The 265,535-nt window shown below is 36.1% G+C and overlaps 16 protein-coding genes and 1 long non-coding RNA gene across 23 annotated transcripts; 8 read left to right on the forward strand and 9 right to left on the reverse strand.

Annotated features, from left to right (window-relative positions):
* The first annotated feature begins 6,658 nt into the window (after nt 1-6,658).
* Nucleotides 6,659-7,693, forward strand: LOC136818236 (ketohexokinase-like). Its single transcript, XM_067074608.1, has one exon. The coding sequence runs from the start codon at nt 6,698-6,700 to the stop codon at nt 7,664-7,666; it is 969 nt and encodes a 322-aa protein (XP_066930709.1). The 5' UTR covers nt 6,659-6,697; the 3' UTR covers nt 7,667-7,693.
* Nucleotides 7,694-7,773: 80 nt separating this feature from the next.
* LOC136818234 (ankyrin repeat and MYND domain-containing protein 1-like) lies at nt 7,774-31,004 on the reverse strand. 5 transcript variants are annotated; one of them, XM_067074604.1, is made up of 16 exons: nt 30,821-31,004; nt 18,643-19,048; nt 17,013-17,478; nt 15,141-15,310; nt 14,609-14,893; nt 13,976-14,134; nt 13,417-13,632; nt 12,956-13,098; nt 12,477-12,648; nt 11,795-12,079; nt 11,369-11,500; nt 11,146-11,253; nt 9,555-9,723; nt 9,037-9,267; nt 8,528-8,638; nt 7,774-8,266 (listed from the first exon to the last, which is right to left on the reverse strand). In XM_067074604.1, the coding sequence occupies exons 2-16, from the start codon at nt 18,988-18,990 to the stop codon at nt 8,004-8,006; spliced, it is 3,258 nt and encodes a 1,085-aa protein (XP_066930705.1). In that variant the 5' UTR covers nt 18,991-19,048; nt 30,821-31,004; the 3' UTR covers nt 7,774-8,003. The 5 variants fall into 5 exon arrangements, with proteins under 5 accessions (XP_066930705.1, XP_066930706.1, XP_066930704.1 ...); XM_067074605.1 differs by lacking the exon at nt 30,821-31,004 and adding an exon at nt 25,292-25,420; XM_067074603.1 differs by lacking the exon at nt 30,821-31,004 and adding an exon at nt 24,999-25,163.
* On the forward strand, nt 25,642-99,075 carry LOC136818233 (uncharacterized). The gene is given in 92 exon segments (XM_067074602.1): nt 25,642-25,898; nt 28,502-28,613; nt 29,697-29,784; nt 30,046-30,234; nt 30,357-30,517; nt 30,676-30,966; nt 33,473-33,763; nt 34,099-34,392; nt 34,557-34,844; nt 34,980-35,267; nt 35,646-35,836; nt 35,943-36,031; nt 36,150-36,263; nt 36,447-36,533; nt 36,737-36,964; nt 37,189-37,354; nt 37,760-37,884; nt 38,001-38,189; nt 38,465-38,715; nt 38,935-39,031; nt 39,432-39,555; nt 39,944-40,140; nt 40,484-40,609; nt 40,930-41,127; nt 41,387-42,077; nt 42,525-42,896; nt 43,586-43,768; nt 44,288-44,467; nt 44,791-45,068; nt 45,806-46,111; nt 46,451-46,645; nt 47,143-47,291; nt 47,968-48,427; nt 48,768-49,099; nt 49,443-49,599; nt 49,782-50,121; nt 50,779-51,282; nt 52,402-52,662; nt 52,857-53,309; nt 53,594-53,719; nt 54,069-54,328; nt 54,629-54,821; nt 55,039-55,632; nt 55,854-56,123; nt 56,392-56,816; nt 57,431-57,584; nt 57,962-58,147; nt 58,383-58,598; nt 58,944-59,105; nt 59,511-60,159; nt 60,555-60,781; nt 61,217-61,507; nt 61,963-63,468; nt 67,847-68,104; nt 69,375-69,533; nt 70,013-70,294; nt 70,767-70,973; nt 71,419-71,601; nt 71,962-72,198; nt 72,378-72,731; nt 72,930-73,266; nt 73,448-74,190; nt 74,594-75,241; nt 75,677-75,907; nt 76,253-76,492; nt 76,895-77,350; nt 77,599-77,903; nt 78,508-78,798; nt 79,396-79,531; nt 81,016-81,280; nt 81,507-81,969; nt 82,188-82,299; nt 82,590-83,018; nt 83,537-83,701; nt 84,187-84,572; nt 86,802-87,038; nt 87,609-87,806; nt 88,284-88,448; nt 88,451-88,489; nt 88,717-88,893; nt 89,526-89,651; nt 91,686-91,862; nt 92,148-92,372; nt 92,803-93,006; nt 93,382-93,462; nt 93,896-94,061; nt 94,351-94,538; nt 94,801-94,963; nt 95,174-95,706; nt 96,119-96,269; nt 96,556-97,337; nt 98,115-99,075. Coding segments are annotated over 92 exon segments (25,566 nt in total). The 5' UTR covers nt 25,642-25,756; the 3' UTR covers nt 98,736-99,075.
* Nucleotides 99,076-108,016: 8,941 nt separating this feature from the next.
* LOC136818218 (uncharacterized) lies at nt 108,017-110,036 on the forward strand. The gene is made up of 4 exons (XM_067074582.1): nt 108,017-108,172; nt 108,430-108,694; nt 108,995-109,153; nt 109,547-110,036. Exons 1-4 carry the CDS (start codon nt 108,065-108,067, stop codon nt 109,813-109,815), a joined length of 801 nt encoding a protein of 266 aa, XP_066930683.1. The 5' UTR covers nt 108,017-108,064; the 3' UTR covers nt 109,816-110,036.
* A 1,905-nt stretch (nt 110,037-111,941) lies between these two features.
* Nucleotides 111,942-142,611, forward strand: LOC136818171 (histone demethylase UTY-like). 2 transcript variants are annotated; one of them, XM_067074531.1, is made up of 32 exons: nt 111,942-112,265; nt 118,091-118,152; nt 118,509-118,590; nt 119,064-119,172; nt 119,527-119,576; nt 119,708-119,766; nt 119,919-120,039; nt 120,602-120,656; nt 120,795-120,923; nt 121,168-121,294; nt 121,489-121,719; nt 121,947-121,987; nt 122,201-122,285; nt 123,568-123,646; nt 123,884-124,750; nt 124,884-124,989; nt 135,433-135,503; nt 135,621-135,755; nt 135,924-135,994; nt 136,238-136,300; nt 136,529-136,577; nt 136,795-136,912; nt 137,111-137,225; nt 137,486-137,508; nt 137,777-137,898; nt 138,559-138,601; nt 138,767-138,817; nt 138,923-139,013; nt 139,217-139,343; nt 139,468-139,584; nt 141,955-142,011; nt 142,355-142,611. In XM_067074531.1, exons 1-32 carry the CDS (start codon nt 112,263-112,265, stop codon nt 142,517-142,519), a joined length of 3,624 nt encoding a protein of 1,207 aa, XP_066930632.1. In that variant the 5' UTR covers nt 111,942-112,262; the 3' UTR covers nt 142,520-142,611. The 2 variants fall into 2 exon arrangements, with proteins under 2 accessions (XP_066930632.1, XP_066930633.1); XM_067074532.1 differs by having other exon boundaries at nt 136,813-136,912.
* Nucleotides 142,612-165,568: 22,957 nt separating this feature from the next.
* LOC136818283 (tumor necrosis factor receptor superfamily member 14-like) lies at nt 165,569-172,084 on the forward strand. The gene is made up of 8 exons (XM_067074664.1): nt 165,569-165,677; nt 166,963-167,037; nt 167,329-167,446; nt 167,687-167,799; nt 168,075-168,132; nt 169,277-169,420; nt 169,865-169,933; nt 170,272-172,084. The coding sequence occupies exons 1-8, from the start codon at nt 165,624-165,626 to the stop codon at nt 170,598-170,600; spliced, it is 960 nt and encodes a 319-aa protein (XP_066930765.1). The 5' UTR covers nt 165,569-165,623; the 3' UTR covers nt 170,601-172,084.
* Nucleotides 172,064-174,451, reverse strand: LOC136818282 (uncharacterized). The gene is made up of 2 exons (XM_067074663.1): nt 173,147-174,451; nt 172,064-172,758 (listed from the first exon to the last, which is right to left on the reverse strand). The coding sequence occupies exons 1-2, from the start codon at nt 174,384-174,386 to the stop codon at nt 172,154-172,156; spliced, it is 1,845 nt and encodes a 614-aa protein (XP_066930764.1). The 5' UTR covers nt 174,387-174,451; the 3' UTR covers nt 172,064-172,153.
* Nucleotides 174,452-174,894: 443 nt separating this feature from the next.
* LOC136818312 (uncharacterized) lies at nt 174,895-184,969 on the reverse strand. Its single transcript, XM_067074694.1, has 13 exons — nt 184,735-184,969; nt 184,371-184,453; nt 182,879-183,858; nt 181,723-182,000; nt 180,990-181,128; nt 180,322-180,611; nt 179,807-179,923; nt 179,108-179,291; nt 178,421-178,674; nt 177,950-178,091; nt 177,257-177,363; nt 176,960-177,076; nt 174,895-176,463 (listed from the first exon to the last, which is right to left on the reverse strand). The coding sequence occupies exons 1-13, from the start codon at nt 184,906-184,908 to the stop codon at nt 176,191-176,193; spliced, it is 3,138 nt and encodes a 1,045-aa protein (XP_066930795.1). The 5' UTR covers nt 184,909-184,969; the 3' UTR covers nt 174,895-176,190.
* Nucleotides 184,970-194,092: 9,123 nt separating this feature from the next.
* LOC136818196 (uncharacterized) lies at nt 194,093-195,554 on the reverse strand. Its single transcript, XM_067074552.1, has one exon. The coding sequence runs from the start codon at nt 195,379-195,381 to the stop codon at nt 194,497-194,499; it is 885 nt and encodes a 294-aa protein (XP_066930653.1). The 5' UTR covers nt 195,382-195,554; the 3' UTR covers nt 194,093-194,496.
* A 5,797-nt stretch (nt 195,555-201,351) lies between these two features.
* Nucleotides 201,352-215,930, forward strand: LOC136818260 (uncharacterized). Its single transcript, XM_067074636.1, has 5 exons — nt 201,352-201,754; nt 201,964-202,039; nt 202,518-202,574; nt 212,027-212,173; nt 215,781-215,930. Exons 1-5 carry the CDS (start codon nt 201,620-201,622, stop codon nt 215,855-215,857), a joined length of 492 nt encoding a protein of 163 aa, XP_066930737.1. The 5' UTR covers nt 201,352-201,619; the 3' UTR covers nt 215,858-215,930.
* On the reverse strand, nt 202,834-204,508 carry LOC136818172 (uncharacterized). 2 transcript variants are annotated; one of them, XR_010848210.1, is made up of 4 exons: nt 204,324-204,485; nt 203,947-203,964; nt 203,503-203,679; nt 202,834-202,913 (listed from the first exon to the last, which is right to left on the reverse strand). It is a non-coding gene; the product is annotated as an uncharacterized lncRNA (long non-coding RNA). The 2 variants fall into 2 exon arrangements; XR_010848209.1 differs by lacking the exon at nt 202,834-202,913 and having other exon boundaries at nt 203,266-203,679; nt 204,324-204,508.
* LOC136818259 (thrombospondin-1-like) lies at nt 206,763-211,039 on the reverse strand. Its single transcript, XM_067074635.1, has 9 exons — nt 210,883-211,039; nt 210,752-210,781; nt 210,384-210,463; nt 209,461-209,569; nt 208,897-209,070; nt 208,091-208,255; nt 207,815-207,832; nt 207,005-207,193; nt 206,763-206,900 (listed from the first exon to the last, which is right to left on the reverse strand). Coding segments are annotated over exons 1-9 (822 nt in total). The 5' UTR covers nt 210,938-211,039; the 3' UTR covers nt 206,763-206,898.
* Nucleotides 214,231-214,698, forward strand: LOC136818261 (late histone H2B.2.2-like). The gene has a single exon (XM_067074637.1). The coding sequence runs from the start codon at nt 214,284-214,286 to the stop codon at nt 214,680-214,682; it is 399 nt and encodes a 132-aa protein (XP_066930738.1). The 5' UTR covers nt 214,231-214,283; the 3' UTR covers nt 214,683-214,698.
* Nucleotides 215,931-222,979: 7,049 nt separating the features above from the next.
* On the reverse strand, nt 222,980-234,157 carry LOC136818253 (integrin beta-1-like). Its single transcript, XM_067074627.1, has 18 exons — nt 234,042-234,157; nt 233,783-233,868; nt 233,097-233,222; nt 232,763-232,826; nt 232,181-232,312; nt 231,115-231,823; nt 230,430-230,487; nt 230,056-230,187; nt 229,122-229,186; nt 228,767-228,832; nt 228,512-228,587; nt 227,653-227,871; nt 227,308-227,397; nt 226,622-226,769; nt 225,657-225,779; nt 225,102-225,211; nt 224,751-224,807; nt 222,980-224,298 (listed from the first exon to the last, which is right to left on the reverse strand). The coding sequence occupies exons 1-18, from the start codon at nt 234,100-234,102 to the stop codon at nt 224,191-224,193; spliced, it is 2,430 nt and encodes an 809-aa protein (XP_066930728.1). The 5' UTR covers nt 234,103-234,157; the 3' UTR covers nt 222,980-224,190.
* A 6,527-nt stretch (nt 234,158-240,684) lies between these two features.
* On the reverse strand, nt 240,685-244,566 carry LOC136818167 (uncharacterized). Its single transcript, XM_067074525.1, has 5 exons — nt 244,442-244,566; nt 243,539-244,033; nt 243,085-243,243; nt 242,703-242,818; nt 240,685-241,672 (listed from the first exon to the last, which is right to left on the reverse strand). The coding sequence occupies exons 1-5, from the start codon at nt 244,536-244,538 to the stop codon at nt 241,364-241,366; spliced, it is 1,176 nt and encodes a 391-aa protein (XP_066930626.1). The 5' UTR covers nt 244,539-244,566; the 3' UTR covers nt 240,685-241,363.
* A 289-nt stretch (nt 244,567-244,855) lies between these two features.
* Nucleotides 244,856-256,316, reverse strand: LOC136818248 (dnaJ homolog subfamily C member 3-like). Its single transcript, XM_067074624.1, has 16 exons — nt 256,076-256,316; nt 253,849-253,959; nt 253,581-253,705; nt 251,998-252,072; nt 251,670-251,708; nt 251,319-251,423; nt 249,035-249,123; nt 248,655-248,747; nt 248,379-248,439; nt 248,139-248,197; nt 247,731-247,836; nt 247,306-247,426; nt 247,122-247,171; nt 246,912-246,994; nt 246,342-246,490; nt 244,856-245,513 (listed from the first exon to the last, which is right to left on the reverse strand). Exons 1-16 carry the CDS (start codon nt 256,155-256,157, stop codon nt 245,377-245,379), a joined length of 1,485 nt encoding a protein of 494 aa, XP_066930725.1. The 5' UTR covers nt 256,158-256,316; the 3' UTR covers nt 244,856-245,376.
* Nucleotides 256,317-256,779: 463 nt separating this feature from the next.
* On the forward strand, nt 256,780-260,868 carry LOC136818249 (uncharacterized). Its single transcript, XM_067074625.1, has 3 exons — nt 256,780-257,042; nt 259,757-260,026; nt 260,471-260,868. The coding sequence occupies exons 1-3, from the start codon at nt 256,874-256,876 to the stop codon at nt 260,767-260,769; spliced, it is 738 nt and encodes a 245-aa protein (XP_066930726.1). The 5' UTR covers nt 256,780-256,873; the 3' UTR covers nt 260,770-260,868.
* Nucleotides 260,869-265,535: the final 4,667 nt, after the last annotated feature.

The raw sequence follows: 265,535 nt of genomic DNA on the forward strand, positions 1-265,535 counted from the left end.
CCTTAGCTTTTAAGCCAAAACCCTAGCTTTTTTCCCAAAACCCCTAGGAAAATAAATAGAAATTAGTTGAAAGAGAGACCTGTTTGTGATAATAGATCCCATAAAAGTTATATCATTTTTGAAAAAATTCATCTCGCAAAGTGTCTGCTTGAGAAAATTTATCCACTTAACTTTAAGAGCCATTTTTTTTTTAAATCTTCAGAATAAAGAAAGTCTGATACCTCACCCTCTTAGATTTTGATGAAATTTTGACCAAATGATCTATCACACAAGAAAATAAGACTCTGAAAATTTCACCTTGATATCTCAAGTAGTTTTGAAGATACAGCGTCTCAAAGATAGGCTACTAAGCAAAAATTGACCCCTAAAAATCATGAACTCTGGTGGGGAGCAGATTTTGAAAGCCAATGAATTTTTATTCAAGTACATTAGAAAGCTGATTTACAGTGGATTTCAAGAACTTTTTGTAGGGAATCAGAAAAAATCAGATTGAGTCTCCAAAATTTCCCCGAAAATCTCTAGCATCTCCTGTAGAGGGCTTCAAACTTTGCGTAATCTGGGTTTGGAAGCACTTTTAGCTGGCTGCTGATGGTCCTTGGGACTTTTTTGAAGTAAACTTTTGACCTGGAGTGGTTTATTGGTGGGTTTTGGCCACAAAAATAACATTTTCAGGATTTCAATCTTTGCGTAACCGTCAAAAATGGCCGAAAAAATTGCTATTTTGGCAGACCTGGAGCAAAATTCAAGAAGGCGTATCTTTTTAAGGCAACACCAAATATTTTTGAAATTTCAGCAAGGCTTCCTTAGTAGGTCTAGTTTATAGCCTCAAAAAAATCTCAATGGGCTTTTGAAGTCTCTTAAAGATATGATCGATTGAAAATTTGCTTAACTTCGTTGTTTTCTCCCTCTTAAAATGCTAAATCAGGCCCACTTAAGGGCTCTAACAGGATAATTTTTGTCAAAATATTGGTTGATCTTCTCTAGCCAACTAATCATTGGCATTAGGGGAACAACTGAAAAAGATTTCAGGTCATTTCCATCAACAGATGACATTTTATGACTGTTTCTTTATTTTTAAGTAAAGAATGTGTAAAAAAATGAGACTGACATCTGTCGTTTCCTACCATTCCAGGGCCTATATTTCCAGAAAAAAAACTCAACCTTTCACAGTTTGGTGAATATTAATCTTAAATATAAGCAGGTTACTTCAACTTAATGGGTTTAACAGTACTCAATTCCTATTCAAAAACTTTTTAAACTCATTCAGAAATCCTACTTTGACAATAATTTGCGCTTTACCGCAAAATTTCTAAGTCCAAGTGTCGTGATTAGCTTTTAGACTGTCCAATATCTCTATAATAGTGTACACTAACAGTCTTACTTGTTGATTCTTAAATAACTAAGCAACATTACTAGGGTGATAATTTATGAGATACTGCAAACAATGCTGTTTAAATCTTCTGGACAAGAAATATTGGACAGTCTAAAGCTAATCACAACACTTGGAAATTTTGCGGTAAAGCGCAAATTATTGTCAAAGTAGGATTTCTGAATGAGTTTAAAAAGTTTTTGAATAGGAATTAAGTACTGTTAAACCCATTTAGCCTGCTTATATTTAAGATTATTATTCACCAAACTGTGAAAGGTTGAGGCGTTTCCTGGAAATATGGGCTCTGGAATGGTAGGAAAGGCCATATGCCAGTCTCATTTTTTTACATATTCTGTACTTAAAAATAAAGAAACAGTCATAAAATGTCATCTGTTGATGGAAATGACCTGAAATCTTTTTCAGTTGTTCCCCTGGCTAGAGAAGATCAACCAATATTTTGACAAAAATTATCCTGTTAGAGCCCTTAAGTGGGCCTGATTTAGCATTTTAAGAGGGAGAAAACAACGAAGTTAAGCAAATTTTCAATCGATCATATCTTTAAGAGACTTCAAAAGCCCATTGAGATTTTTTTGAGGCTATAAACTAGACCTACTAAGGAAGCCTTGCTGAAAATTTCAAAAAAATTTGGTGTTGCCTTAAAAAGATACGCCATCTTGAATTTTGCTCCAGGTCTGCCAAAATAGCAATTTTTTCGGCCATTTTTGACGGATACGCAAAGATGGAAATCCTGAAAATGTTATTTTTGTGGCCAAAACCCACCAGTAAACCACTCCAGGTCAAAAGTTTACTTCAAAAAAGTCCCAAGGACCATCAGCAGCCAGCTAAAAGTGCTTCCAAACCCAGATTACGCAAAGTTCGAAGCCCTCTACAGGAGGCGCTAGAGATTTTCGGGGAAAATTGCGGAGACTCAATTTGATTTTTTCTGATTCCCTACAAAAAGTTCTTGAAATCCACTGTAAATCAGCTTTCTAATGTACTTGAATAAAAATTCATTGGCTTTCAAAATCTGCTCCCCACCAGAGTTCATGATTTTTAGGGGTCAATTTTCGCTTAGTAGCCTATCTTTGAGACGCTGTATCTTCAAAACTACTTGAGATATCAAAGTGAAATTTTCAGGGTCTTATTTTCTTGTGTGATAGATCATTTGGTCTAAATTTCAGCAAAATCCAAGAGGATGAGGTATCACACCCTGAAGACTCTTAAAAAAAATGGCTCTTAAGCATTGTAGGTGATTCCAACTTTCATATGCATATTATTCCTAATCTCTTATAAGAAAGGGTTTATTTGCAAGTTACTATAAAAATAAGTTTGATTATTCACATATTATTTTTGGTAAATTTAGCAGGAATTTAATTTGGGTAATTGGCACATGCTCAATTTTTTAATTTTTGGCGGGGATTGATTTGGCAAAATTTGTCAAAATTTGCCAAATTTTATCCCCGCCAAAATTAATCCACTTTAAGGTAACTAACTTTGAAATGCAGAAGCTTATAACATCACTTGAAGTATATTGCTGTCTTTTTAAAGTATCGTAACTTGGTCTAATGTCGACACCCCTCCTCTAATTCCGACACCCTTTTTCTCAGCTGAAATTTAAAGAAAGGTTGAAACTGTTTTTCTTTGCTTAGTGGTCAAAGAGGAATAATCCTTTTTAAATCAGTGATTCAAGCTTTCCTTTCTCTAAAGAAGGGTGTCGGAATTAGACGAGGGATGTCGATATTAGACCAACTTACGGTAGCAGGTAGTACAATTTACTGAAACCACTGATAAGAAGGGTATCAGAATTAGATATGAGGTGAGGGATATTGATATTAGACCAAGTTATAGCAGGGTCATTTTTGAATCTGTATCAAATTAGAGGGCAACCTCGATGATGAAAATTTGATGAAAAATCTGGGAAGCAATAAAAAAGTAGAACAGGCAGGCCACTTTTGTCAATTTTTTAGATCTGCAGATTAGCTAGGCGGCAATCACAAATATCTTCGTTTCGCGTCAGCCGACCGACTCTCGAAAATTGAGTCGGTGAGTCAGTAAATTTGTCGGACTTTTCTGTCAATGACGTTTCCTTCGTTCAAAAATTCTATTATTGCCGATTTTTTTGCGAGCGATTTCTAGCGCATTCACAGTATTTTGACTCGATTTTATCCATTACATGCGCCATTTTGGGTCAGTGTTTAAAGGTCATAATTTGAAACTACCCATAACCGCGGTTGTTTTGGATGCTGGCTGGCTGTCAGTTTCCTTCAAGAAAACCCAAAGATTTTTACGACAGACCGACTCACTTTTTAGACCCAACGAGGACGCGAAATTAAAATATTTGTAATTGCCGCCGCCCTACCTACCTTAAAGGAAGAAATTTTGAGGGGAATTTAATTTGGCGGATGGCCAAAAAAGTTTTTTCAGAGGGAATTTAAGTGAATTTAATTTGCCGGTTGCAGGATATTTTTGGCCAAAAGCGTTATTAAATAAGCAAAAAAACCTGTTTTTTAAGGCTTGAAATAGAGCACGAATTTGGGAAATGCCTGAAATTAAATTTGGTGGGAATTTAGTTTTCATGGCCGGCGGATGGAGGAACAAATAAATTTTAGCGGGAACTTAATTTGGCGGACTTTGGCTAAATCTGCCAAATTTTCTTTCCCCAAAATTTCTTCCTTTAAGGTTATATACATTCTGTATCTGGTTGATCTACTTACTTTACAAGAAACTAGAAAAAAATGTTAGGGTACTCTACTGCCAGACGGTGTCAATCGAACAACTTCGAACAAAAATCGCAATCGAACCAATCGAACGTAATCGAATGCGATCGAATAATTGCGATTCAATTGTCGAACGTTTCTATTTCTATTATTTGATTAGCAAAAACTTTATACAAAGTTATTCTCGCCAATGTAACAAAAAATATGATTAATAAAATGAAAAATATTAAGAATGTAGCCTAAATTTATAATATATAAATATAGAAATAATAAAATAATAAGTAACAAATAGTAAAAATCAATTTATTATGTACATATAAAGATCTAGATAAAAATATTAGCCTCTAATCTAAAAATATTACCACCTCCGTGGTGGCTCAGTTATATTGGAAAGGGTGTAATCTGGCATTGATAGTTAGTCGAAGGAAAGTAAACTCGAGAAGTTGAGAAAAGCTGAAGTGAGTTGTGAATTTGTTAGAGCTTGACAAGGTTTATATTCGCAATTGTGGGTAAAAATAAATAAGATAATGTTTAAAATTTTGAATATTTTAATAGGATTAAAAATCGCTAATTGATATTTTATCCATTTCTTTCTTAAAAACATCCAGGTCTTTTATGTTTGTCAATTTTGTTGGTAATTTGTTCCAGAGCCCTACCGTATTTGGTGTAAAAGAGTTTGCGTATATCTTTATCCTGCTTTGGATAGGGTTAAACTTTGTATTAGCACATCTTTGCTTTATTGGTATCATTTCTCTATTTACCTGTTTTGTTGAATGATATATTTCGTGTAGCATTTTTACCCGAGCTCTGCATCTACGTTCGTCTAGAGTTTCAAGGTCAGCTTTTCTTCTTAACATTGTTGGGCTTACAGTCTGTTGCCACGAGCTGTAGATCCAGCGCAAACTCTTTCTCTGAACCATTTCAATTTTAGCTTTTAAAGTTTCATTTCCAGCTGGGTCCCAAACAGTTGATGCATACTCTAATGTTGGTCTTACGAAGATTTTAAAGCATTTAAGCCGCATTTCTGGGTTACTCTTGACAAGATTTCGCTGTAGGAAGAACCTGGTATTGTTTGCTTTTGCACAGATATTTGATACATGTGTATTCCACAACAGACCTTTTTGCAATGTCACACCAAGGTATTTCGCTTTATCAACTTTCTCAATCTCTTTTCCATGGATTTGATAATCAGCGTTGATGATCTTACGTTTGTTTGTTATCCTCAGCAGCTTGCACTTTTCTGGATGAAATTCCATTGACCATTTTTGCTCCCAAAGAACGAGTTTATTTAAATCATTTTGCAGTTGTTCTGCGTCTTTGGATGACATTATTTTCCGGTACAGGTAAGAATCGTCAGCGAATAAAGCAAGTTTTGAATTCGTTTCTAATGGCATATCATTGATATAGGCGAGAAACAGGAGGGGGCCGAGAACGGTACCTTGGGGGACACCTGAAATGACTGCTGAATGTTTAGATGAAGTTCCTCGAACAACGACACATTGAGTTCTATCATGGAGAAAGTCTGATATCCAGTTTAGAATGTCACCGTTTATACCGTAATGTTTCAATTTCAGTATGAGTTTCCTGTGCCCAACCTTGTCAAAGGCCTTGCTAAAATCAAGCAAGATGGAATCAATTTGTTCTTTGTCATTAATTGCTTTAGCAATGTCATGAACTGTTTGGATCAGTTGGGTTTCACAAGATCTATGTTTTCTGAATCCGTGCTGGCTATTGGAGAGTATCTTTGTTCGGTCAAAATGAGACATTACGTGACTATGTATGATGTGTTCCATGATTTTACAAGTTGTAGAAGTCAAACTAACGGGTCGATAGTTCTCAGGCTTTGAACGAAATCGAATCTCAATCGAACGGCCGATTCCTGGGTAATATTCGATTGCGTTCGAGTAAGGTTCGATTGGTTCGATCGATTGATTGTCAATTACATTGGATTAATCTTCGATATCTTCGATTACGATTATGTACGATGAGTTTGATTGCGATTAAATTAAATTGGATCACTCTGTTAGAGCTTCTTAGCGTGGGCGGCCGAGCGCTTAAGTCAGCTTAAGTACCATACTAAAGCGAATAAAATCTAATACAATTGAATCAATCGAACGTAATCGAATACAATCGAACGTAATCGAAGCAATCGAACAGCAAATCCTGGGTAATATTCGATTGCCATTCGATTGCGTTCGACAATCGAATTGCAATTATTCGATTGCGTTCAATTGCGTTCGATTAATTCGGCGTTCGATTGATTCGGCGTTCGATTCGTTCGATTGACACCGTCTGGCTACTGTAGGGAAATGAAATGAAAAAAAAATTAAAAGCATTTTTTCTACATATCCAATTATAAAAGAACAAACAAGGAGAATAAGAAATGATAACAAGACACCAGAGAGCGTGGTTTACTTTTGTTGCGTTAGTGATTTATGTGTAATGATGCTGATGAAATGAAGGAAGACCAAGACCAGCCATTTTGTTTAAAGTAAATGCTGAGAAAGCTCCGACACATCTAACTCTTGATGATAGAGCCATCTCTGTATTTAGCTCACGGCGGTGAAATATAAAACTACGGTAGCCAACTTAACAAAACACACGGTCTAAAATGGCGGATTATTTTGTAAACAAAGTCAACAGCTCCTTTAAATCTTGCAAAAAGCCTGAAAAAGCACTTATTGTTGGACTGACATGTATTGATATTGTCAACGAATGTAAAGAATTTCCAATAGAAGATCAAGACTCGAGAGTTTTATCTCAAACATGGGCAGTAGGTGGTAACGCAGCAAATACATCTCGAGTTTTAGCCCAACACGAAAATGTAGATGTTCACCTATTTTCGGGCTTATCGAACAAGAACGAAAACTCCTTTGTCATTAATGACTTAAAAAGTTATGGAGTTAATCTTGAACATTGCTCAGTATATGAAAATAAAATGTTCCCAACTTCTTGCTGTATTTTGAACTCGCAAAACGGATCAAGAACGATTCTTGCATGTAATCACGACTTTCCAAAATTAGACCACGAGAAATTCAAAACAATGGATATTTTATCATATAACATTATACATTTTGAGGGGCGTGATATACCACAGATTTCTCAAATGATTGATCATGTCATCACAGCTAGAGGAGACAACGAACTTCCTTTAATCTCTGGGGAAATGGAAAAACCGAGACGTTTGACAGAAATGAAAAATCTGCTTCAAAACAAATGTGACATTCTAATAATTAGTAAAGATATTGCTAAAGCAAAAGGATTCCAAACTGCATCAGAAACATTAGAATATTATTCAAAGTTAGAGTCGATAAAAGCAAAATATATTGTCTGCACATGGGGTGAAAAAGGTGCAAGTTTTGCTGAGAAGGCAAACGATGAACGATGGAAAATCGAGGACATGCCCTCTTTCAAAATCGACCAGCCTGTGGATACGTTAGGAGCAGGTGACGTTTTCAACGCTGGCCTTCTGTATGGAATACTTGGTCAAAATACTCTCAAAGACTCCACAAAATATGCTTGCTTTTTAGCAAAAGAGAAATGTCTTCAATTGGGTTTCAAAAATCTATCATATACGTGATATTATGATATTTTTTACATTGTATAAAACATTTTAATTTTGTGAAGCCTTTATCGAGGTGATTCTGGAATATTCTTTCGATCTCCGAATATAAAAATACTTAACCATTTTACAAAAGTTTGAAACCTTTTCTTTTCATTTCACGTATCTGAAATGTATACTGTAGTGGTGATAAATACAAATGCTTGTGGTAAATATAAATATAAAAAATATATACATTCCTTTCTATTATATAAAAAAAATCCAGGAAGAGTGGCTACAAGTAAAAATATCCTCCTTTAAAAAATCTTTAAAATGTGTCACGTGAAAAATATTGTGGTTAATAATTGTATTATGTCTATTTAATTCGTGGTAGGCAGATTTTACTCTTTTCGTTGTTTTTGGGACTTTGTCTCTGCGTAGAGGTGGGCGAATGTCTCAGGGTCGACGGTTTCACCTGTGGGGTATTAATAGGTGATCTCCTCTGTGGCGAATTCGGAGATTTTTTACGAGGTGAAAAAAGAGATTGCGAATTAATGGAATTTTTAAATTTGACTGGTCCGTTGTGATCGCTGGTAGGTGTTGGTGATTCTGCCCGTGTTTGACTGTAGCTCTTCGTACCTGGAAAAGTGGATCGGTCAATTTGATATTGATTCTAAATTTTTTCTCAAAATCTTTTTATTTATCCAACTAACAAGTAGCTCAATGGATACAAAATCGAACTCATTCCCTTAATTTTCTTTGTTTATGATTCTAATAGCGCACGCGAAAGGTCACATCCATCAATAAAACCAAAAAGTGTAGCAAGAGACACAGGGTACGAGATTCATACCAAATAAAAGAAGCAAAAACTCTTTTTAAAATAAACCTATGGAAACGTACCTGAAATTTTGGCACACTCGTCACGATGTCTCAGATTCCAAGCTTTGATTTTACAGCCTTTCGAACAATAAAATACTTCTTTGCACCTTGAGCACGGAGTCAAGCGAACACCTACAAAGAATATATAGGTGCTTTAAAGTTTGATTACAGGAATTACAGTCTCAAAGGTCGATTCTTTTAAAACGGATTAAACAACTCTGGCTCTTAATAAAGTCAGTAAATATAAGTAAGGGAGTTTAATTCCTTCCAGTGAGGTTAGAGAAACTCAAGATTAAAGATTGTTTTTTTAATTTCTTAATATGACTTGAATATTAAAATTTTACTTTATCAATAAAAGAATGAAGCCTGGTGTTAAAAATTCTTGAACGGGATATGAAATCAGGAAGAATTTAGGAATCAATACAATCAAAGTCGATTTCAGGGCCTAAATACGGGGTTGCTTTGGGTTTACCAGGACACGTCAAAATTTGGTAAAGATAAAAGCAGCTTATTATCAAAAAACAAATTACCAATAGATCGACCACACTCATAGCAATATCGAAGTCTTTTTCGAGTGGCTTGTTTGAAATGATGCGATCCCGTTCCACTCAAAGCAGCGTGTGATTTATTGGTGAGGTCACGATGAATAAATGATTCAGAACGAGCAGCATGGGCCACACCTCCACGAACGGGACCAACTTTGATTGTCACAAAACGTAAACCACAAGAATCATCACGACCTGTACTATTCCATGCGGCATCTGAAAAAAGATCAAATTTATTCAGGTGGATAATCCATTAGTATAATTTTACGTCTCATATCATAATACGTGCATTATAAACTGACAGCTAAGAGGCCCTCCACATAGTACGTACGCACTAAGCGGGGGTCTTCTAAAAAACGTATGCTTGCGTGCAGGGGGTACTCGATTTCCGACATTTTAGTGCGTACGCACTATGTGGACGGCCCCTAATGGGGTCGTTTGGAATTTAAGACAGAGAAAGATTATCATATTGGATGAAATAATTGAAAGATGAATCCACTAACCATCAAATTGTTCGCTGCTACACGCCTGCATCATGACCTCGTCTTCTTTAGCACGAGCAGCGGCCCGCAAACGACTTCCCAGAAGTTCTAACATAGCGCGTCGTGAGTTGTAAACTTCTCGTTCGACCGATGACAAAGCATGGTAGGGAGTACAAGCGATGCGCCGATCCTAACAATAATAGTAAGAAATTAATACTTGTTTCCGCTGGACTCAATAGTACACATCGTTAGCTATCTAGGCTATAGATATCTGGGCAACCATATTTGGTTCATTAACTAAACAATCAATTCAACACTCCTGTATCAATCAGTGTATCTGTACCCGTGAGAATCTTTCACTCGATTTGGAAGGAGCTTTTTGCCTACAGAAAAGTCCACCGCCTTTTTAGTGGTGTGGTTTTAAATCTATTGTTTACAGCTCAAAATGCCGGTGGGGATTTCAAAAATTTTAGAATGTTTCTTGACAGCAATTAGGTTCAGTGTAGATTTCCAAGTAAATAAGTGAGAATGAAATTTGAGGCAAATTCTCTCAAATATTTGACCAATTTTCGAGTTGGTGAGTCCCACCGGGTCTTTGACAGAAGAGGGTACAGGGGGGGGGGTCAGTGTACCAGAAGGTGGTATGTATCCTGGTGTGGGTGGGTGTTTGAGAAAAAAATTTGTCATGTACTAACATGTGTACTATAATTGGGGTGTTGGGTCCGAAATCGATTTTGATTTTTACTACCTGTGTACCAAAATGGAGGTGTTGGGTCCAACATCGATATTAATAGTATGGAAACAAAAAGGCTCAGAAATTATTTGCTAAAATAGAAATGTAAAGTTGTTCTATTATAAATTGATAAAGCCAAGTTTGTCCAAGATCATTCTTCGAAACTTTTTTGAATCGAGTCAATGTAAACATTCGAACATTCTAATTCAAACATTCAACATTGGTGCCAACTCTCACGCATTGAGTGTGAGACTCGAGCATTTCCACATGGTCTCACGCAATTTTTGAAAAGTTTGATTTCTCACGCATTTTGGATTTTTAAGAAAAATTTTCCTGTTTTTCCGATTTTTGGAAAAAAGTTTTCCCGATTTGCCGATTTTCCGAAAAAAGTTTCCCCGATTTCCTGATTTTTGGAAAAAATGTTTACCCGATTTTTTGATTTTTTCCAGGTAGTACCCGGTAGTAAATGGGGGGTATGGGGTGGTTTTGGGATTTTTCCATGTAGTATAGTGTAATTCAGGGGTGGGTGGGTGTCAAGTTTTGAAAAATACCTTGTAGTACACATACATGCCGCCTTCTAGTACACTGACCCCCCCTGGAGGGTAATCTGGGATAATAAAGATTATATTCAAAACTAATAGAAGTTTTCATAAATTACCTCACGAACATCACTTGCCTCGTATTCAAACAATTACCATGGTGATTATGTCTCTTGAGACATTAAATGATTTTTTTATGAAAAGGAAGCGTAGTTTTAATAAAATCCGCTAGGAGTTAATCACGATGGCAATAATTTCAAAACGAGGCACGTGATGTCACAAACAAGTGATGTTCGTAACGTAATTTATGAAAAGGTCTATTCCAAACTGCAAAACAAACCTGCGCAAAGACATGATAGCCATAATCAACGACAGTCCCGGGAGGATATTTTTCTGAAATTTTGACCGGTGTTAACATGTCTGCACCGTTTCGCATCAACTTTTCGATCTAAAGAATAGTTGCAATTGAATTTACAGCACCAAGTAAGGAGACTCTCTTTTCCTTCCCAAGTTGGGGTTGATAGATTATTTCTGGGACACAAAAATATGATATAAATTCTCACCAATCGCATCCGTTCATAAGGTGTTCTTCGACGTTCAGCTTGGAAAGTTGCAGCCACGCATAAAATGGAACCTAAACCATGCGTCAAACGCAAACTGGGTTCGGCATTATATTTCAATAATGTGTCAATGACCTAGGTGAAGAGAAATATAATTGGTTGGAGGGTTTATATTCATGTTTGGCATTTATGATTTATTTAATACCTAAATTCCAAATTCTGACAATAAAATGAATACAGGCAACGAACGAGTACTTTTTACATGCAGGAAAATATAAAGCATGGACAACCAATGATATGCTGGAACTTTAGAAAACTATGGTTAAATCCCAATGGCTTCTGCCTTCTAGCTATTGAGAAAAACAAAAGCAAATTCTCTAGGTCTAAGAAGATTACAATATAATTACAATCGATAAAATACAGACTTACCAGATCATTCCCTGAACCAATCGCAAGAGAGAGGGGAGCATTGCCTACACAGAGTAGATTCGGGTCTGCATTATATTCAAGTAACAATCGAACGATCTTTTGGCATTGTTTAAAATTATCTTCTCGACTGCACGCAACATGTAACGGGGTACGTCCGTCCGTCATATCCCCTTCCGGAAAGGAGTCCCGGAGATTGGGGTCAGCTCCGTAATGTAAAAGTAGTTTGGTGATCTCGATACCTTCCATGCATGGAAGAGCAACAGCGATGTGGAGTGGGCACAAGTACTAAAAAGGGGGGAATCAAAACATTAGTTTATACTACTAAAACTCATCCATTAAAAAAATTTACGATGAATAATGTTCAAAATTTTTCGAAATTCTTTGAAATATCAACAAAAAGCCGAAGCGGCATGAAGGCACAGCGACAAAGCAATAGTGTTTGTTCGCAATGTGTACACTCTGTAGCAAAAGGCTCTGTATCTTCCAAAATTAACTTGAATTGACAAAGCGCTGCCTCTTCAAAAGCAGAGATACAGTATCATAGACATCGTTAAACCAATGAAAGGCGCGGTTCTGGGTCAGTAATATCAACGCTTTTTTTTTATTGGTAAACGATAAAAATCACTTGAATGGATAAAAAATAATTAAAATTCAGAAGTAACTGGCTTGCTAGTCAACTTACAGAGGTGTTTAATCTAGCGGACGTATCCGCATTTTGTTCAAGAAGTGCAGCCACCGCACCTGGGTCCGCTGACTTTACCGCGAAGAACAAAGCAGACATTGGAAGCTCTGATGCGTTTGGATTGGCACCTCTTTTCAACAAGAGTCGGATAGTACTTTGCAAATGAGGTTTCCTAAAGTGGTGAAAGAAAATATTTCATTGTCGGCTTTTAGATAGCTGAAGAAAACATTTAGGGACCTAGGTCTACTTGGATATGCTTATAATATCAGAAAGAGTAATTCATTTCTAAACTTTGAGATTCACAAAAACAATATCCATCACGGGCTAAAAGATTTTGTTAGATCATAGTTTACAACCTATAAGATCACGTAAACGATGTGTCTGGCGATCTCACCCAAAACAGATTCCCAAAGCTACCTCTGACACCGCAAAACAAGCGCTGAATCAAAGGAGAGGTAAAAAAGCACTTATTAATATACCTTTCTTTGTTCATATGTTGGAGAACCACTTTATCATTGAGATGTTTGAATTTATCAACTGTCATGGAATGTATCTCAGTGACGGGATCATAACCAAGGATGCTGGCCACTGTCGTTGGAAAGGGCAGTGCGTAAATTGGATCCTATGAATGAAAAGAAGAGAAAATTCTCTATGAGTTATATTAAGTAGGAACCTATTGAAATAAAGAAACTTTAAATGCACAAAAGTCACGAACGGAGTCTTCACTTTTCATTGTTTACACTTGTTTATCTACTACTCACGTCGAATGCGATACAAAGAGAGCAGGGACTAATGGATTGAGCGCAAAAATTTTAGAACTGGGGACCAAGAAGACATTTAATCATTAGGCTATCAATTATATTATTCAAAGGAAAAAACATATTTGGAAGTTTATCGTGGCTTGGATCAAGAGATTTACGTTTGGCTAAAAAGAGTTTACCTGTTCGAGCTCGCTTAATTGTTTGGGAACATCTTGGATATCACCGAGGCTTCCCACATCTGATGAATATTCTGTTTTGGTGTCATTTTCGGTGGTGCATGAAGACATCAACTCATCGTAGGTGGACGTTTGGAAAGTATGCTGAACGCCATCCATCAGATAACGATGTGGATCTTTTAACATGATGTGTTTGAACGACTGGTTGATCTCCTCAACCTTAAACCAAGTTTGTAAAAGATTAAGGATTCCAAAAAGAATAGTCAGTTCTGGTTTTAAAATAAAGAGTTTTTCTCGCCGACAAAAAAAAGACATTGCAGAGGACAATTTTAAGGTTGCTGCTGCCACATTTGGAGTAATTATACAGACCCTCCTGTGATGTTACATCTATAATCCTCTCAAAAATTGGATGAAAGATGTAAAAATTATTTAGCTAATCTAGACCTATGAAGGAAAAGATTAACATTATAATCTTTGGGGTTACTCATCTTAATCTAAAGAACACACACTGCAGCTATTGTTATCAACAAAGGGAATTAGATCACTTATATTAAGAGCTCACCTCTTTGACACGGTCCATGGAGTTTTGATAAAAGTTCATTTTCCATTGGTCAAACGTCTTCTCGTTTTCTTCCTCCAGATTTTCGAGGATATTCTCTGCAGAAGGCGAAGGAGCTCTCGAGTCTCTCTTCCCTTTACCTTTCACAACTGCCGTTGCGATCTATGGAAATGTAAGAATAAATTTGCTGAATTACTTATTCATTCACGTTAGTTTCCGTCCACTAAGCAACTGCAAACAATGTCATAACATTCGATAAAAAGGAGGATTCCCAACAAATTTTACACATCACTAAATGATTTTTAAGTACTCTTTACCTTTAATTTACTCTCCAGTACCTAATAGCCGGGGGGTTTGGAATAAGCGGGGGGGAGGGTTGGAAAAGTGTCCTGGGTGGAAAATTTTTGAAAAGGAGGCTAATACAGCAGAATTAGGACAGAAGAGTGTACTTTCAAAAACATTTTCCCAAAAATTAATAAGCGGGGGGGGGGACGGCTATTAGGTACCCGAGAGTAGTTGAGTTGCGACTTGTTGAAAACACAAATGCGTGTAATACTATACACATAATCGTTTATAGAAAGTGATTTCTTTGCAGCAAACCCATAGACCATTCTCAAAATGAATAAATGCTTCTACCTTAGCTTTGCGTAACCCATTGAAGGGGCGATGTATATCTTCAAAGATGGCCATGATCAATTTGCGTTCATTACGGTTGTTCACCGATCCCGTTTTCTTGTCCACTTCCACTGAATTGAAGAGATTCTCTTTGGCAATGCTCTCCGCAATGTTGTCAACGAAATTCTCCTTGGTGTAAAGCAGGATGTGGCATGCCAAGAGGACTGATAAACCTTCCTCTGTCAGCTGGTTGATGTTTCCACCATGGTCTAACAAAATATTGATGACATCTGTATGGCAATTCACCTGGTGACGTGACGAGAATGGAAGTATGGATTATCATAAGTTAAAATTCGGCTCAAGGAATTTTACAAACATTAACAATGAAACATCACATTTTTTTTTCGAAGCAGAAAGGGGTCAAATGTCAGTTTTATATGTTCCAGTACACCAAAGGCGATAAGTGGTGTTATTAAGTTCAGAAAAAACGTGGTACGTGAGCACATATTATGTCCTCGATTAACGAAAGGACAAAAACAAATGAAAGACTTACAGCGGCTGCCATGATGGCAGAAAATCCTGTTTTATCGGAAACATCTGGGTTGACCAGCCCCTCCTCTAGAATGTTTTTCACGTCGTCATAGTGACCGTTCTTTGAGGCATTCAATATGGCTTCTGATGAAGTTTCGATATAACCTTTGCTCGTTTTGCTATTACGAATTCCTATCAAAATAATTGGAACAAAATTGAGCAAAAGAGCAGTACAATCACAGACCTTTATAAACAAGAAGCAAAAAAAGATTTATATAAAGGTCAGTGGAGTGCAAAACATTTTGAAAGTGAAGTGTAGAAGTGATCGAATTCATTTTCTTTTGGTTCTTTATTTGATACATTTTTAACTCATTTCAAGGCCCGGGGGGGGGGGGGTACTTAGGCAAAATGGGTGCCGGGTATGTGCTAGCCATAAGGGTACCTTTTCTCATTCCTCAAAAGTCTCTCAAAGGGGTACAAATTCAAAAGTTAGTCTCTGAAAGGGTCTCAAAATCACGTAAATCAAAAATTTCTCTCTCAAAGGGTCACGATTTCCAAAAATTTTGACCAAAATTTGGTGAAAATCAAACCAAAATTTGGAAAAAATGGACCAAAATTTAGGAAAAAGTCTCTCAAAGGGTCCCAAAATCACCAAAATTTTGTCTCTCAAAGGGTCGATTTTCGATTTTCGGCTCGGACATACCCGTCACCTCGCAAACCTAGTACCCCCCCCGGGTTTCAAGGTCGACCAAAGTTGACCTAAGGCCCAAAAACGTTAGTCGGCTTTAGCAGATAACCGGCCTAACTTTTTCCTATCAAAATATTAGAAAGAATAGAGTAAGTAATAAAACTTTTGTAAGCGTGAGATGTATGTAATCGAGTGATCGAAATTCGTTTCTTTTGGTTGTTCGTTTGATAATAACTCACTTCAATGTCGACTATAAAATTAGCCTCGTGTTTTGGTCGATATCTAACCGGCCGTAGTTCACATAGATCACAGGATCTATGGGCAATGATGAACTTTTTAAAAACAATTTCCAGTGATCAAAATACAAAATAGCTGATTCGGGAACATGATAGTTTTGAAAACGTTTTTCCTTTTTAACTGACTTGTTTTTGGTCGATTGACTTCTATTTCTGGGTAGTTAATTTCAATTATTTCCTTTTTTTAAAGGCATCAATTAAGTGAAGATATTCTAGCCTAGAAATTTGAAGGTCATCTTGAAAAAGAACACAAAAAACAGTCAAGCCAATATTTTCCTATAATAACGGATAATTGTCTAACAGTTCACAAGTTGAAAAAATGCTGCAAATTTAAGGAGGGAAAGGGAAGAGTATAAGAAGATATCATGTATAAAAAACAAGTTTTCAAATTCGTGCAAATTGATGAAATAACTTGGTAGGAATTATTTCTTTTCATAGTGTGAGCACAGGCCTAAAATAATGACTTTTGGAAAAATAATTATTTCAACACTAACATGTTAAAAATGAATGAGTAATGTAAATGAGATTTCTTCTTTCTTTCACAGTGGGAGTTATCGGTTCTATTTCAAGATGATTGTGGGAAGATTTTCATCATCTCATTAAAAAAACCTTTTCAAATTACCCTAAACTCAATCAATTCTGGTGATATATTAGTTATTTGAAGTTAACTCATCTACCAAACTTAAAATTTATAAAACAATAATCAAATTTTTAACCATTAAAATAATGCTTTTTGAATAAACCCCTGAAATTTGCCTGTTCTCGAAAACTTTTCGATAAGTTTTGAGACAACAAAATGATATCTTAAACATTGGTTGGTATGATTTGACTCTGTATCTAGACTTTTCTACCACTTTTTCAGTTGTAAAAGATAGGTTGTACAGTAGTTTAAAAAACATTAGAAACTCACCTTCAATGATATCCTTATAAGGGAAGGTGGCAGGCATGATGAAATCCTCATTTCCAGTTGGTATAGCATGGTGTTGTAAGAATCTTTCTGGAACATATCGTTTTCTAGATTTCGATGATGTAGACACTCTAATCTCATCACAAACTTGACCTCCTGCATTGATTTTATGATGAACAAGATGATCAAACAAACAAGCATCATCCATTACAGAGCAGATTCTCAACAATTGACTTCCTTTCCATATACCAACATCCTGACTCCCATCTTTGTGATAAGTGAATATACCAGGACCCCATCGTTGCCCATTCAAATAAATACCTTCAAATTTATCACCATTGTTCATTGTAAAGACGCCAAATCCATGCTTTTGATCTTCCTCAAAGTTCCCTTCGTATTTTCCAATCTCTGGCCAAATGTAGGTCCCATGACCATGTTTCATATCGGTATCAAACATTCCAAGGTAGGACTAAAGTAGAAAGATTTTTCATTTAGAGAAACGGTTTTATAAATGTTTGAGAATGAAAAAATTCTTCTATATTAGATCTATTGCTATTACAATATAACCAAACAAAGACGTGAACGATCTTATTATCAATTTGCATTTTCTGTAGTACAAACACTTTGGCCTGTTCCATTAAAAAACCATACAGGGGGTGGACGAACCATTTCAAGTAAAAAAAAAAAATTTAACCGGGTGACCCACGAAAAAGTTCAGACGTTTCCCGACGTCTTGAGGCCGAAAAAAGTCCCAAAGTGCTTGGAGTTTTGATATTTAGAAAGTAGATATCCTAACTTAAAATTTGAGCTATCACTTTTTAAATTTGACCAATTTGTTCTCTACTTATGAGCTTTTAAAGTCAAAATTCACTTTTCGGAAAGTGTAAAAAACACGTAAAAAAGGGGTATCAAATTTGGTATTTTTAGACGTTTTTGATATACAGTTTTTGAAAAAAATCTGAAAAATCTACAAAAGCGCCAATTTTTATAAAAACTAGTCTTGTTTTAAAGAAAAATTACTTTTAAAGGTGTTTTTATTAATTATTAATGTCATAAAACTCGTTAAATAAGTCAATTTGTAAGTGATTTTCTAATTGATTGCATAAATTTAATACCTCTTTTTTACGTGTTTTTTACACTTTCCGAAAAGTGAATTTTGACTTTAAAAGCTCATAAGTAGAAAACAAGTTGGTCAAATTTAAAAAGTGATAGCTCAAATTTTAAGTTAGGATATCTACTTTCTAAATATCTAAACTCCAAGCACTTTGGGTCATTTGTTCGGCCTCAAGACGTCGAGAAACGTCTGAACTTTTTCGTGGGTCACCCGGTAGAAAATGTGTCGATACCCCCTAGATAATGGCAAAATTTGCAAAAGCCCCCTTGGAAAAATTCTTTTCATACCTTAAAGTGAGGCTGGACGAAAATCAGTCTTTTACCCTGTGGAAATTTTAGAATAACTTTTTACCCCTTGGAAAAATGAAAAAAGACTCCCTGGAAATTTTTCTCGGATTACCCTCTGGAAATGTTCGTCCACCCCCTGTATGGATATAAAATGGAATGACCAATTGACATTCTAATAATTTACTCGATAGAACTATAGTTAGTTTCATAGGTGTTGTAAATATGAACTAACCTCTCCATTTGGCCATGAAATTTCACCATAACCATGTCTCAAATCATCTTTGAAGTCACCCTTGTAAACGGAACCATCTTTCCACGCCAAGGTGCCTCTGCCATCTCTTTTATTGTTGTTATAGTAGCCTTCATGTTCACACCCGAACGACCAATGTAGCTTCCCCCATCCACTGCGCTGGTTACCAAGCAAATTACCGACATAATAGGCTCCGGAACTGTATAACTTTTTGTTGGGAGTAGGTATTGGTAAATTGGCAAAGGACTGAAGTCCATTGATGGTGTTGATTGAGATGGTACCTCTTGATTTTGAATTTTCTAGGTTTGAGATATACAACAAATCTGTCATCTTTGAATGAAATTATTTTTCACATGTTTGCTTTCTGCGACAGATTCCTCTTCTCCACCTATATAAAAGAGAAAACAAAGTAGTGAGTGGCAGGAGGCTTATCACATCAGCTATTTGATAAAACTGATAGAAATATCTTGATTGCAAAATGTGATATTGCAACCACCAGTGTTATTGATATTTTACAGAACATCTAAAGCACAGAACAGCTAAAATCGCACAGCACTGGATTAGGTCAATTTGGCAATAGATTGTGACTAGTGACAAACAGTTTCAAATCTCATCAGTTATCTGGTACTTTTCAGACAGGTCTGTAACGGATCTCTATTCAGAACCCAGTAATTACTGAGTAATCTATGATGTTGTGAAACCTTTTCATGTTCCAAGGGGTCTAGGCAAAAATTATGTTAAAATTTCAAATAAAAATCTTGAACAAAAGTTGCAAAAAAATAATTCTGTGATAGTTAATCCATGTAAAAATTACAAAAAAGAAAATGAAAGAAATATTCCTTGAATCCAGCTTATCTTATCGACTTCAAGTTAAATTAAAAAACTTCAAAAAATATTCCAATTTTGAAAAAGAGTTCAATAAATGTACTATCAAACCAAAGCTGACAAATAGGTGAAATTTGTACTAGTAATCTCATGGCTATGAGGGAAATTCGGGATAAATTTCCTGAGGTCAATTTTGAAAGTTTTTGAAATTTCCTGTGTGAGTGCAATGATTTGCCTACATCATTAACAAAGTCCAAATATGTGTTTCCCATAAGTTTTGTATGAAGAGTTAGAACTATATATATACTGGCTGGAGTTTTTTACTATTTAACAAGAAATATAATATCCATTACTGTACTTATCACCAGGTCCACAAAATTATTGTATTGCATTTATTTTTTAATATCTTTTTTACCAAATGAATAACTCAGTTTCTTTAAGGGAGGTTTCGTGAAATTGTGTATTGAAACTTTTCTTTTTGTTTACTAATGATGTTTTTAAAGCCAAATCTGTTAAACAAGTCTTTTGTTTTAATCCACTACGTGCTGCATACTGTGTAGAAAAAATCACAAACTTCATTTCATAACTTTGAAAGAGAGAAATGAGTTTTTAAAAGTAAAATCTATAAAAGAAAGTAACCAAGGTTAATATATATTCTCCTCTCTGCGCATCTAATTTTTAGATTTTCGAAGTTTTCTTTTTTGATTTTAAACCTCAATAAATTTTTCTCCCCAAGTCATCTCGACTATTAAAAAAAGTTCTTTGAACCTTTGTAAAATAGGCTTAATTAGCATTGAAAAAAGGGATGCAAACGTCCTTTATCCCATCATACCTCTGCATCAAATTAGAAATACTGATTAGTCGAGATGGTTTTGTGCTCAACAAAATAAGAGGGTACCTTGGTGAAACTTTCAAGGCGAATGAAAAAAAATAGACACTCAGAGGGAGCAAAATACTAAAATATCATGGTTTTTTTGTGGTTTTAGTCCATTTTTCCCCTATAAATTTACCGTAATTTGGTCTAATGTCGACATCCCTCATCTAATTCCAACACCATTTTTATCAGCTGAAATTGATAGAAAGGTCAAAACTATTTTTCTTTGCTTAGTGGTCAGAGAGGAATAATCCTTTTTCAATCAGTGATTCAAGCTTTCATATTAATCCTGTCTCTAAAGAAGGGTGTCGGAATTAGACATCAATTCAAACTCTCCAAAATACTGCAATCAGGATCATGACTTTCAATGGTCCACGAGTCTCTGCCACTCCCCTTTTAGCAAATCTAGAATTACTCAATGTCTTTGACCAAGTCAAAGTAATGAACATCAAGTATATTCACAAATATTTCAACAACAACCTTCCCGCTGAATCCCTTCAAACTCTTGTTTTTGAAAAAGATCCTCACAAGATTGAAACCAAAGACCAGTTCATTGATCTTATTTTCCGCCCCAATGTTAACACTACAAATTTTAGATTACACTCTTTTACTAGAATTTCTTCAAATCAATGGAATGAGCTTCAAAGAAAATTTACTGACGAAAAAATCTCTGATTTAGATCTTGCAAAGCTAAAAACTCTGACCCAAAACTTCTACCTAAGCAAATACGTTACCTAACAAATCTCATGAAAATAATGGATAAGGAATGGAAAAACTTATGAATATTTTTAACCTTGCAGCTAATAAAAAGCTGTTTTTAAATGTACATACGAGCCGTTGTCATATAGTATTTTACTTATTTTAGCTTCTTGAATATTTAATATTTTGCGATTATTCTTTTATTTCTTTAAACATTTAGGTCAACCCCTGTCAGTGTAGCTGGAACCTCGATATTCCAGGATTAGAAAAAGCTATACCTGTTATCTTTTTTCTTTAAGAGCCACATTCTCTAAGAACCAGGTGGGTGGTGTTAGTATGAAATTTTGTTTGCCTTCATTTTTGGATATTTGGTAGACAATAGTGAAAAACTCAGAATCCCGAAATTTTGGGTCCCAAAAATCCATAATGGCGGCTTGAGGGCAAGTTGAAATTTTGGACTTTTTTTGCCAAGTGTAAAAGTCTGACTTTGAGAGGAAATATTTCAAGTTGCAACTAAGGTCACATGGGTTTCTTTTGATTTCCTGAAAGTACTCACAGTAAAGTGTCAAAAAATCCAAAAAAACCCATGTGACCTTAATTGCATTTTTCATAATGGCGGCCTAGATATGGAAAAAAACTCACTTTTTAACAAATTTAAGCCTCGATTATTCAGCCTTGGAGCATTGTAGGAATTTTGTTTTTGGCAAAAAGTGTTCACTAACTAACAAAGATCAAATGTTGAAAATTTGAAGTATTTCACTCAACCTGGCTGGGCTCTACAGGCGCTACAAGAAGGTGCAAATCTAAAAAAGTGCAATATTTGCCTCGATTATTCAAGAGTTGCGACTAATGTTGGGAAAAACTGTTAATTGTTCCTGGTAGAGAAAGTTGCCTAGTTTCAGGAACAAAAATAATACCCATGTGATCTATAAGCAGATTTGAGAAAAATTAAGCCAAAAATTTTTTTAAGTGTGATTTTTCTAGGCTTGGCGAGACAAAAACGGCCCTGGTTACACCAGAAACGTTTTAAGGTTTTGAAAATCATTGAAAAGTATTATTTTCCACCCCAGGAATGAAAAAAATCCAAATTTCTAATCACTGTGTAAGCCTGGAATTGTCAGTAGCCTCTGTAAATCCCTTGTAAAGTAACTGGATTTTCGGGAATTATGGGGGGTCTGTTGTTGATATAGCAATTTTCAGGGACTTTAATCAAATATTTGAACAAAAGGAATAGCTGGAAATGATTTTTCTGAGGAACCTCACCAATATCTCTCAAGATTTCTCTTAAATGTAACAAGTCTTACAAACCAGTATCTGTTTCCTGAGTAACTGAAGGTTGTTTTAAACTTGAGATTTTGTAGATTTTTGGCTACATGAGGTTTTCTTAGTATTTGTAGATGGCAAAATGGAAATTTTGGGGCTCAGTAAATATCTGATTTTCAATAATATATCAGTATACCATGGAAACTTTAGAAAAAAATCAACAACATGGGTCAGAATCACTTCTAATCAGCTCACAGGACTCATCAAAATTGAACTTAACTCTATGAAACAAAGAGCCCTATAAAGACTAAGTCCTAGCAATCTAAGCCAATATTCAGATCCTACTATGAGAAGATTGTTATAGGTTTTAGGTCTGGATCTTTGATATTTCAATACTATTCCAGGCTATGTCGAGGGTCGGGCCATGTTCGGGCCGAGAGACCCTATCAATTCTTTAGGCCCGAACTTGACCCGAATCATTCGGGCCACGTTCGGGCTACGACTTAAGACGTAAACTGTTCAACCTATACCTTTGTGCCTGTGTTAGAAGATTCCATTGATTAATCCAGCTTGTCCAGTCATAATGAAATTAAAACGTGAAAATGACGTTGAAAATGTGTGAAAATGTTAATTTTAATTTATTTCGTCGCGTTTCATCCAGTTCATCTTGCTAAATAAACTTAACAAACTCCTCGTGGACCACGCTTCAAAGTTTAAAACCAGGACCAGTTTAATAGCAAATATTTAAGTGAAATCAAGTTTTTCTAGAGAAAATATTGAAAAAATGCAGTCCTGAAATCCCGGGGGGTACTTAGGCAAATGGAGGGTACGGTATGTGCCGCCCTTAAGGGTACCTTTTTTGGACTTCCAAAGTCCCGCTAAGGGTCGGAAAAATAGGAAAATTTCAACTTTTTACCCCCTGAAAGATCGAAATTGGGTCAAAATTGGTCAAATTAGTCCCGCTAAGGGTCGTAAAATTCCCAAAATTTGCCTTTGTTTTCTCCTTTTTAGTCCCGGTAAGGGTCCAAAGTTCGAAAGTCCGGTGGCACCCCCCCGTCAGCTCGCAACCCTAGTACCCCCCCCCGGGCCTGAAATTACACGCGGGTTTAAATCATGATTTCAAAAGTTAGCCCGCGGCCCGAAAACTCGGGCCATGCTCGGGCCATGCTCGGGCCATCCTCGGGCCATCCTCGGGCTTTATGCGCATTCCAATAAAAGTTTTGGCCCGAGAATTCTCGGGAAAAGGAAAGTGATCGATATTCTTTGAAGAAAAAACGTCAGAAACAAACCCAAAGACCAAAAGATGTAATTTGTTGTTGAGAATCGATCCTGTGAAGATGAAAAAATTTCTGCTATGCGTTTTTTTCGGAACGCTGAAAAACTCTAATTTCGATCTTCCTTAAGGTAAAGACGTTGCGAGATTTGGGCTAGCGAGGCAAAAATCGCTAAAAAACTGGTAAAATCGTAATCCTCAAAAATCGAAGTTCCAGCCTCATTTTTTATTAGAATTAAGTTTCTATTAGGGGTGATCCCTCTACTTAACCTGGTAGTAAATATTATTCAATTCAATTCAATTCAAGACGAGAGATGTTGATATTAGACCAACTTACAGTAGCTTTCATGATTATTTTTTCAGGTATGCTTTATTCAGTCTTTCATCTTTCCATGTATTGTAAGAAAAAATTATATCAAAATCATTTATGAAAGAAAAGTTATCACAGATTGAAAAAGAGTGAAAAATCACAATTCCGTACAAAGAGAGTGAAACTCACTAAGCAAACTGAGAAAATGATGAAACCTTGAATGAAACACAACAATAACTTTGAAAAACAGCATTAAAACAATGATACAGCCATGCATAATTACTGTATCATGCATATTTTAAAAATTATGCATGGCTGTATCATTGTTTTTATGCTGGAGTACATAATTATTCAACATGGCTGCCTCTTTAAAAATAGGTCTATTGGCAGAGCGGTATATTGGTCAAGAATAGAGATAAATTTAATTAGATATCCGGCCGATATCAGAGTTTCATGATGGCAGTCTTTTATTCAAAAACAAGTGCGGCTAAATCCTGACAATGCGGATCTATTTTCCACTTCCTATCTCTCGATCTCCCTGGATCTCCTTTTCTATTTTCTAGTTTCTGAGACTTAGTTTCTCATTTCTGACTGAGTTTTCATACCTGTCAATCATTTGTTCATCAATTTCGACCAGTCTAATTTTCGCACCGAGTGGGATTCGAACCACCACCAAAGAAAGACCTTCGGATCCGGAAGCCAGCGCTCTATCCCTTGAGCCATCGCCGCACAGCAAAACCACGCAATTCATAACATTTTATACCAAACTGGCAAAATACGGTTATGTTATTATAATATGGGTAAAAGTACCCCTTTTTTAACCTGACTGAAATTCGAGCCGTTACTAGCAACCCTGCGGGGCCCAAGGCGCCGAGTATGCACCCGGCACAGTGACAAGCCGTTACTAGAAACCCTGGCCCTACATCGAAGACGCCAAAAAATAAAAATTTAAAGTTTCCGCATTGTCAGGATTTAGCCGCTTCTTTACATACATTATACATGTCATGCATGTATGATGTATGACATGTTTTTCTTGCAGAAGAGTTTCTCAGTTTGTTTGTTATCATGAGATAAAGTGAAAAAAACCTACTTACTACATTAAACAAACTCTCAAGTTACATTTTAAAGCATTTTGTAAGTGGCTGTGTGAGTTGACCAGTAGTGACAAGTGAGACTTGTAATCTAAATTTCTAAATTGATTACCCTGCAGTGCCAAAGTTGTTTATTTACGGCTCGCTTGTTCAGGCCTGTTTCCATAGTGCTCAAAGAAAAAATTCAAAAACTAAGAAATAAGCGAGTCAAATCGAACTCCGCGCGGGACGATTTGACGATTTGCCGAAGAAATCATTCGAAGAACAAGAATGAAGAAGCAGAGAAAGGTACCCACGTGGTTGTTGTGCACAAGGTAGAAATGAAAACTTGAAGTAACAGACTTCTTAAATATTTTATTACTTTTTGATTCATTAAGCGAAACCAACTGATTTCACAATTCTTTAAAATTGATTAATTAATTTGGGTTTTTCACATAACATTCCTCAGTTGCTTAGTGGCCGTTTTCAATGACCAGCATTGAGTTAATTATTAAAAAGCAGCTACGATGTAGCTAAAGTTTATCCAATCAAAGGGAATTTATTTCCGATTTTGCAGACTTTATCCCTGCGGTTAAATCTGCAGTGATTTCTCAAATTATTTTGCGATTTGTGAAATTGAAAGTGGACTTTCTGAAAAAGATAGTTTTGTAACATTATATTAATTTAGCTCTTTCTCTCATGTGTTGAGCTATTTAAAGTTTAAAACTAAGATTTAATTTTACTGCAAAAATTTTAAACAAGAATTTGAAAAATAATGAAGAATGAAGAAACTAAAGACTGCTGATAAACTTCAAAAGAAGATCAAGAAGAAAATTTTTTTACTCACAAACACATCATCACTGCAATGCAGCTCAACATGGACACTTATTCTTTCATGCATGCTACTTGCTTCTCTACCACTAGGTTAACTTTTAAAACTTATTTTAAAATTTTGGTTTCAACCTTTCACTAAAAGTATAGATATTTCTATTTGAGTTTTAAGACAGTAGTACCGTCAACTGCTCCAACTTGGGACGAGTGTACGCAACATGGGACTTGTTGATATCTGGCCTGTATTTTCACTTACTGTTAAATCTCTTTGACAACAAATTTGTTCTGATAAATTTGTCACGATAACTTTCACTGATAGCGCGCCCTTTTTAACTTTTGTTAGTTTTTCTTCAAAATGACCGGATGCCGAATGGAGAATTAGAGAACGCCTGCCGCCTAACTGCCTACCGCCCAATGGGATTAACAAATAGTGAGTGTGTAACTTGCCGCAGGAGTGACGTCAACAATCCATCGTTTTGCCACTAATTTGGTCTTCTTCGTTTCGGACACTCGCGCGTGTTCCACTTACTAATTTTTCTCATTTTTCGATTTAAAAGCCTACTCGGTGCGAAAGAGAAATCGTGTATTTTTTGATACACGGTTAATTAAACTCAAATCAAATGACTATGGAGGTTCGGTGAAATGGTGGTGAAATGGCCGTCCCATGTTGCGTAAGATAGTCCCAAGTTGGAGCAGTTGACGGTATATACCGTGAAGTCGGGTAACTTGCATCAGTGGATGGAGGCTAACATGCATAGCCCTTAAATGAATGACCTGGCTGGTCATTAAAATTTCAAAACAAATGAACTACGCAGCTCCGCTCGCAGCTCTACTCTGCCACTTTTGCTTTGATTTAACTTTGTATTTTAATGACCAGCCAGGTCATTCATTTAAAGGGCTATGCATGTTAGCCTCCACTGATGCAAGTTACCCGACTTCACAGTACATTACCGTAACTTTGTGTAATGCCGACATACCTTGTCTAATATCGCCATAGCAACTGTGTGATCTTTAAAGTATTTATAGATAAAACCTTCTGAATAATCTGTTTAAAAAATCAGTCTAAGTTCTTGTAATTACTTTGCAGACGGATAGTTACTACCGTCAACTGCTCTAACTTGGGACGATTGGTCGAAACATGGGACTGGTTGATATCTGGCCTGTATTTTCACTTACTGTTAAATCTCTTTGACAACAAATTAGTTTTGATAACTCTACCAAGTTTATCAATCATACTTCTTCGTTCCTCTTAGAGTGCACAGAACAGACACTCACGTGTGTTCCACTACAGATTTTTTTCATATTTCGATTTAAAGGCCTACTCAGTGCGAAAGAGAAATCGTGTATTTTTTAATACGCTATTTATTAACTCAAATCAAATGACTTTGAAGGTTCGGTGAAATGGTGGCCAAATTGCCGTCCCATGTTTTGTCAGATAGTCCCAAGTTAGAGCAGTTGACGGTATGACAGAATTGGACAAGGTATGTCACGTCGACATTACACAAAGCTACGATATACCCTATATTTAGGGGACGTCCCTTTATATAGCCAGACAATGTCAGTCGAACAATCGAATTAATAGAATTTCATCGAACTAATTGAATGATAACTGTTCGATTACCGAATCACATCGAACAGTTATCGTCAACTGCTCTTACTTGGGACTTTCTGACAAAACATGGGACGGCAATTCGGCCACCATTTCATTGAACCTCCAAAGTCATTTGATTTGAGTTAATGAATGGCATATTAAAAAATACACAATTTCTCTTTCGCACCGAGTAGGCTTTTAAATCGAAATATGAAAAAATTCGTAGTGGAACACATGCAAGTGTCTGGGATGGGATTAGCAAATAACGAGTGTGTAACTTACCGCGCAAGTGAGGCTAAACGCTCCATTGTTTTGCCACTAATTTGGTTGATTCCACTACGGATTTTTTTCATATTTCTATTTAAAAGCCTACTCGGTGTGAAAGAGAAATCGTGCATTTTTTAATACACTGTTCATTAAAACTCAAATCAAATGACGTTGGAGGCTCGATGAAATAGTGGCCGAATTGCTGTCCCATGTTTTGTCAGATAGTCCCAAGTTGGAGCAGTTGAAGGTATATGCACATCATGAGCTTCTATATAACAACTGCAAGTTTTTCTTTGATGCAAACCAGGCTTTACTAATATCTCCCCCCGTAAACGCAGATATCCATATCTCTGCTCACTGGATTGGGTGTTTTTTTTCCCATCCAGTACCGAAGTTGGTCTAATGTCGACATCCCTCTTCTAATCGCTGATAGAAACTATTTTTCTTTGCTTAGCGATAAGAGAGGAAAAAATCGTTTGTCTATAAGTGATTCTGAACTTCTTATTATTTCTTTCTCTAAAAAGATTGACTTTCTGTTGAAAATTACTTAAGACTTTTCTACAATACGACATCTGCACTAATGTTTTTAACTTATTTATTTAATTTTATCCTTTATGTTTAAGATCACGAAAATGTACTAATGTGTTATGTGATAATTCAATAGAACTAGAACTAGATATGTACTAGTATATACCTCATAGTCACTAAATATGAGAGATTTTCTTTCAAACCAGTAGACAAGATGAATATCAACAGTAAAAATATCTTTATTTGAAAGGATGCTTCATTTGTAGGTGTTTGATTTGATTTTTAAAACTTCTAATCTCTATTTTTATAGCATCTGCAGCTTGTGATTGTAGCACAGACTGTCCATGTTCATTTTCAAATTGTACTGCTGGCCAATATTGGAATGATACAGCGGGATGTTTGCAATGTCCAACAGGATTCTAGTAAATTTTTCATTATAGTATATTTTTAAACATTCTACAATTACTTAGCAGGTGGGTACAACCTTGGGTACAAACTCATAGGGGTTCCCATTTGCAACAATGATTCGATTTTTCAAAATATATTTCTGTTGAATGAAGTAAATTTTTTCGGAAAGTTGGCAACATTTCAATTTTGATTTGCAAAAATTGATTAATTTTTACCCATTTTACCCACAAATTCAGGTACTATTTTGAAATGAGTGATGTGTACCCACTACCACCCCAAACAGGGGGGGGGCACGCAGTTACTACAAGACAGTATGACACTTACTACCGTGGTACTGTATTCAGAAGTTATGAAAACAGTTACTACACAGTGTAGTAACTGCTGTTTGAGGGTGGTGCCAAACACTAAAACTAGTACTTTTGGTGTAGTAAGTGCTTATTTTAATTCTTTTTAAAGAAGTTTCTTTGTTAAAAAAAAATATTTTTGTTATAAATGGACAAAAAAAAATTTGAAATTTTTCTCAGACCCAACTTTGAAATTATGCTTTCCCTAATTATCATTAAATGTTCTCAACAGCTGTTAACCAAGTAAATTAAAAGAAAATCTAGCACAAAAATGGGTTAAGGTTGAAAAATAATCGCAATTTAGGGTAATTTCGGGTAATTTCGAACATGTTTTTGACGATATCACTCAAAAACAGGGGTGGTACCTGGAAATCTTTTCTGAAAACAGTTACTACCAAGGTGTAGTAACTGCAAAGGGTGGTGGTCCTGAAAAAAAGTGTTGAAAAAGCACTTACTACACATCATGTCTTGTAGTAACTGCGTGCCCCCCTGCCCCAAATGTACTACTGAGTACTAACTTTTTTTGAGATTCAAAATTAGATAAAACCACCCAGCTATGGTTCAGTATCCTGTGGCTGCTATTCTAATACCTTTTAAAAATTGTTATAATATTCTTAATTCCTAGATGTCACATAAAAATAGCATTGTCTATACTTAATAAATTGCTTTTTGTTGATTTACTAACCCAGATCCTTACTAATTCTTCCTTGAAGAAAATGTAATCTTTATTCTTCATCTTTTTATATCTTTCAGCTGCTTAGGCAAAAACAATGCTCCTGAACCGTGTCTTGCAGGAACTGCAAACCCCTCCACTTCAGCACAAAATTTAACATTTTGTGAGGTGAGATTTGAAAATTATAAAATTAAAAAAATATTCTTTTGCACTGATACTGCAAGATGAAATGAGAAAAGCTTCAATAGTCCATTATAATGAAAGTTGAGTAAAGTTCTTTGTATAAATGAAATATATGAAGTGGGTTTGTAGACTTAAAGATAATAGAAATTTCCGGTAATGAAAAATCATTTATCAGGAATAATAGACAGATTATGAAGAGTTATACTTTAATGGACTAACTGACTATTTGAACAATCAATATTTCAGGTGTGTGACAGTGGAACATTTAGCTTAGCTGGCTCAGCTACTTGTTCAAAATGTCCCAGCGGCTACAGCTGTACAAAAGAAGGAATTTTGACGCAATGCTTTACTGGAACTTTTTCCTTACTTGGAGAAGATTCCTGTTCAAGTTGTCCTTCAAATATGCTTTGTGATTCCATTTATGAAGCTCCTAAAGTAAGCTCTAAACATTAGTTATTTTAATATATTTTATTTCTTGTACCTTTGAAAGACGTTTTTAGCCCTTAAATCTGTAAGATTGATTGATTAACCAAAACTTTTTCATTTTCTCACAACAGCTATGTCCCGGAGGTTACACATTTAATGCAACAACAAGTTCTTGTAGTAAATGTGCTGCAGGAACTTTTTCTGTAAATGGCACAAGTTGTCAAATTTGTCCAAATGGAAAATACATTGAGGAAGGCTCAAAAGAATGCTCAGATTGCCCAAGTGGATATAGGTAGGCTAATTCGTAAAATGCTGCAAAGGAAAGCACAGTTAATATTTTATACATTCACTCTTCCAAATATTCGATATAACTATCTTTAAGAAAAAGTTAATTACTTATACTCAGAACACTAGGTATTGTGTAAAGATATGGTTATTTGCTTTTTCTAGATGTGATGATCCTTCCCAGCCAATACAGTGTTTAGCTGGAAGTTTTGCAGCAATTGACAAACTATTATGTGAAGTCTGTCCAAAAGGCTATCAGTGCCCTGTCAAAGGATTAAGTGAAGCTATCCTATGCACAAACGGAACTTACCAAAACGAAACAGGCCAGACTTCTTGCTTACAGTGCCCTTCCGGTCAAAGTTGTGTCAGTCCTGGAGACACACCTGCTACATGCCTAACTGGACAATACAGTTTATTTGGCATGAGTGAATGTCTTCATTGCCCAGCAGGGTTCAGGTAACTTCCATTAACAATAATTACTAATTCTCCTTACTGAAAATTAACACAAAAATTACAAACTATTGCACTGCACTTTTAGACAGTTAGCCAATAATAATAAGTTGGTAGGTATTTTTCAAATTCTTCAAACAAAGCACTACATATAATCATTATTTTAATGAAATAACAAACCAATCAAAAAGAAAAATAATAAAAACCATTAATGCACAAATTAACAAAACTACTAAATAAAGCACTGTGATTCAAAATGCACCACGCACTTTAAAGACACTTCTCTTGTCACTATAGTTAAGTATGAACATTTCAACAAAATATAAATATACAAAGCACGATTCACTCAAAAAAGGTATTTATTTCACTTTACAATGTATTTTTTCTTTTAAACCCACTTTCAACATCTTGTCTCTCTATTTGTACAAGAGAGTAGGAGTAATCTCAACTTTCATGAAAAGTTTGTCAGCAAAATATCTCATGTTTCACTGTGTATGTTTGTCCAAACAAAATAAAACTGTAAATGTTAAGCAAGATTTTTTTTAATTTCGAGCTGGATAAACTGACTTTTTCTTTATGTCTTATATCATATTGCTTTGTTTCAATATTGCTATGGGAACAAGACTTTGTTCAAATGATTACATTGGTCTCGCTAATCAATTGAAATAAGACAAACAAAGAAACCACATCTCAAAAGTGAAAGCTTGATATACATCTGTGAGAATTTTAAAAGTACTTTTCATAAGTTTTAAGAACACCTGCCAGTATTTATTCAAGTTATTTGAATCTCTTGGTTTATCAATAGACAATATTCTTGAAAGAGACCAAATTATAAAACTCTCTGGAATTAAAATATCTCCTGAATACAATACACAAACAAAAATGAAGAAGCTTGTCTAAAATGATCTGAGATAATTTTTAATAATGTAATAAAATGTTTTATCATGTTATTGTTGTATTTTTTACCGTTGTGGAAATTTCATATGGTTGTTTGAGTGGTAATTACATAAATAATGGCACCTGTACACCTTGTGAAAAAGGTTTTTACTGTCCAAACAATAATTTGACAGCTCCTTTTCCTTGTCCACTTGGAACTTATTCAAATGATACAGGCTTTACTGAATGTAAGGACTGCCCTGCAGGATATTTTTGTAATGAAACTTTCTCTGGTCCCAAGAAATGCTCCCCTGGATCCTATAGTAAACAGCGGATGTCTTTATGCATGCCTTGTCCTTCAGGATACAGGTAAGTAGCATGTTCTTTGAACAAATAAAGGAATCAATTTATTTTCAATTTATAGCTATCTAGGTGAAACAACAATTTTTGGACCTACCCCGGTGGGCTGTAGGTCCTATAAATTAACCTCTGTTCGTTCGTTCGTCCGTTCGTCCGTTCGTCCGTTCGTCCGTTCGTTACTAGCTTTTCTCGGGATTGGCTCATTAGTTTTTCCTAATTTTTGGCACAAAGATGCAAAATGGTAATGCCCAAAATGTGACGGAGCCCGATTTTCGAAAAAAATTCATTTCCGGCCAAAAATGCCGGAAATATGCCGGAAAAACCGGTTTTTTGGCATTTTCTCGAGATTTCATCATTAGTTTTTTCTGATTTTTTGCACAAAGATGCGTATTAACAATGTCCAAAACATGGCCTAGTCCGATTTTTGAGAAAAATTCTATTCCGGCTGAAAATGCCGGAAATATCCCGGAAATCGCCGTTTTTTGCAGATTTTCATCGGACTTTTTCCTTATATTTCGTTGTTTTTCACACAAAAACATTATTGATAGCAATGCCCACCATCAAGCATGGTTTAATTGTCAATAAAAGTGATTTTTGAAGCCGGAACTTTCTAAAAATCGCCGGAACAGCCTATTTTCGCCGGAAAAACGGTATTTCTTGAATTTCTCGAGCTGTACTTTATATTTTTTCATAAAATTTTGCACACTGATGCAAAATGACAATACCTAAAATGTGACGGAGCCCGATTTTCGAAAAATATTTTTTCCCGGCCGAAAATGCCAGAATATGCCGGAAAAAACCGTTTTTTTTTACATTTTCTCGAATTTTCATCTTTAGCTTTTTCTGATTTTTTGCAGAAAGATGCGTATTTGCAATGCTCAAAACATGGCCGAGTTCGATTTTTGAGAAAAAAATTTTTCCGGTTGAAAATGCCGGAAATCGCCGTCTTTGCAGATTTTCATTATATGTTTTCCTTGTATTTCTATGTTCTTCACACAAAAACATTATTGATAACAATGCTCACCATCAAGCATGATTCAATTGTCAATAAAACTGATTTTTGCGACCAGAACTTTCTATTAATTTTTCCCTACAACCCTTCCCTCTCCCCCCATCAACAATCAATGATGAATTTATTGCGTTATGCATTTTCGCTAAACGATATATTTTCTGACTGATTTTTTTCTCCTCGCATTGCTATCTAACTTTCATCATCAGGTAGGTCCATTCAGCATCTAGCTTGTTTGATTTTCTTTCATCTAATATTCCTTTTTAGATGTGATGGGTTGACCTTACCTGTCATTTGTGACCAAGGTACTTTTTCAGCAACTGGGGAATCAATTTGTCAACCATGTCTAATTGGAAATCAATGTCCAACACAGGGTTTGCCATCGCCAGTTCCTTGTCCCTTAGGAACATATAGCAATTCAACCGGTGAAATCAACTGTTTATTGTGTCCTGCAGGTCATCAGTGTAAAAATACATCTTTAGCACCAGAAATTTGTGATGATGGCACTTATAGTACTGGTGGTAGAAGTGAATGTGTTCTTTGCCCTGGTGGATTTAGGTATTGTTGTTATAGTTTGGTTTAAATCAGCCATTCCATGAAGTAATAAGTAAATAACAACAAATTTTATTTTTATTTTCAGCAAAAGCTTTTCGTTAAAACCATCTTCAGTGCTAGATGTTATAGTATTTGCTATATTTTTTAAAAATTCTCAAAATCTCCTCTTTGCTTGACTGTTATAATTAACCGAATAGAGTAATGGGAAATACATATTTTATTTTCAACACATTTTTTATAAAAATAATCATATTCTCAAGTGCATTGCTGAGTAAACCAAATCTAAATAGGTAGATAAATTTGACTTTCCATGTTGTATTATTTGTATTTTGCTTTAGTTGTGACATCAAAGAGGGTCAGCCTCTTTCTTGTGCCAAAGGATTTTATTCAGAACATGGTAAAATGTCATGTGAACAATGCACAGCTGGTCATTTCTGTCCCACCGCTAACATCTCTGCTCCAATTCCATGCCAAGCTGGATATTATGCCAATGAGACCGGGTCAACCAAATGTACAGTTTGTCCTTTGGGTTCGTATTGTCCTGATCCAACAGCATCTCCTGCTCAATGTCCAGATGGAAAATTTAGCCCTGGAATTTGCTCAGATTGCATTGATTGCGCTGCTGGGTTTAGGTATACATTATTCAATGTCAATATTTTTGTTGAGCAATCATTTAGAAAACTTAATGTTTCATGCAATGCATATCATCATCATTATATCGAAATTAAGTTGATTGATCATATCAATGGTACTTTCATTATCTATTTGCACTCAAGTTACCTTCTTTTCTTTTCAGCTGTAAATCTGGAATCGTTTCAAGTTGTCCAGCTCGAACCTTTTCTAATGCTGGACAAACATCTTGCACACCATGTCCCACAGGAAATTATTGTCCAAATGAAAATACAACAGCTCCAGTGCCATGTCCTCTCGGAACGTTTGCTAATGAATCTAATGCAATCCAATGCAATGATTGCCCTATCGGTCACGCTTGTAGTAACACATCCATAACACCAGTGCTTTGTACCGATGGAAGTTATAGTTTAGGAAAAGCAAGTGAATGCACACAATGCCCAGCTGGAAGAAGGTAATGAATTTTCCCATTAAACTCTCCTTTAAAATCTTTCTGTTTTATGAATTTATACTGTCATTTTCTTAGTAAGACCTCATCATCCATGCTGTTTGAATATGAATGTAAAAACTCTTATTATTTTCCTTCTAGCTGTGTATCTGGTAAGATTTCAAGCTGCCCTAAAGGAACTCACTCAAGTGTTGGTCAATCCTCTTGTGCACCATGCACAATAGGAAATTATTGTCCAAATGAAAATACAACAGCTCCAGTGCCATGTCCTCTAGGGACATTTGCTAACGAATCTAATGCAATCCAATGCACTGATTGTCCGGCAGGGTTCCAGTGTAGCGACACTTCACTAACTCCAGTGGAATGTGCTGATGGAACTTACAGTCTAAGTAAAAGGAGTGAATGTGTGCAGTGTCCAGCTGGGAAAAGGTATGACTTTTTGTTTGTTTTTTGAAAAAGAAGTTTGAAGTTTTAAATTTTATTTAAATAACTTGTTTAGTCGTTTTTTCAAAAACTTCTAAACTTTAAGTCGCTTTTGAAGGTAGCTTTTTTTTTGATTTTTTTCTAATAACTTTGTGATATGTTTCTTTTCAGGTAACTTTTGTTAGCCAGTCAGTTTTAGACAGAAAATGCACCCAATGATTTGCTAACAAAACTAATTTAACATTTCACCTTTCGTTTAATTTTTCTTGTTTCATTTACTTTAATTCTGTTCCATTTGTTTTGGATTCTAGAGTCATTACTTAGCAAATTATAACTTTGTGTTCATTTAATGATACAGTAGTATAATTCATATTTTTATTTCAGCTGCACTGATAAATCAGTGGAACCAGTGATATGTTTGAAAGGTTCATACTCACCTGCTGGTGTAAAAGATTGTATACCATGTGGAGTTGGTCACTACTGTCCATCTGATGGCTCCCATCAACAATCCCCTTGTGCTATAGGCTGGTATGCAACATCTCCAGGGTCTGACAAATGCAAGCAATGTGATAGAGGTACAGTGTATATTTTGTTTCAAAAGTGTCTCTGTTTTTAATAAAAACAGCAATAACATAATAAAACAATGACTTTTAAAAACTACAATATTTTTTCCATTCATAGGCAATAAATGTCCAGATCCAACCTCACCACCAGAACAATGTGGACCAGGGTACTATGCAGATGCGACTGGATTGACTTATTGTGTGCCTGTAGGTCTTTATTTAATTTCTTTCTAAAAGTCTTTAATGCTTAAGCTCAAATAGATTTATTAGATTTTATTAGCTCTGTTAACACTTATTAATATCTGCTTCAAATATTTGATTTCAGTGTCCACCGGGATATTATACAACTGAAAATGGGACTGCTCATTGCACCATATGTCCTGAAGGCAACAAATGTCCTATACCTCATAATCTACCAATTCCATGCTCAGAAGGAGAGGTAAACAAGTTCAAATAAATGATTGATCCTAAATGTTTTTAAGAAGTGCTGCTTATTGCTTGCAACAAGACCTTAGAAACAAAAGTATTTTGATTCTGTTTAGTTGTATTAATAGTATAGTCACGCCAGAAAAATAAACCTTTTTGAAAAAAACTATTGATTACTTTATTCTTTTGTTTTTAGTACCAACCAGAAGAAGGGAAAGATTTCTGTTTACCAGTGCCCTCTGGTCTTGTTGTCACAGATGGAAAAACACCCAAAGAATGCCAGGTACTTTAGACTTTACATTAATCTTTATACTTATTGATTTATTTAAGATACTTTAGCTCAAGCATTCCCTTTTTAAGCTACTTTGAATGGCAACTGATGTATGTGGACCATTTTCATTGATCTAGCTAGAGGATTTCTGAAGGCAATGGTGTTTGGAGGGTTCTGAATTCTTCATTACTGTAATTTCCATAACACTTTTGTAGGCTGGTGAATATTCAAATGGTACTGCTTGTGTTAAATGTCCTAAAGGATTTTACTGTCCCTCTTCTACCACCACCCCTATTGTCTGCAAAGCTGGTACCTACGCCAATACGTTGTCAAGTACATCATGTCAATTGTGTCCCTCTGGTTACTCATGTTTGAACGCTGCTGATGCGCCAGCAGCATGTACGGCTGGAAGTTATAGTGTTGCTGGCCAAATTAAATGCACCGTAAGATTTTTAATGAATTATATTTTCAGTTCTAAATTATTTGTACAATACCAAAACTCTAACCTTGTTTTGATTTGCCAAAACATAGTGATTACCGAGGCACAACCATTTTCATACTAATTTTACCTGGAAGTCTTGCAAGCTTAAAAGTCCTATATCATTGAAAGAAAGTTGATTGTTCTTGAAGTTTATATATAATATTTTGATTATTATTTATTTTTCAGACTTGTCCAACAGGCCAATTCAGTTACAACACAGCATCATCTTGCTCACCGTGTCCTGGAGGATCTTATTGCACCAATGGAACAGCTCCCGTTGTCCCTCCTTTACCCTGTGCTTTTGGGTTCTACAGTGTTGTTGGTCAAGGCCAATGTAAAGAATGTCCACAGAGTGAGTGATTGTTATATTGCCTCCATATAGGGGTTCACATGACTAATTTAGTTCAATATAAAAATAAGTGCCTTACAAAATCAATAGTTATACTGTGACTTTCATCTTTGGTATTGGAATTAGGCACTTTTCAAATAGAGGATTAATCAATAATTTCATACGACAAAAAGGTCAATTTCATGATTTCATAAATATAATGGAAGTACAAGATTTTCGATTTTCCAAAACACTTGAGATTGAACCTTTTGTCATGTGAACGACGATATAAAGGTCATGCAGTTATCACAAAATTTCTTAGCCATTGGTTTTGAAGGATTTCAATAAGATTTCCAAATTTTCCCCTAGAAATATATTTTTCGTAGTTTATTTATTACTCTATTCTTGTTTTTATCTAAAACATTTTAGACACATACACGCCTGGTTTTGGAGCACAGTTTTGCACACCTTGTCCAGTGGGTTCGACGTGCGATGATCCAACAGCCATCCCTATACCCTGCTCTGATGGTACTTATTGGTCAAACGCTGATGAGGTAGGTTGCGTTTAAAGTGTTTATTCATCCTCTCTTCTTTTACCAATTTTGAGTGCTGTGTACTTTGATAATTTCGGTATAAATACAATAAATACAATTCTTTTCATTCATCGTAGACACCAAAATGTATAGCATGTCCGGCAGGTTATTCATGTGAAGATGCAAAAGTTCCACCTGTTCCCTGCAAAAAAGGATTCTATTCCACTGGTGGTAATTCAACCTGTTTACCGTGTCCTGAAGGTTATTCATGTCTGGATTCCACGCAACCACCTGTCAGCTGTAAAATTGGAGAATATAGTTTATCGGTAAGCTTATTAAAACTCTTGCAATGTATATCCAGTTTTATCTTATGCTATACTCGAATACTTCTGGAACACTTAGTTTTAAGAACAGTTACATAATACATGAACACGAGGCTAAAAAGAACAAAGTAATGACAAGCTAAGTATTAGATTTCAGAAATGGCTATAAATGCCATTTCTATATTGTATAACTCCTATATTGAGCTCTTAAGCAAAGAAACTTACTACTGTTTATTAACAGAAGAATCTTTAATCATTGTGATTTTTTTCTTTTTTAGGGTGTTGAGTATTGTACACCATGTCCACCAGGTTTTTCTTGCCCGACACCTAACCAAGCAGCTGGTCCATGTCCAGCAGGAACCTACTCATTGAAAGGTGAAGGAACATGTAATAATTGTTCGGCTGGATTCATGTGTCCAAGTACATCTCATGCTCCAATCCAATGTCGAGTGGGACAGACTACAAATGGATTACAAAATCAAGTCAACTGTACCAATTGTTTAGCAGGATTTGCATGTCCTACTGCTGCGTAAGTATAGTTATTTAATACCATGATTTTGCTCAGATTGGTTTGTAGTGCTAGGACATGAGGGTTATAAAAATGTCAATATAACAGCTTCATTTGCTAAAGTTGGTTGATTAGCTCTAAAGAAAAGTATATTTTTTTATATTGCAATTTGATCCCTAGACTAGAGACTAGGAACCTGGTTTTTTCCTATTTAAACAAATTTTTGATATCCATTTCCAGGTCACCAATGGAAGAATGCAGTGCAGGGTATTACAGTTTTAGTGGAGCAACAAAATGTACTTACTGTCCTGCTGGATACCAATGTCCCACTCGCAATGTAAGTTCAACTGTACTTATGCCATGTCATATTAAAATCAACAAAAATCCCCCATTTCACTTCTCCTCTTGTAATAGATTCAAGAATCGTCTTTCTACACTGGCCCCACATTTTATTTTAGCCACTAGCCGACTCTAGTCTACTTTTTTAATTTTTAAGTATTTTGAAACAGGTTTTAGCCGATAAAATCAAAGTAGCCTTACTATCCTAATCAATGTCCCTTTGTCCTTTTGACCAAAGATTTGCACCTTATAAAAAAGCCCCATATTTTAGTTCTTATTTCTAGAAGATTCAGTTCGTTTTTCTCAAAAATATTTTAAAACAGTTGCTTGCAAAGGATAGGCCTCTCTGTATTCTGTCTTCTAGTATTCTTTAATGACACCACGTTTTCATTTCGTAGACACGCCCAACAATTTGCACTCAAGGAACATTCTCAGCTGGTGGCCAAATAACTTGTCATCAATGCTCTGCAGGATTCTCTTGTGAATCTATCTATTCGAACTCATCAAAACCATGCCCTGGGGGTAAGAAATGGTTACCTTTAAATTTAGTTTGTACCAGTACAAAAAGACTCCATGACGTTCATATAACGTTATATGGATGTTGAAACCAGCCAGAGGAAATTTTTGCAGGATTTTGAGTATTGCTTCATTGAATATTTTTATGAGTCATTAAATTGATTGATAAATACTTGCTTTGATACAGCTCCCTAGGTCCTACCTTAACAGTAAATCTAGGCCATATTCGATATATTTCATGTATTAAGGCAATATTTCAAAGGTATCCGTGACTGATAGATTATTCATAAAACGCAAAATTCTCGTAAAATTTAGATTCCCCATAATTTATTATGATAGTAAAATTACCTATTAGCGTCGAGCGAAATATGATTTCTATGACAATCTTCTTTAGGAACATACGCAGCAGCTGGTTCACACAAATGCACACCTTGTCCTCAAGGCTCAAGTTGTCCAGATCCAACTGTCAGCAATGCGGTATCTTGCGATCCTGGTAGCTTTGCTGTCGGTACACAAACAACTTGTACTGTCTGTCCTCCTGGCTGGGAATGTCCAAAAACTGATGCTTCAGAAAACAAACAGTGCCAATTTGTAAGTACTCTTTTTAAGTAACTTTATTCGGCTTATTTCCAAGTGTAAGTAGAAAACAAACAAATTTTAGACTTTTACCTCTCATTTGCTGTAAATGTTCACGTATACTCATTACCCCCGCCGTTTCCACTTTTAGCTCCGTGACTGAAAAAATCAAGCAGTGTATGTATCCAATAGCTTTTGCATGCCATTTCGGTTTTTTTTTATAGTTCTTTATTTTCATAGTCCACTATTCTCATTTTAAATTACTAGGCCACATGGTGACCAAGCAAGTTCAGTCATTGTTTCAAATTCGGTAGTCTTTTGTCTTCTATAGATTTACGTTTAACCTTTGTTTTTAAAGGGTTACTATTCAAAAGGCAATGCCACGTCTTGTACACTTTGTCCAGCTGGGTTCGAATGTCGAAGAACAGATATTTCTGAACCTGTGGCGTGCAAACCTGGAACTTTCTCAACCGGTGGCCAAGTGGTAAGCTATTGGTTCATTCTCTCACCGGATGCAATAATTATTATTGTGGATGTCATAAGCGTTTTAGACGAGAAGATTCTATGGCCAAAACCTATTCGAAAGATCTCTAGTTCATATTGTTTCTTTTCGATACTATAATTTAAGCATTTGAAGAAATTAAATCGATGTTTCTATTACAGAACAGTTTGGACTTCGTAGTCTTCAGTTTTGGTACGCATTGAAATAAGTATTGGTGATTTCTCTTTCCTGTGAGTGTGAGATATATAGAGCCAGATTTTGTAATATGGTTAGTTATTGTGCAATGAATATTATATCTCTAGAAATGTACTCGATGTCCTAGTGGCAGTTCATGTCCTGATCTCGATAAAGCAACCATCAACCCATGCACATCCGGTAGTTACAGTTTGTCCGGAGAGGCGACTTGTACGGAATGCCCACCCGGTTATGCTTGCCCCAGTCTCTTTGAACCACTGATTTTGGCGTGTCCAAGGGGAACGTACTCGGTTGGTGCCAAGTCGGTAAGGTTTCTTTGATTTGTTTATTTCCAAAGTTATCTTTTTCTGGTTCGTTTTCTTGAAATAATAAAATTGATAATTTTATTTTATTTTATGCAATTTCCTGCAAAGTTCATTTCGGGCAAATTTAATGATGACATTTATTTCATATTCTTTTGAGTCGTAGCTATTCATTGAGTTTGTAAAGTATTCCTACTTTTGAAAGTTTCTCATACATGAGAATCAGACATGCATTTTTATGATTTCGTTTCGTTTTCCCTAGGAGTGTACACCGTGTCTTGCAGGTGAAGAATGTAAAAACAATACTCAAGTGGGCGTGGCGTGTTCTGACGGATATTATAGCTTAGAAGGTTCATACAGTTGCACGCCCTGTCCTGCTGGTTATTACTGCCCGGTTAAAAACGATCGTCCGAGAATCTGCGAGGCGGGTAAATACAATGATCCCATGCGAACGACATGTCTTGATTGTAATGCTGGATATGTGTGCGTTGAAGGAAGCACCAAAGCCACACCTGAGATTGGATTATGTCCATTGGGTTCATACTGTGAAGATAAAATCAACGCCATCAAATGTCCTTCTGGAACTTACGGACAGAAAACGGGCGGAATAAGCGAAGCCGACGCCTGTAAAGCATGTCCGGAAGGTTATTACTGCGAGGCCGGAACACCAGGTTTCCCCAAACACTCCGTCCGTTGTCCACCCGGTCATTTTTGTCTTGAGGGGACTAAAACCGCTTCTCAACACCCGTGCCCGAATGGTTTTTTCAATACGGAAATCGGTGCCGTGAGACAAGACCAGTGCAAGGAATGTCTCCCGGGGTATTATTGTTCGGGAGGTGACCCGACCGGTGATTCATTGTGTCCGACAGGCCATTATTGTCCGCAAAAAACGGAATCCTCCACACAGTATCCATGCAGTGCTGGTTATTATACTGAAGAAAAAGGAGCAACCAGTAAGTGAAAATGATTGTTTGTTCATGAAAAATCAATTCAATGACTGCAAAATCCCAGTGGTGCTCTTTAACTCGATCCTCTATAACTCGAATGCCTTCGTAACTCGAACAAGTTTTTTCTCTTCCCTACATTTATCAAATTTTCTATACCTAGAACAAATTTGTTTTCTCCATGTGTGTTCGAGTTTCACTGAGTTATATAAGTTTTTGTTACGATTTCAAAATAACTGTAACCCTCCCTGTGTGACCAGCTTATACAATAGAGTTTCTATAGCACAAACCTTTTTAAACTCGATTGTTTCCATAACTTTTTACCTGGTCATCCGAACTATAGAGACTTTATAACTTTATCGTTTGAAAGATGTAGTTTATACGAGTTGAAATACTTATGTGAACTTCCTCTTCATTGAGCCCAACATCTGATCTTTGTTTTTTACTCTTTATCAGCGGCGACAGATTGTAAAGTATGTCCAGCAGGTCACTACTGTTTAGAAGGTAGTGATTCTCCTACAGCCTGCCCTCCAGGAACATACAATCCAGTACCGATGCAGGGCGCGGCTTCAAATTGCCGTCCGTGCGAAGCTGGCTTTGCATGTCCGCTATCAGCATCTACTCAACCAACAGAACAGTGCAGCGCAGGATATTACTGTCCTGAAGGCTCGTCATCACCTAGTGATCCATTGAATGCGTGCCCGGCAGGAACATATACCGATTACCATAATTTGACAGCGGATAGCCAATGTGACGGATGTCCTGCAGGTCAAGCATGTTCAGCGGGAACTGGAGGAAATCAGAAACCACCACAACCATGTGCCGCTGGTAAGTTCTCATTCACATTCGCTACCTCAGCTGGTACACAACGTTGTTCCAACGTCTATCTAACGTCCACTACGTCCATATAACGTTTTTTAACGTCTAAACAGCGTTGTGTGCCAGCTGGGACCGGTTTGTTTGAAGAGTGAAATTTCAATAATGTAGGAAGGTTCCATCTTTTCAGACAGTTCTTTAACTTGCACTTTTTATTGTTGGTTTTTTTGTTGAAAAAATGCTTTTGTTTTCGTGAAAAGAACACTGCAAAGTCTACCATGCTAGATGACTATATCAGACGTAGTAGAAAATTATAGCATACAAACTGATACTATAATAATAATAATAATAATAATAATGACTAATATTTTAAGTGGCTGGCCATAGAATAATGAATCAGCTTTTAGGCAGCTGAGCCATTGTCTCCCCCAGGGGCCACTTGTATAACATAACAGAACAATAAATGGAACGATAACTGATTAAGATAATAAATAATAAATTTCTAATGGAAAATACGAGTTTTGAGTTTGTTTTTAAACGATAAAAGGGATTGACATATATACCGTATAAATTACCGTAATATCATATAACACGTCCATATTACTGTATTACACATAAACGACTCCAGTCTAAACATAGTACAATGTTGTCCGAGATATTCTTTGTTAGCTTTTCTACCCCTGTATTTTTCTCTTCACCAGGCTATTACTGTCTTCCAAGAACCCGGCATCCGAAACAACACCCATGTCCAGCAGGAAGTTACTCCAACTTGACAAACCTTCATAAATGGACTGACTGTACCGAATGCCCAAAAGGCCAATATTGTTTGGAAGGTGCGGCGGCGCCGAGCGGGATATGCCCCACCGGTCATTATTGTCCACCAGGTATGCTTCTTGTTTATTTGAGGAATTTGAAGATTTTACAAAGCTAGTATAAAGCTCTGTTATCATTAACATTGAGTACTGTTATTGGTTTTGGCTAACACAAAGCATGGTTTTACAAACAACATCATCTGTTTTCATTACTAAACTTGAAAAAGACACGTAAGCCTTGTGTTATGTTTCATGCTAAGTTGTCATTATATATTTAGTCTTCGACTGACCTGAAATCATTCCACTTTGCTTCTTTGTCCATTTCTTCTTTCAATTTCCACGATATCTATTTCACAATTTTTACCACTCTTAGAAAAAGCATATTGTTAGTTCAGCATGCATTCTCAATCAAAAAGAAAGAAGGATATGCCAAAAAACCTGAATGATAATTACTGTATTGATAATCATTATAATACTGTAAATCGCGGTCACGGTCATTAAAAGAGTCTTATTTACGTCAATATAAGTACCAAACATTTCATCTGCTCGCGGTCTTTATATCCCTTCATTCTCAACGCCCACTTCTTACAGGCACAAAGTATGCGACCGAACATCCGTGCGCGGCTGGAACTTATTCCAATCGAACAGCAAACGTACGTTGGGAAGTATGCGAAGATTGCACCGAAGGAAATTATTGTCCACAAGGATCTTCTGTACCCACCGCATGTCCCAAAGGACGTTATCGAAAAGACTTGAACGGAAAAGCATTAGGTATTTCTTCATTTATAATTCGAAATTTCTTTTTGTTTTCTTAACTTTATCTTTGCATCGAGGTCTTTTTTTGTCATAGACAGTGCCCGTAAATCCGTAAATCTACAAAGTTTCTCACAATTTTTTTGCGTCTAAAGTGACTTTTTCTTCGAACAACCTTTGTATGAATTTCACCTCCTCTCCTGCTAAAATGAACTTTTTCACAGAGGTTTTTCACGAATAGAGTGTGGCACACTCACGGTAAAACGTAAGGTAATAGATAGTATGTTATTTAAGTTCTTCCCCATCACAATGTTAACTTTTTTCCATTTCCATTTTTGCAGGTGATTGTTCTCCGTGTCCGGCAGGTTATTACTGTCCGATAGACGGAACTTTCCAACCGTTAGAATGTGGCACTGGGAACTTCTCTTCATCAAACGCATGGCAATGTTCTATCTGTAATGCTGGTTACTACTGCATGTCTAATACGACCACTTATGTTGAGATGAGCACCAAATTCATCTGTCCGGCTGGAATGCATTGTCCGGCAGGCTCAGATCGTCAACCATGGGCTGCTAATAATCCATGCGAGAAGGGACAATACTGCGTACAAGGAAATGAGGTTAGTGATTTTTTTTGTTTGACTGTACCTTTTCTTTCTTTATGCTAACAGGGATTTCGGTTCTAGTTTACCATAAGCTTCTGACATCCACTACGCTCTTATACTACCTTTGTAGAGGCTAGTGATTCAGATCAAGTTTACTAAGCTCAATTTACGGCGAAAATCTGCACCAGTAAGCTCGTCAATCCAATGACTTGAAACATGTGACGTCATTTCTCTCTGGTTATTCCAACCCAATCCCTTTACTTGTAAATTTTGAATCGAAGGTTTGGTAGGTGTATTATGATCGAAAACTCAAGAACAAGAAAAAAAGTTTCCAAATTCATGAAGAATGCGGATGGGATGTTATTTTGAAACTCTGATTGTTTTAATACAATAATGAGACGTTCCAAACTCAAATATTTTGAAATTTGAAGTATAAGAAGGTATTGAATTGAAGGAAGAAACCGCAGCAAAAAGTCTAAAACTACCATACACATCATAAATATCAAGTACCCTGTTTATTTGATATTCCGATGGCGTATTGGCAGCCGCCCACGATAAAGCTCTAAGGGAGCGGACCAAATTCCCAACGGAGAGGAATGATATTCGACCTTTGATGTGCCGCATTTCCAGATCCCAGAACCTTCCAAATGATGAAAATATTCCCGAGTTTCAAAGCCTTTCGACTGTTGGAATAAAATTTTTACATTGAGTGCCAGAAAAGTCCCTTGTAATAACTCTGTCTTTTCTTACAGCATGCATATCCACAAAAATGTCCGAACGGTACTTACTACCCTTTCACCAACGGCAAACATGTTCGCGATTGTCTACCATGTCGTGAAGGTTACTACTGCTCGCCCGAAGGTCAAACTGATCTCACTGATAAATGTCCTCCAGGCTATTTCTGCCCTGAAGGTACAGGCTACGCGTTCGCTCATCCGTGCCCTGTTGGTTATTACCGGAATTCTTCGGCAGCTATTTCCGGTGCGGATTGCAGTGTTTGTTTATCAGGAATGTATTGTGATATCGAAGGGTTACCGTATCCCAAAGACTGTCCTGCTGTAAGTACATATTGATTAAATACTTTCTGATTTTCCAAGTAAGTGGTCTAGCATTTCTGCTTCAGGTTTCGTAGATCACACAGGATATTTTCAGTGTCACCATTTTCTGATTTCGTCACTTACTTAAAATGAAGATGGGCTAAATTAGTTTGCCTTTTGAATCAACATTTTATCAAAACAAATAAAGTTTTAAAATAGCTTTTCCAAAGACTTTTAATTCAAAGTAAATTTAATTGAATGAAACCACTCAGAAGCTTTTCTTATGACTTTTTCAAAATACCTTACAAATCAAAGCATACCTAAATGAGAGCTAGATAATATTGAATTTTAACATTTTAGGGTCATTTCTGTCCGGTGGGCACAGTGACACCACAACCATGTCCATCAGGTTACTATAGCAACGTCACAAACGTACCACGCTCCGTAGAATGTTTCCCGTGTCCAGCTGGAAAATATTGCGCAGGAACAGGAAACCTGGAACCGACTGAGGATTGCGATGCTGGATTTTATTGTAAACAAGCTGCCTACACTTCGGTAAGGCTCTAGAGAATATTGTATTTTGAAACAATATTAAAGTGTATACCCCACAGATAGAGTGCCTTTTATGAAAAGTGTGCCGTGTTTCGGTGGAAATCCTTCTTAGGTCACGTGACATTACAATAGAATTTCAGCGCTTGACCATTCAGAAGCTTTGCGGGGTTTCGGAAACAATAGCTACAATATTGTTTGCGAAATTCACTTTTTTTTTTGCTTGGAAGTTTTAAGGAACGCCAAGTAGCCCTGCGGGTTTTAAAGAAATCTGTGGAATACCCAAATGAATGTAACTTAAAGATGATAATAATTCTTATATAAATGTATGGCAGCAAAAACGTTCAAAGGTTCGATTTTGAAGGGAGTTTGAAACGGAATAATAGGCTTTGATTTTTTCTTCTAATATTGTTTTGTAGAGACCTGCGATTCAGCCTAGTAAGAAATTTACCTAAAAATAATTTTTATATTATCTCATTTACGCATTCTTTCTGTCATTGTAGGCTCCACCGGGAGGTTTAACAGGTGGTCTGTGTCCTGCAGGTGGGTATTGTGGTCGAGGTGCGAAGAAGGTGGAAGTTTGTCCCTCTGGTTATTACAACCCCAACGAAGGAGCGAAGTCACCATCTGATTGTATCGAATGTCCGTCAGGGTAAGTGTCTTTTATCACTTTCATTGTTGACGCTTTCCGGAAATTTCTTTAGCGTCTCATTTTAACATCTAAATTTTATCAATCTGACTGGCTATCCTCTTCTAATAGAGTAGTGAACCCTCCGAATTATCCGGAATGGGCCTATCCTTGAATAGAAACCTACCCTAGGATAGGGAAATTATCACACTTACCAGACACTGCTAACTCTGCGCTCGCGACACGACAGTTATTAGTGTATAGACGATGATACTGGAGGACATACATCTTCGCAGTTGTTGAACCTATGAGTATCGTCACCACACCACATGTAATGCCTGACATACTCCCTATACTCTTCTAACAGAGTGATGGTACCCAGTTCCCCTCACAAGGCATGGGTCGACCCGGACGAAGGGAATCAGACGGGAATCAATGTTTATAACCACTACACTACTACGCCTACGCCTCTTCTAATATTCCCCTATCAATCTGAACGATGAAATACTAGATTTGGAGACAATTTCGTAGGTTACGTCACGAACACATTCATATCGTTTTTAGCGATAACCAAGGACATTATTTCATTAGAGCCTTTAGATAATACCTTGATGTAAAAATTAGTGTTTTTCTGAGATTTCCGACTTTGTATAATAAAAACACAAGAGATGAGATGATTTACGTTTTTGGTAACTTTTAGATTTTATTGTGCTGGTTCCATGAAAGCTGAACCAACTGGTCCCTGCAACGAAGGCTACTTTTGTAACGGTACTGCTAAACGACCTGATCAATATCCCGCACCTGCAGGCTCTTATGCGCCAAAACAATCACCCGCTGCCATCCCGTGCCCTCTTGGAACCTTCCAAACTCAAGCACGATTCGGGAAATGTGATGATTGCACCGAAGGAGCCTATTGCGACGAATCTGGTTTGTCCAAAGCAAAGAATTGTCCATTAGGAGCTTACTGCCCGGTTAAAACTATCATCCCTATTGACTGCCCAGAAGGAACTTTCAATCCGGAACCCAGTGGCAAAACACTTGGAGATTGTCAGAATTGCACAGCTGGTGAATATTGCAAAGGAGTTGGCTTGAACGCGACCAGTGGAAAATGTTTCGCTGGATTTTATTGTTTGCTTGGTTCTCCTATGCCCAACCCACCTGTAAGTTCAATCTAACTCCCTGTCACTTTTTTGAAAGCTGCTGCAGACAGTGAACTCCGCATAATTAGTCAACACTAAGCAAATGAGTTAGAGTGAATATGAAAGTATGAGAAGCTCTTCTTAGTTGATATCTACCCCATTTCTAATAGGGCAGCTAATAACCTGAAGAACTCTCTGCTACATGCCTATAAAATCTTCCGCTGAATTTGCGTGAAAAGGTCAATTATCGTTCAATTACTAAAGTTAATTTATTCATCTCCCTCTTTATTGGAAAGCCAACTCTTTGTGGGGTTTAGAATTATTGCCAGTCTGTAGTTTATTGAGGATGTAACCTTTTTAGGATGGCAGTGTGTTTGGTGGTGAATGCCAAGAAGGCTATTACTGTCCTGAAGGTTCTGTCAAGGCAACAACCGAGGCATGTCTAAAAGCTACATATAACCCCATTAAAGGTGGTACCAACTCATCGGCCTGTCTCCCGTGTCCAGGTGGTAAAGCTTGTACAGGAAAGGGCCTGGCTGAGCCGGATGCTGTGTGTTCGCCTGGTTACTATTGCATAAGTGGAGCGGAACGTGTCGACCCGGTGGATGGAGGGACCGGTGACAGATGTCCGATTGGAAATTATTGTCCGGGAAACACGTCAACCTACATACCGTGTGAACCTGGTACTTACAGGTGAGAAGAAAAGTTCTTTATCATTGAAAATCATGTGAAATACTTTTGATAGAACACGAGTCTATTCCACAATTTATAAGTAGTAGTACTGCTAATAAATGCGTGAAATTTCTTCATGTTTACATCATCCAATAATTTCACTTATCGTTTTTCCTGGTAACTTTTCAATATAAGAAACTCCCATATTTTTGAGAAATTCTTTTGACAAAAAACATCCTGATGTCATTGACCTCAAACAATGACCAAGCTCTCACAAACACTTACAAACAGAAATTTCCTAGCATTTAAACATCATCGCCTTCTATGCTACATGATTCCTCTAAACGCCTTTTCTTCTTTACAGCAATGTAACAACTCTATCCAAATGTCACGAGTGTCCGGAGAGGTATTATTGCAACAACCGTATCACGCCTGTCCGGTGTCCGCCAGGTTATTACTGTCCAGCTGGTTCTGGCTACGAACACATTAAGCCCTGCCCGCTCGGAACATGGGACGAAAATGTAAGAAAAAATGTTTTACAGATTCAAAAAGTGACTTCTCCGTCTTTCAGCATACTTCTAAGAATCGTCGTGAATTTGTTGTGTATTCGATGAAAAATTTTACTTTAAAGGCTCGTGTTAACTTATTAGAACCGTTGGGACTTTAAAAAGTCATTATATTATGCATCTCTTTCTCGTTTCAGGGTGGATTGGCGGAGGAAAGTGAGTGTACGGAATGTCCGCCCACTAAATACTGTGGAAAACTTGCGACAACGGACTTCACATCATCCAATAGTTCCGGTCTTTGTGCTCCTGGATTCTACTGTAAAAGCGGTATCACAACACGAACGCCCTACCCGCCACTCACCAGAGGCGTTGGTGGCGTTTGTCCACAAGGGCATTACTGCCCTGAAGGTACGGACGATCCTGACAAATGCCCTGCTGGGAAATATTCTTCACAAACAGGTTTAGAGAGAGAAGATCAATGCACGCTTTGTGAGTTTGGTGAATATTGTGAAACGGCTGGTCTCAACGCTACTACAGGTACCATATACAGCTTTTTTTCGGTTTCCGGCACATTTGATACAAAACGGTGGCTGTCTCTTCACTTTAGTGACCAACTTTTTCCCTCATATGAAAGCCAATTAGTTTTCTGTAATCATGAGGGGGCTTCTCTATGTAAGCTTTTAGATAGCATGGTTTAACCAAAATATGATCAATTGATTTGGTTCCTTCAGCTTTAAAACCTATAAAAACTCTAGTCATCGGCAGAATATATGGCAAAAAGGGAATTTCACTCAAAATTTTAAAACCCGCAAGTAGTTTTTAAGCGCCTTAACTTAGGGTTAGAAAGTATTGTTTTAACTTAAGGCTTAGGACCTTTAGGATATGAGGATCCAAAAGCTTAGGAATGGTGCCAGTAGACTGACAAAATAGCCTGGAAACCAGTGTACCCCTCCCAAATCGAAATATTCGATTAGGTAAATTAGCAAGCCTGAAAATGTCATTCTCACCCGATCTTTAGATTCTGTAAAATGCTAAAATACCTAAAAATGTCAACACATTCCGACCATGATTGTCTCTATAACTCGAACAAATTTTCATTCCCCTTGCGTGGTTGAGTTATGAAGACTCCTCTGTGGCATGGGTATAGTAGAAATTTCATTTCAATTCTCATCAAGTTTCACTGTATTTTTTCAGGTAAATGTGACCCTGGCTTCTACTGTTACAGAGGCGCGAACTCACCAAATAACCCAACAGATGACGGAACGAGTGGTCCGTGCCCGATTGGTCATTATTGTCCTCTCGGAACATCTCATCCTAGAGGGTGTCCGGCCGGAACGTACATGCCTGTCACCGGACAATCCGAATGTTTCCCCTGTATGGAAGGATATTACTGTCCGGCCAATTCAACAGATTACAAACCTTACCCGTGTCCGGCAGGTCATTTCTGTCCGAATGGCACACGATTCGATACAGAAAACCCTTGCCCCAGTGGTACCTTCCGTAATCAAACACACGGACAACAACAGAGCGATTGTTTCTCTTGCTTGCCCGGTCAGTATTGTGCGAATACGGGTATGGAGAAACCGTCTGGTCCGTGTGCACCTGGTTTTTATTGCGTGCGTGGATCGAAAAGTCGAATGCCATTGGAATATGATAATTTCACATCTGGAGATTGTTTGTGTCCAACCAATACCACCGGTAAGTAACGTTTGTGGTTGTCCAACAACGTTCCACGTAGAGGGTTTTAATGTTTAAGGGCTCTGACCATATTGAATTTTTCATAATTGCCGTGTTTAAAATGTGTTTTCTGACTGATGTAACCAACAAAACTATGGCATGTTATACATTTTCTGTTAGACAAACTATTCCTGAATCTGAAAATTCAAAAATTGCATTGAAAAAATTTGATGAAGAAGAAAATGAAGACTTTTGCGAGGAAGAGTATTTCAACTTTGAAGAGCTTAGTTTCGGCGAAGAAAAAACATTTTGAAAAATTTTTCGCAGTAGATGGTGTATCTTTTACCGAACAATAAAAAATTTTGCGGAAAATTTTTGTAAAGGCTTCTTTGTCTCGAAATCTTCAAAATAATGGTTTTTCATCAATTTTTCATCTGGATTTTGCTTAAAAAAACAGTCATACCTTTTGACACATCTTTTTAGAAAAATTTTCCGTAAAATTTAAAATAGTTCAATTCTTTGCGGACAGTGTAAAAAAATTTTGAAACAAAAAAGTTAGTTACCCATTAAAACTAAGCACTTTTTGTAAAAGAGGGTGATACAACATATTATTAACATATTTTTAAAGTTCATAACGTCATTTTTGCAATTAAATTCTTAATTACTCTTAAGGGATTCGATTAAAAAGCAATTTATAAAGGCAATTGTTTGTTAAAAGTGTTAAGGAACCTGAAATATAACTTTTATGTTCAAATATCAAAATCAATTTTTGGACTATGGTCAGAGCCCTTAAATGACATCTCTTAAAAGTTCCATTGGTAAATATAATTGTACTTGTATCCCGAAAGAGCAATTTCAATCTCGGCCTTTTAAGGAATCTGTGCAAATTTTGTTTACGTCTTAACTGGTCTGAAATGCAAAATGTTTAAGAAAAGGACATCTCTTCTGATCTCTTAGGGTCTATGACAACAACGGAATTAGCTACAATAAACTTGAACTACTTCTTAAATTTTGTCACAAATGCTCCATCGGGAAGAACTTCGCCGCATTACTGGCGCCTTTAGACCAATGGTACTGTCCTTCATTCCATTCCATACTTAAATTCACTGATCTAAAAATTTATGTTTCATTCATTTATAGGTGGTGAATGTCAACCTGGTTTTTACTGTCCAGAAGGCTCCTACGAACCTACGCCCTGTGATGGCGGATATTATTGTGCAGGGAAGAGAAACCACAACTCATCCACCCCTTGTCAACCTGGTTTCTACTGTTCCGGTGGTTCGGCTGTTCCGAATCCGAGGGACGGGATACACGGAAATGTGTGTCCAGAGGGGAAATATTGTGAGGAGAAAACGGAAATACCGACAGATTGTCCCGCAGGAAGATATTCTAATGCTACCGGTAATTGTTTGAAACGTGTTACTTTGACGTCTTTGGACTAGTATTTCTTTTTGTAGGTCTCTGTTGAAGATTTTCACATTGCTTCTAAAACCTTTGTTTTTGTGGTTGAATATGAACCCAGTTGTATGTGTTCGTAAACAGCCCACATTAGTCTGCCTGTCTGTTGCTCAATTTTCTTTTGTTTTATCTTTAAGGTAACATGGAGTTGAATGATTGCTCGCTCTGTGAACCAGGGAAATACTGTCAGGGCTTAGGTAACACCAAACCTACTGCACCGTGTGACCAAGGTTTCTACTGCCCTGCTGGCCAATCACAGAAAGATCCACCCGCTTATGTCTGCCAACCAGGTCACAAATGTCCGACCGGTTCACCTGCTCAAGAACTTTGTGAATCAGGAACATGGACCGACCTCACTAAACAGTGGGAATGTAAAATATGCATTGAAGGATATTACTGTGACCGCAAGGATGCTGAAGTGACCCCGATTTCCGATTACACCCGATATCCTTGTCCGAACGGGTTCTATTGCCTGAATGGTACTCGCTTCAGTACGGAATATGGTTGCCCGAACGGAACATACGGAAATGGAACGAAGTTGACAAGACCGGACCAATGTTTGCCGTGCCCTGCAGGAAAATATTGTCTCGGTGAGTATTTGGTTTATGAATAAATCTTCTTCGTTGCGAAGATGATAGTAAGATTCTAAATTCCACCAAGATACTCAGGGTTTAAGGTTATTCCATTCATTCTACACCAGTCTTTCCCGTTCTGTTGCGTAGCCATAGAAGTTAAACTTCAAAGCTCCTAATAATTTGATCTGCATGAAGGAGAGGAGATCACCCTGGCTTATCTTTTTCTTTATCTAACGGCTCACCAAGTATTACACCGTTTAAAATGTTTATCTATAACTTAACTTCTTCATTTCACACAGGTGCTTCACCGACATATACGGACGATTGTGACGCTGGACATCATTGTATTGGAGGATCATTCGTTCCCAATCCTGTGGACGGTGTCCGAGGTGTCGCCTGTCCGGAAGGAAAATACTGTCTTAAAGGTCAGTTTTAAAGTTTGATTAAGTTCGTTTCCAATAAAATGGTCAAAAAGAGCTTTCAATCTTAGATAAAGTTTGATCGCTATGGGCCCGTTTGTGCAAAGGCCGATTGGATTTAGTCCAGATTTAAGCCTAACTTTTTCGAACAACCAACGGTCCTGTGTTAATCGACGCTAATCAAAATTTAATCAAAAGTTAATCTAATCGACCGCTAATCCACTCCTTAACAACCTGGTTATTACCAAGGTTTATCAAAGCAAAAAACATAAACATATCTTACCTAATCTAATAGTCTAAAAAATTTGTCATGATGATCAAAAGCTGAATGATTTTTCACGGTCTTTCTCACCAGGTACGACCACACCAAGTAACTGTCCAACAGGAACCTTCAACAACAACACTGGATTGAAAGCTGAATCTGAATGCACGCCTTGCTCACCTGGAATGTATTGTCTCGCTAATGGTCTCACTTATCCAACTGAAAAATGTGATGAAAGATACTTCTGTGAAGCAGGAGCTCAATATCCCAAACCTCAAGATACAAGCACTGCTGGGAATTGCACAGCGGGGCATTACTGCCCTAGAGGCACCTACAAACCCATCCCTTGCGAGGTAATGTTGATGAAATGTATGCTTCTCTGATGTATTTTAAAAGTCTTCCACAGTTGTCTAATTTTGAAGAAATTGCACTTAGTCTCAGATACATCATACTAAACCTGTTTTGAAATATTAAAAGATATCTTTCATCGCAAAATAAAAAGGTACACTCAAACCTATTTTATGACAAAATCAGAAATTCAAATATCCAACGCCCAAGCCCGAAACGTGCTTTGCGTTTGCGGGCGTTTCAATTGAATTTTTAGTTCGAATTTTATCCTTTATCTATGATTCAAACTTATAACTTTCGTACAGGACGGAACGTACATGCCAAACATCCTGGCTAAAGAGTGTTTTGAATGTCCAGTTGGTTCGTACTGTGTTGGAGACCATCTCACTCCCATTCCGTGCCCTGCTGGATTCTATTGTCCGGCTGGTACCGGTTTTGATTGGAAGTCTTGCCCACCAGGAACGTTCAATGCTGAAGTTGGATTACATAACTCGTCATGTAAGTAATATTTTCCCATGGCTCAATCTCTTAATCTCTCTCGCGTATGTTTTGGTAAAAAGTGTTCTTTTCTGTTTTTCATAAGATTTGATTCACTTTGTTCTTTAAAAAGGAACACTAAAAACTCTTGTTTTCAACAGTATCACATCTAACAGCACAACCTTATTATAAAGGCAACTAATCACATAAATTATCATATTTTTCCCTTTTTGTTTAGCATGTCAACCGTGTCTTGGAGGTATGTACTGCCCACACTACAATGCCACCTATCCTGAAGGCTTCTGTGCGCCCGGTTATTTCTGCGAAGAAGGATCGGATACCGATAAACCGGAAAGCAACCATCTTGGAATCGCTGGTCCATGCACACCTGGAAACTACTGTCCGATAAACACAACGCATCCGTTACCATGTCCGAAAGGTCGATATAGTAACCAAACACATCTTAAAGAATCTAATGACTGTAGTCCATGCGACCCTGGAATGTATTGCGGTACGCAGGGATTACAAGAGCCAACCGGTCCATGCGATGCTGGATTTTATTGTTTGGATGGTTCCGAAGTACGAAACCCACCCACGGTAACATCATCGGGTGGTCCGTGCTGGGTAGGACATTATTGTACAAACGGCACCTCGTACCCGATAACGTGCGCCCCAGGAACCTTCAACGATCGAACCGGCCAATCAGAATGCGATAAATGTTGTGAAGGTTATTACTGTCCGAAAAATACGACCACGTGTGTTAACGAGTGTCCGATGGGATTCTATTGTCCGAAAGGAACATCACAGCCAGATGCCTTCCCTTGTCCCGCAGGTAAGCTAAATTATTTTCGCACGTGGATATTTCCAAAAGCTCGACAACTCAATATAAAAGGTGGTTATAAATGTGCTTAAAACATTATTTACAATGAAGCTCTGGTTAGATTTCTCGCCTATGAAGTTGTATTGTTTTTAGAAGTTTTTCGATTTCGCAGAGTAGATAAGAACTCCATAAAATCTTATCTACTATTATTATAACTTTCTTTATACTCAAAGGTACGTACAACAATAAAACACGTCGAACAAGTCCCGAAGATTGTACTCCTTGCGATCCTGGTATGTATTGTCCATCAGCTGGTCTCACTGACCCCTTCGATGAGTGCGACGCCGGTTGGTATTGCCGTCGTGGAGCCTGGTCCAACCGGCCTATCGACATTGGTAATTTCACTGACGGATGTTATTGTTCGAATGTATCTACTGGTGGTCAATGCCAGCCTGGTTTCTACTGTCCAAAGAAATCTAATGAACCTTTACCTTGTCCGGCAGGTAAACTTCACTCTTCTCTTGGTTGATTCTTAAAACCACTCAACTTTTCCTGCATAAAAACCTTCTTTGTGTTCTTAATTTTAATGACTTAACAGCTTCTTTTTCTTGTGATGTTTCTCGCAATTTTGAGAAGATCATTCTTACAAAAAGATTTTTCAGGGCGCTTTTGTCTTAGAGGGTTACTATAACAACGAGATCTCTTCTACTTTTGAGACCATTTCTGTCTTTAAACAGGGTTACTTTAACAATGAGATCTTTTCGATTTCAGGGCGCTTCTGTCTTACCATCGGGCTACCCGCTCCATCTGGTCTATGTCAAGCCGGTTTCTACTGCACGTCACAAGCCTCCTCCCGCGCTCCTACCGATAACATTACCGGTAATATCTGTCCTGCCGGGGCTTACTGTGACGAAGGTACCGGTGTTCCGAAGAAATGCGCACCCGGTAGTTACTCATCGCAAACCGGAAATACCCGACCTGACGATTGTTTATCATGCGAAGAAGGCAAATTTTGTGATGGATGGGGTCTCGAATATCCGTCAGGGAACTGTTCTGCTGGCTTCTATTGCCCACCCGGTCAAAATACAAGTACTCCGGAAGAACACCGATGTACACCCGGGTATTATTGCCCACCCGGAAGCAAAGAGAAGATCCCGTGTCCGGCAGGTTCATATCAAGATGAGCTTTATGGACAGGTAAGCTTATTTTTGAACAAGTTATTTAAAATGGTTCACTCTTTTGTTGCCCGATCAGGGGTGAACGCTTTGTGTTGTCTAGTTCAGTTCTTTCAACAGATTGTAAGTTGCAATTCATCCTTCCATTAATTCTGCAAACCCTCCAAGAGGATTAAATTTTTAAGCGACATCACATTAGTTACAATTCATCCTTCAGCGTAAGGAAGTATCTGCATAATAATAATAATAATAATTTTAAAGCAGATAAAGAATTACAAATACTACACTTAATCGGGCAATCTAGTGTATTATAGAATGGGCTCTTCCAGAAAATGTTCGTACATGGGGGTGGAGGATATAGTGTCCGGGGATAGAAACCTACAAAATTTGCCTTGTCCTTGCTCTGTTTGAGGGTAATTTTGAGTGTTTAGGGGGTCAACTTATGCATGTCCGGGCGTCAAAAGTTACAATGTCCGGGGGGTAAATTTCCAAAAAAAAAAAAGTTATATCTTCCACCCCCATATTCAAATTTTTCTAGAAAAGCCCAATTTGTTTCAGTCACTCAGTCATGAGATTATTTTAGTGCTTTCATGAAAGAAGCAAAGAACAATTATAAACATCTATTATATTTTCAGGTTTGCAAAGAGTGTCCTGAAGGTTCTTTCTGTGACGGTTTGATTTTGAACGACACACATTGTCAACATGGTGTACAATTTCCACAAAAATGTCCACAAGGATTCTTCTGTCGACCACAATCCAAAACTGGAAAAGAAAACACCTGCCCTAAAGGTTTGTCTGTATTTTATACTAACAAGTATTAATGTCACGGAAGAGCTCTTTGTTCTATCATTTCAGAAACATAACATAAGGATTTCCATTCAAATTCAAAATATGTAATTCAAATCAAACACAAATCTCGTTATCTCGGCAACATTAAATTTCCAATATTACTTGGTCTATAAACGCAAAACTATTTTGATTTAAGAAACTCATGATTAGAGATGGGTGCACTGCTGTTGGGTTTTTCCACCAATTCAATTCAAACTTCTTCCGCCTCAGACGGATATTCGTCTCAAGGAGGTGATAAAAATCTATGCTTACGTATCGTGTAATGTCAATTTTGTCAACTATGCTTTGACCACTGACCAATATGTATTTTCTTTTAGGAACTTACGGTAACCGCACCGGGTTAGCTTACCAATCAGAATGCACAGACTGTCCGGCTGGAAAATATTGCGGAAGTACCGGACTTCCCTCATGGACGGATGATTGTGATGCTGGATTTTTCTGTAAAGGCAATGCGGAAATAAGCGCTCCGAATGATGGAACAACTGGAATCGTCTGTCCTACAGGTAAGGCTTTTGCTGTGTCCTTTATCTTCTCATCTTACTAGAATGGTATTAGTTTTGTGTTTAGGAATAAGGACTAAATATTTGTTTGTCAAATATATTTGGTAAAAATGAGTCCGTTACCGGTAGGGACTGTCCCTACTCTACCAAGATGTTTGTTTCGTTTTCATTGATCTTCTTGAAGTTTTGTTGCTACTGTGGTTAATGTTGTACTAAAAGTTGTCGATTTCTATTCCAGGACATTATTGTTTAAGAGGAACCACTTCCGAAGAACCATGCCCGTCCGGTACTTTCAATCCTTCGACCGGTCTTGGAGCAATGTCCGAATGTCTGAGTTGTAATGCCGGACAATATTGTGGTGGTGTAGGACTAAATAAGACCAGTGGAAATTGCAGTGCTGGATATTATTGTTCCCACAATGCAACTTCTCCAACACCTACTGATGGTGTCACAGGTATGTGATCAATGAATAGACGCATTGTGTCTGGATAATTTGGATATTTTACACCGTGCCTGGATATTTAAGAGCAATTCATTTCTTGTTTGAAGCTCTGTTTCAAGCTCCTACAACTTTAAAGAAATATTGTCATAAATTTCATTCTTTTTATAACATTTCCCAGATTGTCTTAAGCTTGTAATTTTTATATTTCTGAATATAAAGTGTCATGCGATGGCATATCATCTTGCTTACGTAGTCAGTCAAAGAACTAAGGTTTACTCATCGATTGGGATTCATAAATTTGGCGATGATTTTGACACATTAAGACTTTGTTAAATTCTTCTGCTTTCATTCTTGCAGGTGATGTTTGTCCGTTGGGCTCATATTGTCCGGTGGGAACAGGCGTCCCGAAACAATGTACAGCTGGTACTTACATGAACGAAACACAAGCGGAAAGATGTTTGGATTGTCCACCAAGATTCTTCTGTACCAATCGCATCAACCCTGAACCGTGCTCTGCAGGTAATATATCAAGGGCTTGTGAAAAACTATAATGTTGTCGCATTAAGTTAACAAATAAAAGTCTTGGTCGTCCAATTACTGTTGACGCTCTTTAATTCGGTTTTGAAGGGGAATTGGGTTTTCATCGAATACAGGGAGCGTATCAAATAACAGAGCGTCGTTAATGAGAGTTTTTTTTTTGACGGTGACTTTCATAGAATAATGAAGTGTAACTAATGGTAGAACGTCGAATCAGAGAGCGTCAACTGTAGTAAAAGCAACTCCCTCGAACTTGAACTCCCTCAGATTGATAGCTAAGTATCAACAGTTTCTATAGCAGTATCTTGATTTGAAGTGAACACAATTTAAATATTGTTGTTGTTAGTTTTCGCAAATGCTTATTATCCTATGATGCTCTTTTTTTAGGTTTTTATTGTACTGGCAACACTGGTTATGATCAACAACCTTGCCCAACTGGTTCCTATAGTCCATTAGAACGACTCCAATCCTCCATTGAGTGTCTACCATGTCCTGCTGGTCAATTCTGTAACCAAATCAATGCGACCACACCTTCAGGTCCATGCCAAGCTGGATTCTTCTGTCATAACGGCTCAGATACTGCAACACCCTCCGGTGGCCATAGAGGCTTCGCGGGGCCATGTCCCGCAGGCCGATATTGTGAAGCCGGTGACCCTAAAGCGCCTGTGTTATGTCCTGCTGGTACTTTCAACAACGAAACACACGGACAAAATTTGACTGATTGCACGCCGTGCAGTGCGGGTAAATATTGTGAAACGGCCGGCCTTCGATCTCCGACCGGTGAGTGTGAACAAGGATTTTATTGTCGCAAAGGAAGTTCTGTGGCCAATCCGTCCGTAAAAACAGATGGTCATGGACCGTGTCCGATTGGCCATTACTGTCCGGCAAACACAGGCAATCCGTACAAATGTCCGGTGGGAACATATAATGGTTTAGAACAACAATCACAGTGTGTGGACTGTCCATCTGGTCATTTTTGTGAACACGGCTCATCAAATTATACGGAATGTCCACAGGGATATTATTGCCCCAACGGGTAAGTGAAAATGATTTCTTTCTATAACGTTTGGCTTTTGGTTATACAGTCATTGCATCAGTATTTTTGATAGAGAAGAGACATTAATTACATTTCTTCCGGAAGACAAGAAGAAAGCCGTACGAATTGTTAACCATTCAGTTAGAAATGAAGTGATTTGACTCTCGCCAATTCGAACAAATGATCAGGTTCCGTCTTGGGGATCCCTCGTATAATACTCTCTCTAATTCGAATCCCTTTGTAATTCGAACATATAGACTTCCTCTTTGAGTTCACATATTGACTGTATAGGAATCTTCTTAGAAATAACAATGACATGTAGGAAAATGAAATTCAGTACGTAACATTACAATAACATTACGTTTTAATACAATATCTGACTCGATTTCTTTTAGATCAACCATAGCGTGCCCTGAAGGAACGTACAAGAATTTCACTAAAGGTTCATCACTCGATGATTGTAAGCCTTGTCCACCAGGCCAGTACTGCCAAGGAGTTGCACAAATCAACCCCACAGATGTGTGTGCTGGTGGTTGGTACTGTTCCGGAGGTTCCTGGACAGATAAACCGACCGGAAATGAGATTTATAACGGAACATGGACATGCCCGCTTTATAATATCGGTAAGATCAGACCCTTACTTTCTTTTACATTAACTTTGTCTTTACCGTGCTTTTTTTGTGATTTTTTACTTCTTTGTGATGCCGTCATGTTTTAACAAAGTGACGGTTTGTAAAATGGGAAGGTTCTTTTATTAGAACCTTGACCTGCTTAATTTAGAAGAATATAGTCAAGTATTACAGGACTCGGTATGGAATAGAACAATGTTTTGAAAACGAGGCTCGTAGTCATCCCAAGAAGAGTGAATTGAATAGATATTCTTACAGAAGTTTGGCAGGCCTTACTTTCAAACAGAATCATTGGAACGTTATTGTTTTTACGGAAGTAGCTTTAGTCGGTTAGTTAAAAGAGAAGATGTTTTTTCGATGACGATACTAAATATTTTCATAGCTTTTTCAGGCATTACTTTCAAACATTAATTGTCTCTTTCTTTGTAGGTGGGCGTTGTTTGAGAGGGACCTTCTGTCCACCTGGTTCACCCTCAGCTCAACAATGTACACCTGGTTTCTACTGCCACCAAGACGAAGCTCACAATGTGTCCGGGCCATGCGGAAAAGGACACTACTGTAGCGGAGGTACCATCGAACAATATCCGTTCAATCAAACATACGGAGACATCTGTCCACCGGGTTATTACTGTGTGGAGGGTTCGAAAGCAGCTGAAGCATGCCGGGAAGGTTTCTTTGCACGTGGTGAAGGAAATGATGATCCTAATGCTTGTCAACATTGTAAGTTTGTCACGAAAGGATTTTTTACTGATGTTTGTTAATCAAAGATTTATCCAGTTGATAATAGCCTGTACCATCCCTACCACGGACGATCTTTGCTTAAAAAAAGAGTTTCAAGAACGTGGTTGGTACAGGCTAAGTTGATAAGAAAATACACATAATAACTCTCGGGTACCTAATAAACGGGGGTTTGGAATAAGCGTGGTGGGTGGAAAAGTTCTCAAAACTAAATAAGCGGGGGGGGGGTAGGAATAAAAATGTCCTGGGTGAAGATTTTTGAAAAGCACGCTGATACAGCAGAATTAGGGCAAAAGAGCGAACTTTCAAAAACATTTTCCAAAAATTATTGGGCAGATAAGAATGTCCTAGGTGGAAAATTTTCAATAAATCAATTAGTGGGGGTGCTTATTAGGTACCCGATAGTAGTCGCCATAATAGTTTTCACTCGTTTTCAGGTATGGCCGGAATGTATTGTGATCGCCCCGGACTTCCCGAACCCTACGGAAACTGTTCGCTCGGATATTACTGCCCGCCCGGTCAAGTCTCTCCAACACCCGCTGATAAACGTTGCCAGCCTGGACACTACTGTCCGGTAGCCAGTCAAGATCATTATGTTTGTGAAGCTGGTACCTACCAACCTGATGCTGGAAAAGGCGAATGTTTTGATTGTCCGCCAGGCTCGTATTGTGATCCGACGGAAGCCGTCGCAGTAAACGCCAGTGGTACTAACAGCTCAAGTCACGGTGTTGTCAACCCTTCCATCTGCCCTAAAGGATATTTCTGTCTGCACAAAACCATCACTTATAAGGCATTCCCATGTCAGAAAGGATATTTCGGTAACCGAACTAGTCTGCAATCGCACGATGATTGTTACCCATGTACACCAGGCTATTTTTGTGATCGTCAAGGCATGGTTACGCCGCAAGATAAATGTCACGTGGGTTACTACTGCTCAGAGAAAGCTTTTTCACCGGAACCGAGGAATGAAACCGAAGGAGGTGGACCTTGCTTACCCGGCTTTTATTGTGTGTCTGGGTATTCGAGACCACTGCCATGCCCCAAAGGCACTTATGGCGCTGCAATGCATCTCGGTCATTTGAATGAATGTACTGATTGCGATGGAGGTAAATTCTGTCCTGAGGATGGGGCATCTGCTCCCAATGGATCATGTCTAGCGGGTTATTATTGTAAAGGACGCGCAATCTTATCAAACCCAGTCGGAGAAAGTTACGGCGACGAATGTCCGTCTGGTTTCTATTGCCCTGTAGGAACCACAACACCTTATGCTTGTCCTCCCGGAACTTTCAACAATCAAACTAAAGCTACGAGACCGGAAGATTGTTTGCCATGTGAGGGCGGTAAATATTGTGGCGGATACGCCAACGAAAATCCAGATGATGTTTGTGATGAAGGATATTATTGTAGGAGTGGAGCTTATCGGCCACGCCCTGTTGAGTATGAAAATCTGACACACAACAGTTCACAATTATATACATGTCCAATCTACTCGGTCAACCAAACAGGTGGTATATGTCCAAACGGAACTTACTGTCTAGCCGGTTCTTCCAACCCGATCACCTGCGACCGTGGCAAACATTGTGATTTCAAAGGATTAGGAAAACCACTTGGAAACTGTACAGCTGGTTATTATTGTGATTATGGATCGTTGTCCGCTGAACCACGAAAATGCCGACCGGGACATTACTGTCCGGAAGGAACACCCGTAGAAGAAGCTTGTCCGGTAGGAACTTTCAACCGTGATGAAGGGAAATATGATATCGGCCATTGTGATGATTGTACCGCTGGTTTTTACTGTCCATACCCCGGTATGGTTGAACCGATGTTCCGCTGCTCTCAAGGTTATTACTGTCCAAGGGGTTCGTCAAAGAATGATACACAAGAATGCCCCGCAGGGTATTACTGTCCGACTGGTGTTGGAGCACCTGTTCCCTGTCCCGCAGGTAAGAATTTTTTAATAAAGGAGAAGTTGGAGTACAATGAATGCCCGACTTTCCTGTCATCCTCAGTTACCCCAAAAAAAAATCCACTTAAAATTTGAAATTTGACTTTTGTTGTTTTAAAATAAAGAACCCGCGCTAACAATTAAAGGATTAATAAGAGGAAATATTCAATTAAGTTACTCGAGTTCTGTGTTAGTAGGCCTGATTGGTGTAATTATCGTGCAAATTTGGACCAGACATGCCTAATACCCGATGGCTTGATATTAGAAGGGCGGCCCAGAAAAATTCAAAGGGTAGCCCTTATTTCCCATTGAAAAACTAGGCTAAAGCACAAGGGCCCAATTTCTGTGATAATTTCAAACTCATTTTAGGCCAAAACCAATTATAGAATCTGAAAGCTCTCGAAAAACTATATAGAAGACTTTTAAGCGAGTATGGCCCATTTCTGTACTGAACGGCAGTTATTTGGTGAAGAAGTGGTGGTTTCCCCCTCATTTTGGTCATAAATCGGTTATAAAATAACATAGGCTGCGCGCATCCCCAGAATTTATTTTGTTATAGGGGATGCGTATCGTGTATGAAATTCTTGTCCGAGAGTTACTTCAAATTTGGGGTAACCAAAATTTGCATAAATTTACATAATTTCGTCACATCCAATCAAAGAAAGAAACAAATGAAGTCATTGTGCTGTTGTATTCATAATTATCAATTTCCATTCATTGAACAAAGAAAAAAAAGTAATTGTATTGCTATGACGCAAAATCAAAAAAGAAAAAAGAAAAGACGGGGGTAAGTTGGGACCGAAATATTTTAGACAATACGCATTCCCTATATCAAATCATATCAGAGGGGATGCGTGCAGCCTAAAAATAACACTTCTACACATCTCATACTTTCCAACGAGGTTGATAACCCACCCTCGAAAACAGCCCCCACCCTTTACCACCAACCCCGCCCTAAATCAAGAAACTCTGAACACTGCCCTTTCAGAGCAACCCCGCCCTTGACCACCAAAATATCCATACCCCACCCTTCAAAAAAATAAAAAATCTCCACGTCTTTCCAGACTCTTACAACTTGTTCCCTGATAGGCCAGAGTAATTCCAGTTTTTATACTTATACTAAAATAACAAAAATGTTTGAATCTTTCAGATTTAAACAAAACAAAACACAATATAAAAATTGAAGGAAAAGTCCTCAACCCCACCCTCGAAAAAAGCCCCCACCCTTTGCCACCAACCCCACCATAAACCAAGAAATTTCTGTAAACCCACCCTTTTCGACTTTTTTGGAAAACCGTTAACCCCAGTGGACAGTATAACTTCCGTTCAGTACAGAAATCGGCCATACTCGCTTAAAAGTCTTCTATGTAGTTTTTCAAGAGCTTTCAGATTCTATAATTGGTTTGGGCCTAAAATGAGTTTGAAATTTCCATAAAAAATGAGCTCTTGAGCTTTAGCCTAGGTTTTCAATAAATGGGTCCAAAAATAAGGGCTACCCTTAAAAATTTTCTGGGCCGCCCTTCTAATATCAATCCACCGGGTATTAGGCATGTTTGGTTCAAATTTGGTGCTTTGTTCCAAATTTGCAGGATTTTTATGGAATTCGTTACAGATCGGGCCTACTAAGTTGAGAAAACTCTCTTACTCTCAGACTTGATGTAAAATTACCCCCAACTTTATATGTTTTTATAGGATCAAGAAAAGCTAAGTTTTTGTTAAAAATCATGATTTAGTTTTATTATCTGAATAATCATTTATAATTTCAATATTACAAATCGTCTGCAACCGAACGAAACAAAGTTAAAATATACGAATAATCAAGCCAATGGGTTAATTGGCAGTGTGTCACAATTCAGAATTTTATGGAAGGCTCATTTATTTCAAACCATTTCACATAACACAGCATGGGACAGTTACGGGACCCAAGTCAACTTCAGGGACACCATTTCGCACTCCAGCTCCAAACTTTACACCAGCGCGTACACCAAACGGCCCCGCTCTCGCTTCAGCCAAATGAGCACCAGCTGAAGCGCCAGCGTACTTCCAACTGACTCCAGCTGTCGCCCCAGCTCCAAGGACGGATGCCTCGGCTTGTAACGGTGTGTGGCTCATTCCAGCCGCAACGCCGGCCACTTTAGCATCTGCTTCAGCATGAACTCCTAAAACGGTTGCAGTAGCGCTAGCTTTGGCGGTTGCGGCCTCGGCACTCGCCCCAACCTTAATGACGCCATCAAGAAGAGCGGCTGAAGTCGACGCCTCTGCGCCAGAAGCTTTCGCTTCAGCATGAACTCCTAAAACGGTTACAGTAGTGCTAGATCTGGTGCTTGCGGCCTCCGCACTCGCCCCAACCTCAATGAAGCCATCAAGAAGTTCGGCTGAAGCCGACGTCTCTGCGCCGGAAGATTTCGCTCCAGCATATTCATATAAACCAGTGCCTGAAACTGCTACTGCGTTTCCGGCGGAGGCCGATGCATGTTTGTACTGAAGCACTGTTTTACCATTTCGATTGTCTTTCCCTTTATGGGCGTAATACTTTACTGGTCGTTTATGTTTCCATGTGGTACCTATTATTTCAGTGGATTTTCGTGTGTAATTGCCGTTGTTGCGAGATGCTCGTTGTCCAAGTTTTTTTTTCTCAGCTGGATCACCTTTAGGATATTTCACCCAGTCACCAGCTTCCGGACCGCTTTCTTCGCTATCTGACATCTTCCCTTTCTTAACTCTCCAAACTGTTTGATGATTTTTCTATATACCTGGTCTTTTAAACTCTGTTATCTAATGTATGTCGAGTTCTATAGTAAAGGATTTGTTTTGCTTTAACATGAAAGTATTTTTAAAAAACAAATTTGTTTGTTTTACAAGGTAACAATGTTTTTCAAAGGAACTGCATTATGTTCATGTTATAACCTAAGCAGTCAGTTTCAGTCTTTTTTCACGTACTTTGTATCATATTTCTTCGTAGAAATCATCTGACAGTTGTCAGTCCAAAAGACAATGGATATCCTTAAAACCGCAGATGGTCCACTCAAAAATTTGCGTCCAACTTTTGACGTTAGACGGGTAGTGTTTCCGGAAACCGGCCGGATGAAACAAAAAAATTTTCTGACCCGGTTGCAGATTATGGGTTAATCTATATGGTTCATCATATAGTTCATTAAGTTGACCGTTCAAGCTATCAAACGTCGTTTGGTTAGATAATCCTTCTTGCAAATCAAGTTTTGTTCGTTAGTAGTTGATACATTAATGTTCAGGGCTTACTTCATACTGTTTGCACATAAAAGTTATCTATCTATTTAAAGTTCTACTTCAATGATCTTAAGTTATCAAAAATAACAAAAAATATTTTTTTTCCGGCCGGCCACATATAAGCTTTTTTCCTTCACCCTCATTCCGGAAACACTACATTTTTTTATCTTCACCTCATAGTATAAAGGGGGGGAAATCAATTTTCCAGTTTTGAATGGGTGAGGGGGGAAAATGAAAATTTGAATAGTAAAGGGGGGGGGGAAAGAGGGGGGAAAACATCGATAGTTGGCAAATTTGGTGGGGGGAAGTGTGAAATCACTTCAATTTTATCTCAGCAACCAAGGTCAGTCCACATGATATCATGTGATTAGATCATGATTGAAAATTAACCAATTTTCGTCTATTTTGTCTAGTATTCCTTTTGCAGCAAAATTTTACGTCTGTGTCAGGTTGAAATTTGAGAAATTTATACGGGTATATGGGGGGGGGGGAAATGATATTTTCAGAATTTTCTGGGGGGAAAGCAAAAAAGAGGGGGGAAACTAAAAAACTGAAAAGTCATAGGGGGAAAAAAAAGAGGGGGGAGATTTAAAAAAATCAAGAATTTGGTAGGGGGAACAAACCCTGGAGGACACTATGCACCTTATATGAATTTTTTTTGTTTTCACTTACTGTCATAGCAGAAGTTATAAGAGGACCTTTCCAATTCAGAAAATGAGACCCTAAGCTTCCGATCATCAGAAGAATACAAAATGATAAAAAATACCGTCCAAAGGATACATAATCGAAAGATTATGCATGATGTTTACAGTCGGGATTAGGGGACACTCAATTAGCGGATGACATCTCCTCAACAAACTCCTCTGTTTGACTCTGAATGCTTCTTTCTCTCCTCTCATTATACAATGGCCCTGTATCTTTTAAAAGACCGTGATTGTTATGTTTGCATAAAACTCTGGTACAGTTTAATTCCGAAATTTGATACCGAAAACGAAAACTCTCGAAAAGTCTCCTTATTAGTGGACTGATCCGTTTCCCGATAGTGTCTGCTAATTAGAGGTTCCACTGTATTTTTAATAGATGGTGATTAATCGCTAAATATTGATAAATTGACATTTTTTTCGTTTTAGGATCATATCAAGACCGTACCGGCCAATATGCTTGCAAGTTGTGTCCGCCCGGATTCTTTTGTGACCCTGCTTCACCTTTGATACCGGTGGGCGGTCCGGGCGTTGTACAGCCAGCCAATTGCACAGCAGGTTATTACTGCCCGCAGAACACTTCAAGTGCGCGGGAGAATCCCTGTTTGCCAGGAACGTACGGTGATGTCGAGGGATTAGAAAAAGCGAGAGATTGTAAGATATGCCCTGGTGGTTCATATTGCAAAGGTAAGTAAAGTGATCGAAATCACAAGATTTCATAATTGAGAAGGCCTTTTGATTATGAAAATGTGATATGTTAGATAGCTTTTGAAACCACTAATTCACATAACGTTGAGTTTTTTTTGTAATAAATACTTATTAGGATATAGCTGCCACGACTCGCTCTTAATGCATACGGTGCACTTTTCCAACTTTTCCGTTCGTAGTTGAGAGACAAATACACCATTTCCCTCTTGACAGTAAGAGGCTTTTTGGTCACTGAACTGACGATGTAATCTTAAGGTTTCTGTCCGTATTCACAAACGTGTCAAGTTTTAGAGTAGCCCGGGGTCCACTTAGAGCTTTTTTATGGACTTTTTGGCGCTGATAAGTGGCCCGGTAGTATATGGTAATATGCTTTTGCCTAGGCGGACTGTAAAACAGTCCGCCAGATTTTAGTTGTTTTTGGAAGGTAAAAACAGTATGAAGCAATATTTTTATTTGAGAATAAGGGATTGCAAATCTGTTAATCGTGTTTGTTTCTCATTTTTGATTATATCCTTCAACTCCAAGTAGTTTTATTGTTATCTTGATTTTTAATTTTTTTTTTCAAAATGGCGACCTCACCAAATGCTCCTAGTCTACTTCACTGGACTCAGCGTCATAAAAAATTATCAAAAAGCAAAGTTCAGCCAGAAGTAGACTCTAGTCAAGTTTTAGAGCTGACTAGTCCGCCATCTTGTTTTCAATTTTGGTCGTCGTTTTAGCGCGATTTGAAATATTTTGAAATTTGTGCGTTCGAAAATCTAAGGTAAATCAGAAAGCAATGAAGCGGACTATTCAACTTCAAAACTTGACACATGGCAAATCTGTGAGCAGTTTGCATATCCCGTGTGTAAAGGGATGTATTATTGAAAAAGGCCAGATGGGCTAAATATTCATAGAAAGCTGATGTGTTTTTCTTGTCTACGCTGATACTTGTTCGTTACCAGGATATTATCCAGCCATCTAGCAAAGGGTCCTACTTTTTCTGCGTTTTTGTATTGAGAAAAGGTTTTATGAGGCCACCAGCGGCAACTCTGATCACCATATCACGCAATTTTTTGTCTTCAATCACGATCACGCAAATCAACAAAAAAATGGACAATCACGCATCCCTTTGAAAATTTTTTTGTATCACGGCTCAAAAGTCTTCCAAATCACGATCACGTTTTGGCCTCTCATCACCAAAACCGCTTGGGGACTCTTTTCTGCTATGAGAATGTGTACACTAACAAGAATGTTTCCCTCGATACAGGCACAGGCGAGACGACAGTGAGTGGAGTATGCAGTGCTGGTTACTTCTGTTCATCACAAGCTTCTACGCCTACACCACAAGGTGGTACCACTGGTGATGTCTGCCCCAAAGGAAGTTATTGCCCTCAAGAATCACAACAAGGAGAACCCTGCCCTCGAGGTGAGCTCTTAAGCTATAAACAGGGTATCATGTATTATGCAGACCTAGTAAACTATAAATATTCATACTAATTCAATAAAAGATACGATAAGAATCTCAAAAGTCTCACTTAAGAGTGCTCTTCCACGTGAAGGAGCATAAAAGCTGACATATTAGTAGATGGTCTAATATCGACATCTCTTATCTATTTTCGACACCATTCTTTAGAGTTAGGAATTGAAGGACCGTCTGAATCGCTAATGGAAACAATATTTCTATGTTTAACGATCAGAGAGAAAATAATTTTTTGTCTATCAGTGGTTCTGACCTTTCTATTATTCCTATCTCTAAAGGAGGGTGTTGGAATTAGAATAGGGATGTCGACATTAGACCAACTTACGGGATATAACACGTCTTTAGGCTCCTTTAGGAGATCAGTTGTTGTTTTCACCGATCTTTGTGTCTCCACTATATTGAAAACCTCTCAATCTTGCTTCCAGGAACATTCGGTAACGAGACTCAACTTCAAAATGCATCAAGTTGTACACCATGTCTACCTGGTTTCTACTGCCCGTCAACCGGTCACGTTGAACCATTCGCTAAATGTACTGCTGGTTACTGGTGTATCGAAGGGTCGATAGAAACCACGCCTGATCAACAAGCGTACGGTGTGAAATGTCCGAATGGCTCATATTGTCCGGAAGGGACTCCACATCCGATTCAATGTCCGAAAGGCAAATATCAACCGCTCTTACAAAAGACCCAACCTTCGGATTGCAAAGGTATGTAAGAGTTTCTATTCATTCATGTCAAAGAAAAAACCTGGAATAAATCGAACGTTTACAGATTTTTGAACTGTGTTATTTTGTTCATCAAAACTAGAATCGAGCCTATGCGAACGTTATTCTGAAATAATGGACACGTTTATTTGAAGAATAAGGCTAAACCATTTCCCTTGAGACAAAAGTACAACTTGCGGGCTCTCTTTATGCCGATTAAAGCAATTGAAAATTTTACAGGTAGAAAGATATCCAGGACATTTGATATTAAAAAAGCTGAATCTATTATTAAGGCCGGTCTCCACTTTCGCGCGACATGAGCGAAAACTTTTTGACGTTTTTGTAAGGTCATTGGTCGGTTGAAAAATGAAGCAATTCCATTGGTCAAAATTGACGTAACGGATGAAAAAAAGTAGAACTTCCTTCAACTTTTTTTTTGTTCGCGCCTTTATCAATTCTTCTTTTTTTCGTTAAGCATGTGATCCTGGACAATTCTGTGGTGAAACCGGTCTATCTGCAACCTCTGGTGATTGCCAAGAAGGACATTACTGTACATTGAACGCTGAACAACAGAATCCATCTGATGGTACAACTGGTAACGTCTGTCTGATTGGTCACTACTGTCCGAAAGCGTCCGAAGCACCACGACCATGTGCGAACGGAACCTTCATGAACCACACTGGTAAGTCATAAGTTAGACTTAGTCTATTCCTTTCACTTTGCGACTTTTTCGAAAATTTGGAGCCCAAGTTTTCGGGCTCCAAACATTCGATTCTCTGACGTCACTTTAAAACTTTCGAAGCTCCTGCAGTAGGAAAAATCGAATTTGCGTTAAAACACTTGAAAGACTTTCTATTTTTCGAAAATCGTCAAAGTGGAACTCACTGAGAAACGTAGTGATAAATCCCAGTTTTTGGCGAGAAACACTCTCCATCACAAGTTAGACTTAAATTGAAATTGTGGCTACGCTAAAATTCAAGAAGTAGATTTAAAAGGATTAATCGTCTAGGCTAAAAGGCACATAACAATTATGTCTTTCTCGCGGATAGTTAAGCTATTGAGAGTACTATATTTAAATTTATTTTCTTAAAAAGTTTAAACAACCTTCCAAAAAAATTTTCTTACAGGAGCTGCTTCTTGCTACTCCTGTCCAGAAGGTTTCATGTGTACGCGACAAATCACCGCTGACCCTTGTCGTCAAGGATACTATTGTCCTGTAGGGACTGGGTACGATATTCAAGCGTGCCCTGTTGGAACGTATGGTGCAAGAGAAGGATTGAAATTAGAAAGTGAATGCTCCAATTGTACAGGTAGATTGGTTTGTTTTGTTTCCTACACTCATTTTGCTTTGGTGGTTGGTTAGGATGCTTAACCTATGAAGACGGGGGTAATAGTTTACACGGTGTCAACCCTCCCTGTTGTGTTGTTCTTTAGGCTAAAACTGATATTCCGTCATCATTATGTTACCGAGTTTATATATGTGACGGAGACAGTAAGGATTAATTTTCTACACCCTGACTGACTGAGGATGACGGTAAATTATGTAGTACTTTTACCGCCATCGATTTTACAGGTCAGAACTGCGGGTTATTTCAAATCGCTTTAGCCACGGTTCAAGTGGTTCCTCAAAAATGCAAATACATAAAATCGCTGTTTTTCAAACTTTCTAGGTGGTTCTTATTGTAACAGCCCTGGGTTACCAGAACCAACATCTCAATGTGACCCTGGGTTCTGGTGTCAAATCGGTGTCAGCATGAGTTCGCCCTCAGGTATTGGACACACTGGCATTGGAGGAAACTGTTTCCGTGGTCACGAGTGTCCGAGAGGAACAACTTATCCGTTGGCTTGCAAGAATGGCTTTTACGCAGGAGCAGAAGGCATGGAGAAATGTCTGGAGTGTCCTGAAGGTCTTTTTTATTTTACTTTTCTTAATTATTTGGCTTGATTGAGCATTTTCGGTGGTTCCTATACAGTCCTTCTTGTACAAGAACGTTTTTGTTAAATTAGATTTTTCCCAAATAAACACTAAAAGAATACACTCAAATTATGCCTCCTGTTAAACAATTTTCTGTACATTATTTTTTAGGAAAATATTGCAACGGAACAACCATCAATCCTGAACCATGCCCCATGGGTCATTACTGTCCTAACGGAACAGAATATTCCACTCAATACAAATGTCCACCCGGCACGTACAACAACAAAACAGAACAAAGCAGTGATGCTACATGCTCGATGTGTCCACCGAGTTATTACTGTGAAGGTTACGGAAACATCATTCCCAACGATCTTTGTGATGCTGGATTCTTTTGTAGAGGGGGCGCCGAATCCTCACGCCCTGGTGATATTGGGGCGTTAGAGGCATCGAATAGTGGATCACCATCAGATACGTGTTACAAGGCTCATGATTGTGTTTGTCAGCAACAAAATACAACGAAAGGTATGAAATAGTTTTTGCTATTCATGTGGCTTAATATGACGATCCAAATTAGATGACAATGACATACCGTATTACTTCGAATAAACGCCTCCTGAAATAAACGCCCCTCTTAAAAAATAATTAACGCCCGGGGTGTTTATTCGAAGTAATACGGTAACCATAAACTTAATAAACCACCTCTTTTGAATATTATTTCAGGTGACATATGTCCCGCTGGCCACTACTGTCCGCGCGGTTCAAGCGAACCTACCGCGTGTCCGCCTGGAAAATATTGCGCACATGCTGGCCTTGAAAACCCCACACGAAATTGCTCAGCTGGTTATTACTGCTCTGGTTCATCGACCATCCCTAATCAACATATCTGTCCGTCCGGTAGTTACTGTCCGGAAGGGACCGGCGTTCCACCGTTGTGTCCTGCGGGTACGTTCGCTAACGGAACAGGCAACCAAGAGTCGAAAGATTGTTTGAATTGTACGGCTGGTTTCTTTTGTGAAACTGAAGGTCTTTCCCGAGAGACGGGCAAGTGTAGTGCAAGGTCAGTGTATTTCTTAATTTCTAATTTCGGCTGAATATCTTTTTACCATTTTCAACCAGTCAAATGGCATGAAAATATCGATAAAAACATGAAGTTGATAATCGAACATTTTTCAAAATAAATGTGCTTGGAATAGACAGATATTGAAAATATTTACTATTTCTCAACTATTCCATTTTAGATTTTACTGTCCGCCCGGTCAATCGTCAGCAACACCTTCCGAATATCTTTGTTTGCCCGGTCACTATTGCCCGTTGGGTTCTGAATATCCGGTACAGTGTGAAAACGGAACGTATCAATCATCATCTGGTCAAGAAACTTGTCTCCAATGTCCTGAAGGCTTTTATTGCGACCCGGCCGAAGATCCATCAGTTGTTAATCCAAAGTTATGTCCCGAAGGTCATTACTGTCCACCAGGAACTTCGTATAAGAAATCGTTCCCCTGTCCGGCTGGTTATTTCGGTCCGGAAGTAGGATACAAGAACAGCTCACAATGTCGACCCTGCCTACCCGGATCATATTGTGCTGTTCCGGGTTTGAAGAACGTTACGGGTCCGTGTTATGCTGGACATTATTGTTACGGAGAAGCTAAAGAACCTTCGCCTTTCGAGCAAAACCCCGTGACCGGATGGACTTTCGATTTCCATAATGATCTCTGTCCCAAAGGATATTTCTGTACAAATGGTACTTCCGTACCTGAGCCATGTCCGATGGGACGATATTCCGGACAGTCTGGGTTGAAAGAAGAAAGTGAATGCCAATTATGTCCACCTGGAAAATTTTGTAGTGTAAGTGGAGCCGAAGAGTTGAAGAACCCACCGAATTGTTCGGCTGGTTATGTGTGTTTGGGTGGCGCTTTCACCGGAACACCAGCTGGTGGAACGACTGGATATATTTGTCCTAAAGGATTCTACTGTCCAGAAGGTCCGTCTAATTTTTTAATATCATTTTGAATTTTTCTTTTACTGCTTTATCTCCAGCCGAAAGTGAAATTGTTCTTGGGACACATGTAATAATCTTTTTACATTAGTTGCTCTACTCTTTGATGTGTTATTCTTCGGATGCTGGTAGAATATAAGTTTCAACTGCAGTCGAGGGTGATCCGAAGGTTCCATTTTCCTTAGCAACTGTGTAACCGAAGATAGGGGACAGCGCCACTTCTTTTCACGATTTCTCCACTTACTTTTGGTCATTTTTTGTTCTTAGCTATGACTCCGTAGCCACATACTTTATCTTTGTGCGACGCTAAAATGAAATATTGTAAAAATGAACCTGCTAAAATGTGAACACTTTTATTTAATCAAGATGATACCTTTTTCTTTCATAGGGAGCAATATTGAGTTGAGTTGTGTGCCAGGGACATACCAAGCTAACCAAGGACAAGGTCAATGCACCGATTGTGATGTCGGTAAAATGTGTCCAGATTACAACATGACCGCACCTATCGATTGCAAGAAAGGTTACTACTGTCCCGGTGGTGTGGCTCAATCATGTCCACCAGGTACTTTCAATAACCGGTCCGGTCTCAGTGAAGAAGGAGCGTGCAGTGACTGCACACCGGGTATGTACTGTCCTGGATACGGCAACCAACAACCATTCGGTTTATGCGAGGAAGGATATTTCTGTCAAGGTGGCGCCTCATCGAAAGTTCCAAACGCAAGCAATCCAAGATATCCACTCAATGGCCCGTGCCCAACTGGACATTACTGCCCCGACGGTACTCCAACACCGGTTGGTTGTCCTCGAGGACGTTTCCGTAACATCACAGGTGCTCGAAACAGTCTTGATTGCTTTGAATGTACACCAGGGTCGTATTGTGAAACACCAGGGTTGACTTCACCAACAGATCTCTGCTTAGAAGGATGGTACTGTCCAAGTAATCATTTGACCAAGGTTCCAACACCGGAAAATTTCACTTGTTTTGCCGGACACTATTGTCCGAATGGAACTGCATGGCCCATCGAATGTGATACAGGTTGGTAAATTCTTACAACAGAGGTTTTGACAATTCTTCTTTCTGATGTTTTTTTACAAGCTGAGTAATTTTAATAGGATTTAAAAGATCCAAAATCTTTGTTGCAATCGTGGAGAGATGAACAAGGGTGTAAGTTGTCAGCGTCATGTTGTAGACCGGTAGACCCCCGTGTAAACAGTTGAAAAGCTGCTTAAAATGCTAGACCACTGGGCTATTCAACTAAAATAGCGACTGTATCCTACTCTTGAACGTTCTCCACAAGAACGTTCATTATCACCGTTCGAATTTGGGTAGATAGAACAGGCAGGCTTTACGGGAAACATTGTGTTTCTTTTTTTTTTTTGGATTTAGGAATATTTCACATAAGTGTTTCATGGCTAACGTGAAAAGTGATGGTTTTTCTTTTTACCCTTTGACTTTCAACTTCTTTTGCAGGTACTTACCAACCAAGTCGCGGTCGGGCTACATGTAGAGACTGTCCAGCAGGTTACTATTGTACAAGCAAAGTGGAAAACCTGGAAAAATGTCCACCCAAACATTACTGTCCTGCAAGAACGGAAATTCCCATCATTTGTCCGAATGGAACCTTTACCAATGATACGGCTTATGGATTGGAGCGAGCGGAAGATTGCAGACCGTGCCCTTCAGGATCCTACTGTAAATCAGGTAATGAAGAAATGTGATCACACCTGTATGTTGAAGTTTACTTTAAAACCTTCTTGCTTAAATAACTCGCTTGAGTGGAGTTTCTATGATCCAGACTCTATCACTCAAGAGTTTGAATTACTTGAACTCATTGAAATTGTAAAATTACAATGTTTGGGTTCTAGGGGCAAATGTGTTACAAAATGATCGAATCCGACAAACTTTTCACGTCCAAAAAGCGTAACTGGTTAAAAGCCAAATAAAATATTTTATTTCAAGTATTTTATGTAAGGCTTACGGCTTTTGAAACTGAAAAGCAAGGGTTAAAGATATTCTAATTACGTATTATATTTCTCAATCTAACAGGTTCTGTGGTAGGTGTTTGTGTAGCTGGATACTGGTGTCAAGCAGGAAGTCCCTCTCCTTCACCCAACCTCACAACCAACGCTGTCACACAAGCAGGTCCCTGTCCACCAGGCTTTTACTGTTCACATCACACCATCGAGCCCACACCCTGTCCGAATGCCACCTTCAAGAATTATTACGGTGGCAAAGGGAACGTGGAAGATTGTTTGCCATGCCCCGCTGGCCAACAGTGTTTCGAAGGTAGGTGTCACTTTCTTTGCTTTGTTTTTTATCTTAACAAAGGTCAATTAAGGTTTCTAACGGTTCTTCAAATGACCTTACCCCCTTCCATGTTCTATAGAAAATTTTCCTCATCTTTACCAGCTTGGTTTTAAACTTGTTTTGAAATCAGGCACGACGCAACGGGTACGACAGGTGCAGCGGCCGCCGTATCAGATTTTCACAAATTTTCCTCTTCGCCTGTAAAATCGCTGAAGTTTCCTCATTCGCCGTACATGATTTAAAAAGCTTCCGTCGTGCCTGTTAAAATCCCAAGGGACCATATGATTAAAAAATACAAAAACACAAACTTTTTTGGCATCAATGGTGTTCTTTCTAGACTGATTCAATTGTATTCAATTTATATTATTTTGTTTGCTACAGGTGATCCAAGAGTTCACCCATGTCCTGTGGGCCATTATTGCGTCGAAGGATATCGTCCACAACCTTGTCCTCGATTGACTTATCGAGACTTGTTTTGGGGAAAGAATGAATCAGATTGCTTCGCTTGCCCAGCTGGTTTCTGGTGTAACAAAGAAGGCATATCCAATTATACAACCAGTCCGTGTCCAGTTGGGAAATACTGTCCTGAAGGTCAAGAACCGGTATGGTGTCCGGCCGGACGCAGACGTATCCTCCCGCAAGCGGCCAACCCCGAACAATGTGAACCATGTCCGGCAGGCTTTTATTGTCCGTTTGGTTCGTCCAATTACAGCGGAATACCGTGTTCGCCCGGTACTTATTGCAAGAATAATCTTACAGACGGTGCAGCCAGTGAGAAACAGTGTCCGGGAGGTTATTACTGTCCGGCGCAAACTGGTGACCCTTACATCTGTCCAGGTAGGTGGTTTGTTTCATCAAGAAATACTTCGAATTCTTGAGAATGATAAAGCTTTTCTTGAAATGGTTTTGAATGATATCGAATTATCGTGAGACAACGAAATTGGAAAATGTTTCGATATTTTTCTTCTTCTTTTTTCTTTGCCTACTTAGTCTGGAATGTATAGCTATAAAGTTAACTTTATTTTTCCTTTGTTTCTTTCGATAAGGAAACTGCTTTAAAACAAAAAAACTATTTTTCCCTACAGCTGGTTACTATTGCGAGAATGGAACGTCAGTGCCCGCACGTTGTGAATATCCCTACTACTGTCCGGAAGGTAGCTCCTACCAACGAATCTGTCCGCTTGGTTACAAAGCCACAACCATCAATGGTAACCGAACAACCGCTGACGAAGCGTGTCTCATATGTGCCGCTGGTTACTATGGCAACGACCGGCTCCGCTTGAATTGCACCATATGTCCGGCGGGTTATTTCTGTCCGCAAGGAACGAAAGATCCGCATGAAAATGAATGTCCGGTCGGTCATTATTGTCCGGAAGGAGTTGAAAAACCTGTAAGTTAGTTGTATTGGATGGATACTGATGGTAATACAGTTGAGTTTCCATAACTCGAACACGCACGGGGAAGATAAATCTGTTCGAACTAAGGAAAGTTAAGGTTTATGTATAAGGCATTGTTAACTTGAGTGCGACGAGAAAGCTTGTTCGATTTAAGGAGACATTTGAGTAATAGAGGTTCGAGTTAAAGAGACTCCAGTGTACTTCTTATTGTGTTTTCAGATGTTTGTTTCCAGTGATATCGGATAACAGGTTCCTTACCGTACGGTCTCAAAAAAAAGAAGAGCATGACGTGTTGCAGAGGGGATATAGTTCTTCTGATTAATGAAACATGTCCTTTTCATAACAGCATTAATTTTTGATAAAATCTTAACTACAGTTGACACTCTCTAATCCAGCGTTCTTCTATTCGATATGTTCCATTATCCGATAATATTTAAACTCACCGTCAACGAGAAACTATTAAACGACACTGTACTATTCGATACGTTCCCTTATTTGATGAAAATTGAATAAGAGAGCGTCGACTATACCACCCAAATGATAATGAACGGGCTACCATTGAGATTCCGGTTAATTCACTTTTTCATCTTTCCATAGATCCCATGTGAAACTGGTATGTTCGGTAATTTAACCAAAGCCTCCGAATCACGTGATTGTTACCCATGCCCCACAGACACCTTCAGCAGTCAACCAGGATCGCGCGCGTGTCGACCGTGTGGTAGCAGTGCGTACGCTAATGGTCGCGCGGCCAAATGTGATTGTTTGGGTTTGAATCGTATGTTTTCGTTGAGTGATGGTTCATGTTATTGCAAGAGTGGATATATTTATTATGATGATGTTGATGTGAAGAAAGAAGAAGGGAATAGTGACAAAGATTGCCAACTCATCGTAAGTTCTCCACCTCTAATTAGAAAATCAGTAACCAACTTGCCTTGCGTCTAATTCAAAGCTCTATTTTTGGAACCAAAGCCAATTCAAATTCCCAAATACCTTATCGCCCCTTTTTACACCGGCCCTTATTGGCGTTACTTTTTGGCTCGTGGCGTTATAAGGGCCGTCATAAAAAGGTCCAAGATTTTGCAAGATTTTAACCTAAAAGCGGCGTTAATTCTTTATCATTATTTCTCAATTTAAAGGATTTTAGGTATGATTCGAAGACGAAAACTATCCATTGTTTTACTCCATATTTAAAACTTCAGTTAAATATTTAATATATTTTAATGAATTTTCAACAGTTTACTACTGAGAAATGACATTTGAATGCGAACTTTAGCCATTTTTACAATTTTTGGCGTTATTAACGGCCCAAAATTAGGCTGTGGCGTAATAAGGGCCGGTGTCAAATTAGGACCGACGTAAAAAGGGCCGATAAGTTATATAAAAGGTATCGACCAATGCTGTTATCCTTTATTTACTTATTCTTAGCCCCACTTAACTATAGCTAAGTTATTGGTAAACACAAGAAATTTTCTGTCTTATTCGCAGGTGTCGCCCATATGTGGTAGTGATGAGACATTGGACGCAAGTTCACGAAAGTGTATCAACCCGAATAACTTGCCTTCAGATTATTGTGAACCTTTGTGTGGAGATGCAGGTGGAACTTTTGACGTCGACAGAAAAGGTACGTTTGTACAAGTCCGTGACAAAAAATAATATTTCCTCTTTACAGTGTTCAAACTTTTTCAGTATGAGATGGATTCCCATCTTAACGAGGTGCAAAACGAGGCGTTTCCGTCTCCAAATTCAACAAAATTCAGCAGAACTTGAATAATCTGGCCGGATTTGTTGTTCAAAGCCCATTTCCGTCTGTGATGAAAACTTTATTTGGACCATTGCGTCTTTAAGCTTCATCATAAGCTGTTTTATCGAGTTATCAATGAAAGTCCGAAGTTAGTATCATAGTGAAAGATTCTGCACGCAGAGATGTTAACTGTCAACAAATACGCTTCGAAGTCGTTACTGATTAAGTTCAAACATAAGTGTCAATAAATCGATCACACGCTGATCATTTGTTGTAAATGATAACCATTAATTCAAAATTTCATATTTTGAAACCCTTAATAATTTGTGCTAGTCCTCTCTCTAAATTTCTTTTAGACCCAGCGGGCACACGACGTTGTTTCAACGTTCATCTAACGTTATATGGATGTTGTGAACGTTAGATAAACGTCAAAAAAACGTTGTGTGCCAGCTGGGGAAGCTTTTTATTGTACTCCCCTTCTTCATAACAAACAGGTTGCATTTGTAACAAATACCAAAGTGCTTTGAAAATTTAATCCTCTGTATAATTCCTTTTAAAAGTTTATTGATTCGCTCCTCTCATAACAAACAGGTTGCATTTGTAACAAATACCAAAGTGCTTTGGAAATTTAATCCTCTGTATAATTCCTTTTAAAGTTTATTGATTCGCTCCTCTCATAACAAACAGGTTGCATTTGTAACAAATACCAAAGTGCTTTGAAAATTTAATCCTCTGTATAATTCCTTTTAAAAGTTTATTGATTCGCTCCTCTCATAACAAACAGGTTGCATTTGTAACAAATACCAAAGTGCTTTGGAAATTTAATCCTCTGTATAATTCCTTTTAAAAGTTTATTGATTCGCTCCTCTCATAACAAACAGGTTGCATTTGTAACAAATACCAAAGTGCTTTGAAATTTAATCCTCTGTATAATTCCTTTTAAAAGTTTATTGATTCGCTCCTCTCATAACAAACAGGTTGCATTTGTAACAAATACCAAAGTGCTTTGGAAATTTAATCCTCTGTATAATTCCTTTTAAAAGTTTATTGATTCGCTCCTCTCATAACAAACAGGTTGCATTTGTAAAAAATACCAAGTGCTTTGAAAATTTAATCCTCTGTATAATTCCTTTTAAAAGTTTATTGATTCGCTCCTCTCATAACAAACAGGTTGCATTTGTAACAAATACCAAAGTGCTTTGGAAATTTAATCCTCTGTATAATTCCTTTTAAAAGTTTATTAATTCTCTCCTCTCGTAACAAACAGGTTGCATTTGTAACAAATACCAAAGTGCTTTGGAAATTTAATCCTCTGTATAATTCCTTTTAAAAGTTTATTAATTCGCTCCTCTCATAACGAACAGGTTGCATTTGTAACCAATACAAAAGTGCTTTGGAAATTTGTAACGGAACATGCGCAAAAACGGCAATTCAAACATCCATCACGCAGGACGACAACGGAAGACAAACACTAACTATGACAATCAATGGAGTCACAACTATCATCCCCATACAACATAATTACGGCTTGAATGATTTCGATCGTACCAAACGACATTTGGAATTGGTTACCATGACTGATGATGGTTCCTATGGTTTCATTGCCACGAAAACTGATCAACTCACAACGTAGGTTATTTTAACGACTGTGATTTTTTTGTAAAAACATGGGACTCGGTTTTTGCAAACACTTGAAAAAAGAACAATTGAAGCCTCAGATTTCATTTGTTGTTCTTGTTTAGAACAATTTAAGAACAGTAAGCGTGAAATATGAAGAATGAGAATATCAGAGTCCCAACTTAAAACTTCTAATTCTCTTTAAACAAAGTACAAAGGCAATCCTTTTCTCTTTTAGATTGCTAAACAACCCGACGCAACCAATTAACAACAACACATCAAGCCGTCGACGTCGTGCCGTTGTCACATCAACATCACCCATCGCAACGCAAGGTATTCGTTCGCCCGTCATCTGCGTGAGTATCGGAGAAGCAGTCATGTGGCAGGTCAACATTAAAACCAACCGTTCACTATCCAACTATCCACAATATCGCAAAAATCATCTCTACAATACTAACCCGAACTTCGATTACGGGAAATTCCGTGAGTTAGACACTCTAGTCCGTACTACGGACCTCGAAATAGCGACGTTCGCCAACGTCTTTGGAGAAGCCGGTACGTTCGTCTTTTACGACAAAGCCAATGTTCAACGGGAGACTATTGTCACGGTACCGGAGATAGGATCGAGTTGTCCAGGAACTTCAAAGATTGTTCCTCCTATGCCCGAAATGTTCAGCTTGTTCAAGATTGGCCCACAAAAGGTATTTATTTCAAAATTGTGGAACCTATTCTCTCTTCTTTTAGTGTGAAAAGTTCTCCTGCCACAGACATTTCTGTTCTAAATTCGACAAAGGGTTAATTTTTTTTTGTGAGGAAAATTTGCTTTTACCGCTGATTTTTATGACATTGCATTGTAACTTGTCGTAATTCTTTCATCTTTGACGTTAGAATCTTCCTCAAGATGTTCTTTATATTTTAGGTGCGTAATTTTGAACCACGTTGGGATGTGATATGGTCTGTCATCGCATTGATGTTAGTTTGTGTGGTGGTCTTGGTCATTCTGGCCGTTCTGTGGCGTCCCAGAGCCATGGGTAAGTACAACTGATTTCTATTCTAAATCTTTCCTCAATTTTCAAATTCACTTTAAAGAAGTTCTCTACTACCTTTCGACTTTGTTCCAGAATTGAATTGTTTGCGCATATTTTGACATAATTTTACTTGAGGCTTTTTTAACACAAAAATATTTCAAATGTCAGTGATTTTTATAGTTTTAAAGTAAAAAATGATTTAAAGTCGATTTTCTCAAAACAACAAAAATGGATTATTTTGATGCCATGATCTATCCTCTGTTCCAATATCAAACCATTTATAATGATTTTAGGCATCTACCCCATAAGCGTGCTGCGACCAAAATACAAGAACTTAGGTGCTCCTGTTCCGGTGATCCCCATACCCGGTGTTCACGATAATCCGGATGCACGCCCTGATGCGGAATCCTTGACATACGGAAGCATCGAACCATTCGCGTTGAGTGCAGGTACCAACAATAACGGACTTTTAGAACATTTCAACGTTCGAACATTGTACGATAAACTTGAAGATCAAACACTTCACATTTCATCACAATTGGCGCGTCATCAATCCGATTTGCGTGGATTTTACGACCGAATCAGTCAGCAAACTGAAGGCTTGAAAGACATGCTGGATAAACTAGATGTGTCCAAGTTGGCACAGGCTACTCAAATGGCAGCTATGCAGGGAAGTGGTGATGGAAAAGTTGGCCTTCATGACGAAAATGATGAACAGAGAGGTGAGCACAGATATCTTTTATAAAACACTAGATAGAGCTTCAACTACTGTGGCTTGAAAAAGACAATGTAGCTCTAGTGCTGTATATAAGATATCTGAGGAGGTGAGGGTTATAGTAGAATTGATGGTTCTAATTATTCTTTTCCCGAAAAAAAAACACCGACATATTCAACCCAGACATGCGATTATTATCTCTTTGAAGAATTTAAAAAAAATCATGACGATAGAAAAGGAAATGACGAAAGCTTTTTGCAGCCATGGATTTTCAGCGCAGAACCTACTGTCCAGTAATGGGATACTTTTACTAACTAACATTATTAACATTTTTTCAAACTAGGTGAAGTAATTATATAATAGAATGACATTTTATCGGTAAAAGTTTGACAACCGTCGCAAAGTGCGCATATCGTGCCTTTTTACATTACTTTTTGATACATTTCGGAAAATAGATTTAGATTATAATAAAGGTTAATAGAGACGATCTCTTCTACAATTGATCAATCAACATCTTCATCATAGACCAACAATCGAAGGCGGTGGACACAGGTAACATGAGTTACGCTTTGACAGGTGGCTCAGCTGCTCGAGAAGCAGAATTACAAAAGACATTACAATCTTTGTTGAGCAGATACAATGGTGCGTTGATGCCGAACTCGCAAATCATCCCTGGTACAATCAACACAGGTGAGTGAACCAATTTTATTTGCCATTGTTGTTATTTGGTAGAAAATCAGATTTTTAATACTGGTCTCCAAATGTTTTGTTTTGTCAGAAGTTGAATCTAAAAATATGGTCATTCGAATGACGTCGTTTGTTGGCATCTACGAAGTAGAATTTACATAATCTAGAAAAACTGGTATTCGAACATGCTTTTTTAACTTGAGAAGCCAAATAAAGTTTATGATAAATAATAAGCTTTAAAACCAGGGGGTCGGTACTAAAATCTAAGACACATATGAGTACTAAAAGGATTTTTGACGATTTTTGACCTACCACACCGATTTCTTGAAAAAGGTTTTCTTAAATTTCTTGAAGACCCCACCTAATTTGGGATTTTAGTACACATGGTACTAAAATGCTTTAAGCCACCACCACGTCACTAAAGGTCATGATGTCTGAAATTTTAGTACCGATCCCCCCTGTTAAAACATATGTTTTCTTACCAACAGGACAAGCTGCTAATTGGACCGGTCTTCCCAACCAGCAAACAGCGGAAATGGGTGGCGGAAAAGCCGGTGGTCCGGTTCCCATCTCAATGCAACAAAGCTCTTGGATGGGTGCCAATGCACAATCAGCGGAACTTGGAATGACCGGAACACTTCAACCAGGAATGTCTGGAACAGGAATTAACCCAATTTTCGGACAAGCAGGAATGGTCCCTACAGCACATGCTCAAGGTGGTGTTGCAATGGGCGGAGAACTGGGACCTGGTATCACGTACCAAGCTGGCGATTTTGGATCGGTGTTGCGTGTGATGAACGCTGAGAGAATGCAAATTGAAGGAGAGTTGAGAGAGACGGAAGACCAAGCTATGAAGGATCTCTCACAAAGACAGGTATGTTGGAATGGATTTTTGGACCTACCCCGGTGGGGCGGAGGTCCTATAAATTAACCCGTGTTCGTTAGTTAGTTCGTTCGTTAGTTACCAACTTTTCTCGAGATTGGCTCATTCAATTTTTCTGATTTTTTGCACAAAGGTGCATTACTATAAACCCTCGAATGTGACGGAGCCCGATTTTCGAAAAAAAAATTTTTCCGGCCGGTAGAACCGGAAATGTCCCGAAAAAAGCGGTTTTTTGAGATTTTCTCGAGATTTTATCATTAGTTTTTTGCGATTTTTTGCACATAGATGCACATTAGTACTGCCGAAAAGGTGTCGAAAACCGTTTGCCGAAAAAAAATTTTTTCCGGTCTGTAGAACCGGAAATGTGCCGGAAATCGTCGTTTTTTTCACATTTCCGTCACATTTTTTCAACTTATTTAATTGTTTCTTTACAGAAAAATGTTCTTTATGATGATGCCCAAAACTTAGCATTGTTTGATTTCCAAGAAAATCATCCTTTGAATCCGGAACTCCTTAAAAATCGCCGGAACAGGCGAAAACCGGCGTAAAAAAACGGTTTTCCTTCATTTTTTCAACTTATACTCGACAGATTTTCATGATTTTTTGCACAATGATGTAAAATGGCAATGCCCAAAAAAATGTGACAGAGCCCAATTTTCGAAAAAAAAAATTTTTCCGGCCGGTAGAACCGGAAATGTCCCGAAAAAAGCGGTTTTTTGAGATTTTCTCGAGATTTTATCATTAGTTTTTTGCGATTTTTTGCACATAGATGCACATTAGTACTGCCGAAAGGTGTCGAAAACCGTTTGCCGAAAAAAAATTTTCCGGTCTGTAGAACCGGAAATGTGCCGGAAATCGTCGTTTTTTCACATTTCCGTCACATTTTTTCAACTTATTTAATTGTTTCTTTACAGAAAAATGTTCTTTATGATGATGCCCAAAACTTAGCATCGTTTGATTTCCAAAAAAATCATCCTTTGAATCCGGAACTCCTTAAAATCGCCGGACGGAACAGCCGAAAACCGGCGTTTAAAACGGTTTTCCTTCATTTTTTCAACTTATACTCGACAGATTTTCATGATTTTTTGCACAATGATGTAAAATGGCAATGCCCAAAATGTGACAGAGCCCAATTTTCGAAAAAGAAATTTTTCCGGCCGCTAGAACCGGAAATGTCCCGAAAAAAGCGGTTTTTTGAGATTTTCTCAGTTTTAATTTTCTCTGAATGATTGATTAAAGTGTCGATATTATTTTTCTTTCACCGTTAAACATCGATGCGTTTCTTAATTGCTTTCTCCGTTCCAATAGATATATAAATCGAAATTTAAAATTATACATTACTTCCATTAAATTCTAATTATTCGTTTTATAAATAGGTAGGTCCATTAAAGTATTACTTGTTTTATGTGGAACTCTCCACAAGTCAATGTCAATGTATAACCCTGTGGAATTACAATTTTTTAAGCTTCCAGGACTTGACAGTAGAGCATGAGTTAAAGGTGCTTAAATGAGCTTAACTCCTGAATGATACCATTGATAGATTTGATAAATTCTTGGTTCCGCGCACTCTAAACGTTTTACATGAGTTCCTTGTTACAGATCATTTGATTTAGACCACGTTCACACACTGCTCTTTTGTGTCGCTGCGAAACGAAATGAAGCCATTCTATTGGTAGAATTCAATTTTACCGTCTTCACTTTTAACCAATAGAATGGCTTCATTTGTTTTCGGAGCGAAACGGGACCGTTACCACTCACCTTTATTATTTCTGGCCAAGCTATATCCGCCATCTTTAATCGAGATGAGTTTTTTTGGGACAAGCTGGAGTTTTTACAAGCTCATATTTGATTTGGTTGGTCGTTAAGATGTAATGAAAGAATCTTATTACTTTTTCTAAAGAACGCGTCATCTCTATCACTTCAAATGACCAATTAGTGAAGTATCTTGTAAAAACTCCAGCTCATCCCGTTTTTTTGTTACTGGTGCTCGCAAATAAGCCATTGTAGTGTTTGAAATCTTGCCTTAACGACAAACGGCACTACATCACTAGTGTGAAGGCAAAGTAGATCTAGCGCTCTTGGCGCGGGTACCACTTTCAAAAAAACTCCGATCAAAACATTTTGTTTGGCCGGGATTGAGGGTCTATATAAAGCTCAGTGACCGTTACCTGAAAACATATGGTCTTAATATAATATTCGACATCAAACTCTGAATTACAGGAAGCCCAACGAAGCGAACTGATGCGGAATATGGCCGGCAAACTGGCTGATCAACTGTCCGGAGAATTGACGGCACCAGAGATGCAAGCGGTGCTGGAGAAACACAACAACCAACTTGCTCAACTGGAGGAGAGTTTACTGAATGAGAAAGAAAAACAACGGAGGAGTCTGTTGGAGAAGTTGGGGGAGAATCGCAAAAAGAAATTGGAGGCTCTGCGGTGGAGACATGAACAGCTGGTAAGTTGTCCGGTATACCTTATCGGGGAAAAGTTCGTCACTTGCTGGTAGTTGGTAAACGCATTAAGGCCGGGGAAAATTTTCGTCGGGGAAAATATTCGTCACTTGTCCAAAATATCGTCACTTTTTCTCGACGAAGTTTTCCCCGATAAGGTATTGGGCTTTTCCAGAAAAAGAAAATTACCCCCACTGTTGAGGATACCCCCTGGATATCCACTCTTAAAAATATGCTCAACCCCCTGGATATCCTCTCTTATAAAGATGCTTACCCCTGGATATCCGCTCCCTTGTAGATATTTAACCCCCTGGATATCCACTTTTGAGCAAAAATCGTTAACCCCCTGGATATCCAATATCCTCAACAGGGAAGACACAGACTATTTCTGGAAAAGCCGATATTCATAATTTTGATTAAGATTGCAGCAGGGTCGTAAGTATGTAAATTTCTTCGAGCGGAGGTAAAAAAGTAGTCAATTTTCATACTATTTTCAAATTTATACTTTTTTGGATAAAATGTATTATAAAATGAATTATAACGATGAAAGCTATTGAAATATTTACTTTTTTCAGGCGATGGAGAACAACTTGAAATTGGCTGAAGTTGACAAAGTGGCTGATATCTCCACATCTCTGGCTGAAATGCAATCATCATTAGACCTGGTGTCACTGGAGGAGAGCAAGGAACAAGCCCTTGGAGAAAGCAAGATTGCGCAAGACGATGCCAAAGCCTATGGACACAACATGAGTGAAAGTTTCGGAAAACAAATCGTAAGTTAAAGCCAAATGGAACTTCTTTACATGACAAGTTTGAAAATAAGTTTGCTGGTAACGTTCAGCCGCTTATAATGGTCTAATTTTCCTTTCTTTACTATTTTGACCCTTGATTTGCTTGAAAATGAGCAATTTGAGGCTCAGCATTATTCTCAAATTGTTCTTATTTTTACAGAATTGTTTTTATTTTTACAGAATTGTTTTTATTTTTACAGAATTGTTTTTATTTTTACAGAATTGTTTTTTTATAAAAAGGGTACAGTTGACTCTTTCCCTAATTCACTTTTTTTTCAAAGAATTTTTTTTTAGAGCCTCAACTGTATTTATATTGATATTTGTTTCCACTTTTCATAAATATTGATTAAAGTTCGAACAACTGAACTTTCCACAAGAGTTATTTAACGTGGGCTGCTTTCTGTATCCCATAATACAAACTAGGGAGATAATAGACCGCTATCTTTGTTTCCCCTTTAGGACATGATGATGGAGAATGGTTCCTTATACGCTGAAGTAGCACAAGATTTGTTGAACAAGGAGCTTGAAAAGAACGAAGAAATGGAGCGAGAAATGGAACGCAAGAAAGCGGAACAGTTATCTTCTTTCCAAGAAAAGTTGAATAAGAGGAAAGAAGAACGATTGAGAGAAAGTTGAGAGAACAACAAGAGATCGAAAAAGCAAAGGTAAATTCGTTTGTTTGTTTGGGTTTCTTAGATTATGGCTGTATTTGAAAGACTTTTTTTTGTTCAGTAATTTTAGATTTTAAGCCTTCAAAACTTTCCTACTTTGATATTTTACAACAGTTAGAACAAACAACCTTCATTAATAATAATAAAAGTGCAGTAAATTACTTCTAACTGAAACGATTCGTCATTGTGAAAATTCATTCATCATCCTCTTAACTTTTCAGGCTATTCGCGATGGAAAAGATTTGCAAGATCTCGAAAAGAAACATGCCAAAGAAATTGACGTCATCGAAGCCATGTTCAATGCAGAGTCAGCAGAACAGAATGCTGAGATCAGCAAGAAAATGAATGAAGATTACAAAGATGGTATTCGACAAATGCATCGTGATCTCTTGGAGGAGGTTAGTGTTGTGTTCTATTCCCCATTCTTCCTTTTCCACTCAACAACCACAGAAATCTTATCTAAAACACTAGATAGAACGTCTTGAAGCAAAAACATGCGTCGTCTTTGCTAAAGTAAACAAAGTAGAAGCCTTGGTCTTCACTGTTGAATATTTCGATTGACTTATTCCAAGGGTTGTTAACAGAATTGTGATGTCTTTTCATTAAAGATAGCGTATAATTTTCTTTTTGCCAGGAACTTAGCAGCTCCATCTATTGTTTTTTAGAAGATATAGGTAACAACCCTCCTAAAGACATCAAAAGTTCTGGTTTTGTTTTATTTTTCTTACAATTCAGAAAATGTACAATACACGGTGTTAAAAGCTCCGCAAATAAGCATTTTGAAATGTATGGCTTATACGGAGAATGACTAGAAATGATAAACTTGTCCGATCTTTGACTGAACATACTCGTTCCTTATTAATCAAATTCTTAGCGAAACAAAACAACAAAATGACCTTCAAAAATTCAAAGTTAATGACTTACTACTTAACGAATCAAATTCTTAGCAAAAAAAAATCAAAATGACCCTCAAAATTCAACAATGACTTTCTTTGAAATGACTTTCTTTGAAATGACTTTTCTTTGACAGATGGTGGCTTCAAACAACGTGGACAATTCAGTTGTGGAGGAGATGATGGACCAACTGAGAAAAGACAACAATATCGCAGTCGACAATCTCGAACGAAAACGACAACAACAACTCAATGAACTCCAGGTAAGTCATTTTTGGACCTACCTAAGGTAGTCCTTTAAATTAACCCTTGTCCGTTCGTTCGTTCGTCCGTTCGTTCGTCCGTTCGTTCGTCTGTTGCCAGCTTTTCTCAGGATTGGCTCATTAGTTTTTTCTGATTTTTGGCACAATGATGCAAAATGGCAATGCCCAAAATGTGACGGAGCCCGATTTTGGGAAAAAAATTTTCTCCGGCCAAAAATGCCGGAAATATGCCGGAAAAACTGGTTTTTTGGCATTTTCTCGAGATTTTATCATTAGTTTTTTCTGATTTTTTGCTCAAAGATACGTATCAACAATGCCCAAAACATGGCCGAGTCAGATTTTTGAGAAAAAATTTTTTCCGGCTTAAAATGCCGGAAATATGCCGGAAGTCGCTGTTTTTGCAGATTTTCATTGGCCTTTTTCCTTATAATTGATTGTTTTTTCATTCAAAAGCATTATTAATAGCAATGCCCACCATCAAGCATGTTTTAATTTTTAATAAAATTGATTTTTGAAGCCGGAACTACTTAAAATCGCCAAATCGCCGGACGCCGGAACAACCTATTTTCGCCGGGGAAATACAGTATTTCTTGAATTTCTCGAGCTGTACTTTATATTTTTTTATGAAATTTTGCACATTGATGCAAAATGACAATACCTAAAATATGACGGAGCCTGATTTTCGAAAAACATTTTTTTCCGGCCGAAAATGCCGGAAATATGCCGGAAAAACCGTTTTTTTGGCAATTTCTCGAGATTTCATCATTAGTTTTTTCTGATTTTTTGCACATAGATGCGTAATAGCAATGCCCAAAACATGGCTGAGTTCGATTTTTGAGAAAAGTTCTATTCTTGCCGAAAATGCCAGAAATATACCGGAAATCACCGTTTTTGCAGATTTTCATTGGACTTTTTCCTATTATTTCTTTGTTTTTTCACGCAAAATTATTATTGATAACAATGCCAACCATCAAGCATGGTTCAATTGTCAATATACAATTGCCGGACTTTCTAAAAATCGCCGGAACAGCCGAATATCGCCGGAAAAACGATTTTTCTTGAATTTCTCGAGCTGTACTTTATATTTTTTCATGAAATTTTGCAGACTGATGAAAAATGGCAATACCTAAAATGTGACGGAGCCTGATTTTTGAAGTAAAACAATTTCGGCCAAAAATGCCGATAATATGCCGTCAAAACCGGTTTGTTGCCATTTTCTCGAGATTTCATTAATCGTTTTTCCCGATTTTTGCATGAAGATGTGTATCAGCAATGCCCTAAGTGTGGCCGATTCGGATTTTTGAGAATCTTGTCATGCCGGAAGTGTGCCGGAAATCGCCGTTTTTGCAGATTTGAATTGGGCTTTTTCCATATATTTCTTTGTTTTTTTCACTTAAAAAATTATTGATAACAATGGACACCATCAAGCATGATTCAATTGTCAACAAAACCTTTGCAAATTTGCAACCGGAACTTTCTATTTCTTTTTTCCCTAAACCCCTCCCCCCCCCCCATCAAATATCAATGATAAAATTTAATGCATTTTTGCTAACTGCTATATTTTCTAAATGATTGTTTTTCTCCTTATTGCTATCTAAGTTTCATCATCAGGTAGGTCCATTCAGCATATTGCTTGTTTTTGTTCGGTTGGTGTAGTATGCAATTCGCATTACTTGCAGCTAAGCTTAATAATGTGAATCTGACAATCAAGGAGTTGCCCTATCATTTGCTAGACCTATTCCCTATCAACAACCTAAAACTTGCCCTATCATTTGCTAGACCTATTCCCTATCAACAACCTAAAACTAGTTGGTATAATTTCGATATATTAAAGTTTATATGAATGAAGAAAATTCCTCAGTTATCTTAAGTAACCTAAGTTTGTTTACATTGCAAAAAGGTAATTTTAAGAGAATATTTAAGGAAAAGCAGTGGTAAGAATGCGTTAAAGTGAACCAATAATGCTCAAAGATTTTCATTATGTAATAAGAAGCATTTTTCCATGGAACTTCCCTTTACTTCGTCACCCTACAGAACAAATTAGCGGCCCGTCGACAACGCCGACAACAAGAAGCCAAGCGTAAGGGACAAGAGGAAGCTGCGCAGAAGATCTTGGAGGAACAAAGTCATCTTGCTATTAACAGTAAACCGACCACAGCCGAACATATTGTCATTCCCAATGTTGTGGCTGGTCAGTCACCTGAAGAACAGGTAGGATACGGTAGTCCTTTATACACTAGATAAGCACTTCCCACGGAAGTGTGTCCAGTTTTGAAGTCAAATAGTCTGCCATGTTGTTTTCTAATTTATCTTAGGATTTTCGAACATTCGAATTTCAAAATATGGCGCTGTTGACGACCAAAATTTTAAAACAAGATGGCGGACTAGTCAACTCTAGAACTGGACTTGATATGGAAGCTCGATCCTTTCAAGTAGTTATAGACCAGTGCTCTCATCTCTCGACTATTTTCCTAATGTACTTTCCCTTCTCTCAAGGCATTGAAACGCGAACAGGAACGCACGCTTGAAGAATTCCAAGAACGACAACAAGAAGAGATGGAGAGACTAGAAGACAAGCTAGCACGTGAAGCGAAAGATAACGAACACAAAGAAATACAAGACTTCGAAGCTTACAGAGAACGAACACTAAGAGAAGCTAAGAATCGTCAAGCGGCCGAATTATCCGCACGAAGTGACCTCTCGGCAGCTGAAACACAACAGGTAATTTTCCTTTAATGTCATTATTTGAACCTTGATTATTCTACCAGAGGGGATTTGTGGATACAGGAATTAAAAGATGAAAATTTAACACTTCACTGCTTTAAAGGGACATAAAAGTACTGACGAAATTTGTAAACAAACCGTATGCAGCGGGATACAAAATCAAAACAAATGTCACAGGTCAAAATAAAAAAAAACAAAACAAATATGGCTGATTTTGATTGTTCCAATTGTTTTACAAGTTTGTTTTGGACATGTGATTTCAATTGTTTTTATTTGATGACACATGGTTCGCGCAATGTCTACATTTTACTACTTTTATGTCCCTTTAAGTGTCATTAAAGAAAGTGTTTAAAAAACGGTGTTCGATATCAAGTATAGACTAAAGTTTTTTCTTCAAAAATTACATTTTCTTACTTTTCCACCATAGCTGTTAGCCTCGCATCAAGCACAACTGGAGAATCTGATGGAATCACTAGACGGTGATCGCATGAAACAACATCAAGCCTTGCAACAGAAACTAGCTGACAAACGACGCATGCGCCAAGAAGCTATGAAAACAAAACATGATAGCGAAATGGCGAAAGAATTATTGGAACAAAAGAAAGAATTGGCTGACGCTGAACGCAATGCGGTAAGTCTCCTGTGAACAAACTTATTGATAAATTGATCGTTCCAATGGAGAGAGTGACTTGGACATTTTTTACCCATTCCACATCTCCAAATTCACGTGATAAATTAGCCTTAGCAAAATTTGAGTAGATATATGGTCAGATTTTCTAAATTTTACACCCTGGAGAGCAATTTTTCTCATCTTTGATCATTTCGACCATTACAGTGCACTTTGCACGTACTGTAGGTCATTTACCTTGAGTGCCCCCTCCCCTGGGATCTTTTGGGTCTTCTGATTCTTCTTCTATGCAGGAATAAACCTAAAGTGATTCTTTTGTCATTCTTTGTTTGTTTTCGCTTTGAAGAGATAATGTATTTTATTGTTTTCACACTTTAGCTGAAAGAAGCAGAGCGAGAAGCCATGTTGGATGCTATTCGTGAAAATGGAGCTGAAGCTACTGAATATATCGTCAAAAAGGTAAACAATTAGCACTTAAGGTGATGGTATAGATTTTACCGCTTGGAATCTTAGAAATGAAGGACTGTTTGATAATTTTAACTAGATTCACCATTTTCTCTCATACTATAATTTTAGGAATTGAATACTAAAGTCAGTCATTTTGATTCAACAGGGCGTAAAAAGCCTTTCCTCTTTTTTTGTAGACTTTAAGACTCATAAAATACATTCTTCAACAAGAACCTCTTTAACTCTAACTTTTTCTCGTTCCTTCAGTTAAAAATGCCTTATAAACCAATCTCTATAACTCGAAATTTCCTTAACTCAAACAAATTTTTGTTTCCCGTGCGGGTTTGAGTTATTGAGACTCCGCTGTATTAGTTAACAGAGATTACAACTTTTTGAAATATATCCATTATATGTCACTTAACCTTTCACTCTACCTTTGCCATAGATTCTTGAACAACGTCAAGCGAAGGAGTTGGCAGACCTTGAGAAGATGTACGGTGAAGAACGCAAAGTTGTTTTGGATGGATTGCTCTCCGATCTCACCAATAAACACATCAACGAGAAAGACGAATTACGCGCCAAACAGGAACAACAAATCAAAGACCTGCAAAGTAAGGAAAATCAGTATGCTCTCACATAGAAATAAAAAAATCATTGCTGTAGAATGTTCAATACCATGAACCAGATCTGAGTCGATATCTAAGAATGTTTTGGAAAATCGAAAGGCATATATCCCGGCATATATAAATGGCATGGCCTTTTTAAATGGATTTAAAGTTGTTTATTATAATCTTGGTGCAGTTGTCGTTTGGTAACAGATGTTCATTGTTTGTTACCAGATTGTTTAGTACAAATCCTGTAACGCGTCGAATGTAACTATTTTTCACATCTTACCTTTAGACGAAGATCTTTCGCCTGATGAAATACAACAACGTCGAGGACAACTCTTTAATGAGCAACAACTCGAAATGAGTCAACTCGAACGTAAACAACTCGCTGAGAAGAAGGCTTTACAGAAAGACGCACTTTCAGATTGGGAGTTGAGATATGCTCAAGCTAAATTAGAGCTCAAAGAAAAGCACTACAAGGTAAAGCGAAAAGAGAAAGTTTGATCAGCAACAAAGCCCTTATTATATGAAGATTTGTATATCAAATTTACAAATAGGTTGCTCTTCAACAACAAAGCAATTTTGAACAATTTTTTTCCGGGTTAGCCTTCACAATTAGAACGCAAAAAGATTGCAATTCGAATAAAATTACAATTCTGTTTGAATGTAATTGTAAGATTTTGGTCACAAAATATTAAACAGAACGATTTGACTCACACGCATTTAACTCTCTCTTATATAGGAATATGCGGACTATCTAAGCGACTTATCACCAGAACAAGCGACAGATCACAACTCATCCATCAGACAAGCACAAGATGCTGCAAGAGAACTTGAAGAAGTACGAGAGAAATTGGAAGAACAAAAACATGAAAACGAGGCTCGTCTCAAGAAAGAAATGGAAGGTAATAATATAAGATGTCTTAACTTAGAAGTCTGAAATTAAGTTGCCAAGGCGGGATTGGCTAATAGTGCCGCTTGACCGGCAGTGATCTTCACATAGAAATATTTCAAGTCTTTTAAACGAAGGAAGTATCTTAATAATACTAAGAAACCTCGTTGAAAAGAAATTTTACTTCTTCATATTTTTAAACCTTTTCAATGTTATCTTTCAGCTTTCGAAGCAGCAGAGGCTGAACGTTTGCAACAAGAATTGACTGCACACGAGGCTGCGTTTGAAAGAGAGGCTGAGGACGAACGCAAGAAGAACGATAAAGCAATCTTAGCCTTGAACACGCGTAAAGAAGCTCTATTGAAAGAGAAGAAAACGAAAGCGAAACAAGAAATCAGTAAATTGATTCAACAAGGAGCTTCTAAAGAAGAACAAGATGCTTTATTGAAGGAACACAGTAAAGACTTGGCCAAACTGATGAATAAAATGGACGCTGATCGTATGCGAATGCAAAGCCAGTTGGAGAACAGGCTAAAAAAGAAACGTGACGAACGACGTCATTCTAAACTGAAAGAACTTGAACGGAAATCAGAAGAAGCGAAAGAGGACTTCAAAGAACAGTTGGATAGTGAGAAAGACAAGTTGAAGAGTGATGCTACCATGATCTTGAAGGAGACCATCAATGTGGATAATTTGGTGCAATCTTCCATGCCGGAACCGGATACACCTGCTGCTCCCGAACAACCTGTCGAAGAGGTATGTTTTTGTTTTGTTGGATTGTGTTCAATGTTTGACCTGTATAATCCATAGACTCTTTCTGATTACGAGAGTTTGAATTTAAATATGCTTCAAGCTGCATCTTTGTTGTGGATAAATCAACGATATCCAGAGTAACTATCTGCTACAATAGATCTTATCGGAGTTTTTGATTTCTCTAAAAAAGCGATGCATTGTGGGATTGTTTCGAGTGTATTACAATAGAAATCTTGTAAGAATTCCTCGATGGAACTCTATTGTAACACACTCGAAACAATCCCACAATGCATCGCTTTTTTAGAAAAACCAAAAACTCCGATAAGATCTATTTATCATTATTATAGTAATATTTTACATAGAGAACATTTCTTCCATTTTCCTGATCCAAACCAAATATTTTTCCATTCCACAGATGCCAGCATCTTTCTTGATGACAGCGCCAATGTCCGACAATGAGCTGGTCAATTTATTAATGCAATCACCACTCTATCAAAAACTGCAAAACATACGGGACCGAATGAACGGAGTGGAGCCCAAAACATCTAAAGACCAAAAAGAAGAAGGTAATATAACGAACTTTGGTGTTTTTCCCTGTTTTGAGTTTTGAGTTTGAGGATTAGTCTCGCTCTTCTTTTCCCTTACACATAATGTACTAAATTTCTGTTTTAAGCATATAGTAACAGGTATACCTAACATGCTATCTGTGTAAGAAGACCCTGCAATCACATCATGTTTAATCACCTAACCTTCATTATATTTGTTCATAACATAACTCTTGTACTAAAGTGAATTCCAGTTTACTAAGTAGCAAGGCTAATTTTTCACGATTGTATTCCCTTTCCCTTACAGATTCATACATCGATGAGAGGGATGACACTTTATTCAGTAGTGATGAGAAACTGTCCCCAGTCGATCTGGATGAACTGAATGCTCGTGAATTTGTCATTTACAAATTCTCGTGTTTCATTCGTGACCTCCTAGGAGTACATTGCTTCCACAAGCCTGTACATATCCTACTTGCAGATAAACTACCGCCTAACTCCACACTGTCACATAATGCGTACAGGAACTCATTTTACTATGACCCGAACAACCGGTTGCTATACTTACGCCGTGATCGTTTGGAGAACGTTGGAGAATTCATCCTGGTTTTGGTCCATACTTTATGCCACACCCATGTTGATGATATGCGCAGTGACTCTGATCCTAAATTCGTCAAGGAGTTCTACAAAGCATTAAGTGTGGTCTGTTCGGACCTCTTCTTATCGCGATACCGGCGTTCGAATGCCATGAACGAGGCCTTCGTCAATTTCACGGACGACCAAAATATGTCGGTACAGGATGCCGGTAAACGAGTTTTGGAAACGGTGTTTGGTGATACGCACGACGAAATGGAACGATCGAATGTTGTGAACGATCTACTAGACACCAAACTTGTTCGCAATAAACAGAACACAAGTCAAAAGTTCGATCGTGACGTCATGTTTAAACGGTTGAGAAAATACACAGATTTCATCGTCAGTAATAAATTACGTAATTTCTTGGGTGACGTTGAGGAAAAACTTACGGATACGAAAAACCAGGGAAGTGAAAGTCAAGTCGATCAAAGATTGAAAGAGTTGAAATTCCAGGTATGGATTGATAATCACTCTTTTCTTATCTTGCTTTCCCTCTGTACAGAGTGTCTACGGGACCTTGAAAACCTTGAAAGCCTTGAAATTGGATTAAGCAACCTTGAAAACCTTAAAAATGCATGATTGTGACAGTATAGTTGTCTTGTTTAGGCTTGAGTCATCACTAAAGTTTTCGTCTATGCTAAAGCTCTAAGAATGTTCTTGCTCGCTTCGGTCGCAATCATTGTTTCTAGCCCAAATACTGGTGGTGACCTCTCTTGTACATTGTCAACACAGTCATATCCCAGTAGCGTAGACAGGAGGAGCGCAAAATTTGTGTAGGAGAGCAGATTTTTATGACACTATAATTATCTATTCATAATAGAAAAACATAGTTACTGTGCCATAAAAATCTGCTCTCCTACACAAATTTTTCACCCCTCCTGTCTACGCTACTGAATCCTACTATTTATTATCAATTCGAGTTCTGAAAAATCTTGAAAATACCCAATAAATGGTCCAAAAAACCTTGGAAAAAAAACACTAAAATTTCGCCAAAAAAACCTTGAAAACCTTGAAAATAGCGACAAAAGTTCCGTAGGCACCCTGTCTGTAACTTTTGTTGCATTCGAACGTTTTTATGAAAAGATTTTGAAAAGGTGAGAAATTGTTAATTATTCTTTCACCAATTGTCTAGCCAATTCCTTTACAAAATAGTATGGTCATTTTTAACTTTTTTTCTGATTCAATCAATACATCAATTTGTTTTTCACCCCATGTCATTTTTGTTTTTAGGTCAAAGACCAGCGTCCTGTATCCCGGTACGTGCCCAGCAATAATCGTGAAATGTCGCGTGAGATCGCCAAACAAAACACGCGTAATCTAGCGCTTGCTCGATCACCGCTCGCTCTCTCGTTCGTTCCACCGCGACCCACAACTTCACGTCCGAAAACTGGACAGCGTCCGATGACGAGTGGTATTATTGAAAATCAAGAAAAAGACTTTTATGAGACCTTCTTAGAAGCACAAGTCGATGAACTTAAGGATAAAATTGATGAATTAGACTTAGAGTTCACAACATTGACACGTCAATCATTAGAACTTTCTACGCAAGTCAAAAATTTGGAGAGTGAAGTTGCAGGTTATGTGGACGCTGTACGGAATAGTTCAACTCCGTCCGAAATGGAAAGAATGTCCGAAATTGTTCGCTCGTCCAACGATAAATTATCTTCCGCGCGCTCACAATTCACTCAAGCTATGATCGCCAAATCTGAAAGATTAAAACGATTGGAAGCTTACCGCAAAGAACTTGAAGAACGAGAAAATTTGTTGAGTCAGCATCAGAAAATGCCGGCAGCCGATCGTGAAGAAAGAGCAGACCGAAAATTAAAGTCAGCAATGGCTAAAACAAAATAAACTTTTCTTAGAGGAATCTTTAATTTATTTTTTAATTATTTTGTAAAAATTTTTAAATAAAAAGGGAGAAAGACTTATTATTGACAATGAAAAACACTTAATTTATTTTGTAAATTTTTTTAACAATATCTTGATATGCACAATTATATGTAATTTTTAGTCACGTGGTGTACATAGTTCTTAAAATGTCGGACCAACAAATTATGGTCCATTATACTTTTCTTATTTTTGTAATATTTGTGGGTTTTATGATATAGTGTGTGTAATGTTTTGTTTATACAATGGTAATTGCAAAAAATATCAAATTTTTGTAATGAATAATAAATCAATCTTTTGGAAATTCCATACGGCGTTACGTATCTCGTGATCAATTTTTAACAGTCCTTCAAATGTCCTTATTATGTAATATCTGTGATCAGGCTAAATTCGGTGCCAATATTTGTAGTAATCTTCTGAGAAAGTAATTTTCGTTTATTGCGGAATTTCTCGCGTGGTCTTTGATTGCTTCTTCCATAATTTTCCCAGCTATTTTTTCAGCATCGTCAACAAACTTTTTATTTTCCATCACTTTGTCGACCAGAGCCAATGTCATATAGCTCAGCACTTCGTTGATGTGTTTAGCATCTTTAAATTCCTCCGGTAGCCCATCCAAGAATCCGCCTTCGATTTGTAACTTCATCCGCATCCCCGTTTCTTCTTCTTTCACTTTCTGACTCTTTTTATTTTTATTTTCGCTTTCTTTGGTTTCCATGGTAACCATTTTATCTCCTCCTTTCTGTTCGTCATCGTCTTCCCCTTCATAGTATAACTTTCCAAGTATTTTATCAGCACTATTATATCTTTTGATGTGATTGATTTTACTCTCCTTATATTTGAGCATCTTTGGTACAAATGTTTCCAGTTTGCCAAGTAGATTCTTAGCGCTACTCCATTGGGCTCTATACTTCTTGCTCTTTTTTATCATTTCTTTTGTGATTCCAGTCTCCATGCTGCCTTCTTTGACTTCTGGGATCTTTTCCATTTCCAATTCATAAGGTTCCTAAATGGGGTTTTAGAAGAATGATGATTTTATGCAAATTGAAACAAACCAGCCGAGGCTTAGGGCTCTGACCATAGTGAATTTTTCATAATTGTCGGATAAAAAATGTGTTTTTCTGACTGATGTAACCAACAAAACTATGGCATGCCATACTTTTTCTGTTAGGCAAACTATTGATGAATCTGAAAATTCAAAAATTGCATTGAAAAAAATTGATGAAGAAGAAAATGAAGACAAATATTTTAACTTAGAGGACCTTATTTTCGGCGAAGAAAAAACATGTTGAAAACATTTTTGCGCCTAAAACCTTAATAATAAAACCTTATTTGTCTCAAAATCTTGAAAATAGTGGCTTTTGACCAATTTTTTATCCCAATTTTTCGTAGAAAAAGAGTCATAACTATTGATCATAACTTTTCCGAAAATATTTAGATAGTTCAATCTTTTGCAGATAATTTAAAAAAGTTTTGAAACAAAAAAGATAATTACCCATTAAAACTAAGCACTTTTTCTAAAAAGAGGGTAGTAAAACATTTTATTTACGTCTTTTTCAGGTTCATAAAATCATGTTTGTAATTAAATTGCTAATTACCTCATTGGTATTAAATTTCGCGGGTTACAAAATTTCGTGATTCGCGAAATTTTTTCGAGGAAACGTGTTTCGCGTGTATTAAATTTCGCGATTGCGAGTTTTTTTAAATTTTCGTGTGTATTAAATTTCGCGATTCACTAAATCAGGCATTTTCAAAAAGTGGGAATAAAGCAAGAAAATGACTGGTTTCGCTTGAAACAAAACGTTCGGGTGTAACCATACCAAAAATAGTAACAAAACTAATGACAAAATTAGTAGCTAAGTGTATGTAACAAATAAGTATTTTCGGCATATTTTAATTTTTTTTGCGTGTATTTAATTTCGCGAAATTTGACCTAAAAAACTGCGAAATTAAGTATACCCGTGAAATTTTGTAATCCGCGAAATTTAATACCAATAAGGTACTCTTTATAGAATAGATTCACAAACAAGGACTTTTTGTTAAAAGATTCAAGGAACTCGAAACACAAGTTTTATTTTCAAATCTCATAACCGATCTTTTAACCCCCTTCTCACAGACTCACTGGAAAAATTGGCCAAAATATCGGCCCTTATAGAAAATCTTCCTCCAATTTTTGTCGCAATTGAAATTAATGAAATAAACCAAATCTCATTGCAAAATATTTTCCCATCCCCACTGAATTTTCTGATTTGAAATCCCAAGCCATGAAAAATATGAGAATATCAGTCTCAATCTTTTTATCAAAGTTATCTCAAAGTTTTTATCCCCACTGACTGAAAAAAAATTCTACCGGTTAACAGAAAACACCTTATTTCACAAATATTACTAGAGTAGGCAAGTATTTAACGGCCTTGAAAATTTGCATGATCTGAAATTAATACGAATTTTTCTGCTTTTTCAAGGAAACTGCAGCTGGTTTTAATTAAGGGGTTTTTATTAACACGAAATTTTTCAATATTCGTGTGATAAAAGGTAAGTACTCCCGGGAAATAAATACTTCCCGGTGCTTCTTTCCTAGGAAAATAGTACCCCCTTCTGGGAAATTTTTACTCCTTGTTTATTTCTAAGTAAATCCTTTGAAGAGCCTCTTTAATACCTTTTGCAAGAAAGTTGAACAAACTTTGTACAAAAGCTAAATACACCTGTTTCATCACTCGAAATATTTCCCTAATTATAAGTTTTGTAGTTAGAATATTTGAAACTACCAATTTTACCGAGCTAGTTTTTATCATGACCCCATGTTTTTTTCGAGAATGGTTCTGAAACTTCGTCCAAACAGGAACCCATTCTTCAAACTCAAAATCGCCGACAAACACTAGTTGATAGTCCAATTATTAACTTACCAAATTAACTTTATTAACTAAAGCAAAGTACCCAAGGAGGGTATTTTTTTTTACTGTAGGGGGTGTAAATTTCCTAGGAAAAAATGCTCCCGGGAGTACTTATTTCCTAGAAAACATGTACTGGAGGGAGTACTTATTTCCTGTGACCTGTGAGAAAAAAACATTCAAGATTCCTTGGACGTTGGTGTAATTTTGGATGGTGTTTAAATTCGGACCTTGTGACACCACCTGTTATCAATTTTAATTTGGCTGCCCTGGGTCGGTTGGTAAAGTTTTGGTTAAACCCAATGTATATGTGATGTTAATAAACATCACTAAAATTTTCATAGAGGAGATTCTTATTTAGTCAATGTCAGGGTCGATCAACAAGTAAAAGAAAAAGAAATCGACACTCGTAACAGGGTTAAGAGCACCTATAATCAAAGTTGTAATATTTTGAAATAAAAAGTTTTGTTGCCTACCTTCAGTACATCTTCAAGCTCATTGTCTATTTTTTTGCGTTTGGGGACACTTTCTTTCATCTTATCCTCCAAAATTCGTCCAAGTGCGGTTAATTTACAGTGTTGCGGAAGAAATTTTGGAGTTATAGCATTCTTATCCGGTATAATATTAATGTGCTTGATAAGTCCCAAATGTTGTCCTTTAAGAGGAGATGTGTTCTCCATAAAGGTGACCAAAGTATTGGGAAGGGTGTACTCTCTCAAAAGATCAACGTCAGAACGTTTAAAACCAAATTGATTTGCATATTTCAAATCACAAGCGTTAGAATTATCGTCATCGTTGTTTTCTTTTTCAGCTTTGACCCTCTTCAAAATATCGTATACAATTTCGTATGGCACGATGAATGATTTGATAAATGGATTTACGTCAACTTTCTTTTTGTTTGTATTTTCCCGTGGTGTTGTATAGGTGTGCATATACTTTAGTTCGTTACAGTAATCAGCGATCCCGAAGTAAAGTTTTGCATTGAGATGGCTATTCGGGAAAATAATAATACGACCATTTTCATCTTGATATATATCTTTGAACAATTGAGGCTTATTCACTCCTTTTTTTATCATTTTTTTCTTATCTGTTTTCGTCAAAATCGGATATTCATTTTTGTCAATCGCCTCACGAATTTTGTCTTGTTCTTTATAAATTGCTTGGTAAATTCGAACATACGGTTTTCCGTTGAACTTCAACAACATTTCTTCCGGCAGATAGATGTTTTTCTCCTTCTCTGCGTTTGCAAGAGAGGCCAAGATGATAAACGTCAGCAGACCGAAGAGTCTTAATGTTGTCTTGTAAGACACCATCTTGATAGTCAGCCAATACCTAAAAGATGCAGAAAAGTATATTACATTTAGCTATGTCTCAGACCTAGACACTCGATTTTTAAACGACAGAATGTGCTGTCAAAAAAAATGGCTTACAAAATCGCAACCTTACAGTGCAGCCCGTGAGCAGTAAAAAGGTACCCTTACATTGCATTTTACCGAACGTTTCTGACCCTTACAGTGTAGTTCGACGTCGTATTATTTTGCTGAAGCCACCTGAAATAAGCCGGAGATGGCTCTGAAGACGTCGACTCAATGCTCAAAACAAATCAAAATAGGTACGAGTCAAAACTGTATAGATATATCAGATTTTTACTGCCAGACATGCAATTCAGCAGTCCCAAAACACGCCCTTACTTACAGTTTATCCAGCTGCACAGAAGTACGCCCATACAGTGCATTTCGACAGTCTCGCAAATACCCTGAGTATCAGAGGTTAAGTTTTCGAAGGATATTAACCTCTGAAGACCGATAATAGAAATTTTATCGCGCATGTGTCAATCTAATCATTGTAGAAAGAATCAAAGATGAAGAGCAAATAATACCTTATTAATGTCTAGCAGACTGTATCAGTATGCAGTTTACTATTTACGAATTCCCCAGAAGCCTCCAAGTGTAATCGAAGTGAGTTTCTTTCGAAAGAAATCTTTTACATGATCCCCAAATGTATAACAGTAATTACTAAACTATTAATTATGGAAATGTCACTTTCAATTGAATCGAAATAATAGACATACTTTATGTTATGATTCTCTATCACTGACTCTTTTTAAAAAGCATTGATGATATTTTTTTGTTGTCTTTTCAACGACGGGAATAAAAATGTCAACTTTGAACCTCATCCAAGATCTTGGATGGTCGTCATGGTTACTTTTGTCTTCGTTGATTGCGCGCTGAATAGAATCTCGATTCGTCGGCACAGCGTAAATATATGATTTTGAGCTGTGCTTTTCACGGTATCTCGCAAAACCTACCCTTAAGTGTCGGACCATATGAGTGCCCCCCCCCCCCAGCTAGCGGGATCTCTTACCCACTGAAAAAGTTAGCCTGTCCAAGAAATACCCTTAAATTTCCGATTGAAAAAAATACTTAGATTTCATTTCCTGGAATAACGACTAAAACACACCCCCTTCTCTCAGACCCGGTAGGATTCAAAATCACCAGCCACCCCAGCCACCAGCCGCAAGACATTTCCATTCTCATTGGCAGCGTCATTTATTAGCTCCTTCGTCTATCCCATGCAGATATAAAATCCAAGGGTTACAAAATAAAGGTGTAGGTATACTTCAGAAGTTTCGGGTTTATATAGCAATAACAACGGACTGTGACTTACCTGTTGCCTACCAATGAACGAAGTTTCCAATAATTCTATTTGTATTTTCTTTGTTAGAGTTATACTTGGTCAACCGACTGCGTAAAAACCAGAGAGGTCGGTTTTTTAATCTAATGTCAAGGAATTCACCCAGGTGAAAATGATGGGTTTACAATGAAATACGGGGGGATGGTAAAAATAATTGAGAGTGGAAAAAAGAGTAATATTACTGTATAAATTCATGTATAAAAAGTACGAATAAAATGGATGAAAATTCAGCATGAAGTTTTTGGACGTTGCTTATGAATAGTGATTCCGAGGCATATCATGGAGTATCTTGAGTTTAGTATAATTACATTAAACCCCCATCCAATTGAAATTAACCCAGACATTTTGCCATGCTAATTAAAAAAACATTATGTTCTAATCTTCAAACAGTCTGGTTCAACGCTGAAATCAATGCACCTATATCTCATTGAGTATGATTTAATTCTATGGCGATTTTTTTTTGAAACAAGGTCACGAGGCAAATTTGTGGTCTAGAACACCCATACCTTATCATTTCAAATCATAAAAGCACCCCTTGGTCACAGACCCGCCAGTAACGTCAGCCCTTCTGGAAAATTTGGCAAAAATTTCGTCTGGATTATTTTCTATATATAGGAACAATAAAATTTCTATCCCCGTCGGAAGTTTGATTTAACATTTTACCCCCGCTGTGGGAAAAAGTTTCTCCAGGGCTGTGAGACAGGGGTGTATAAAACCTTGAATTATTACAAAGAATGGAAATACTCACAGTACATTCACATATTTCGAAATTAGACCAATCAATTAAAAGTTTCTAATGTACTGTATTTTTTTTCATTAAAGTTTAGATCATACAATAAAGGGGGGGGGGGGGTCTTCAAAGGGTACTCAATACTGAATTACCAGCAATTTTTTTCCCGAAATATCGGAATACCGGATAAAATAAACTCCAAATACCGTCACCGATAATTTTAAGAATTCATGTTATGCCTAATTCGTAATGAAAGGCATTTCAACTGCAAGAATAAAATAAGAAGCAAGGGACCCTGTTGAAACTCATTTTTCAACTGTTATCTTCATCAGACGAACGATCTATTTCGACGTTCAAATAGCATTGAGGAAGCGAAGTTTAGTGGCTGAGGAGGAGCAACCATGGTTTGTGCCGACAGGAGAAACGATTTTTACACTTTTTTATTTGACTAAAAGCACTATGTTTTAGACTCTTCTACTTAACGGAGTACCTCGAGAGCTTCTTTTCATGGAAATGTTAAAGTTCTCATTTGAGTTCATTGAAAGAATTATTCAGTACGTATCTCATCACCTTCTTTTTGGGGGGAAGGGGCATAAATCAGTGTGGTCGAAAAAGAGCAACCCGCACTACGGAAATGTTTTATAAAGATAACGCGAGCGAAGCGAGTGCGAAATTTTTTAGCTAATCCAAAGCCCTCTATTATGGCTAAAAGTGCGTTTTGCAATGTAAAAATAGGGTAAAGGGGCTCCATAATTGGTTTAGTCCATCCATTTTGCTTCTGATAATCGTTAATGATTTCTTATCTAATTCTACTCTAACCAAGGAAAAAAGACATTTGTAAGTGCTTACAGATAGTGTCACTTTTTAATCGAAGGTTGTGAAAAGTCACTATTCAAAGGATATGTAGTGGATGGAATATTCGCCCTTTTTATGTTTTTATGAAAATATAGTTCAGAAAGATTTTGAATTTACTGAAATACCGAACTTCCATGCGTAAATACCGAAATACCGAAACATTTTTAGGCAATTTACCGTCACCGGCAGTATTTCAAATACCGGAATACCGGACAGAAAAAGACCCATACCGTGTCACCGTAAACCTTGAACCCCCTCCCCGAAAAAAGAATAAATTTTGATAAGAATTTATGCCCTTAGCTCGCTTGTTTATGATTTGATAACGATCACGCTTATATCAATTATCTGGCACCCAAATGCAGAAATTTTCATCCGACACGTTAAAACTCTAAAGGTCGGGAAAATCATTTTTACAACTCCTTCATTTTAATATTTTTATAAACTACTGTATGTACTGAAAATCAATCTAGGATTTTTTAGAAAAATGGTCCACTGATTGCACTGATCTTATTAATAACAATAAATCCTGATAGATCAAAATCTTTGGATGGATTCAGGCGCAATATTGGGAAAACTACTTTTAAATTTTAGTCACGCAGTCAGGCACGTGCCACTTAATCATTCAATTATCCCCCTAAACTCGATCCAATCCTTTCCTGACACACTTTTCTATTGTCAATAGGTGCGAAAGAAGGACTGGGACGGTTTTAGTGGGATAAAGCGGACAAAAAAAATGCCCGCGCGGCAAATGGCGGCCACAGTCGAAAAGGTGTATACTATTAGGTGGTAATAATGGTATTACCAAGATGACTATCGCTCTATATTCAATTGAGAAAGGTAAGCAAAAGCTTTAAATCGAACTTTTGTGATTTTTCGTGAAACACGTATACATATATCATAGTATAAGAAAGCCGCGGCTGGAATATGTACCGCATTGTCTTTTCAGTTTATTGCTGTTCCATCTCTGTCTCCGAGCTTTATAAGAACATCAAGATGCTCAGTTACATATTGGTAGATAGTTTTTGAAATTTTTCTCTTATTTTCCTTCACAAAAAGTTTTTTTGTTGCTAGATATCTTTGAATCTGTACCCAATAGAACACTTGAACTAATTTTGGACATATTTTAGGGGTATTTTGTGGAAACAATAGTTTTTCGCCAAAATTGAAATTATAAGAACTATATTCAAGATGACAACTTTCCTGTCAGTTTAAAGGATAAATTTTGAAATTGCTGGCTTGAAATTTTCACAGTATTATCTTGATGTACTTTTTCATTGATTTCTAAAAAGATTTTACTGAAATATTGTGAAGGCATTTCGAGGCACCTCATTAATTTTTGAGTTCTTTCAGCCCACCCACTTTGCGCTTGTTTAAATTTCTTAGTGTTGATTTTTCCTTTACAATGATTTTATAATGCAAGTGTATTATCAAGGGCATATCATTAATGTCTAAAACGCACTGAGAAATAAGTATTAACGACAAACCAATAAAATTTACCATTAAAGATGCTACATTACTGATCTCTTGATCAAAAAATAGTCATCAAATACGACAGAGATAGAACAACAGAAAATCAAATGTTATCATTCCAGCCGCGGCTTTCTTATACTATGCATATATCCTTTCAAAATGTTACTTATCTCTCAATTCAATCAATTACTTATATCAATTTAAAGTCACTTTAAAATCAATCTTTTGAATTTCTATATAAATATTCAACCAGAATTATACGTTGATAATTCAACTCAATAAAGAATTAGACACGAAAATTTCATATTTCAATTATACGTTATGATATAACATACCCACAGAAAATTTGTGACTTTTGAAATTTTTCTCTCAAAAAGGGAGTGCCTCGTATCCCTCGTATCTTTATAATGTTATGATTTCTAATGCAGATGGAGCTCAGTGCAAAGAGTTGCAGCACGGGAAGGTTTTGCTGAAGTTTCTTGAGAGCTTCATGATTATAGAAAAACCTGTTGCCATTGATAGATACCAATATATAAAATACATCTCATGGTTACCGTCGTAAATTAGCGAGTTTATGTTATTATGAATTAAAAATTTGAGTGATGAATGTCAAATTTTTCATCAAAAGAATCTTCTTCTTTTAGATTCGGCAATAAGGAATGGGCAGCTGGCTTAGTTTTGAGAAAGACCATGAATCAGTGGAGAATGTCAAGAAATATTGCGAATCGGTGGTTTTTGTGCGTTTCTATGGGCAGACAAACAGTATGGTAAGAATATTGGAGTATTCAGTGATCTGAAAATATCTTTACTTAGCGGGGCTTTCTGGAGTCGCACGTTCCATCATAAAGGTTTTGGATACAAACTGTCGAAGGGAGTTTGCAGTCGATACTCTATCATTGCATCATGTTTGCGATTTTGCGATTGCTGATATCATCGGCTGTAAATTCTTTTCCCACCTTCACTATCATTAACAGACGGTTAAATCCTTTATAACGATGATGAATATGAAAGCTTAAATTTTTAGAAATCGAATGAAATGGACCACGAAGAGGTAGACGCAGGAGGAAAAGTGAAATCAAAACTTGGAATAATTCTTCACGAACTTGACCGTGAAATCAAGAAGGCTCCAACAATCTCCGAATTTGAAATAACTGAACCGATGAAAGAGATGCTGAAGAAGTTGGCAGCCATTAGAGTTTGTATTGAAGATTGTGAAACTGAGGAAGATTGCTTTAAAAGACTTTTGGAGGACGCTGAGCAGTTCGTGAAGATTTATCGCCAGAGAGGACGTTAGTATACAAATAATTCTCAGTTATTCTCACTCTATATTTGCAATATATATAACTTACTGATCAAGAAAAACCTTTGTAGCTTTGACAAATACCTTACAAATACCTATTTTGAAAATTTTGAACCAAATCTAAGATTATAAAATCACTAGAATAACTGAGTCGATTTAGTTGAAATTTCACCGCATTCATGAATGCTTTAATTTCGTTTTTCAGTCGTAAATGATGAAAAAAAAATTTTCATCCTAAAATAATTTATCAGGAAATTCCTTGAAACCTTATGATGTTCGATATTTGTAGAAATATCAGAAAGTTGCGATGACGACCACGATTTTTATTGGGGAACACGTCAACAGATGCTGTTTGGCAAAGTCATCGTCGATTGGTTGCCTGATCACATTGAGAACCAATCTCGACCGATGGACCCGATTTTTGGAGTTTTGTTCAATCCAACAGGAGGTAGAATTTCAAATATTTTTCGTCAGCAGCTAGACTAAAGAAAAGTAGGCTATTCCAGAAAGAGATTGGTACCTCCTGTGTGTTGAGGGCACAGATTTGTAAAGCCCGAAGGGCTAGATGTCGTGCTTTAAGCTTTTCCAAGCAAAAAAAAATGAACATTGCAAAAAATATTACTGCTATTGTTTTCGAAAGCCTGAAGCTTCTGATTATATATATGGTGAAGATCAGAGATCTGACCTCAAGGAGAGAAAGTGTTGAAAATACTAAATAAAATAAACTAAATATCTTTTCAACGAGCCCATAACCATTATCCAAGATTTTTTACTCAATTCTATCAAATCTTACAGCCTTTCGTTTTGTTTAGGCTTCAGATAAAAATGTGTTCGTATTTAGGGCTTGTTGGACCAGGAGATCTACAATGGATGCATAATGCACTTTACGACGATTTGGGACCTTTCGCATACCACTCAGCTGTTCATGATGCTTTCGGATATTTGAAAACAAACCATAATTCTGGTCCTGGATATTGTTATTTGAACAAAGGGATCTTTGGTGATTGGAGTCCATTTGGTGGACAATTATCTGGCTTGAGGTACTGGAAACAGGTTTTAGCCGTAGCGAAACCAGACGAAGCCAAGCTGGAGCGATTTGTCCTTAGATAAACTTTTAAAAAATATTTTGCGGAGGAAAGTTTGATAATAAATAAGAAACACGTTGAGCCTTGGATGGGCTTTTTGTTTTGAACTGTTTATAAAAAATCTTGAAGTTTTTGTAAATTGGGGAATTCTGATATTTATATAATGCTGTAAATTACTGATTTAATATTTCTTTGTACTTTTGCTCACGTTTTAAACAGTATGTCAATATATTTCAAGAATGTAAACCTCGATGTACACTTCCATATTTATATTTAATGTAAAAACAAACCACTTGTTTTATCGAGGAAAAGAATCTCAAACGGAGAAAGATCTTGTGATAATTTAGATAGAGATAAGTAGATATAAACCCTCCAAATGCATTCGGAATGGGTCCTACTCCCGAAAGAGTAAGAGTCACGGCGCTCACAGACACTGCGACTTGACAGACGTGAGCTACCAAACGTATGTATGTAAATGGCGTATACCATGACACTCGCTTGCCACTAGGAGAGCAGTAATCACGCGAGGCCGAGCCTTATGAATGCTACTGCACGTCAAAATGCCAGTCTTCTAATCTTCCCATACTCTTAGTCAGAATTATGGTACTCGATTACCCTTACAATGCCATGAGTCACTTGCCAACTGAATTGCAGTGATAATTTAGAAATAACAAAAACGTTTAGAATAAATAACTTGATGCAAGAACTAGACTTTGTATCCAGGGCGTACTAGGGTTGTAAGCTGACAAACAGAGGGTGTCAACCGATTTTCGACTCTTGGACCCTTCTTACCGGGACTAAAAAGAAGAAAACAAAGGAAGATTTTGTGAATTTTGACTAAATTTCGATCTTTTCCGGGGTAAAAAGTACGGACTAAAATTTTACTTTCTGGTTTTTCCGACCCTTAGCAGGACTTTGGAAATCCAAAAATTATATACTCTTAAGGTAACTTTGTACCAGAGAGTATATCTCACGTTTATCGCTTCGTTGTACTACGGCAATGGATGTTGAAATTAGCCGTAGATACTGGGTCTGTGTCCAGACAACCTTAAATGGTGGCACATACTGTACCATCCATTTGCCTAAGTACCCCTGGGCTTTGCATATAACAGCAGTCCTTTTTTCGTACTCAAAAATCGAGGAAACAATAAGCTAAAACGGGGATAATGATAATAGTCAGGAGCACATTCTGGAACGAGGGGTAAATCACTTGAAAAAAGGTGTACTATACTTTTTGACTTTTTTTTGAATTTTATTTGACTTTTTGACTTTTTTTGACTTTTTCCCGACAAAAACGCCCACTGCCTTTGGGCGCCTAAGATTCTCCGCCCAAATCTGTCCAAAAACGCCAACCGCCCATAAATTTTGCTCCACCCATCCGCCTATTCAAGAAACTTTTTGACTTTTTCAAGACTTTTTTTTGACTTTTATTTGACTTTTTGACTTTTTCTTTGTTTTGACTTTTTGACTTTTTTTTGACTTTTATCTTTTTGACTTTTTTTGACTTTTTGACTTTTTTTTTTGACTTTTTGTGGGGGAATGTACGATAATTTTTCGAGTGACTTACCCCTCGTTCTGGAACAGTTAAATGTGAGATTGATAGATTAATTTGGGATAACAATATAGACATTTTCATCGCATAAATTACGTCAACGAGCAACACTTAATACTACTACCTCGTTTTAAAATGTCTCCAGTCCTTAGTGGATTTTGACTTCATGGCCATCGTCCTGCGGGCTCATCTCATAACCGATCACCATTGCACTACCCTGAGTATCAGAGTTGTCAATCGAATTTTATTTAAAAAAAAAACCAGAAGCAGAACACAGAAATTGAATCAAAACATGCTGAAAAGAATTTCGAGTGAAAAAAATGAAGTGAGAATTTACTCGAGTTGTGATACTCACGGTACATTGCTACGGCATATGATTCCTCCAGCGGAGGAATTTAAAAAACCACGGGGTTTACAGCCGCGCAGCGTCCCGGCCCCCGGTGATTGAGTGGAGCGGAGGATCTGCTAAGTAAGAAGATCAACCAACACATTTCCGTTTCTGGTATGCCGTCAAAATTGTGAATAACAATAACTTCTCGGCTACCATTTCTAACTCGCTTCTGTGCTCAATAAACAATCTTTCAGTCGCTTTTAACAGTAGCATACTAAGGTCTTGCTGTTTATCTTCTTAAAGACATAACATAATTGTAATATCATTGTAAGACTCGATTAGTCGGAAATTTTATTATAACAAGAGGTCGTAGTATACTTCGTGGTCCTAGTATCTCACAGTTAAACACGACTGCTCTACTTCGACTGAACTTGGGAAAGTTTCTGGTCCCCTCTGAAACAAAATATCCCTTACTCTTTGCTTTTTAGAACCATTCTCAGCTTAAGTCTTTGCAAGGGATGAAGCTATGATACATGGATGTTTAAGTGGATGCAAAAAGCTTTTAATCCACTAAAGCTGTCAAGGAAGAATGGTAAGATTTTTTTATAATTCTTGTTTTTCTTAACTTAAAGTAAGCTAGTATTGACGACCCTGCCTATGCCCCGGACAGTCCGGGGCAAATGTCTGGGGTCTGAAAAAAATAACTTTTTCCCCGGACCTACGTCCGGGGCTCCAATTTTTGCGCCATAAATTTACCCCGGACGTATAGAAAAAAGCCCGCGCGGTCAGCGATTCTATAAAAAGCGACCGCGCGGGCTGTCTGGGGCGTCCGGGGTAGTCTCTCAAAAACAAATAATACGGACCCCGGGCACGCATCAAAAAAACCCCGGACTGTCCGGGGCATAGGCAGGGTCGTTAGTATTGAAGAAGTCGAACCATCTGATAGTGATACAACAAACAGTAGATGAATGTTAGCTGACTTGTGTGAGTATTTTATTATGGCTTATATCAATAATATGCTCCGTTCGCGTCATAAAACATCCCCAAATCCAGTCGGTGTTGGTCGGTCTGTCGGTCTGTCTGTCAGATGGTAGAGTCAAGTTAGTTACCAGTGTACGAACAGCCCCAGTCAGGGGTTTTTCCAAGCACCAAGCAATGCCTCCGTTTGTACTTTCAAATTGAGTTTTTAACAAAGGCGTATGCTAGGGTGGACAGGACAAAATTTTCCCCTCAATTTTAAAAAACCAAACTAATTTTATTTGAAAGTCCTTACCTTTGTGAGAAAAATGAGGGGTCATTTATTAGAATTGGTTAAGTATTCCCAAAGTTATTCCATTTTCAAACCACAAAAAAATCACCTTTTCAAAGAATCGCCTCCTTACACCACGCCAGCAAGAAATAATTTTTTGAAGCACCAAAATCGCGCCAAAAATGGCGGATGAAATCTAGTCTTCCGTGTGGCGGGGTGTGGGGAGTTTTGCCGGTGCGGTCTGAAAATCGGCCCGATGACTGTTAAACTTTAGCTTATCGCTAATGAGCTGGAAATGATAGCTAAAAACAAATTTCACCACTAGAAAGCTGAAATCCTCAGCTTTCAGATGGTGTATGGTGCTTAAATGAAAAAATCCGCAATCTTGTTAAAAAATCGCAATTTCTTCTTACTTTTCGAAATTCCAGACGGCCTGTAGATTTTCAAATAAAGCAGGTTGTGATAGATTGTAGTCTAATCTTACCCTGGGTTTACTAAAAAAACCGCGATTGAAAAGATGAACCAGCTCAATAGCGACAGCCATTTGTTTCAATGTGGGTCGAGAATTTTCCGGTGCCGTGGTCAGCGCTAAATCGCGTTTTCACCTTGACGTCGAAAAACATGAATATCTTTGGAAAGAAAATAGATACCTTGATGCAGTTTTTTTTACTTGTTTCCCTGATAATTCCTGATTGATTTAAAAAAAGAATGAACACATTTGGATGATTTAAAGGTAAGTACTAATGCCTTGAAGTTCATTTTTGTAAATTCTTCCTCGTTCCGTGCAAAAAATCCCGACGAGTGCGCACCCTACGTATGCCGTGATATCCAGCCGAAGACTGGATAACAAAACAGAGGCTAGGGACGCCTTGAGCGCCCCCCTGTGGATCCAGGGCTAGCCCTGGTGGGGGGGGGGGCAAAGTCCACATAAGCTGAGCATATTCATGTCTTAACTAGCACTTTAAAACGATTAAAATTGAATGAATTTATAGAATTTATCAATGAACAAAATGAACGAATTCCTTAAAAGTCCTCTCAAAACTAACTGTTAAATTTAACTTGAACTCATATTCAAATAACAAATTAAAAAACTTTATAAAATGATGTAAAAAAAGAACTGCAGCCAAATGATTAAAAACTCCACCAGAATTATATAAAATTTTTCAAAAGACACTCAAAAGAGTGGGATTTTTCAAAAAGCTGAGCAAACTTTGTCTCAACTGGCACTTTTTAAAAATCAGCTAAAGTTGAATGCATACCTAGAATTTGCCAATGATCAAGTTGATTAAATTACTGGAAAATTAAAAGTTGTCTCCTTTATTGAAGATAAAGAATAATTTCAATTTCATCTTCAATACTGGAGAAGGGTGATAGATATAGTAAGTAAGTCTGCGACCGCAGTCGGAGGCGACCCGAAGGCTCCTCTTTCGATAGCTAGTGATATATAAAACTCTATTAAAATAATCAACTGTTGCTGTGATAACTGAGTAAACTCTAACTATGGGTTTCATTCATTTTAATCCTTTTAATGGGTTTCAAAAGGGGAAGAAACACTTATAAAGTGTTTTATATGGTTAAATTTGATCTTTTACTTTTTTCTTGTAAAAGAATTATAATAAACTTAAAATTTTCTTTCAAATTGAGTTTTTAAAACTCAATTTGAATTGAGTTTAATGCCACCGTCTAACGGGGGCATTTGGGTACTTGGAAAAATCACTGCCAGTGCACGAACGAACGCCCTAAAAGAGGTTCGGTGAAATGGTGGCCAAATTGCCATCCCATGTTTTGTCAGGTAGTCCCAAGTTAGAGCAGTTAGAGGGGTCTTTGACAAAAAACTTTCAAATTTTTTATCGGCATTCAGCCGATAAGGGGGTAGGGGGTCCAACTACATACCGATAAAAAAAACAAGTATTGGGACGAAAATCTGTTCATCCAATTTCTTTCTGATTTCGTCCACAAACTCCACTGAAAGCATACAAATTTCACTTGTTTTCACCTTCGCGCACAAATTAGCAACTTTAAAAGTACAGTTTTTAATTTGTTTTGATAAAAAACCCTTTTTTCATTGGCCAGCGTGCTGCTGTTTCTTTCGAAATGTTGCAACTTCATTGCGTCTTTATAACTTTCGTTTTGATTAACAATATCAATGCGGGTATGAACAAACTCAATGTTGGTGCAAATACATAGACAAAAATTCAACGATGATTGAAAGGCGACATCAACTCAATGGCGGACATGATTGGAAAAAATTGTGTTTTTTTCCTTATTGGCGGCAGCAAATGATGTGAACACGCTACGCTACTCAGGTAGACTTTAACACTGCAAAAGGAACAACTCTTTGCCACAAGAAACACATAATTTTTTGTGTTAAGAAATTCTTAGTCTCAATCTTCTTGCAAAATTCATTTTAAAATCTTTCTTCCAAAATTTCTGAAAATAAAATTTTTTCTTATGGTGCTTTTATTAGTGTTTTTGAAATTGTTATTAACATTGTTATTATTTATTGTTTAAATTTTTATTAGTATATCCGGGAATAGTACATATGTACCCTTTGGATTAATTTATAGAAATAGAAATAGATCGTGCGTATTTGTGCAAGCGTCTGAACACAGATATCCACGGAAAATTGCAAGATCTGTCGTCGACACTTGGTAACTTTGACATGTCAATCAATCGCGCACGCTGGAAATAAGTCTCTAAAAACAACAACACAGAAACAACAATGGTGTCAAGATGTGAGCAGCAAGCGTTGTGTGATTAAAATTGTTAATTACTCTTCTTCAAAATATGTACTTTTGAAATGCTTTAAAAATACAGTTGGTTGTGATTATGGGATGGTAAAAGTTTCTTTGATAAACTTAATTGAAGTATCAAAAAAAATTGTTGTCAAAGTGATTTAACAGTTGGTGAAAATACAGGCCAGATATCAAAAATCCCATGTTTTGACTAATTGTCCCAAGTTAGAGCCATTGGCGGTAAAAGTTTGTCTTGAAAAATTTTGGCCAATAAGAGCAAGGGGGAGGGGGGTCTGAAGCTTATCAGCCTAATGCCGATAAAAAGTTCAAAAGTTTTTTGACGAAGACCCCTTGCCGTAAGCTGATTTAATTCTGACATCCTCATTGGTTGAAATTTAAAAAAGAATCCAGTAAGGGTAAACAATGAGAAAAAGAGCCCACTTTGTTTTTTTCAGTCAAAATTTCAAACAAAAATGTCAAACTAAGTTTAATGGAAAGCCCTTATCCTCAGAAAAAAATGAGGGGTTGCTTATCTTTCAATCATTAATAGTTTTTCAGATATTCCATTTTGAAGTTCCATTTTTTGGAAATTTCCGTACAAGAACCTCCTGCCATCTTATAACATCTCCATGGCACTGAAATCAAAAGTGTTTCACAAAAAAAATTGTGCGGAAAGCTTGGGGCGAGAACGTTTTTCAGTGTTGGTAGAACTTCGATATTGCTTGGTTAGAAAAAGCTATACATGTTTTCTTTTCGTTTTACAGAATCAACAAGCCATCAACATTGATAAATTCTACACATTTCCTCATCAGAAATTTTTTAAATATCTGCTATTATGACTTTCTTGAAGCTGTTCTGAAATTAACTAATCAGGTCATGTATCGCAATTCCTATGGGAGTTCTTTTCTAAGATTTGTGAAATAGCCAAAGTCAGCAAAAAACTTTTGAGGTTTGAGGAAAAAACAGAACTGCCATCAGTTGTTTTTTATTTAGCAATATATTTAAATTTACACTATAAAATGCTTAAATGAATGATTTGATAATATTCGGTATGTATATTATTTGTATTTCTCAGAAAATAAACACTTACAAAATGAGATGGTTTATTATTGTAACAAAACACCCCGTATTTGGATCATTCTATCATTGGCACAAAATAAGGCAGAAACTAAGTAGCACCAAATTATGAAAGGTTGAGACAGGCCCTGGAATACAGTAGGAAATGCCTGATGTGCAGTTGTATTTTTCTACATATTCTGTACGTTTAAACTGGTAAAAGTAAAGAAATCGTAACAAAAAGCAAATTTTTAATCTACCGTATCTTTGAAAGACTTTAGATATGCACTGATATCTTTGAGGCTATAAAATTGGATTACTGGGAAAGCCTTAGTGAAAGTTTCAAAAAAATTTGTTGTTGCTGCAAAAAGATATAGAAATCCTGAAAATGTTATTTTTGTGACTTACTAAAACCCACGAGTAAACCACTCCAGGCCAAAAGTTTGTATGAAAAAAGTCAGAAGGCAGCTAAAAGTGCTTCCAAACCCAGATTACTGTAGATGCTAGAGATGTATGGGGAAAATTTTGGAGACTCAATTTGATTTTTTCTAATTCCCTACAAAAAGTTCTCCAATTCTACTGTAAATCAGCTTTCTAATGTATTTGAAAAAAAATTTATTAGATTTCGAAATCTGCTCCCCACAGAGTTAATGTTTTTTGGTGGTCAATTTTCGCTTAGTGGTCTACTTTAGATATCAAGGTGAGATTTTCAGGGTCTTATTTTCTTGTATGATATATCATTTGGTAAAACATTTCAGCAAAATCTAAGAGGGTAAGCTATCATTCCCTGAAAGAACTCTTTGAGTCGTAAATCTTATGTTAAAGTAGGTTTTCCCCAATTGAAAGTAGGTTTTTTCCCCAGTTGAATGTGTATTAGTAGTTACTATTGTATAGTCACTGCAATAGTTACTCTGAAGACCAAAACTTTAAAATTACTTTATCAAAAAACAGTTAGTGACTAAAGTACTTAGAGTTTTATAGGAATTGATCAATGGATCCTATGAAAGTACTGATGAAAAAAACACTTTTGAATTTGAATTTGAATTTTCTACCTAAATAGAGGCTTATTTTCACATTTTTCAGTAGATTACTTTTTGGAATGTTAATAAAAAAAGAATGGTTTTCATTTCAGTCAAAAACAACTGGAAACGTTCAATTTTATTTTCTGCCATCCCTTGTTTTTTTTAACTCAACCTTCTCCTATTTATTTGTATTTTTATTAAAACATATAGCAAATTCAATGTATGATAGATCAAGACTTATTATTAAAATTGACTAAAAATATTTGTCAATTGTCAATTATTGGAAATACTTTTCCTCATCAAAATGACTTGTAATGGAGTTAAGATTCAAATATGTATTATTTCTTACTTACAGGTTGAAGTTGAATCTTTACCACTGAGTGAAAATGAAAAACAACTTCTTCAAAATTATGACAGGTATTTCTGAAGAAGTGATAGTTATTTTGGTTGGTTTAGATTAGAATTCTCATTTAAAAATAACTTTATTATTTATATTTGGATTTTAAAACAAGTAGCCTGCCTGTACCGGAGACCAACATTTGATTTTTACTTGCAGTAGTTAACTTGGTAAGTGAACGAACCTTCACCCAATGTCATGTGAGGGGAATTATGTAGTCAGTCTAAGGTCATGACACATAATTGTGTTAACACAGTTGAGGGAATGGGTCAAATAGCCTGCTGTTACTAAACCAAATAGATGAATCTTCCTGTTCATTTCTTTTAAGTTTGAGAGATGCCTGGAATGAGAATGAATTCTTTTTTTCTCTTTCCAGCCGTTTATTTGGATTTCTACAATTGCTTTCACCAATCAATGCTTCACCATCTGCGCTAACTCACAAAGCTCTTCTGAAAAAGGTAGGTAGAAAACTGAAAGCACAATATTTCATAAACAGCTTTTTTTAATGTAGCTCATTACAAAAATTTTTATATCCTTGTTGTGTTTTCATTTCCTAATCACTTTTGAAAATGAAAGTAATTAATTTGTGGATGTGTAATTCATTCATGATGAAGCACTCCATTAATTTCCTAAATTGCTAAACAAATTACATTATTACGAGGGTTGAAAAGGAATTTAAAAACAATTTACAGCGACCCCACTCACCTGCCCTACTTGATTTTATTCAAAAGTAGTTTCTTGTATTGGTAACATTATTTTGATTGAGTGAAAAGAAGCATGGACTTCACAATAAAATTATCAAAACAAAAGTGGATAGCCCTAACTGTGAGTTTTGATTTTGAATACAACAATAAAATATTTCATGAAATTTAAAGACCAGTAACAAAAAAAGGAATTTCTCATGCTGTATTCATTATTTTCTTCATTCTAGGGAATACATCACCTTGTTGGGCAGCTCAAAGCTGAAGGGAAAAGTGTTGAGCCATCTGTTTTCTGCAAACTTGGGCATTATCATATTCTTCAAGAGGAATACGGAAACGGTTTGTTGACTTACTCTTTACCTGATCTGTGCTGGAAAGGCTTGAATAGTCCTGAATCTGAATAACCTTTAGAAATCTTAGCCTGGAAACCTTCATGTCATCATGAAAAGGAGAGGGCCCTCCTTCTGCTCTATGAAAAGATAAATCCCCTGTTGTTTGTGAGATCTTTGTTAGTTTTTTAAACCATTTACTAACCTTTTAAAACACTGAATTAACCTTGAGAATCAAGAAGTTTTGTCTTTTGAAAAATCTATTTTAGGACCTATTTTCAGGCTTACCTTGCCAACTATGATAAACTGCCTAGAACCATGATTTGTATTACTATTTTACATTATTTACTTGTGTTAATTACAGCTATGTCTGCCTATCAAAAATACTTTGGTCTATCGGAAGAATATTTCAAGGTTAGTAAATAAAGTGCTCTCAGAAAATCTATTTTTCATGGACTAATTTTGGTGTTGTAAATTGTAATTGTAATTGATTTTCTTATACTCAATCAGGAAATATTAATATAAACTTTTTTCCTGTTTTAAAGGATGCTCCGTTTCTTTATGGGCTTGGCCTGGTTTATTTCCACTTCAAAGCATACCAGTGGTAAGCAACTAATTAATTGATTTCTTTTTAATCACTTTCGTTTTTGTCTTTTTTTTCCTCATCATGATGCAACTTGTCACTTTGATAGGAGTGACGTAATCAATTAACGTGAACATGGTTTGTTATTGTTTTTAAATATTGTTGATTTTCAGGTCAATCAAAGCTTTTCAGCAATTGCTTTATGTAGAGCCAAGTTTTGCCAGAGCTAATGAGGTTCATCTGAGATTGGGTCTTATGTTCAAATCAATCAATAACTTTGAAGCAAGTTTAAAGGTAACCTCATTTTTGTGCAGTAAAGAATGCAAATTCTTATGCCTTTTCCTGTCACCATAATCTCAAAGACAGGAGATAGGTGGTAAGTTTCTGTTTTTAAAACAGTGCAAGGTAAAAGCATTGCACAATGAAAGGAGGACATGGGTTTGCAGTATTCCTAGACTCAATATCTCCAAGGCGTAATGGTTTTGCAGTCCTGGCAATTGGCTGCAGCATATGTTGCGGTAAAAGCCACAGTAAATAAGGTTACCCAATCCAATATTATAAGAATTATATATATTAATGATTACATAAACAAGGAATTTTTGAAAATAGTAATTTCTTAAAATTCAATTAACAAAAAAATGTTGCGGTTAAATGCTGTCTTGCGTCGGTAAAATTGATAAAGAGTATTTTGCAACAGCAAAAAAAAATGCTGAGACATAAATAATTGAACTGCCAGGATTGTTCTTGAAAGTATCATTGTGTTAGTACATTAAAATTGCCTGTAATGCTCTTATAGTTTTTGAAGATTAATCATGAAAGTCATTGATTAACTAGGTATTAATGATTATTTTTACAGCATTTTCAATTGGCGTTGTTGGATTCCAGTCCTTGTTCACTTTCTAAAGTTGAAAGTAAGTTCAAATGCATTCTATTGATTTATACATTTTACACAATGTGTAACATAACTATAATAAACTTAATATTCAATACATTTTTATGATTGTAAATTGTATGTTTCAAAGTTTGTCTAACACTATTTGAATTTTCAGTACAATTTCACATCGCACATCTCTTTGAAATACAATCTAAATATGACTTGGCAAAGGAGGCATATCAAGCAATCATTTCAGTTCAAGGCATGCCATCAAATATTCTCTCTGCTGCTTGGCGACAACTTGGTAAGCTAAGTATTAATCAATCTTTTACTCTATGGAAAAATGGTTCCTTTGATTATCATAAAGACAAGTTTTTCTTTTGTCGTTATTTTCAAAAAGCCTTAAACGTTTTTAAAATCTTACAATCAACTTAAAGTTATCCTCTTCCAATAAGGTATTATTTTATTTTGACTTTTAATTATTATTTTTCACATGGATTGGCTTATTAAGGCAATAGAAAGTTCTATCTGAAAACTTCTCTTATCAGGCTGGATGCACCATTCACATCATCAACTTGGTGAGAAGACAAAGCGCATTCAGGAAGCAATACATTGTTTAGAACGCTCACTGGAACTTGACGAGAGTAGTGGCTCCTCGTGGTACTTTCTTGGGAGGTTTGTTTTTCTTTGATACTACTAAAATTGTAAAAACAATTTTGCATAACTTTTTCTGATATATCTATGGTCACACTACAAGCTTAAATGTTCATTTAATCTATACCAGCCGGCACTTCATTTTCTTCAAACCTGTTCTAATGTTTTTGAAATTATATATCAATTTCTAAATTTTGAATTATCATACACATTAGATGTTATGCACAACTTGGAAAGATTCATGATGCTTTCACAGCGTATAGAAATGCTATTGAAAAAGCAGAAGCAAATGCAGACACTTGGTGTTCTATTGGTGTTCTTTATCAACAACAAAATCAACCAATGGATGCATTACAAGCGTATATTTGTGCCGTACAACTTGATAGCAACCATGTAGCTGCTTGGACAGATCTTGGTGTTTTGTATGAGACAGCTGGTAGATTTGAGTGAGTCAGGGTGTATATTTTTATGATTTTGGGTGTTTTTTAAAGTTTTGGAATTTCAGAAAGTTTATTCCAGAGAGTGCGGCTATTCATGGATGGCTGTTTGGCAACCTATGGCCGTATATCTAGTTGATCTAACGCTGACACCTCTGCTCTCAGTTACTTATCAGATAACCTAAGCTACCTGTCAAGCTACCTGGAAGTAACCTTTTTCTCCTTAATATTTTCAGAGATTCCATGATATGTTACAAAAATGCACTAAAAGCTTGTGGTGAGTCTTTATATTATATCTAAGGAGGGACTATTTATATTACGAAAAACTTTGTTTTTACTTTTAGAAGTAAGGACCTATTTATTGAACAACCTGTATATACAAAATTCCTTTCATCAGATTACTATCCAAGAGATTAAATCACAAATTGTTGGCTTGCTAAATTTAGTCACACAAAATTGATCCAATGAATTTTCATTTCTTTTTCCAAAGGCACCTCAAACATTGGGCTTGAAACAAGAATGAGAATTTTAAAAGAGAAGATGGCAAGTCCTATGGTTGCAGAAGTGAACAAGACGTGAGCTCCATAATGTTATTATTTGCTTTGGCTTCCATTTAGTCAGGTCCTTTTCATTCAACTCAATCCATTTAAACATAACATCACTAGCTGTAACTTATAAAAACCTTGACTTATGCTTTCAAACTTTTACTTGCTTCAACCTCTCAACTGGGAAAAAATTGGAAATGTTCAACATTTCATCATTTTTTATATGACTTACTTGATACCCAAAATCACCTCGTATCCCAGGGGGGGGGGGTCAGTGTACCAGAAGGTGGCATGTATCCTGGGGTGGGTGGGTGTTTGAGAAAAAAATTTGTCATGTACTACCTGTGTACTATAATTGGGAAGTTGGGTCCAAAATCGATTTTGATTTTTACTACCTGTGTACCAAAATAGGGGTGTTGGGTCCAAAATCGATGTTAACAGTATGGAAACAAAAAGGTTCAGAAATTATCTGCTAAAATAGAAATGTAAAGTTGTTCTATTATAAATTGATCAAGCCAAGTTTGTCTAAGATCATTCTTCCAAACTTCTTGGAATGAATTGAAATCCTACCAGATCCCACTGAAATGAAGTCGAGTCAATCGAGTCAATGTAAACATTTGAACATTCGAATTCAAACATTCAAACATTAGAGGTGCCAACTCTCACGCATTGGGTGTGAAACTTATGCATTTCCACATGGTCTCACGCAATTTTTGAAAAGTTCGATTTCTCACGCATTTTGGATTTTTGAGAAAAATTTTCCTGTTTTTCCGATTTTTGGAAAAAAGTTTTCCGATTTCCAGATTTTCCAAAAAAAGTTTCCCCGATTTCCCAAATTTAGGAAAAATGTTTACCCGATTTTTGGAAAAAAGTTTCTCTATTTTCCGGATTTTTGGAAAGATTTCCCAATTTCCGATTTAAGAAAATTGGAAAAACTGGTTTTCGGATTTTACTTCGAAATTTTTATCTCACGCAAAATGAACATTTCAAGTTGGCAGGTCTGGCTAATTTGGGGCTTTTTTCCAGGTAGTACCCGGTAGTAAATGGGGGGTATGGGGTGGTTTTGGTTTTTTTCCAGGTACTACCGGGTAGTAAATAGGGGGTATGGTGTACTTCAGGGGTGGGTGGGTGTCAAGTTTTGAAAAATACCTTGTACACATACAAGCCACCTTCTAGTACACTGACCCCCCCCCTGCGTATCCATCCTTTTTTGTTACCTATATACCCAGTACTTATTTATCGTCTCTGTTTTTATCAATATCCATGCCTCCATTTTCATCCATTGTTATTTTTAATTTTTTTCTTCATTTAGTCTTCCAGGTATTGAAGCAGCTTGGAAACTTCCTATTCCAGCTGAACTCACCGCCAGAACAGTTGTCCTTGTGCAACAGGTATTGTGATTTACTTTTTGTTCACAGCAAGATGATATTTACATTGGTAACCTAATACAAGATATTTAAAAAGAAAGTATAAAAGGTTATGTATTAAATCATGATTTAAAAGGAAACTTAAAGGATTTTGATATAAGTTTCTTTTTGGACCCACCATAACTTACAGTACAAAGTACGGGATTTTTTATATATTCTGCTTTCATCCCGATCAATCCTTATTTAAAATTTTAATTTCAGGCAAGACTAAATCAACAGATGGTATTGCAAGGGAAGAATGGAGAAAATTTACAAAAGACCAAAGAAAATATAAACCTTTCAGAAATCAATTCTCAAAATGCACTAAAAGATAATTCTGATGTACCAATGACTGATATACAGCTAGATAAACAGATTCTTGATACACTTGATAACACAACTAACCCAACCATGGATTTGAATATCGATAGCAATATTTTTGAATCGGTAGCACCAGTAGCAGATGTAGATATGTCTTTACCAACATCAGGAATGAACTTAGATCATCAACTAGAAAGCACTGGTATCGATGAAACTCACCCAGAAACTAGTGGTTTATCATGGAACCATAACTCCCTTTCAATAAACGATGAATCAGAATTTATGAATCCTTTAATGAAAGCAGACACTAACTTGAATCAAATGAACACTTCAGAATCTAATATACAAACACCTCTTACGGTACCATCTGATAGCAAACTCATGTCTACTAATAATGATTTGTCAGAAGTCATTACACCATCCACATCGTTAGGATTACCTTTAGTCTCACCCGTTGAGAACATATCAAAAGATGCTCCTCTTGCAGAAACTTCTTCACTAGAACTCCCTGAGAAAGAAGAACCAAAACCCACTTCACCTGTAGACAGCAAAACTGAACCAGAAGTTCCTTCAGTTTTGAGTCCAGTAGAGCAAGCAACGAAACCTGACCAACCTGCAAAATCGCCAGCACCAATCCCTCCTCTTACAAGCGGTTATGAATTGCCAAAGATTTGTTTACTTTTAAATGAAAATGAAGTCCCAAGTTTACCGCCTAGGCCTCCTCAAGTGCCTGTAACACAGTTATATCCTCCTACACCTAGCATAACTGTAAGTCATTTATTTTTGCTCTATTCTTATTTACTAAAGTATTTTGTTTCATCTATATAGTATAGTAAATTGTTCTACAACTTTTCAATTCATTAATTTCACTTTCAAAATGCTGTTTATTCTAATTTTTAAGGTTCAAGACAGACGTGAAGCCATGTCACCTGCACTTCGGAACTTCTGCTATGATAAACGAAACCCTGTAACAGTAGTTAAAGGCTTGTGCAAGGCACTCAAGCTAGGTAAGATTGTATTCAAACAATTATTGTTTATTAATTTCGCCTAGCGAAAGTATTACGATAGCCTTTCTGTGTGCGTGCGTGGCGAGAAAATTTTTCGGGCGAAATAATGGCGTGTGGGCGTTTTTTTCGGGCGTTCTGTTTTCCGTGAGCACGTGATCAAAACAATCTGTTTAGCCAATCAATGCTCACAATCCCACATCCGGGTAGTTTTTTTTATCAAATGTGCCAAATATGGTAGAAGGCTGCTAACATTAAATCTTCCAGTCAGTTTACTGCCAGTCCAGTCGTGTTGTGTCCACAGCTGTTAACGTGAGATCAACTTATTCAAAATTACTTTAAATTAAAGAAGAAATAGTAAGTATTTACTTTCATATTTGCATAGCAGCTCTGCTCCTCAGAACTGTTCAAAGCCTGTTTTGCCCCTTCATATTCATTCATTAACTGCACTGAATTTGATTGTGGCATTTTTTTTCTTTTTTGCTTTTTTTTTTGCCCTTCGGATTTATGCACTACGGGCCACTAAATCTGATTGAGGCCTTTTTTCCCTTCAGGTTCATGCACTACGGGCCACTGAATTCTGTTGAGGCATCAGCTGTGTACGTATCGACCAGCTTTAAAGAAACTCACTTGCATTGTCAGTGATTACAATACCAAGCTGCATTGTCAGCTTTTACAAATATCTTATTTAGATACCTTAGAAAATATTTGAGTCTCAGAGAGATTTAGATATAGTTTTTTAGTTTTGAAATGATATCCATTGAATCATACCGTGCGTTGATAGGAGGCTTTGCCTACACAGCTCAGAGAAATGTGAAGTCAATTTCTAAGTCCATTTTTATCGGCTCCAAATTTTCTAAAAACACTTTTTCTCGATTATTGAAACCCGTTAGATTCATAGCACTTTTTACACTTTTATTTTTTGCAATCCCTAAGTCTTACGAAATAGTCGAAATTCAAACACCTCTTGACCTTATGCATTTTTCGAAGAATGGAATGTTTGTTCAGTATCCAAATAATGCAGGGTATAATTTACCAGAGCCAGTTCTTATTACTTTTAAAGTCAACTATTACTATTGTCAGGTGATATAGAACTTAATCCAGGTCCACCACAGGAAGAGATAAAAAGTATTCAAGGTTCATTTCATCAAGGAAATTCAAAGTTTGGCGAGACTGCTGGTATACAATGTTCATCCAATTGTTTTTTTGCCATTTGCTATGCACAGCTCAGAAAATTATCACTTTGGAAGACTCATGATTTGGATTATGTTTTGAATCAAGGGGATCTAAATTTTAAAAATCTTGGCATCACTAGACAATCACCATTAATTGAAGAATTCCAGAAAGTTATTGCAGTTGGAAATAGTATCTGTTCACTAGATTTCAACATCGTTGAAGGATATTTTGAGAACGAAGGTATTTCAGTTAATTTTGTCAATGAAGAACTTTTGTTGCAGCATTCTGGTGCAGTCTTAGTAATAGCTGGAAATTGTTTAGGTGTGCTCCATTACAATGAAAAATATTTTGTATTTGATTCCCATAGTAGAGATGTAAAGGGCCATCAAGTTCCTGGTGAAATCGGTACGTCAGTACTTTTGCAGTTTGAAAATATTACTAAAATAAAAAATTACATAAGATCTGAGTATAAGGCAAATTTGTTTAATGTCATTTATTTGAAAACCAATTTTCACTCATACGAAAATACCAAAAAAGTGATTTCAAAAGAGGTATTATGTTGGCAAAAAAAAGCGTCGCGCAAAAGAAGGTTTGAAGAACTTAGAGGTAGCGAAAAACACGAAAACACCAAAAAGAAAAGAAGCGCAAAGCTGCAAAATCTTCACGTGAATTAAATAAAGGATCAGAAAAACATGAACACGAAAAAGAAAATAGGCGCAAGGCTGCAAAATCTTTTCGCGAAATTATATAAAGGATCAGAAAAACATGAACACGAAAAAGAAAATAGGCGCAAGGCTGCAAAATCTTTTCGCGAATTATATAAAGGATCAGAAAAACATGAACACGAAAAAGAAAATAAGCGCAAGGCTGCAAAATCCACTTACATTAACAACAAGAAACTTAATTCAGGAAAAAGGGTCAAAAACTTCAGGCAGAAAAAACAGGATGGTCCTTCTTACATCTGTGTGATGTGTCACCGCAGTATGTTTAAAAAATCTGTGTTTGGTTTTGATGAACAAAAGTACTCATTAATCAACTTTGAAGAAATAGAAAATTTTAATCCTGTAACCTCGTTCGATGGTAATTTCTACGTATGCACAACCTGTCATGGAAAATTAACAAAGGGAGAAATCCCATGTCAGTCTGTTACTAACAAGCTTCAAATTTTTGATCTCCCAGATAATCTAAATGATATACGAAAACTGGAAAGAATTTTAGTGGCTCAAAGAATTTTATTTTCTAAAGTCATGATAATGCGTAAAGGAGAATTCCCTAAATTACAAGGTGCAATATGCAATGTTCCCATTGAAACACCAGGTATATGCAAAGTACTTCCTAGAGGAAGTGATAGTAGTGGGGTAATAAATGTTGAATTAAAAAGAAAGATATCCTACAAAAACCCAGTTATTTCGCAGCAAGTCAGACGACAAAAAGTTTTTGAAACTTTGGACTTTTTAGTGAATAATAATCCTTTGTATCACGATATACATATTGATATGTCAATCATCGACCAAGTAACTAATGATGAATATGTTGAAAGGGTTTTATCTAATAATGGTTCTGTATCAAGCGCTTCTTCCAATGATATAAGATTTGTAGATGATACAACAGTTACTTTAATTAAGCCTTTTGAAGAGCAATTTGAGAATGAATTTGATTCTGATGATCCACTCAGTGCGTATCGGACACCAACATGTGAAACAGTTATTGTATCAGAAGTGCCAAACATTATTTTAGATGATGAAAATGCAATTTTAGCTCCAGGTGAAGGTCAAACCCCCAATTCATTAACACAAGATGAGTTCTGTGAAGAGCTAGCCCATCCTCATCTTTTTCCTACTGGGAAATTTGGTTATAACGTAGAGCGAGATATAAAATTGTCGCCAACAAAGTACTTTAATCAGCGTCTTTTAAATTACACTCAAAAGTTTGCTTCAGATTCAGATTACATTTTTTTTGCTCACAAAACTTTACTACAGCTTAACCTTAGAAGTAAGATCAATATTGCAATGAGAATTTCAAATTCCAACTTGACTGCGGGACTATTAGCAAATAATTTTAATGATACAATTCAAAATTGTGTAGCATCTGATAATGCATACAAGTTTATGAGTACTATAAAAAGGAACCCCTGCATACTGGCAACATATGTTATCTGATGTTCTTGCAATGGTTAAACAACTTGGTGTCCCAACATACTTTATGACTCTCTCTTGTGCAGATTTACGGTGGGAGGAATTTGTTACCATTATCAGACAATTAAGCGGGGATGCTGATACTGATCATGAACTTCTTGATTACCAATCTAGATGTGCCCTACTTAATAGCAATCCTATTGTGCTTGTGCGTCAATATCAATATAGAAAAGAGTTGTTTTTCAAAGAGATAATAATAGATGGCCAACTTGGAAAAATTACATACTATGCTCTCAGAGTAGAATTTACTTTCAGGGGTAGTCCACATGATCATTGTTTGCTTTGGACTAAAGATGTCCCAAAACTTGAAGATGGAAAAGAAAAGTATATTGAACACATAGATAGTGTTATTTCTGCTAATGTTCCTGATAGGGAAGAAAGTCCTGAATTATGGAATTTAGTCACTAAGTATCAAATACACTCCCATTCAAGAACGTGTAGTAAATATCGCAAAAATGAATGCCGATTTCAATTTGGAAAACTTTTCTGCAAGCGTACTATTTTGTCTGAACCACTTCCTGAAGGGTTACCTGAAACTGAAAAACATGATATTTTGGTTGCTAGAAATAATGTGATCCAAACTGTTCAAGAGTATATAGAGATACAAATTTGCATCCTAAAAAGAGAAAACATTCTGGATCCTGATAAGCCTGATTATATTGAAATTGGATCTATTGATACAATTTTGAATTCTTTAGGGTTATTAAATTATGAAAACGTATGAATATTACTTATCAATCTCACCAGACAAAGATCAGCATTTGTTTCTAAAAACGTGACCCATATTCTTGTTTTGTCAACAATTATTTTGCAGAAGAAGGCCTCCTAGCATGGGAGGCCAATATCGATATTCAGCCAGTTTTTAATGCATACAAGGCAGTTACATACATGTGTGCCTATTTTTCAAAAAGTGAAGATAAGTGTTCAACTGCAATGCAAGAAGCATTTAAAACAGGCCAAAGATTCAAATGACAGTCAGTTTGAGAAAATGTCTAAAATTGCCAAAGTTTACAACTCTAATAGAGAATGCTCAATCCAGGAAGCAGTTTACTTAACAATGCCTGAACTGTGGCTTAGAAAATGCTTTCCTGCTATTTCATTCGTTAACACTAACTTACCTGATCAAAGGTACAGAATTTTCAAGTCAAAAGAAGAAATTGAGGAATTGCCTGAGGATTCTGATGATCTTTTCAAACGAAATATGTTAAACAGATATATTGACCGCCCAAACACAGGGCAATTCAATACTATGTGTTATGCCACATTCTGTGCAAACTATACATTAGACACAAAAAAAAAATACAAATGATGAAAATGATTGGCAGCCTACTGTACTAGATGATTCAACAAGTGCAGTGAATCATCAAGAACCCCAAACACTTCCAAAATCAGCCAAATTACTCAACAGTAAGGAAAAACTTAAGCTTCGTAAAGTTCCAAAAGTTTTGAGGTACTACACTCCTAACAAAAACAAACATCCAGAAAAATTTTCCCACCATATTCTAATGTTGTTTTACCCATTTAGATCAGAAGAGAATGATTTGAAACTTGATGGCTCATATGTGTTGAAGCTCAATTTAGATGAAGTCAATGCAGTTGTTAACGAGAACAAGCAAATTTTTGAACCTGATGGTCATCTTGTTGATTTAGTACTTCAAAACTATCGCAATGACCTTATGCATAATCAAGATGCCTTTGCTCAACAAGAAAATGATGAAGTACAAGACCTAATGAGCAACTCATCAGACAGTGAAAATGATGATGAAAGTCATGATATCGAACAAAATTTTGCACCATTTACTCAAACAGTTCATGGCTTGCAAACTGATGACCAAATCAATACCCATATAAGATCTTTTAATTCTAAGCAAAGAGATATTTTTGATATAGTACTAAATTGGGGAAAAATGTATGTGCAAAATTCCAAGTCCAATAATCCTGTTCTCAACTTCAGTTGAGCTATAATCTGAGAATGTCTGTATGTATGTATGTCTGTATGTATGTATGTATGTCCGTCCGAAAACTTTAGGGCAGGCTGGACACTTCAAAAAAGGTCGGATTTGGCTGAAATTTGGCACACTTGTTCCTTGGGTGAATATCTGGGGGTGTTTTTTTCATTTTTTGAAAATTTTGATTTTTGGGGCCTGGGGATGAGTTTTTCGCCAAAACGAGGCTAAAACTTTGGGGCAGCCTGGACACTTCAAAAAAGGTCGGATTTGGCTGAAATTTGGCACACTTGTTCCTTGGGTGAATATCTGGGGGTGCTTTTTTATTTTTTGAAAATTTTGATTTTTGGGGCCTGGGGACGAGTTTTTCGCCAAAACGAGGCTAAAACTTTGGGGCAGCCTGGACACTTCAAAAAAGGTCGGATTTGACTGAAATTTGGCACACTTGTTCCTTGGGTGAATATCTGGGGGTGTTTTTTTCATTTTTTGAAAATTTTGATTTTTGGGGCCTGGGGACGAGTTTTTCACCAAAACGAGGCTGGCAGCCTGGACACTTCAAAAAAGGTCGGATTTGGCTGAAATTTGGCACACTTGTTCCTTGGGTGAATATCTGGGGGTGTTTTTTTCATTTTTTGAAAATTTTGATTTTTGGGGCCTGGGGACGAGTTTCAGCCAAAACGGACAAAGTATATTTGCTACCTAATACTAAATATTTGAAATGTTACAATTGGGCCTTCTAATAACGGGAAAATCTGAAGTTGAGCCCAGTGCGGTGCGCACGTTCGACTATACTACTAGAACCATTGAGAATATTTTTAACAGGTGGTGCGGGCGTAGGAAAATCTCACTTAATTAAATGTATTTACAATTGTTTGTCAAAAGTCCTAGCATATAAAAGTGATGAGCTAGAGAAGCCACGTATTATTAAATTGGCCCCAACTGGTATAGCAGCTATCAATATATCTGGCACCACAGTACACACAGGATTGAGTATTCCAGTTGGAAAATTCAGAAATATGGCTGACAAACAAAGGACTGCCATTAGAAATAAATTACATCATGTAAAGTTGATAATAATTGATGAAATATCTATGATTTCGTCGCAACAGCTTTTGAACATCCATACAAGATTATGTGAAATTTTTGGTGTAAATGACAACACACCATTTGCAGGGAAAAGTATCATTTGTTGTGGAGACCTCTTTCAATTACCTCCAATTTTTCAAAGTCCAGTATTTTCAACTGAGGGACCTATATTGGTGCATTCAAATTATGGCACCTATATTCAAACTAGCTGAATTAGATGAGATTATGCGTCAAAAGGATGACTCTGACTTCATTGATCTCTTGAACAATGTAAGAGTAGGTGAATTGAATAGAAGTAATGATGAAAGTATGATTAAATCTAGACTGATAACACGAGAACATCCTGATATTATCCAATAGAATCATTGCATTTGTTTGCAGAAAATGCTTCAGTCCATCTTCACAATATTCAAAGATTAGATACTCTGCCCTCGGAAACAATAAATGTAGAAGCTATAGACGTTTATCCAAGGGATTTTACTGAATCTCAAATTATCAAGGTTAAAACCTGCCACTTAACGATACAGGTGGCTTATCAGTTCTATTTGATTTGAAAATAGGGGCAAGAGTAATGCTAATTAGTAATATTGATATAGAGGATAGGTTGATCAATGGTCAACTTGGAACCGTCACTGACGTAAAATTCAAGAAACAATAAAGCAGAGCTAATTTATGTTAAACTAGACGATAAGACGGCTGGAATATAAAAGCTCAAAGTAAAGACCAATATGCTAAGGCCACTGAAACTGTTCCCATTGAAAAGAGTGAGGTAAATTTTCCCTTTGACAAAAAAAACCCATACACTTCACCTATCATTTCTCGGACACAATTTCCTCTTAAGCTAGCTTATGCTTGTACAGTGCACAAAGTTCAAGGATTGACTTTGGATTCAGTAGTCGTTAGTTTTGACCTTGCAAGGCAAAGAAAGTTCAATGCTGGTCAAATGTATGTTGCAATGAGCAGAGTGAAAAATCTAAATGGTTTGTACTTTACTGGTCAATATCGACGTAGTGCTTTTGTCTGTAGTAATAAAGTTAGTGAAGAATACACACGATTGCGTCAGAACAAAGTTGAAAGAGTTGCAGATATTATGAGGTGCAGTTCTAATTTAAATGTTTGCCTATTGAATGTAAGATCTTTAAAACGACATGCAGTTGATATTCAAAAGGACAGATTTTTGTATGAAAATGATTTGTTATGTCTGACAGAGACACAGATGAGTTATGAGCATTCTGAGGAAGACAAACAAAATATTCATGAAAAGCTTCCTTATTATATTCTTAGTCATAATATTGACCAGCATAAATTCAACAGTGTTACTGTCTGTCATTCTCCTTCTTTTATTGACATTGATGAGTATGATCATTCATCATGCTTTTCTCTTGTAAAATTTAGAAAAGCTGAATTTACTGAAAAGGAATTTTGTGTTTTGGTTCTCTATAAAAGTTCAAGAATTCAACGTGATGTGTTCTGTTACAATCTTGCTCAATTTATTGAAAGATACACAATTGATATCATTTTAGGAGACTTTAACATGGACGGCTTTGAAATGGAGCATGATCAATTGTTGGCTGACATTCTCCAAGATTATGATTTTTAGTTCCGAACTTTCCAACACATATCGATGGGAAAATGCTTGATCAAATTTGGACACATAAGGAATTGGTGCACGAGTATGGTATTGAAGTTATTCGTAAATGTGTGAACTTATCCGATCATGATGGAATCAAATTATCGCTGACTTTGCTAGCTTAGAATACCCGTCAGAGGCGATTCCCGGCGGGACAAGGGGGGGGGGTTGAAAACTGGGGGTGGTGGATGATCTCAACTTTCTGATGATTAGTTTTGAGTGGTCAAAATTGCAGGAAGTAAAAAAAATTATCTCAAATAAAAAGGGTGTATAGTATCCCTTTTCTCCTATAGCAAATTCTACCTAACTTAAAAATTAATCATCAGAAAATTAGCCAACGATTCAGATACATTTGCTTATGTTGTCATAGGTGCTTTTTTATGAATTGATCAAAGGAAATTTTTTGTGATAGACTGAGTAAACTAGGAATACTCTTTAAAGCAATGTTATCGAAAATCTGTTAATATGATATCAGTACATGTTTGATTCTGGAAAAAATGAACTTTGTAATTAAGGATTGAAGCTTAACTCTGTTGGAAATATGCAATTAAGGTCATCCCACCACCCCGTCCATTCTTATGTAAGTTTTCTGACGTTTAAAGACTATACTTAAAAGACATTTATTCTTTGGGGAGAAAGGCTTTTTTTCTGCATTAACCAAAAGGAGGGCTCTGTTGCTCTGTTGAATTTGACATTTGCAGATGAAGTGGGGAGGGTGTGAGAAATTGGTCAAATATATGTGAGTGTCTTTTATGGATGGTCTATGGTAGAAAAAAATCTATAGACAAAGGACAGTTAGTTTAAAGATGCCTCATTCATTCATTAATTCATTTTTGATTACTATCTCGTCAGGAAACTTACATACCTATGGATATGGCATTTAATGTATTATTTTATTTATTGTATTATTTATCCTATTTTTATATTATTTATTCCTATTTTTTATATTATTTATTCCTATTTTTTATATTTATCATTTTTCTTCTGTTTTTCATAATTATTAGATTTTTTTAAATTGTTATATTCAAAACAAAGTAATATTTCTACCATTTTTTTAATAGGCTTTTGTTAATTGTTTTATTATTTTCTTGTATTCTTTTTGTTATTCATTTGCCTACTCAAAAATCAAAAAGACTGTCACAGAGTTAAAAAATAGACAATATGGAAAAATATGGAATGAAAAAATATGGAAGTGCATTGCAAGTGAATTGATTCATCTATATATGTATGCATTTTGGTTGATATCATAAGGATAATTATTGAAACGTTGAATAGTGGTATAAGTGGATATATATTTCTGTTTTGGAATTATTACAATTGATGTAATTGCTTATCCTAATGCAGCTTGAATTCATTGAATCTCAAAATATCCTAAATGGTCGTCATTTTCAGTCTTTATTAACAAAGAGTCGAATGGCTTCGAAAATTTTCATTACAATCACCAACATTCGATACAATCGCCAACATCGATACTGCATAATATGTGCATAGAGTCATTGTATCATATTATCGTTTCATCCGATTTTCACAATATGCTGTATTTGCTCATCGGAAACATAAAATTTTATGATTTTCAGCATTCCTATAGTAAATCAACTGTCGCGCTCAGCCACCAACCGACCATTGATATTTACAAAAATAACAATTCTTATCGCGATTTCCATGATTTCACTGTGACTTCTTCGACGTACGTATCCAGACTTGACCTCAATCTTCGAAATGTCTGGTGATTTGTTCCTGTTGGAAAAAAAAAAACGATTTGGTATGTAAACTTTGTATGGTTTGATTACTCGAAATGTGACATTTATGTAAACGAAAAACTGAAAACTAATTTTTATTATTTTGGAAGCCGGAAATCCACCGGATGTGAAAAAAAGCCAAATTTGCACAATACTTGTAGTTTTGTAAATTGCTAGCTATTTTCTATGAACTATGAACTATCGAAATTTAGGAATTACGAATACTTGGAAATATAATTTTTAGATTCATAAGATCGAGACTCAAGTTACCCGTTTTTGCCCCTGTACCAACCTGTATTTCTCTGCTCATTGAAAAACGAAAGCAGATTTTCGGCTAGAATGAAAGAAAACTTTCGTACGGATTGCTTGGAATCTTGAATTTTGTCTTTTCGAATTCAAAATATTTGATATTTTCGACCGGAAATGACGTAAAATTTTACCTTACCTTTCGCTCTTAACGCACTCAAAATAGGTTTATCTTATTAATTTTCCGCATTTCTCTTCAAGTTTTAGTTATGTGTATTGTTCTCCAAGCATTTCAATGTTCTTTTCTTGTCTTATTTAAGGTGAAATTTTCGACTTCTAGTCGTCTTGTTTTTTAATGTTCTCAACTCGCTCTTTGAAATAAAATTTGCAGAATTATAAAGTATCATTAAATATTTTTTTTATTTCAGATCTTAGCTTGTTTACAACTCGACGTTTGGTGGAACAAAATCCAGACCATTCTATAGAAATCAGACACCAAGTAAGTATGCATATATTTTTTTATATTCACATGAATATCTAATTAACTTCTTTTGTCAAGTGACAATTCAACATTTCTTGTTTAAAAACCTTGTTAAATTTATTTTCCTTTCTATAGAGACAACAAAGAACTGATGAAAATCTGGATGAAGAAGGCAAAATCACAGTATGGCGATGTCGTAGCAGCAAATCGAAAATGACCATCGCAAAATATGCACAATATCAAGCCAGTACATACCAAGACTCTTTACAGGTTTGAATGAATCCCATCAGTTGCAGTTGATTATACTTGCCAATATTAGTAAAATACCAGACATTATTTCAATGATGATAAATCTTGATGGTAAAACCTTAATATCGAATGTAATCTTAACAGGTTTCAGTTAAAAAAGCTCTTCCAATTTATTTCTTTGTTTACCAGTCTGAAGATTCTGAAGCAGAGAGGGAGAAGAAAGAAAAAGAGAAGAAGCTAGAAGAACAAGGTCTTCCAAAGTAAGTCAACAGTCCCATTTATGTTATAACTTTCTCTATCAATACTGTGTGTCATTATTTGTCTCAGGTGTTTTTCTAATAGAAGTTCTAAATTGTGTATGTAATTCTATCCTGATATTCAATTATCTCTTATCCAGTTAATTTATTGTTCAGATTCAGATTTTACAACACTTTACATCAAACTATCCATTCAATTTACATTAAGCTAACCTTTAACACTCAAAAATCAAATTATTTTTGTAGAAAAAAGAAGAAATTCAAGATGATCAAGTTTGGGACAAATGTTGATTTATCAGACACAAAGAAGTATGTGTTCGACAATTTTTTTGTTTTGAAAAATCTCAAGCAAAAATGAAATTGTCTTGAGAATTTTATTACTGCAACTTTGAATTAGAAAAGAAAGCTTAAACATTTTAAATCATTACATCTGGGATAAGGACTTCTGACACAGCTATTTACTTTTCTTGTCAAGCAGATAAGAAGTTTTGTTTTTTCAGATCATCTTCCATTGATTCTATTTCAATTTATCTTTAGATGGAAATCCCAGCTTGCAGAGTTGACAAAGCTTCCATTATTCTGCAAGGTATTTGATTTTCCACCAAACAATTTATAATCAATTCCCAAGCAAAATCATATGTGCCAGTGCGTGCTCAAACTTTTCATAATTCAAAAATTACTAAGTAAAATGACTGTCTAAAATTTAAAAGGAACATATCAATTTTGAATTTCAAATCTAAAACCTTAAGAATATTTTTTCATTGAATTGCCTTGATTCCTGTAGTGATAAATAAGCAAAACAGATTGTTTTTCCACAACAGGTGGTGTGTGGCAGTAACATGCTATGCCACGTCGGCCATAACATCCTCGGTATGAACACTGTTCAACTTTACATGAAGATCCCTGGATGTCGAACTCCAGGTAATTATATATTTTATAATTCATCAAGCTCCTAGGTTTCCTCCACACAGATGTTAAAGATTTTGAGCTTTCATTTACTTGCATTAGTTATTTTTGTAATAATAGTTTATGACAGGAAGTAGAATTAGTTTTTTGTTATTGTTTGTTTTGATTGTCAACTTGTCAACTTGTCATATTCAGATATTTTATTATTTTTAGGCCATCAAGAAAATAACTGTTTTGCCTCGATCAACATAAACATTGGGCCAGGCGATTGTGAATGGTTTTGTGTTGATAATGATTATTGGGGAGTAATACACGAGCTGTGTGAAAAGTAGGAATTTCACATTTAATGTTTAATTAAATTTTCTGTCATTAACAGTGTTGCAATCAAGTGCTATTATCTCTCTTCCTTTGTTCCAATTGATCTCATGGAAGCAACATTTTCTATCAGTTTTTATGACATTGCAGGTTGTTATGAAGTTGTCTATTGCAAATATTACTTTTTTGAAAAAGTGAGGTTTTCGTTTGTATTTAGTTTGTTGTTTTACGGCATTGTTTTAATTCATGATCTTATTTATTTTCACGTTTTAGACATGGTGTCAACTTCTTATCAGGTATAAAACCTTTTTATTTATAGATTTAAGTACTCCTTAGAGTAATTATGATCATTGACAATTTGCGTTTGTTATCGCTCTTGCGGTCACCTACTTTATAGCATAGTATTGTCTCGGTCCAGTCCAATTCTTTGGCGCAGTTTTCGTGTCTGGTTCTTTAGAATAACATATTCTGATGAGAAATATCAAACCAGGCGTTTAATTTAACAACCTTAACACACATAGCCAAGACTTTTCATGCAAAACGGTTCTTTTTCCCTGAATTTAGGTTCTTGGTGGCCCATCCTTAAAGAGTTGTATGATGAGGGAGTTCCTGTCCACAGATTCATTCAAAAACCAGGAGACTTGGTTTGGGTGAACTCTGGAAATGTCCATTGGGTGCAAGCCATTGTAAGAATTTCAATTTCAATTTTCGAATGAACTTAAAGATCTGACATTATCAACATTCTTAAATTTAATGAATGTATTTCTATTTCAAATGATATACTCTAAGAGCATGACCCTTTCATGTCAAAAAAGTCCTGAAAACCCTGAAAACACTTTGTCTGAAACACTTTTTCTGAACCTTTCATGCTTTTTGGGGGTGTTTTTGGCAAAGATCATTTCCCAGAAACACCTTACCTCTTGAGGTGGTGTGTTTTCAGCATTTCCTGTGTTCCTGGGATTTACATAAATCAACTCTCAATTTTCTCCCTAAAATCCAAGCCAAAATACCTGAAACACCTGCAAGTTTCTGAACCATTCAGTGTTTTCTCTGGCGTTCAAGGTGTTTTTTAACCTTTTGAAGCTCTTGCAGTGTCCTGTTGGAACCAATCAGATAAAAATCGCGTTGTAAATCGGGTTAGAAAATCGGGAAAAAATCAGGAAATTTACAGTCTGGACTTTTTTAACAGTCAGCTTCAACACGAAAATCCGGTGTTTTTAAAAACTTTTAAAACTGAACTTGTGTTCAAGAGTGTTTTTAAAGACATGAAAGGTTCAGGCTCTAATACGGCCAGTTTGAAAAAGTATTGAAGTTTTGATTTCCGTTTTGACCCTATGTATTTTTAGGGCTGGTGTAATAATATTGCTTGGAATGTTGGTCCACTTATACGTAAGTAAATGTTGTGTTAGAAAAGTTACAATTGTTGTAGTTGTATAAGTTTTAAAAACAGGTAAAAAATGTATTGGAATACCTGAACTTTTAGATATATTTTTCTTGCAATTTTTGGAAGCTTTTAATGTGCTATGATTTTTAATGACTTATTTTTATCTTCAGCAAACCAATTCAAATTAGCTGTTGAAAGATATGAGTGGAATAAACTGCAAGGTAAAATGCTGTTATTTTAGTGTTTTTCATACAACTCATTATGGAAAAAACAGAATATAGGAAATCTGATGATCCATCTCCTAAATTGTTTGCTTCATTTTCTAGATTACAAATCAATTGTTCCAATGATAAATTTATCTTGGAGCTTGGCAAGGAATATTCGAATACCTGAAGGCCAATTAGGTGAACATGTGAAGTGAGTCCTATTTTTCATTAAAATTTTTTTATACATCCAAAGGAATCAAAGAGTTTCCTGCCCAACTATTTTAGCTTGTATGACAGAATAATGTGCTTTTTCCTGGTCGTCTCATCAGTATTGCTTATTGCCTTCTCTAAATCACTAAAGTCTTGATAGTTCTGACAGTAATTAAATAATTTTTCTTTATTCACATAAACTAGAGTTTGTTTGGAGCGCTCACTACGCTATTGTGTCCGGACATGTGAAATTCTTAAGGATATGAATATTGAAGTACAATGGCATGGTCGTGAGAAGAATGAAGCTGCACATTATTGTTCAACATGTGAAGTGAGTAACTTTTATGAAATATCTATGAAAGCTGTTCATGCCAATCTTACGTTAGATTTTCTTCAAATGAAAATTAAATTTTATCTTCTAACTATCAACAATCTTTATTTTCTTTTTGCATCAGGTTGAAGTGTTCAATATTTTGTTTGTCAAAGAAATGAACAAGAAGTTGATGGTTCATTGTCAAGACTGTGCACGAAAAACAAGCGTCAGTTTGGAAGGATTCATTGTTCTTAATCAGGTATGTTTGCTTGTAAGTTTGACCAAAAGTAGAAAAGTTGTTATGTAGGTACATTCTACTAATGCAGAAGCAGATCTATGATGAAGATTTATTCTAATGATGTAGATACCATATTTTTTTCTGTACCTTCCTTTGCCGGAATCTATGTTGATCTACTCTGTATTTTAAAAGGAAAAAAACACCTTATCGCCAAAATTTGTCTCCAAAAGATATAAAATTTGTACATGATGTCAGCTTTGTAATTTTGGAGAAAAATCTGTGTGTTGATTTGCTCAATATTTTTCATGGAACTTTTTTACGTCAGTAAATTCTGTATTTTACAAGGAAAATAAATCTTTTAAGATTTGCTCTATATTTTGAAAAATAATAAGTCTGTGTGTAGGTAGATTTTGCTCTGTATTTTACAAGGAAAATCTGTTTGTAGAATTAGGGGCCCTCCACATAGTACGTACACAGTGAAGGGGAGAGAAGAGGACTTAGCAAAAGCGTACGTCTATTGTTTATATGTAAGCCTATATTTCTCTGGGTACAAGGGGGAAAGGATTTCCAATATTTGGAAAAATATGGCTGACCCCTTATTTTGTATTTTACAAGGAAAATTTATATCTAGATCTGGGTTAAGATTTGATTTGTATTTGCAAGGAAATTCTGTAAATTGAATGAGTTCCTCTGCATTTTGCATGAACTGTATGTAGATTTAAGTAATTTTCAAAAAAATCTTCATAGAATTATTTGGTATATTACAGACAAAATCAGTATGTATAATTGCTCTGTATTTTCCAAGGAAGATCTGGTTCTGTATTTCCCAAGGAAAATTTATATTCTGTATTTTGCAAGGTAAATGGAATTTTGTGTAGATTTGCTTTGTATTTTGAATGGAAAATGTATTACTACTGTTTTACTCTGTTTTCTACAAGAAGAATCTGTTTATTGAATTGTTCTGTATTTTTAAAAGGAAAATCTGTAAGTGAGTTTGTTTGTTTGTTGTCTTTTTGCAAGGAAAATTTTTACGTGGAATTGCTTTGTATTTTGTAAGGAAATTGGATGTAGATTAGACTAGAGTCTACTTATAACTGAACTTTGCTTTCTGATAATTTTGATGGCAGTAGACTTGGAGCACTTGACAAGGTTGCTATTTTGAAAGAAAAACACTAAGAAGCCAAATAAAAATAAAGCTATTTGGAGTTGAAAATTTTATCAAAAATCAAAAACCAACATAAAAAACAGTAATTTCCAAAATATAATAGATTCTAAGAACTACCTGAGGGGTCACTTAATTGGCTATCCATATGAAAAAGCTTCTAGTAGACGCCAGTATTTGTATAGATTTATTATGTATTTTGCAAGGAAAACGTGCATGTAGTATTACTCTATATTTCACAAGGAAAATCTGTATGTTGGAATGTTCTGTAATTTACAAGGAAAATATCTATGTAGGATTAGTCTGTAATTTGCAAGGAAAATCTGTATGTAGAATTGCTCTGTATTTTGCAAGGAAAATCTGTATGCACAATTACTGTGTATTTTGCAAGGAAAATCTGTATGTAGAATTGCTCTGTAATTTGCAAGGAAAATCTGTATGTAGAATTGCTCTGTATTTTGCAAGGAAAATCTGTATGTAGAATTGCTCTGTATTTTGCAAGAAAAATCTGAATGTAGAATTACTGTGTATTTTGCAAGGAAAATCTGTATGTAGAATTACTCTGTATTTCGCAAGGAAAATCTGTATGCACAATTACTCTGTATTTTGCAATTGGAAAATCTGTATGTAGAATTACTCTGTATTTTGCAAGGAAAATCTGTATGTACAATAACTGTGCATTTAATTTGCAAGGGAGCTCTGTGTTTAGAATTGAAAAAATGTAAAATTGCTTTTGGGATGTTTGCCTTAGTTCAAATTTTGTAAAAAATCTTTCCAGAGAATTGGTTAAGTATCTTGTAAGGATATGTAAATATTTTTTCATAGTGTCCACCTAATCTCTCTACAGGGGGGGGGGTTAGGATTTTTGGCCTAAATAGACCAGGTGGGACCTTTAACCCCTCTTGACACTTTGATAGTTAACAAAGAAGAGATTTATCTAGATTTCTTTGTATTTTGCAGGGGAAATATATTTGAATATGGTCAAAACCTATCTTGATTTCCTGAAGTGAAGCTTGTTTGTTTGTATTTTTGAAATAAAATTTACTGATCCATGGAATTCCTTCTGGAAACCTTATCAAAAAAAGTCCTTCTGATAACCTGGTAATTTTGAAGGAAACCCTTTCACAGATCTTAGTGTTTCGACGACCTTACATTACTCAAGGAAGGTCAACGTTTTTGAATTGATTTTTTCATATTTGTATTTTTGAATTTTCGATTTTCCTTTTCAGTATTCCATGGAAGAATTGGAGCAAGTTTATAATGCATTTTGTGTGAACATGGTGAATGTGAGTATTTCATCCACTTATTTCGAAAAGATTTGATCGAAATGATTTCAAGTGTCCTTAGAAGCGCTTTTTACAACATTTATTTCTTTGCAAAAAATTAATCCCTCATTATTGTCACCTTCCAAAGGAAAAAAGTTCCCTTTCCTTCCTTATAATAGCTTCACTTATTGAGACTGGAGAGATTTGAAGATTGTTGTTTTGAATACCATTTTTGTTTCTATCAAGCTATTACGCTATATGAAATATAAGAAAGTCAATGTCACTGAACTTTACTAGCTAGCGTCAATGCCTAATGGATATCAGAGTAATAGAAGATATTGTTCATGTTTTTTGTCTCCTCAAGGCTGCCAAAGGATCAACCAGCACAACTGCAACATCTGCAGCTGCTTCAAGTCAGCAACAACCACCACAAGCACCGCCCATCACAAGTGCTTCTTCATCTTCTGCACCAACGCCCAACCCTCCACCCCAACCTGCTCCACCGCCACCAGTGGAAGAGAAAACGTGAATGGGCGCCCTAACGTTCTCAAGTATGGTATTGTAATGTTGATAGTGTTATTTATTGGACTCCAAAACTAAATGCAATCTTTCCTTTATTATTTCATTTAGCTTGAAATTGTAAAAGCTTTTTGATGGATATCCTATTGATATTAATGACGATGACTTTTGCCCTTGTAAACGCATTTGAAGCTATTTCATTTTGCCATTTGTGCTTGAGTCTCCATTCTCACTTATCAAAAGGCAAACACATTGAATGGCATTTTTTATAATGAGAGTTTTCTATTGTCCTATATACCTTTGTCAAGCAAATTTGCTGGCAATTTTATCAAATTATATAATGATAATGAATAGTGTAATGTAATTTAGTGTATAATATTGAGTATGGTAATAATTATGATGTATATTACATATTGTCACTGGAATCATGAATGGTCTGAATCTATATGGTAGTAGACACAGATAGATTTCGCATATTTCTCACCAATTATCAGTTGTTCAGTAATTATGTTGTCTTCAATATTACCCTTTTCAAAATTTTTTATCAATAATCTTTATTGCATAGTTAGTGAAATTATCATGATTTTTTTGTAGTTGTGTTTTTTTAGAACTTTTTACTTTTTACTATTACTATTATGTGTTCTATTTGATCTGTCCTTTGTCTAATTTTTATGTTTGAAATTTTATGTCCTTGTCTGATTTGTTTTCTAAATTAAAAAAAGCCTCTTTAAGATTATAAACAATCGCCAAAATAAAATCCATTCACTTTAAGTGTACACTTTTTTTGCTACCTTGTGGAAACCAAGTCAGCTTTATTAAGGCTAATACGCTTGAGAGTGGTTTCCACATTCTAATGTTCCACTTAATGACCTCTTGCGATAAGGACACAAATTTTATTTGTATTTAGTATCATTTTTCTTTCTTTACTTATATCCTTTATCTGAGTATTTTTCTAATTAAATTATTTGAAATCTTTTACTTGCTTTCAAATTTTGGAGATTTTTTTAAGGGCACTAAGGCCCCCCCCCCCCACTGAGACACAAGCGTCGATCTTTGGACTTGATGTAAAATTTGCATTACTTTCTCATTGAAGGTTTAATTCTGTCTTGAGTACGCCATGAATGAAATTTTAACACTCTGCGTCCCACCTTTGGGCCCACTTTTTGACCTTAGAGCCTGGACACAATTATATGTAGGGTTGTATTTTTCGTGCATCAACACTTATTTTATCTCTTGTTATCTTTTTTCGTAAATATCAAATCTGTGATTATTCACTCATTCAAGTTAAAGTATTTCTGTCTTAGTTGTTTTTCTGTTTCCCTGTTCTTTACTCCTAGATTAGCTCCCAATTCCTTCCTCAAAGTTTGAAATTGTATTTTAGCTCCCTCACGATACAGACTCTAATGGCCCTTTGCTCTATGAGTTGATTTGAAAGAGAAAGTAAGTTTTTGCAAAGCTAGGGCATGCCCGTTTTAAGCATTGTTTATAGTAGACCACAAACCATAATAAATATTAGTAAAAGGTTTTATAAGCTCACTTGGAAAATCTCGCGATGACAATAAGCGACTAAGATATCATTTTTGTTTCATTTGTATCATTAAACAAAGAAAAAGTAAATTTTGAATTTTATTTAACTTTTATATCAAAATTTATTCCAGCAATTTCAATTCTTGTTAAACCGCCTTCTTATAAAGGTATACTTAGATTTAAAATGCTTCTGCTTACAAAAAGTAGATTACATTATGAAAACAAAAGCCTTGTTTTCTATAACGAGAGCTCGTTTTCTCTATCTTTGATGATTATGGCATCAGACATATATGAGAGTTATAATGACATCCATGAAGGAGAGATGCCACTCTTTCGCTCTTTGTCATGTTGTCTATTAATACCAAGGTGATCTTTACTTTTCATTTGTATTTAGCTTAAAACACACGTGGTGAATTGGTAGATTCTTAATTTGTTGTGTTGAAGATGAAAAACATGTTTTCGCTAGATTTATTGGTTTCGTTCGTTTGTGCTTTAAAATTTTTAATACTCCTTGATACAGTGTCCGGGATCTCTCTGAATCTAGTCACCCGAGTTGTTTGATTTTAACGTTTGGTAGCTTTTCCGGGTATCTTTGCAGCCATTTGTTTTGAGTAGCTTGCATAGAAAGATTATAACTTAAATTAGCGTAGTCAAGAAAAACACATCATCTTTCTATGAATATTTTGGCCAACTGGCCTTTTTCAACATAAAAATGGATTCATTTATTTATTTTTAAATTAAATTATATTTCTGTTTTGGTATTTCTGTTATTTACGCCTTGGTTTTGCTAGATGTTAGTGAACCCGTTGGCAAAGTTCAAAATTAAGAAAAGTTTACAGCCTGGATATCGCTGGATATCCAGGCTACCATTTGATACAGATTGTGATTTCTCCAGCTGAAAAATATTCAATTTCAAATATTCAAGGCTGAGTTTGAAAGTGATTTCATCGCAAGCTAATAAAGATAACTAATTCCAAAATGTTTTGAATTTTTGCAATCATATATATTATATGTACTCCTGTGACATTAGTAAAAATGTGTTTTGGCCTAAACCCTATTCAAACTAGGCTTTTAGGGGCGGTTCAGAACTAGGGGGGGCTTTTCCTGTACCACCCCGTAACTTTTGATCTAGTGGGTATTTTTGGATGAAATTTGGCACACAAGATCCTTGTCACGTAAGGTAACTTTTGACAAAAATTTTTTTTGATGACGTCACTCATCATGCCCAAAGTGAGCAAAAACCAAAATTTTCCATTGTTCTTATAAATAGCTATTGTATTCTAACAAAGGCTTTAGAAAAAAGTTGCCTGAGTTTAAAATGCTTATTTTATCCTAAATATTCAATAATACGGTTTAAACGATATATTTGACATAAAAAAGTAAATTTGTGTTGGAAAAGTGTCAATTTTTGTGACACCTTACTGTCAGAAATGTCATCATGCTCAAGGTGTGAAAATATTTAGGTGTCAAATTTTTTTTTATTTTGAAGCAAAATAAAAGTTAGGAATTTACAGAAAATTTCACGGCAAAAGCTATATTATTTCAGGAGCTATTACCAATAGTTTGACTTCCGAACAGAAAGAGCCCCCCCCCCCCTAGTACGAATAGGGTTAAAGCAGCCAAAATCTCAAAAAAGGCAAAATTGAATTTAAGTCAGCAATTTTGATTTTCTACAACGAAATACTCTTCTTTTAATTAACGTACAACTAGCCGGTACCCGGCGTCGCACGCCGGTTTAGCTGTTGCTGAACGCATTTTAAAGTCCTTTGGATGTTGGGAAGCTGGCTTAAAATACGATGAAGTCAAAATTAAAGGGAAAAATTATCTTCAAAGTTTGACTCTGTCCCTCCCAGGTCACGTATCTTTTAACCATATTTTGAAAAAGATTTTTAAATTGTTGCAAAAATGATCAGAAAGGGCGTTATTCAAACTATACCATACCGGCGACCTGCGACGTCCGAAAAGGCTTTGCAATTAGATTTTTTTCTCGCTTCGCTCGCTTTACATTTGCCGTACTTGTTGATGATTAGGAAAACTTTGATGTCAAGATAAGAGGAGTGAAATTATAGACATGACACGAGATTCGTCGAAAAAAGGCAGCCCGTGGGTACTTAGGCAAGAGAAGGATACGGGCATGAGCCGTTCTTAAGGATGCCTTTTTAAAGATGGCAGTCCCTGTAAGGGTTGGAAAAATCAGAAAATCAAACTTCAGTCCCACTAAGAGTCGGTAAAAATAGGGAAAAAATTCAACTTTTTACCCCCAGAAAGATAGAAATTTAATCAAATTAGTCCCAATAAGGGAAGTAAACTTCACAAAATTTCGCTTGTTTCTTCTTCTCTCTAGTCTCGCTAAGGGTCCAAGGGCCAAAAGTCAGGCAGCTAGGCACCTTCGTCATAACTTTTCGAATTCAACAATGAATGACTTAGATTTACAGCAATATAATTATCGACATAGATGTTTATAAGTCCCTTTTTACGAAGAAAGATCTCTTGTTTTACCCGCCGTTCGAATGTTGTTAATGTTGCTGTTTAGGGTTCCAACAAACTTGTCTTCTGATTCTTATGTTTTAAATGTTTTAAATTTGTTCTTTTCTAAAACAGATTTTGTTTGAATGATTTTCTTTTGTTTTGTTTTGAAACGAATTCGAATGTCTCAAATCAAATAAGGTCGTTAATTACATTCGAAAACATAAAACAAAAGAATAGAGAGAAAAAAAGAAAAAAACATAAGAGGCGGGCTCGGGCACGTCTGGGCAGATATTATAATCTATCAATCAAAACAAACTTATCGAACAACTCAAAGTCTTTATAAAACGGCGCGAATCTGATTTAACACATTTGTGGAGCAAGAAGCAAAAGTCATCTTTTAAAAGAACAAAACATTGCGTTCGAAAACGAAAGTGACACACAAACACACATACAGACTACGGCTATTAATATATAGATTCATCATAACAACATCCCTTCTCACAGACCAGGTACTGCAGGTAGGATTTTTTCAGCCAGTGGGAAATAACCGACTGAAAATATTTGACAACCCCCGGGGGGGGGTACTACCCTTGTCGACCGACGGGGGTGCTCCGCTGAGGTTCGAAAAATGGACCCTACGTGGAACTCGAAATTTGCGAAAAAAGTGACCCTGAACGGGACTGAAATTCCAAAATTTTCTACTTTTCCCCCAAATTTTCCAAAAATAGGCACCCTACGGGGGACTGATTTTTCTATTTTGGTGTTTTTGCGACCCTACCTGGGACTCGTGGAGGTTGAAAAAGATACCCTGACCAGCGGAGCATCCCCGTACCCCATTTTGCCCTAGTACCCCCCCCCCCCCCGGGTGACAACCGACTGACTGAATATCAATTGAATAAATCCTCACTGAAAATATTGTGCTCTTTTTCCATCCATGAGTTTTCCTCGAATTTTTTGACGTGAAAACAATGGAATTCAAATCCCCAGCCATAAAAAACAACAAAGGAATATTGGTATAAATATCCCTATTGAGTGTAACTGAATTTGAATGCCATTGTTTTCAGGTAAAAATAATGCAGTAGTGTGAATGGAAAAAGAGCATAATATTTTGCAGTGAGGGTTTATTCATTTAATTTATTATTATTCTTCTGTTTCTTTTCAGCGGGGACAAAAATTTAAATTTGGTGATTGTTAGTACGTTAGTTTTTCACTGGGGAAAGATTGGAACTGTGAGAAGGGAGTGTATCATACTACGAGGGGTGAAAATATCGGGATGCGATAGAATTGTTTAAAATTTGGACATGCACTAATTTAGCTGAGTTTGTGAATTTTTGGTGATTATTTCTTAAGAAGTGTACGTGTTTTTGTTTTCGAGTAATTTACCCCTAGCCCCATACCCCCAAGAAGTGGTACTAACATGCCACTTTGGACTTCGCAGAGCTCTGACGAATCCGTTATTAGTTGATGCAAGCGGCCTACTTTGGACTGTACAGCGGTTCCATATAAAGTAAATCGAATATTTTATTTACGCTTTACCGCTGCAGCCATTCTGCATTTTCATATTTTTCAAAAGCTTTCCCACAGTCTTTTGATCTGCACCGCAGAAAGCTGAAAATAACTTTTACAAAAATATTGAAAAAAAATTGTAAAAATATAAAGATATAATTAAAATATATAAAGGGAGGGGAAAAATGAGAATATTCTTTTTCATATAATTTTGAGCAAAAGAAGTTGAGTTTAGCTGTTTGAATTTTTTTTTCGCTTATTTACCCCACCCCCTTTTTACCCCCTTATTGCCACACCCTTTTTGCGAACACAATCTGCAGTCGTGCAGTTAAGTGAGCAGCGGTTTAACTTCTGTAAAATTGCGTCACACAAACCAAACTGGGTTGGTTTATCGTATGTTTATCACGAGCAATTAGTTTACAGAAGCAAACCGTTCAATCGTGCCATTTTTAAGAATTTCAGCATGTTTTTTGGAAAGCTTCTAGAAAGTTAATTTGTTTTTCATTAGTTTATTTTACGTGCCAGAGGGAGGAGCACGGGAGGAGCACTAAAATGCGTAACATTTTTTGAAATGATGTATTTGGTTTAAGCTTTAAGCTTGATATTACGACGTGGATGTCATAGAATTATAGTTTATCAATAATTCATTGGTAAAAAGAATCAGAGATTCTTTAAACACACACTCGGCAAGAAGATATTGCGCCCAAACAAATCGATTGATTTCCAGTGTGGACAGGGCCTTATATTTATTTTCGAATGTTTTTTAGATTTGTTCGAAACAATGTTTTTGTTTTTTGTTTGTCATCACTGTCTGGCCTGGTGCTGTGTGTGTGGTGGTTGTCTGTGGCGTGGTTACCCCGTGGTTACTTTTGTTTTGATAGGGATGATGGTTTTGTCCAATAATTTACTGATTTCTCAGATTAAAGCTTCAGAACCACATATTTTAAGGAGACAGGGATCTATTTCATACCATTTTTCCGACTCCCGAATGTGTAACAGTAATTACTCAGTCATTAATGAATTTTCAATACAGGGTGTCCCGAAAAAGTATCGAGTCGTACCACTTTTATAGAAAGAAAGTTCTTATGCGTGTTTTACTAAATTTGCAATGCAACGCAATTTTATTAACTGTTTCTCTGTGTCATATTAATTGTCATGAGACATCTTTTGTGAATAACTTTTAATTGTCATGAAAATTCTAAAGAAAAATAATTAAAATGACTGTTATAAAAGCAATTATTGTGTTAGTATATATTTTCTTACATTTTGTCGCATTTCTACTCAGAATCATGTTCGAACTCGATACTTTTTTTCGGAAGACCCTGTACTTGAAGGCCTCTTTACTCGAATCCTGATTATATTCTGAACTGACACTTTCGAGAGTACCTGGATGATTGCTATGGTTACTTTTGTTTGCGCTGAGTGCAAGCTGAACCGAATCGTTGTTTGTCGTCACAGTGTATTAGCCTGTGATCATGGTACCCATCACAAAACATGAATTTTTCAAAATTTTCTGCCTGGTCTTCCTAAAGCGTTTTGCATTCCGACATTCCAACGATTGTGCGAGGCTAAACACGAGGGAAATCACTTGAAAAAAGGTGTACGATACTTTTTGACTTTTTGAATTTTCATTTGACTTTTTGACTTTTTTTTGACTTTTTTTTGACTTTTTTTTGACTTTTTTTTTACTTTTTTCAAACTTCCATTTTGACTTTTTCCCGACAAAAACGCCCACCGCCTTCGGGCGCCTAAGATTTTCCGCCCAAATCTGTCCAAAAACGCCAACCGCCCATAAATTTTGCTCCACCCATCCGCCCATTCAAGAAACTTTTTGACTTTTTCAAGACTTTTTTTTTACTTTTATTTGACTTTTTGACTTTTTTTCTAAGAATTTTTGACTTTTTTTTTTACCTTTTTGACTTTTTTGACTTTTTTTTGACTTTTTTGACTTTTTTTTTGAATTTTTGTAGAGGTGTACGATAATTTTTCGAGTGATTTACCCCTCGGCTAAACATTTGCCGACCTAAGGATCTAGGTAGACCAAGCAAGCTGTAAATAGTAGAAAAATCAAAGGAAGAAAACAATTTACAGTTTGAATTTCCGGGCTACATAAATTGAAGTAATAAATCAAATTGAAAGAGAGGTACTAGTTTTGTTGTTATCTGGTTCTAAAGTGTTTACCCTCTTATACACCCCTGTGTCACAGACCCGCTGGAACCCCAGCCCCACTGGAACATTTGGTCAAAATTTTGTCCCCGGTGGGGAAAATACCCTACAATTTCAGCCCCAGTGGGAAATTGACTTTGATTTTATCCCCATTCAAAATTCAAAGTATAGAATTTGTACTTCAAAACCATTCCCACTGGATTTTTAAAGCTTGGAACAAATGAATTTCTATCCCCTTGGGATTTTGAAAGACAATTTCATGCCCGCTGTGGGAAAAACTTTCTCCGGGGCTATAAAGCAGGGGGTGTTCTGCTCTCATCCCGGTGTATATAATACCCTACCGTCTGGTTATTGCATGCATGACTAAGATTTTACAAAGCTCTAAAGATAGAATTTACGGGCCAGTAATTTCATTGTTCAGGTTTAAATTTTTCACAACGTTGTTTTTTCAAAGGGAGCTTTTCCAAAGGTTTTAAAAAAGTATTTACCAAGTATAATACCCTCTTCTTTTCAGGACAGTTTTCAGAAAATTTTTTGTGTTTCAGGTGTTTAGTTAGAGGTTGTATACATTTTGTGAGGAATTCACATAGATTCTCAGTGACAGAATTTACCGAAGAGACCAACAATCCGCCAACAATGAAAGAACTTTTACCCTTTTTACCCGTAGTTAGAAACTATGATAAACTTCTTTAACAAACTTTTAGTACGTAGTGAAGTACGTGCTCGAATGTTCATTTTGTGTTAAATTGTGAAAAAAATCTTTTCTTTGCTAACATAACTTCACTTCTCTTTTCGTTTACGTCTTTAACCCCTACTGGGTGAGAAAAACCCCAAATTCATTACATCATCGTTTGATTTTTTTTTCATAAGAATGTTATCATTTTATAAACCACACATTTTTATCGTTCATAAAATTTTTTAGAAATCTTAAAATTCTTCTGTTCTGGAATTCTTTAATATATTACCCTTCGAAATTCTCTCAATCTGAAAACAGCAACTTTGTTTTCATTAATTTTTTGTAAGAAAGTATAGTATGTCTATTTTCACTGGCTGAAGTTGTTGAGTTGTTGAGTAGATATTGAGTTCTTATAAAAAGAACCCGTTCGTAAGAGGAATGGGTCGATAATGAATACTTTTCACCAGACTCCTTTCTTTTAACAAACAGAACAATATACAGCATTGTGTGGTTATGAAGTTGCGGTTTAAAATTTTAAAGCAAAAAATACAGTGAATTATTTTGATGTTAGTTAGAACCAGAGATGACATGTTATAAAATTTGTTACAATTTTCTTCTTGTGTTGTTGATCAAGTATTTTTTGTGTCATGAATGGAATACTTCATGGAAGCCATGCCGATGAATAATTGACGTGTTTTTGAAAATTCCATTCTAATTCAGGTGGGATTGAAATAGATAAATATTATCAGGAAAACTTTGAAGAAAGAGAAAAAGAAATCAAGTAAACACGTGTCCTGACTTGGGAACCGAATTTTTAGATAGGGAAAAAATTATTTTGTATTTTTGGTAGCAGTTTATTTTGGTTTGGTACATTGGGGGAGTTATATGGAAGTATGGTATTATAGAAGGATGTCTTTTTGTTAAATTTCTATGATTTTTAAATACTGAGGAAATATCTCTCCCGTTTATCGGGAGATCACCTGGAGATTGAAGTCTTCCTTTGTCAGAAGGAGGGAGTGGATCGTCTTCATTCAAGTTCTTTTACCTGTGGGATAATGATTTAGGGGTACAATATTCTTTTTAAAATGTCCACTTTCAATCAGGAGCCCTACTATCACATGTGTTGAGAGTTCAAACTATTTGAGACCCGATTGTTGGACGAGATATCTAAGTTTTTTTGTTCAAAACTTCTTTCGTGCATACATCTCTATTTCCCTTTCTCTCTTGGAAGTTTATTTTCTTTTTTCCCTCACTTTTTTTTTCTTCTTTAAATTTTCCCAATGATTCCTGCTGGGAAATCTGAAAACAACACTGCCTCAACGTGTGGTGAACTTCTTTTCCTCTCGTCAAGAATTTTCAATTTTTTGAAAATCAACATGGTAAATATCATGGAATTTTAAAGCAAAAGTCGAATGAATGAGAATCAAATAGTTTTCGTACTGTACGTCGACTTAACTTATTTACTTTTTGCAGTTCATTGTGAATTTACAAATATAGTGATTATATTTGTTTTCGTGTTTGAATTTTTTCTGTTTTTGTTGTTTGTTTACATACGAAGACGAACGATCCTTAACTACAACATTTTAAGAAGAATTCCTTGTTATATATGTTGGTGTTTTCGTTATGGAATGAAGCAGCTTTTTTGGCAAAATTCATAAAATCTTACAAAATGTTACAGTAGTACAGAAGGCTCTCGCTTGTTCGAACTTCTTTTATTCGAATCTTTCTATTATCCCCGTCCTCTTATGTATCTGCTTTTTTGTTTCGAAGAAAAAGAAGAAGGAAAAAGTGAAAATGGGAAACGCCCTTTCGAGTAAATTAGCTAGTTTATTATCATTATCATTATTGTTATTTGTTAAATTTCTTGAATACCCCTGTCGCCCTGCTTCAGCTTCAGTTTCAGTTTCACACTAACTATAGCTTCGTTATGTTTTTTGATTTTCTTTGGCTTTTCAGCAGAAAGCCGATATCCTCTCTTGCTATCCGTCCAACATCAGTTAAGGTTAGCCTGACGCGTGGTGCTAAATTAGTGGAGGTGTGTTATGATAACAAAATGATTTCTTAGCTAATTTCCTTTTTTTTTCATCAGAAGAATGTCTCAGGAATGTCTCATATCTGTTCGAAATGATTTTGATGAAAAAAAATATTCGATTTTAGATTTTATATCACGTTTTCAGAAGTTGACATTAAGTCTAAACTTTTTGAAGGCTTGGGATGTTTGATGTTCTTAACTTATTTTTGAGTTGTAAGCCTAAAGTTTTTCTAATGATGTTTCTATTTTTACCATTTTCTGAATATTATTTTAACTTTAGAGTCTGCAAAAGTTTAAAGTATTCTTATCTTTTTCTTAATATTTTGGCCATCAAAGCCGTATGTTCAATCTCTGATTGTTTTTCATCGGGATAAAAATTGATGTCGCTATAATTCGAAAACTTTTTTGAGTTGAATTACATTTAGTTTGAATTTCAATTGGCATTACCTATCTAGTTGATAGATGTTGAATTGTTTTCTCAAGGAGTATTAAAAAACGGAGGGCCCGTAAAAAACTCCGACTAAAGGCTTGTTGGTGCAATGCAGCATGCTCCATTCCACCAACCTGAAACACTTTCTCGTGTCTCCGCCCCATTTTTCTTTCTACCATTTCATTGTCCATGGGACAATGGAGCAAAATTGATTCATTGATTGTTGCATTGCACCAACGCGAAAAAAAACTTCTCGTGTCCCCAAGCCTTTAAGTGTGATTTATTTAGCAGTTTTTTGAGGATGTATTTTAATGATTGTCCAGGCACGCTTTAACATTTGACAATAATTGACATTTTGAAGGATTAGTTTTCCATTGAGTAATATCTCATTCATATTGTTGGAAAAGGGAATTAATTTTCTATCGATTAGATTTTATGAAAAAAGCTCATTTTTACTTGACATTTGGAAACGATCCTGTCGGTGAAGTTGTCGGAAATTATGCAACCAATGCCTGTAAATCTAGAAAATATGATTTTAATGAACAGGTCAAATTATTTGACATCAATCTTTGAATTACCCTTGAGTCAAACGGACTGTCGCAGGTAAATTATTTTATTGTAAAAATAATTTTTTTGTGACTTAACGTTTTTGATATGAACCAAAACATTTCACCATTTCAAATGTGTGGAAAATGGAAAAGCATTCTATTTTTTCAAAAGTTTACTTGAAGCCACGTGAGCTTATGAGCTTCCGCACCTCATGACAAACTCGTGTACAAATGAGATAATTTACGAGATGATTTGTTGAAATGAGTATTTATTCATCATTTTAATATGCCATTTCCTTTTTTCTGCAAGTTTTGGTAGCCTTGCCAAAGTCGATTTCTTGAAATTAGAGGGATTTTGGCACAAAGATATTGTCCATTTGAAAAACGACCCTCTTACACGTGCTGAGAGGACTTTGATGTAGAATTCTATCAGACCACTCAGAATGAGTGTTTCATCCCAGCTGGCACACAACGTTGTTTCAACGTTTATCTAATGTTCATAACGTCCAATTAACGTTACTTAAACGTTAAAACAACGTTGTGTGCCAGCTGGGATGGTCATGAATGAGGGCTTTTCATTGAGATGAAAAAAGATTTCCCTTTTACATCTGGTTTCTTGTAAAATCCAATAACCACGGTATCCATCAACTTCTGATACAATATCTACACAATATTTCTCAAAAACAAAACACATTTTTTAACGAAGAGAAACGATATAATTATCATTGAACATCAGTATTGGTTGTACGCGAGACAGGGTAGTGTTTCTTTCCCGAGACAGTGAGACAGGGTTGATAAAGTTTTTTCGAAAAACTGCTTACATCATGACATCATCTTTTCCGCGCGATTCTGATCAACAATAAAGTGAAAACTTACAATTTTTATAAACTTTGAGGTTTTGTAGATCTATAAAATGTGGTTCAAAGAAATGTATCCTTTTTTAAAACTTCTCACTCTTGGTACTTCTTACTTGATCATTTTCTATATTAAACATGGTGAAGTAATCCCTTATTACATCCTTGTATAAGAAAAAAAGGTCCACAACTACTGTAAACTTGGGGGCTCTAAAGTTTAGAAATTTCAAGATGTTTTTGCTTAAAAGTTTTAAAGATTCAGCATTTATTTTTCTGTATTTTTCTCCTTCACTATATCCAGAATTCCAAAGCTCCAAACTGGAGACTATTTAGTTCTTGTAACTTTTTGAAATTTTCCTTCAAAAGAAATAAGATGTGAAATTGAAGCCGAAGGCTTATGGTTGATGACAATGACGTGTGAAGGACGCCATTTTGTATCGATTTCATTATCTCTTTTCTGTGTTTTGCCTTTTAAAGATTATTTTATGCTGACAGGCTATTTCCCCTTTCAGTCCCAGAGCTTTGCACTTTTTGGAAAAGAAAATTCAAAAGTTTTTTTTTGTAATTCATTTTGTTAAGATTTCATACTTTTTCTAATGATAGCTACGCGAGTTGCAGAAATCTTTTAGTTCAGGAGATATAGCCTGGTGAAGTCGGGTCCCATAGCCATAGGTATCCGCTATGCGGGTGACAGAGACTGAAAGGGTTAAGGCGACTTTTTTATAAAAAATATAAAATGTCCCAATTTTTGGTTGAAAGTACTTTATGAGAACTTATTTTGGCAACGCGAACTAATTTTAGCGAATTTTACTCTGAATGGCCGACCGTATACGTGCATAATTTATTGCCTCTAAAATTTCATAACTTTGAGGAGCAGAAATATTGACCTTGAATATTGAATTTTCGTGCCATGCAGAAGCTCTTCAGACAGTTTAAAAAGAGTCTTCGTTCTCTTTTTCAACAAAAAACAAGAAGGTCTTGCGTCAGCATATTCTTCAATTTATTTGTTTCACAACACTGTTAATGACGTCATAATTAAGAAGCTTTTTGTTGCAGGTGCCTTTTCACGAGGTTGTTTTTATTTCAATTCCCCTCTTTCTTTTAGTTCACTTCTTATTATTCTATCAACTTTTTGAATTCTATGTTTCTTCTTTATTTTTGTGCCATTGTAATTCAAACAGGCTTTGCTGGTACTTCATTTGGCTATTTTTTTTGGTTTTAACGTGATGCACGCGTGTATAACCAGGTATAACTTACAGTTCTGGATGAGACAGCACACTCCTGTCACCGTGCTGTAACCCGGTGACTTTTGCCACGAGTGAATCGAGATTTCATTCGTCGGAGAACTTTTAAATATCCTTGACAACTGTACAAGGAGTCCTTTAGAAGCTAAAGTCTAACAGAACAATTTTTTTATAATTATCGATATGGAAATGCAAGCTCATTTTGACAACCCTGTCTCATAGCCCCGGTGGAAGTCTTTCCTCAGTGGGGATAAAAATTCCTATTGAAATCCCAATGAGGATAGAAATTCTATTGTTCCAGGGTTAAAAAGTCCAGTGGTGATGATTTTGGAGTCCAATTTTTCATCATTGAATTTTGAATGGGACTAAAATCAAAGTCAATTTTCCAGTGGGGCTGAAACTCAAGGGTATTTTCCCACCGGGAACGAAATTTTTACCCAATTTTCCAGTGTGGCTGGGTTCCAGCGGGTCTGTGACACAGAGGTGTTTTTATGTATTTTTCATAATTACGTAAACTTTTCTTTTTTCCCGACGGTCAGCGCGAGAAATTCTATGTATTTACTTGATTAGGCTATACGCATCCCCTCTGATATGCTTTGATATATAGGGGATGTGTATCGTGTATAAAATTCCCGTCGAAAGACCAAAATGTGGTAAAGACGCTATGTGACTTCTGTTTAGCCATTACAGATTCGTATTAGATGCTGGTTGTGGCAGGTTGTGGTGGAAAATCTTGTTTTAATGGATTCGTATTCAAAATTCCATTGTTTAATTGAAAAACCCAGTTAATGTTTCAAATGACCAAATAAAACTCATTTCAATTCTTAGAGAACTTTTCGCATCGGGAACAATTTTCGTCTGCCTTTCGCAGCAATCAGTCGAACTCTATTAGCTTTAAAGCTATACAGATTTGTACACTTTTTTCGACTTTAAAAGAATATATACGCAGTGACCAAGTATTTTTAAAGAAATTTAGGGATTTCTAACTTTTTTACTTTTGATAGCAAATTTATCAGATCATTCAGTTACGGAAATTTTAAACAACAAACAGGATACGAGCAGTTTCCCTGTGATTTTTTTTCAACGTTCATAAAAATGTTTGTTGGTAGACAGATCTAGACGTTGTCTGACTGTTCGGGGAGATTCATACCACCCTTTTCGATTCATCATTTCAAGATGTCTTGTCACATAACAGTCCAAGTTAAATCCTACCTATAGGGTTTTTTATAAGAACAAAATGGTTAAAGTATTTGGATGTTTTTAATTTTTTGAGTTTTAAGCTTAAAAATGTTCTAAACATGTTCTTATTTTAATCATTTTGTGATTATTTTTGTCTATTTTCCTAAGAAATTGGGTGTTTTAGAGCCCACAAAGCCTTAACTTTTGTTCTTAATATTTTGGCATTTTGACCATCGAAGCCTTATGTTCTTATGTTTGTCCAAAAACGAGTATCTATGAAAGGAGGAGATGTTTGCAAGTTGAAATTTTTGCTTACCCCAAGTACTCTATTCACGTATTCAACAATGCTATTAAATAAGCTCTCCAGGTTACCTTCCCAATTCAATTCATGACAGGATCTAAAAATGAAAACAATTTTTTTAAGCGTTAGCAGGATTAGTGAATGTTTTCAAAACAACTTTGATAGGAATGTATCCTTCTTTCCTGTTTGTGATTTTACTTCCCTGGAGTTTTTCTTTCCCTAAATAGCCTCAAGTCGAGAATGATACAGAGGTTCCACCAATGACACTGTTAAGGGGCTAGACAAACGGATAGTAAACATTATGAGCATAAACAACACACGTATCAGTCTATACATTACAATTTCGGGCTTCCGAAGGTAGTCGGGTTTTAGGTGGCTTGTTCCACCTTGCTAGTTGGTGATGTAGCTGGTAATAGCCGTAATGCATCTGTATTTATTTGTTAATATTTTAAATTATATACCTGTAGGCAAAAAACAGTACTTGGCTAAGCTATTTAAAAGGCGTCGGAGAATCAGATAATCGCCTTTTTGTTTTCTTTCATCTTATGAAATAAATTGCATGATTTTGGCGTGAATTTAAAATAAAGTTTTTCAGGTTTCCTCGATTTCCTAAATTTCGGATATTGGGCTTGGGACCTAGTTTGTTTATTGTCTAAAGTATTTTTTTGGCTTTAAAGCTTTAACGAATTTTCTCAAAAGTCAAGATCATTAAAATCTTTGACGTCTTTTAGTCAAAAAAAATAAATTTTTCGATTGAGATTTTATCCCCGTGTGTTTTCTGATGTTTGTGACTCTTCGCCGCTGAAATAAAGTGATGTTTGAGAGAGGAAGGTAAGCTTGTCATTCGAAAAAGCCTGACGGAGGAGTTCACTATATTGACGCACAGAAAAGCTAATTATATCATTTTTTTTTAAATACGCGAGTTTGACAAAAGAAATATTAATTACGAGTCGATATGACTTTCAATTTTTCTTATGATGAGCGGGTTTTGACAATGTGATGTTTTCTCTTGCGAACAGTACGAGACAATATTATCATGTCGTGTTTGCCTGTGGTGTGTATGTGCTTCAGATGTCGAGGAATGGAGTTGTTTTTTTTCAGATTAAAGTCATCGATTTTACATCCAAATTGAACGTACAGTATAAAATTAACTTTGTCATAAAATGTAACGGTTTGAGTTTGTATATCTTTCAAGAGAAGTAGTATAGGAAATTGAAATCATGTTCGAATTTGACATGTTATGTTATATTGCTTGGTCGTTTGATATCATTATGTGAACTTCACAGAACAGTGTCTGGGAAAGAAGGCTCTTGTTTTCTCTAGATTTGCCCCTTTTGGTGCCGTTTTTCAGCGTCTGGTTGACTTAAGTCTTTCCCATACGATTCGCTAATTCGAACTCAGATGGGAAATCTAATCGGTTCGAATAGACCTTATCGGAGTTTTTGATTATTCTAAAAAAGCGATGCATTGTGGGATTGTTTCGTAAGAGATTTCTATTGTAATACACCCGAAACATTCCCACAATGCATCGCTTTTTTAGAAAAATCAAAAACTTCGATAAGGTCTATTACAGACAGGTTTAGGAAGAGGACTAGAACTAGCTCGAATCATTTCCTAAATTACTGTAGTTCGTTATAAAGAAGTTGAGACTGATCCGACAAAGCTTTAGTTTGTAGCTCTACCTTTCTTGTTCTACGAGATGCAGGGATATAGAAAAGTAATTTGCTTGTAATGTTTTTATTTGTTTTACTTGTCAAACTATTTAACGGTTTTTGATACTTGTAATCAGTTAAGAAAACATTTTTTTCTTGTGATCCTTGTGCAAAAAGAAATTTGATTTTCTTCTAACATCTATAAAGTGTGAAAATCCTTGAAAACACTCTCTGACAACTTTTCTTTCTTGCGCTACATTTATATTTCTATAAAACAAAAAATGACAAATAACAAAATATAACGATACAATTTTTTCCGCGTATCATTTTTGGAGTGATATAGGGTTGTTGATAAGAAAAATATATATTTCTAAGATTTTGTGATTGGAAAACTGTTGAAGCTCTAGGTAAAAGGGCCAAAATGAACCTTAGAAATGATTGATAACATCTCAAGTGCAGTTATATCATAATTGTACACCATTACACAAGAAATTTTGATTTTGGAAATGATACTAAACCTGAGATGCCAGCCAAGCAGCAACCAAGCCGGCGTGCAACGTCAATTTTTAAAGTTATATGAACGCTAGATAACCATAAAGTTTCTAACGTCGGGTATATTTTGGTACATATATGGGAGTTCAACTCGTTAAGAAAAATCAGAAATATTAAAGCTTTTTCTTGTCATGAATTTAGGTCAGGCTGGGCTTAAAAAAATTGTTGGTTTGCCGTCACCCGACCCTAGATTTTGGAGGTGGGTCGGTCGGTCGGACTTTTTTTTATTTTGGTGATTTATGAAATTTTCGTCCATGGAAGGGTTAACAGTTTGTTTACATTTAGGTAATTTTGAATAAAAAACAGTAGTGCTAGCAGGGAATTTACGATTCTTATGCTTGAGACAAACAAGATACGAGTTTTGATTTTTTATTATTTGAAGTTTTTGAAAAAAAAAATCCTCTTTAAAATGGCAATAAATTTTTTTGGGTCGGCAGGTTTCGAGGGAGGGTCGGTCGGGTGACGGCAAACCAACAATTTTTTAAGTCCAGCCTCAGATGTTGTTATTCTGTCAGGTTATTCTGTCATATTTGTTGATGTTTGTTCATCGGAAACCTAGTCTTGTTTTTTTCGGTTTTTTATTTCGCGGACAATTGATCACCAGATTAGTTATTATATCGATAAATGTAACCAATGACGTATTTTGTATTTGCGACCAGCGTCAATTAAAAAAAAGTATTAGAAAATCAATTTAGCGTTATTTATAGAACTTCCTTAAAAAAGTTGTGGGTCGATATTTTTGGCGCATCCAATCATATCCAATTAACCTGATTAAATTTTGTTACCTTTATAAAAGCAGGTTTGTCTAAACAAATTTTGCAATATTGTAAATTTTCCTCAAAATCATGTGCACACTTTACAATTTCTCAGCACTATTTATAATATTTTAAAAAGTTATACACCGTTGGAAAGATATTCTCGAGGAGAGGGTTGAGGATAGAAGAATTCTTCATTTTTTTCACCTTCACTTTTCGTCTTCGTCTTCAGCTTTCGATTTTAGATTTTAGATAATTCTCCTCGTGAATATCTTTCCAACGGTTTTTAATTTTTAACATAAAATAAACGTTTGTTTGCTGAGAAATTCTTGAAAAACTAAACGTCCACATACTTTTAAGTCAGATTTTCATATTACTTTCATACAGTATGGTAGTTGGAGGGATATTGCTATACGTTTTTTTAATAACAACATCCAGAACTTTTGAAGCCTTAACATGTTCTTATTTTCCCCATTTTGTGAGTATCTTTGTTCATTTTCCTAAGAAATTGGGTTTTTTAGAGTCATCAAAGCCTTAAAATGTTCTTACCTTGTTCTTAACATTTTGGCCATTGAAGCCTTATGTTCTTACATAGTTTGTTCGTATAAAAAAGACGTGTATTGTTAACTGAATACGAATTAATTTCTTTTGCCCATCGAGTGTTAATATTCTTTTGATAACGGGGAGTGGAGTAGCAAAAGTTTAGAAAAAAGATGTTAGAATTAAAATTGGTTATTAAAAACTCTTAAAGACGTAAGTCCTGTCTTAATGTCGACTTAAAAACCCTTCGAACGTGAGGAGAAAATCAAATTTCTGACCGTCAGATCATCTTATCAAAGTCGAAACATAAATTGATTGCTAGTAGAGATTAAGAAAATAGTGGAAATTTTAATTTGACTTTAGAGTAAACATTGATAACTCTTATACTGTACTCATTTATACAGCTTGATGGAAAAAAGCTGTCATTGTTTAGTGACTCACCTTCGACTGTCATGATCACTATCATATTGCTTTTACCAATAGGTTTTTCATGTGATATTGTAGGAATCATTTTTAACTAATTCGATACCACTATTTTTTGTGGTGTGCACGACAAATGTTGTCCAAAATTTATTATTCGAGGATTAGCCATAATTTCATGCCAAACTTGTATCTACCAACTCACACTTACTTCTTAGCCGTCTGACTACTTGATTGGTTTCTACCCCACTAATCTAAGTCATTGGCAGATGGAAAGTTAAATTTTGCCATTTTTTTATTATTTTTGTCCATTTTCCTAAGAGATTGGGTGTTTTAGAGTTCGCGAAGCCTTAAAATGTTCTGAACTTGTTCTTAACATTTTAGCCATCGAAGCCTTTATGTTCTTATATAGTTTGTTCTTATATAAAAAACGTGATTCTCTCGAGCTTTCCTAAAAATAAGAAACTAGTATTTCACTTGGGGCTACCCGGAACGGAGACAAGTGCTATCTACAGTAACTCAAGTATTGTTCTAATTACAGGGGCGTTTCCACTCGCTTTGTGTGAGACAGGGGTGTTAACTCAAAAGTTTATCAAACTTGTGAAATGTTTTGAGACAGGGATGTACCAGTATCCGCATGTGTGATAAGTTTGAGACAGGGATGTAGGCACAAAGTGGGTAGAAAGTTGACAGTTAAATTTTTTTGCTCAAAAAGATTGAAAGAAATCATTGAATTGGCGGCATCAAAAAAGGCGTTGACTTATTTAGGCGCAAAGGACAGATATGACAGGGCGAAAAGTGTGCCGTCTAAACCAGAGCTAATACACGTTTTTTTTTTTTATAAGGAACCTTAACTTTGCTCTGAGCCTGGAGTTCCTTATTTTTACAGAGAATTTCTGTCTCAAAGTTCCTTATCGAGTTCCTTACTACATAGGAAATTTTGAACTTTTTGCCCCTTGAAAGATCAAAATTTGGTCAAATTAGTCCCAATAAGGTACATTATTTTCAAATCCACTTATTCTCAGCTTGAACAGTTCCTTAACAATTCCTTATTTTTTGAACCATTTTCAGCCTCGTGTTCCTTATAAAAAAAAAACGTGTATCCTGTAGTATCTTGATCACCTATATCATTTATCAAAGAAGTTTTTGCAAGTCTGAGCATGATAATAATGAGCTCAATGAGTAATTAAAATCATATTCAATTTTATGCAAATTGTGCATTTTCTTTTGATTGTGTTTTGCAAGGTTATTACATTCAGTAACTCCCCTGGGAGATAGAGAGATATTACTTCTTTAGAAATTGGATGTTTCTTTTTTGATGACGCATACAATATAATTTTATCTCGTTATCTTTAATTGTCCCTCTTCGGTTTGTTTACAGATTTTTATCTCCGAAGATAATCTTTTAATCAATACGACTTTTCTGATACTTACGATAGCGGCTGAGATTTCACTTTCATCTGGCACCCAATGATGACATTTCCTTCTGTCATTCTAAAGCTCTGAATGTTTTAACATCTATAGGTTGGGGTCGAAACTTTGCCAGGCCACGTCACAGACCTCTCGGCGAGAGACCTGAAACTCAGCTCTTATTTTTGGGTATTACCAAGTTTAGGTATGTGTGTTTTTCTGCAACGGAGACGTTAAGGTTTTAATTTGACTACAACCTGACTGACTGAGGACAACGGTAAATCAGAACTTCTACCGTCTTTGATTTGCGGGTCAAATCTGCGGGTTTTTCCAAATCGTGTGAGTTCCACTTTGACGGTTTTCGAAAAATAGAAGCCTTTCAAGTGCTTTGACGCAAACTCGATTTTTTCGCTACTGCAGGAGCTTTGAACGTTTAAAGTGACGTCAAAAAATCGAATGTTTAGAGCCCGAAAACCCGGGCTCAAAACATTCGAAAGAGTCGCAAAGTGGAATAGACGTTAACTGCTTAAAAAAACGCGAGTGACGTCTAGTACAGTCCTCGAACAACGTATACTTCGTTTTCAAAATATTGCTATCGTCTAGGTCATCCTTCGATGTTAATTCCAGACAGTAAAATGTTTTTCAAGTCGCTCAGAGATGTAGAGTGGTAAAGAGGTAAGGAGTATGGTAAGGAGTAAATTTCATCCAAGATTATATAACTGCACAATTAAGTGTACCAGAGGCATGTAAAAATTGGCCAGAAGTCAACTGATAGAAACTTGATCGAAAAAACTTCAAGAATGTTCGAACTGTCTTTTCTGTTAGTGTACATTTCAAATGTACTAGTATTATTTGGTCAATGGATAAGTAAGTCTGAAACGATGTGATTCAAAAGGTTGTTGTTAAGTTTTGATGATCAGAGCAGACTGGGGAAAGAATCTTTACAAATATAAGGCATCCGCGTAGATATTGTTTTGAAAGTGATTTTGTGTGTGGACTTTCAAATGCAGGATAACCTTTTATTAAGGTACATAGATATTTTTCTTCTCCAAAATTTGTCTTTCTTCTAATCCCTCTAGTCACGTATCAATCACGAAATACGCCTGGGCAAAAAGTCTGTTTATTTTGATTAGTGGTTGTAAAAGGTACACAAAAGTTGTAGAACGTGGATTAAGAAAATGAGGAAACCCCTTGAAGTAACCTATCTGAAAATATGACCTCGTTAACAGCCTGTTTGCTTAGGTTTCCGGTACAGGTTACACGCTTTGTAAATTCAACCATGGTGCAGTCGATTTGACCAAACCGAAATCTTAAGGCTTGGTCCATTGTCCCAGGAACAAAAGTGAGATTTAACTTTTATTGGTAGAAAGAAAAATGGGGTGGAGACACGAGAAAGCGTTTCAGGTTGGTGGGATGGAGCATGATGCATTGCACCAACGTGAAAAAAAACTTCTCATGTCCCCAAGCTTTTAGAATCTCCAAATTGCGATATTGTGCATGTCGATTTCTTGGCTGTGATGTATCGCCCTCAGTGTAAAACATCTATCTGTATTTACCAGCAAAAAATAGGCAAAAACTTTTCAACTGGTCAGACTAATTATTGACTCTTTTTTTTGTACGTCCTAGTAAAAAAGTCGCAATAAAAATGTGGCGCGAGATGGTGGTTAATTTTGACGTAACTTTTGATTTTGTAGCCTATACTTGACGTCACGGCTTTTTTTCTACGCAGTAACTTCTATTCCACTTTGTGACTTTCTCGAAATTTTTGAGTCCGGGTTTTCGGACTCTAAACATTCGATTTTTTGACGTCACTTTAAACTTGCGAAGCTCTTGCAGTAGCGAAAATATCGAATTAGTGTCAAAGCACTTGAAAGGCTTCTATTTTTCCAGTATCATTAAAGTGGAACTCACTAAAAAAAATCCGATTTTTGGTGAGGTGCTCGCTAGTGATTTTGAGGCCATAGTAATATAGTTTCAGGCAACTGACGTTATTTCAATGTATATCTGAGAATCTATAAAAGTAGAAAATTCAGAAAAATTGTGTTTAGACTATAGCATAGGCTATCAGTGACTATAGACTGGCTGTTTGATAGAAATTGTGTAAATTTGATTTTTGCGGGAAGCGAAAGTATCTATTTCAAGGGTTTGTCTCTTTTGCTGAAATGTTCAAAATGAACCTGTCGATGCGATGCTACCCCTGTTTATTGTGGAATTTTAATCCTTTACAAGTCTGAGAAAATTTTTGCTTACTTCTGAGTAAATAACAGTGAGAAGGTCGTAATATAGAAAAATGATCGAGATTTATTTGTTAAGTTTCGTATTTTGACAGAAGATGCGTGTCTGAACATGAATTTCAATTACATTATGTAAACTGATGCTTTTAAAATTGTTTAACTCGAGGAATCACTTCAAGGTTTCTTGTTATAATGTTTGGAAGCTCTGTATAACATGTTCAGACGAATCTTTACTTGCTTTGAGTTGAATGAAATTTTGGATATGTTGAATTTTTTTTTGTGAATGGATTTTTTTCTCGACTGATTGAATCTTGTTACAAAGAAATATTTCAAGTTGTCACAAGAAAGATTTTTCACTATGTATCCACGTGCAGAAAACTTTTTTTTGATAACCCCGTTTGTCTGGTTTTTAGTTTTGGGGCTTAAAAATTCCTTGGAAGTAATTGGGAATTTAAGAAGATTTTATCCCGTGACTATGCAACAAAAAATTCTGTCAAAACTAATTCTTTGGCGTTGCATCATTCATGGGCCAAACTTTGATTCATACCCCTTTTTACCGTTTTAGAACACTAATTAAAATACAAATACAATCTATAAAAAAATATACAACAAAAGAATAATGGACCCGATCATTGTTTTCACTTTTCTTTTCACTTTATCACTGGTCACAAAGGTAAGAACAATTTCTTCATTTCTTCATTTCAAGGTCCATCAAAAAAGAGGGAGACTCAACTTCAGGAGAACTACGGTTAAATGGAATACTCTTTAAAAATTTGATTCCTCTGCATCAACCAATACCTTTTTCCATGTTACCCATGTATCCTTTTATAGCACCCCTGTCTCCCCATAACATCCCTGTCTTCTTTTAAATTCTTAAATTCTTAAATTGTACAGGGGCATATTCATGACACCACAAAACTGTTTTTCTAGATTTGCATAACCCTTCACAGCTCTTTGAGGTCCTAAATTGAACATACAGGGATAGGGCTACATTACCATTTATTGTTTATCAGGTCAAATCAAAAAATTAATATAGGAAATTTGGGAAGTGTCAGTATTGTCTGATTTCAATGTGATATTTACTCACCCTTCTGACTCTACAAATTTCTTGTTTGCCGATACCAAAGTCACGAGGATTATTTCGCGCCAAAAAGACATCATCGCTCTTACCCAGCCTCTTCAAACATCGATGGAGAGCTCAATACGGTAGTCTTATTGACAACTACTTTAGCTTATTTGGCTGACATGGTACTCTATGGCAGTGCTTTATCTTATTTGTTAATCAGGACACTCCACCGCGGTGTGTTTAAATGTGGCGATCTTTAATAGTAAAATAAATATCAACTGTGTTTTGAAGCTATGGTGTTTTTAGAAAATTCCTTCCTATTTTTCTGTCATCGAATTAAATCAGCTATATTGCTGCGGGTAGCACCGACGTACCAGTTATTTTAGTGGTAATTCGAATAAAATCACCAGCGTTTTCACAAGCAACCTTATGTTACAAACTGTAATGCTAAAGGGACACCTTTTGGGAACCTTTAGTTACTGGTCACTAATTTCTGTGCAAGCTTGTAAGATTTGCCCGCCTCTTTTAAGATGCCTTAACCCTTCATCCATCTTAGAAACATCAATATTTTGAAATGTTATGAAAAAGAAGCGCCAAAAACTCCTTGCCCAGTTAAAATAAACAAGATCTCAAACTACAACATGCTTCGACATGAAATCCATTAAAAATGCGCGGGAAAAATATTTCCGCTGTCTGTCTGTCATAAAGTGATATGTTGAAAAGACAAGACAAGATATTTTAATCAACTTCTCGTTTTACAAAATATGATTCTAATCTGTATGCTTAAATAGAATGATTTTGACATCAGTATATTGTACCCGCTTTCAAAGTCTTGTCCAAAAAAAATATTTCTGAATCTTCCCAAAGGCTTACTTTCTTTTTGTTATTGCAGGTTAACTCGAGTCCAGCCAAATTTTGTCACCCTGGGTACGAAGTTGGCGAAGATAATAAATGTCGCGCATGTCAGGTAGAATAGCCTCCGTACAATTTTGTTGTGCTTGAAGCACGCACTACATAATATAAAATACAATCGAACTTCTCGACTCTCGAATGTCTCGAACAACTCTTTTGTCCCTTCAATTCTCAAACCTTTTAAACGACTCTCGTTCCCCTCTTTAAGTTACAGAGAAGATAAGACCATCTTTTTTAGTCGTCAAAAAATATTTTTTTCATGATAGGTTCCTCGCTTTCACACTTTGAGGAAAAGAATGATGACAGTGCCGAACTTTTTGTCATCGAGTTCTTTTTCATTTTTTAGCCTGGATATTATTCCAAGAACGGGACTCGTTGCAAACCGTGCACAAAATGTCACAAGGGACAAACAGAAACACACAAATGTGAACCCTCGCGTAACACACTCTGTCTCTGTGGAAAAGGTACGTCACAATTTGTTACAGCCACAAAAGATAATGTAAAAACGTTGCTGGAACTTTAAAAGACTTTTTGAAAATTAGAAACGACTCAGATGCAATGGATAAGCAAACTAGATTGAAGTAGGAGACTACATTAACTTTCCTATTCTTTGTCAAAAACTTTTCTTAAAGATTCTAAGGCTTAGTTTTGGAAGCTAATCTAAAACACAATATAATTACGTTGTCATTTTGTCTTTCTAAAAGGTTTATACGAGCGAGATGGTATTTGCAAAGAATGCACTGATTGTCCAGCTGGAATGTTTCAAAAACGCGATTGTGGACACAACTTGAATCGACTTTGCGAAAGCTGTCCTCAGGTAAGAAGATGGTGCATTTTTCCTCATTGCTTTCGAATCTATTCGGATCTTTGACTTATGTGGATTAGAATGCTAATGTTAGTGCGATTGCCGGAGTTTTTCTTTTGATTTTATGTTACCATTCAGTATCTAGGATATCTAATTCACAACTTATAATGTGCTTGTTGAACAACCATTAAAAGAGTGCTCAATACTATTCGTAGAGCAAATCCAATAAAGTTATATTTCAAAAATCACCATGTAATTTCCAACTTAAAAATATTATCACGTTTCAGGGTCACTACACGAACCATACTAACACGAAGAAATGTATTCCCAAAGTTCATACCACTCGTAAGTTGAGAGTTATCAAGTTTCTTAAATCACGACTGTCCTGTACCACTCCAATGTTCTTCCTATTGCGAGAATGAAAAGGAATTTGTAATTCTAGCCATGAGGAATTAATTCTCACCGGGACAGAAAGACAGGAGTGTAAATATTAAGTGCTAGTTTAAATCCGATGATTCCAAGGTTTTGTTTTTCGAGACTCCTGTTAACTTCTAGATGGTGACTGGTCTTTTTCAATACTGGTTGCCACTGATAGGTCGGGTGGGACAAAGTTCTCTGAAACATTTATCTTAATTTGTAAATGATTTCAAAATTTTCCATTCTTGTTAACAACTTTGAAACACCTCGTCTTCTTGGCCCGGGGAGAATTTTCTTTTCCAATGGGGATATATTAATAAAGTTAACTAGCCGTATGCGCAGCGTCGCACGCTGCGTGTCCCAATCCAGTGAATCACTACACATCTAAAAAATTCTAACGGAAGAAAGATAGCCGCCGATCGATGATTTGATCTTGATTGTAGGAAAAAAGGAGAAAAAAGATAACATTGCATTGCAATTTGTAACCACAATTAAATAAATGACTTAGCAAAAGTATATTTTAGATCTTCTTAGCCATCATGGCTAGCCATCGTGGTTGGACATTCGAGGGTGACTTTGAAAGTTTTGAAAGTGATAGGGAGCCGCTATTGTAAACAGAAAGTTTTAAAGAGCATCTGAATAAGAATTCTTTAAATTGACAAAAAAAATTTTGGAAGAAGGTTGATTTTAACCCATCAAGCTCCAAACCTTGTGAATAGAAAATAGCATCTTAGGGTCTCAAAGTTAGTCTAGTGGTAGGAAATCTGCTTAAGGTGCAAAAATATGATGGTTCAACGCCATGAAGAGGAGGCTTTGTAGCGCTTTGTTAGATTTTCGAAAACTTTTCACAAAACGTTGTAAACACACACGTTTAAGCGTATTAATATATAGATTGCAAATTGGCATGGAAAACCACTTACTTTAAATAGGTGATTCCAAATGCTATTCTTTACAGTTCAGTGGTTTCCGAAATTGTTATGTTATTCCAATTTGGGATGAGACTCCGGTGTGGATTCTCAATAGAGATGAAATTTCTGGGTAACTTAAAATCCTCTTTCATTCCTTTGCACAGCAATCACACCGAAAGAATATCACTACCACACGTATGATTGGAAACTCATCATCAGTCTGGTAGCTTTGGTCAGCATCCTCTGTATCATCCTTGCTATTATCGTCTATTATGTTTTCCACAGGAAAAGAAGACAGAGGAATAGAGGTGAAGATAAAAGAAAAAAATTATTTCCGGCCGTATTGGTTATCACTGGAGCTCTTCTGCTGTTTCTAAGCGCTCTCGCTTTTGCTTTCTAGGGGTTCGAATTTACAGTTGGTCGTAGTATTTCTTAATTCTACGGCTTTTGCTCTGAGGATTTATTTTCAATTATGGATATTGGTCAATGGGCTTAAATTGTATGTATAAGCAGCGTTAGAAAATCATATTACAATTGACGCTCTCTAATTCGACATTCTACTATTTGATACACCCCATTAATCGATAATATCGATAATATCGATGTCACCGTCAACGATAAACTATCATAAACGACATTCTCTTATTCGATGAATATCCAATTCCCCTTCAAAATCGAATTAGAGAGTTTCCCTTATCAACTAAAACAACATTCAGAAAACCAATAACTGATCTCTATAATTTCTTCTGTAGTTATCACAAATCACGCGAACAACAATCACCAGTTTGAAGAAGAAATACCACTCAACTTCGAGATACCAGGTAAATACTTCATCACCCACTCAATTAGAACTCGCTTAGTCATTAAATGTAACTCGTGAATTTCCGAGTAACCCGATAAAATCTGAATAGAGTTAGTATTCTTTGAATAGAAGTCTTGATTTTGCAATTCATGATAGGTACCACTGCAATGACATCACGAAATTATGCAACTTTTCTGTTTTTTTTTTACTATGTTTAAGTGACGTATTGGGTGGAAAATTTTCAGAAGACTCTCTAGTGGTGTACATCATGAATAGTCACTTCCAAGAGATTTTACTTTAATGAGTTTGTACGTTACCTCAAGAGCTTTTGGCCTGACAAATGCTTTTCTTGTTTAGATCACGAAGAACGCCATCAGTTAATGGAGAACATCCCTTATTCCGTGTTCGAAGATCTAGCTATGAAACTAAATCCTGAAGAGCCCAACAATTGGCGTAAATTGGCATCACATCTAGGTTTTTCACTTGAAAGAATTAGAAACATTGCTTTAACGCCAAACCAGGCAACACAAGAACTATTGAACGAGTGGGTGATCAACCCCAACTCTACAGCTTTCGTGCTTCACAACATACTGACTTTTATGAATAGGCCTGACGCTGCAGCCATCTTAGAGCCACATCTCTACAGGGAAGATATGTTTAAAGAGGAGATGAACTCAACAGTATAGATGTTCAGAGTTTGAATGGAGAAGTTAAGACTGATGTTTGGGAAGACTTCGTTTATAATTTGGTACCTAGCTCGTATTACACTCTTTTTAATAAGAGATCTAGATCGATTCTCGTGTTTTATCATCGTTGGCAACATATTGGGTGTGCACCTCACCTCTCACTTTCTTAGTGGATCTTCTCTGGGAAAGAGCTCCGCGAGAATGCAAAAAAAAAATTTGCAAAATATTGGATTCGGAGTGAAACAAATGAATACGTAAAGTTGAACGACTGGGCTTTTTATAAAACGTTTCATATCAATGTATCTTGATAGTTTTGAACCAAAATCTTTTGTTTTTCTTGATAGTTTTGAACCGAAATCTTTTGTTTTTCGAAACTTTTTATAGGTTAAAGTGAAATTTTGTTTTATTTTGGATGTGTTTTGCAAAATAATTGTCAGCTGGGTCAGCAACGTTTTCTTCAATCAATAAATCTTTGTCCGGAAAGTGGAATCTTTGTCCGGAAAGTGGAATCTTTGTCCGGAAAGTGGAATCTTTGTCCGGGGAGTGGAATCTTTGTCCGGAAAGTGGAATCTTTGTCCGGGGAGTGGAATCTTTGTCCGGAAAGTGGAATCTAAGCTGAAAGGACTGTATAATTTAAATGAGGCAAGTGCTGATTGTGACGTAATGGTCTATAGTTACACAATTATTATATGCGAGGACACACAGTTTTAGCGAAATGCATTAAGTTAGTTTACTTTACTTTTTACTTTATCTTTGAGTGATCTTTTTCGTTTATTTGGATCTTTTTCGTTTATGTTTGAACCTGTTCAAAACGATCAAATCAATGACCATTAACAAACTGCTCTTGACGAAGTGGTAATTTTAAACGTTCCTAATTGTACGTAAAGCTATGAAAGTACAGCTGACGCTCCCTAATCCGACTTTCGAGGGCAATTAGATTTTCATCGAATAAGGGAGCGTATCGAAAAGTAGAGCGTCGTTTACGAGAGTTTCTTGTTGACAGTGAATTTCGATATTATCGAATAATAGAACGTCGAATTAGAGAGCGTCAATTGTACTAACTTTACAACACAAACCAATTTTAATATCGCTTCATCGAAAGGTATATAAAAATGTTGGGCTAAGAACCAAAAGTGTATTTTGAGACAGCCAACCACTCCTCAATCACGAATCTTTTCAAATTTGCAAGCTCATTGTTTGAATATGCAAGGTGAAAAATTTTAGTTCAGTTTTTAGTTATTTTTAAGAGAAATTCACAAAGTTTATAAATTTCTCTTTTTTTTGCAAGCAATGTAGATATTGAAAACACAGAACATTATTATAACATGCTACGTACTAATTACGTTATACGTGCGTAGTAAGCTCTTCTTATAATATATAAATTATATATGGATTACATAGTGTATTATATTATTTTTCTTACATTTTTTTGCGATGCTACCCCCTACTGAAAAAGTAGTAATAAAATTTTTCGTGTTAATGAACTCGTTTTGTTTGTCCTCTTTGTTGTCCTTATTGAATTTACTGTTACTCGCCGCCCATAACGCCATCTATTACGCCCAAGGATGTTGGAATTGAATGTTTCCATCTGCCAAATATTGGTTCAAACAAAGATGATGTCCTTCAACAGGGCAATCCTCAAAACGAGGCTTTGTGACGTAATCTCCCCAACTGTTGTAGCCTCGATTAGAACCGCCATCCATCCAATGTTTAGCGTGTTTCAATACGTCATAACCATAATGCGAACGGGCGTATAATCCAGGATTAGGGCGGTTTGGAGACCAGTGATCTCTCATATGAACTTTAGTGTCTTCACCGATTATTCGGTTTGGCGGAAAAACGTTTTTATAGAACGGGTGTAAATTCCACGGCTGATAGAAATCGCCTATTAAGACATACTCTCCCCATGCTTCCAATCTCCAAGTGTTGCCCCTGACTCCGATATAACCACATGTCCACTTCGGAGAATCGCCGATTAATCCGTTTGACGCACTCGCATTCTTCAAGCATGGTTTGTCGATGTCTGTTTTGAAATGCATTCCTTTGAGCCCGAACTCGTTCTCGTGTTTTAAGAGATCAGTGAAATTGGACGCTCGGAAAGCGAAATCTTGGTCGAGGTCCCATGGGAGAGTATCATCCAATTTTGTGGCAGCCATCCCTAGAAAAATAGAAATTAATCATTCTATAGAAAACTTACTAAACTGTGATGTACTTTTGAAAAGGCGTGCCCTTTTCCCAACCAGAGCGATTATATTTCTACTTGTGGTAGTGTGATAAGCATGGGCAACTTGGCATGAGTTTTGCATCTTCCCTTGTTCTAGCGAACAAACAATTAGAAAGAAATTCAGCAATCTAAGGCAAAGAAACATCAACCTCATTAGTTTCGAGCTCAGGATTTGGTTAATAGTGCTCTTTCGACTGTGTCACTACACCGTAAACTTGTGAATAATCCGGTGATTCGAACCCAGTTTATTTTGATGAAAGATAAGAGGCTAAATGTGGTCAAGGTTTTGTTTGAACGGTGCTTTGTAAAGGAAGATACTCACCAGACCCGTCTTCATTTGTGTAGCCATAGCCCAATTTATCGAACAACTTGTAAGTATCCATCAACATATGATGCAATGACCTCATACACGCTCGTGGTTTCAACATATTACTTTTAGTTCCACCACAATCACTTTTCGCTTCAACATACGTGAACTCAAAATGTGTTTTTTCATAATTTTCGTGCGTGGCAATAATTTCAGAGATCTGATTTCTGAAAGAGAATATCAACCATTCCATGCGAACTAAATCACGAAAATCGCTCGAATTCTCCATATGAAAAATACTTTGAAAATGAACTTTCATTATTTTTCGTTCGTTATTCAGTTTGAAAATTAACTCTGGGTAAAGTAGTTTATCAAGACAGTTAGTTTGAACGCTCTTTTGTAGAAAATTTACAAGAAAATCTCGCTCCAGAGCTAAAGGTCCATCCACATTATCGCACTGTATCAAACCTCTACCAAACCCAACATCTCCACCAAATTCCGCTTTATATTGACTCCATATTAATTTGGTTTGATGACAACCAGTACTCCACAAACCATCCAGGTAGGCAATTGAACCGGAAAGAACATCAACCGTCCTGTATAACAACGGGGATAAAAAGTCCTTGAAACTGAAATTTTGGTCGATTTTTCGTAGTTTGCGTGCTAAGAAGATGAATTTCGTTTTGACTTTACGGATCAGCTTTAGGAGTGTCTTAGCAGTCGTTTCCATCTTATCTGGTTTGAAAACCACAAATCTGAAAGATGGAAGAACCTTTCTAATATCTTTCAAAGTTGAAGAGTAAAGTTCATAGTCTTTCTGCTTCAATCCAAGCAAAATGATCATTGCTTTCCAGCTTGGGTTATGTTTAAGATCCATTAATATTGTGGTCAAATTTTCAATTTCGTTCACTGCATTTAAAATAACGGTTACATTATCAACTGAATTGCGAATTGCAAAATGACCTACATTGAGCCGACTCAATCGCGTGGTAACCACATTGGCCAATCTTCGAATGTTCGAGTGTCGCTCAAACCTTTGAGCTCGCGAGATGTGTTTCAAAAACAGATGAATTTCCTTTGTATAACAAGTCTGTGTTCCATTGTCATTGCGATCAATAATGCGTGACCAGTCTTTCTGGTAGAACGGTAAAAACTGCACACCGCTTTTACGTTTCAAAAGCAGAACAATCTCGAAAAAAGCAATACTTAAAAACATAAGTAATACGAAATGTTTTTTTTTCCAAGAAAATCTCATCTTTTTGTTTCGCTTCTTCTTCCTTGTCCTTGCCACATGAACATATAAAATGACAACACTCAAACATAAACATGACAAATAGACGGATAATATTTAATCAAAAGTAGCAATTATAAGCCTTTAGTAAACGAAAAGGAAGTTACTTTGAATTGTAACAATTAAGCGATAAATTACCGCTATAATTGGCTGTAACAAAATTCTTTTAGGTCGAACGACCGATACTAGATCACCAAAGTCTACACACCATTGAGTTTCAAGCCCGAAGGGCTTGAGGCGAGACTCCTGGATGGGAAATGAAACCACTTATTTTCCATCCAGAACGTCCGTGCCTAGTTTTCACACAAACGCTGGATTGAAACTAAAATCTATCGCTAGATTTCAAAAAATGTAGTCCTCCAAAACAAAGGAGCCGCTATTTCTCTTGCCTGATGAGAAGGGTTAAAGTTTCGCCCTAGCCCTTCGCGCTTGAAACTCAATGCTACACACCAAATCAATTGAACACAAAAAATTCTTAATTTCAAATTTCCATTCTTCATATTAAAACCTCATTAATTAATTTAACAGGTATAAAAATATAACATTACGTCATTTTAATATAATTATTTTATGTAAAATACCTTGACCAGAACTGTCCATGCCCTGTTCATGAAATGAAAATGCCAAACTCCAAATACTGGTCGTTTTCAGGGAGATATCTAGGTTACTGGCATCCACTAACGGATTCTTGCTCCTTTAGAGGTCTATCTAGACTAAGAGATATTGAATTATTTTTATTATGAAATAAGGTGACACCTCTACATTTAAAACATTATAAACAAAAAACCAGTAATTGTTGTTAAAACCTTTTTAATCGCTACCACAATATAATCATCAATAAATAAACTTGTCCGGAATTCGATTAACAAGACAAAAAGCGGTCATTTTTTCACGGACACTTTTAAAGTCTATAAACAATAAAACATTACAGTATAAAATACAACTCAAACCTTCTTATTTACACATTTTTGTTATATATTAAAAAGATTTTATGATTCAAAAAATATATTAACTGGCAAAATAAATTTATCAGAAAAAGACCAGATGGTCCACGGTAGTAAATCATGATCTTCAAGATCAATAGCCAAAGCCACAGCCAGACAAATTCAGTAGCTTGAAGGAACTATAATGCAGGTAATTTCTTCAGTTTAATCAAGCCTATTTTTGTTACATTCACCATACTATATTCCTAGCAAAAGGACATGTTTTCTTCGCAATAAACCTATCAACTCTTGCTTCGAAAAAAGCAAAAAATGGGTTGGATGCGAGTTCGCCAGGGTCAGGTGACACCAAATGTATGAATTAGCACAGCCCTGTAAAAGTGACCCGGTAAGATCCGCCCCGGTGGAGAACCCAGTGAAAATATTGCATTGGGTTATTGAGTGAACCCGGTCAAAATATATTGAGGTTCTCTACCCCAGTCAAAAATCGACAAAATACACATTAGTGAATTTTAGGAAAACCAGACTCGCAACTGTTGAAATGACAATTATTAAGTTAAAATTTCTCACCTACTGAGATTTTTAGATTTTAAATTCAAACCCTGTGGAATTGATTTTCCGTTGGATTTCAATTCTTCACCGGGTCATTAATACAGGGGTGTATTAATTACACTGATAGAATTTAAGAACTCTGTCACTTGACGTCATCTTACCCTCAAAGCTCTTAACCCATTCCTCTCGTGAAGTGTAGGTTGCTAGGTGTATTGAAACGAAAGTCAAGGTAGTTAGGGAACTAACTTCATCAGTATAAAGGATCTGGCATTTATTTACGAGCCTCCACCATTGGTCGGTTCATCGTTCACCAGGCTTCCATCGCGACTGATTGGTGGGAGAACAATGGGACTCCCCTCACGTGGTTTCTCTCGGCTGCCGGTAAAAGATTTATTCAATAATGGGCTTGGCGTTCGTTGTTTCTCACGTGCTAACCCACTAACCGGTGATGGGCTACCATTTTGAATTGGTGTAACAGGAATCTTTTCGGTCACGTGGCCATTGGCGGATAAGGCGCGACTCTCATCTCGCGATTGTAGCTCTGACTCCTGCAAGGGAAGAAAATTCATTTAACTGGTTATCTTTTCCTTCAAAATCTGACCTTCTATTGAATGCTTGGATAATAAAACCAAACATAAATTAAAGACAAGTACATATTCTAAAATGAAATTAATTTTTCAAAGCAAAATCCACGAATACATTTTTATGGCATGTTACGCAATTTTTCATTCAATTAAGCTGAATAGCGCATCGCGCTGAATCTAAAAATAGATTTTATTTTTGACATAATCATTACTCTCTATGTATTTGTACGAGTTCCAATCCCATCAACCTTTGCGTTAATCTCTTTTGCACGTTAATTGCATCATTTGACAAAAGATATATAACAACTTGCACGTATTTTTAATTGAGCCGCATTGAATTGTGGGATTGCAACTCGTACAAATGTCAAAAAAAGTGAAAAGTAATAATTATGACGTATGCGTCGCGGAGCGCTATTATCGAGGTTAGAACTTATCGTGTTGTGTGATGATCACCACCTACCTTGTGTTGCGAGGGTATAGTTGCGGAATGCGTGTAGCGTTGTTTATATTTGTTGTTGTTATTCAGTCGATTGTTGCTCAAACTTGCTCGTTTCGGTGCCGGCTGTGTGAACGGACCCTGTTGTGAAGATAGTGAAGAAATTGAGTAAGTTTGATGAAATTAGAGTAAATCTATATGGAAAGGTATAACCCTGGGAACAAGTCTAGATCATTTTTGTTTGCAAGTATACAGCAGAAGTCATACATGGAGCAGGAGTGCTTCCAGTGCTTCTTTACAACAAGGAACAAAACAACATACCGGTTTGAAGCGTCCACGATAGATCTGACCATCTTTACCGACAACGCAATCAATGACTGAGAAATCTTGTTGTTCAAGCGAGCTTCGTTCTACCGCATCCACGAATTCTATACAAAGATAAGATATATGAAAATAGATAAGAAACGGTGTGAAGGCCCAGCGTTGAAACATTGGTATTTCTTATGTGTTCTCGATTACCGTTGATCGAGTGTAAAACGTACTATTAATTATTGATAATCCGTACTGATTGATACAATGTGCCGTTTCTTCTAAAATAATCTTGAATGAAAACTCACAAACAGCACCACGGACATAAACATGCTAATGAAAGGCCCGATGTTGGTCCAACAAATATATGTAAAAAAAAAGAACTTTTTGTAAACATTTTAGACCATAAACTTGAAGGGGAGTGAGAGCCGGTCTTGACAGGAACTATTTAAGTAAACCCTCACAGTGAGTTTGAGAAAGGACACCGAAATACAAGGGGGAACAAGGTGTAGTGCGACAACTCCAGACTTTAAGTCCAGCTTCCTTCCGCCTTTCATTGAAACCTCAGTACACATGTGATTTAAATTGAAAAAATTCAATAATCGAAAGAAGAGCAGTGTGCATATCCCGAAGAGTAGGGGGAGGGGGTTTACGCTCGAAACGAAAGAAAATATCAAAACAGAGGTAGCCTAGGCTTGCTCATACCATTTGAATATTGTTGTTGATTCTTTTGATTTCTTAATGTCGTCGAGTTGAATGTGGTGTGTTGTCCGCCACACTGTCGGCCGTTCGACCGCTCGTAGGGTTGTTGTGGTTGTGGCTGTTGTGATTTTTTGTTGTTTCGTAGCTGTGAAGAAAAGAAAGGAAGTGCATGGTCATGAAATTTTAGCAGAATTAAGCTTTCGACCGTGTGATCAAAACGCACAAGTAGTCCGTAAAGAATGGCACAAATGGATCAAAAATGTAATCCATCTTTTTTTTCGATAAAAAATTGGAAGCATCGGCGTAAGAAAATTTGCGATCGAAGTAGAGGGCGAACCGAATACTCCTACTGAATCACAGTAACATTCCTAGATTAACTGACCATTCTTATGAGAAGATCCCCTTCTTGAAAGGTCTTATTCTATTAAGTTTTAGTAAAGTAAAAAATAAACAAAAGAAAGAAAAGAAACTTACACTTTCCAAATCGTAAGACGTATAGGGACCCATCGATTTTTTGGCGGGAAAATTATGCGGAACTGAACCCATCACCCCTCGCATCGAAATATCGACAGGTCGATCACATGATATACAATTGTAAAGAAGCGACATCGGCTTCCGTAACCCTGCTGCATTACGTAATTGAAGCATAATGGTGTCATCTTCATTTGTGACGTCATCGTGCTGATGAAGAGTAGTACGCGATTTTTGAATTTCTTTCAAACGATCCTCTAAAAGAAACATATAAAAGGATTATCATATTTTAACTTAAACTACGTAAGCCTCTTTTAAGAGCGGAAAATACTTGTAGGAAAGTGAAATAGTAAAGGAAATTTTCCCTGATTCTCCAATGGAGATAAAGTGAGATTATGTGATCCGATTTTCAACGCGAGGAACGGAAAATGTGATAGGCTAGCGAGTTTCAAACCAAACACGTTTCGTCTTCGTTTACGTATCAGTGTTTTTTGGCGATGGAGACAGCTAGCTTTGCTTTGTCTAGATTCTGAGTGGTAGTAAACCAGCACTACCGCACTCGATAGGGTCGGAGCTCTAGGATCTTCCAGATCGTTTCAGTCACTCTACTGTCCACGAAAGGTTATATACACAACATTGCTAGTGCAATTCAATTCGGAGAACAAAAATTCAGAAATAAATTAATTATACCCATGAATTTCTTCAACTTCTTTTCAGCCTCAGAGTCCATTTTGGAATCGAGATCAGAATGTAATTTATCGAGGGCGTTACTGAGGGTGTTTTCTTTCTCCACAAATTGATCAAGGCGTTGGAGGGCGTTCTGAAGAGCTTGTTCCAACAGTTGATAACGTTCATCAAATGTGCTGATGTTCACCTTCAGGGAGAATCGTGAATAAAAGTTGGTAAATTGCATGATTAATACCTAGGAACTAGCCGTCACCGGGAAAAGCTGAACGCATCATCAAGTCCTTTGGATAGTAAATGAGCGAAAACTTTGGATTGATAATCCTGATAAGCCCAAAAACGAAAGATTACCCTTCAAAATATTGCAAATTTAGCATTTTGCAAGGGTACTTGTATTATCTTTGTAAAAGTTAGAAGCAGACAATTACGAAATGTGATTTAGGTTACGAGAAGTATGACACGTGACATTTCAAAAGAATAAAGTTCACTAGTTTATTGTTTGAATTGAAATAGGAAGTGGAGTTGAGATACTCTTAGGTAGCTAATAAATACCTCCTTGTTAATATCTAGAGGCACAATTTTCAACCCCCTGGCAATTTGGTCTTCACCGTATATAAGATTTGAAGATAAGATTTCAATCCTTAATTATATCCCCTCGTTTATAAAGCACGTGAGAGATAACGCCAAAAAAAAATTCCGACCCACCTTGCTATCCAGAGCTTGTTTGTCCGCGTTGACATTGATGCTGGAATCGGTATCTTGCTTGTCTGCTTTGTTGTTCTGTAGTTTCTCGATATATCCGTACAATGCATCAATGTGTTGCTGGATAAAGAAGGGGAGAGAGAGGTCAACTTTTATTTTCTTATCAGTAGACATTCTGGTATTTATAACGTCCAAATAAATAATTCTAAAAAATTTTCTTAACTTTGATCCATACAAATTTCACCCAGCTTATCGAACCTGATTGTAAGCTTCCAGAGATTTTCCTTGCTTTGAAAAAGTACCTTTGTTGTACTCTTCGAGAAGGCCAATCCTACACCATAAAGAAAAAGGCCAAAAGGTTTAATAGAATCTTCAACCTTTTTCAAGTTTTAAATCCAGCGCTCTCCTTGATTTGCACGTGACATATTTTTCAACAACTGGCTCATTATTTACTTTCAATCCAGCGTGTGCGTGAAAACCACACGGGCCACTCGCTTCAGATGGGAAATAAGTGGTACCTGTTTCCTATTGAATTCATCCTTGGTATCATCCAGCATGTTGGCTAATTGTCCAGCCAGACTCACTTGTTCCTCCTGTAATGTAATCAAATGATTGTGGAGAGTCTCCAACATCGTGTTTTGTTGTGTAGCCTCACCGTTCACTTGTGGTTCACTTGGCGCATGCGTCGTGTTGTTGTTGTTATGTTGAAGTTTTTTCAACAAGTTTGTTTCAGCTTGCAACGCTGAAATTTGTTGACGGTTTTGTTGAGCAAGATGTTGAATTGCAGCCACTACTGATGTGTCAAAAGCTGGAAAGATATAAAAAAATTAGTGAACATAGAATATCAATAGAATGCATAGCATCAAAAAAAAATTTTCTTCTAAATTGCTACAAAACAAAGTCATTTTAGAGAGCTACCGTTGGCATATCGATCTAATTGAAGCTTCTCTCATCGGGTCTTATTGTAAATATGAATATTTTCCAGAAGTATAGGTTTTCTTTGGAAAGGACAACGTATGAAAAGATCATGCAGACTATTAAGATTTCCTTCGGCTTCTTCTTTTTAGAGGGGAATCACCATTTTACTCTTTCGAATGAGATTCGAAAAACGTAGGTGAGAATAAGCATTCTCCTTCGCAAATCTATTTCCAATCACGATCTGCAACAATACAAGTTAGGTACAAACCTGGAACAGAGTTGGCGTTTTTATCATTAGTTTCATTCTCCCTCGATTTGGTTGTATTGATGAGGTTTTGAAGCATGGTTTCCAGTCTTTGTTGAGCTTCTTTCAAATTGTTTAGTTCTTCTTCGAAATTTCTCAAGTCCTTTTTAAGTGGAAAAGAATACGAGAGAATAATTCGCTAAGAAAGTCTTTTTCTTACGAAAAGAAATTTCGACCAGAAGATCTTTCATCTACTAAAGTAAAGTTACTGAAATTGCACGTTTACTTTTTACTTAGTAGCATTTTTAATTTCAACCACCACTAGCAAATTAGTCAAAAATTATACTCATGGTGTGACGGCTTAGAAATGGATGATTAAAGTCGACCGGCTAGTTCTTCACTACATGTTTTGTTTTATAAGCATATAAAAATCAGAGACGCTTAGGTCGAAAGCTTAATAAGGCTGAAAAATGCTTGAAGGATGCTTATATCCTAATACTTAATACTGCTTATATACTGCTATACTACTATAATACTGCTTATATCCATACTACAAAGTAGCTTATACTTTTTTCATAGGCTCGAAGTAATGTTTAGCATATGCTTAATTTTTCCCCATATCTGAGCCTAGATATGCTTACAAGTGCAATGCTTATAAAAAAAACATGTAGTTGATGAACCAATGACCTTTAACTATTATGGAAAGAATTAACAAATTGATGAGCCAGGCAGAAACAAGAAAGCGAGAAGTGCAAACCTTATTCTCTATAGTAGCATCAGTTTTTTCCTCAGAAGTCTCATCCTTCTTGTTGTCGATGGCGGAATTCATAACATCAATTTGTTTCTCTCCAATCTCTTTCACCGACGCATTCAAGTTTTCTAATGCTTCCTTGAGATTCTTTATTTCGTCATCAAAAGCGTGCTGGTTTGTCGAGTTTTCTTTCAATTTGTTGATCAAGTCTTCAATGTGTTGCTTGTGATTGTCATTCGAATCGTTTTGTAGGTTCTTCAACATATCGAGTTCAGACCTAATATCTAAAACGGCATACAATCAGGCACGACGCAACGGGGGGGTACGGCAGGTACGCGGCCGCCCCGCCGTACCAGATTTTCACAAAAATACCCGAAGTTTTCCTCTTCGTCGGTCAAATCGCTATAAAATCGCTTAAATTTCCTCATTCGCCGTACCAGATCTAAAAAGCTTCCGTCGTGCCTGACAATTCATAATATTCGTGACACAATGTTTTCTACGGAAATACCCCGGTTTTAGCCAGTAGTGGCACTTTTAAACCAGATAAAAGTTGTATAGAATTTGCCACCACTGGCAAAAACCGGGGCCTTTCCGTAGAAAACATTACGTCATAAATATCATGAATTGCATAACAGCATATCAGAATGATATGATACATACAAACCCTAATTTCAATCTTTGTAGTTCGAACCAATTAGAGTTAATTAGAGCTTTAATGGCAATTTTAGGTATTCGAAAAGGTAAGTAAACTAATCAATAACCTTCAAAAATTTACTATAATTTTATCGTCTAAACATTCAAAAGAGGTGAAATCACTGACCTTTATATATCCCTGGACCAAGCAATATCCGCCATCTTTGATTCGAGTTTTTTTGGAATTGGTACCCGAGAATAAGCCATTGCAATGTTAAAAATTAACGTCTAACGCCGCTACATCACCAAAAGAATTTGAGAAAAAGTAGACCTAGCGTTCTCGATGCATTTACACCGCTATCGAGTAGTGCCGCCATTAGTGTACCACTTTTCAAAAAACTCCGATCAAAGATTTTGCTTGACTGGGACTGAGAAGCTTGGTCCAGGGTATATAAAGGTCAGTGGGTGAAATTGCCCCGGCATCCGAAATGGGTATGCCCCCTTTTTGACGGATAATAAATCAACAAACCTTTTAGACTGTGTACATTATCCGCCAGATCTTTCAGATCACTCAATTTCCTCAAATCTTCAATTTCTCTGGCCATCTTCTTCAAATCATCCATACTGTCAATCAACTCTTTCATTTCTGCATTGTCCAAATTCGACATTCCTTCTTTCAATTTTGCAATCTCTTTTTGGATTGATTCAAGTTCATTGCTCATTTTCTCCTGGTGATCGGAAAATTTGTTGTCCAACTCAATCAGATCTTTTTGCTCACTCTTTTTACTTAATTTGTTGGATAGTGCATCAATCTGTTTCTGCAATCTTTCAATATCCTCCACATTTGATTGCGAAGCTCCAGCATTAGTTTCAACAATCTGGGTATTGTCATTCGTATTTTTCTCTTGACCAAGCTTTGAAAATTTCTTTCTTAAATCAGCAATATCAATTACATTCTTATCAATCAGACCTTTATTTTCATTTCCGAGTTTCCTATTCTCAACACATTGTTGCCCATTCGAAGCAACACCCTCTTTATTTATCTCGACACCAGTTTTCAATTTCGCAAACTCCTCTCTCAAATCTTTAAAGTCTTTTGTCAATCTATCGACATTCTGTTCAAACTGGTCTTGCTTCTCACCAAGTTTCTTATTCTCAACATCTAATGTTTTCGCAAGATCTGTCAAATCATTTTTCAAATCTCCTTCTTGTGAATTGGCGCCCGATGCGGGTTCATCCCCTTTCGTAGAAATCACTTCGTTCATTAAAGAAAATAGTTTATCAATAGCTTCCTCTGCGGATTCTAAACGTTTCTTCGTCTTCAGATTCTGCCAGGAAGGACCAAGTGAATCAAGAGAGTTGACCCGTTCTTTGCGACCATCACCAGAGCTGGATTCATCCTCATCTTTACCAAGAATCTTTTCGTTCGAAGCGAAGTTGGAATAAGAATTTAAATCGTTCTCTAATGAGTTGATACGATCCTCCAAACTTTTTTGTGATGCAAGTAAACTGAAACAAAGATTGTATTCAATATAACAATTACAAGTACTTCTGAAATCTTCCAGGGCGTAAAGTAACCAAACAGACAGGCAGACAGGCAGATAAACATTATTATACCAACAAAAAGGAAACAATACCAAATTCTAAAGCTAAACTGTACAATATGACAGCTTCAGTAAAAACAAGATAAAACTTAATCCAAAAATTGATTATGCCATGGATCTATGTGGAGTCAGATCAGAAACAACAAAATTTTCATTTTTTTTGAAAAACTAATATTTCACTTCACAACAAAGGCATCGTCAGAGTGATAGTAATACTGTAAATAAAAATCCAGAAATGAACTCGGGTTTGAAAGCCTTTAGAGACTTGAATTTGTTCCGCTAGTTGATTAATGATTTTTCTAGAAATTTGTTCAACATTTACAGTGTATTACTTATCTTGTTTTTACTGAAGCTGTCATATATGGTCAAAGTTTATGAAAATAAGAATCGCATCACAGGAAGACTGTGGAAACCAACCTGTCGATTTGTTCTTTTGAAGAACCTTTGGAGAGAGAATCTTTTCTGTATAAGTTTATACCACTGTCCTTCTCATCCACACTCTAAAGAAATAAAAACATAAATAACGAAATTACATTTCCCAGTTCTGTTTTTCAGATGAAGATGCCAAATAATGAGATTTTCCGTTGATAATGAATATTGCAGGCGATTTATGAAATTCAAATAATAGGAGATTTGTATGCTAAAGTTATTGAGTGAGTAAAATAAAGTCACACCAACAGTCACGGTTATCATCTAACATCCAAACGAAGACAGACATAGATAGATGCTAGAGAATCATATGGTCGAGTTGAAGATTGGTCTTCTCGATATAAATACAAACCTTGATGGTAGACGAGTTTTTTCGCACTTTATTTTCTTCGTTTGAAGGTCCATGAGATGTCGAATTAATCAATCCAAGTAACAAAGTACGCAAATGACTGAAATTGACGGCTCCGGCTTCAGTAGGCGTTAAAGCCAAATCTAATGTTTTCAAGAGGTGGTCTTGTGTGCTCATTGTAGTTCATTCATTTCGTTATATTGTGTTTTTTCTTTCAAATAATTTTTTTACTGGCATCTGAAACGAAAGAAATACTCTTTTTGCAGGTAGTTCATAAAATATTGCCTTAAAAAGACCCAGAAAGAGGAAATCTCGATGCTTAGAGACACTATTTTAACTTTTTGTTGATCTTACAGAGACCTGGGAGGTCAAAAAACCGACACTTCCCGTCCGCACATACCCAACATCAATATTTTATCTAAGTAAACCAACCTCTCCCACCGGGATTGGTACTTTTAACAATGAAAGAAATTTTGAACTTTTTTTATCGTATCGTTAAAAATAGGAAATTAGAAATCGGATCTCAAAATAACAGAGAAAACAGGGGGGGGGGGTACAAACTTGATTTTTTACTAAAATTTTGTTTAGTACCACCCACCCATATTTAGTACCGGGTACTACTTCATTTTTGCTGTAAAAAATAGGGACACCACAGATTAGACCAAGAGAGGGGTACTATTGTTACTTTTTCAGACTGAAAATTGACAGTTAGTTCAAGCAAACTCCATCATGATGGAGTCAGAAGCTTTTGTCCTTTGATTTTCATCACACACTTCTTGACCATTTTGGAAGTTTTGTCTTCAAAAAAATCGAAAAATTTCTCAAAAGAGTAAAAAAAATTTGTCGATTAAAAAAATTTCAAATCAAAAAAATTAATATTTGTTATTGAAAAACAGCAAAATTCTGTGAAAAAGTACCAAATAGTATCCTGTAGAAGAGTGAAGAGTGAAAAATACACACCCCACCCCCAAAGTAGTACCGGGTACTAACTTTTTTGAAATGCAAAAATAGACACCACCACCTGGCTATAAGTCAGTACCCTGTGTCTGTACTCCCCTCTGGAGAAAAGAAAAACCAAGAAAGTTGAGAAAATCACAACAGTTGAAAATGATTAATGCTGGATTAAAGACAAACCAAATCCAAAAAAATAATTCCTTTCCAACAAAAAATTCTGATTGCAAATGAAGCTCTGAAAAATTTTACAGAATAATATACAAAAAAAGTAACCTCCAATGTCGGTTTGACAAATTTCAGTCCACAAGACAAAAATAGACAAAAATATCGCTTTCTAAATGAGGTATTCTACTTTAGACCAAACTGACAAAGACAAAGAGAGAGAGATAGATAAAGTGTATTATAAACAGAATAAATCTTTAACATGAAACTCGAATTTCAGCCATCTTATGTTGTTCCAAACTAAGTCGTTGTCATGGTACCCATAGTAATAAGATACACTTGCTTTAAAAGTCTTTTGCATGAAAAAAGGGGAAGTTATATTTGAAGAGAGAATAGGTCAATTTACACTTTATTGTTGATTTAAACACTAAAACTTTTTGTGATATTTTTGTTCGTTCTATAATCAAAACTTTTTATTACTACGAAATAAAAATGAAGAAGAAGAAGAAATATTTCAACTCAAAAATCAACATTATCCCAACTGAGAAAAGTGAACTTTGTGATACTGAAACACATGATATTGATAATAAAATAAGGCACCAGCTCATCTTATAATCACCCATGATGAGCTCTCGACAGTCGTCAGTTTTTCACCAATCTTATTTTTTTAACGAATCTCTTGAGAGGAAAAAGTAAGCAGAGGAAGCAAAATAAATATTATGGAAAATACATTATCTTATTGAGACAGTCTCATTAATTTTTCATTTGAAATCGTAGTAACAGCCCTTTAATTGCTGGTTTTTTTTCAGTCCAATATTCTTCTTCTAATAAATAGTAGATTGAACATCATGAGAGTAAATACATCAGGAACCTGAAGTTCAGTCTACTTTATAATATTAAGTAAGTTTTTGTCTAGGCTTGGCTGAATTCTTATTTTTTGACACTTCAAGCTTCAAATTGTTCTCATCTTGTTCTTAATTTTATGGCAAAAATAAGGCATTTAAGATATTTTGTACCCTACTTTTACTATTTTGACCCACAATTTGCCTAAAATTCAGTAATTCCAGGCTTAGCATTAAAATTGTTGTTATTTTCAGCATTTTTAAGCCTCATTGTTATTGTAAAATCAATCTTATACTATAGAAAGAAGGAACCAAGAATTTAAAAGCCATCTTATTAACGGTGCAACCTAATCAGTCTTTTTTATTCCTACACCAGAGGTTTTTCTTACCACAAATCAAAAGTTCTTCCATTAAAATCAAAACAAATTAACAAACAAAGACAACCAAGTACCAAGTAATTTAGCTGAAGCCGTAAACATTTGTGTAGAAATCAAATATTTAAATTCTACCTTTAAAAATTACCTTCTACCTTTGGATGGATTGGAAACCAAAGTTGCCTTGAAAATAGTGTTGTCCACAACACAGCTTGAAATCGGCATTCACTCAAAAAGACTCATTATGGAAAAAGAGCTGACCTTAATTCAATTTTAAAAATTCAACACATAAAAGGATAACTTAATTTCACACAATAATATAATAACACTGATCAGTGATGGTTATCTGTGCTTTCCAAACCAATTTCACCATAATGTAACAAACCCTAGATCATTTTCAAATGTCCCAAGTGATAGAGTGCGAGTGTTGAGAAAATTTTACTGTTTCCTTGTTTCTTGACCAATTAATTCATTAAAAGACTAGACACCAATATAGGACCATTATGTAGGGATCGCAGCCTAAAACAAAAGATTAGGTCTGGCAGAACAAGCTACTCCCTGTTCTTGGTCTACCCACTGATTAAAATATTTATATCCCAAATATCTTACACATTATTTTCATACTCCTTTAGGCGGACGAGACAGTCTACTGCATAACAATTACTCCCCACTTCGGTGGGTGCAAGTAAAACCAGCGGGAAAGTAGATATTACCTATAAATAAGTTTTGTTTAAATTATCACACTAACATTCTCCCGATTGAAGACCCCATAACACTGCGAATCTTCTTGTGCGACATCCCATAAAGTACTAGAGCTTTTATTTCCGTAATACGGAGCAGATAATTTATGGCTCAAGTGGCTGGAGTAATTTAATATGCAAAACTTAGTGAACATTGGATACTTCTTTTCAAACAATCGCACAACAATTTTTTGATTGGAAAGAATAAAACAATTGGTATCGTGGTGATTTCATAATAAAATATTTGGTGCTTGCACAAGTGTTTGCGGTTGAGCAAAATAAAGCAATCACAAAGTTTTCCAAAGGGTAAATTTTTAGTTTTCTTCTATTTCTTCATGTTTGCTTATCCAGCCAGGGAGTCTTATAGGAAAACTAATGAAACCTGCTATCTTAATTTTGAATTTGGCAAATGCCCAAGATTGGCAAAAAATCATTTTTTCCCACAAGGCTTTTCTCTTTGATCTTTTATTGGTTTCTTTGGTTGATTGTTGTCATTAGGTTGTTGGGTTGATTGAATCGTAATCGAATATTACCTGGTATTTGCTGTTTGATTGCTTTGATTACGTTTTTAAAATGATTAAAATTCAATTGCATTGGCTCTCATTAATAACTCTTGTCTTGTGTGGTACTTACCCGTTCACTTTTTATGATCTTCAAAGGGCATATTGGTGGATGCCCATGCTAATGCTCTAAAGCTCTAGAGGTGGGCTAATTTAATTGTAATTAATCTTGATTGAACATTACGGTAATTGAACTAAGCGAACATAATCGAATCTCAATCGAACACAATTGAATATTACCCAGGAAACGGACGTTGATTGAGATTCGATTGAGTTTGACAATCAAATTGCAATTATTCGAGCGCGTTTGATTACATTATTGGTTGACCAGTTGGGTGTTTAAGATAAAAACAGTAATTATTTCTTTTTTCGGCATCTATTATTGCCAAAAACTGCAATTTTTCAACGATAACATGCAGATCAAGCAGAGAAGTTAAAAAAGTAAATAAATGAAAATTGCTTTCGGCAATTTTTGCTGTTTTTGAAAAGAAAAGTTGATTTTATTATTGAACACATGGTATTCGACACCCCTCACAATTAGTAGGCCCACTTTTCCTCGTTTATTTTTGTTTTTAACTGGTTTCTGTCAGAAATGCAGACTATCAAAATCGAGTCATATGTAAACAAACTTACAACTGGGGTTCTGTTTTCTCCTTTTAGCTGTGTTTTGACATTGATGCAGGATCTTTTTACATATCATTTAAGAACTTTTCATGTTATTGAGTAATGAAAAATTGAAAAAAATCACTTTTTGTTGCTGAATAGAGCAATAATTGCTGTTTTCACCCAACTGCTGTTGACACAAAACAATGGGCCATTCCAGAAAAAAAAAACATTACCCTCTAATGGACGACATCAATATTTAAAATAAATTTTGGTACAGAATTCCAGGCAAACTTTAGAGAGAAAGTTCGAAATTCCATGAATATTACTTAATTTTGCATTAAAGTATTGGAATTCCATGATTTTTTAGGTTACAGTAACAGAATTCCACAGTTTTGATAAGTATTTTGTAGATTTGTCACGGAAATTTCATGTCGTCTGTTGGGGGGTAACAGATAAAAACTGGAATGGCCGAATAAAACCAGACGGTGTCAATCGAGCAACTTTGAAGAAAAATCGCAATCGAACCAATCGAACGTAATCGAACGCGATCAAATAATTGCGATTCGGTGGTTGAACGTAATCAAAACTCAATCGAACGGCCAATTCCTGGGTAATATTCGATTGTGTTTGAATTACATTCAATTAATCATAGATTAACCAACTTTACACCATTTTAGTTTGCCTAGAACGTCAATATTATTAATTACTACTCATGACTTAAGCCTGAGGCTCAAACTTCTCATTACTACTTTGCCTCCACGTATCTTGGCATTCTCAGAACATTTTGTTTAGCCTTATGCTCGTTACTCTTAATCTCGATAACCTAGGCTTTGTCCTCAACCAAACATACTTAGATTTTTTTTTTAGAATTAACAACTTTTTACATATTTATTATTGAATAAACATACAAACATTTTTTATCATTAAACCAATTTCATTTATCTTATTCTTGTTAATGCTTTTATATGTAGGGAGAACAAACATTTATGTTGTTAACTACTGAAATATATAGATAGATAGATAGATAGATTTCGTTCGATTACGATTATGTTGTTCGATGAGTTTGATTGGGATTAAATTAAATTAGGTCACTCCGTTAGAGCTTTTGAGCATAGGAGGCCCAGCGCTTAAGTACCGTACGGAAGCGAATAATATCTAATACAATTGAATCAATCGAATGTAATCGAACATATAATTGAATACAATCGAACGTATTCAAAGCAATCGAACGGTAAATCATGTCCTGGGTAATATTCAATTGCGATTTGATTGCGTTTGACAATTGAATTGCAATTATTCGATTGTGTTCAACTGCTTTCAATTGATTTGGCGTTTGATTCGTTCGATTCGTTCGATTGACATTGTCTGGATAAAAGCCTTTTAGAAATTTGTTCTTTAAAGACATAGACTACCGTGAAGTTGGGTAAGTTGCATCAGTGTGGAGGCAAACATGCATAGCCATCACATCAAATGACTGACCAATCAAAGCAGCAAAATTTCAAAACAAATAAACTACGCAGCTCCGCTCACAGCTCTACTCTACCATTTTTGTTTTGATTTAAGTTTGTATTTTAATGACCAGACAGGTCATAGACCTTTTTTCAAAGAGGATGTCCTGTTGAATAATTATTTAAATTATGCAGTCCAGCTATAAAAACAATGATAGAGCCATGCATAATTACTGTATCATGCATATTGTAATAATTATGCATGGTTTTATCATTGTTTTTCTGCCGGACTACATAATTATCCAACAGGTGGCCTCTTTGAAAAAAGGTCTATCAGGGTGTCTACGGATGTTTATTCGGGATTTTCAAGGTTTTCAGATTTTTTTGGTCATTTTTAAGTGGTTTTTCATAGGTTTTTCGGCAAAAACTTTGGCATTTTTCAAGGTTTTTTGATATTCAGTTGATATGGCTCTTTACAGGATTTTTTTTTTGAGTGGTAGGTGGAAGAAAAATAGAGGACAGCAAATAAAATTTTTTCCCCTTAGGTGCCTGGGGAATTACTTCCACAGTGAAACTCCTATCTCCCTCTCGAGAACAATACCACAAAAAGAAATACTCCAGCTCCCTAGTCTTCCAACTGTAGAAATAAAGAATTAGAAGCAAAAACCAATTGTTTACAGTGACCGAGGAGGCGCAACCATGGTTTGCGCTGACAAGAGAAAATCTTGATTTTAACTCTTTCAAATGGCTAAAAAACGCCTTGTTTTTTAATTTGTTTTTTACAAAAATCAATTGCCAAAAGAGTTATTTTAAGGAATCCTTGAAATTTTATTGATGAACAGCCATTATACCAAGACGCCCGTGAAGCGATTTAAAAATTGGGGAACAGCCAATTTCTTAGGGCTCATGCATAGGAAAATTAGTGACAAAAACTCAGCTAATGATAAAAGAATATGTTTCATTCGTTGCAACAGAATCGCAACAGAAACAGGGAAATATGGAATTCTCTAAATGTTATAAAGGTTTAGCGCCGCAGGCGATTTTTTACTTATTCTTACTTTTCGAATGACTGGATAGTGCTTTTCGAGGTTTTTAACGATTTTTCAAAACATTTTGCCAAAACTCACCAATTAACTAGCAAAAGGTCTATTCAGAATTTCAAGTTGATCTATTTTGTATTATTAAATTACAGAAATATCTACTATACTTACACAGAAAATTTATCCATATCAATGGAAAAACGAGACCTGGTTGGGTCGAAATCAAAAATTAATTCAGATTGCTCTTTTGAGCTCGAATGTTGCGGACTCCATTTTGTTTGTTTACTTTATTGATATGCGCCCCAACGCCCTCATCTTCTCCAAAGATTTACACCCATCCGCCATTTTGTCTCGACTTAGTACTGCTTTTCGTCTCGATTAGTATAGCCTGTACCACACCCCTTTTCTGCTCTGTACGTTGTATCTTTTGAAAAAACTTGCCGTGTCTGACACTTCGCGTTATCTTTTCAATCAGCGAAGAAGAGCTTGGTACAGGCTAGATTAGTACTGCGCTATATGATGAGGGGGGGGGGTGTTACTGGGATGATGCGCCGCTGAGGGTACCTTTTTTAACCTCTACGAGTCCCAGGTGGTCGCAAAAACACCAAAAAAAAATCCGTCCCACGTAGGGTGCTTTTTCTGGAAAATTTGGTTTGGGCAAAAGTAGTAAACTTTGAGAAAATTTTGGAATTTTAGTCCCATTCAGGGTCACTTTTTTCGCAAATTTCGGCAAATTTTTGAAAAAACGAGTCGAACGTTTTCAACGTCTTTGCTCGAAAGAGAAATCTTTATGACATCAACCTCGTTCCCTGTTCCCAGCTTTTCGATGCTTACTTACTGATATCGCTAGATAACACCCTTGCATTGGCTGGCTTTCGAACTCGTAAGATTACGTAATTCAAAAACAAAACATCAGATTTCATTTGTTCCTCTGGATTTGAAACCATCGCATATCGTTTTCTTTCACAGGTCTTGGTCTTGCCATTTTCTCATTTTTGGGGTAATTCATGTATTTTATTCATATCATATAAATTCAGTATCATGGTTTTTCTTGCATTGCAGTTGCATTGCAGTGTAACTTTATAACGTCAGATTTTTTTATGACGTATTGCTTTGAGAAGCTCTCAGAGGGGGAACTCGCATCAGCCAACACCAGGGTATTCTCTGGCGTCAATCAGTAACGTAAATAAAGCCTGGGGTGATACACGGGGACGAGGTTGGCATGATACAACATTCCTACATCAACAAAGCTACAACCGTTTCCATACACCTTCTAGTATTCTTACAGAATCAGGGGGATTCTTTAAGAGGGGGGGGGGGTTCTTGGGCAAAATGGGGGAACGGAAATGTGTTGCTGATTATGTGACCTCCCTCAGGTAAGTTATGGCCTGAAGTTGCACATCATTAAAAGGATCATTTTGCAAAAAACATTTTTTGAAATTTTGCTGACATCAGCACTTTTTTGCAAAATTTCGTATTTTGCTGATTTCTGCTGACGACAGCAAAAGCAAGACAGCAAAAAGTTTTTTTTTGCAAAATGATCCTTTTAATGATATTCAACGTTGGTCCCAATTTCATGTTTCTACCATTAGCCAAACTGGAGATATTTAAAAAACAAGTTTTTGCTGACGTCAGCACTTTTTGGTTTTTGCGGTTTTTCGCGAAAATAAGGGCGTAAACAATTAGGTAACACCCCTACAGGGAAACTTCATCATGGTATCCTTCGTAGCAAATCATTGGTTTGCTCATTTTCTGCCGGCTAATGGCCTTCAAAAATCATGGTAATTTTCAGGTTTTTGAGACATGCCATAACTTACCTGAGCCATGAGTCCCAGGTAGGATCGCAGAAACACCAAAACAAAATAGAAAAGTTAGTGCTAGTGGTCCCTCGTAGGGTACCTTTTTGGGGGAGTTTGGAAAAACTTTGGAAAATTTTGATGAAACTTTTCTCAAAAAGGTCCATTTTTCGAACATCAGCGACACATCCCCGTCAGGTTTGACACACGACACGTAACACGAACAAAACCTTATGGTTGAATGATTGCACTGATTTACAATTAAAGAATTTCTAAGGAAGGTGTCATTGCTGAATGAAAATGGGATATACAGTAGGAAAAGTCAGTCATTAAAAAAGTGTAAAAATGCTTTTCCATAGAGAGACAAACAGGAAGATAGACAATATCACTCTGTAATAAATTAATTTTTAATTTCGATTCATTTTGATTGAAATATTATAATAATATTGAAAAATAATTACAAAACCTTGTATGAAATAAGTATATTTTTGAGTCAATTTTGGCTTCTAACCAGTAGGAAGCAAAATAGCAAAAGTTAAAAATACAACTTAAAACACTATCCGCAAATTTAAAATGTTTATAGCTTGTTCTGAAAATTCTGGCCGTCAGTGCTTCATGTTCTTATGATGTTTGTTCTCGTCAAGATGCTTTGTAGAATGTCAACAGAAGAGACGAATATAAATTCCACGATTCTCCAAAAGAAACAAAAATGACACAAAATATTTGACATTGGATTTACAAAAAGGATTGATATTTGGTATTGAGAAAGCAAAAACAAACAGATAGCTAGAAAGATAAATAACAACGATATACAAATAATGCGTACGAGAAAAAATAGATTTTTCGTTCAAAGTTCATAATGGTAACAAGTTGTATCAAAAACAAGAAATAATGTCCCTGAGTTGAATTCTTTTCATTCTATCTGTTGCAGGGGCCAAAACACGAATATTATTCACTGCGTTATAGAAATTTTATGATTTACTAATTACTTTATAAAAATATATTAAACTCTTTAATTTATTATTTACAAAATTTGCAAAATATTCTACCAAATATTTTACATTAAATTCAGCTTTTTTCTATTTTCTTTTTTATGTACAAAACAAAGCAAAAACAAAAATATCGTAAAAACCCTAAAACCTAGCGCCTAAAATAAAAATTTTACTTAACTTAAATATAAAACCTACAAAAATTGGAATCTTCAACAAAAGAAGAATTACCCTTAAGACCCTCTTAAGACAACTTAGTCTTCCCATACGATCATATCTCCTTGCATTTTTCGTTGAATCTCAGAGTCTTTCTCAATAGCGTCCCAATCAGTACTTCCACGTCTGAGCAGAGAGCATGTCCCTTTCTCAACGCTTTTTGACATATAATCAGAATACATCTCATCCATATCACCCACATTAGAATCCTCATCACTGGTCGATTCGTGATCGTATCTCGCATCGGCGCTGCTACGTCGTACATCAAGTCGTTTCGGCGCTAGGAGGCCAGTACTTGACGTCGTCACAAAGTCAGAAGCACGTCTTTCTTCCATACGTCTCATATTGCTGACACGTAAAGCACTTTCGGATTTACGTCTTGAATCATTCATATTGTTCAAATTATGTTGATCAAGGTCGTCTGCCATATCTTTTGATTTTTGCCAATTACTGAAACTGCTCTGGAAAACTTTAGCCAATGTAAGACAGATAGCTTTCGCTTTAGCAGCGTCATCACATAAAAATACGTAACATTTCAGTTCATCTTTAACTTTGGCTGCCGTGAAAACGAAAACCTGCGGGTAACGTTTGTCTACGTTACAATATCCGACTTGATGGATACGGTACGTGAAAAGCTCCTTGCGTGTTTTACGTGAAATGACTTCGATCCCGTTACGTAATGAAACTTTAAGGACGACGTCGTTCTTGTTACGGTCCTCAAGCGACCCGATGGTGCCAAGGGCCTGATCTACGGCCTCGTTTGATGCCTCTCTTTCAAGGGAGTCAACAGGGATTCCCTCACTACACAATGATTTGACTTTGAATTTTGGTGAATTGAAATCGACTTCATAGCTCCCTTTACGGCTGAATCGACGTTTCAAATATTTCAAGCGGTCTTTCATCGATAAATCTTCCATGCTCATTTTGACGAAGGTTTCACTAAAATAGTGAGATAGCTCCTGACGTACTGTACAATGTGTTGAACAAGTTGTTGGATGATAATTTATGATCTGTGCATCCCTTCTTGTTCCCCTTTTATACCTTTTAGGTTATGTAAACAAAATGATTGACAAACTATCATGTGTCATGCTCTTAAAACGTGTTTTAATGTCAACAAAATGATTATGTTACCTTAGTTGACTTTCTGTTAGCTGTTGGAATACAAAATTTACAGGTCAATACACCAAACGACACGCCCAGAGAAACTTCAGATGTTTATGATAAGAAAATAGAATCAAATACACTGAATTCTTCACAGGGTCTCCGATTTTTCATTTTTGGCTCGGACTTCGCAAATCTAGTACTCCCGGGAGCTATCAGACTGGGGCTCTTTTGATCATTTAATCAAAGGGCTAGGGCACGTTTTGTGTACCATAGGTGTAATCGTAATGTAGTTCCTTTTCGCTGGACACTCACTCTTGGGTTAGTCATAAGCTTCAAGAATCAGACTTTATAGAAAGGGTTCTTACAGAAAAATGGAGCTTGTTTACATTGATCTAATTTCTGCAACAGTTAAAAGATATACAAGGATCGACAAAAATGAGAGGTTCACAATAAACACGAGAGAGAAAAGATCAAATTCCACTTCTTGAAACCAAACTATTTCTGGAAAATTTTGGTACGGACTCTCATGAGATGCATGGTATGTCGCAATACTTGTGGAGGATGGCCATCAGGTTTTATGTGTGGGAAAACTATGGCAATGATGTTATGAAAGTTAAGAGTCATTCTTAAAAGGGGATATAAGGTACAAGGCCGATGACTCGATAGCTTGCGCAATCAGTTGTAAAACATTTGTATTGGGAACTTGTCAAACCGGTTTATATATGACCCGATTTTCGTTATGAAGATTTAAAACTTTAATCGATTATTAAATGGATCTACCTGTCTGTCAGACGTTTGGTTTGACCTGAATCAATGACAAAAAAAAATTAGTACAAAACAAAGGCAAGGTAGTACATTTTTTCTTCGTGAAGGAAGCTGTCCAATTTTTTTCAACTCTTCTTTGTTTCCTCGAATAAAGAAAGAACTTTAAAACTATGAAAATGATAGGACAAGCAGTCTCCAATGTCCTTGCAGATGTAATTCATTTGATTCCTATATGGAAGACTAAATGGACCATGATGTACCCCATTTTAGAACCTAGAATAAGTGATGTGCGTTCGAAACCAACCGCTGACTGGATTTGATTGATAGTATTATCATTTAAAAAACAAGTCAAACTTCTCTCAACTTTATATTCTTCACTTTAAAGGTCAATACAATCAAACAGTGCTGAGAAAAATTCTTATAGTCCGATTCGTAAACCTGTTAATCTGGCCATGATATTCGTTTGAATGTATTTTACATCTTGTTCGCCCCTCCCTTAAGTATAAGCTTTCATTGACAGCTCATTCAAATTTCTTATCTGGATACACATCTATATAATAATAGCCGTACGTGTCTGAAGCCTTTTAGATTTCCATATATCTTTTTCCGGAGAATATGTTTTAGATTTGCATCAACATTATAGCCTAAACCTAAACGATATTGGTCTGTGACGACGGCCTGGGTGCGCTAGTCTTCCACATTCATTCTAAGATACCTCCTTAGTCAATGAGACAGGGATGCTAAGTCTTTTACATTGACCAAAAGTTTAATTCGAATCTAGTAGTATGAAGTGAGACAGGGGTGTCAAATTGATTACCAAAGTTTATTCCACGAGTTAAGTAGTAGTCTGAATGAGACAGGGGTGTCGAATTGACTGAAGTTTATCACACGTATCAAGTAATCTGACGCCAGTAGAATCTTTCATTCCATGCCAAGAGATTTGAAGAAACTTGGCAACAGTTCAAGTGGACGATTCATATACTTTTTAAAAGGCATACTTAAAGATTTTAGAAGTAGTTCTGAATGTTTTGGTTTCCAAGAGGTTTGTATAACGGTTGCCAAAAAATTGTGGCTAGATATCAGATACAAACCATGGGACTTGGGCCTAGTTTTTTAAAGACCCATTCTAAAATTGTTTAGTATATGTGAAGTATATATAATGATCATTTTTTATTTCAGTGCCTTGAGTTTTTAGATTTTGCTTCAACCGAAGTTTTAATGAAGAAAGAATTCGAAAAATTTAATTGAACACAAAAGTGTATATATGAATTAATGACGTCAAATGAAGCAGCCACTGGATTGCAGTGATTTCAACCTAAATTAGTATTGATCAACGCGATAAACGTTTATTAAAAACAAGCAAAAACCTTTTTGTTGACCAAATTGAAATTCCCCTAAAATGTCGATTGACGTCAGTGCAGAACGAATATTGACATTCCAAAATATAGAGTGGATTTCAAAACAAGTTAATCCTACTGTTGACAAAAACAGAGTGAATCAAACATCAAGTATGAAAGATGAGCCAAGACTTAGTAGAATATCTTTGGCAAGAGGATAAAATACCAATTAAAGCTAAAATACGCATTGATTATAGTAAAACAGGAAAATGATATACTATATCATTTCCCTTCATGATTTCTCTGATAATAATAGACTTTTAAAAATGGTAGACTTTAGACGGCTTATGATTTTGTTATGACAACATTTTCAGCTACTTTAACGATGTTAACAGAAAATCCCCTAATCAACTGCTTCAGAAAACAAAAATCTTTCGTGATTTTCTTCAGCACGTTCAAGAGGCAGGTTTGAGCTCGCTATGTATTTTACATGACAATTTTGATGTCCTAAGGTTTCCGGTATCATTGGAAATATTTAGACGATTTTTCATCCTTTCAGTTATATATGCAAACTTTGCATTTCATGTCTAAACTCGTCTCACTTCAAAAATCTTGCAATGTTACACCGTTTCAACGCACGTGGTTTGCGAACTCAGCTCAAACCTACAATTACATCCAGCCTATATTCTAATACTACTTTGTCATGAAACTTGATGAAAAAGATGCCATGAACAAAATTGCATTGGAACTGTGGCTCGATCCTCAACTCACTTGGAAAAGAGAAATTCTCTGCTGCGGTGGCATAAGTTCGTTGTATATTTAGAGAGGAACATTTTGTTGTCTACCAATCTTCTACCAAACACCAATTATGTTGAAAACAATCAAGTTCTCCGATATCGAAAATCTTAAGGACGATGACTTTTCCATGCAGTAAAGTAAAATCGGTTCCCGAAAAATTGGCGATTCGTAAAAATTGCTCTTGAGGAAAAAACATATTTTTGAAAGTATTAATCGTTGGGAAAATAATTTCGAGTGAATCAACGCGAGCCTTAAAAACACAGCATTTGTGGACTTTGACTTTATGTTTGATTTGATCAAGTGCATAAAAGTTGTCACACTCGATACGTCCAAACGTCGCCGACAGGATACGGGGAAAAAAACAAAACGCACATCATAACTTTGATTTTCCCACGGGCTAAGAGTTGTGAAGCGGTAGAATTTAAAAAAGTTTACGGGAGTAGAGGGTATATTTTTCGGAGGGTTTCGGGAAATTTGTGAGCATGATGTTTATACATCCAGTGAGTAATAAATTGCATGGACAGAAGGACGGGTGTTTACAATACAAGAACAAACTATATAAGAACATAATTCTTCGATGGACAAAATGTCAAGAACAAGTTAAGAGCATTGTAAGACTTTATTGATTAATATCTTTAGAAAATTCACAAAAGAACTCGAAATTGATGGTGAAAACAAAAACATTTTAAGAACATTTTTAGACCATATCTAAAAGCTCATGGATATTTTTATAAAAAAATCCGTAATGTTAAAATCTTGTATTTAAAACCCTTTACTTTAGCAAAATTTAGCTATGCGACCTTGCAATATTTCACTCTGAAGAAGACATACTAGATCATTGTCGTGTTAGCCTCCTGCCCTCACGTGTATAACAAATATTTTCAGAAATTGATAATGCAGTAAAACCTTAAGTTTGACCCTTTCAACACCCTAACAAAGACAGAGAAGGGATTCATATCGAAGATTTTTCCAACCTTATAAGAGTCAAAAACAAAATGGAGTTTTCACTAAGGGCGTTAACTGTGTACTTCAGGCTGAGCACAATTTGACAATTACAGAACGGTGTTAGATAAGAGGATGATTTGGGACTTGCATGTCTTAGCGTGATCGTGTACAAATGAATTTACAAGGGTATATTTTACAACTATTGAAAAACTACATCTAAAACTGCTAATATGCTTAAAAACGTACAGTTTTATAGAGACTGAGATTAGTGTACAATGTATTTGCTCCTTCTACTGTAAGTTTCAGATTTACAAATGTCAACACGAGAGAGAGGCTCAAATTGCAGTATATATAACGTACCTGGCATCATGTCAAAAAAATGTCGCAATTCGGTTACACAAAAATAAACATAAAAACAAGTTATACCTAGTTCAGACAGCAGGTTTTTAGTCCCTTTAAAAAATTTCTAGTATTGTGGTTTGGGTAATAAAGTTCCTTCCATTTTCCTTTTATCCCACGCTCTGTGAATGAAAAACGGACGGAAGAAGTGTAAGAAGCTATTCCATTGTGTGTCCATGAAATTGCAAAACATCTCATGAATAGTTAGACATTATCATATTATTTGAAGTGAGTCAGTGACACACAAAGAAGGAGATTACAGGAGTGGGAAATATCAGACGAACCTCCTTTACTCCTTTCAGTTCTCTGATATAGAAAAAAGAACTGGCTTTTTACGCCTAGCTACTGCTAGTTTCCGTTTGGATAGAGCGGTGGCAAAAAATCACCAGTTTAAACTGGAACTCGCAACTTAGTTTACGTCTTAAGTTAGACTCCAATAGTTCATAGTATTACCATAGCATCGTGGCATTACTTAAAATAAGCTCGAGCTTGGAAAGATTGTTTTTATAGGTCCACCTTTCACTTCTGAAGTGCTACATCGCCATGCTTCACGGGGTTGATAAAGGAAAGGAAAATGTACGAAATAACTTACTAGATGGAAAGTTAACACGGTAAGAAAATTTTTGCCACTTAGTTACTGCATTTTGTGTCTTCAGCCTTCAATACTTGGAGCACGGAATATTTCTTAGCAAAGTTTAAAATTAGTCCCTGGGTACTTAGGCAAGTGAGAGGTACGGGTACTTTTTTGGGACCTTAAAGTCTATGTAAGGGTTCGAAAAACCAGAAAATTAATTTCAGTCCCACAAAGGGTCGGAGAAATAGGAAAATTTCTACTTTTTGCTCCTTGAAAGATCAGAATTTGGTCAAGTTAGTCCCAATAAGGATCGTAATAATCGCAAAATTTAAAATTAAAAGTCCCATAAAGCTATGTGTGCTCAGAACCATCAGGTTACGTTGCTAAGTGTGCGTTGCTAAGTGTGTATAATAATAGACGGGAAAAATAGCTCTGCTCTATTGCTTAACACTGTTGGTATATCTGATAACTAGGTTCATTTGTCAGCGTGATGCAACAGTGGTGCTCCAATGATTGTGTTGAGACAGGGATGTTAAAAAAGTTTGTCGAAACAGGGGAGATTGTTTTCTATGTTACACTGGGGAAAGGCTTGATGGTACAGGAGTGTATTCAATACTAATTAAGGAGAAAACAAAGAGCGTAGTACACATTGAACGTAATTAAAGGCTAGAAAAGATGTCTAATTTTATCAATTTTGGAAGGCAATTATGGAAAACAAGGTTTTCGTCTGGGACAAAATTTCTAGCTGGTAAAGTTTCTTAGGTGAACTGTATTTGAAGATAAAGTTCTGTTTAAAATTTCCACTTAATAGTGGATACTTGGAACGTCTGCAAGGAAAATTGTATTTGAAGACAAAGTTCTCTGTAAACAGACCTCTAATGTTTAAAATCTTTAACATGTCTTGTACATTATATCAATTTCACATCAGATTTCTCTTTTCTGTTTTCTGTAAATTTATCTTTCTGTGAAAGGGTTACTAAGTATTTACCAAACAAACAGAATGACTAAAAAAGTTTTTAAATTGTAAAAAAATTGAACAGAAAATATTGCATTATTCTTGTGAGTGAGGGCTGTATTTTGATTCTTTATCTTAGGTAGTGTATTGATGGAATTCGGTGACTGAAGATTGACGTCACTGCTTTGTTGAAAATATTTGACGTCAATCAATAAAAGCGAAAATTTAAAGCAGTTTTCTGAGAGACTAGAATTCTAACATAAAACTTAAATATAAGAATTACAATGGACTCTCATGCGAAAGAAATGCGGCCTAACGTCCCATTGAGACTTGACCGTACCTACTTATCACCTACTAGAAGACACAACCCACAAATGTTGGGGTTGGTCTACCAGTCACCGTTAAAACCTGAAGGACAGGTATTATAAAACGCCTTCTGCAATATTTAACTTTCTCAAAATTTGTGCAGTTGACTAAATTTTAAATTGGTTGAATTGTCATCAATAAAATGCTAAGTTTATCAATGGAACTTTTTGGTTCCAAAACTCCGATAACTATGATTCTGTAGAAAGCCTTTTCCCAACAAAACTGATTTTGATCTGTAACTTTGTTTTGCTTTTTTTCTTAGCATTTGGCGATTTGGGATCATGAGCCAGTATTTCGTCAAACCATCTCTCGCTTCCCAAACCTTATGAACCATTTAGGTGAGCTAATATTTGTTTCAAAATTTTAAAAGGCTTAATATACCTGAGATAAGTGAACGGTACAAACCAGTAGTACATATAGAAGGTTTCATGGGCGCTGTGGTGGGTAAAGTGGAAATTGACTTGGTTTCTGCTCGGACTGTAGCACTTGGCAAGTGAATGAACCTTCGCCAGGGTCAACCAATGCCAAATGAGGGGTGTTGGGTAGTCAGTCCAAGGTGCTAACGGGATGTTCATTGAAAGAATCTATAGTTGTAAATGCGCTTCAAAGCCAGCAGCAACTCAACCAAATAGAAATAGCTAAGCTTACGATCCGGAGAAGTCTAAATAATATGAGATGGAAGCATCCCTTCCCGTCAAAATGATTTTCGTTCGAAAAATGAGGTAGAAAAATATATATGCCATACAGTATGGGGCTTGATTTTGATCCCTTTTACTCTTGGAACAATTTAAATCATTATTTTTTGTTTGGTTATAGGTATGGTGAATTTCCACAGTGGCAATCAAGCAAATGTCTGGCCAAGTGATCGACAACGTAAGTTAATTTGAAATTATGTTAAAGATTTGATTCTGCACTTTTATTTTTTCTTCACTCTGAGAGGGATATATACATGAGGATAAATCATACTCATTCTGTGTGAAAAACGGTTTTTATATCGCAATTTTTTTCCGCAATAATGCTAGTGAGCTTCAATAAAAACCCGATCAAAAATAGCAGCTATAGCCCAGGGATAATAAGGTTTAATGCAAATATAAACGCCAGTTGATTAGAAAACATATCGGTTTTTAAAATGAAATATATTTTGTGAACAATTTTTAAAAATGAGTTTACAATTGATGTCTGTTAAAGAGCAAGATTGAACGTCGGCGTCTCCTGAAACGATAGATATAACATAGTAGTCTTCATTCTCGTCATCAAATGTATAAAATCTTTGCGAAAATATATTTTGAAACACCCCTGTCTCACAGCCCCGATGAAACTTTTTCCTACAGCGGGGACAATAATTCTATTGTTCCAAGGTTAGAAAATCCAGTGGGGATGGTTTTGAAGTGCAATTTCTAAACAGTAAATTTCGAATGGGGGATGAAATCAAAGTCAATTTCTCAGTGGGGCTGAAATTCTAGGGTATTCTTCCCACCAGGGACGAAATTTTTGCCAAATTTTCCGGTGGGGCTAGGACCCAGCGGGTCTGTGACACAGGGGTGTTTTGAAGATCGACAAAGCATTTCATAACATTATATAACATTTCAATCTTTAATAACAAGATAAACCCTCACACACCCGAGTGAATGTCTGGAACGCCAATTTTGCATTATTAGCAAGGGCTGAATGCATACTAAACTGGAACCCAGTTCTTTAGTTTATGATTCTAAAGGGTTGATGAATCTTAGGCTGACATGGTTTTTTGTAGGATTTTTTTAATCAAAATAATCCCTTTGTAAAGGCTTGATTTAAAACTTACAGCATCTAGCGTCTCTGCTCCAATCACAACGTCCACAATTAGGGTTGTAAACAAGATTTCTACCGGCGCAAGGTTTGCACCAAGCAGTGTTCTCTCCACAATGTAGAAAGAACCAACCGTGGCCTGCGAAAATCACATCAACACCACGTCTCGTACATTCAGAGTAAGATACTCGGCCTAGGTGAATAAAGGGAGAAAGCAACTTCAGTTGAATGAAACTATATACTTCGGATATACTTCTTTGCAGAACGCACCTATAAACCTTTTTTACAGTGAAGCACTGAGCCTTCTTAGCTCGAGCCTCTATCATGATTTGAATATATTCTTATAATAAGCGACGAGTTTTGCTTCCCATTCAGATATAGAACCTACAACTCAGATTCTTTGCAATTATTCATTCCCTGTTTGTGCGCCTAGTTATGGAAATTGAAAATAGATACTTACAAGGAACCCACCATTGACCTAAGAAATGAAAGAAAAAGTGTTATCTGATGGGAAATTGGTACAATATTGCATTTCGTGAACGCTATCAGAATCATTGAAGCTGCTAAGGGGTTGAGTCGTTTTCAGAATTTTGGAAAAACTGAGGGACTATAAGTACTCTTTGGAGATACCAGCAATTTGTGTACTGAGACGTAAACATCTTAATCAGAGTCAAGAAACAGATTTAAGACATCTATACTTAAATTCAAAGAATACTTTTTAGATTTTTGTCATAAGTCTCCAAAATAACCAAGAAACTTAAATAAAAGTTAAAGTTCCATAAAATAACAAAAACAACAATACAATACACATCAACATATCAATATATGTTCCATTACCATTGGAATCAGCTTTTTCAAAACATTTCCGACATGGTAAATCATTTGATGGCGGTTGGATGGGCGGAGTGGGTGTCTCTGTTTCTGGTGTGGGCGGTTCAGAAAACAGTGACTCATCTGTTGTTGGTATGGGAGGTGGACCTTTTCGCGAAAGTAAATGTCTTTAAAAATTCTAGGAAGGGTCATTCGCGAAAGCTTATGCTCGCGAAAAACTCTTGACAAAATAGAAAATCTGTAAAACTTCAAATTTTGAATAAAATGTGACTTCTATGGCACTTTTTAGCCTGCTAAGTTTATGCTCGCGAAAAATATTTTTTCGTTAAATTCGCGAAAGTAAATGTCGTGAATTTCGCGATTTTTCAAAGTATACTTTTTAGATTTTTTCCTCGCGAAAGTTTCTACCCGCGAAAGTTTGTACGCCTAAAGTAACAGCTTGAATACAGAAAATGTCTCCAGTGAGCCGAGCTGAATATTCTGTGAGAATAAGAAAAACACAATTCATTCCTCCAAAGACGGAGCTTGCTACTTTAGTCGGTGATAGAAGCGCTAATAAGACTTTCATGTGCGGCATTGGAAAAAAGAAACAGGCAAAAAGATTTGATCAATTTCATAATAATTCTTTGTAGAATATTTCCTACACTGCATAATTGTTAGATCTGGTTTAAATAACTTATTGGCCCTTTTTACGCCGGCCCTTATTGGCGTTATTCTTAGGCTCTTGGCGTAATAAGGGCCGGCGTTAAAAAGGCCGGTGTAAAAAGGGCCAAAATCTTGCAAATTTAACTTTAAAGTGGCGTTAATTTTTTACAATTTTTCTCAATCTAAAGGATTTTAGGTATGATTAGAAGATAAAAAAGTATTCATTGTTTTACTCCATATCTAAAACTTCGCAAAAATACAGCTGATAGAAGTTTCAAGAACCCATTGGTATGGTGCAATTGCACACCCCTTTTGATTTTGGAATTTTCAACAGTTTACTACTGAAAAATGATATTCTAATGTAAATTGAAGTATAAATAGCGATTCTAACAAATTTTGGCGTTATTTACGGCCCTAATTGGCGTAAGCCCAAAATCAGGCTGTGGCGTAATAAGGGCCGGCGTAAAAGCGGTCGGCGTTAAATTAGGGCCGGCGTAAAAAGGGCCGATAAGGTAGGCTTCATTTTTGGCACGGTATCGAGTACCCTAGTCTCACCACTTACCTAAAACAGTAGCTGCCATTGTGGTAAGTAAAACCATGCAGATATATTCCATGACGAGGTGTAGGATTTAATGTTCTTTTTTCTTGTAGAAAAAGATATGACGTTAGTTCTGCAAGTTAACATGGTATCAACATGATATCAAAAGACTTTATACCTCCTGTACACGTCACCAAATTACTATTCCCTCTTTTCATTAAGAGTTATATCTTTTGCAAAAAATTGAATTTCTACCGGGAAAGGGTTGACTCTATCTGATTACCAGTACTTTACTACTGAGATATGAATATCGAAGGGTTATTCACAGCATTCTTTCGTCCCTCTAAAGAATACCGAAACCTAACAACAATCATACCCCGATGTTGAAATTAGCTTTTTTTAAACCACTTCAAAGGTAGAAATTAATTTGAAATTGAGTTTCTTTCATAAAAATCCTCTGCTAACTACCGAATATCTTCAACGAAAGTAACCTAATTTTGGCCAACTCTAATACCACAAAAATACCCATATCAAGGTTAATGTCACAAGAGGATAAAAGTTCGCGTTTTTAGTATTTAAAATTTTCAACTTGTTAACCTTACTCAACTACACCTAATTCTAAGCTGTACATAGTGATTCTAAAGGAGAGTTTTTTAGCTTTATATCGGAGGAAAAAATGCTGTCTTAGCATTTTCGATTATTTTTAACACCCTTAAAAATTGACATCAACCTACGACATCATATCCGTCAAGTCGTCAACGACTGACGTATTTTTGGGCATCTTTGCAAAGTAAACAACAAAGCATTACCATATAAACATACAAAATGGCAAAAGTGAACTGTTTCGAACCAGAAGCAGAAATGAACTAATTTTGATATAGAAAAGTTGTGACAACAATCATAACCCCTTTAGAACTTCTCATTGAGTCTGTTTTTAAACTTATTGATATCATAATTCTAAGCAAAAATAAATGTGATATGACCAAAAAGAACCATTAACATGAGCTTAAGCTTAAGACAAAGCGTTTTTAAAAGGTCTCTCACTTCATAAGGCCCTTGGTGATGTGGTTTTTGTCTTTTGGTCAAAACATAAAGTTACAAAGGTTTTTTTGAGAGACACCGCCACACCACATTTCAAGCCAAGAGAAAACGATTTAAGTTGAAATGAAAAGTGGCTTTGACGGCCTTCTTTTTCCACCCCCATTCCACCCCTTAAGAGCAAATTCTACTAACTACACTGATAAATTGGAGACATGGTGTCATTGTAGCGTTAAAAATATATTCTATTAGATCCTGTTCTATATTGTTCTTGAAATAATATATTTTACGCATGAAATCTAAAATGCGGTAAATTCTTGACGATTAAAAATTCCTTTGCTTCTTCTCGATGTCGATGATTCCTGTAAAACAGAACAAAATTCAAAATCAAGATAGAAATACTTTTACAATGTCAAAACATTGAGTATATTTAACCAATACTGATGAAGAGATTGTCAATACTTACAACACTTTGCGTCACGAGTCCAATCACAACGTCCGCATTTGGCATTGTAAACGAGATTTCTGGCGCCGCAAGGTTTACACCAAGCAGCATCGGCTCCACAATGTAAAAAGTACCATCCGTGACCAGCGTGCATTCCGTGAATGGAAGCCTCGTTTGCACGCATTGTGCACTCGGAACGTGCAACTCGACCTGGAATTTAGTAGAGAGTAAGATTAGCTGATTGTTGGAAGTTTTCAGAACCCTTTACCTTTTAAGATCAGTGGCAGATGTAGTGCCACTGACGATAGTAGAACAATTTAATGAAAACCTTTGTTTTGAGTCATGCTCGTTAGATGAGATGTGACTATGGTAAATCCTAACTTCAAGTTCTATATACTCTCTAGTACCTAGTAAGCGCCCCCCCCGTTAATTAATTTTTATAAAATTTTCCATTATTTTAACGACCCGGTTATTAATTTGTTACCCTTTTACATTTTATGTGTGAAGTCCAACCCCCCGCCCATTAGGTACAAAAGAGTAGTTAAATGGTGGGTTTCTGCTGATTGGTGCTAACGAACTTAACCATGCATCTTTTCGTTCGTGAACGTTTCATCGGGTATGGTACCTCGAAAATATATCTAATGTTAGTCTGAATCGCAGACCTCTATAGAGATCCTACATTTTCTATGAGCAGAATCCAATATGCAAACATTTATGAGTATTACTGCAGTATTATCTTGAATTTTAAGAATTATCGTCTAATTATTGTTTGGCATCGCAGAAAATGGAGTTTGTATAATGCTTAAAAAGATAGAAAAGACATCGACTTACACATATTATACCATCGACCTAGAAATTGAAAAGATAATAAACATTATTAGGTTTCAATGAAAGCCACAACATTATGCGAGAAAGATGTAGGCAATTCAGGTTGGAGTTGGTTTCAGCCTGTATGACAAAAACTGAAGTAACAAATGGAAGCTTATTGTGCTAACTTGACTTAACGTGTTAACTTGACAAAACGACTAGGCTAATTATATCTGTTTCGTACATGGCCCTAACAAAGTACCGTAAAAAGATAGAAATCGACGAAAATCAATTTCATACCATTAGCTCTTGCTTTGTCGTAACATCCTCGACATGCTAAACCTATGGATGGCTCTTTTGTGGTAGTTGGCTCGCGAGTGGTGCTGGTAGTTGTAGGTTCAGGAGTGGTAGTGGTTGTGGGGAGTGGGGTAGTGGTGGTGGGTTCTGGAGTGGTGGTGGTGGTAGCTAGACAGAATTAAAACTTAATATAATACAGAGGTACCTTCATAAGTACAATTTGCAAAATTGACTTATTCCCATAGTTTTTCTTTTTTATCTTTGGTGTTATATTTATTTCTGATATTTTCCAATACTGAGCATAGAATAGAGCTTAGTTGTTACCCTGAGTATCAGAGGTTGAGAATATTTCAACCTCTGAAGACCAATAATAGAAATTTTATCGCGCATGTGCCAATCTAATCACTATAGAAAGAATCAAAGATGAAGAGCAAATATTACCATATTAATGTCTAGCAGACTGTATCAGTATGAAGTTTACTATTTACGAATTCCCCAGAAACATCCAAGTGTAATTGAAATGAGTTTCTTTCAAAAGAAATCTTTTACATGATCCCCAAATGTATAACAGATTTGTTTTCAACGACGGGAATAAAAATATCAACTTTGAACTTCATCCAAGATCTTGGATGGTCGTCATGGTTACTTTTCTCTGCGTTGATTGCGCGATGAATAGAATCTGGATTGGTCGGCACAGCGTCGATATATGATTTCGACCTGTGCTTTTCACGGTACTTAGTTGTAGTGTAGAAAGCAGTTCGGTTTGTATGTAATAAAATTAAATGAAATACTTCTTTAACTTAACATACTTGTTGGACATTCTCCATTGTTGCAAGTCTCAACTTTCACTGCGGGTCCTTGACACTCAGTTCCGCAATATTGTGGTTCCGGATTATCACACATCCGGATGTAAGTGATCATTCCGGCACCGCACGATTCGGAACATTCACCAGATGGAATCCATTCACTCCAGTTGCCATTCACTGTGGGAAAAATGAAAATTTGGCAAATTGACTTTTAAAAATACACGCTTTTTTTTAAAAACCACTGAATTTTGGTTCAGGGTAGGCTTAAATGTTTGAAAATTTAAGGCTTGAATTTTCTTACGATGTTCTTAAAACGCTTAGTTGGCCAGTTTTAAGACTGGTGTTCTAATAAAGTTGTTCTTATAAAAAAAGCGTGTACCGTACCTGGCTGGAAAAACACGATTTGTTCTAGTAATGATTTGAGCTGTTCTTGGGTAAAAAAACTGGTGCTCTGAAAATCGGGGGGGGGGTCTATGTTCTAATAAATCGAACAGTTTAGCTGGCTGGCAAGAAAGAACAGATATTTGTGATTTTTTTTTGTCAGTGGCTGCTTCTGTTGTGACTCACCAGGACACATGACGTCAGCATTGCAACCGTACAATTTTTCTTCACTTTCTCCTTTACACGGTGTTCCGCCATATTTAGCGATTGGTGCGCTGCATTCACGTCTTCGAATCTAAAGAAACAAATAAGCGTGAGAATTTCTTGCTATGGTATGTCAGTATTCTTTCTCCCGTTTCGCCATCATTTTATAGCAAAATGCAAGGATCACTAAAATGTTTTTAACAGGACACTGTGGGATCAGATCTCTATTTGTTTTTATTGATTAGGTGTTGAATAACATGATCTTTATCCCCACTTAGGTACCCTGAGTATCAGAGGTTAAGTTTTCAAAGAAAATAGTAACCTCTGAAGACAAATAATAGAAATTTTATCGCGCATGTGTCAATCTAATCACTGTAGAAAAAATCAAAGATTAAGAGCAAATATTACCATATTGATGTCTAGCAGACTGTATCAGTATGCAGTTTACTATTTACGAATTCCCCAGAAACCTCCAAGTGTGGTTGAAATGAGTTTATTTCGAAAGAAATCTTTTACATGATCCCCAAATGTATAACAGTAATTACTAAACTTTTAATTATGGAAATGTCACTTTAATTGAATCGAAATAATAGACAGACTTTATGTTATGATTCTCTATCACTGACTCTTTTTACAAAGCATTGATGACTTTTTGTAAGTTGTGTTTTCAACGACGGGAATAAAAATATCGACTATGACGCTCATCCAAGATCTTGGATGGTCGTCATGGTTACTTTTGTCTTCGCTGATTGCGCGATGAATAGAATCTCGATTCGTCGGCACAGCGTAAATATATGATTTTGAGCTGTGCTTTTCACGGTACCACTTAGGTTGAAAGTTATAGGGAAGTAAATATGTGCTTGGTCTCTGTTCCGGCCTTTTTCTTGAAAATATTGCCTGCTAACCTGAAATCCACCTTGTTTTTGACTGTCACACGTGACGGAACAAATACTCCATGCGCTCCACTCGCCCCAGCCTCCGTTTACTGTGGCGGAAAAGAAGAAACACTTTATAAGACAAAGTTATGAAAAAATCACAATTCACTTGGAGTGGGGGGAGAGATTTCGAGTTTGGAAACAAAACCTACACCTAGCAAGTACAGAGGCGACGCGTTGAAACTGAAACGTATTCATCCAACGTTATATCTTTTGCTCTCGTCTTTTTGCCATTTTGAAGTGCATAGTGCAGATTCTGAGATTCCCGAAAAGGTTTTTTAGACGGGAATGTAGGGCTGTTTTGAGAATATAGAAATGATCAGAAAATATTTCAATACCTGGTTCTCCACACTGATCGACATCAGAAGCTAAAAGAGAAAGGAAAGATTGAGGAATGACTTGTATGATAAATGGAGAGTAGACACGCATGGTTTGAGACTTTTGAGGTATTAAAATATTTCTACATTACCTTGAGCAGATACTGTTAAAAGTATAAGACATATCACAATAGTTATCATTTTCATCAAAGGGCTCGAGAGGCTAAAGAATTCAATTTTGGATGATGACCCAACAACACAAATCAAATGTTTCTACTGCTAATGTTGTATCGAAATTTCACGCTATTTATCCCCCTAAAAGTATAAGGGTAAATTTTAATCAAAGCACGTTTGAAAACATGAAATACGTCAATATTTTGAAATCTGTTCAAATGACCAAACGATTAGAAAGTTATTTGGCATTTCAGCTTTATTTGATGTGTGATGAAAGAAGACTTTCTTTCTATAAAATATAAATTAGTAAATGAATGTCATCGAGGGCCTCGTTCTCAAACTGTCGTTGCCAAATTATCTTGTCTTAATAAATACGCAATGGTTGTTTGCATTGATTAATCTACTTGAAAACGAGGCTTGTCAATGATTTTAATATATTGGGCTCTTCCAGAAAATGTTCGTACATGGGGGAGTGGAGGATTTAGTGTCCGGGGGGGAGTAGTGAAAAATCTAAAGAACTTGCTCTACTGTTGGGGGTAATTTTGAATGTCCAGGGGGCCAACTGATGCTTCTCCGGGGGGTTAGACCTGTTGTCCGGGGGTCAAAAGTCACAATGTCCGGGGGGTATTCGAGAAATATTTTGACTTGGAGTCGACCAGCTTTTCATGTTTAGGAACATCTCAGTATATTTGACTAAAAAAGGAGTATCAAGTATCAAGTATCAAGTTTCCAAATATTGGTCAGATTTAACTTGGAGTTGGATATTTAATATCTTCATTCTGCTGAAAGCCTGCTTTAAAATTACGTATGATGAGGTCTACGAAAGGGAGCATTTTACTTGGGACCCCTATCTGATATTTCAATTTCAATGCAAAAGCGGGTTAATTTTTGTCGAGTTTGGCGAATTTAGCAAAATTTACAAAATTGCTGCCTTTTCAAATTTAAAAGCTTTTTCATGACTTTCTAAAATATTCCCTAATTTTGTCGAAAAAAAAAGAACCAATTTACCCTTTGCTAAAATCAGCTCAAAATAACCTCTCTCATCATAAAAGGTAGATAATTATATAACCAGATCATCATGATTTTCTCACCCACCCCGATATAATAATTTCTTATTTTCAGGTGCACCACCAGTCATCCACCGTAGTTTGAAATCGACCAATCGGTACAGTTATCAAAACCCGAACGAGTATACCGGACTAGCGAACGTGTCTAAACAACTCAAACAAAAAAGTTGCCGACCACCAAGCAGGCCTGCCATCGGCATAGGTGAGTTGTCATACTTTAATGGGTTTAATTTTTGCGGGTACTTAACTTCGCAGTTCACAACGGTTCACAGCTCAAAATTCGGAAGTTTCAAGGAATTTAATTTCGCGGCTGAGAGGATTTTTTGTTTAAAAATATGGTCAAAATACGGATGATACTTTAAGGGGGCATAACTTTTGATGCAAAAACTATTACTTGCATAAATACATGGCATTTTTTTAGATCTACGTCGTTTGATTTTTTTGGGTATTTTTCCTCGTTTTGACTAATTTTTCATCAAATTTGATTTTTCATGTATGAATTCCGAAAAAGGGGAATAAAAACTTTATAATACCGAAATTCCGAAGCATAAATTCATGGATTTCCGATACCGAAACAATTTCAGCATTCCGAAATACCACACTGAAAGAGGCTTGGCAGTGAACGTGTTTAAAAAAGTGAGAAACACGTGTGTACCCCTTTCTCACAGACACACTGGAAAAATTGGCCCAGTAGAATCCAATTCTCACTACAAAATATTATGCTATTTTTACCATCCCCACTGAATTTTTTGACTTGAAAACAAAAGAACTAAATCCTCAGCCATAAAAAACATGGGAATTTCAATCCCCATCGAGTTTCAGTCCGAGTAGTAATCAAAATTTAGAGGAAACAGAATTTTTAGTAAAGGAATTTAATTTGGCGGATGGCCGAAAAGTGAATTTGACGTTGCAATGAAGGATATTTTTGGCCAGAAATCCTTTTCAAAAATATGTCAAAAATTTTGCGTTGATCCCAATAAAAAGCCTCTTCGATGTCCAGACGAAATTTTCCCAGCTTGGCGAATTGGTTGTGAAAAGATAACCAGATAAAACTTAGCTCAGAGATTCATTCCATGGTCCTGTTTAGTAAGCGTAAGACCACCAAATATTTTTAAGAAATAAATACACTCTAAAGAAGATATGAGGACTTTTCAGATTTTCGTTTCTCACGTTGAAATTCCCAGACCGAATGTCATCAATTCATCAATCGAACAAGTTCCAACGAAAATCGCGATCGATGGATAAGTACCAACGTGTACTCGTAAAGGTCGAAGCAAATAAGGCCAATACGCTGTCGAATTAATCAAATGTTATCTTTTGAAATTTTTGATGAAATCACTGCTATTTTTATAAAAACTTTGTCCGAAATTTCATAGGGCACTTTATAGCTTTGGAACTTGCAGATATGAAAACCAGAGACTTTAGATTGATTTTTGAGTTATTGAATTCTTCTATCTACATGAAAAAATATTTACAAAAGGAAAAAATACAAGATCAAAAACTACAATTAAAAAAATCACCAATTAGTTGGCTGTTTGGACAGTTTCCTTGCTTTCTTCGGAGACTACGGTTTCATCAGTTTTCAACTTCTTGAGGGTGATCGCGTCTTCTTCTTGTGATAATTCTTTTCGTTTGTTATCTTCTGAATCCTTCTCGTCCGAAACTTCTTCTGTCGTCTCTCCTTCGACATTTTCTGGTTTGCTTTCAGTTTTTGGTTCTTCGGCTTTTGCAACCTCCTCTACTTGAGCTGGTTGTTCGACTTCAGTTGCTTTCTCCTTAGTTTCAGCAGCTGGGGCATCAGTAACCTCTTTATTTTCAGTGTCCTGGCTTGCAGATGGAGTAGTTCCTTTAGTTGAAGATCGTCTACCACGAGGCATTTTGTTGTTAGATTTATGAAAACTGGAGTACGTGTCTTCTTGCTTTTTTTTACAAAGTCTAGCACTGAATATTTTCATAAATTTGTAAAGTGTTGATTGCTTCCCGCCAAAAAGCTTTTCGAACGTTCGTTTATCCCTTTAATACTTTCGAACGTTTAGTGGAATTGCGGACGTTGATGGACCATCTATTTCAGAACTTTCGAACGTTCGTTTATCCTTCGAGCGATTTTTGAGCTCGACGAAATTTGTGGACGTGAAAGGAATCTCGATTTTCAAAATTCGAATGTTAGTTTATCTTTCGAATTCTTTCGAATGTGAAAATATTCGAACGTCTGTTTATCCACTTTTTGAATATAAATATGAGGAAGACTGTGAGGGGAAGCATCACATTTCATCGATAAGTGGTAACTTCGAACGTGAAAACTTTTCAAAGCAATGGCTGGAAGTCCAAAGAAACCTGCATCAAGAGCTGCAAGCCCAAAGAAAGCAAGCAAAGCAATGAAGAAAGGAGGACGAAAAGGTGGTGCCAAAGCAACCAAACGAAGAAGCAAAAGACGTGAATCTTACACCATGTACATCTACAAAGTCTTGAAACAAGTTCACCCTGATGTTGGAATCTCAAGCAAATCCATGAGCATCATGAACTCTTTCGTCAACGACATCTTTGAACGATTGGCTGGCCAAGCATCAAGACTTTGCATCCAAAACAAAAGATTGACTATGGGATCTCGTGAAGTTCAAACATCAGTTCGCCTCTTGCTTCCAGGAGAGTTGGCTAAACATGCTGTCTCAGAAGGAACCAAAGCTGTCACAAAATACACCAGCAGCAAATAGATTTGTTGGAATAAAAAAAACGGCTTTTTTTAAAGCCACAAATCACTTAAAAAACAAAGTCACTTGATATATTTTATCAGTCCCTCGTAGAATACCTTTTTTGGAGATTTTGGGAAAAAAGTAGAAAATTTTGAGAAAAGTTGCGAGTTTTACTCATTTTTCAGTGTCACTTTTTTCGAAAAAATTAAAACCTGCTTGAACTTTCACTACAGACCCGGTATGATTTTATCAGTCAGTGGGGTAAAATCGATAGGGATTTATATTCCCATTTTTTTCTTTCTAGCCAGAAAATTCAGTGGGGATGGAAAAAAAACACAGTTTTTAGCGGGAAAAAACTTCGAGATTAATTTTCCACTGGGGACAATACTTTGGCCAATTTTTCCAGTGGGAAGGGTTTCCCGTAAGTCAATCTCGCCCCCGTAAATTACAGGCTTTATTTACGTTTCAAAAAGACACAAAGAGGATACCTTAACCCTCCCTAGAATTTCATTTCATGCATATCCTAAATTCAGCCATCCAAGCAGGTTTTTCGCTAAAAAAATTCCTTTAAATGAAAATACACCTATTTCCCGTAATTCTTAAAACTAATGCACGCGCATTTTTTTGAATCTCTCCACCGTTTGGGCTCATGAGGTAAACAAACCCGTTTTTGCCTGCGTTTCCTTTAAAGTTGGTTATTTGAGCTTTTCTTAAGTTCTGTCGAACAAAATCCCCTCAATCCCCTCAAATTTTAGTATGTTCAATCTATTCATGATATTATACCACCCTGAAAATCTTTTGCCAAAAGAAGATCGCTATCAAAAGTTAGAAGCTGAAAACCCACTTTCCCTAACCCCTCGCAGGCAAAAACGCGTTCGTATACCTCCCAAACAATTTTATACACAACGGTGGAGCTCACATTTTCCCGGGCCTGAGAAGTTTGAATTACAGGAAAGGTGTATTTCTGCCAAATTTCCTTCATTTATTAAGGTTCCTATGCATAGTATTATGAGGCGCCATCACACTAAAAATCAAAAAGATTAAAAAATTGGGAACGAGGTTACCTATAGAGAAGTGTCTTATTTTGGTATCAAATTTATTTCATTTTGTCTCTTTTAGTTCCACGGCTGATCGCAAAGGATGGGCAACGACCAATCAGAATTCGAGCTGGAGCCAAGACACAATCAAGACAGTAGTAGCAAAAATGTGATTCCTTTTTGTCATAAAGTCGAAAAGAAAGTAATGAAAGCGCACCTTTCAGAAAAAGAATATTTTGAAATTTCTGCTCCTTAATTTTATCCCATTTTTCAGTTGAGGGGAAACACATGAGAGACTTTACTAAAATTATTTATGCAGGTCTTTTCAATTTATTCCTGGTTTAACCTCCCTCGACAAAGATAAAACTCATTCATAGTTTTTGCCCGTCAGGAATTGGACATAGCGGCCCTTTCTAACCCCGCCATTCCTGAATCTAGCTCTCCCTTTTTCTCCCGTTTTGAAAAATGTACCTATCTTTATCCTACCCCCTTAAACACTACTAAATTTTTGTCCCCTTTTTGTCGAGTCGAGGTTCAGCTGTTCTGATTTTTCTAGCACTTTTAGTCTAAGTTTGTTCTTATTTGGTTCTTATTTAAAGGGCACCCGTGAGGAATTAGGAATTTACTTGATTGAGATTTTTACTACAAAGACCGTAAAATTGTTTAAAATTCAGCATTTTAGGCTCAGCATCGGTCTTAAATTGTTCTTAATTATTGACGATTTTAAGCCTCTTTGTTCTTATAAAATTAAAATATTGTATTTCAATGGTCAGTTTAGAAAGATTTACTAGTCCAAAATAAAAAACTTTTGAAAAAATAACAGCTTTTTATAACCTCAGAGCAGATCATCCATTATGCGCACGCCACGCTCTGCTTAGACGATGCTATCGTCCATTAGAGGGATAGTAAACGCAAGAAAATATACATGCGCAGAATTTACAGCCTTGACGGCGGTTTAGGGTAGAGTTTGGAAGAAACTGTAAACAGCTTCGTCACTGCTTACTCCACCCCGTTTTTCAAATTCATCCCACCCCCTAAAACTAGTCCCTTTCTAATGATCTAGTGTAGACGATAGGATCGTTTGAAATATGGCGAATCTTTCACTTAGTATCACACCTTTAAAATCAAATTTAAACTTTGGAGATCAATGAAACTATTTCTAGTTTAAAAGAAGAATCAAAGCTTACGTATATGAATATTAATGAGGTGGCTTCCTAAGATTAGATCTTTCCCTCAAAGACACAGCGGGAGATCAAAGTCACTGAGAGGAAAAGTGACGACATATCGAAAAACCGATGAAAGAATTATTCAATATTCCTTGGTTACAATGAAAAGAGGGAGGCAGATGCCATTTGATGGTTTCCCAATATTATTTGATTTGAAACGTTGACTCAGCGTTTGTTTTTATGCTCACATTCAGTATTCAATGTATGAAGTGTTTCATCAATCGTCATGGTAACGGAAACCAAACATTCTCACTTTGAATCAAACGTGAAATTGAATCAGAAATTCGAAGTTTAAAAATAAAAATGCAATGAATCGAAAAAATATCAGATGAATGATTAATCAATAAATGAAGTTTTTCGCTACTTTTTTTATCAAAAAGAAGAAAAAGACTTGTTGAAAAACAAGATGAAGTTTCATTTGATTTTGGTATGAAGAAAGAGACGTGTTGCGCTGAAAGATAAACAATGTCATCGGTAGCAATCGCAAACCAAATCATCAATTGGAAACAAAACGAAAACGCAGTCAGCGAGAAAAGAAATTCTTCGTCTAAGAATGGACGGAGTCCTCGCAATATTTATGGTAGAGAACAACAGCTTTTCACGAACGGCGACGCGCCACGACCTTTAAATTTTCAACAACCAATCAACTTTGGTGAAGATAACACTGGACCACCGATGTTCAAAAGCCAGTACGGTCAAACAACACGGGAAGCCGTCAAACCGGACGGAGATTCTTACTACAGACAAAATGAAAACATAAACACCATCAAACGGAAAAAGCCAAAAACTCCAGAACAAGAATATACGGATAAACCAGTAAACGGAGCGAAGACAGCCGCAAGTGACGTCATCAATGAATATCGTCAAAAATATATGAACGGTAACACTGAGACAAATAACGCGGCGGACAATACTTCCTCACGTCCTTCAAGCGCTCGAGGTACACGGACGATGTATACAAGACCTCCAGCGCAAGATTCGAGAACTGGTAGAAACGATTTCTCATTTATCAGTAACGATTTTCAATCGCCAACACATCAACACCAAAGCAAGCCAAAACAGAAGAGACCAAATGAAAATGTAGTGGCAGAACGAGGTGACGCCATCCCAGTCGATCAGGTTCTATCAAGCTACAAAAACACGCGTACAATCAAAGAGCGAGCACAACCGGAACAATATCACCACAACGGCGCCCCTTCATCCGTCCCTCATATGACGCGCGAACAAATCGAAAGAGAAAAACAACGAAACGAGGAATTGAACGCCCGCCTTCGAGGATACACGCCTCCAACCGCCCAGTACCATAAACAAAATAACGATCATCGTCTTCCAGAGCCGCCCGTACACGAAAACACCGCCTCTGACCACCCTATGTCAATGAATGCGCAAGCATATAAAGATCACATCTACCAATCACTGCGACAATATAAACAACCGAACGGTGATCATCAAATGACTGGGAATAAGCAAACCTTGTATACGAGACAAGTCAAACCAATGACATTAGACCTCGAAAACCAACAAAACCAATTCTCATTCTTGCCAAAAGATTTGAGATCACCTGCACAAGATGTTATCCCTAATGGTAGACAGAACGGTCACGCAGATATGTATAGTACAGTATCTACACCGCGCGCCGAACAACTAGCGCATGAGTTAAATGGTTCACCTTATAAAGATCCAAACAAACCAAAACAAGACAATAAATACGTACTGGCTGAAAGCTCTTCAAAAGCATTCGATATCAATGAGGTGTTGAACGGCTATAAATCGAAACATGTTTACAAAAATAACGAACATTCACATAACTCGCAGAATCATGCTGAACTCGCCAAGCAAGAATTTGTAGACCAGAATGAACGAAATGCTGAGAGGGAACGCGTGAGGATTGAGAAATTGAACAATAAACTCTACTCAGAGAACAACAGACAAAACTACAACCGAATTCAAAATGGTAGCGAGCCTAGAGGAAATTTCAACGAGCAACATCGTGTGAGCCAAAACGGACATATTTCAAGGGGAGATTTCCCCAACGGCCAAGCACACGCAAGCCAAAATGGCCATGGTCCGACAGGAGATTTTTCCAATGGCCTTCCACAAGAGAGAGTTCTGATGACGAAAGAACAGCAGGTCTCCACAGTAATATATTCAGAAAACCAACGTCACAATCGAAGTTTCGAACAAACGGAGCCAAATTTCTCATACAGCAACCAACCACGTCCTTCAAAAACACCGGAACCGAAGATGGGACCCACCAAAGCGGAAATGTCATCTAACGAACGATTCATCGAGCACCGTACACGATCAAGCACCGGCATGCATCGTGATGATGAAGGCTGGGTTCGAATGGAACCAGCAAAGAAAGTCAACCCAGGGCCTACAACACAAGCACGTGACTATTTCCATGGGAACCGATCAAATAGCCGTGAGACTATCTTCACTTCATACACTGAAATCGAAGGCGGCGGCAACCAGAACGAGCCACGTGCGTTCAAACGTACAAATAGTAGCAAGAGTAATCCGAACGTCACATTCGGTCGCAAAGATGGCCAAGATATCATGGCGGAATATCAACAACATTTTCAATCAGAGAATCCATACTCTACAAGACAAATTGAGAACCCGAATTTCGTCCGACGTCCAACAATGCCGAAGTCGAAAAGCGAACCCAACTTATTCGGTGTAGATACCGTTGATTCTAACGTCAATACCACTGAGTTGGAGAATCTTAATTTCGCCAACATGACCACAAATCTACGTCGCTCAAACGATTTTCACGACGACGCGCAAACGCCTCAAAGTCCATCCAACGTATATCATAGCAAAGAGACCGTTGTCATTGACAACACAAAACGGCCTTCACGACAAAATTCAAAATACAGCCGACAAATACAATCGAATACCATGTCCAGTAACCACTCAATGCAGTCCTTTGGTTCAGAATCAGTTCAAATGGATGAAAAGAATCGAACCACTGTCATGCTGGCAAAAGGATGGTGCGGGAAAGTCACCTCAACCATTGATGGCACACAGAAAAGTTATGATTACAACTTGAAATTAGACAGCGCTACTGGAAGTATGAACGAATTGGTGTTCCGTAACAAGAAACCAATCGAACAAGTTAAAGCCTCCAACACACCAAAGAGTGATGCTTTGAACAGCCTTACAAGCCTCGACCGCCGATTGCGATCGGAGAGTGGGATGAACCGAATGTTGTTCATGGATTCCATGGACTGGATGGTGGCTGATAACATCCAGAGCGATCCCAAAACAAACCCGGACGGATATCGAGAATCGAATCACCCTATATCTGAACTAGACATTTTAAATAGTAAGATAACGCAGAGTGGTTACAAAGAAGGACAAGATATGAGAGTGACTTTCTATGAGTCGTTACACAAAATCACCAGTTTGGTGAACCAGCTACTTGACTCCATGCCTAAAGATGCTTTCCCCTTCAAAGTGACGCCATGTTCTTACCAAGGTGACTTCGAGAAACGAGGTCCTCATCGTATTGATTTGTATTTGAACATCGAGGATTTGAGCCAATATCAACACCAAGTGAATTTCTTGATCAAAAAAGATCTGGCTGCTTATATCTTATTGAAGAGCGAGAATCGACAAGCGTTGAAACAATTTTGTGCGCGCAACCGTGACAGTGGTGATTGGGTTCTATCCGCAGGTAGGATGATGGTGGTATTCGTGTATGTTTTGAGCACTAAAGTCCGGCCACAGTTCGAATATAACTCACAAACAAAACGCAAAGACATTCAATCGGGCGCTCACGTTGAATTCAAAGTCGTGCTCGAAAATGAAGTCCGATTACTCATCAAATTTCCCGATCAACCCGAACCGGTTTATGATGTGGGTCTTCTATTAGCTTTCAACGTAGATGATTTCCCGAATATCATTGATATGAATGAGAATCGGAAATGGCCAGAAATGGAAGGGAAATCCAAAATCGTGAAAGGCGGTACTCACTTGATGGCGGTCCCTGGTAAAGTCAAAAATCACGCCTGGGGCGTTTCTTTCTTGAAGACCAGGAAGATTTTGCTAAATCATTGTGATGGGCATCAAACAGCCACCAACATCCTTCTCGCCTTGCAAGTCATCAACAAATCTGTGTTATCGCATCGTGATTGCAGTGGTCTTCTTTTACCAGTTCATTTTATCATGATTTTGTTCTGGGTACACGAGTCTTATCGAGACCAAAAAGACTGGAGCCGAGAGAACATGAGCAAACGATTCATAGATGTTTTGATCGCGTTGAAGAGATGTCTTGAAAGGAAATTATGTCCAGATTTCTTCTTTCCAAAACTGAACTATTTCGAGAATCTACAAGAGGATGAATTATATCGATTATTACAAAACCTGGACGAAGTTTTACAAAGGCCTGATGCTTATTTAAAACAATAAAGACAATTTTATGTAAGATATTTTAGTAATTGACTAGGTACTTTTGCATCAAAGGGGGGGTTGCATTACTTGACCTTTAAAATAAGGACATTTTGAACTTTTTCAGTAGACCTGATCGTGATTTCGGGTTCGATTCAAAGTATGGTTTTGTAAGAGGTTCCATAAAGTATTTGCAGAGTTTAAAAAATCGTTTATATTTCCATTCACTTTTTATGTAACCTCTAAAAACAGTACCAAGCACTGTATAGAATCCAATTTGCGATTCAATATTCGAAAAGTAACATCTCCCCTGAATGCGCAAAATTTTAAACATTTGTTTGTAAATAGAAGCACATTGTAAAGTAGAAATTTAACCGCACTTTAATACAAACGTTCAGAGAGAAAATTCACTTTACTTGTCACTCCTTCAGTTACAGGATTTGGTTAACTTATCACTTAGAGAGGGCGGGGAGTCTTTTCGTCGAGATAAAATTTCAATTTTTACCCTACTTGCGTAGCAATTAGGGAATAGGAATCCAAAAAACCCTCGCCTACGAAATTTTTTGGAAACCTCAGAACACCCTGTGTGACGGACCCGCTGGGACCCCAGCTCCACTAGAAAAGTAGGCAAAAACTTCTTCCCCGGTGGAAAAATACCCTAGAATTTCAGCCCCACTGGGAAATTAACTTTTATTTCATCCCCATTCGAGATTCAATGTTTAAAAATTGTACCCCAAAGCCATCCCCACCGGATTTTTTAACTTAGGAACAATATAATTTCTATTCCATCGGGGCTGTGAGACAGGGGTGCCTCAGCCCTCTCTCTGAGAGCAGCAGTTCGAAACGATGTCTGAAACAGGAGAATCAGACAAAATGGTGCAAAAATCAAAAAATGAAAAAAAATCACCTTCTTTCAGCAACAATATCACAAGTTACTCTTCTGACCAATCTTCTTTTTTTGTTTTCATTTCTATTTCAATGTTTTTTTATATGTTTTCACTAAAACGAGAAAATAAAAACAGACACTTTTTATAACAAGGCATTACTGCATAATCGTTTGATAGAATTCCCAGCAATCCACATCGACGGTTTACATGTCTTTAGTTCATTACGAGTAGACATTTCCAAACTGTTAATTAAATTTGAAGAAACGAGTTTTTAAGGTAACACCTGGAATTTGCTTCTTTTTACATCTCAAATTTGAATTATTTGGAATTCCTGAAAGCAGACTAAGTGAATGGTGCGGGTTCCTTCATAACTGGAAGTCCCTGACTGGAAATATCAGAAAATTAAATGTCAGTCCCACCAAAGGTCAGAAAAAAGATTCAAGGTTTCTTATTCTTGTTCTTCAGGGTCCGAGGGTCGAAATTCGTGTTCAAAAATTATGGTAATTTTCATGTTTTAGAGACATGCCATAACTTACCTGAGGCGGCACACGCCAACTCGCAATACCATTAGTAGCCCGGGCCAATACTAAACTTAGCATATTTAATGGGGCAACACCAAAACAAAGAAAAGATACCTTAATGGAAGAAATTAATTCTTAATTAATCTAATTTCACGGTTTTTTGACAAAACACAAATATTTTCAGGATTTGCAAAATACGTCTAAAAATTGGTCTTTTTAGGGCAAAATAGGCTATATCATGAACAAAAAATCTCTTAACAGCGAAATCAAATTCCGCGAAAATCTCTTCTCTTAAGGTATGCAGAATCTTGTCTTCAAAATGAGACTTCAAAAACAAGAATTGAAGAAGAGCCTAAAATATGGATTTAATTTCTAGCATTCAATTTCTAAAAATGCGAACAAATTTACATGCTAAAATAAAAATAACAAAAAGTAACATAATAAAAAAGTTATAATTGTAAATGCACTAGGTTTTAGTCATTTTTTAAAGCCTTTTAGGAGATTATTTTAGTGAGAGACACAAGTCAAGTAATTTCTTTGCAAAACAAACTTTTTCTCGTGCTACGACAAATTTAAAGGAAAGGACGTTGTTGTGATCTCCTCCAGAATTTTCTAAATCTTTTCAAAACCGTAAGCAAAGCCAAAGAGCTCTTGGGAATTGAACTTAAGCTCGTGAATAACAAGGGTCTACCCTAAGCAATATGAATATAGCAATATACTTTTGACGTATCATAAATAAAAAATGTATTTATTTTTTTTTACAAATAAAGAAATACAATTTTTAAAAGGAAATCGATAATAGGGAAAAGAAAATTCAATATGGTAAGAAAATTAGAAATGTTCTAAAAAACTAGGCATCTGGCTCGAGATTTGCACCAGAAAAATATTTTTCTAAAAAGTTAAAAGCAAATAAAAAAGATTCAAAATACAGTTATTTAAATGAACAGGAAAAAAAAACAAGGATAAAAAAGCGAACACAAAAAAATTTTAGTTTATAATACAAAATAATAAAAAATAATGTTAATAAAGAAAAAAAACATACGGGACAACAAAATACTATGTAGAAATATTTCTTTAAAAAGTGTGCGCTGTACATGATAATCACTCACACAGACACAAGGCTTCCAAAAGACACCCTAGGGCGTTTATCATTCCACCCTGAGGGCGCCTTTCAGAGCCACCCTGTGCTCTGTACAAGGACCAATAAATAACTGAAAATAAAGATTTGTTTAAATTGGACTTTCTTATGAATGTTCATTGCAATTCGAAAAAATGCCATTCTAAATTCTAAATCTGCTGCCATCTACTAAAGAACCTATTGGCCAGCCACGCTCCTCCATGGATACACTGACCAAAGATCCAGTAACACATTCTTTTGAGTAACCCAAGGATGTGAGGCCACTACTTCAATCTCGAACTTGTTGTTATTGTGTCAAAACTCTTCAAATATTCTCAGTGCGCTCTCATTCGATCAGAGGGGCATTGGGTTGAGCAGCAGCTTCGGCACCTTTATCGCCATACATTGGATTTTGGAAAGTTGAAGTGGCCTTCTTGTAAATCGGATTCTCTCCCTGTGAAACAGATATCGTTAAATGAGGAAGCGACTAGTAAACTAGGCTATGTCTGAATCTGTAAATTCATGATATGCACCACTATATTGACTTCACGAAATTATGCAACTTTTCTGTTTTTATTCCATCCAATACGTCACTTTTTCTGTTGTTTAAGTGACGTATTGGGTGGAAAATTTTAAAAGTTCTCAGAAGACTCTCCAGTGCTGCATATCATGAATTGGGTGGAAATTTTCAGTTCTCAGAAGACTCTCCAGTGGTTCATGTCATGAATTGACTCTATCAGAGAATCTGAAAGAATGTGTAAGCTATACTAAATCAAGTCACGAAATTTCTCAGTTTCCAGGAATCTACATTCCCAGGAGGGAAATCCTAAGGGTGGATGAGGTGTTGGTGTTTGTGGAAGTGAATTCATCTGATAAAAAACAATGATTTTCGACAAGGAGACTTACCGAATCCCATTTTGGATTTTGAAGATCCTTTTCAAATTTGGCGAATTCCCTACGATCCTGATGTTGGAAGAAAAAAAATATTATGTTTTCTCAAAAGATTTGTATTTACCAAGGAAAATCCGTCCAGCCATATTATCAATATTTCTTCAAGAAAACCGTTATAAAATAATTTGTATTTCCGAAGGAAAATCGAGAATGCGTTGTATTTTTTAAGGAAAATCATATAAAATTCATCGTAGCTTCGCATAATAACCCAATACAATCAGTAACTTTGTGAAAGAGGTTAGTTTATTAATTCCTATAAAAAATTTGCATTCTAACGAGAGAGAGAGAGAGGGAGCTTTCACAAACCTGGATAGTGGCCAACAACTTCCAGATCAACAACAGAGCTAAACCGATTCCCACGATGCCAGCGATAACACCCAGAATGATGGCAAGGATATCAGGTTCCGCTGGACAAACTGTAATCAACGTAAACAGAGTGTTGTTATCAAAATTAAGATTTTGTTGTATTTCTTAAGGAAAATCTTTTATAACATTCATTGCATTTTCGCGAGTAAAGCAATCCGATCAGAAATTTTGTGAGAGGGGAGGATTCCCAATTCTTTGTTCTTTTGTCTTAATTTTAGACCTTAGGATGATCTTAGAAGATCAAGATATTTTGTCAAAAATAAAATTTTACCAGTGTTAGTTAATTATTAGTGGTATTGTAACGAAAGTGAAATGTTACAAGACAGACTTTTGCAACATCTTTTGTATTCTTAGTAAAATAAAAATATCGGAATGTCATAGGGTCTATATGACTGACTACTTCTCGAGCCACGGGTCTGAGTACCGAGTACTAAGAAAGAAACGATTTGTCCATTCTAAAACTTTCACTCTAGAAGCTAAAGTTTCAGCTCTTACTTCTGTCTCTTTGTACAAACAAAGTCACTTCATTGGTGACGTTATCTCGTTGGTAGGTGAAAATGAAAGCACAATCATCTTCGTCACGTCCCAAACATTGCTTCTGGTTTGGTGGAACAAAATCTAAAAGATCAAAGAGAAATATAATCAGATGAAAATATTAAAGATAATAAGCCACATTTATCTTTAAATTAAATATTGGCGGAATAGCTCTTTTTAACAGTTTTTTTAAAAAAAGTGATGATATGATGATGATAAATTCAACCTGTAAGTGTAAATTGTGCGATGTTAGCCAAAATAAGCAAAAAGGAATGCAGCTAAACCAATAAAGTGTTGATAAAATAATTCATTTTCAAAACTATATTCTTAATAAAGGTCTCTATTGCTAGCACAGTCTTCGTATGTACATAGTGTGCACCCCCCCTAAATTAAGGGGGTTTTTTGTTGATTTGGGTTCAAAATCTTCCGATTTTTGATTTCAGGGGGGGGGGGCAGGATTAGGTGGGACCTGATTTTTTAAGGTGGGACTAAGGTGGTTTGGTTGTAAAATTGAAACATCTCATCAACATCAATTTATATTTTCCATCCCATGTATGGCCATACATTCCCTTTCCATTTCTATTTTTTCAATGTTTCAATTATACTTAGTGGTGGGACCATGCATGATTCTAGGTGGGGGTTTTAATGTGTGCTGGGACCTTATTTTTTTGGTGGGACCTGGACCCCCCTTGCACACTATGATGTATCGCTACTTCAAATTTTTTTGTATGCTGAAAAAAAACGTTATTCTAAAAAACTCGCTTGATAAGACTTTGGCTATTCAAATTTTTAATGTTGAACAAACTAATAAGACTGACCAATGAAATTATTCAATTTTTTTATTCACTCCAACGGAGTGTTCGCAAGTTAATGAATGCCCTAACAAAGATGAAATTTAAGACTTTGAATCGAATCGAGTCGAGTACCTTCTACGTCATCAACGACCACGTGTCTGGTGATATTCCATTTGTCTCGGCATTCAATTTCGCATTCATCCGGTGTTAGATCACTCGTCTCGAAGACGCTGCATTTGACGCACTCCCCATAATCACGACATGCATCAGGACATCCTTCCTACAAAAAGGATGCGAATTCATAATCAAACTTTAATCAAGAGTCGGGGACCATCATATAGCGTGCCCGGTCGGTAAAACACGATAGAACAATCTACAAAATAATTCGTCTTACTGAATTTAGAAAAATGAGATATATCTTCCTTTTTATTATCAATGGACATTCAATCCCCAAGATTCTTTAAGAGTAGATTTTTTACTTAAAAAACATTTAGGTCACGACAGATACACTTTATTGGCATGAGAAACCTTAACGCTTCAATTCTACTTCCGTACTTAGCCACAAACACTGAGATGTCAGAAACTATGAAGTAAAAGCCGATGACCAGAAAAGTATATCACTGGGAAAGTGATGGCTTAAAATATTTGAGCGCATATCCCGTATTCGGTAAATATTATGTCCTTTTCGATTAGTTTTTGCGAAAACCACTCAGGCCACACAACGAGGGTAGAAAATATAGATCGCTTTAAAGCCTACATAGAAGATTCGTTTCTGCCTTAATCCCATACTTCATTGTTAAGAACTTGATCATACTCACATCAACGCATTCTTCACAATATTTTCCAAAAGCTCCTTCGTCACATTGACATTGGTTACATCGACAATCGCCTGATTCCGAACACAACGTCTGAAAAATTGAAAATATTGAGATTCTCTTAGTTTATTTACAGCCTTTAAAATACTTACAATGCCCTTAAACCAGTATTTTCAGGCACGGATTGTCCTTGATTTAGGCCGAATTTCTTCAGCCTCTTGACCTTATAAAATTGTTTTTGCTAAAGAAACGTTTATCGAAAGAAAAAAAAATGACATTGATTTTTTTAATACCTCTAAAGTTGTCTAAACGGTAAAAAATAAGAAAATCTTAAAAAGAGCTTCAAACCTGAGATGGGTCATTTGGATTGAAGCACTGATCTTGAGCAGGGGAACATTCTTGTTCACACGTTTTTCCTATCCATTGAGGGTTACATTTGCACACACCACAATCACATTTCCCTCGTTCCGGTCCGCCGCAAATCATATCTTCGAACGTTAAACATGAAGCGTTGTCGCATTCACATTTCGTACCGTAGTAATATTTCACGTAACCGTTATTCAACGTCTGGAAATCGAAGATAAGTAAAATGGTAATGAATGACTTGTTTAATGATAAAGTTATTAAGAGAACTAATTTTTACGTTTTTGGGTGTCTACTACGAAAATTAGTTCCGCGAAATGGAATTTTTGCTAAAAATCCTCAAAAACCCTACGAATATCAAAGAATTTCGGCAAAAAGTGGGTGTTAACCGCAAAAACGAGTTACTGCGAAAATTAGTTTCCTTAAGGTATGAGTTAGAAGCATACAAAACATTTGGGAATGAAAATAGAAATTTGAAATAAAATATAATGCATGTCAGTTTAAAACCGCTTCCAAACAGAAGCTTGCCAAACATATTAAGTTTGTCTTCGTTGTGAAACACAAGTACTGCAGTAAAGTCTTTTTAACTCGAACCTGTACAACTCGAATATCTCCTTAACTCGAACAATTTTTATCGTCCATTCAGTTAACAAAGCCTAAAAAACCTTACTCCATAACTCGAAATTCCTTTATCTCGAATGAATTTGTGTTCCCCGTGCGTGTTCGAGTTATGGAGACTTCACTGTATAGAACATCTTCTTCAAAGAATTGGGTATAATAATACACATGGGGATTTAGGATTGAACAGAGAAAGGATTTATTTCAATACACGACAACTGGTTACCTCTGGTTTATTACACTTGCATTCTCCACAATCGCAAACACCTTGTCCGGAACAAACTTTACTTTCACCGGGAACTCTGAAATTTATCAAAAGACAATAAATGTGAATTAAAATGTTTTTGAGCAACTTTAACATAATGTTCAACATCTTTGATTTAAATTATTATTCCAAAACGATGTGAATTTAAGATGAATTTTATTCTGGTGGAGACGACAATTCGTCTGAGACGTAAGAACTTTTCACACTCTTACACACCTGCATAGTGTCTGGTTTTTGGCTTCTTCGACGGTACATTGACAAAATCTTCCTGCAAATTGTTCACTGGAATAAGATAGAAACATGAGATATTAACAATTCTCGTATTGGTATTTTAAGACACTTTTTGCAAGGAGCCAAAGGAAGCTAAAAAAAGTACACCAAAAAATAAGAATTGTGTAGCACGCAAAATGTTTCTCTTTAACTTGGCATTTTGCAGTTTATATTTAAGGACAGACAAGTTACAAGTACATTTAGTACACTAAAGGTACAAGTGCATTTCGAAGAATATTGCGTGACAAGGACAAGTAGCATTAGTAGTGAAAATTCAAAACCTGCTTAATAAGGCACTTACCGGTCACAGAAACATTTTCCGCAAGTCAAATTACCACGGTCTGTACAGTCACTTGAATCAACCGTCTAAAAAGGGAAAAAGATAAAACTTTCATTAAAGATTAAAAAGACTGTGGCTATGAGACATCACTCTACGCTGATGTTGTTTTTGGTAAAAACTGGCATCAAAGGGTATCTTATTTTAGTACATAGAAAGGTTTTGTGGTTTGCCTTTGTAAAATAAGAATACTTCTCAAAAGGCTCCATGTTCTTATTTTTAAGATTGAATAGGCCATAGCGTCAGCCCCCCTGCTGGTTGAGGGGGGGGGGGGTTACACCCTAAATTTTTCCCAAAAAAAGAGGGGGCTGGAAGTACACCACTTTTTTGGGGGACGACGTATGTACTTGGGGGAAGCTAAAATCTCATCACTCAATGTGGGGGCTAAAATAATTCAGCTTAATAGTTGGCTTCAATTACTCAAATTGAAGCTCATGAATCTGAAAAATTTTGCCTGCGGCCCAGTATTTTTATAGAAAGTGTGCAAAATATTTTACCTTAAATTTAGAACTGAACGCAATTTACATTGGAAAACCTTTTTTACTGGATCAATTTTTTGAAAGTGTCTAGGGGCAAAAGTCCTGAGGGCTAACAAAAAATTCATAATTATTTTGGGACTTAAAACTCAGGGGGGGGAACCTAATTTTTGCCTGACGCTATGATGGGAAAAAGAAGCATTTTGTATAGTCTTATTTTTTCCTTGATGTGATGCTTTTATCCGTAAAGCGCTTCGGAAGTGAATAATTTCACTGCTTCTCTTGTCTTATATAATTGATTTGGATACGTATATAATCCCAATAAGGACAAAATGCATACACCTGCTCTGCTACCCAATCTCCTGAGTGAATATAAGTTGAACAGAAACTCTTATAAAGTCATGGAGGAAATTCAAACATACTGTTGGCCCACAATCACATTCACAAATCAATTCCAATTTCACTTTGACATTATCGAAGCTTGTTTTGATGTTGAATTCAACGGTCTGGTCTGCGTCACATGACTCAGCTTCCAAGTTGGCAAAAAATGTCACCTGTAGTGAAAAAAATATTTATCATCAAAATCAATTTCATTTCATTATCCAGTTAGAAGAAGTATTCATAACAGAACTTTCCAGGGAGAAAGAGTGGCGCCTTCTCCTACCTTCGGGTAGATAACTATCGAAAGAAGAGCCTTCAGGTCGCCTCCGACTGCAGTCGCAGACTTACTTACTATAACAGAACTTCGTTGTTTCAAATTATTAATTTTCACTAATTTACAAACAAATTATCTTACAGTTTCTCCGATTTCAATATTGTTACAGGTTGCACCTTGGGTTCGGTTCTTTTCACGTCTAAAGGAGAGAAGTGGAACTTTTATTTTGACCTATCTGCCTTATTCAACAGAAAACATCAAATTCAAATCAACAAGAATTCAGGGAAAATAGGCGTACAAACTTTCGCGAGCAGAAACTTTCGCGAGGTCGGAGAATCGCGAAATTTACGACATTTACTTTCGCGAATTTGAGGAAAAAATGTTTTTCGCGAGCATATTTTCGCGAGCATAAACTTTCGCGAATTGTTGGATAAAAGTGACAACTTTCGAATGAAAATTGCCTTAAACTATTGCCTTTAAATATTTATTAGGATTTGGAAATTTTTTGGATTTCTAATTTTTTTGAGAAATTTTTGCAAGCATAAACTTTCGCGAATTGCCCTGTTAAGAATTTTCGAGAACATTTACTTTCGCGAAAGAGAAAATCCAAAAAAAACAACAACTTTATACGGACAATACAAACCCTGGCGACCAAAAATTGGGCTCCATCATCATTTTGCATATTTCTGGCGATCCCGGGAAAAGCTGGTAACTAACGAACAGGGGATAATTCATAGGACCTCCAGGTAGACTCAAACATTATAGCCGTTGTAAGACACACAAACATTCCAAAATTCTAGCTCAACTTAAGTTGAGAATAGCATACCCGCAAATAGCAGAGAATCCAGTTTTGATATTGGGTGGGACATCAGCATCAATGGTGACAGTTCTGGCAATCCTCTCATAAGCTGTCCTAATCAAAGTTCCAATATTTGATGAATCTTCAGCTAATGGTTCAGCTTGAGCTCCATTACCAATAAAACTTGCAACTTTTTTGTACAAAGCTTCATTACCGGTAGTGGCGAAGATGGGAACCATATCGTTGTCAAGCATCAATTCTTTCACTTGCGATAAAGATGGATAATCATATCTGTCCCATGCGTTGTAAACATTATTCACCATGTGGCATTGTCCGTCGTTTGGTTTAGGGAAACCTCCTAGAAGCCCGTCACCAGAGTAATGAAATAAAGCATCAGTTGTGATGATGACAATTCGACGTGCTTCATTCTTATTCCTCCAACCAATAGAGCTTTGACACGTAATGACTTGTGTTAAAGCCTCTAACGAGCATTCAGGACTGTCCACATTAAATGAAATGTTTAGACCAGCTATAGTTGAACGAAATGCATTAATATCTTCATTGAGTGGGAGATGGTTTCTGTATGCATAAGTGTATTCTTTCTTATCAACTTCGATCTTCTCTAAAATACCCTCGATTTCTGCTGGGAGTGTTTTGGTGTATGGTCCAACTGGTTTATCAACAAAACCACCAAAACCAAGACGAAACTGTTCAGTAATCTGTTCAAGCTCCTTTCCTGCAAAAGGAAATGATAAATAAATTGAGGCGTTGTATTATTATAACCTTGGTCAATGAAGCATTTGCTTAGAAATGGATCCCCGGTTGCCACAAACTCAGAAAATAAGTAACCAAGATCACCAAAGTTTATAGCAAATAGAAATGAGAATGTTTCCCTCTCTCTTTGTTGCAGCCACACCAGATGAGGATGCTTATGTTCTACTTTTTACTTAAAGCTTGTAAGTAATTATAGTTTAGTTTATACTTTCTTGACAAGAAAAGTTTGATCTTGTTTGATGAAAAGTGTTAATAAACATACCATATCAGTCTGAAAAAAACATGTAAGTGTATACAGACTAAAAAGACTTGGACCTACCTAAAATCTTTCCCAATTCTTGGATCTGCGCTAAATCATCCAACATAGATTTTGACAAGTCCATAAGATAATATAGATCAATGGGGAAGTTGATGGGGATCTGAACCTTGATCGGAATCTCAACAGGTTGGCCTGTAGAAGAAAAAAAAGTATCATCATCGATACAGCACGGCTCTGATGTGTTGCGAGCACAGAGTACAATGTCTGGTAAGCGCTGTGATTTCCCTATCTAGGGGTAGGAAACTATCCCGGGATAGGGCCCGGTCCGATGATATTGGAGGGTTAGCTTCTCTTCTCTCTCTTCTCACTCAAGGGTTACCTGAAAATTTTCAGCTATCAAAAACATTACTGGTGAATCTAACATAATGTAAAGGTTAATGTTAAGATTCTTCAGAGTTTGACTCTGTTTGGTTGACTTGAATTATGATGATTTATAGGATGATTGTAAAAGACTATTGGTGAGGAATTGAATTAAAGCAGGGGAACATTCTTGAGATAGAAAGGAATATTTTTACTAAGGATCTACTGAGTACAACTTGATTTACATATTCACACAATAGTCTGATTTTATAGAAAATTGACCTGGTCTTAGTTTGATTTTGATTTCTTGCGGAGAAACTCTCGTTTTGTTTTTCAACTCCTCATTCTGAAAAAGAAAAGCAAAACATATCAATCAAAGCACAACATAAACATTTTAATGTTAAAAATATCAAGATTAATATATGAAAAAGTCCATAAAAGTAGGTACTTCTTGCACTTTCTAAAAAGTATAATTTTCAGATTGATAAAGAGCAAAGACCCCTAATGCTGCACATTAAAACGTTCAACTGAAGTGTTTCTTTTTGCATTTTGGCAAACATTAAGAAAATTCTTTTTAGTTTTTTTTGTATGATTTTTTAATGAAATGAAATCATACCTTAGTAGGGATAAACTCAGACTCTGGATATGTGACATTATTGCATTTTTGTGTATCGTGATTTTCTCGAGTATCACACTTTGCTAGGTAAATTGGTTTACCATCTTTTCCTTCTGTTGTGTAGATCTAAAGAAATATAGCAAATGAAAAATAAAAAATTGGATATATGCTTCTCTAGACCTGTATAGATGTTTCACAACTTTGGACCAAAGAAGACTTTTAAGCTTCTATTTTTTGTGGATTTTCTAAAGAGTAATGATAGGGTGCCCTCTTGATTTTTCGACTCGCAATGACTAGTTATTCAAATTGCTGATCACAAATCAAAGAGACAGCAATAACTATTTTTGGAGTAAATTTTATTATTAACCCAGGTATTGAGCCACAACAATTAGCATTCTGATGCGTTAAACTAAGCTTCAACCTTGGACACTAACAGAATAAAAAAAATTCTAGCTGATTCAAAATTATACACCTGTTAGTTAGTCAGGCAAGGCAGCATCCATTGGTGGCCAAAAAGGGCACTTTTCCAGTGTTTTTCCACTAAAAGAGATGTTTTTTACCAATATTTTAGTAATTTCAGGAGGGGCAGCGTCCAATTACAATTACGCAATAAGATGCCCAAAGGACATGAAAAATGGCCTGTGAGAGAACTTGAGAGAAAGAACAAAAAGCAAAACTCAGCTTACTACATCCTCACACCAAGCACATTCTGGACGGAAAGAAATACAAGCACTACAGGATTCTTCTTGTAACTGACATTCGTTGAAGTTCCCTGTATGTCAACAAAGAAAATATTTTAAGAAGAAAGGTTCAGCAACATAATGGCTTATTATATTCAAAAGTCAGGGTTAGATCTTTAATATTAATATTGAAAAAAAAAACTTCCTTCTGTAAAAAAAGGAAAAATGAGAAAATAGAATGAAAAAAGATCTTTCAAGAACTTACCCTGCCCCTGTATTTGATGTAGCAGTACCAAGAAGAAACTGAGAGGTATAAACTTGAACATTGTGATTAGTTTTCCCTAAAAACAAAGCAAAACATCTTTATTCAAGACTTTGAAACAGTGACAAGGTGGAAAGAGTTAATGATTTTTATCAAAATACTCAAGAGAGTAAAAATTCCTATCATCAAAACCTCTCAGCTTTGAAATATGAGAAATGGACAGCTTAAGATAATAAACGTCTTGTTACTCACTTCTGTCCTTTAAAATAAAACATGTGAGTGATCTTGTAAAAATGTAGCAACAACTCAAATTGCATTTATACTGTTGTGAGGTGTAGAGTATCAGAGAGAGGCATGGTAAATCCATTAACGTAAAACATACTCATAAAAAATTTCTAATTCTAACCAAAACAAAAATTTTGTAAAACATAAAACACAAATGAATAAAACAAAATCAAGGCCTTATTCAAACAGACAGACAGCATGTCTGAGAGTTTTTAATATCAATGGAAACAAAACTTAAGTAAACACTGTAACAAGATTGTATTACATATACAGAAACGATTTTGATTTCAATATCACTGTTTATTAAAGCATATTGAGTTGAAAGAAGTAAGACCTTTACTGACCCTTTTTTCTTTTATTAAGTTAAAACTGTTAAAAGTATCATTAATCTGATAATATTGGACATGTCAACAAAAGATCTTTTTGATAATATGTCTATCTTCCTAAGACTTAACTTACTTCTTGCCATCTTTCTGTAGACTAAATGAACTCAACATTTTGAAATTTTGTGAACCACTACATCTCCAATTAATACGAAGGCCAGCAGATAATTGCATTGCTTCATCATTAATCTCGCACTGCCCCTGGCAACTAATCAAATTTAATGTTCTTAATAATTTGTTGTGTTCTTTGTCAATCTGAAGTAATTAAGGGAAATTAGAAAAACCTCAATCTCGATTCAAATGGCATTACTCACAAGGCGCTGCTCCATTACCATAACACTAGTATATACCAGTAGATAACAACAAACTTCAAGAAATTTTTAAGCATGGTTTCATTTTTTTTATGTCAATTTTATCAAAAACAGAATAAAAGCAATCCATATATACAATATAAATCCAGATATAAATAAAAAATTACCCTTTGAAGGAAAAAAAACATGAAAATTGAATTTAGATCATTAACTTCCCTAATGAAATACAAATTTCATTTCATTTTCCTTAATAAGAAATACAAATTTCATATAATTTTCCTTAAGAAATACAAAGAATTCTTTTGGGAAGTTCTATGTAGATTCCTTGCTGTCAAATAAAAATATTTCATTAAATAGTTGTAGGCAGTCATAAATGCATTTTTTAAATTTGTGTTTTAGATGCAACCAAGACATGCCTTAAATGTTATGCATTTAGGCACATGTTATTTTATTATAAAAATGAAAAAAAGTTAATTACAAATAAAATTTTTTACTTTGGAGCCAGCAGTAGAAACAGAATGACAGTGTAACCATTCTAATTTGCGTCAGAAGTTGGCTATTGCCGGTGCAAATACTAACATAAATTTGGCTTTTGTGGACATAAAAGTGATTACTGTACCATATAGAAGCCAGAATTTTTCTATTTTTTTTACTGACCCAAATAAATCTGAATTCGAAAGGCTGGACTGAACATTGTTCAATCTTGTGTTTAAAACAAAAGTTCTGGGGTTAGCAAAATGAAATCACATAGTCAAAATATAGTATTCAACCAATGACTTGAACCTACATTAATTATTAAACAAATAATTCATGGGAATATTCACATTTGCACTTTTGTTTTTGAAATCAGTTCATCATGTGTTTGACTGTCTCTTGTTTTCATAAAAGACAAAATTTATTATCATTGAATCTTAGACAATTTATAGGAGCAACTTGAATCTAATTTTAGCTAAAACATAAAGAGTAGGAACCAGGTGATGTTGAAAAAAGTTCATGCAGCCTAATTCTGGAAAGAAGACTTTTTTCGGGCTTTCTTTCCCATTCATTTTTTTAATATTCTTCATAGAGCTAATCCATAGAGCTAATATATGGTAACTTAATAACATATAATATGATACTTGGGATATGAGAAATAATTTGCTTCTATTTTTGTCACTGGGAAATACTTTAGCCTTGTTTATGATGCCCTGTCTGTTTTCAATTCCCCCCTTTTTTACGCTATTCCCCGGCTTGAAAAATTGCGGATTCCAATAAATATAACAATTCCCTACAACAATCTTACAGAGCCTAATTTTTGCACTTTCCTCTCTCAATTCACACAAAATTTTCTTTAAAAAGTTTCCCATTTGGCTTAATCCCCCATGAAAAATATTGTTAACTTCCCCTCTTAGACTTTGGTCAATTCTTAATCTTCCTAGGGAGGATCCAATTTTGTTGATTACAATCAATTACCACTAGCCATTCTAAAAATTCAAAGTTACAATTTTTGAACCTAATAACATCTTTTGATCTCCATCAATTAATTAAATTATTTCCTACCTCTTAGCATACTTGATTTATTAATAAACTTGTTCTTACACTTTTACCCTCTTAGTCTTAGCACAACTTCATTGTCATTTGTTACAACATTTTAGTTTTTATATGTAAAGAGAATAAGCAAAAACAAAGGGCAAAGAAGAAGTATTTTTTTTTTAAATTTTAATTTTTTTGTTTTCCTCCAAAATGGCCAACACTGATTGGAGAGAGTGCCTGATGCCAAAACGCCCACTGCCTCAATACCGTCAAATGCTCAAACTTGGGACTATCTGAAAAAAACATGCAGCAGCAATTTGGCCACCATTTCATCGAACCTCCAAAGTCATTTAACATAACCTTGAATCATAGATAGCAAGTTATGTGAAATAGCTACTCTCACCATGTAGGCTTTCACACTTCAAAAAAAAAATCTTTACAACGAGAAACGCGTAAATGCGATCGCACACATTCGTGCTAGCATCCCAGCCTTCACATTTTGGTATTCTCAGCACCAAACCATTATGTTAAGCTTTGTGTCAATATTCTCAGCCTTTAATTCTCAACTTTACTACTTATCCTTGGTTTGATACAAGCTTTTTCTTTAGGAATTTTATATTATAAATTATTTTTGAATAAAGAACCAAACATTTTACTTTAACTCATTTTCATTTATACTTTTTTGTTAAATGTTTTTATATGTAGGGAGAACGAACATGTATGTTTTGTTACTACTCAAACATAGATAGATAGATAGACCAACAAAAATATCAAAAAAGTATGTTCTTCCGCGAAAAACTGTGTGATCTGTCAATCAATCGCGCATGCTGGAAAGTCAGATAGTCCCAAGTTAGAGCCATTGACGGTATCTGATAGGGTCAACTTTGAATAACAAAATTTTACTATTCACATCATCTCTTTAAGGTCATTTTTGCCGCTTTTTAGGATGAAAGTGGGAAAAAATTTTGCTGTTTTGTTACCGCATAATATCTCAAAATCACAAAATTTATATATGACATTTACTTTCGGGAATTTGACAAAAAAATAATTTGACAGAAGAGGCAAAAATATGAAATTTTTTCACATGAAAATATGGCTTAGAGAGACAAATACCTCTCAAATCGTCTTGAAACTTTTGTCTTTAGACTTGTTAGGCTTAATAACTTCAGGCTAAAAAGTGCTAAAATGTTACATTGTACCTTATTGGAACTAATTTTCGCGGGAACTAATATTAGCATCTGAAAAAAAATTAAGAAAAGTTGCTTTTTGCGGATTTTAATTTTCACAGTTTTGCCCTTTCTTGGACAAATTTCTTTCATCTTTTGGGATTTTTCAAATTTTTCGATAAAAAATTGCAGGTTCAAATTTTCCTGTTTATGCCAAAAAGCCGCGAAAAATGTTAAATTTAATCCCCACAAAAATTAGTTCCTTCATGAGGTATTTTAAGTTTCAAGTTTCAAACTTTCTTTTTTGAATTTCTTAAAAGAATTTTTACCAAGCATAAAGTTTCGCATTCCAAGAATTTTCAAAGTAACTTTACAGTACAGTAACTTTTGTGAAAAGGGCCAAAATTATTAGAAATCTCAAAAGTTTCTTCTCAAAAAAGTTTGTACGCCTAAAAATAAACCAGACCGGATCAATCAAACGTGTCAAACCAATCAAATAATTGAACTAATAGAGGGGCTACGGACTAATTTTTTTAATTTTTTTTAATTTTTTTAACGGGGGGGGGGGGAGGGGGTCGACCATGTGCCATTAAGGGAAGGTCGAAAATCTCTTTAGGGGTCAACCCACCACATATCATGATTCTTTTCACCAGAAAATATCGATTTTTGAGACGTTTATTCCATACAAATGTTACTTTCCATATTTCTTTTCCTCCTTTTATCAACTAAGATCTGCTAAAGTCGCATACCTAAAGTATTCACTTCGCTATTTTTTAGAATAATTTTAACCATAACAAACAATCCGATGTTTATGTCTTGTGTTCCTTTTGTTTAGACGGTCCGCGCGGTCCTTGAATTTCGCAGACGGTTGGTCTTTTTTATTTGAAATGCTGCTATTCTTTTGATTATGATTACGGAGATAATTAATTCGCCCAACTTTCGGAAAAAAGTTTTAGAAATTATCTCCGTTATTTTTAAAATGTAAACTGAGCAAAGCCGTACGAAATTAAAGATGGCTGACGAAACAACGATAAAAGTGAAGGAGAAAATTTACAGTTTCATCGATTTTTGACAATTTTTTAACTTTGGAGAATTTGATGGCCTTTAAGGTCGGGGGGGGGAGGGGTCAGAGCCTTAATGGCCAAATGTCGTTAAAGAATTCGAAAATCGAAAGTTGATAGATGGCCCCTTGGTTGTTGTTCGACATAAGTCGATTGATCGGGTCTGGACTAAAATAAACTAAGATCTAGGCGCGCAATGACCACACATCCTGTGCTTCTGAAATTATATTGCCGAAAATTGTGCTCCGTAACACCGGAAGTGCTCCAGAATCTTCCGGTGTTCCAAAAATTAAAATAAAAACGGCACTTTTTGCTCCGTCCAGATGTTTCCGGCGCGCCGGGAGGGTCCTCTTTTTACTGACCGAAGCAAAACTAAATCTGATTTTCACTTCAAATAAAGCCAAACTATAAATATGAATATCAGCTGGCTGAGATTGAGACAATAAATATTGCCTCCTCCCCCTTTTTAGAAAAATTAGCATGTGTAGGTCAAGTAGGTTCAAATTGATTAACAAACAGAAATAAAATGGTCGTCACACAATTGTATGATAATAATGAAGTTTAAACTTCATTCTTGATTCCCGATGTTTTTACAGACAGCACAAGAAATAACAAACTTCTGTGAAAAGAGAAAAATTATGTCACTGATAGCACTTCTCCACTGCTCGCCATTTTGTAAACACACCCGAAGTCGCGCTCCTACAACACCATTTTGAAATTTATACAAAGATTTGTGGGATTGATAAGAGTGCTTTCTAGTCTGTGCAATACCCGTATAGTTATAGTCTGCATATGACCCTGACTAGGCCGCTGGCGAGGGAAAAGAAGGTTCGCGGCGCTAAGGACTGAAGGAGATCGCTTACTAAAACTCAAGAAATTCTTTTTTATAGGAACAAATTATGTAAGAACACAAAACTTCTCTGGCCAGATTAAAGAACAATTTAACTTTTCGCAGACTCAAAAACACCCGATTTCTTTAAATGGACAAAAATACTTACAAAAAGGTGAAATAATAAGAGCCCAGGGGGGGGGGGCACTCCAGGTAAGTGATGTAAGTGACCTACCGGACGTGCGGCCCGGTAGGTTTTTTGGACTTTGGAAAGTGCACTGTAAGGGTTGATTTGTGAGTAAGTGGGAAAAAGTGCACTGTAAGGGTGTAAAATTTGAGAAAATACCAAATTTTGAGGTAAAATTTGAAAAATTTCGAAAAATTGCACTATAAGGGTCGATTTTCAGCCAAATTTTTCCCGCACTGTAAGGGTCCGATTTTAGAGACCTAATTTTTGGCCGAACGTACGGTCGTTTTCAAAATCGAGACCCCCCCCGGAATAAGAGCATGTAGTTAAGAACATCTTTAGGCTTATGGATGTTCTAGTGGAAAAGCGTGTAAAGATATAGACCATAGGAAAATTTAAGCAAAAAAAAATGCCACATTTTAAAAGTCAGTCATATATGATCTTGTGTTTCTAATGAAGATTTAGAGAACTCCTTTTTACAGCGTTATCCTCTTGTAAGAGTTGACATTTTCAATTTTTCTTTCAAAAAAAGTTGATTATGTTCTTTTTGGAAACATTTCGTAAAATTGCAGAATGTTAAAGTCCGGGGTCTGCTCATAGAAGCATAATAAAACTACCTAAGGTTTTTATATGATAAAATGTTTCATGGGATCAAAATTTTTTATTTGCTTTTTAGAAATCTGAAGATAAGTAACCGCAATAACATGCAATTAGACTCAATCCTATTATATGTTGATCTTGCCTTACTTGATCCGTCAAAATATAGACCATTTATTTCCATTGTGTTTTGAATTTCCCGTCAGAAAAGGGTGTAAAGATTGCCCAATCACTGTCGTGATAGCCAGGATCTAGGGTCTAACGTTTTTCATCGCTAGAGGTTTCCGGGCTAGTGTCATACAGTAGTCTTTCAGGTTGGTCAAATTGCGAACTTTTTTTTATAAAAATGAAATGCTTTATATTTTTGGAAAATAAATTAACAAACAACAATGCCTAGATTTTTTACAATTATAAAACTGAAAACATAAAATTACTACATATTTTCTCTATTATATTTCGCTAAAATTATATTGTAATGCTCCCAAATCAGTGAAATTGTTCTACCAAAGTGGCATTAATCATGGGTAAGGCAGTGGTGTGGTTTTCGAAAATCGAAGAAGAAGGAATGAATCAAATTTAGATTGAATAAAAAGTGATCACCCTAGTCCCTCATCTATCATTTGCAATTTTTACTTTTTTGAAAAACCTTGCCATGTGTCGCGGTTGTTATCTTGCAAAGGAGAGTTTTGTAAAGTCTAATAGGTGGAATACTAACAAAATTCATTATCTTGATATATGTATAATCAGGTGTTAACTAAAATTCATAACTAAAATTCATAACTAATATATTGTGTATCAAAATTAAAATTTTATTTTTCGTGGAAGAACCACTTTTAATCTGTGTGCTATCATCTTTTAGGATCACGAATCAGCGATAATCAGGTTTAAGAAAGTCTTGCAAAAGCTTCATTTTGCTAAAATTGGTTCTTGCTATTGGCAGACTAAGGCGCAAACGCGGGGGCAAAGGTGCCAACGATAAATCTACCATTGTTCATCAGAGTAGCTTAGTTTCGTCTGATTCAACATGATTTTTTCCTTCATTTTTATTTTCCTCAACTTCCATTTCCTGAATGGGTTTATCTCCTTCCGTTAGCAGGACCAATTTACCGACCGTGCTACCAGACTCGAGCGCGCGATGAGCTCCACCCGCATCCGACATCAAGAACTCCGTCACTTTGGCGACTTTGAGGGATCCATCGGATATCCACTGGAAAAGCCCGGTAAAAAGTTCTTTCAATAGTTCCTTCTCATTGAACATATAACTCAAGTTGAACGCCATCACGCTTTTGTTTTCTGACGTCATCTATGTAAACAAAAACAAAAACAACATCAACAATTTTTGACTCAATTTGGACACCCCCTTCTCTTCGTCAAGAAAAGCCCTTAAGATGTGAAGTGAAATTTAGACGGGACCGTATTGAAATTTAAAACTAAATTTCCCTAAATTAATTTCGAAACATCAAATTTTAAAGAGTAGCTTATAATTGTAACAATTGTTTAGGAGCTTCCTTATATGAAAGGGAAAACATGGAGTAGAAATGAAAGTTCTTATAAAATCGCTTTGTAGAAGTAAACATGATAAATATCCTTATAAGTTAGTCCGGAAGGACTTATCCTCTTTAAGACCACTTTCAATGAAAACATCGTCAAAAATATTTACTCGATAATGTCACAGTACTAAATATAAACGGATAGAGCGTGAACAAATATTGTATAAAAAAAACACGTTAAATCTTATCGCTTTCCATGTAACTAGTGGTGAAGGAAGACAACATTTCAAGCTACGAGTATCAACCTTGTTTGTACGTTATGCCAAATATATATCTTAAAGCATATATCGATTCTAGGGATAGACTTATAGAGTTTCTTCGTTGCGGAAGAAACGAGTCTAGTAAAACACACTTCTAAACTTCCTTCATGCTACTTTTATTACAAATACGCATGTTTTTTATGTTAATTTCTATGTTAATTTTATGTAGATTTTAGATTTTTATCAAAAGAACCAGACAATATGTATAACATCTTCATAGACTCAAAGAGATCATTCAAATTATTCAAGCAAAGCTAAGTATTATCGGTTTATTACAATGATGTTTATTTGGCTTTCAAAAAAAGAGACAGAGTGAAAAGATCCTCGAGGCTCTCCTTCAATGGATATGACTCCGACGCATTATACACTTTTTTAGGCCAAGTCATCTCAAAAGAACCCGGAAAATGTCTAGCATCTCTATAGACTCAAAGATAAAATAATTATTCAAGTACAAATCAGAAGCGGCTAAAAACACCTTTTTGAAGCAGTTAGTCAGTAGAGAAAAGGACATCCAATCACTTACATCAAGAGGGTTGAAGGTGGGTGTTGTTTTATACTTCCATAGAAGTTTCATCCAATCTGTGGTTTTGATCGCTCCCGAACTAACTTCCGATGATTTCGGCATCATAGTGGCGTAACCTGTAAGAACACAAAACTTTCTATACTCATTTGAACATTAGATGATAATCGGTATGGATTCAAAGCAAAATGTTTGTATTTTCAAAGGAATATCGTCTGAATCAAAGGAGAACATTCTTTATTTTCCAAGGAAAATCCTATGTATTTTCAAAAGAAAAATCCTGTATTCTTAAAGGAAAATCCTATGTATTCTTAAGGGAAAATCCTATGTATTTCCAAAGGAAAATCCTGTATCTTCAAAGGGGAATGCTCTGTTTAATTCTTACCATACGTCACAAGCCTTCCTCCTCGTGCAAGATTGTTGTAACTTTGTTGAAGCGTTTCAACACCATTTGCATCAAAGATAGCTTTGTAACCATTAACTGTAAGATCAGCTGCGGTTGACCACAGATCTTGAGTGGACTTGTCTATCACATCATCACAGCCTGGTAAATGAATCAGATAAAATATCATTAAATTTGTTGTAATAGATACAAATTATTTCTCCTATCTCATAATTCGTAAGAGAAAACCAAGGTTTCTATCTAATATGCATCAGAGAGACAAAACCAGACAAAGACAATTAACAATCATGAATGTGTTGGACATTTTCCTATTATGCCAGATCTGTTTGTTTGCAGCCGGTCTTATCATCAGAGAGACTGTATCAAATTCATTATGGTAATATCATCCATCTGCCATATTATGATCTTTAAATGTAAATGTGTTTATGAGACAAACCAAGCTGCTTTGCCATCTCCACTTTATGTGTTTGACCAACAACACCCACAACATGGCAGCCAATCTTATTCTTTAGCATTTGAACCAGCATGGATCCAACACCACCAGCCGCAGAGTGAACCAATACGTAATCACCCTTCCGAAGTTTACACAACTCAAATATAGCATAATGCGCGGTTAATCCAACTGTTAGAAATCCAGCTGCTTCTGACATGGAAATGTTTTCTGGTACATGGCGAATCTGGTAAGCAGGCACTTGGATCCTTTTGGAATAAGATCCAAATAAACTGACTCCAGCAACTTTATCCCCGATCTTGTAATCTGTTACATTCTCCCCAACGTGTGTAATGGTACCACTGAACTCAAAGCCAGGTGTGATTGGCCAGCCTACTAGATCCTTTGCAGATTTGTACAAACCCCACCGAATGATACAGTCTGCATAATTGACTCCACATGCGTGTGTTGCAACTACCACACAGTCTGAGCTGTCAATTTCTAAATGGCAATAGTATAGTTTCTTGAAAGTAAACACGATAATGCAGTTTGATATTTTCATCCAACAAAAGCAAAGTTATTCCCCAAGAAACGTTTTCATTATCATTATTGTCTATCCATCATCTTCATTATCCAAAGTCTGTCTTAAAATAATATTGCGTTATAAAATTCAAATGAAATGGCGGTTTTGTGTTCATTGGAAATATATTCAAAAGTGGGATATTATCAAATAGTAAAATATGCAAATAAGTTTGGAAAATAAAGATGAAAATGAAAAAGTTAAAAAATCATCTTCCTGTAGAATAGTGCCACGATCACCTATATTGGTTGATTTGAATTCTATCAAGGGTTAAGACTCTTTTTTTGTTATACAAATCAATTAATATGCAGTATAAACACAAATCTTACTTTCTATTCCAATGTTTGCTCCTTCTGTATAATTACATTCTGGCAAGTCAGTGTAGACAAGTTGATCATAACCTCCTGCGGTGGATATCTTGATCATTTTTTGCTTTTATTTCTACTATTTTTCTATAAGGAAATAATATGGTATAGAGGAACATGTCCATTTTCAAAAATGAAGGGGAAAAAATGAACTACTTACTGAATAGGAAGTATGTTGTATTGAACAACATCTTATTGAGAAAAAACACCTTCAAAACAGTGAAAAAAGGGTTTAACACAGATTTCTTTAATAATAAAATATTTATAACCACCTTGTCTGATAAAGGCAAAAAAAGGCTGCTAGATTCAAATGAAAGGCTGGTATTAAAAAATTTCTTAAACAAGATATGTTTCAAAAAGAAAGAAATTGGACTGATATTTCAGTTTTGCTTGTTTTTGTATTTCATAGCCTAGAGACTTGGTACAAATATTATCTTTTAAAAAACATTGATGAGGAAACTGCACAGAAGTAAATAATTTTAAGAAATAAAAAATAAAACTGTTAAGAGTGATCAAAAGGCATCAAAAAGTGTGAATAGTATAATCAAGCTGACACATTGTTATAAACCTTTTAGAAGAAACCTTATAAACCACTAGAAATAGAAAACGCAAAGCAAAACAAAGTTAAAAAACACCACAACAAATTTTGTTCTAAAAATCCATGTCTTTTAAAATAATCAAGGATATAAAAGTTTGCGTGAAAGGCTAAAAAGACAACCATTTTGCATAGTCAAGAGGTTTGGGTAGAGTAGTTAATAAATTCAAATCATAAACAAAAATTTTTTTAGTCTTCTTTGAAAGCTTATGTTGTTCACAAACTTTTAGAACCTCTTGCCTATGCCTAAAGGAGGACTATTTTAAACTATTTTTAAATAAGATAGAAAATAACAACAAAAAACCTAATTAAAATGAAACTTGAAGTCTCCAAAGCCATCACCAAAACCACCAAAACCTTGCTGGAATGGGTTGAAACCTTGGCCTTGTTGAGATTCGGGATCTAAAGGATCCTCACCCATATCATATTTTTGTCGTTTTTCTAAAATGCAAAAAATTCTTCATTCAATATTTGAACTCAACTTTACAAACTTTGTCATATTTGATTGACATAAAGTTCATGCTAACATAGTTCGGACCCCCCCGCCCCCTTTCTTAAGGGGGAGGGATGACATCTTCAAAAAAGTGAAGAAGGGGAGGGGGATCAGAAATTTTCATTAAAAAGGGGGGGATAGCAAGGAGGGGGGATCGTTTAAGAAGGGGGGGGCTTACAAATATTGTAGATTATTTTCCAGCACTGTTATGAAATTTGGTCTGCATGAAAGGAAGTTCTTTATTTTCACTAAAAAGTGGTATTATATTTGCCAGACTTAATTTTTCTTTACTATTTCCCTTCCCTTTTTACCATAAAAAATTTAGCCCAAAATCCTTGGGGGATAGGCATTTTTAAAGGTTGGGGGATGCCAAGAAGGGGGGGGGGTCAGACCCTTTTCCGCACTATACGTGCAAAGAGCTAAAAATGAATTCTTTTCAAAAATACAACCAACCAAAAAATCAAAATTCTTCATGCTTCATTTCAAATGAAATTCATATTTAAATTTATAGTCTGCTAGACTGTGAATCATAAATCATGCATTACTTTAAAGTCTGTAAAATCCTATTGGCAGGGTAAAATAAATGGGATAAAAGAATAGATCTTATCAGAGTTTTTTATTTTTCTAAAAAAGCGATGCATTGTTTCGGGAGCATTACAATATAATTCCCTCGAGGAATTCCTAAGAGATTTCTATTGTAATACTCCTGAAACAATCCCACAATGCATCGCTTTTTTAGAAAAATCAAAAACTCTGATAAGATCTATTAAAAGTACCTGGATCTGTTAAAACTTCTTTTGCTGCTGCTATGTCAATGAATTTCTTTTCTGCTTTCTTCTTTTCTTCATCTTCAGGAAATTTATCAGGATGCCATTTTGCTGCTAATTTACGAAATTTCTTCAAGATTTCTGGTTTAGCAGCATTCCTGTAAAAAGAAAACACAGACATCAAGAGAAGTATGAAAACAAATTTCACGGATCTCCTTGTTTAGAGCATCAATTTAAAAACGTTTGTAGCCCAAAAACATGCAACCCTCCAAACAAATAGAATGTATGAAGTTTACACCACCATGCAAAACAAAGTTCACTTTTGAATCACTAGGACCAGATATAAGATATCAAATAAGGTGAAATTGATTATCAACAACAAAATAGTCCAGAAGATCATCAGCTGCATACAAAATTTTGTTGAAAAAAATCTCAGTTTTTTACAAGTCATAGGTCGTAAAAAGTTGTAAAATTATAATAAAAAATTGAAACAAAAGAAAGAAAAAATGAAAAAATGCTATTCTCGTGAGCCCATTAGTCTAAAATATAAAAATACCTTAATAAAGTAATAAAGCATACCTTTTAACTCCTAATATTTTATAATAATCTCTCTTTTTAGATTGTTTTATCAGTTTGTTTACTCTGTCAATACCTTCTTTAGCCTGAAAAGATAGACAAACAAAAGTTAAGTTTGGCTAAAAAAGATTTAGCTTCTTTCATAGTGATGAATATGAGCAGGAAAAGAAGAGTATTTTGTATGACGATAATGAAATGAATTTAAAGAAATACCCGTTGATGGTCATTGTTTATAGTTTTTGCTTCTTGAAAATCTTTCAAAGCTATAATGAAAAAATATTTCATAAAATAATCAGAAATTAGCAGCTCAACTTGTATGTATTAGTAAAGCAAAACTCTTGTATTGCAATTTCAAATATGTTTACATGTAAGACTTAAATAAACAAGATATACATACCCTCGTCAAAATTATCTTCTAGTAAATATGCTTCAGCACGGTCACAATACACATGTGCGCTTTGTGGTGAAAGTTCTATTGCCTCTGTACAAGCTTTAATGGCTTCTTTGCTATCACCAAGCTGAAAGAAAGTGAATGATTGAATGAAACTGGACTACAGAAATTACTGTTAATATTTGGCTAAGACTGGAAAATCAATGAAAAACCGGAGAGAAAGCTCAAAGGTTCTTTGAAACTGAAAGGGTTGAAGGCAGTAAATTGCAGTAAGGTTAAAGACTAGATAATCAAGTAGGCAATATTTAATGATAATATAATGTTGAAAATTATTCAAACTCTTATGCAAAAGAATTGCGAAATTTTATCTTGTTACTAAGTAACTTACTACTTCTTGGTATTAAAATCTTGAAATAAGATGAAATTCTTACTTTATATTGTGAAGTACATAATTTTTCTTTTGCATTTGCAATAAATCTTATGTTTTCTTTTTCATGCTTGAGTGCTGCGTTCAGTTTGAATATAGCATCACTGAATCTGTTGAAAAAAATCAAAGGATAAAAGTGAAATACTGGATGAAAGTGAAAAAGTGAGCTCTCAAACCAGAACAGAATTTCTAACTAAATAAAAACAAAAATAAGCTGATAACAAATATTTCAATTTTACTGCTATGATAAAATAATTCAATGTTGATCACAATTAATAATTAAGGATTGAAATTAAAAATCAGGGCCTGATAACGTACTACCTGTACCCACCAGACTCTTCCAGGTTACATGAAACATGAGGCTTCTTAAACTGAAAGATTTATCTATCAAAGTTTATTTGTTATGACTTACTGTTCACGATCCATGTATTTTTGTGCGTCTGTGAATAATTTGACCAGTTTTTTTACTTTCTGTAATGAAGAGTCATTAAAATTTCAGTATAGTATGTCATCTGAACGAAACAAGTGCACAATAGTAATAACATGTTTGGATACATTTTAACTCAATTAAAACTCAGTTACTAGCTTGTAACTGTGGGTGGAAGTGCAACAAAACAACAAAGGAACAGCTGTGAAAGTTGAAATTAACTACCTTATAATGTTTATGACATGCTTTGTGATCTTGATCAAGCTTTAGGCATTCTCTGATTTCCCTAAGAAAAGAATAAACAACTTTTACTTAAAAACAATAAAAAAAGTTATGCAAAAATTCTAAGCATTGCAGATTTTTGTTTACCCTTTAATTGAAACCAAAACAATTGTTGTTAAAAAGTGACAAAAGAGTTTTTAAAGTATTTTTCATGAATATGAGAATATGAGAATATGTTTCTCTCAGAGTAAAATAAATAGTGATTACACAGAAACTTACTTCAATGATTCTTCTGATTCACCAAGAGCGTAATATAAATGGCTCACTTTCAAATATGCTTCTGTGTTGTCATTCACTAATTTTGTTGTTGGTCTATAAAACATCCATTCAATATTATGAATAAGATGAGATATTAGTATACCACGATAGAACTTTTTAAATTTCTGTCACATTAGGTATATCTTATTGCTGTCAAAGAAAACCAATTCCGTTTGCTGACCTTATTATGTTATGAATTACTAAAGACATACTCAAATCAATAAAAGAAAATCATAAAAAAGAAAGACATTCAAGCTTTCAACTATAAAACGTTAATTCTACAACATTGAAGGAAGGAAGGAATATTTAAGTGCTTTTTACTTTACAATATGAAGACTTACTTTAAATCTTGAATAGCTTTGAAATACTGGCCAGTGTGTTGGAAGCACTCAGCCCTCATTTCTCGTAAAGAAACACTCCATGGACTATGCTGAAATAGAAAACATAATTTGAAAATTTTATTGAAAGTGGGCAGAAAAGTTTCTCACTAGAAAGTCATTAATAGTTATCTTAATGAAAAAGGACAGACTGAGGCATCTTTGAGATTAATATCATTTACTTAGAACTTTCTGATTTAAGTGTGGTCTTTCTTTTATTAAAAGACATAAATTATTCCATTGTACCGAGTGTGCCAGAATAAGCTACCCTCTTTGATTTGATATTGTAGGCAGTAGAAATTTTTTTGCCTTTTTTTTACATCTTTTAAAATCGCCATTTCAGGTTTTTGAACATAACTTTCGAACCAATGAAGTAAAATTAAAAAGTAATACACCAAATTTTAAGTTAGGCTTTCCTCTGAATGATTCTGAAACAATCTTTGAAAAATCTGCCTGTAATATCAAGTCAAAGAGAGTAAATCATTTCTGGCACACTAGGTATAATATGTAACCAACATTTGTCAGACTGCAACATTCATCGATTCTGAAATTCTTTCAGCATTGATATTTCACATCATGAATTCCATATGTGACTAACGGACATTTCCACTGTTTAGCAGGCTAGAAGTCAAGCTTGAAAATAGGAATAAAACTTCTTTTGGTGTGGTAACTATCAGTGGGGGTCAAAGTTTCAAGAACCATATAAAACTTTTTCTCTTGACTTTCACTTGGTCAGAAATTGCAATTAATAGGCCCATGACTAACGGACACAAAAATTAACATCTAAAATGGGACACTTTAACAAACAGCTGTAAAGTGCTGTTCCTAAAGCTACAGGTTGGGTTTTTTGCTTAAATTCACTAGAGGAAAGGTTGAATTTTATGTTTCAAAATTAATTTTGAAAAAAAAATGTCAAAGTAAGAAAATATGACAAAAATTGGGCAAAAAATGCTGTGACTAACAGACATTTAAAAACGTGACTAACGGACAAAACGGTTTTTTAATGATTCTGACGAGGCAATCCAACCATTCCTATATTTGGTGCTTTTGAGGTGAAATGTTATATCAATAGAATAACAAAAGCCTAAAAGAATAGAAGAATTCTCATTTTTCTCTGTGTGGTACCATTCCTATCAAGTTCATAGATCTCGAAAATTTGAAAATTTTGAAATATAAAGATCTGTTGAGTTTTTATGGGTGTTTTTTGCACTGCATTGTTTCTTTGTTGAATCAGGACAAAGACAGACAAATTGGGTAAGGGTATTTTATTTATTTACTTTGGAAAAGGATTATTCTTCCTATTATGACAACTAGTCCGTTAGTCACGAAAATGTAAAATGCACACACAAAGAAAGGATTGACTATTTAACATTATATCTATGGGTGAAATGGGTAAATATAGTCAAAATAGCTTTAATAAGAACAAAATACATGGTTTTTTAAGCGAGTGCCGTCTATTATATTCTCCGAACTCTGAATTTTAAATCTATTTCGTGACTAACGGACAATTGCCATGTTTACTAACAGAAAACAACTTTTAGTGGAAAAATACTTCATTTTTGGTAAGTTTAGCCTCAATTTGTTTGCAATAAGGTGTTAGAAAGCAAGCATTTTGAAAAAGTGATCTTATGAAAATTTCATCTCAGGTAGGATGATTTTCGTGACTAACGGACACTTCTTGATGAGCCTCTTGTGAGCTACCCACTCAACCTTTAGGGCTAAAATTTTGCACTTATTTTATGGTCATAGTACTTCTGTTTTTTAAGACAAAAATAAAAGAAACATGCAGCTTCCCTTGGCTTTCATTGGAACTTTTCTTCTTATCAATGTGACTAACGGACAGTCGGGTAGGCATGCATAACAGCCAGAAAAAAACAAATAGGAGTTAAGCAAAGCAGATTTTGATTATTGATATGTTTTCTATAATGGTTGTCAGTACTCTATCACAGATTTGTGTACTGATACAATCATATTTGGATGAAAAAAGTTTCTGGCAAAGTTCTTGGTTTTTTCAAGCAATTTTGTATTTTTTTGTATTAAAGGCTTCACCCCAGCACAGAAGCGTGAAAAATGGACTTTAAAGAAAGATTTTCTGGATTCTCACACTTCAACATATGTATATTCAAGAGAAAATGAAAACTTATGTTATTTCTGAATTTGAAATTTTGACCTAGATGTTAATTTTCTCATGGAATTCATGATTACATTAAAGTAAGGTAAGATTAATACGCTTTATAATAGTTCAAACCTCTAGTGGTCTTTGTAAAAGATCAATTGTTTCTTGATAACGATGTTCATCAAAATATTCTTGTGCACTTGCTACATCCATCCTAAGCTGCTCCACCAGCTCTTTCTGAAATGCAAGGCATAATTTAAAAGGAGTAATTTCAGGTTGTTAATATTATGGTGATGAATTTGCTGTGATTCTGTGTTTTAGAAGATGAAAAGAATTTGGATATGATTTCAGAATTAAATCACTAATAAATAAAATCTATATCAACCTCTATATTTTATTAGATGTCATGATTCTGCTGGGTTTACACATACTAGGGAATATAAAAAGCAATAGGTCATTTCTATTCAGGAAACCAAGACAAACCTTTTCAAGGGACTCGTTATCATCTGGTGAATTTTGAATCTGAGACAGTAAATTGAAAAAGCTGTTATTCAAAAATTAATCAGAGACCCTTACGCATATCCTGCTTTTTAAGGCGTGACTTTTGACATAATAAAAAACAAACTAGCGAAATTAAGTGAGACTTGAATTAAATTTGTTTGGAAGCGGCCACAAGAAAAAACTAATAGGGTTCAACAATACCGAAGGCTGTATTGTGCAGGACAGAATATAGAGCAGACCTAATATTGAACGCAAATTTAGGCAATTATTCCCAACCAAGACCTGAACTTAGAAAAACAATGCTTCTTACAACATATTCATAATCTTCAACAGCTTCATCGAGATTTCCTTGCTTCAAATATATGTTGGCCCTTTGAACTCGTGCCTAAATATAAGAAAGTTCAATGAAGTGTGACTGTATGGGTTACAAAACACAAATTTTGAAGATCATAAAAAAGTTAGAAGTATCAACAACAGACATCATAAACCTTTTAAAAAATGATCACTTAATTTATTCCTGGAAGCGCTGGGAAAGGAAGTTGCTTACAATATTTTTAGCCAAGATATTTGACAACACTTCTATATAAATCTGTGCCCCAAAAATAATGTGGGTTTCATACACATTTAACAGACGTTTGACACAAAGATGCTGCATCCTATCTTAATGTCATTTGAAAATAAATTTTGTGTATCATTAACATGGTCACTTACTCATAGTGCCCATAGTGTGCAACCCCCCTGGATTTTTTAGCCTAAATTGAGAGGAATTGTGAATTCTGAGCTTTGAGGTGAGGGAATTAGGCTTAAGTGGGACTAGAGAAGTTCAATTGGGACTTCTGCAAATTTTACAAAGCAGCAATTTTCCCCAAACTATGTAATTTTAAAATTCTTTGAACAATCTCCAATTCTTTATTGAGCAATTTTTTTTTTTTTTGAGACTGCAATAACGTTGTGCTTCAAAAGGTGCACAATTTATATAGACCTTTTCCTAGTTATGTTGAATAAGTAAAAAAATCCAACACTAAAACAATCTGAAACAACGACACATTGATGCATAATCATTAAAATTGTGCTTTGAATTTTACTTATCATTGTTTTGGGTGCAGGAGTTTTTAATTATTCAACACAACATTGTAACTAGCAAAAGGTCTATTCCTGACACTGTTTTATTTTCACTTTCACTAAGTAAACCTTTTTAATTTTCCCCTCGTTAATACACTCTTCTCGAGATGCATAAATTTATTGTTGTCCTCGTTTTCAAACAAATTTCATTGCTATGAAATTATACATTTTAACCAATGTAAATTCCCAAAAGGCAAACATTAACTCTAAAATAAAAGTACTTGAAATTCAAAATGTCTCATGAGGTGTAAACAACACAATTATCATTGTGAATATGTAATTTTATAGCAATAAAATCTGTTTGAAAACGAGGACAACAATAAATATATGCATCTCGAGAAGAGTGTATTTTTAATCTGAGAAAACAAACCAAAAAAAGTTTCTGTTGTTGTATTTGTAAATTTTTATTTTGGATATTTTTTACATTTTTATTTTGGTTTTGAGTTCGTTTTAGCCTGTTGTTCAAGTGGAATATACATACAGGCCTTAGTTAATAAAATATTAAGAATCAGATACCAACTCTGAATCAAAAAAACTTATATAATCGATAGTTTACTGTTTCTAGCCCTACCCGAGAAGAAATTGAAATGAGAGAAGGAAAGGTCTATGATACGAATAGAGCGTTTTTTAAATAAATATTTCAAGTCAATTATGAGGTGGCAATTTCTCAAGTGGTGGGACCTTGAACCTCCCCTGCACAGTATGGTGTCAGATAATGTATATGTAAACAATAAACAAATAAACATATATTTTAACAGAAAGTAATCTTACCCTAATAAAATCATGTCTCAATTCCACAACTTTGGTGAGATCTTTGAGTGCTGTTTTGGATCTGCCAAGGGCTAACAATACAGTTGCTCGCTTGAAATAAGTCATGTAGTTTTCAGGGTCACCCTCTAAATCAAATGATTTTGATATGTTACATGCAGTCATATAACACAATACATAATTGTAATTTATTAACTTAAAAAAATTAGAAAACAAAATTATTGGATTTTGTAAGAAAGTTTGTGATCATAGTATATCCCTTTAAACTTACCTATTGCAGAGTGATAATGTGAAAGAGCTTCTGTTAATTGTCCAGCTGCTAACAACCTTTTTCCCATCTCTAAATGATGGTCAACATCTGCTGATGCATTTCCTTCAATAACTGAAAAATAATAAAGCAATATTATTAGAACTACTTTACCACACTTAGCACACTATTTTCAAGACAGAGACTCTTTTTCTCTAAGGTGACCCTTACAGAGATTGAATTGACCCAACCAAAATTATGGTTCGGACCAAAACTCTACCAATTGGCATGACCAAGTCAAAAGAATTTTCCTTACAAAACAGATAGACGTTTTCCCTTTTCCATCTGCCATCTTGGAAAATTCGAAAATTTTCGGGTTTCCATTTTTCCAACCATTTTTGGAGTGCATTCTTTGAACACTGTGACGTCCAACCCCAAAATGGCGCATGTAATGATAAACAAAGTCAAAATGCTGCGACGCTTGAAATCGCTCGCAAAAAATCGGCAATAATAAAATTTTTGAACAAAGGAAAGGTCATTGACAGAAAAAGTCTGAGAAAAAGTCCGACAAATTTACCGACTCAACGACTCAATTCTACTCAATTTTTGAGAGTCGGTCGGGCGACGCGAAACGAAGATATTTCTGATTGCCGCCTAAAGAAGGGTGTCGGAATTAGACGGGGGATGTCGATATTAGACCAACTTACTAGTATTAATATAAAAGTTGTATAGTTGGTATTATATTAAAGTGTTATCTTGTAGAAGAATTTTGCTTCTCTTGAAAACCAGAAAAAATCATATTCTCTCTTCTTTCAGAACCAGCCCCTTCAAAATAGACCTTTCGCTAGAAAGAAATGTTTTTACATAGGTTTTGCATACTTTTTTATGTATGAAATCTGGCCACAACAAATTTGCCACACCATTGTATCTGCATATACAGTATAATCCAAGCAAGATAGATGGTGGATGAAAAGCAAAAAGATCGATTTCAAAGCATCCAAAAACACCCTTGAAAGTTTAGCAGAGTGTTTCTTTAAAGTCTTCAAACTCTTTCTGAGTTCTATACAACAGTCAGCAGGGAAATCCCTCGATTACGGTATACTGCAATTGCGGTAGTTTTCATTTGTGTTTAGCCTTCAAAGGCTTATAACGACTAAATATAGTGCTGGTAGACAAAGATAAACAAACATCGACTATAAAAAATTGTACGAGAAGAAAGCTTTTCCTTATTAAAATAATCTGATCTACGGAAAAAATATTTTGTCTGTGTGTTAAAAAGATATGATCAATTATGAACAAAAATTGCCTGTTTTGTCCTTGAATCTTGAATGCTGATTCTTGAATATACTTCAATTGCGGTATATGAAAATTGTAAAAGTGACGTTTATACTGCAATTGCAGTAAAAATTTACTACCGCAATCGAGGGGATTTCCCTGACTGTACAAGCTACCACCATAGACTAAAGTCCAAATATTTGGTTGAAACATCAGTTGAAAAAAAATCAAATGACTGAGCAATCAAAGCAGCAAAATTTCAAAACAAATGAACTATGCAGCTCTGCTTGCAGCTCTCCTAACATTCGGCTAAAGCTTCAGATGCATCCGGCTGGACTTAGAATTTTTTTCAAGTTGAATAGTGACCAAAGGGGGTCTCGAACCGGGAACCTATAGGTTTCGAAACCAATGCCCTATCCACTAGGCCAAACCGGCTGCCGAAAATTCGATATTTAGGGTTACTTATATGAGGGTCTTAGTACTATATATAAATAAGTCTGACTGACGAGTTAGGGTAACTGTTACGATCGCCATTACTCCGAAGAAGCCACCACACGTGTGCACCGCCGGGTGGGTGCACCGCCGGCCGGGTGAGGGGTTAGGAATGTGCACCAGGGTGGCTTCGCCACCCTGGTGCAAATCCCTAACCCTATGCTACGCGCTAGGCACGTCGCGTGCGCTCCGCGTGGTATATGCGCGGCCGGATGCATCTGAAGCATTAGTCGAAAGTCTCTCCTATCTAATCTACCATTTTTGTTTTGATTTAACTTTGTATTTTAAGGACCAGCCAGGTCCTTCATTCGAGGGCTATGCATGTTAGCCTCTGCTGATAAAAGTTACCCATCTTCATGGTACCCCTGCAAATACTTTTATTCTAGAAAGAAATGCAAATTATCTGTGTGTATCGATTCGGTCAACACCAAGAGAGGCGGAAAAGAAAAAGTATGTATAAAACCTATAGACGTCATATACTTACAGTTAAAGTTGAAGTCCAGTGTCATCAATAAAACTGAAAGGGAGGAAAATACCCTGTAAAGCCAAGACGTTTCTGTCCACATCTTGTAAGAAATTAATAATGTTAGCTTTGATTTTCAAGAAAACATGAAGTTTTCTTCAGTTTTTGCTGCTGGCCCAGGCCAAAGTTTGGAAGTGATGTTTTGAAGTATAGCTTTTGTCCCTTCCACTTGTTTACATCATGAAAGAGCCAATCAAATCACAGCAAGTAGATGCAAGCTTTTTCGGCTTTGAAAATTTCTCGTGGTTTGTGTTCATTGGTGCATTTTCTTATGAGTGGTTTCGACATCCTATCGCGATTTCCCTAGTTTTAATTCCTTTTCCTTTTATGAAGAAAGAAACCAGGTTCAGATATTCAAACCCATTGCGTTATCGATTTTTTGTTCCTAGAACTCAGAAATCGAAAGTGAATTTTGAGTCGATCCAAGCCCCCAAATTTTACTTTCCACATTTTGCTTTGGGGGGACACAGCTCAATGCCCTGATATTAGAGTTTCATTGATAGATATTCTCTGTTGAACTTGATTATTTAATACTTTATATTAACATCTTATCTCATATTCATACTAGAAACTCAAAAGTGAGAGAAAAACAAAAACCACGGGGGAACCATTGCTAATTTGCTTTTAGTTATGTGATGTAACATTTTAGCCATTCAGCAGCTTTCTTTTTTTCTTGTTACTCATTAACCAAGTCAGGCTCCAGTGTTTGGTTCTTTGGGCTTTTCTCTTCATGAACAAATAGTTGTATTTCTTTAGTTTATGCGGCATTCAATCAATTTCAACCAAAGAAATTTCAATAAAACATTTGTTCAGGGAATCATGGCATCTGTTGAAAAACTAAAAAGAAAAAGCAGTAATTGTGCTGGGGAAACCAAAATAAAGAAAGCTAAAGTTGATAAGGAAAAACTTCCTAAAAGGAACAAAAGAGGTAAAGTATCTTTGATATCTGTCAGTCTGTTTTCTATGCAATTTGTAAAAAACTTCCGTGGTGAGTTGGGGCTAATAGACCTTTTGCTAGTGAGGATGTCATATTCAGTCAAGGAATTCCCTCTCAATATTGTGTTAGTTTTTTTTACCGTAATTGCGGTATAACCATCGCTTTTACATTTTTCATATGCTAAATTGCTAAAAGAAACTGGATTCAAGATTTTTGCGCATAATTTATGAGGCCCCCCCAGCGGCACCCCTAATCACGCCATCACGCAAAAAAATTTTCTCCATCACGCATCACGAAAATCGCTAAAATTTGTCATCACGCAAAAAATAGCGAAAAATAGCCCAAATCACGCATCACGCCTCAAATTTTTGCCCTATCACGCATCACGCCAAATTCTTGATCACGCCATCATGCCAAAAAAAATCTCTAATCACGCCGTCACGCAAGAAAAAAGTCTCAATCACGCCATCACGCAAACCGCTGGGGGGGCCTCATTTATCATATCTTTATAAACGCGACAGACAAAAGATTTTTCCATAGATCAATTCTTTTAATAAAGGCAAGCTTTTTGCTTTTACTATTTCTAACAGTCGATGGTTGTGGCTCTTTGTCAACCGACACTATACATTATGTACTCATTATAAGCCTTTTACAGTGCAGCAAAAAAAAAGGTCAAATTCATACCCTTGGAGTGCATTTTTCTCAAATTTTCAACTCTTTTAGAGCAAAAAAGAGCAGGATTTAAGGGCAAAAATTAGCAATTCTTCCTGGATTTGCTGAAATTCCCACCCTTACAATGTATTTTTATTATTTTCAAAAGCATACCCTTAGCCACCATGTATACCTGTCAGTCAATTGGATTTATCTAAAGAATCCTGCATTTACTAAAAATAGACAAAAAGAACGACACATTTCATAAATAACAAATGTCACCATCCACAACCCCCACCGAAAGTGGCTGTGTGGATTTATCTAAGGAATCCTGCATTTACTAAAAATAGACCAAAATTATTAATTTTTTTTTTTATTAATTTATTTGGTAAAGCAGGTCAGGTTCTATATACAAAACTATATACAATTATACACAATTCTGTACATATTGGCAGTAAAAAACTGATTTGGACCTAGAACGACAAATTTCATAAATAACAAATGTCACCATCCACAACCCCCACCGAAAGTGGCTGTACCCCTATGTATTCATTCCTTTTTGTTTATCACGGGAATTAACTACATATGGTTTAAAGAATAACAAATTACGCAACAATGCAGGATTCTTTAGAGGAACAGACTGATTTGCCTGACTCCTCCCGATTGTTTGATTATTATTTTGTTTTATACTTATAGTTGTACTAATAATAAGTTTTTCCAGTGCAAATTTTGTGCCTATAACACAAACCCAGTGATTCCAATTTGAGGGATCTTGGAGGGGATTTCTAGGGATAGCGGGATCCTGAGAGATGAAAACACTCTGGTTAAAAAGAACTGAAAAAGATTCTTGGAAAAAATAATTTTAGTGTATTTTCTTCGTTAAATGTGACATTTATGCAAAATTTGATCTTTATATGATGACTAAGCTTGAATTATGCAAAGAAATGAGTCAAACTTTCCCTAATTTTTCATACTTCCAGGACCAGATCGCTAATTCGGAGGTACTCTAATTTAACCTTTCTTTGTTCATTCGTTTGTCCGTCCCTCTGTTTGTTGGTTTGTCTGTTACCAGCTTTTCTTATGATTGGCCCATGACAGTACCCAAAAAGTGACGGTTTTCAAAAAATTTTGTTGAGGTTAATTTGGGCCAAAAAGTGCCTTTTCTGATTGTTTGTATAATAAAGACAGAGAGGAGGGATCTCTAAGAAGTGGCTGAAGCCTTATTTTTTGCAAAGTTTTTTTGAATAGGATTTTTCTTATTTTTGGGGAAATTCCATTTTTGTCATTTTTAGGGAAAATGTATATTTCTCGCAATTGACTTGGTATTTTTTTCTCATTCTTTGCACAGTAATGTAAAATGATATTGCTTAAAATCTGACAGAGTCCAATTTTCTAAAAACAAATTTTAGGGCAAATTTGGGCTAAATAGAGCCTAAAAAAGTTTGTTTTTTTTTGGATTTTGTGTGAAATTCCTTCATTAGTCTAAATAACTTTGAGTTTATCAATCCAGTGATATGAAATTTACGTTTGGCTACGTTTCAAGAGATTATTCTCCCATCATTGGGCAATTCATTTCATGGTCATCCACCCAGCAATGATCAGCTATTTCTTTTCTATCCGTATCTCCATTTTGAACAGCTCTATTCAGGCACGACGGAAGCTTTTTATATCTGGTACGGCGAATGAGGAAATTTAAGCGATTTTATAGCGATTTGACCGACGAAGAGGAAAACTTCCGGTATTTTTGTAAAAATCTGGTACGGCGGCCGCCGTACCTGCCGTACCCGTTGCGTCGTGCCTGCTATTATGTTCTTTGTATCTGACAACGAAAGATCTCTTAGACTCACTCCTTAGTTTTTCCTGATATTTTACACAGAATAGAGTGTAAAAGTGACGTTTTGTTTTTGGAACATAATTATCATATTAGGGTAATCCTCTCAGAAAATAAACAAAATAGTATCACAACGTGTAATTCTATCTATTTTAACGTAGCACCAGTATTGTTATCATAATAAATAAAAATTTTATTGTAAACTTTTTTGTTCTTTTTGTAGGTGAATTGAAATTCGCTGACCATCCTGATTTCCGTCCGAATCGAACGCCAAAAGAGATACTACAAGCAGGTGCCTTTGGTGGTGGCTACTTCAGACCAATCAAATCTGGCGTCACCAATGAAAAATATAAAGACTGCTGGAAAGAATTTCCAGAACACTGGTTTGAAGGAGTGAAACCAAGTTTATCAATTGCGAACTCAACTTATGATAAATCAAGGAATTTTTATAAAGTCAAATGTGGAGCTTCACTAGAAGAATGGGAGTCGAGTGGTAAGTTTCTTTTTTTGGTATACACGTTATTTCTCACTAACCTTAATTTTTAAATTTGTATTTTCAGGGTGCCTGATTAACGGGGTGGTTGGAATAAATAGGGGGCTGGAAATTGTAACTCTTAGTCTTTTTGACAGCTAAAAATATTTTCAGAATTTAATAAACTGGTCCAAAGGTCTGGGGGTTGGAAATTAACAAGCGATGTGCGTTTATTAGGCACCTGATAGTAAGAAAGGTTTTTTTGAAATGAATTTTTCTACTTCACAGAAAAAATATAAGAATATACAGAAAAGTTTTCTGGGAATAATTAGAGATAGAATCATCAGTAAAACAGTTCAATCTCAATGTCAAAACTTTTTCAGTCCGTTTTTTCTTTATTTCTTTATAACAATGCAGTCAACATTTTAACCATGCACAAATTCACTTTTTTTATTATATTTGAAGGTTGGATTAAAGCTCAAGATCCGTATGGTTGGTTCCAATGGTATTGTCGTTTCTACTTAGGACGTCGAACGGACGATGACGAACGTCAAATCGGACGATGGCATCGTTTCTTATCACGATTCAAAACAAACCTGGTCAATAAAATCAAAAAAGCAGACGCCAGTTATGATAATTATACCATTTCACCTGTCATAAGACAATCTCTTTTACACTGGGGCTACCAAATAGTTTCGCAAGATTTAGGGGGCAAACGAAAACCAAGCGAGGAAGAGTCAGAGAAGAATGTCCCATTGAAATGATCAAGGTGCTCTGATGGGAAACTGAACTTGTATAAATTTGATGTTGTTTATTGATGGCATATATTTTTCGTGTATGTCCAACTACATTACGTTTTAAGAAGAGATTCGGGTCCTGCCGCTGTTCGATCGAACCATGCCGTTGTTCTTAACCTTTTGTATTAGACCGGCGTAATAAAGTGCTCAATGATCGATTCTCCTGTTAGGATATATTAAACAAGCAGGTCGTTCGTATTTTTTATTTACTTGTAAGATATTGATGTATAAGATCATATATTTTGTTTATATTTTCATGTAAATTTGTCTGCATAACTGTAAAAAAGATTCTATTTTAAGGCAATCGTCTGTATGTTACACCTGTACATCATCATGATCTGTTGCATATACTTTGGGCGTACAAACTTTCGCGAGCAGAAATTTTCGCAAGGTCGAAGTTTTACAGATTCTGTATTTTGCATCGAATTTTTCGCGAACTTTCAATTTACATTAACTTTCGCGAAAAGAGCGAAAATTGCGAAAGTTTCTGCTCGGGAAAGATTGTACACTTAAAGTAATCGCAACAGTAACAAAAACTTGATCGATTTAAAAAAAAAATCATTTTTTCGTTCGTTGAAAAGATATTCAAGAGAAGAATACCATCAACACGCTGTTTGATTCAAATACTATCAAAATTGAAAGGTTTTTCCAGGTGTTTTCACTAGAGGTTTCTCTTGAAGTACACTTTATTTTGAATAAAGTATATTAGTATTATTGGACTGAGATTAGCAATGGAAACAAAAATATATAACTTATGATAAGCTGTGGTAGAGGTCTACTTTTAGCAAAGGAAGTGCATTATTTTTGCTTTGTGGCTTTGGAAAGGAAGAGAGCTCTTTCTAAAATGCTTTATCTAAATATTTGTGAAGTTAATCCAGATTTACATACCACCAGTGCAGCATTGTGCGAAAAACAGCTCTTAAACACCCTTGTTCAGTACACCCCTTCTCACTTTCCCACTGGAAAAATTGGCCGAAATATCGTCCCCAGTGGAAAATTATACTCTTATTTTTGTCCCCGCTGAAAATAAACAGTTAAGGAAATCCCCACTACAAAGTATTGTGCTATTTTTTCCATCCCCACTGAATTTTCCGGCTCAAAAACAATGGAATTCAAATCCCCAGCCATAAAGAAAACATGGGAATAACAATCTCCATCAAGTTTTGGTTCGTTATTATTTTTTACTCCCATCGGCTGAAAAAATCCTATCGGGTCTGTGAGAAGGGGATGTTTCAGAAAAATGAAGATGACGAAAATAAATATCTCAGTAAATGGTTTGAAGAACGCACGACAATCATTTGTATACTACGAAGAGTACTCGTTTCATTTCGTAACTTTTCCATTGGATCAATAGGAAAAAAAAGAAACTATACGAAACCTTTTTTTGCGAAAAATACACCCTGCTGTGGCGAAAATGACCCTGATAGAAATAAGAGAATACTTTACCATCCCCCCCCTGAACGTGTCCAACCTCTAATGTGTGTTAATTTTCTTTGCACAATTAAAAGATTCCCGTGTTTCCATTTTGCATCGTCTAATTGACAAAAATATATACACAAGCCCATTGACTTCCAAGCCAAGCGACTCGAGACTCCTGGATGGGAATTGAAGCCACTTATTTCCCATCCAGAACGCCCGCGCGTGGTTTTAACACAAACGCCGGATTGAAAATAAAATATTTCGCTTGATTAAAAAAATGCAGTCCTCAAAAACAAAGGAACCGCTAGATACAATCGGTCGTCTTAATTAGGGCGCGTTCTAGACCGCGAGATTCTACTCTAGCCCTTCGGACTTAAATTTCAATGCAAATGCCTCCCCCTGAAGACATAAGGCACGGAGTGTCGTAAAATAGATTTAACTAGTCATAGCTTTCACTAAATGCCCCCACAGAAAGGTCATGTCATGCAGTTATAAAGCTTTTAATAAAAATAATCAGGAATAACTGATTGATTTAATTATTTATTAATTGATTGAAAAAAAATCATATTCCATTAACAAAATACTTGAAGAATTCATGCAGCTTGACAATTTAATGAAATTCAAGGAAAAGCTGGAAAAGCTTCTCAAAAACATATTTCGAAAATCATGGTATCATTATCTTACTGACTTTCACATCTCCTTGTTTGTTTGTTTTTTCTTACAGCAATATATGTCATGATCATTCACTAAATAGACCTTTTCCGATAATGCTGCAGACATCTTAGATTGTAGGCAAAATATATAGCGGTGCGGTGAATAAATCAACAAGGTAACCAATCAGAAATAGCTTGTTTATTTTTCATTGGCTGCTATATATTTCAACAACTCTCTATTGCTACTTTGCCTAATAAACAATAGTAAGATGATAAGATGATACTGCGTATAAAATCCATCAAAAAGTTCTGCGCCATCTGAAATAGACCAATCCTAGTTAAGGCCCGGGTTCCACTTGCGTACGCTGTGATTGCAGTCAAAAGAAAAATAAAGGAATGTCATTGTGGTCCATTCAGGCGTACAGTCGAAAAGTTGAAATGTGCCTAATTTTTTTCAAGTGCATAGTACTTTTTCATGATGCAATCTTTTCTCCAACCTGCAAGGATTGAAGCCATTAAGATATGATTGCAGCGCAGACAATGAAGAGACGGGCCTTCAGGAAACTAGACTTTTTGAGTTTTTAGCTATATACTATCACTTTATGGTGTTCCTGTATGACTGTCTGTGTGCCTACTCTAACCACCGTTAAATGCCATAACTTGGAAAGCTAGAATTGGAGCTATTTCAACAAACCCCTAGAGCGTAAGTTATTTAGGCTATGGGGCCATCCATACACATACAGTACGTACGCAATGAAGGGGGAGAGGAGGGTTAGTAAAAGCGTACATCTATTGTTTAAATGACATCATTTCTATTGTTCTCTGCGTACAAGGGGGGAGGGGGTATCAAATTTTTGGAAAATCTTTGCGTACGTACTATTATATGAATGGACTATATGGACGGCCTCTATCACAACTGCATGAAAAAGTGGAACGTGCGCATGCAAAGATAAACGAATGTAAACGAACTTTTTTCAGGCTTTTGAAATAGATTTACCACACAAACAGTGAAAACACTCTAAGTGAGGTAAATCTATTTTGAAGACCAAAAAAAAAATATCGATTGACATTCAACCACTTTTGGATTCAACTTTACTCACGTGCACATTCAACTTTTTTGTACTTTGCCGGTATCTTGTTTTACCAAGTTAAGAAGGACTTTCTCGAGTTACGACCATATGATGGTCTTTAAAGCTCAAGAAGCTCTATAAACAATAAAGCTAGTTATTAATATAATAACAGACAAAGATAAATTACAGTTTGAACAAAAATATCAAATGTACATTTGAAAACTTGAGCAAACTTCTTTAAAGATTCCAGAAAAAGAATTGAAATCATTGCTGAAATAAACTTCTGACTAAATTACAGTATTTAGTATTCAGTTTGAAAGACAAGAAACAAAATTTGACATACAAAGCACTTTTTCCAGTCAACGAATCAGCTCATCATCATAACCAGTCTGCCATTTTGTTTGTTTTGATTTGCACAAGTAATATTGTAATTCGTGTTATGGTGTAATCACTATACTTTTTCTATAATTTGCATTTATAACACTCGCTTCAGCTTTTCAATGCTAAATCGAAACTAATAAAATGTAATACGCAATAATGGTAATAGCATATAACGTAATATGAAAATATGTATAACATTTACCGCTGTATAATTTACCGCCATATTTTTGCGGAACACTTAATTGGCCGGAAAGCCGATTACGACGCAAACACAAAAACAAAAACAATTCGCAAAAAATCGAGATTCCAGTCCAATATATTGCGTGAAGCTATGAGTGCCTCCTCAGTCGCTGCGCTCCTTGCGGGGGCAATTACTACCCCCTGAGTTCCATAAACGAGCCAATCTGATAACACAATACGGCTCTTTGTTCAAAAAAGCGGGAAATTAAAAAAGTTGAATTCATTGGATGATTTTGTTTATGTCTGACTGAGTTATATTTTGCTGGTATAGTATGATACATTGCTTCTGATTTGGAACGCTCATGTTCAGAGAATTTTGTATAAAGATTACATTTCTATAATAAATAAAGTGGGTGTGGTGATTTGACTTTTTCGTCAGAATTTCAAAAAAAGTTTCATTGATTGATTGATTGATTCACGAACGAAGAGGATAGTGAAGTGTGTTATCCATAGCATTAGCGCATCACAATAATCACAAGTTGTTGTCTTCAGAGGTATCTTACTGCAGTATCAGAGGCGAATGTGAGTAACAACTTTGAAAAACTATTTCACATCAAACTTTATACCGTGAGATCGGGTAACTTGCATCAGTGGAGGCTAACATACATAGCCCTCAAATGAATGACCTGGCTGGTCATTAAAATACAAAGTTAAATCAAAACAAAAATGGTAGAGAGAGCTGCGAGCGGAGCTGCGTAGTTCATTTGTTTTGAAATTTTGCTGCTTTGATTTGTCAGTCATTTGATGGCTATGCAAGTTTCCCTCCACTGGTGCAAGTTACCCGACTTCACGGTATTAGGACCATAAAAAGTATAGTAATTCATAGTTGCGCTTTTATCAAGACTGAAGGCAACCCAAAGGGGATATTACCTTTGCCGATCGACAGTGATGCGCTGGCAGGGTTCTTTTTTAAAAATATCATACCCGTCTATGAATTACAAGTGAAAATGTCTTTCTTTCTAGATGGAAG

This window comes from Clytia hemisphaerica, unplaced genomic scaffold, assembly GCF_902728285.1.
Source record: "Clytia hemisphaerica strain Z4C2 unplaced genomic scaffold, Clytia hemisphaerica genome assembly, whole genome shotgun sequence".
NCBI lineage: Eukaryota > Metazoa > Cnidaria > Hydrozoa > Leptothecata > Clytiidae > Clytia > Clytia hemisphaerica.

Excerpts from the sequence above, each read along its gene's own strand:
- LOC136818236 (XM_067074608.1), top strand. The coding sequence starts at position 6,698 with ATGGCGGATTATTTTGTAAACAAAGTCAACAGCTCCTTTAAATCTTGC.
- LOC136818234 (XM_067074604.1), bottom strand. The coding sequence starts at position 18,990 with ATGACAGATTTGTTGTATATCTCAAACCTAGAAAATTCAAAATCAAGA. Across the intron at positions 13,099-13,416 it reads AATTAAGCGAGCTCGAACAG|GATCCAATTTACGCACTGCC; the intron begins GTAAACTCTTTT and ends TTTCATTCATAG. Across the intron at positions 11,501-11,794 it reads TTGGTTCAGGGAATGATCTG|GTCATTGACACATTATTGAA; the intron begins GTAAGTCTGTAT and ends CTCTTCACCTAG.
- LOC136818218 (XM_067074582.1), top strand. The coding sequence starts at position 108,065 with ATGGGCAGCTGGCTTAGTTTTGAGAAAGACCATGAATCAGTGGAGAAT. Across the intron at positions 108,173-108,429 it reads ATGGGCAGACAAACAGTATG|AAATCGAATGAAATGGACCA; the intron begins GTAAGAATATTG and ends TTAAATTTTTAG. Across the intron at positions 109,154-109,546 it reads TTTGTTCAATCCAACAGGAG|GGCTTGTTGGACCAGGAGAT; the intron begins GTAGAATTTCAA and ends GTTCGTATTTAG.
- LOC136818171 (XM_067074531.1), top strand. Across the intron at positions 136,578-136,794 it reads AGCTTCCATTATTCTGCAAG|ATTGTTTTTCCACAACAGGT; the intron begins GTATTTGATTTT and ends TAAGCAAAACAG. Across the intron at positions 138,602-138,766 it reads GAATGTTGGTCCACTTATAC|CAAACCAATTCAAATTAGCT; the intron begins GTAAGTAAATGT and ends TTTTATCTTCAG.
- LOC136818283 (XM_067074664.1), top strand. The coding sequence starts at position 165,624 with ATGGACCCGATCATTGTTTTCACTTTTCTTTTCACTTTATCACTGGTC. Across the intron at positions 169,421-169,864 it reads AAGAAGACAGAGGAATAGAG|TTATCACAAATCACGCGAAC; the intron begins GTGAAGATAAAA and ends TTTCTTCTGTAG. Across the intron at positions 169,934-170,271 it reads ACTCAACTTCGAGATACCAG|ATCACGAAGAACGCCATCAG; the intron begins GTAAATACTTCA and ends TTTCTTGTTTAG.
- LOC136818282 (XM_067074663.1), bottom strand. The coding sequence starts at position 174,386 with ATGAGATTTTCTTGGAAAAAAAAACATTTCGTATTACTTATGTTTTTA. Across the intron at positions 172,759-173,146 it reads CACAAATGAAGACGGGTCTG|GGATGGCTGCCACAAAATTG; the intron begins GTGAGTATCTTC and ends CTATTTTTCTAG.
- LOC136818312 (XM_067074694.1), bottom strand. The coding sequence starts at position 184,908 with ATGAGCACACAAGACCACCTCTTGAAAACATTAGATTTGGCTTTAACG. Across the intron at positions 180,612-180,989 it reads AAACGCCAACTCTGTTCCAG|CTTTTGACACATCAGTAGTG; the intron begins GTTTGTACCTAA and ends ATATCTTTCCAG. Across the intron at positions 179,292-179,806 it reads AACAAGCTCTGGATAGCAAG|GTGAACATCAGCACATTTGA; the intron begins GTGGGTCGGAAT and ends TTCTCCCTGAAG.
- LOC136818196 (XM_067074552.1), bottom strand. The coding sequence starts at position 195,381 with ATGAGCATGGAAGATTTATCGATGAAAGACCGCTTGAAATATTTGAAA.
- LOC136818260 (XM_067074636.1), top strand. The coding sequence starts at position 201,620 with ATGGACTCTCATGCGAAAGAAATGCGGCCTAACGTCCCATTGAGACTT. Across the intron at positions 201,755-201,963 it reads CGTTAAAACCTGAAGGACAG|CATTTGGCGATTTGGGATCA; the intron begins GTATTATAAAAC and ends TTTTTTTCTTAG. Across the intron at positions 202,575-212,026 it reads CTGGCCAAGTGATCGACAAC|GTGCACCACCAGTCATCCAC; the intron begins GTAAGTTAATTT and ends TCTTATTTTCAG.
- LOC136818259 (XM_067074635.1), bottom strand. The coding sequence starts at position 210,937 with ATGAAAATGATAACTATTGTGATATGTCTTATACTTTTAACAGTATCT. Across the intron at positions 210,464-210,751 it reads CGATCAGTGTGGAGAACCAG|TAAACGGAGGCTGGGGCGAG; the intron begins GTATTGAAATAT and ends TTTCCGCCACAG. Across the intron at positions 209,071-209,460 it reads TGCTGACGTCATGTGTCCTG|TGAATGGCAACTGGAGTGAA; the intron begins GTGAGTCACAAC and ends TTTTTCCCACAG.
- LOC136818261 (XM_067074637.1), top strand. The coding sequence starts at position 214,284 with ATGGCTGGAAGTCCAAAGAAACCTGCATCAAGAGCTGCAAGCCCAAAG.
- LOC136818253 (XM_067074627.1), bottom strand. The coding sequence starts at position 234,102 with ATGTTCAAGTTTATACCTCTCAGTTTCTTCTTGGTACTGCTACATCAA. Across the intron at positions 233,869-234,041 it reads ACATCAAATACAGGGGCAGG|GGAACTTCAACGAATGTCAG; the intron begins GTAAGTTCTTGA and ends GTTGACATACAG. Across the intron at positions 224,299-224,750 it reads AAAATCCAAAATGGGATTCG|GGAGAGAATCCGATTTACAA; the intron begins GTAAGTCTCCTT and ends TCTGTTTCACAG.
- LOC136818167 (XM_067074525.1), bottom strand. The coding sequence starts at position 244,538 with ATGATCAAGATATCCACCGCAGGAGGTTATGATCAACTTGTCTACACT. Across the intron at positions 244,034-244,441 it reads AGCAAACATTGGAATAGAAA|AAATTGACAGCTCAGACTGT; the intron begins GTAAGATTTGTG and ends ATTGCCATTTAG. Across the intron at positions 243,244-243,538 it reads GGAGATGGCAAAGCAGCTTG|GCTGTGATGATGTGATAGAC; the intron begins GTTTGTCTCATA and ends TTCATTTACCAG.
- LOC136818248 (XM_067074624.1), bottom strand. The coding sequence starts at position 256,157 with ATGTGGACAGAAACGTCTTGGCTTTACAGGGTATTTTCCTCCCTTTCA. Across the intron at positions 251,709-251,997 it reads TTGAAGATTATGAATATGTT|ATTCAAAATTCACCAGATGA; the intron begins GTAAGAAGCATT and ends TTACTGTCTCAG. Across the intron at positions 249,124-251,318 it reads TTTTACAAAGACCACTAGAG|CATAGTCCATGGAGTGTTTC; the intron begins GTTTGAACTATT and ends TTTCTATTTCAG.
- LOC136818249 (XM_067074625.1), top strand. The coding sequence starts at position 256,874 with ATGCGGCATTCAATCAATTTCAACCAAAGAAATTTCAATAAAACATTT. Across the intron at positions 257,043-259,756 it reads TCCTAAAAGGAACAAAAGAG|GTGAATTGAAATTCGCTGAC; the intron begins GTAAAGTATCTT and ends TTCTTTTTGTAG. Across the intron at positions 260,027-260,470 it reads AGAAGAATGGGAGTCGAGTG|GTTGGATTAAAGCTCAAGAT; the intron begins GTAAGTTTCTTT and ends TTATATTTGAAG.